This window comes from Sorex araneus, chromosome 2, assembly GCF_027595985.1.
Source record: "Sorex araneus isolate mSorAra2 chromosome 2, mSorAra2.pri, whole genome shotgun sequence".
Taxonomy (NCBI): domain Eukaryota; kingdom Metazoa; phylum Chordata; class Mammalia; order Eulipotyphla; family Soricidae; genus Sorex; species Sorex araneus.
In genome coordinates, this window is record NC_073303.1 from 236,803,204 (window position 1) to 237,013,097 (window position 209,894).

Here is a 209,894-nt window from a genome sequence, read left to right on the forward strand (position 1 = left end):
AGAAAGAAGGCTTGGGGCTGGAGCAATAGCACAGCAGGGAGGGCATTTGCCTTGCACACAGCTGACCCGGGTTTGATTCCCAGCATCCCATATGGTCTTGTGAGCACCGCCAGGGGTAATTTCTGAGTGCAGAGCCAGGAGTAACCCCTGTGCATCACCAGGTGTGACTCAAAATGCAAAAAAAAAAAGAAAGAAAGAAAAGAAAGAAGGCTTACTTTTATTTGTTTGGGTTTTGGGTTGCACCCAGCAATGCTCAGGGCTAACCCCTGGCTCTGCAATCAGTAGTGACTTTTTTTTTCTTTTTGGGTAGCACCTGGTGATGCTCAGGGGTTACTCCTGGCTCTGCACTCAGAAATTACCCTTGGCGGTGCTCACAAGACCATATGGGATGCTGGGAATCGAACCCGGGTCAGCTGTGTGCAAGGCAAACGCCCTACCCGCTGTGCTATCACTCTGGCCCCTTAGCATGACTCTTGGCAGTGCTTGGGGACCCTATGGGATGCCGGGGATCGAACCCGGGCTTGGCTCCCTCAGAGCCAGTGCCCTCCCCGCTGTCCTGCTGCCCTGGTCCCTGGCTCAGCACTCAGGTAACCCTCCTGGAGAACTCTCGGGGTGGGGGTGGGGCATATGGGATGCCAGGAATGGAACCCGGGTTGGCAGCATGCCAGGCAAGCGCCCTACCTGCTGTATAATCGCTTCAGCCCACCCCAGTTTGTGTCTTTTGAATTATTTTTTTAGGGCGGGGGGCACACCCAGCAGTGTCCAGGGGCTACTCCTAGCTCTGCTGTGCCGAGTTGCTTCTTACAGTGCTCAGGGGAGCACGGAGTGCCAAGGTTTACACACAGGGCTCCAGAATGCAAACTCTAGGCTCTGACCCCAAACCCCACGACGTGAGGCTGCACAGACCCCCGCCTCAGTGCATATGTGCATGTGTGTGAACATCGAGCCTTCACACCTGTGGTCTGTGAGTGGGTGCCAGGCTTGGATACTTTGTAAGAAATGGGTGAGATGGGGCTGGAGTGCATTTGCCTTGCACACAGCCAACCCAGGTTCAATCTCCAGCATCCCATTGGGTTGAGCACCGCCAGGAGTAATCCCTGAGCACAAAGCCAGTTGTCAGCCCTGAGTACTGCTGGGTGTGGCCCCAAAGCAAACAAATAAAACAAAATCAAAGATCGGGGCCGGAGAGGTAGTCCAGCAGGTAGGACGCTTGCCTTGCATACGACTGACCCAGGTTCAATTCTGTGCACCCCTCCTCAATGGACCCCAGAACACCACCAGGAGTAATCCCTGACCACGCTCAGGTGTGACCCAAAAACTAAACAAAAAGAGGGGGCTGGAGCAATAGCACAGCGGGTAGGGCATTTGCCTTGCACGCGGCTGATCCGGGTTTGAGTCCCAGCATCCCCTATGGTCCCCCGAGCATCACCAGGAGTAATTCCTGAGTGCAGAGCCAGGAGTCATCCCTGAGCATCGCCAGGTGTGACCCCAAAAGAAAAAAAACCTAAACAAAACGAAAAAAGAAATGGTGTGATTGCTGAGCGTGCATCATGGACCAATGAGGGTGCGTCACTCATGTTCTAGGTCACTGGGGCAGCGACCCTGGAGGGTTCCAGAAGGCAGGTGAGGTCGTGCAGGATCAGGGGCGAGGAGTGTGTGTTCGGGGCCCAGGTGAGCCCAGGAACCAGTGCACACCCCTCGGGTGTGGTTGGGCTCCCTGAGTGTAGGTGTGTTAAGATGGGCATGGTGGCGGGGTGACCTCGCCAGGAACAAAAGCTCGGGGCTGTGTGGATAAGCGGCCCCCGGATTCACACCCTTCCTGCCAGCCTGGCCATCGAGACAGAGTGCAGTCACACCCAGCAGAGCCAGAACGGAGCAATAGTACAGCGTTTGCCTCTCACATGGCCAGCTCAGTTCGATCCCCACCACCCCATAGGCTCCCCCAAGCACCACCAGGAGCAATTCCTGAGTGCAGAGCCAAGAGGAATCTCTGAGCATTGCCTGGTGTGACCCAAAAATGAAAGAAAAACAACACACACACACACAAAAAAAAAAAACAGCAAGGTGGACACATTCTCATTCCATCCCCAGTACAACTCCATAGTGATTTGTGGATTGTATCCTAGAGACAGATGGGGAAACTGAGGCATGGGAGACACCCATGGCTGTCAGACACCCCCGGGGGACCCATATGTGGTTCTGAGGATCACACTTGGGTCAGCCATAGTAAGGCAGTGCCCTATCCACTGCATTTGGGGCTGGAGTAATAGCACAGCCGGTAGGGCATTTGCCTTGCACACGGCAGACCCGGGTTCGATTCCCAGCATCCCATAGCGTCCTCTGAGCATGGCCAGGAGTTAATTTCTGAGTGCATAAGCCAGGAGTAACCCCTGTGCATCGCCGGGTGTGACCCGAAAAGAAAAAAAAAAAAGAATCACTCCTATCCACTACATTCTCTCTCTGGCCCCTGTAGTTTTTCCTTTTTCTTTTGGGCCACACCCGGCAGTGCTCAGGGATTACTCCTGGCTCTGCACTCAGGAATTATCCCTGGTGGTGCTCAGGGGACCCTATGGGATGCTGGGAATCGAACCCGGGTCGGCCATGCAAGGCAAACACCCTACCCGCTATGGTATTGCTCCAGCCCCTAGTCTTTTCTTTTTTTGGATCACACCCGGCAATACTCAGGGGTTACTCCTGGTTCTGCACTCCGAAATTTGCTCCTGGTGGGCTCAGGGAACTGGGGATCAAACGGGGGTCAGCCTCATGCAAGATATACACTCTACCCATTGTACTATCTGTCTGGCCCCCTTTAGCTCCCTTTAAAAATTATTTATTATTTATTATTTTGGTTTTCATGGCAGGGCCTGGCTGGCTCCCTGTAGCGTATTCGATATGCCAAATACAGTAACAATGATGGGTCTCATTCCCCTGACCCTAAAAGAGCCTCCAATGCTGCACCGTTGGGAAGGACGAGTAAAGAGAGGCTGCTAAAATCTCAGGGCTAGAACGAATGGAGACGTTACTGGTGCCCGCTCGAGCAAATCGATGAACAACTGGATGACAGTGATACAGTGATTTTGGTTTTGGAGGAGTTACAGCTGGCTCTGCGCTCAGGAATCACTCCTGGCAGTGCTCGGGGGACCTTTATAGAGTGCCGGGAATAGAACGCAGGTGAGTACATCCAAGGCTTTCTCTGCTGTGTTATGTCTCCCGCCCTGTCCCTCCGCCTTGACGCGCGCTCATGGCATAACCCCCCTCCCCATTCACCGTGCACCCACTCACATTCCCAAGAACGCCCCCACGGGGCTCGTAGGACTGTGGGCGAGGCCGCGGCAATGCCCCTTGGAACTGGGTCCCCCACGGGAAGCCGTCCAGGGCCCTGAGGAGGCGTCTACTGGGTGTGTGCATGTACCCAAACAAATCCCCAGGCTGGCTGCGCTCGAAGGAATGCAGACGACCAGGGTCTGAGGGAGGAGGCCCTACGAAATCAGGCGGAGGGAAGAACCAGACCACCCAACCCCAGGAATGCTCTGCAAGAGGACAGCTGGGAAAGGGATGCTGAGGGGAGTCGGGCCCTGGGAACTAAACCGGCGTGGGCGTGGCCAGATAACCACGCCCTTCATTCAAGCCCCGCCCCTCGCTCGCCCGCGAGGCCGCGGCTGGGCGCCAGGGGGCGCTTTGGGAACGCAGAGCCGTCGAGCCCCGGGTCCGGTGGGTTCCCGGCCGAGGCGGGCAGAGGCTTTTGCAGCCCAGAAGGGCGCGGTCTCCCCAGCCAGGGGCTGAGAATTGACCCTGGGTCCACTTTGAAGGAAAGTGGATGGGGGCACTGTGAATAGTGGGGTATCGTCTTCTGTTGGGGTTTTCTGGGGGGTGGTATTTGGGGTTTTCGGTCGGGGGGGGCTACATCCCGCGGTGCTCAGGGCTGACTCCCGGTTGGGCAGCCTGGGATCACTCCTGGTGGTGCTCCGGGGACCCCATCGAGGACCCAACCTGGCCCAGTGCAAGGCAAGCGCCCTCCCCACTGAACTATCGCTCCGCCAGCACCACCCCCACTCCTTAATTTGTTAGAGGGTCTCTTGCTGTCTTAGGGGAAAATCTAGGATCTTTGTTCTTTGCTGTTTTGTTTGTCTCTTGGTTTTCCGGAGGGCTATTATTCGTTTTTATTATTTTTTTCCTTGTTTTGGAGATGGCCACTGCCAGCATTGCTCAGGGGTTTCTCCTGATTCTGTACTCAGGAATCACCCGTGGTGGGGTCCCCGGAACTCTATGGGACCCCAGGGTTGTGTGCAAGGCGAGCGCCCTCCCAGCTGTGCTACGGGGCCCCGGAGGGGAGGCATGGTTTAGATTTCTGGAAAGTGAACCTGGAGGGGGCGGGGAGCACCCCCATCCCTCTTTGAGGTGGAACTGGGACATTCCCGATGCTCACCAACCGTCGGGGGGTCCCAACCTGCTTTTCATTGTATTTAAAAATTATTTTTTAAAACACTGAATCACCTTGAGATACATAGTTACAAAGTTGTTGGCTGGGTTTCATCATGCAGTGTTCCAACACCCGCCCCTCCACCAGTGTACATTTCCCACCGCCCATGTTCCCAATTTCCCTCCCGCCACTCCCTTTCCAACGTGCTCCTTAGTCCTGGGGAGGGAGGTGATCTTGGTCCCCTGGGGGATGCGTCGTCGGGGCCGCTGGGGCGGCGGGGGGGGGTTGGGGGGAACCAGCCGGGAGGTGCAGATCTGCAGATTCCCTTGGGATTGTTCTTTTATGGTTCCTTTTTCCAGCCACACGCGGCGGTGCTCAGGGCTGACTCCTGACTTTGCGCTCAGGAATCTCTCCTGGTGGTGCCCAGGGGACCCTACGGGGTGCCGGGGATGGAGCCCGGGTCGCCCCCGGTGCCAGGCAAGCGCCCTCCGCTGGGCTGTCGCTCCGTTCCTCTCCCTGGGGGCCCTCTTGGCGTGCGGATTTCCGGGCCGCGGGGTTCTCGGGATGGAGTGGGGGGGGGGCGAGCTCTCGCAAGGAGACCAGGTTCTCCGTGGAGGGTGTGGGGGACGCAGGAGAGCTGGAACCCGCGCTCCTGGAGTCAGCCCCCTTCCCCCCCAGCTTTGCAGCTCCTACCCCACGCAGGGATGCTGTTGGGGAGGGGTCGTCTGGGAGCACCCCCCCCGGGAGCCCCGGGGAGATGGCCGTCTAGGGAGGCTGGGTTAGGGCACGGGCCACCCGTGCCACCTGCGCGCCTCCCGGGGCCCCCCTCGGGCAGGGGCGGGCCGGGGGGCGGCGCCGGGCCGGGAAACCCGAACCCCCGCCCCCCGGGCCCGCCCCCGGCCCCGCCCTCGGCCCCGCGCCCCGGCCAGGCGTCCGCGGCGGGAGAGCGCGCGGTGCCGCCGCTGTGAGCAGCCCCGCGTCCCTGCGGCCGCCGCCCCGGAGACCCCCGCGCCCCGCGCCTCGCGTGCCCGCGGCCGTCCAGGGCCCCCCGCAGCCGCTGCCCCCGGGATGGCCGCTGCCCGCGGCTGAGCCAGCCCCGGGAGTGGGGGGGCCCCCATGGGCCGGTCCGCGCCGCGCCCCCCCCGCGGCCGCCCTCTCCGGCCCGGGCCCCCCCGGGCCCAGGCGGCCCAGATGGTGGGCGCGGCGGTCGGGGTCCGGGCTGGGGCCGGCGCGGGCTGCAGGCACGGCCGGGACTGAACGGGGTCGTCGGGCACCCCAGCAGGTAAGCCAGGGCGGGGTGGGGGGGCGGTCTGAGAAGTTGCGGGGGGTGGCCCAGCCCCAGAAACCAGAGTGGACAAGGGGCGCAACCGGACAGGAGTCTTTTTAATTTTTTTTTTTGCGGGAGGGGGGGCTTGTTTCCAAAAACGGAATTCAGAAGATCCGGGCTTGGGGTGTGCGGGGGAACCAGGCCGTAGCCGGCGGCGCCCGGGTGGGGTCTGCGATCTTTGATGGGACAGTGGTGGGGCGGGGGGTCCGGGTTCGACGGGGCGGGCGCGCCGCCGCTGCCCGGGATCGCCTCCGTGTGCGCCTGGAAGACGGGGCGGAAAGAGGGGGCGGCCGGCACCCCCTCCCCAGCCGCTAGGAGAGGGAGACCTGGCGGGGGCCGGTGTCCGAGGGGTCGCGGGGGGCATCGGGGGCCGGCAGAGTCCGCGCGGGCCGCAGCGCGTTGGCGCTGCCGGCTCGGCCCAGCTGCGCGCAGAAGTAAACATCTGTCACCGGCGCGTTCCAGCCGCGTTCCCTGCGCGCCGCCCGCCCGGGGACACCGTGTCCTCCGGTGAGAGCCGGGCTCCGGGCTGCTGTAGTCGCCTTTTCGGCCACCAGAGGGCGCGACGCCCCCTTTTTGGGGGGTGGGGAGAGGTGGGGGGCGCCCTTTCAGCGCAAAGACTCATCCGCGCTGACTTCCACCCCTCTCCCCCGTCCCAAGCCCCCCAATCCATCTCTTTCTCGGGCTCAGGGCAGACAGTGCGGCCGGGGAGGTGGGGGGAGTCGGGGGTCGGCCGACCCTCCCTGGCCTCGGTGACCCCGCATCTCACCCTTTCATTCTGTAGGCTCGGCCTTGCCTTGCGAGACTGCCCCCTCCCGAAAAAATAAACCCCCCAGAACCAGATGCAGGGAGCGGGGCCCGGGAGGAGCCGGGGAGGGGAGGGGTGCAACAAACACCCCCACTGCTGCCGCCCTGTCCTTGTCCCCTGGACCACGACCCTCTTTGTCTTCCCCGGCTTCAGGCTGAGAAAGCCCGGAGGGGCGACTGGCTAGTAGAGGAAACTACTAAAGGCCAGTTTCTCCCGCCAGCGCCCCCCTCCCAACCTCTTTCCCCGAGGGGGGGTGTGGCTTTGGACACCCCTTCCCCACCCCCTTCCAGGGCTTCTGAGCCGCTGTGGGGCTTCACAGACCTGCCCCGTGACCCCCAAGAGTTCACTGGATCAATAGTTCAAGTGCAGTACATCTTGAACTGGCACAAAATCTACGCCTAGGGGTGCCAGGAAGAAAACCAAGTCGCTCCTCCCTCCACCGTCTTCAGCTGGGTGCAGCGTCTACATCAGCCATCCCCACACACACACACTCCATCAGTGCCTGTCCCTCAGACTTTCAGGCCTCAGGGGGCAGGAGAAGGAAGCAGTTTGCAGCCAGACCCAAGGACACAAACAAAAGATTGTTTCAGCGAAGGTTCGTCAGAAGCAGCCGCACGGCAGGGCGCCCCTGCAGTATGGCCCATCCTGCACAGTCAGGATATTTCAGGGGACCCAGGCTTGCTGCAAGCCCAGGCTGGTGTTCCATGTCCTCCTTCAGGAGAGGAGGGGGCGGGAAAAATTTCCCAGAGGAGGGGCATTGGGGCTGGGGTTGTGAAGGATGCATAGGAGTTTTCCAAGAGTGACGAGCAAGGGCATCTGTGGAGGGTGGGGTGGGGTGGGGAGGCACATGTCATGCAAAGAGATGGACATAATCATTAATTTGAGCAAACCCAAGGCACCAAGGCATGCCTGGGAGGGTCAGGCTGAAGATCTGTATGAGAAGAAATGAGTGGGGACATTTCCCAGGGCATCATGGGAAGGGATAGAAAGAAACACAGAGGAGAGAGATGAAGGCGTCTCTGGACTCTGACCCATTTTGCTGCAGACCTGGAGGGGTGGTGCCCAGGCAGGGATTTGTGTCCTGGACCCCCAGAGTCCAGGGGCTCAGGGGCACAGAGTATCGGTGCCCACAGCTGGGACCGAGCGAGGGACAGGTAGAAGCTTCTCACTCTGCAGCCGAGAAAGCAGAGGCGGGTGGACCAAAGGGATCTTTCCTTCTTTCCTTTCTGGTTTTTGGGCCACACCCAGCCCTGCTGAGGGATTCCTCCTGGTGGTGCTCGGGGCATCCCTACACTGTGTGGGGGATCGAGCCCAGGTCAGCGACGAACAAGACGAACATCTTCCATCTGCTACTCTGGCTTCAAATGGACCTTTCTGGGCTGGAGCGATAGCACAGCGGGGTAGGGCGTTTGCCTTGCACGTGGCTGACCTGGGTTCGATCCCCAGCATCCCATACAGCCCCTCGAGCACTGCAGGAGTAATTTCTGAGTGCAGAGCCAGGAGTCACCCCTGAGCATCGCCGGGTGTGACCCAAAAAGCAAAAAAAGTAAAACAAAGGGACCTTTATTTCTTTGGGGCTAGTAGAGGGGCCCACCCAGCAGGGCTTCTCCTGGCTCTGCACTCAGGAATTACTCCTGAGGTTGCTTAGAGGACCCTGTGGGATACAGGGATAGAACTGGGTCGGCTGTGTGCAAGACAAACGCCCTCCCTGCTGTGCTATCGCTCTGGCCCAGTGGGACTTTTTCTTTTCTTTTTTTCTTTTTGGGTCACACCCGGCAATGCACAGGGGTCACTCCTGGCTCATGCACTCAGGAATTACTCCTGGCAGTGCTCGGGGGACCATATAGGATGCTGGGATTCGAACCCGGATCGGCCGCGTGCAAGGCAAACTCCCTACCCGTTGTGCTATCACTCCAGCCCACAGTGGGACTTTTTCTTAAGGTTGCCTGGATGGTGAATTGTTATGCCCGAGCTGTGGGGCCGGAACCAAAGGCTCCCCGGTCACCCGGTCACCCGGTCTCCCTCCCGGCACATTCTGGAAACGGGGCCACAGGGCAAGGGAACTGCCTTCACAGATGGGACAGTGGCAGGGCTGGGGAGATCTGCCCTCCAAGTCTGAGTGAAATCAGCTTTTAGGCTGGCCCTGGAAGAAATTTGCTGGGGGTGGGGGTGAGACTCTCTGAGGATGGGAAAGGGTCGCCCTTACCACTTGGGGAAACTGAGGCCCAGAGAGCGGGCAGCCGCTCTGCAGCCAGGCCTCGTGGTGAAATCTGAACCCGGGAGAAAGACAAAAAAAAAGCCGCTCAGATGTTCTCGGGTTCCCAGAAAACCCCAGGTTGGGGGTTTGAGCCGTGGCCTGAGGGGGCCGGGCCTCAGTTTTCCTGTCCGTCAGACACCCATTCAGGGTGGCTCTGCTCCTGGCTGCTGCTCGAGCATCGTCCCTGGTGTCAGCACCCGCAGGGCCCCACGCCTGCTGTTCCGCCGCGCCAAGTCTCACTGGACTCATTGGTCATTTTTTTTTTTGGCAGAGGGAGGGACACACCCAGCGGTGCTTGGGACTGACTCCTGGCTCTGTGCTCCGGGATGACTCCTGACTCTGTGCTCAGGGATCACTCTTGGCTGGGCTCGGGGGACCCTAGGGGGTGCCAGGGATCGAACCCGGGTCAGCTGCGTGTGTGCCCTGCATCCAATGCTGGTGACCTTGGACCTGTTTCAGCCCTGGCCTGTCCAGAAACTTGGTCACGACAGTTCCCCATGCCCCGACGCTCTTCCCAGATCTCTGGCCCAGATGCCGCAGCCTCCATGAGGGCTGATAGGAGCCTCGGCCGCCATCCCTGGCACCACCTGGTCCCCCAGCCCTGCTGGAGGAGGCCCAGAGAGCACTCAAAAGGCTCTCTTCTGGGCTTTGCATGCAGAAGGTGGTCCCCTGAGCACTCCTGGGGAGTAAACTCTCCCCCAGCACTAGGCCAGGAGTCGCCAGTGACCAGAAACAAAAAACAAAATCCACCCAAATCAACAAATGTTGCCTCCTCCTTCAAGAAGCCCTCCTTGATTTCCCACCTCCAAACTCTGCCCTCATCTTAGTTATTTTTTATTGCCTTGTCAGCTTGTGACTGTATTTACTTCTTTTTTCTTTCTCTTTCTCCCTTTCTTTCTCTCTCTCTTTTCTTTTTCTTTCTTTCTCTTTCTTCCTCTCTCTTTACTTTCTCTTTCTTCCTTTCTCTACTTTCTTTCTCTCTTTACTTTTTCTTTCTTTTTTTCTTTTTTTCTCTGCTTTTTCTTTCTTTCTTTTTCTCTCTTTACTTTCTCTTTCTCTCTCTCTCTTTCTTTCTTTCTTTCTTTCTTTCTTTCTTTCTTTCTTTCTTTCTTTCTTTCTTTCTTTCTTTCTTTCTTTCTTTCTTTCTGTCTTGCTTTCTTGCTTTCTTGCTTTCTTGCTTTCTTCCTCCCTGACTGCAGGGGAAGTAGTGAAGGGAGGGATCTGCTGCCACTCAAGTTCAATTCCCGGCCCAGCACACAGTAGGTACTTTGTGTCTTGGCTGAGTTCCTGTATGGGGACAATGGACCATTTTTGGATAGGGCGAGGTTAGACCCACTGGCAGTGCTCAGGGGCTACTACGCACCTCCCCCACCGCAGAATGTACTACTGGTGGGGCTTCGGAGACCCTTGGGGTACTAGGAACCAAGCCCACGTTGGTCATGTGCAAAGCAAATGCCCTCCCCACTGTCCTATCTCTTAGGCCCCTGCCTTTGTTTTTGTTTTGTTTTGTTTTTGCTTTCTGGGTCACCTTCGGCGATGCTCAGGGGTTCTTCCTGGCTCCACACTCACGATCACTCCTGGTGGTGTTCTGGAGCCCTGTGGGGTGTCGGGGATCGAACCTGGGACAGCCGCATGCAAGGCAAACACCCTCCCCTCTGCGCTTGTTTTTCATGCCACGGCTCAAACCCAGGGCTTCCTCTCCTCTGAGTCTCTGCCCTCCATCTCTCCCCTCATCGCTGTCTCAATTCTTGTGGCCTTGAAGAGGCTGGGGGTGTCTGAGCTCGGAGATCCAAAGCCTGTAGCGTCAGACCTGGGTTCAAACCCAACTTCATCCTTTTTCCTTTTTGTTTTCTTTTGGATTCTCCCTCTCCATCCCCAGCGGTGCTCAGGGCTGACTCCAGGCTCTGCCCTCGGGAATCACTCCTGGCGGTTATTGGGGAACCCTACGCGATGCCAGAGATTGAACCCTCGTTGACTGTGTACAAGGCAAGAGCCCTCCCAGCTGTGCTACGGCTCTGACCCCCTGCACCATTTTTCTTGTGTGACTCGAAGCAATGCCATGTCACCAAGCCTCAGTTTCCCCGTGTGAACACAGGGCGGATAGTAGGAACCACATTTTGGTGATGGGGGAAGACTGTAGGGAGATAAAACATAAACGGGTGGGAAAAAACAGCCGGTGCGTGGGTAAAATAAATGGCAGAGACAGCATTGCGGGTGTTGGTGTTGTTGCGGGAGAAAGGACATAGGATCTGGTGATCAGGAAGGTGGGGCAGTGGGGCCGGATAGCCCAGTGGGTAGGGCACATGCCTTGCATACAACCAACCTGGGTTTCAATTCCCCAGTACCCTGTAGGGTTCCTAGAGCCCCACCAGGAGTGATTCCTGAGCACTGAGTCAGCCCTGAGCACAGTTAGGTGTGGCCCCCAAACAAAAAAAATTTCTGGCCAGAGGCCGGAGCGATAGTACAGCAAGGCAGGCGTTTGCCTCGCATGCTGCCGACCTAGGTTTGCTCTCCTGCGCTTCATAGGGTGCCCAAGCCCACCAGAAGTGATTGCTGAGTGCAGAACCAGGAGAAAGCCCTGAGCACTGCTGGGTGTGGCCCCAAATCAAACAAATAAAAGTGTGTGTGGTGGGGGAGGGGGGAGGGGGAGTGAGCAGAGATGTAGCACAGGTGTAGGTCCCTGAGAACAGCCCCTGCAGTGTGACAGGGGAGAAGGCCTGGGGGAGGGGAGGAGGTAGAAGCATATGTAAGAAAGGGTTTTGGAGCTGGGGCTTTGTGGGATGAATAGGAGACTGCCTGACCACCTGGCACGCTAGCCTGCTATTTAGATTCTGCCCCTTAAAAACAGTCCCACTTCTTTGGACCGTAATTTCCCCATCTACCACAGGGGGGATGTCTATAGCTCATCCCTGTGAGGACATCCCTGTCTTTGAACGGTGCCAGTCAAGTTTCCTACTGCCGGCGCGTTGCTTGTGCTCGAAGGAGGCACGAGGCCATCCCCAGGCCGCTCAGAGCCGCGCTCCCCGCCGTCCACCTCCCAGCTCTGCTTTGGCAAAGGCAGACTCCAGCGAGTCCGGGAGGGGGTTGAGAGATCAAGGCAGCTTCTGTGGGGGCGGGGGGCGTGTGCTGGGGTGGAGGCGCTAGGGCCTCCCTCCCTGCTAGGAGGGTCCATGGGGGGCATCCGCGACCACACCCCGCCTCGCATCCGCCCCCCACGCGGGCCCCCCAGCCCCTGCAGACGCCCTGGCGGAACCAGCTGTGTCCTCCAGATGTTCCTGCTTTCCCCCCAGATGTGCTGCCCGCCTCCCTTGTCCCCGCTGTGGGGTGGGGCCCCCCGAGGGGCGGGGGTGCAGACGTCTTTTTGTGGGGTGCGGAATTCGGTTTGGGTTTTGGCAGAACCACCGGGGCTAGCCTGGAAGCAAGCCCAAATTCTGTGGCCTCCGGCCCCGCCCCCCGCCCCGCCCCGCCTCGCCCGCACCGGGGCCTCAGTTTCTCCACCGGAGGCACCTGGAAGAGGACATCTGGAGGGAGAGAGGTGGACAGGGCAGCGCATCCCCCGCCAGCTGTGCCGGGAAGCAGAGGCAGAGGCAGAAACGGCTGAACGCCCACTGTGACCCCAGCCACACTCGCCTCTGCAGGTGCGCGTGCGCGGGGTGGGGGCGCGGGGACAGCTCTGCCGCAGCTTCTCCTGTGGCCGTCACTGTCCTCCCAACCCCCCCACTTGCTCACTCTGCCTTGGTTCTGGGGAGCCCCTTTCACACCCTTTTCTTTCACCCTTTTTTCCCCCCACAGGGCGGTGGGGTTTGGGCCACATGCCACAATGCTCAGGGCTGACTCCTCGTTCTGTGCTCAGTGTCACTCCTGGCGAGGTCCAGGGGATCCTCCGGGATGCTGGCAATCGAACCAAGGTTTGTCGTGTGCCAGGCGAGCGCCCTCCCCGCTGTCCTATTGCTCCAGCCCCATTTAAAATTGTTTTTTTCCTTTTTTTTTTTTTATTGAATCTCCGTGCATTACAGAACTACAAAGTTATTCATGGTTGAGTTTCAGGCAGACAGTGTGCCAACGCCCTCCGTCCACCAGCACCCCGGCTGTCCCTCTACCCTCTTTATGGCTGACGCATTTTTAATCTTCTCTCCTTTGTGTGTGTGTGTGTGTGTGTGTGTGTGTGTGTGTGTGTTGGGTCCCCACCCAGTGATGCTCGGGGCTGGCTCCTGGATCTGCACTCAGGGATCACTCCTGGTGGTGCTCAGGGGACCCTATGGGGTACCGGGGATCAAACGGGGTTGGCTCCGTTGCAAGGCAAATGCCTTCCCTGCTGTGCTATTGCTCCGGCCCCACATTCCCCCCCCCCACTTGAGGGGGTTTGCAATCTTGTGCACAGGAGGGTCTCCTGCACATGCCTCCTTCCCTCCTGTTAGCTCCTGTCTGGCTCTCAGCGCTGGAGTGGCCCCTCCTACCCCCCACTCTCCATCCAGGGTGGCTTTCCCCTAACCAGTGCTCATGGTCTTCGTTTCTGTTGCCTTGGTGCTTTAGTTATTCAGACTCTTTTCTTTTCTTTCTTTCTTTTTTTTTGCCTTTTGGGTCACACCTGGCGATGCACAGGGGTCACTTCTGGCTCTGCTCTCAGGAATTACTCCTGGCGATGCTCAGGGGACCCTATGGGATGCTGGGAATTGAACTCGGGTCGGCCACGTGCAAGGCAAACGCCCTACCCGCTGAGCTATCGCTCTAGCCCCTCAGGCCCCTTTCTGAGAATGGGGAAAACCAAGGGGCGCGTCCAGAGGCAGGTAGAGATGACAAAGTTGGGGCCCCCAAGGGCCAGCAGCCCCCCACGACACCTGCAGCTAACTCAGCCTCTGTCAACTGAGTGATCGCAGGAACACAGCGGAGAGGGTACTGGCCTGGCATGTGTCTGACCCAGGTTCGATCCCTGGCATTCTGTGGGGTTCCCCGAGCACCACCAGGAGGGATCCCTGAGTGCAGAGCCAGGCATCAACCCTGAGCATCGCTGGGTGTGCCTCCTGCCCCACCGCCAAAAAAAAAAAAAAAATGAAAAAAGAAAAACCCAAAGGGCCTGGAGGGACACAGCTGGCCTGTTCAGAAACCCCCAGTCCAGTAAAGACAGATGCCATCCTAGTCACCAGGCCCAGCAAGACAGACCTTTATCTGTGGGCGGGGCATAGAGTCTTCTCGGAGGAGGGGCTATGAGCGTTAGGGTTTTGAAGGATGTGTAGGAGTTAGCTGGGTGAGGTGAAATCTCAGTTCCAAGCCTGCCACAGACCAGAAGAGATGGAGGAATGGGGAGCGGCTGCCTATTCCCCTTCCTCTCCCTAGCAGGGACCTCCCACAGACCCTTGACCCCGGCAACAGGTAAGCTTGGCAGGTGTCCCCAGGGAGGCTCTGGGGAAGGTGGAGCATCAGGGCGGTACCCAGGTCATGAGCAGCCTTTCCTGGCATTGCAAATGAGCCTCCCAGAAACATCCTACACACCCTCACCCTGGTTGCCCCGCGGATCCTTGGAAGAACCCTCCAGGCTGTGTGACGTTGGCCAACTCACTCGCCCTCTCTGAGCCTTAATTTCCCTCCCTCTGTCCCCAGCCCCGGGGAGACCTTGATTCTCCTGCGTCCTGCTTCCAGCCATGTAGACTGGGGCAGTCCCCGAGGCAAGGGGTTTCTGCTGCCTTGGGGGCGCGGGGTTCTGGGGGTTCTGCAGAGCCTAAGCGTTTCCCTTGCTGAATTCTGTGCGCCAGCGGGATTCTCTCCCAGCTTTGATCTGACTTACGTATTGGTTTGGGGGTCACACTTGGCGGCACTCAGGGCTGACTCCTGGCTCTGTGCTCAGGGGACCCTGTGGGATGCTGAGGCTTGAACCCAGGTTGGCCGCGCGCCAACCCCCAGTGCCCTCCCCGCTGTCCTATGGCTCCGGCTTCTGCCCCTTCTGCACCCACCCTCTCCCACCAGAGTCTCGGCGCCCCGCGCCCTTGGCATGACCCCAAGGTGCTGGATGCAGGGAAGCAGGTGACTGCGCCCGCGGGCCTCTGTGCCCCCAGGGGAGCGCGCAGGTGCCACCAGCGGGGGACGCTACGCGGGGACACCGCCTTGGGGAGGAGTGTAACTGCGTGCGTGTCGGGTAGCTGAGTGTGCAGCGTTGGGACGAATGAGCAGGCACCCGGGGGTGAACGTCATGCGTGGGGAGAGAGGGGTGCGTGTGTGAAGGGGATTTGTCTGTGGCCTGCCCCTCGGTGCCTCACTGGGCCGGGTCCGAGCCCCCCCCCCCCGCGCGCATGCGTGTGCGTGGAGGCGGGTGCGCGGGAAGAGAGCGCGCGCCCCCGGGAGTGTGCCAGAGGGGGAGCCCCCCAGCGCGCTGTGCCGGAGCTCACCTCCCTTGTCTGAGGGCACCCCCGCCCCGGCAGGCGTCCTGGTGGCGCACCCCTGGCCCTCTGCCACGCCCGCGTCTGCCCCCCCCCCCCCCATACACATACACACTCCCGGCCAGGTCCGTGCCAGAGACAAACCAGTTGGGTGACCCCCATACAGAAAGGGCCTTTGTTCACGCGGGCTTATCAGCCGCGCCTGCAAGGCCCCTCCATGCACGCTCGGCCCCACATCCCAGCTCCGGGGGGTCTGGGGCCCCAAGGCCACCGGAGTCCCTGTGCCTCGTCCACCCTCTCGGTGGGGGTCCCCTCTCCCAGGAAACAGTCACAGTAGGGTACTGGGATCTGGTACTAAGCAAACAGGGAAACTAAGGCACGCCAGGCCAAGTCATGGGGTGGGGGATTCCAGAGAAGGCCTTGCCTACCTGAGGTTTTGGGGGTGCCCTGGAAGGGTCCCACTCCCGGGTGCGGCTCTTCCAGAGTTCAAGGGCATAGTTCTGTGACTTTTAGCAGGCCAGCCTTCACAGCTGTGGGACCCCATGTGTGAAAGTGGACAGGGCGGGGGTGGGGTGAGGGCGTCGGGGCCAGAGCGATAGGAGGACATTTGCCTTGCATGCAGCCGACCCGGGTTCGATCCTCAGCACCCCATAGGGTCCCCCCCCAAACACTATCAGGAGTGATCCCTGTGTGCAGAGCCCGGAGTGTCCCCTGAGCATCACCGGGTGTGGTCCCCTCTAATTAAAGTGAAGCAGGGGAAGAACGTGTGCTTGGGCACTGGCCAGATGCAATGGGCAGTCAGAATGAAATGTTCTCCGGGACAGGCTGACCTCTCCCCTCACCTCATCCCCACCTTCCCTTCCTCTCTCCCTCCCCTCCTGCCACTGCTCCAGCCCCACCACTCCCCCACCTGCCCCAGGTCCTTTGCATGTGCTAAACCCGCTACCTGGGCCACCACCCCCAGATTATCCTGTGGTCTTTGTCTCTTGTGGGGGGGTGGTCTTAGCTTGTGCATTGCCTCCTCTAGGTGACCTCGCTGTAAATTGGAGAGAGAGAGAGAGAGAGAGAGAGAGAGAGAGAGAGAACAGCGGGTCTGTGTGCTACACCCCACAGTGCCTACTCTTGGCTCTGTCTGAGCTCAGGGATCACTCCTGATGCTTCCCGAGGACCCTCGCTGGCGGTGATGGGGTTGGACCTAGTGCCAGCCGCGTGCCAGACAAGCACCATGGCCCCTGCACGATCTCTCGACCAGAGTCTGAAGTCATTTCCCTTCAAGTGTTTGCATATTATCTGTCTCTCCCCCTGATCTGGCGGGGTGCTCCTTGATCCCTGAGGGCGTCTTCGAGTCATGGCACATTCTAGACTCTGAGTAAAAAAAACAGCGGAATGAAGACCGGGGAGTAGGACAGCCGTGAGGGCTCACGCCTGACAGACGCTGCAGTTCGACTCCCGGCACGGCATCCCCTGAGCGTCTCTGAGTATTGCCCTGCCCGAGACCTCCCGAGCACTGCCGGGGAGGCCTGAGTGATCCCCAGCGCTGCTGAGAACCAAGTAGCACCCCAGACTCCAGCCCTTACAGGGAGCCACCAGCCCGGTTAGCTGAGAATTGCCGGTGGAGCACCAGGATTTCCTGAGCACTGCATGTGGAGCACTGCTTTCCCCACAGTGCCAGAGGATTGCATTGATGGGTCTATGGGAGGAAGAAAATTAAGTGACGGGAGGGCAGAGAGAGAGAGCGGGGAGGGTACTCGCCTTGCATGCTGCTGACCCATGTTTGATCCCAGGCACCCCAGAAGGTCTCAGGAGCACGGCCAGGAGTGATCCCTGAGCATGGAGCCCTGAGCATTGCTGAGTGTGCCCTGCCATGAAATGGTGACAGTTGGAATTTCTGGGTTTCATACTCAGGATAGCCTATGATTAGTCAGTTTTGTATGTGTTCAGTTGGGGGGAGTCGTTTGGGTTATTCTGGGGGGGTCTTGGGCCACTCTCAGCAGTGACTGACTCCTGGCTCTGCACTCAGTGGTCACTTCTGGCTGAGCTCAGGGGACCCTGTGAGGTCAAATGCAAGGCAAGTGTCCTCCCCACTGTACTATCGCTCCTGCCCAACAGTCAAGTCAGAGAACAAGGCGGAGGGGCTACGGAGAGGAGCGGGGGTGGGCGGCTAGCTATGGTCGCTGAAATCCTGCTCCCCCACCCCTACTCCCACCCCTAAGACTGAATCAGTCTTAGAATACCTTCTTTGGGTCTGGAGTGATAGCACAGCAGGGAGGGCATTTGACTTGCATGCGGCAGACCCGGGTTCGATTCCCAGAATCCCATATGGTCTCCTGAATACCGCCAGGTCTAATTCCTGAGTGCACAGCCAGGAGTAACCCTGGTGCATCGCTGGGTGTGACCCAAAAAGAAAAAAAAAACCTTCTTTTAGTTCCTTTGTTCACGCCTTCATCTGACAGTTGTCGAGTGAGCACTGGAGCTGGAGTCACTCTCCCAATTAGGCCACCTCAGAGGCCGCAGTGTTTGGGGAGTCCATTCCCTGGACTCACCACCGCTGCCCAAGCAAGTGCCCGCAATAGCAGCATTGCCTGTCCACCAATAGGGCAATGCCACCCCAGTTGCCATTCCTCTGTGTGTGTGTGTGTGTGTGTGTGTGTGTGTGTGTGTGTGTGTGTGTGTGTAGTGTCATGGAACCCGTTTCAGTGTTTGGTCCTGTGGACCCCAGTACCTCAGAGTTTTGTGACTTGCTCTCCCCAGCTCTAAAACGTTGCTGGGGTGGGAGGGGTGGGGGGGGCATAGCACAGCGGGGAGGGCGTTTGCCTTGCAAACGCGGCTGACCTGGGTTCGATCCCCAGCATCCCATGTGGTGCCCTGAGCACCGCCAGGAGTAATTCCTGAGTGCAGAGCCAGGAGTAACCCCTGAGCATCGCCGGGTGTGACCCAAAAAGGAAATAGATAGATAGATAGATATAGATTGTGGGGAGGGGGCAGTGGAATCTCACGGGCTCAGCAAGCGGGTCTTGTACACAGCAGGCGCTTAATAAATGCCCCTGTCCCTCGTTATTACTCTGATAGCTGTGGATTTTATTTTGTCCCCCTATGACGTCCGTGGGGGCACAAGGAAGGGGAAGAGTGGTCCCCCCCCACACCAAACCCCCCTCCGCAAAGCTTCGCCACCCAAGGACCAGGTCCATGTAAATGAGATGCAAACCGCATGCAAATAAGCGGCTCCCACTGCGCGCGGCGGAGGCGCACGGAGGCCCCGTGGTCCGGGCACTGACCGGCGTCCAGCCCGGCGCTCAGCGCTCCGTGTAAATGTTTACACCGGGCCGGCCGCCAGGCCCCGCGCGGGCCGACACCCGGCGGCCCCGGGAATGTAAACCCGGCTGGGGGCCGCCCAGTGGCGCGGAGCGGCCGCGTTGGGGTGGAGGGGTGACGGCGCAGGGCGTCATCGGGGCCTTCAGGGCGGGGGTGGGGTGGGGGAACCCTCTTGGCATTGGGGGTGGGGTGGGGGGAGGAAAGCCTCAGCGGGCGCCCCTGGATTGGGGGGCGGGGAGGCAGTCCGGGAAAGCTTCCTGGAGGAGGCGTCAGACGGAAAGGCAGATGGGAGTGGGGGAGGAAAAAATTTTGTGGGTGGACAAACTGCATGTGTCCATGGGTCCAAGACAGCGTTGGCCAGGCGCTGCCCACTTCGTCCGCATTGTCTTGTTTGGAGGTGAAAGTCAGACTTCTTGGGGGGGTGTGGAGGAAGTCATTCCTAAGGGCGGCCATTGGCCCGGAGCAAATCCAAGGGTTCCCGCCTCCCAGCCCCGGCTCTCCTGGCCACCCTTGAGCCACGCTGCCCCCTGCTGGAACGGCCTAACCGCCTCTCCTCTTTCTCCCCCAGCCCCGTCCAGACCGCCGTGGCCAAGCTTGCTTCGACCTCAGTCCCTTTGCACTGGCCGCCCCACTCCCCTCGGGAAGACGCTTCTCTCCTCTGCCTGACCGACTGCCTTTCTTCAAGCCCCACCTGCCCCCCCCACCCCATGCTCAGGAAAGCGCTCTGGGACCCCCAGATGGGGCTGCTTTCCTGTCCCCCCCGGCCCAGCGCCCGCTCCCAACTGGTCAGCCTTTGGCACGGTCTTCTTCGCCGGCTCCTTGGTGAATTATGTCTCCGTCCAAACTGATCCTTGAGGAGTGGTTCCAAACGCTGGGGGCTCGGCTGCGTCCCCCGTGCCTGGCCCAGCACCCTTCTGCCCGTTTGTTGCCTGGTGGACCCCCGAGGGCCGCGGGGCACGTGGCTGACCATCGCGCACCCACAGGCCCAGGATGCATCGTTGGAAGGCGGCGGCCGTGGCGTCGGTGCTGTGCAGCTCCGTGCTGTCCCTCTGGATGTGCCGAGACGGCCTTTTCCTCGGCCACCGCCTGGGCCCTGCGCTGGCACCCCTGCGCCGGCCGCCCCGCACCCTGGACGCCCGCATCGCCCGCCTGGCCCAGTGTAAGCCCTGCCCCGCCTTGGGTCAATCCCCTCCCCAACATCCGGACTGGCCATCGCGGTGGAATTTCGGGTGGGAGGAGGGGGAGGGGGAGGCTTTTCTTAGCTGGGGTGCGGGGAGGTCACAAAAGTCCCCCCCACACACACCCCCCTGCCGAGCCTGGCAGAGGTGGCCGGGTGGGTTGAGCGCTGGGGAGCGGGGTCCCGCGCAGCTAAGCTGTCAGGAAGAATTAGTGTCGCGCTCTGCGGGGTCAGGGGGCCAGATGGAGATTAGACGTGGGCCCAGGGCCCGGGGCGGGGTCCTGCCACACAGCGAGGGGGGGGAGGCGGGGGGCTGGGGGGAAAGGCTCAGAGCGAGACACCGGGGAGGGGGGCGGCCCGGGACAGGTCCCGGGAAAGCTAAAGCCTCGGAACCCGGGCGGGCCGCAGAGACGGGCCGAGAAACAGATGGAGAGATAAAAGGGTGAAACCCAAGTGGGAGAGAGAGGGAAGGTGCTGCGGAGGCGACTTTTCCACGCCCCCCAGGGGCGCGGCCACCCCGCACCCCAGCCCTGGCGGCCGCCGTGTGGGGCCCCCCGTGGGCGCGCAGCCGGGGTGCAGGCGCGGGCGGGGCGCGTGCCGGGCGTCCGCGGAACCCCGGGGCCCCGTCCAGGCCTGCGTGCAGGCTGGCGCCCGCCCTGCCGGCCCGCACAGTTCTCTCTTCTTGTCTTCACAATGAACAAGGGCGGCCCGGGGCTCCGTTTCCGTGGTCCCCCCTCCTCGCACGGCCGCAAGCAGCAAAGCCAGTCCCAGGACGTTGGGGCGCCCCACCAGCATGCTCCAGGGTCCCGGGGCGCAAAAGCACAAATGGTGGAATGTCGGGCACCAGGAAAGGTCTGGCCGGGGCGGCCTGCCCAGCCCTACTCCGGGAAGGGAGTGTCCCTGGAACCCCGCACGCCCCCGCCCCCAAAAGCCCGGAGAGGAACACTGGACGGTGGCTATGCGTATGGGGGAAACTGCATCGCTTTTGTCCTCTATGAAAACGTCTGCGAGGCGAAAACATCATTCGCTTTTTTTAAAACTTATTTTTAAATTATTTTTTAACAGACAGACAAACTTTGCTGACTACGTTTCAGTCATACAATGTGGGAGAACCCATCCCTCCACCAGGGCCCCTTCTCCACCACCAGTGTTCCCGGTACCCCTCCCGCCACCCCCACTTCTCCCATTCGCTTTTATTTTTCCCTTTTTGTTTGGAGGGGGGGTGTCACAGCCGGCGATGCTCAGGGGTTACTCCTGGCTCTGAACTCAGGAATCACTCCTGGTGGTGCTCAGGGGACCCTATGGGATGTTGGGAATCAAACCCGGGTGGGCCGCATGCAAGGCTATCGCTCCAGCACTTTTTTTCCCTCTTTAAAATTACTTTTATTCACCATTTTTATGGAGGCCCGGGGATTTAAAGCTCCCTTAATCGCCTTTTTCATGTGCCCTCGTTCCAACACCGCGCCCGTCGGGGGGAGGGCTCTCTGCTTTCTGCTCTCCCCCCGCGTCCCAGGACCCCCCCAACCACCCCAACGCTATTTTTTTTCTTGTTTTTGCGTTGGCTCTGGGGCCACACCCAGAGGTGCTCGAGGCTTATTCCTGGCTCTGCTCTCGGAGATTATTCCTGGCAAGACACAGGGTGCCGGGCACGGAACCCGGGTCAGCGCATTCCAACAAACACCTGCCTGCTACATTAGCCTCTGGCCTCCATTTTTTTTTTTTTGGGGAGGGGAGGGAAGGCTTTGGGGCCACACCCAGCGATGCCCAGGGGTTCCCTCCCGGCTTTGCACTCAGGAATTACTCCTGGCAGTGCTGGTGTGTGTGGGGGGAACCCTCTGGGAAGCCGGGGATCAAACCCAGGTCGGCTGCGTGCAGGGTAATCCACGCCTACCTACTCTGGACCATTGCTCTGGCTCGAAACTGTTTATTTTATTTAGTTAGTTAGTTTTGACAGCCAGGTGCGCGTGCCTCGCGGGGAGCAGGAGCCCAAGGCAGGATTTCCTCTCCTACCTGCCCCCAGCCTGTCCCGGGTGGGGTACCCTGTGCCTCCCCCGCTTGCCCCGTTGCTAAGGAGCAGGGCAGGGCCGGGCAGCTTAGGAAATCAATTGAGGCTCTGGAGGAAGGGGTGTGTGTGGGGGGGAAGGGGTGCGCGCACAAGCAGCCTGAGGTCTGGACCTGCGCCAAATTGGGGTGCTCGGCGGGGGCGGGAGGAAGAATCCCGCTTAGGCCTGTTGGCGCCTCCTCTCTGCCACCTGCTAATGCGGTGCCCTGGGGCGAGCTTGTGGCCTTTTTGGGTGCCCAGTTTCCTGCCTTGTAATACGGGGGTGGCCCTGGCACTAGCGGGAAACCCCACCCAGGCCTCAGGGGTCGGCAGTTCCTCTGCATCGGAAACGTCCGAGCGGCGCGCCCCCCTCCCCCCTCCCCCCGCCCCAGCCCCGCCTGCCCAGGTGGGCGTCCCTTGCCCACTGCCCCAGGCCTCCTGGCAGAGGGCACGAGGGTTGGGGGGGCACCCGAAGAATCTCACCATCGCGGCACCGATGCTTCTGTGCAGGGAAACCAGAGGCCGCCTAGAAGTCTTTGAATATGGGGGGGGGCGGGAGGAACCCTCTGGGGGACGGCCCCCAAAGTGTGAGCGACAGCAAGAGTAGCGATTCCTGATGGGCTCCGAGAGAGTGAGGTGGTGTCTGGGACTGGATGAGGCTGGGGGCCTCAAAGGGAGTCCCCTCTTCCTTTCCCTCAGGGGATGGCATCAGTGGGTGTAGCAATAGCACAGCGGGGAGGGCGTTTGCCTTGCACGCAGCAGACCCGGGTTGGATCCCCGGTATCCCATTGGGTCCCCCGAGCACTGCCGGGAGTAATTCCTGAGTGTAGAGCCAGGAGGAATGCCTGAGTATTGCTGGGTGTGACCCAAAAAGACAGAGAGAGAGAGAGAGAGAGAGAGAGAGAGAGAGAGAGAGAGAGAGAGATGGGGAGAGAGACAGGGTCAGCTCAGTTCAAAGGAGAACCCAGCCCTGCCCCGGAGAAGACCACAGAGGTGAACTCTGTTAACTCACCTCAAAGCTGTCCAGGCTGGATAGCAGCCCCGAGCCCCGAAAGGCCAGGGGCAGAGCAGCCCATCAAAGGGCGGTATTGCATCTCCCCTCACCCCCACAGAGCCTGGACCCGCGCATGAGATGACATGAGGTCCAGGGCTGGAGCTGGGAGGGTTGTCTGCCTTGCGTGTGGCCCACTGGGGTTCGATCCCCAGCATCCCATAGGGCCTGCTGAGCACTGCCAGGAGTGATCCCCGAGTGCCGAGTCAGGAAGAACCCCTGAGCACTGCCAGGTGTAGCCCAAAATAATTTAAAATAAAAAGAAGTGGGGCTGGAGCGATAGCACAGCGGGTAGGGCGTTTGCCTTGCACGCGGCCAACCCGGGTTCGAATCCCAGCATCCCATATGGTCCCCTGAGCACCGCCAGGGGTAATTCCTGAGTGCAGAGCCAGGAGTAACCCCTGTGCATCGCCAGGTGTGACCCAAAAAGCAAAAAAAAAAAAAAAATAATAAATAAATAAATAAATAAATAAAATAAAATAAAAAGAAGTTTTGGGCCGGAGTGGTAGTACAGCGGGTAGGGAGTTTGCCTTACATGCAGCCAGTCTGGGTTGGATCCCCTGCATCCCGTTGGATCCCCTAGCACAGAGCCAGGAGTAACCTCTGAGTATCACTGGGTGTGGTTCATATTTTTTTTAAAGGAGGAGGGGCCTGGTAGGGAATTTGCCTTGCACGCGGCCAATCGGGACTTGATCCCAGGCATCCCTTGGGGTCCCCTGAGCACTTCCAGGAGTGATCCCTGAGCGCGGAGCCAGGAATAATCTCTGAGCACTGCTGGGTGTGGCCCCAAAACCAAAAAGGAAAAAAAAAGGATCGAGGAGTGGCAGACGCCCCGTCCATCAAGGCTAGGGAAACACAGGCAAAGAGGAGGCGGGTGTGTGCGTGGGACGCACTGGCCCCCCCACCCCTTATTATTTATCATTTATCATTTATTCGCCTCCTGTTGCAGATCGCGCGCTGCTGCAGGGCGCCCCGGACGCCGTGGAGCTACGCGAGCTGACGCCCTGGGCCGCGCGCCCGTCGGGGCCGCGCCGTCGGGCGGGGGGGCCGCGGCGACGGCGCGCGCGCGCACGTGCGGGCGCGCGGCCGTGCGGGCTGCGCGAGCTCGAGGTGCGCGTGAGCGAGCTGGGCCTGGGCTACGCGTCGGAGGAGACGGTGCTGTTCCGCTACTGCGCAGGTGCGTGCGAGGCGGCCGCGCGCCTCTACGACCTGGGCCTGCGGCGCCTGCGCCAGCGGCGGCGCGTGCGCGGGCGCGAGCGGGTGCGCGCGCAGCCCTGCTGCCGCCCGACGGCCTACGAGGACGACGTGTCCTTCCTGGACGTGCACAGCCGCTATCACACGGTGCGCCAGCTGTCGGCGCGCGAGTGCGCCTGCGTGTGACGTGTGACGTTACCTCACCGGGACCCCTGACGGCGCCCCCCGACGTCCACCCACCCCCCTCACCGACGGCGCCCCCCGACGGACTGTCCTTGTGCACGACACATAAAGTGTGCAAAATCCGGCTCCAGCTTTTCATTCTGCCGCTGTGCACTGCACACCGGGGTTGAGACCCCTGGGGGGTGTCTGGAGCAGAGATGCACCTTTGGGTTAAGGAGGGGGAAGAACCCCTTCATTTAGGGGTCCGAGGGATAGGACAGATGGGAGGGCGCTTGCTCTATACCAACCAACGTAGGTTGCATCCCTGGCATCCCATCGGGGTGTCCTGGAGCAGCACCTGGATCTCCCTGAGCATCGCAGGGTGTGATGGGAACAAATGAACCCGAAGACCCCGTTTATTCAGGGGCCCGCGTAATAGAGCAGTGGGGAGGGCGTTTGCCTCGCACGTGGCCAACTCAGGATGGATCTCCGGCATCCCAGAGGGTCCCCCCGGGTACCGCCAGGAGTGATTCCTGAGTGCAGAGCCAGGAGGAACCCCTGAGCATTGCAGATAGGACCCAAAAACTAAATACAATAAATGAGGTTTTTTGTTTGTTTGCTTTGGGGACAGACCCAGCGATGCTCAGGGGTGTTGCTTAGCTCAGAACTCAGGGATCAGTCCTGGTGGTGCTTCAGGGGACCCTATGGGATGTCAGGGATCGATTCCTGGTGGGACACGTGCAAAGCAAGCGCCCTCCCAGCGGCACTATCTCTCCCAGCCCTTATCTTGTTTATTAAGGAAGGGTGGAAGGGAAATAGATGCAAAGAAGTATCTGGGAAGGAAAGTGGGGAAAGGGAGCAATAGCACAGCAGGGAGGGCATTTTCCTTGCACCCGGCCAACCCTGGTACAACCCTTGACATCCCATCGGGTCCCCTGAGCCTGCCAGGAAGTGACCCCTGAGCACAGAGTCGGGAGTCAACCCTGAGCACATCTGGGGGTGCCCCCCCTCCAAAATTAAAGGAAAGTGGGAGTGTCTGAATGATAGTCCAGCCTGGAGGGCATTTGCCTTGCAGATGCTGACAGGGGTTTAGTTCCCTGTACCCCTTAAGGCCCCCAGAACGCAGCCAGGAGTGATCCCTGAGCACAGAGCCAGGAGTCAGCCCTGAACACAGCTCCTAAAAAAGGAAAGTCGGGCTGGATGGATCACCGTGACCCATGGCCCCTCCAGGGGGCGTGTGGAGGGAGCGAAGTGCAGTGGAGGTGACTCAGGGAGTCTGGAGGCCCAGGGGGAGAGTGGGGTTGGGAGTTTGAGTCCCTCAGGGGACCCCAGGCGCCCTCGCCCGACGGGTCACCCCACCAGGGTGGACCCAGAGGCACTATCTTCTTTCACCCGCTAAAAATAGAGGCGCGCCTCGGTCTCCCCCCCGGGGTGATGGGGGATAAGGGGGGGTAGGTCTGGGGCAGACGCCAGTCCCACCCGCGCCTGCTGGCGCAGAGCCCGGTCCCCCTTGGGGACCCGGGTGCTTGGACCCATAAAAGTTCTGGCCGGAGTTCGAGGGGCGATTTACGACGAGCCCCCGGCGGTGGATGGAAAAAAGAAAGAAAGGAAGAAGAAGAAGAAAAAAAAAAAAAGCCCAGCGCGGTGTTTAGATTCGCTCCGTGTCACCTTGATGCTTGGCAGGCCCTGGGCCGGCGCGGGGTGCCGTGTTCCTGGCGAGGAAGGGGGGCTGGGAGGTCCCACAGACTCGGGAGGGGCTCTCCAGAGTGGGGAGCTGGCACCCCAGAAACCGGAGGGCGCCGCTGTCTGTCCCCCGCCCTAAGCGGAGACTCAAAGGCACAGACCTGGCCCTGCCCAGCATTCCCCTTCCCCTGTCTGCACCCCGGTCTGGGGGTGCTCTCTCTTGCTGCACCCCGTAGTGCGTTGACCCTCGAGCCAGACCCACTCTGCACCCCGGATGCTGCAGAGCTGCCGTGACCGCGCGGGGCGGGATGGAGAATTAGTTCCCTGGCCCCCTGCTCTCGGGCGCCCCCTACGCGCAGAAGTGGGAAGTGGCCGCCAGAGGGACAGGCGGCCCTCTGGGAGGGGGGCGGACCCCAGTCGGTGGGTGGTCTGCCTGGGAAGGCGGTTTCAAGACCTCTGCAGACCGGGGTCCCCACCCACCCCGCGCCGTCTTCTTCTCACTGAGGTTTGGAGGTGGGGGTCGGTTTCCTCCATTCTTTGGGCTGACTCAGCCCAGCCTCGGAGGTGAAGGGGGGGGCCTCCCCTCCTGACGCTGCTCCGGAGACTGAGCCTCAGTTTCCCCAGGCTCATCGGCGGCCCCCGGAACCTCAGAGAGGGGGAGTGAGTGGCGCTGCAGCAGGGAGACTGGCCTTGCTGAGCGAGAGAGAGTGTGTGCATGGCCGCTGAAGGCTGGGGGTAGCCCCCCAAGTGTCCCTCCCAGGCCTCCTGGGAGCCCAGCCTCTCCGGCCCCCACCCAGGCCCACCATCCCAACCACAGGGCTCCGGCCCAGCCCGCCAGAGAATTGCAACGTAAACAGTGGCCACCCCCCTCACCACACATCACCGGGGCTGAGCTTTGCAGCCTGTTCTCTCTCTCTCTCTCTCTCTCTCTCACACACACACACACACACACACACACACACTCACTCCACCACAGACTCCACCCACCCGCATGCTCCCTATTCATGTGCTCCTTCCCAATAGACACCCTCAAAGTCACTTCCTCCAGAAGGACACCAGGATTATCCCTTCTGCCCTGTGCTTCTCCACCCTCCCTGTCCTGCTACCCTCCCACAGGACACATCGTGCCACCCCCCCCGGCCCTCTTTCCTCTATGAGTGTATGAGTGTATGACCCCATTCATCTCCTGTCCTAGTTCTTAGCTCCCTGGGCATGTTCCACAGTGCCCTCCCCCACTGAAAACTTGGAACGCCACTCACTACCCCTCTTACCCTGGGTCTTCCCACTTACCTTGACACTGTCCAACTCATTTTTGGGAGGTCCACCCCTGGCGGTGCTCAGGGTGTCACTCCTGGCTCTGCACTCAGAAATTACTCCTGGCAGTGGTCAGGGAGCCCTATGGGGTATCAGGGATCGAACCTGGGTTGGCCACATGAGAGGCAAATGCCCTCCCCACTGTCCTATCGCTCCGGCCCCACTTTTCACCTCTTTTTTTGGGTCACACCCGGCGATGCACAGGGGTTTACTCCTGGCTCATGCACTCAGGAATTACTCCTGGTGGTGCTCAAGGGACCTTATGGGATGCCGGGAATCAAACCCGGGTCATCTGCATGCAAGGCAAACGCCCTACCCGCTGTGCTATCACTCCAGCCCAGCCACTTTTCACCTCTTGATCCTGGGGGTAAGCCATTCTCTAGGGTGGGGAGCATCCTGGACACTGGGCGGGGACATGGATCAGTGCCCCTGGACCCCCTCGCTCTTGCCATCAGCCTCTGCCCCTAGCCATGACGACCACAGATGTGGCGGGGGGCGGGGGGTGAGAACCTGTCCTCTGGCGTAAGTGTGGGGAAACATCACATCCGTTTTCCCTCAAATATCCCCATCTGGAAAATTGTGACTATCCTGCACACCCCCAGACCTCACAAGCGTCCAGAATGATGACTGGAGGCGAGAGAGAGGTGCAGGGCACTTGCACGGGCCTTTCAAGCAGTCTGCCTGGGTTCCATCCCCAGCACGGCGTAGGGGCCCCAGGGCACCACCAGGGGGCACTGCTGAGCACAGGGCAGCCCAGGGCATAGCCCAAGCTGGAGCTGGGCTTTCGGGTTCCCTCTGACAGTGCGATGGACGGCATCTCCCCGGGGATCTCCACCCAGCCATCAGCTGCATTCAACTTTACCCAAAGGCTGAGGGGTGGCCACACCACGGGAGGGAACGCAGGGTGCGTGAGCAGGGGGGGACCCCTGGGCAGAGTCATGCTTGCCGATGCCATGAGAGGTGGGGTGAGGGGTTCCATGGCCGCACCCCCAAACCTAGTGAATGGCTGAGAATGCGGGTGGGTCGTACAAGAAAGGCAGGGGCACAAAGCTATGGCAGGCTCGAGACAGCACAGCGGGGAGGGCGTTTGCCTTGCAGACAGTCGACCTAGGTTCGATCCCTGGCATCCCATAGGGTCCCCCATGCCGGCCAGGAATGATCCATGAATGCAGGGCCAGAAGTGACCCCTGAGCATCACCATGGGTGGCTCCAAACAAACAATTTAATATATAATTTAAAAAATAAATAAATAAAATGCGGGGCTGGAGCGATAGCACAGTGGGTAGGGCGTTTGCCTTGCACGCGGCCGACCCAAGTTCAAATCCCAGCATCCCATATGGTCTCCTGAGCACCGCCAGGGATGATTCCTGAGTGCAGAGCCAGGAGTGACCACTGTGCATAGCCAGATGTGACCCAAAAAACAAAATAAATAAATAAATAAATAAATAAATAAATAAATAAATAAAATGCATAGATAGGACAGCGGGGAAGGCATTTGCCTTGCACGTGATCAAAACCAGGTTCATTCCCCAGCATCCCGTAGGGTCCCTTCAAGACCACCAGGAGTAATTCCTCAGTGCAGAGCCAGGAGTAAGCCCTGAGCATCACTGGCCCCAAAATAAAACACCAAACCAAAAAAAAAAAAAAAGTACTTAAAATTTTCCCAGGGACAGCTGGCATGATGGGACAGTGGAGAAGGCATTTACCTTGCAAGCAGCCAACCCAGGTTTGATTCCTGGCATCCCCTAGGGTCCCTCAAGCCTGACTCTGTGCTCAGGAATCACTCCTGGCAGTGCTCGGGGGACCCTATGTGATGCCGGGGATCGAACCCAGGTCAGCCAGGTCGGCCGTGTGTAAGGCCGGCATCTCCCCGCGGTGCTATCTCCAGCCTTTGCATTTTAAAAACGTGCCTTTTGCGCTGGAGAAATGGCTCCACCAGAGGCTCAGACTCAATTCCCCGATCCACATGGGCTTCCCCCGCCCCCACGGCCACAGCCAGCACAGTGGGGAGCGACCCTGGTCCCAGGCAGTGCTCAGAGCAGCCCCCCCTCCACATCGACGGGTGTGGCGGCCCCCAAATCAAAACAACAATGAAAAAGAAAGTCTCGGCTTCGAGTTAACGTCGCTGGTGTGTTGTACATGTTTTCACAATTAACCACTGGGAAAAGATTCATTCCACATGTGGCTGGCCTGCCACGGAGGGTCCCACGCCGTCATCTGCTCGGGGAATTTCTAAGAAAAGGGAACTCGCAATAATGAATCATTTACAACGCACCGCCGGAGGCTGCCGAGACCGTTGAACAGGCCGTTGGAGCTCTGGGGCTCTCGCCTGTGACAGCTTTGGGTTCTGTCCCCAGCGCAGAGCCAGGAGGGGCCCCTGAGCACAGCCCAGTGAGGCCCACGCGCCCCAGTCTGACAAACAAAGGCTCCGTTTCCCTCCGCTCTCTCCACTCTCCACTCGGGAGATTTCAGGATTTCAGGAGCCAAATCTGCTCGAAACTCACTCTCCCACGTCCAGATCACGCTCATGGCGGAAACGGAGCGAAATAAAATAGATCGTTGACATGCACTTGACGGATTGATGCCTTTGGGTTCTTTTTTATTTCCCCCGAACCCCCGTGACACGGGAAGTTATTATTTGCAGGACACGGTTTGGTGGTTCCTTAAAAAAGGGAACGAGAGGGCTGGGAAGTTGACTCCAGGGGTGGGGGGGTGAGGGGCTTGTAGATGCTTGCCAGAGACTCGGGTTCTATGCCTGGTGACACTTGGTCTCTCGAGACACTGCTAAAAGGGACATCCGAGCACTTAATCAGGAGTCACCCTTGAGCACTGTCAGGTATGGTTCTCCAGTGTAGCACTGTCACTCCGTTGTTCATTGATTTGCTCGAGCGGGCACCAGTAATGTCTCCATTGTGAGACTTGTTACTGTTTTTGACATATCGAATACGCCACGGGGAGCTTGCCAGGCTCTGACGTGCGGGCGGGATACTCTTGGTAGCTTGCTGGGCTCTCTGAGAGGGACGGAGGAATCGGACCCAGGTCAGCCACATGCAAGGCAAATGCCCTACCCTCTGTGCTATCGCTCCAGTCCACTAAGAAACAAAATGAGGGGCTGGAGAACAGCATAGGGGTGAGGAGCCCAGCTTGCAGGCGGCTGACCTAGGGTCGACCCCAGGCATCCCACAGGGTCCCCTGAGCCCTGCCAAGAGTGATGCCAGAGCACAGCGCCAGGAGTCAGCCCCGAGCACCACCCCATGTGGCCCCCAAACCTAAGAGAAAAAAGAAACAAGATGGGTGGGGATAGAGCGTTCAGAGGGCTGAGATTCAACCTTACACTCGGGAACCCGGGGATAACACCCAGCGTTGCAGGGACCCCCGAACACCACTGGTGTGACCCCAAACCAAATGTCCCCTTGAAAAGAGAAACACAATGACCCCAGGGCCCAGAAATTCTGATCCTCAGGAGTTTCCCTAGAGACTGAAAGCAGAGGCTGGGCAGGAGCGATGACAGCACAGCGGGGACAGGGTTTGCCTCGCACGTGGCCGACCCAGGTTCAATCCCCGGCATCCCAGAGTCCCCCAGCACCGCCAGGAGTGATTCCTGAGCGCAGAGCCGGGAGTCAGCCCTGAGCACCGGGTGTGACCCCCGCACCCTCCCCCAAAAAACACAGCGGGGACTCGAACAGACCTTGGTCTCCCACATTTATTCTAACACATCCTGCCCCCCACCCCGTATTCACAGCTGGGATTTATCCATCACAGCCCAGACGTTGTGGACCCTGGGTGCATCCACATGGCGGCGGTCCGTCCACATGCTAGAATGTTCTTCCACCTAAACAGGAAGGATGCTCGCCCCCCCCACCTCCTCACAACATAGACGGAGGGGCCTGGGGGACATGAAGCTCTGTGACATGAGCCAGACACCCTGAAAGGCAGCGTCTGGGACCCTAAGTCTGTGAAGTATCTGGAAGAGGCAAAGTAGCAACAGAAGTTTCCAGGGCCCGAGGGGGGTGGGGCATGCGTGTACAGAGGGGAGAGGAGAGAGGGGTTCACTGGCTGGCACAGGGTCTCTGTGGGGGCACAGAAAAGGTGAGGTGTCGGGGTGAGGAGGGTCTGGGGGTCCGGGCTGGGGTCTAAGCTGGGGTGAGGAGAATTTGGAGGCCCGGCCAGGGGGGGTCTAACACAATCTTTTCTTTTTCTTTTTTTTTGGGGGCAGTCACACCCAGCAATGCACAGTGGTTACTCCTGGCTCTGCACTCAGGAATTACCCCTGGCGGTGCTCAGGGGACCCTAGGGGATGCTGGGAATCGAACCCGGGTCAGCCTCGTGCAAGGCAAACGCCCTACCCGCTGTGCTATCACTCCAGCCCCCACAATCTTTTTTTTTTTTTTTGCTTTTGGGGTCACACCCAGCAATGCTCAGGGGTTACTCCTGGCTCTGCACTCAGGAATTAACTCCTGGCGGTGCTCAGGGGACCCTATGGGATGCTGGGAATCGAACCCAGGTCAGCCGCAGGCACGGCAAACACCCCACCTGCTGTGCTATCACTCCAGCCCCTCTAACACAATTTAGCCGGGAAGGTGGCACCTGTCCAGTCCCGCTGGGTGTGACCCTCACCTCGAGCCCCCCACTCTGGGACCCGGCAGTGCCCTTCCCGCAGGGTGGGGCTGGAGGAGCGGGCAGTGTTTGGGGCGCTGACCTGGTACACAGCTGACCCCCAGGTTCCATCCCCGGCACCCCACAGGGTCCCCTGTGCCCTGCAGGGGCGGTTCCTGAGCGCAGAGCCAGGAGCGGGCCCTGAGCACCGCCAGGTGTGGCGCCCGAACCAAGATGACAAACAGCACGAGGTCCAGACTCGGACCCCGGCCCACCCACAGGTGTCGCCATGGAGGGCCCCATCGTGGGGGCAGACCACAGGCATAGGGGCGGGGTGCAAGGGAAGGGGGGCCGGGGGCAGCGGCCCCACCCCTGGGGCAGGTCCCCCCCCAAGCACGGCTCCAGCCTCGGCCGCTCTCACGCATTCTCTCACGCTCGCCTGGCCGGGCCTCCCGCCCTGTGGGTGCCCGCTGGGTCCAAGAGACATTTGCCACCCCCCCGCCGGGCGGGGCACTTAGGGGGGCAGGCTGGGGGTTCTCTTTCCAGCACCACTCTGCTGGCAGGTGGAATCATTTGGTGATTTATTTAAAAAAAAAATGACTCACAAAGCTGTCATCAGAATGTCACCGTGTCCCGGGCCCCTGGCCAAGCCCCGATGGCAAAACTTCGGCCTTCGCATAGCCAAGCCCGCAGAGACAGGAACCAGGTCTGGGGCAACGGCCGGTCCTTTTTGCAGATTTCTGGGAACTGCAAAGTCTCCCAGGGCTCGCTGGCTGACCAGCTGCTTTCCCAGGAGGGCACTGCCCCTGCTGCCCCCGCCCCGCCCCCCCCGTGCCACTGCCATTTTGGTCATGCTTACTCCCGCTCTCAGGGACACCTCCTCCAGGATGCCTTCCTGACTGCCTCCTCTGCCTTCCCAAGCCAGAGCAGATCGCTTTTATGACTTGCTCATACTGGTGACCAAAGTCTGACTGTTTTGAAGACTGGCCAGTCCCTCTTTTGACCCACTAACGCTCTGGGTGGAGGGACTGACCCCGAGGAGACCAGGTCCTGTCCCCGACCAGGCTGGCCTGGGAGGGAGCCCCACGGTGCCTCCGGGGAGGTAACAGGGGCTCAGGGGAGCCAGCAGGGGCCAGGGTTGGGCCAGGTGTCCTGGGCGCCAGGTGGGTGAGTTTCCATCCGCCCCTGAGCCCTACAGAAGCTTCCAGAAGGAGGGAAAGGCTCAAGGCACCTATTGTGGGTTGTCAGAGGTGAGGAGGCTCCGAGGAAGGGGGCCGGGGAGGGGGGGAGAGACCCCCCACCCTGGCGACGGGTTCTGCCCCAGCCTGCAAAAGCCTGGCCTGGCCCCCTGGGCCCCCTTGCTGCCTGCTGGGACCCCTGGCATGCAGCCAGCCCGTGGGGAGGGGGGCCCCAGGTGTGCGTGTGGGGGTGGCTAGCAGGTGAGAGATGGGCCCATGGGGTCACCGCTGGATTTGGCAGAGGACCCCCTCCTGCCAACCGCCCCCCAGCCCCACCCGGGCTCTGCCATGTTCTCGCCTGGCCCCTGGAAGGTATTACACTTCTCCAGAAAATTCCCCCGAATGCAGTCTCACTTGGCTCTCTCCAGAGGGCAGCAATTTTCGCCCCCAACCCAGAATGTTCTGGAATATTCAGGAATATTCCAGAATATTCCAGAATATTCCTGAAGTCTGCATTGACTATCACTGAACCCCACCTCAGACTTGAGTTCTTGGTTTATTTTTTTCTGGAGGGGGAGAGCACCCCCAACAATACTTGGGGGCTACTCCTAGTTCAGTGCTGGGGGGGTGTCACCCCCAGAGGCTCAAGAGGTCGTCACCATGTGGCACCAAAGTGACACCGAAGTTTGAACCCGGGTTCCCCACATAAAAAGTGAGCTCTCTCAGGGCTGGAGCCATAGCACAGCGGGTAGGGCGTTTGCCTTGCACGCGGCCAACCTGGGTTTGATTCCCAGCATCCCATATGGTCTCCTGAGCACCGCCAGGAGTAATTCCTGAGTGCAGAGCCAGGAGGAACCCCTGAGCATCGCTGGGTGTGACCCAAAAAGAAAAAACAAACAAACAAACAAACAAACAAACAAAGTGAGCTGTCTCTCTGAACAGACCTCAGAGTTTTTTATGTTGTTTGGTTTTTGGGCCACTCCTGATGGTGCTAAGAGCTTCTTCCTAGCTCTGCACTCAGGAATCACTCCTGGAGGACTCGAACCCGAGTAGCCTGCATGAAGGTAAACTATATCTCGAGCTCCAGGCCTCAGAGCTCTTAATCAGAAAACTTTGGGGAAGGGACTTGATCAAGGGCAGCTGTGTGTCCTGGGTAAGTCACTTGACCTCTCTGGGCCTCATTCTCCTCCTTGTTGCCAAGGAGCCCACACCAGCACCCTCCTCCTACTGATCGCCCTGTCCTTCCAGCACCTCAGAGGGGGCTGGTGGGAGGCAAAGTGTGGATGGGATGGGGGCCAGACATCCTCTCTGTGCCTCAGTTTCCCCTCTGGAACCATTTTTTGGGAAACCTATCCTTTCACTGCCCAGCGCCGTGGAGGGAGTGGGGCAAGCTCAGGGTGGTGACAGAAATCTGGCATGGCCATGCAGCCCGCCCCCCGGCCTTTCTTCGCCCCAGCCCCCGCCCCCAGGGCACTCTGGGGTCTGCCTCCTTCTGACACCCCCCCTTTAAAAATTTAACCCCTGAACACGGAGTTCATGTGGCTTAAATTTCAGCCCGTGGTGGGTGAGGAGGCGGGGGCTGGACACGCTTCATTTTCCAATTTATGGAAATAAAAGCGGTGGGACCATCTATTGTTGAGTGGGAGAGAAAAAAAAAATCAACCCATTGCAAAACCCCTGTGTGAAAATTAAGACAAAAAAAAAAAGTCGGCCAAACACACACACACACACACACACACACACACACACACACACACACACACACACACACACACACACACACACACACACACACACACACACACACACCAAAACAATAGGTTTTAGGTGCGCTGTGCCCAGCTGCCAGCAGGAAACAGCATTCCTGGGAGGACGCGGCCAACAAAGGGCCCTTTCTCTGCCTCTGGAAAGGTTTGGGGGGCCACGCACGCACGCGGGGGCGCTTAGCGACGCAGCAGCGCAGCTTAGGAAGGCGTTGGGCAAGACACCCAGGAAGGGTCTGGCGGGACGGGCGCGGGGCGGGGCCAGAGCCAAGTGTGGGATTCTGTTTGTCTAAGACAGGCCTGCGCCCCGCGGGAACGTCTCACCGGCCGCTGGGAAGGCGACTGTCACCTAAGCCCCGTGTGCCTGGTCCCTGCAGAGAAACGCCACTCGGAGCGACAGCATTGCGGGGAGGGCAGGCATCTGCCTCGCACCCGGGTTCGACCCCCCGCATCCCCTAGGGTCCCCCGAGCAGCGCCAGGAGTGATTCCTGAGTGCAGAGCCAGGAGGAAGCCTTAAGCACCACCAAGTGTGGCCCCGAAGCTTCGCCCCCCAAGTGTGTGGAGCCAACGAGGTGGCTTAGGGGCGCAGGATTTGCGGGCAGAAGCTCCAGATTCTATCCCTGGCACCGCATGGAACCCACCCTCCCAGAACACCTCTCCTCGATATACTGATTTTTTTTTTTTGCTTTGTGGGTCACACCTGGCGATGCACAGGGGTTACTCCTAGCTCATGCACTCAGGAATCACTCCTGGCAGTGCTCAGGGGACTCTATGGGATGCCAGGGATCGAACCCAGTTTGACCGCGTGCAAGGCAAACGCCCTACCCGTTGTGCTATCGCTCCAGCCCTATATTGATATTCTTAAAATAAAATGGCGGGGGAGTGTCATCCCAGCAGTGCTCAGGGCTGATTCCTGGCTCTGCACTCAGGGATCACTCCTGGCGGTGCTCAGGGGACCCTGGGGGGAGGGGTTCAGGGATAACACCCAGGCCAGCTGTGTGAAGAGTAAGTGCCTTACCTTGCTGTTCCATTCCTGCAGTCCCAGATAAATATTCTTTCATTTTTCTTATTTTTTGGGGGGCTGGGGGCACATCCACCAGTACTCAGAGGGTGCTCTAAGGTCCATACAGGACCAGGTATGGAACCCCAGACCTTTTTTTTTGCTTTGCTTTTTGGGTCACACCTGGAGATGCTCAGGGGTTACTCCTGGCTCATGCACTCAGGAATTATTCCTGGCGGTGCTCAGGGGACCCTATGGGATGCTGGGAATTGAACCCGGGTCGGTCGCATGCAAGGCAAACACCCTACCCGCTGTGCTATCGCTCCAGCCCCTGGAACCCCAGACTCTTGCATGCAAATTCTGCATCTGTCTATTTTTTTTTTGAGGGAGGTGGAGTCTGGATCACACCCGGCGCTGCTCAGGGCTGACTCCTGCCTCTGTGCTCAGGGATCACTCCTCACTCCTGGCAGTGCCGGGGGACCCTATGGGGTGCTGGGGATCGAACCCGGCTTGGTTGCGGGCAAGGCAAGAGCCCTGCCCGCCGTCCTCTGGCTCTGGCCCTCAGCCCAAAATATTCTTATATAAATAATGCTTTTCCTACTCGCCTGGGTGGCCTTATTTCCTTCCCTCTGCTGATGAGAACAGGTTGAGAGTCCTGGTTTGGGTTATGGTCGGGCCGTTTTTTTTCCCCCGCCACACTGGCATGTTCCCTGCCATCTGTCCCCCACCGGCGACAAATACAGACAGGGCAGGGCAAGATCCTGGGCACCCGGCCCGGGGGCCGGGGAGCAGCAAGGAAAGAAGCTCGTGCATAAAGGATGATGAGCCCCCCAGCCCCGCCACCCCCGGCCGTCATTGACGGTCTCCAGGGAGGCAATTTCCGCCCTTTTATAGCGAGCCTCTCAGAAGGTTCCAGAAGCCTCATTTCTAGAGCCATCCACCTGCAGCTACTCAAATCTCTGACCCAGCTGCAGCTCCGGGGGGCCCTGACCTCAGCCCAAAGGGTGAAGGGGGGGCGGGGGGCACGCAGGGGGCGGATGACTTTGGAGTCGGGGGGAAGTGCCGGAGGCGTCTAGACCCCGAGGTGGCCGCCCCCAGTGAGCTCGGAGGAAAGTGGACGCTGGCCAGGGGGCCTTGCAAACCCCTCTGAGGAGGGGACAGGGCTGAGGCGCTTGCCTTGAGGCGGCCGACACAGAGTTCCGTCCCCCGCACCAAACGGAGTCCCCCCCACCCCACCCCAGTGGGAGCGATGTCTGAGCACCGAGCCAAGAGTTGGCCCAGAGCACCGTGGGATGTGGCCCCCAAAACAAAAAGCTGAAACAAATGCCTGGCGTGAAGGGAAGAATTGTGAAGGAAGGACAGACCCAGTGGGTTCCCTACAGAATGAATGTAGAAGAAAAGGAATGAATGAATGCCCGTGTGGATGAAGCACTTCACTGTGCACAGGAGTGAGTGAAGGAACCAGTGAACCCACAGATGAATTAAAGAAATGAACAGCAGCACAGCAGGGAAGGCTTGCACACGGCTGACCCGGGTTCGATCCCCAGCCTCCCACAGGATCCCCCCAAGCATCGCCAGGAACAATTTCTGAGTGCAGAGCCAGGAGGAACCCCTGAATATTGCTGGGTGTGACCCAAAAATAACAAAAAAGAAAAAGAAATGAGGGGCTGGAGCGATAGCACAGCGGGTAGGGTGTTTGCCTTGCATGTGGCCAACCCAAGTTCAATTCCCAGCATCCCATACGGTCCCCTGAGCAGGGCCAGGGGTAATTCCTGAGCACAGAGCCAGGAGTAACCCCTGTGCATCACCGGGTGTGACTAAAAAAAAAAAAAAGCAAAAAGAAATGAACAAATGAAGGAGGGAACAAATGAATGCATAAACAGAAATGAGTAAACAAAGGGATGAATACATGAGACCAAGGAATGAATGAATGCACGAGTGAGCAAGGGACGAACAAATGACTGGTCACATGAATGAATGAAACAAAGGAATGAGCGAACGAACAAAGGAATGAACGAAGCAAGAGGCAAATGAATGAATGTGTGAAAGCAAAATGTGGACAAGACGACAGAAGAACGAGAACGAGGGGACAGCGTCGTTCGCTTCTGACACGTCTCCCTGTAGCCGCCGGGTCCCCAAGGCTGGGAGGCCCCTGTTGGCAGGATTGGGATGACCGATCCTCGCTGGCACCCCAAGGGCTGTGGTGTGAAAAGGAGCCGAGGACAGAATGTCAGGGCACCCCACAGACAGAAACTGGGGAGAATCAGAATCAACCTGGGGGGTGTGCAGGGGCGCCCTCACCCCAGCCCTGGCCCCCTCCCCCTGCCCCTGGGCTGGTCGCTCTCACAGGTGAAGGGTCTGGGGCCGGGTGACCTGGGGTCAGGTCCTGCGGGTGGGTCCTTGGCCAGAGGGCGAGCGGGCGGGCTGCAGACGGGATTAATAAACAGGCCCATTGGATGTGGGGGCGCGGGGGATGCTTTGAACCTCTGGCTTGGCTGAGGATGTTTGCATAAGGCAGCCGGCCAGGGGTGTCATCAGGGCTGGCTAAATTTAGCCTCTGATTCCCGCTCAACCCCTCCCTGGAGGGGGGGCCCTGGAGGGGGCCGGTCTGGTCCGGCTCCCGAAAGCAGTGGAAACATTTCATTCAATTTTTTCTTTGGTGGTGGGGGGGAGCGGTTTGGACCTCACCTGGCGGTGCTCAGGGCAGACTCCTGGCTCTGTGCTCCTTCGTGGTGGGGCTCAGGGGACCCTACGGAGGGGGGGGCTAGAATTGAATCCATGTGCACGTAGGCTGCACGCAAGGCAAGCACCTTTGTTTTGTTTTTTTTCTTTTTGGGTCACACCCGGCGATGCACAGGGGCTACTCCTGGCTCTGTTCTCAGGAATTAATCCTGGCGGTGCTTGGGGGACCCTATGGGATGCTGGGAATCGAACCTGGGTCAGCCGCGTGCGAGGCAAACACCCCACCTGCTGTGCTATCGCTCCAGCCCCTGTTTTGGTTTTTATTTGATACATCCAGCGGTGCTTAGGGCTGACTCCAAGCTCTGTGCTCAGGGATGGCGCCTGGCGGGGCTTGGGGGATCCGATTGTTTACTGGGGATTGAACCTGAGTGGGCCCCACGCGGGGCAAGCAACAGACCCTGCATGTCTCAGGCCCGAAGCCGCTCGTCGCCCGTCCGTCTCTCTGGCTCTCAGCATTTCAACTGCTGCTTCCTGGCCCGCACTTGACGGTTCTTCGGGTCCACTCCCGGCTCAGCACTCGGGAATCCCTCCCTGTGGTGCTCAGGAGTCCCTACAGGATGCCGGGGATCGAACCCAGGTTGGTGGCGTGCAGAGCCAGCGCCCTCCCCTCTGGGCTACCTACTCACTCTTCACATGCACCCTGTCCCGAGCGCCACTGACGGGGCCAAGAAAAGGGACCAGCTCCTGGCAGCTATGGCTGTTTCCAAACTCAGGATTTGGGGGCTGAACTAGGGGCTCACAGAGCCCCCCGAGTAGTGGCTTCCCACCTCTCACCGCCCGGGGCCCATCCTGGGAGTCAGAGTTTCAGCATCCAGAGAAAAGAGGGAGGGGCCGGGGCGGCGGAGTCAGGAGTCAGCCCCCCCAGGAGTCAGCCCTGAGCACAGCTGGGTGTGCTCCCTCCAAAAATCACAAAACCCAAAGAGAGTAACCCGGAGTACCCCCAACTGTGGGCCCCCTCTCCCACCCCAATAAAAGAATAAGATTCGCTCTGTGCTCCCGGCTCTGTGCTCAGGTCTGATTCCCAGCTCTGTGCTCAGGACTGATGCCCGGTTCTGTGTGCAGGGCTGACTCCTGACTCTGTGCTCAGGACTGATGCCCGGTTCTGTGCTCAGGGCTGACTCCTGGTTCTGTACTCAGGACTGACTCTCGGTTCTATGCTCAGGCATGACTGTGCTCAGGGCTGACTCCCAGCTCTGTGCTCAGGACTGATGCCCCGTTCTGTGCACAGGGCTGACTCCTGGCTCTGTGCTCAGGACTGACTCTCAGTTCTATGCTCAGGCATGACTGTGCTCAGGGCTGACTCCTGGTTCTGTGTTCGGGACTGACTCTGGTTCTGTACCCAGGGCTGACTCCTGGCTCCACGCTCGGGGCTGACTCCTGGCTCTGTGCTCAGGGAATCACTGCTGTTGGAGCTTGAGGTTATCAAAGTGGCGCAGGGGCTGACCTGGTCAGCTGTGTGTGAATGCCCTCCCCCCTGCCTCTGGCCCCAGGACTTGCCAATTGTTTACTCCGAGCTGGCCTCAGTGTTTCAAGGAAGTGTGGACTTTGGGCTGGAGCAACAGCACCGCGGGGAGGCTGTTCGCCTTGTGGGGAGGCTGCCGAGCCAGGTTCCATCCTGCCAGGAGTCAGTCCTGAGCACTGCCGCGTGTGCAAACACAGACACACACGCAAAGAAAGTGTGGACCTCGGGCTGGAGAGAGGCCGGCGGGGAAGGTGCTTGCCTTGCACACGACTGACCAGGCTTCCGTCTCCGGCACCCCCTGAGCACCACTTGGAGTGCTCGCTGAGTGTAGAGCCGGGAGTTAGTCTTGAGCACTGCTTACCCGGGCCCCTGTCACCCCCCAAAAAACAGAAAGTGTGGACTTCACGGGCTGACGTGTCACCCGTGTCACCTGAGACCCCACACTGCAGGGCTGGGTGCTGGGGCAGCTCTGGAAGGGCAAGAGAGGGGGCATGCATCTTGTGTGGCAAGGGCAGCTGGTGCAAAGATCCTGGGGCAGCAGGGGGCCTGGTGTGTATGTAAGAAAGGTGGAAAGAGGGACGAGCCCTATAGGGGCAAACATTAGGTGGTCCGGGCCGCGGCGAGGCTGGCGGGGTGGGGGTGGGGGTCTTTGCCATAGAACCAGGACACGGACTCGGGACTCGCGCGCGCCCTCTGGCGGCTGCCTCGGGGATCACAGGCCGCGTGCTGGCTGGCGGTGCCCTCAGCCCAGGCCTGAATGAGTGATGGGATCCAGAGCCTGTGAAGGCAGGTGTGTTGGGTGGGGCCCTCCAAGGGCAGGGCCCCCCAAAATCCTAAAATACCCTCGGGTCTTCTCAAAAGCCCCGTGCAGGGGCTGGAGTGATAGCACAGCATGTAGGGCGTTTGCCTTGCACAAGGCCGACTTGGGTTCGATTCCCAGCATCCCATATGGTCCCCTGAGCACCGCCAGGGGTGATTCCTGAGTGCAGAGCCAGGAGTCAGCCCTGAGCAACGCCGGGTGTGACCCAAAAAGAAAAAAGAAAAGCCCTGTGCAACCCTTGGCCTCCACTGAACACAACTTTGTGTTTAGTGGTGGAACCTGATTAATGGTGGAACATTAAAAAATTAACTTTTTTTTTTTGGGGGGGGCGGTGGTTCCACCCGGTGATGCTCAGGGGTTACTCCTGGCTCTGCACTCAGGAATTACTGCTGGCAGGGCTTGTGGAACTCTATGGGATGCCGGGGACTGAACCCAGTTTGGCCGCATGTAAGGCAAATGCCCTACCCGCTGTGCTATCACTCCAGCCCCCTAAATATTATTTTTAATGATGCAAGGCCTTTAGGAACCATTCGTGGATACAGCAATGTAACTTTTATTATTCTTAGTTTATTTTTTTTGGGGGGGGCACACCTGGCGGTGCTCTGGAGACTCCATGGGATGCTGGGGATCAAACCAAGATTGGCTGCATGTAAGGCAAACACCCTCCCCACTGTGCCATCACTTCAGTTCCAATCCACGTTACTTTTAAACTTATAATTATTGCTTAGTTTGGGGCCACCCCGGCGATGCTCAGGACTGGCTCCTGGCTCTGCACTCAGGGGTCACTCCTGGCAGAGCTTGAGGGACCAAACAGGATGCTGGGCGTCGAACCTGGGTCTGCCACATATGCAAGGCCAGCGCCTTTCTGCTGTCTTATTGCTTCCCTCCCCTCTCGTCTGTAACTAGGTGCCCCCCTTGGGTGAGGTGACAGCTTGGGGGGTGCCCCCCACGCTCCCCCTCCTTCAGGTTGTATGGCTTTAAGCGCTGGGCTCTGCCCACACCAGGCTCTGCCCTCACCTCCAGGAAGCCCTCCTGGAGGCCTCTGCTCCCTCTCCGCTTCTGGGTGGGGCCAGGGAGGCTTTAGTTGAGTCTGAAGGGAAAGTTCTGGAAACTGCTCCACTGTCAGGGGTCGGCGAGCCTGGAGCTGACTTGGTCCCAAGAGTGTGGGTGAGGCGGGGATGATGCCAGCCCTAGCCTAGTAAATGTTTATGGGGGCCCGGAGCCCGCGGGCAGCCACCCCTTCCTGCCCCGTCGGCTAGCGGGCCACAGAGTGGGGAAACTGAGGCTGGGGCGGCTCCATGCCCCCCTCCCCTTGTGGGGAGCGGCTGCTGGGCCTTGGGAGCAGGGGTGCAGACCCGGCCACGTCTGGAAGGGGGCGCCTCTGAGGGCGTGTCCCCGATTCCTCTGAACTAGGGGAGAAGAGCGAGCCAGGAGGGGCCCCGCGCAGGGACACCCACACCCGGCCGGTCTCCAAACCGGGCAGCATGACCCCAACTGTCTCCAGGGGTACACGCCCCGCTCCGTCCCTGCCGGCGCAGCTTGGACGCAGGGAGAAAAAAACATGGGACATGGGGAGAAAAAAACACTATGGGTGGGGCGGGAGGGTCCCGCAGACAGCCAGCCCCCCCCAGAGGCCTGGGGAGGGGGCCAGCGGCCTGGAGAACAGCGTGCCAGCCCGTGCCCCAGCGACCAGGGCGGTGCCCCGGAACCTTCCTTCCCGGCCCCCCTCAGGGGCGAGTTTGAGCAGGTCCAGCCTCCGAGCCCGCGGCCACGAAGCTCAAAGCCAGCATTCCGGGGGGCCCCTAAATCTCCCGGCGTGACAGGCCCAGGATGGCCGCGCCCCCCACCTGCCCAATGGGAAATGGGGGGCCCTGGGCCAGGGCGCGGCGGACTCCTCGCTCCAGTGCCCGGGAACTTGGAGCGGGGCCTGGGCGTGGCCCCACACGCGGCCGGCCCGGTTCTCGGCGGCCAAGAGCGCCAGCGGGGTGGACGGTGACCAGCGCCCGGGCAGGGGGGGGCGCCCCCTCCTCCCTGCAGGCCCCACGAGGCCTCACCCCGCCCGCCCCCCTTCCCGCTCCCCGGCGCCTGCAGCAAGCGACACGCATAGAAACACACGCTTTATTGGGGTGCGGGGCCGCGGCTCAGACCTTGGGCTCCGGGAACAGCTTCCAGCCCTCCAGCCGCCCCATCTTCAGCAGCGCCGCCGCCGTGCCCAGGTACGCGCAGGCCGCAGCGCCCGTGGCGTAGCTGTGAGCTGGGGGCGGGGCGGGGGGCGTGTCAGGCCGCAAGGACTGCACACCTGTCCCCGCCCCTGCAGCTGGACTGGGAGGTGGGGAAACTGAGGCAGCAAGGGAGGGGAGGCCGACACAGGGGTGAGTCAGCCCAACGGGAGGGTACTGGCGGGGTGGGGTTGCCGGACACTCCCAGGGGTCATGGGCAGGGAGGCGCCCACCTTTCCTTCTTGGACCGGAGCCCCCCAACCCCCCCCCACTGCAACCTTCCCGTCCCCCGCCCCTCAGCCCCTCCCCCCCGGGTCCCGCCCCCACTCACTGCGCACTCCCAGGGTCAGGCCCCCAGCGCAGCCCCCGATGAAGTAGTTGAGGGGGTCGTCGGGCTTCTCCCGGACCTGGGTGCTGACGCACGTGGCGAGGCCGAAGATGGCACCCACGGCCGCTGCGGGGACAGAGACGGGGGCAGCGGCCCCGCGTGCGCCCTGTCACCTCCAGTGGCCGCCAGCGGTGGGTTGGGAGGTTTGGGAGGGGGCGGCAGCAGCGGAGAGGGGGGCAGTGGGGTTGCAGGGGGCTCACCTGCTGTGAATGTGTAGCGGCCTGTCCGCGCCGCCCCCTCCAGGAAGGAGCCTGCGGGCTGCAGCGCGACGCTGTAGGCAGAGGTGATGAGGCCTGGGGGGACAGGGACAGGGGGACAGGGGACAGGGGGACAGGGGGACAGGGGACAGAGGGACGACGGGACTCGGTCAGAGCCGGCGCTGGCCCCCGCTCTTCCTGACCCCACAGTCTGCCCTCATTCATTCATTCCCCACGGCCCTCACCCTTCACTCATTCATCCCTACGTGCCCTGACCCTTCATTCATTCCTGTGCGCCCTCATTCATTCATTCATTCCTGGGTGTGCTCACCCCTCTCTCTCACCCTCAGTCCTCTGAGAACCCCCCAGACCCCCCCCCCAACACTCAGTCTGTCCCAGGTGCTCACTCAAGCACTCAGCCCAGGAATTCACCCCTTCATTCACCCGAACTCCTGGGAATCATGATTCACTCTTGATCTCTCCCGCCCCCACCCCTGCCGCACCTGGCAGGGCGCAGGGGACCCTGTGAGGTGTTGAGAGTGGGACCCAGGTGGGCTACCATGCAAAGCAAGTGCCGTAACTTCCGCCCTGACCCAGGACCCCCGGCCCAGGGGGGCTCTCCCTTCCAAAGGTCTCTGGAACACCCCCCACCCTCATCAGGATTGCCTGCAGGCGTTAGGACCCACCCACCCCCAAAGCAGGTTAACAGCCCTGGATTCAGCCCTGGGTGACCTATGCTTCCAGCCATGCAGTGTCCAGCTCTGAGAAACGGGGCTCCACCCGCCAACCGATCTCACTAAAGGGGCAGCGGCCGGGTGTGGACGCGGGTCAGCCCCGGTGCAAACGCCGCCCCCCACTCCCCTGGCGCTGCAGATGGAGGTGAGAGACGTATCCACTCAGCACACCCCCCAGCGACCCTTCGGGCGGCCCCACTGCAAGCTTCCGATGTCCCTGACCACCCACAAACCTCCACAGACATCCCTGACGCCCCACATTTGCGACTCCGTGGGAAACAGCAAGACCCTCCCCCGGAAATCTCTGCACCCAAGCCCAGCCACTAAGTCACACGCACCTCCCCCCGCCCTCCAGACCCTACTGCATCCCCCCCACGACAGTGTCAGTCTCAGCAAGAATTCCTCCAAGGCACCTCCGACACCCCGATGTCCAGCCTGCAGTGACCCTCTGACCTCCCGGCGCCCTGTGAATTAGTCCGACCTCCACTCCCAGTACATCGACTCCCCTGTCCCCCTCCCAAGTCACGGGGGCTGCCCGGACGGCCTCCCGACAGCCCCCTCGAGGCTGCAGGTCCCCCCAGCCCGCCCGCTGCCGGCGACCAGGGTGACCCGTGACCTCCCCGCGCCCTCCGTCGGCGCGGCCCAGCGGGCGCTCACCCACGGCGCCGCCGATCCCGGTGGTGGCGTAGGTTTTGCGGTGGCACTCGGTGCCGTCGGGGATTTCCCAGTACTGCTGGAAGAGCGTCCGCACCATGGCTGCGCCCCGCCGGCCCCGCGCCGCTGCAGCAGCTCAGCCGCCTCCCCCAGTCCAAGGGCAGCTGTCTCTCGCTCTCGCGAGACTTCCCGGGGCGGCGCGCGCAGCCTTCCGGGGCCGCGCCACCGGCAACAAGCACCAAACTTTATTGAGCGCCGCGGACACGGACACCGACCAGCCTCCTCTGAGGGGAGCGTAGAGAAGGAAGAAAGAACGCGCGGAGCCGCAGCCTTATTTCTCTTTGCGGGGCTTCACACGTGGCGGTGCTCAGGGCTCCTGGCTCTGTGCTTAGGGATCATTGCTGGCGGGGCTCCGGGGACCCGGGATCGATCCCGGGCCAGCCAAGCAATCTACCGTCTACCGTACGATCTACCTGAGAGTCCCCCCAGATTGGGATGTGGAGACCGGACTCCACGTGAGAGGACACAGTGGGGAACAGAGATGCGTGCACTCCCACAGCCTGACTCGGTGACATGCGGTCACCCCGGGACCAGTCCCCACCTCTCACAACCCCTAGTCGGAGCCTAAGCAGCGTGTGTCTATTTGGGGGCGTGGTCGGGGCCGTGTGTTCGGAGATAAACGGCCAATCGTCGCTCTAGGTCCTGGCCCACGGTCAGTTTGCAGTTTGTTCGAACCCAAATAGTCCTACGCGAAAGAAGGATGAGCTTCGAAGTTGGGGCGTGGCCACATCGAGACCTGGCCAATCCGCGAGCTGTACAAGCCTAAAGGCGTGAGAGCGGCCAATCACGGCTGTGAAAGATGCGCCTTTGTCGGGGACCGTGGTTAGTTTAGAGGGGCGGGGTTTGTCAGGACTGGACTACAGCCAATCGTGCGGAGGTCCCGATCCGGACCCCGGGGGGGCGTGGCCCGTGTTAGCTCTGTGGGGGCGGGGCCTGTCGAGCCGCAGCCAATAGTGCGGTGGTCCCGATCTGGCCTCCGGGAGGGCGTGGCCGGGCCCGGTTCCGGGTAGCCCAGGGGGCGTGGCCGGGCCTGGAGCGCAGCCGGGGCCATGTCGGCGCCGCAGCCCTTGCAGATCCGCGAGGCGAACGCACACCTGGCGGCCGTGCACCGGCGCGCGGCGGAGCTGGAGGCGCGGCTGGACGCTGCGGAGCGCACGGTGCGTTCCCAGGCCGAGCGCCTGGCCCGTCACGACCAGCAGTTGCGCGCTGCCCTGGACGAGCTGGGCCGCGCCAAGGACCGGTGAGGCCCGGGGCACGCCAGGTGCACTTCCCGGAGGAGGAGGAGATGGGAAAGGGAGAAATGGCTGAGATGGGGCCGCGTGCATTCACGAAGCGGCGGGAACACCGGTGGGACAGAAAAAAAAGCAGAACACAACACCATAAAACTTGACTTCAGTCACCGGCCGGGGGAAGTTGGGCGGTGCCACACTAGTGCGACTTTCTAACTCAAAACGGTCTGTTTTCCCACGCGGCTGGTAGCACCTCGCGGTGCAGGGACCACCCACGTCTGCGTGGCGTTTGAGCCCAGGGGAGCAATCATCTCCGCGGCGGTGCTCAGGGCCGACTCCTGGCCCTGCGCGCAGGGATCACTCCTGACAGCGCTGCGGCGGGTGGGGGGAACTATGGGGTTTCCCGGGGACTGACCCAGGTTAGTTGTGTGCGAGGCAAACGCCCTCCCCGCTGTCCTGTAGCTCCAACCCCACATCTCCCCCGTTTTTCACAAAGTTCCCTAGCCGCTAAAACGAGGCAGGAGCCCAGGTGAGAGGGTGGGACCCGTGGGAAACAACCTGGGAGGTGATCTGCTTGGACTGGCTCATTTCTCTTTACTGGCCACCTACTTCATGCCAGGGTCAGGCCTGCCCTTTGGCAGACATTTGCAAAAGGGTGATGGTGAGCATACAGAATTGGGAAGGCTTCTTGGAGGAGGAGGCATGGAAGGTGAACAATAAATAGGACGGCGTGGGGCGGAGGGGGGGCAGAGGGAGGACAGGTGAGAGGGAGGGATGGAGAGAGAGGGAGATGAATCTTTTGGGAGCCACAACTGGCAGCGCTTAGGGGACCATGTGCAGCGGGGGATCAAACCTGAACTTCTGACATGGCACGCGGAGCCCTTGGCGCTCTCCCCGATGTCCTGACTCCATTAAACTCACCTCCTAAAGATGAACCCCACCAGGGGCCAGGGAGATAGGACAGCCGGTAAGGCGCTTGCCTTGCACTGCGCCTGACCTGGGTTCAATCCCGGGCATCCCATAGAGATCCCTGAGTTTAGAGCAGGCGTCAGCCTTGATTCTAGCCAGACGCGGCCACCAATACACCGCCCCCTCCCCCGCCCCAAGTGTGTGACTTCGCCACACGTAGTACCCGGTGGTAGTACCACCGTAAGAAGGGAGTGCCGGGGAGGGGACGCAAGCCGGGTGGGGGAGCATGTCGCGGGGGCGGGCCGCGCGCTGGGCGTCGCCGCCCCCCCCCACCGGACCTCACCACCGCACCCCCACCCCGTTTTCCTCCCGGCCAGGGAAAGCGCCGCGCTCCGGGCGCAGCTGCGCTCCGCCGAGGCCGCCGTGCGCCAGAGGGACGCGCTGATCCAGCAGCTGCAGCCGCGGGCCCAGCTGCTGCAGGACCTCTGCCGCCACCGGCCGGCGCTGGCCGGGCTGCTGGCCGCCCTGGCCGACGTGGAGCGACTGGGGCCCCCGCCGCCCGGGCCTCCGGGGCCCCCGCTCCCTGGCGGGCCCAGCCCCCCACTCACCAACAGCACCGGGGAGGAGGAAGAGGACGAGGACGAGCTGGACGGCTTGCCGGCTGCGGTGCTGGGGACCACGGTGTGAACCCCCCCGCTCACGGGCGCCGGCTCCAGGGAGAGGAGGACCCCGCGAAGGCTTTTCTCTGTGCGGGCGCTTCCGAGTCGGGGCATGGTGGGGTGCCTGTCGCCCAGAGGGACGGCGCGGTGAAGGCAGAATCCTGTGGGGACACCAGCATCTGTTTCCAAAAACATGGCGGCGGACTCTGGGAAGATGTTTAGCCCAGATAATTGGGAGGAAGGGACTCCCAAAACAGTGCTCAGGAAGGGCAAAAGGCATCTCCAGTGGCGGGGGCTGGAGTGATAGCATAGCGGGTAGGGCGTTTGCCTTGCACGCGGCCGACCCGGGTTCGAATCCCAGCATCCCATATGGTCCCCTGAGCACCGCCAGGAGTGATTCCTGAGTGTAGAACCAGGAGTGACCCCTGTGCATCGCCGGGTGTGACCCAAAAAGAAAAAAAAAAAAAAAGGCATCTCCAGTGGGGCCTGATCGTTCAGTGTTCAGAACCAGCAAAGCTGGAGCCACCAGGCCACACCCGGTGGAGCATTGGGGTGCCAAGCGGTGTTGGGATCACAGCTTGGGACCGTATATGCAGGTCTTGCACCCCTGGCTCCTGGATATAATTTTTTGGGGGGGTGGTTGGGGTGTTTGGGCTACCTGGCGATGCTCAGGGCTTACTCTAGCCTCAGTGCTCGGGCCCTTGCCCTGGAGACCCAGTGGGAAAGCTGGGGGTTGAACCCAGGTTGGCCACGTGCAACGCCAGCGCCCTCCCCACTCTGCAATGGCTCCAGGCCCTGGGCAGAAAATTCTTTGTTTGGGGCCACGCCCAGCTGTGCTCAGGGATCACTCCTGGTGGGGCGCCAGGGACCCTAGTGAGTGCCAGGGACTGAGTCCAGTGCCTTCCCCGCCGGACACTCCCTGACCCCATCGAAAGTGATTTTTCACCCTAACTCAGGCTGCCCTTGACCCTGTTCCTGAGTGTCCCACCTCAGTGCCTTGGAGCTGGCCAGTCCCTCTGCCTGGACACTGCCCCGCCCCCAGCTCCCGTGACCCGTGTCACATGACCAGCTCCTTATCTGTGCTCAGTCGTCACCTCCCAGGGGCGGAACAGAGGACTCAGGCTCTCTCAGGGCACATGGCCACTCCAGTGTCCATCCCCGCACCTCACAGGCTCCCCACTGCCGGGCAGAGAGCCGGGAGCTGACCCCCGAGAACCATCAGGTGTGGCCCACCAGCCGAGAGCAGCCCTGCCCTCCGGGAGGCCTACCTGACCGACAGTGAGTCCTCTGCCCACCGGCTCTCCTTCTAGAACTTTCTGGCACCCTGGCCGTGCCCGGGCAGCATCAAGACTTCTTCTGTGTGTCGGGGATGCCAGTAGGAGCAGGATTCGGGGTGGTGGTGGTGTGTGGTCTTCAAAGGTGACCCCGGCACACCTGCAGGCCCCCAACCCCCAGGCCAGTCTCCATGTAGAAGCTGCAGCCTAACCCTTTTTAAAAGATGCCTCAGAGACTCTATTTTTGAACCAACCCCCCCCCCCCCCGCACACACACACACACATGCTGTCCTTTGGCTTAAGATACTTGGGGGTGTGCTGCTTCTTGTCACGCCCGGGTCCCCCATGCCATCCTCTCTGCCTCTGGCCTGCAGGTCCAGCCCAGCCTGGCACCAGAGTGCAGTTTCCTGGGCCCCAACTCAGGGCAGGAAGCGCCCCAGGGCCGGGCCCTTCCCGGGACCCCCAGCCCGCTCACAATGGCCCCTTTTCTTCTCTGGATGGGATGAAGCAAGCCAGGCAGGAGGCTGGAGCCTGTCTGCTCCGGAATAAACTGGATTCCCAGCCCTGGCCCTGTCTCTCTGCTAACTTGGGGGTTGGGGGCGGGGGTGTCCCAGGTTGCTCCCCTCCAGTCCAGGGCTCTCTCCCCCAGGGAGACAGAGATGAGGGCCTAGAGGCCGGGGGTGAGAGGGTCGGCCGTGGAGCCACGCCTGACAGTCTCTTCTTGGTCTCTTCCGCTTGGCAGGGGCTCCCCAGGCCCAGGATGCCCAGGCCCCCCCCCAGTCTGATTCTCAGCCAATGGGGTGAGGGGGTGTCCTGCTGATGAGGTGACAGGAAGGGAACAGGGAACACCCTGCAGGGCTGGCTGAGCCCAGGCACCCACATGGGGTCCCCAGAGCCCCGTGAGAAGGGACCCCTGAGCCAGCCCTGAGCCCTGCTGGCGGGGCCCCTGCACAATGACGATCGTGTATGTTCACGATGCTCTGAGGGGGCAGACACACAAGACCTCCCCGCCTTCCTGAACATTCCGGGCAGCGGGACAAAGCACCAGGCAGTGTCTGGGCAGGGGCCTGGGTGGGTCGGCGGCTCCTGCCGTCTGGGACAAGGGCTCTGTCCCCACCCACCACCGAGGCTGGCCCTGTGGCGCAGCCTCCCCGCTGGGCCCGGCTGGTTGGGAGCCGAGTGGCAGGAGCACGTGACGGCAGGGCCTGTCCCTCTGGGGCCCGCCCTGTCCCTCCCAGTCTCCAGAGCTGCCGTCTCCTTGGCGACACGGTCTCCGGGGCTGGACACCACGCGCAGCCAGGCACAGCCAGAGCCACTGCGCACACAGGCCGGCTGAGCTGGGCAGCTGCCTGCAGCAGGCATGGACGCGGCGGAGGCCACGATGGAGAAGCTGCGGGCGCAGTGCCTGGCCCGGGGGGCTGTGGGCATCCACGGCCTGGCCAGGTGAGCTGCCCTGACGCCTCCCCCCAACCCACACCCCCAGCCCTACAGCCCCAGAGCGCGCCCCCAACCCTGCATCGGGCCCCCGCAGGTTCTTCCGCTGCCTGGACCAGGACGGAAGCCGCGCCCTGGACGCGGGGGCGCTCCGGCGGGGCCTGGCCGAGCTGGGGCTGAGGCTGGACGCAGCCGAGGCGGAGGCCGTGTGCCAGCGCTGGGACCGCGATGGCAGCGGAGCGCTTGACCTGGACGAGTTCCTGCGGGCACTCCGGGTGAGCGGGGCGGGGGCCCGGGAGGGGGCCGGGGCTGGAGGTGCCTGGGCCTCCCAGTGACCACGTGTCCCTCCCCCAGCCACCCATGTCGCAGGCCCGCGAGGCTGCGGTCAGGGCCGCCTTCGCCAAGCTGGACCGCAGCGGGGACGGGGTGGTGACCGTGGACGACCTCCGGGGCGTGTACAGCGGGCGCGCCCACCCCAAGGTGCTCAGCGGGGAGTGGACAGAGGATGACGCACTCCGCTGCTTCCTGGACAACTTTGACAGCTCCGAGAAGGATGGGCAGGTGGGCGCCCCCCTCCCCCTCCCCTCCCCCACCCTCCCAGTGCCTGCTGAGCCACCGCCCGCCTGCCCGTCCCAGGTCACGTTGGCAGAGTTCCAAGACTACTACAGCGGCGTCAGTGCCTCCATGGACACGGACGAGCAGTTTGTGGCCATGATGACCAGCGCCTGGCGGCTGTGAGCGCCCCCCGCCTGCTGCTCGGCACCCCCACACCCGGCACCTCTCACCCGGGCCAAACGGAGGCTGCGGAACTAGCCAGACCCGCCCCTGCTGGGACACGAGGAGGAAGCAGGGAGCCAGATATCGGTGCCCTCACCCCTGCCCCATCTTGCTCAGCATCCCCTGGTCTCACCGCCCTCCCCCCCCCGCCCCACCACGCAACCAAGGGCCCCTGGAAGACAGGCGCTGCCCGGTGGCGGCTGACTTGAAGATCTGGTCACTTGCCCGGGCCAGGCGGTGTGTGTTGTGTGTGTGTGTGTGTGTCGGGGGGGAAGGCGCAGGCAGACCGTGGCCAGCGGGGCTTTAGTTAAAAGTTTTAATGTAGATCCCAAATACATTTCATATGACAATCTTACATAAGTGTCCCCAGACTCATGGGCCTTCTCGCTGGTCTGACGGTCGGTCGGTCACTAGCTGGCTAAGGCGGAAAGCAGGTTGTGAGGCCGGGCTGGGCGGTGGGGCGCAGAGTGTCCCTGCAAGACTGGCACGTCTCCCCCCGCCCCCCGGCCTCTCCCTCTCTGCTCCCACCGCCAGGGAGCCAGCTGAGGGGGCGGGCACGGCGCCCGCTCCCGGGGGTTCCGTGAGCTCGGGGCACAGTTTGTTTTCTGGAACCGGCCTCCTGCCCCTGAAGTCCAAGGCCCTCGTCGCAGAGGCCCGTGGGCCCGGCAGGCGCTGGCCGGGGCGGAAGCAGGCCGGGCTGGGGATGCCACGAGCAGAGACGGGCCCCCCGGAGTCCCGCAGGCGGCGGCCGACCGGCCCACCCCGAGTCTGAACCCAAGAGACCGGACACGAAGCGTCGGGAAGAAAAGGATCTAAAAATAGAGACCCCCCAAACCGGCGCGGGGGAGGGCGGGAGGTCCGGCCGGGCGGGGCCCAGCGAGCAGCCATGAGTGTCCGTGCGCAAAGCAGGCGCTCATCAATATGATGAGGACGCGAGCCCCGAGCACGGCGGGGCAGCCCCCAGTCTGTTCCGGCCCCGTGGGACGGGCCTGTGCTTGCTCCCCAAGTCCGCGGCAGGCGGACAGACAGATGGACAGACGGGTGGACAGACGGAGCTGCAGCTCGTGTGCGCCGCCCCTGGCGCTATGTGCCCCCGGCTGTCTGCCCGGCCCCTTCATCACCGGCGCCTGCGGGAGCCACAGAGACGGGTCAGCTGGAGCCCGGCTGCCGCCCCGAGCGGCCCCCCCACCCCAGCCCCGACGCCTGCGGCCAAACTCACCACCCCCCGAGGCGCCCGAGGGGGCCAGGACGTCGTCCTCGTCGCTGTCGTCCTCCTCGTGGGCTGGGGCGGCCCCAGGCTCGGGTGCCTTGGCCTCCTGCTCCTGCTCGGCGCGGCTGCGCAGCGCCAGGATGCGGTGGTGCAGCGCCGCGTACAGCTGGCCCGTGTCCTTAGAGCTGGCCTGGCGGCAGGGTGCGGGTCAGGGGGCACCGGGGCGAGCCCCCCCCACCCCAGGCAGCCCCGGCAGCTCACCGAGATGAGGAAGACCTTGACGCCCTGGTCCTCCGTGTCCATGGCTGTGATGCGGATGCCCTTCTCGCTGGCCTTGTCCATCTGCATCTGTGCCCACAGCTTGGTGTTGAGGATGAGCCGCAGGCTGCCCTGGGTCCGCATCACTGCGCGACAAGCACCCCGTTCTCAGGGCCCCAGGGCCGCAGGGCAGGGGTGGGGGGGAGGGGGGCTCTTAGACGGATGGACACTGATACAAGACTCCGGGGCTCTGATAGCAGCAGGGGAACAGCACTGACCCGTGGGGGGGGCACAGGAGCTCATGCCCCATCTGCGGGGGTCGCTCCCACGGCCCCCCCCCACGCTGCGCCTGAGGCTCGGCGGGCCGGTGCCAGCAGGGCAGTGGCAAGGGTGCGCGCTGCCGCCTCTATGCCACAGGGCACCCCGCCAACCTCTGGGCCTTCAGTTGATGTCCACCCCTGAGCCCTAGCTGGGCCCCCGGGGAGGGGGACCTGGGAGGGGCCCAGCAGTGCCCCTGGGGGCTCTCTTGGGGCTCACCGAGCCGGGAGCGCAGGCTGCCGTCGTCAGCCGAGGCCATGTCGTTGAGCCGCAGCTGTCCCCGACCTCGCTCTACCCATGACTGCGAGGCCTTGTCAAAGACGAACAGCTTACACTGGATCTGAGGACACGGGCGTGGGGTGAGCGGGGCCCGGCGGCCCCCCAAGGACAGGCCCCTTTCTCAGATTCGGAAAACCCGAGTGTCTGGGCCACTGGAAGCCAGACCTGTGGCGTCTTCCCGCTTCCCCCAGACTCGAGGGTGTCACCCCGCTCCCCCAAGACCCGCAGCCTCTCCCCGCCACTTCCCCTTGGGGCTCCCCAGCCCCGAAGCCTTGAGCCCTCAGACCCAGCACGGCATGCCCCCCCACCAGCTAACCCCCCGAAGGAGCAGTAGCCGGACAGTGCACGAGCCCACTCCAAGCGGGAGGGGCAGCTGGGCCACAGGCCCCGCGTGCAGCCTCCAAGCGTGGGGGCCCCCAGGGAGAGCTGTCCCCAGCGGCGTCTGACCCTGCCCTCCACCCCTGCTCCGGGAGGGCGAGTTCCAGGGCCTGCCGCCCGCCTCCCGTCCTGGCCGCGCCCCACCTGCAGCACGTTGCTCTCGGCCTCCTCCCCGGTGATAACCTCCACCTTCCCCAGCAAGCACTTCCGGGCTGTGGCCCTGGTGTAGGCGGCTGCAGACTCTGCCAGGGACTCGGAGACGCTGTCAGCTGGACGACACCGGCCATTCACTCACGGGGGGCCCAGCCTGGCCTTCCCAGGTGCCCCTGCTGGCCTGGGATGGAGCCTGTAGCACGGCGAACGCCCGAGGCCCCGGGTGCCCCCAGCTGGGTTTGCCCCCTACACCCCTCACGGCAGGCAGGGACCCCGGGAACGCACCTTTCTCAGGGGTGGCCTCCTGGGACGAGGACTCGGACCCCGACTCGACGGCTGCGTTTTCCCTGCTGGCGTCGGAGCCAGTCTCGTTTAGCTTGGGGGGGCTCTATGGGAGAGGGGCGAGCAGGGGGGTGGCATGAGGGTGCGGGCACAGGGAGCAGGGTGGGTGGGCGGGGCGGGGTCCACCCTTCACTCACCAGCACGCGCTCGCTCATGTTCTGGCCAAACACAAATTTGTTGCTGGAGGCATCGGCGCTGTTGGTTGAGTTCTCAGCGCTGGGTGAGGACGCGGGCCGTGAGAGCCGGGCAAGGGGCCCGCAGCAAGGAGGCACCCCCTCAGATGCTCCCCAGGGCCCCTCGGATGGAGCCACGGCCTCAGGCCCCTCAGGAGAACCCCAACACACAGACTCACACAGACACACACACATGAACAGACACAGACACACAGAGACACAGACACACACAGACAGACACACACACATGAACACAGACACAGACACACATGCCCGCCCTGCGCCATGCCCACCTGCAGCTAATGTACTGGAGGAAGTAGTTGGTGGCTGCGGGAGTGTCGGGGCCCGGCTGCCCCTCGGCCCCCATGTCGGCCGCCTCTGCATTCTCGCTGATGAGCTGTGGGTGGGGAGGGATGTGTCACCTGCCGCGGGGGGAGGGCGGGGAGGGCCGGCCCATCAGGGGCCTCCAAGGACCCCCGGACCCTGACGGCCACCAGAGGCCGGTCCCCGTCCCTACGAGCACCAAGCAGCGCCGAGATGCTGCCCGCACCCCAGCTTCCTGCCAGCCGCGCCCTGGCCTGCAGGCACACAGACAGACAGACACAGAGAGACTCGCCATCGGTGCACCCCCGTCAGCGCACCCCGTCCTGCCCCTCCTGGTCCCCCGCAGCCCTCAGGCCTCAGCCCCTGGGCGCTGTGCTCCCCGCCCCGGCAGGGCCCCTAAAGCTCAGACCTTGACTCTGTCCCTCAGGTTCTGCCCGAACACGAAGGCCTGAGAGGCGCCCGACTCCTTCCGCTCCCCGTTCTCCTCCTCCCAAGCGCCGCCAGGCTCCTGGCTCTGGGATTCCCTCTCCTGCACGGAGGGAAGCCGGGCTGGGAGGGTGACCTGCGGGGACACCGCCCCGGCACGCGCAGAGCGGGGAGCCGCAGGCCAGCCAGGCACAGAAACTGGAACCCCCACCCCGCCCAAGGGCGACCCCCGGCTCCACCCAAACCCACCTCTGGGGCGCGGGCCTCGGCCTCTGAGGGGCTTCTGTGTGCAGAGGTGTCGGGTGAGGCGGCGGCAGCCCCCAAGCAGTCGGGGACAGGGACCCCGTTGGTGCTGCTGCTCGGAACTGCAGGGAAGCGAGACGGCGGGCCATGGGGCGGGGCCTCACCCATGCCAGGCCCGAGCGCGAGCCTTAGAGTCCTGCTTTTTTTTTTTCCCCCTTAGGGTGTTACTCTTGGCTCAATGCTCAAAAATTTTTCTGGTGGTGCTCGGAGACTTTATGGGATGCTGGGGGTTGAACCCAGGCCACCTGTGTGCAAATCTAGGGGCTTCCCCACTGTCCTATCGCTCCGGCCCTGGGTCACTCTTTCTTAGACCAAGAAGAGTCCCGAACGCTCACACTAGAAGCTTCCAGAAGCACCACCGACCACGGCCTCACTCCCAAGCGAGCTGCAGAGTGCCCACGGAGCTGAGGTGGGAAGACTCGAGGGGGCAGGGCGCGGTCCGAGAAAACAGCCTGTCCTAGTAACATCTTAATGTGATGCAATTTCCCCTCTATAATCGTGGCGATTGGACAGCAAGCCCTTGTTCAAGCCCGGCTTTGCTCTTTTGGCTGGCAGACCAAAGAATTTCCGATGTAATCAAAAACTAATTCGGGAGGGAGAAGCCCAAGAGGAGACTTGACGCGCTGGGAGGAGCGTTTCCCACTGAATCCTCCCCGGGCGGCTCCCTCCGGGCCGGAGGGGATTAAAGGGCCACGCACCGCACGACTGGAACCGTTTGGCGCAGAGACTAAAGAATTTTCCGTGTAATGAAACCCGGCGGGAAGAACAAACTTATTTTCCCTCATGAGGGAGCATCGCGCACGGCCTCTGACAGAGGGGGGCGGCTTGGGGGCAAGATCAAGAGGCGGATGAGAAGAGCCGGGAACATGTGACAAGAAGGAGGGCTGAAGCCACAGGGCCCATCTCCTGGCACAGGGGATCAAAGGGCCCCGCTCACCCGGGCACGAGGGCAGGGGCAGACCCCCGACGTGGGGGACGGGGTGCTCACCGGTCTGGGAGAGCGTCTTTGGCTGGGGGGCCTGGAGCACGGCCGGCCGGAGCACGCTCCTCTGCGGTTCCTTGGGCTTCTGGCTTGGCACACCTGTGCGAGGGAGGCGCCTTGAGGGGGTCGGAGGCTGCCTGGCTTCCGCCTGGGGTCCCCCCGGGGCGGGAGGGGCTCGGCTGTCACATCCGTTTGCTTTCGGCTTCTGGGCCGCGCCCAGCACTGCTCGGGGCTCACTCTTGGCAGGACATGGGCAAGGCCAGCGCCGTCCCTGTCTCCAGTCCTAATTTTCAGTTTACGATTTTGGGGGTGGGGGTTGAGGGGTGACACTGGGCTGTGCTGGGGGGGGGGCTTGGTCCTCTGCAGAGCCAGCGCTCTGCCCACAGAGTCTCTCTCTGGCCCCTGGGAAGCAATTTGGGGAACACAAAGCAAAACAAAACAAAAAAAACCCAGCCCAGATGTTCCCTAAAACAAAACGAAAACCTAGCCCAGATGTTGCCTCCGAGCCAGATAGACCACAGCTGGGGCGTCTCTCGGGGCTGAAGCCGTTCCTCCCTGCTACCGTTCACACCTGTCACTCACGGGGTGGGGAGGGTCAAGTAAAGAAGAGGGGCCTGGGGCCCCCACACGCTTTTCCAACCAACTCCACCTCCCCGCAACCCTGGCAAACAGGAACCGTTGGCCCGCATGGGACAGGAAGGCTCCGGCTGTGGACGGTGGTGGACGCCCCCCGCCCCACTTGGGGCCGGGCTGACCTTTTTGCGCCCTTTCCCCACCTACCTGCGCTGGGCGCCTGGCCGTGGATCAGGGTGGGCGGCTTCAGCCGGAACCCGCCACTCTTCTCCTCTGCAAGCAGGGAAGGGGTGAGATGGTGGTGGGGCGGGGGGCTGAGGGGGCCAGCAGGGAGCCTCAGCCCTGCCTATGGGAGGCGGAGACCCGGGGAGGGGGGCTCTGTGCAAGGAAGAACGTAGGGCTGGTGTCCCGCCACAGGGGCTCCCCAGGACGGGAGTGGGGGACTCACACCAGGAAGGGCGCCAATGCCCCATGGCCTGGACCCCTGCCCCGGGTCTGAGCAGCGGCCCTGACAGACCCCCCAGGTAGGCATCAAGGAAGCCAGTCCATGGACAGCAACCAAGGAGAAAACGCTCCGGCATGGACCATGCGTCGGTGGGGGGGCGGGGGGGCCCCACAAACTCGGTGGCAGCCGCTCTCTCAGTCAGGAGGAGGGAGAGGGGACACAGACAGCCCCAGGGCGGCCTGGGCCAGCACTTACGGCCACCTGCGGAGGCGGCACTTCCCCTAGCCCCCGCGCCGTGTGGCTGGAGCCCCCTGGAACAAACCAGGGGGGCTGAGAGGCCACTCTGTATGCAGAGTCTGGACATGCCCCAGGGGACAGGGACAGGGGATCCAGGCCAGCCACCCCCACATCACACTGGAGCCGGGAGGGAGGCAGCGCCCTGCAGGAGCGGCCCAGTGGGGCCCAGCAGCAGCCATGCGGTCTGGACGGCAGACAGCAGACAGACAGCAGGTGTGTGAGGCAGACAGACAGCAGGTGTGCGTGAGGAAGACAGACAGACAGACAGCAGGTATGTGAGGCAGACGGACAGCAGGTGTGCATGAGGCAGACAGACAGATGGGAGTGGGGATCAGTGAAGCGGATGCAGTGAGGTTTCTAAGTTTCACGTTTGTTTTGGGGTCAGACCCAGAGTTCAGGGCTGACTCCTGGTGGGCTCGGGGGAGGTGGTGGGGGCCCTATGGCGTCTCAGGGATGGAACGCGGTTCGGCCACATGTGAGACAAAAGCCTTCCTCGCTCTTCTATTGCTTTGGCCTTGCTCCCCCCACCCCCTGTAATAGGGGCCACTCCCCGCCATATGGGGTGGTCCTGGAGCACCAGGGCCCAAACTCATCAGGGCCGCTTCCCCACAGGACCCAGGGCCAAGACCCGCTGTCTCCTGGGGGCTCTCCGGTGTGTGTGGGGGGCTCAGGGCCAGGCTGTCGGCGAGGCCTCCTCCCTCCCTGACCCAAGGCCAGCCTGGAGGGCCCGAGTGACAAGACAGCAGAGCGGATGCTGGTCTTGCACGGGCTGACCCAGGTTCCATCCAGACAGCCATTGGGTCCCCGGAGCCCCGCCTGGAGTGGTCCCTGAGCACAGAGCCAGGAGCCAGCCAGCCCTGAGCATCACCAGGTGTGGCCCCCATATGAAACAAAACAGAATAGCAAGCCAGAGAAGCACCCCCAGTGGCAGCGATGCAGGGCAGAGCAGCCCCCTCAGCTGTGAGTCAGGCGACTTCAACTGCTTGAACCAGGGCCTCGGGACCCCCCTCCCCATCCCCCTCCCTCAGCTGCCCCCTGGGGCTGCTGCCTGAGCTGAGACTTTTGAAGTCCGCTGTGAACTTAATAAAAGGCAGGTCTGGTTACAGAACCGGCTGTTAAACTGAATCATTAAACCTTTTATGAGGCATTTCAACCCCCTGGGACAGACTTCCAGGAAACCCTGGAGCGGGCAGGAGGCGGGCAGGGCAGGGGAGGCGCGGGCTGGACCCCCATTCACCCAAGCAACGGGGCCAGCAGGGGCGTGGGGGAAGGGCGGGGAGGCTCCCTCTCGGGGTCACACCCGAAGGGGCTCTCGGCTCATCCCTGCTGCGGCCGGCGGCCCAAACAGGGCTTGGCCAGGCGCAAGGCAAAGCGCCCTGATCTGGAAGCCATCTCCGGCCAGAGCTGATACATTTCTGGTTGGTCTTAAAAGCCAAAACCAAACCCCAAAGCCACGGCTGTGTCAGCCGGAACTGACAAAATGAGTAACACATGGTTTGCCGGAGCGCCAGGGAGCGAGCCCGGCCGGGCGCGGGGACACTGAGGCGCATCCCGGGGTACCCCGGGCCCTGGTCACACGGGAAGGAGGGGCTCAGGCCTCTCCCGGCTCCACATGTCCCCTCCCCCCGGGCCCCCGGCCCACCTGGCTCCGAGTCCGACTGGGCCGCAGACGCCTCGCACAGGGTGGAGGGCAGGAAAACATTGGTTTTGGACACTGCCGAGGATAGGCATGCCGAGAGCAGGGGGAGGGGAGGGAGGAGACAGTGAGTGGGGGTGGGGTGGGGGTGGGGGTCCCAGCTCCCACCGAGGACTCTGCCCCAGCGCCAGGCCTGCACCTGCTCCCCATCACCACTCAGGGCTCACTGCCCAGCGCCCCCCGCCCTGTCAGGGCCTCACCCTCGGGATGGTTCCCCTGGCTGAGGAGCGGCCAGGCTGCCCTGTGTGGTGGGCTCGGGGCTAGAGAGCTGGGGGGAGGGGCGAGGGTCAAGTAAGGGGGACCTGGGTGCCAAGCGCCCCCTAGGGGCAGGGTTGGGCAGCAGGGCCTCAGGGGCGCGAGCGGGGCAGAGGCTCTGCACCAAGGCAGCCCGCGGCGCCCGGGGGCCCCACCCCCGCCCCAAAGGGTGCCTGGGCAGGCGACGGGGCACGAGAAGCAAACCAAGCAGCATCCAGGAGGCAGGGGCACAGCTGGGTGGGGGTCACGCCCGGCGGGCCCCCCAAAGGGCGGCCTGGACTGCTGCGTGGACCTCTCGAGAGCAGGTGACCAAGGCCCAGGCGGGGCGGGACACTGGGCCACCGTGGGTTGGGGGGTGGACACGTCACCCTGGGCGGTACCTGATTGTGACGGGGGGAACTGGGTCAGTGAGGACGCCCGTTCGCGCTTCACGGGGGGACAGTAGCCTCCATCTTCGCGGTCGGAGTCTGCAGGGAGGAGGAGGGGAAGGAGACAGTCAGGCCGCGCCCGCCCGCGTCCAGCAGCCGAGCTGGGCAGAGCTGGGCCAGGGCGCAGAGAGGTCCTCACCTTCGCCGCCTTCGGGGCTGGAGCCGCCCGCGGACCTCTGAAACAAGAGCACAGCGGGCTGTGAGCCAGGGCACCCAGGCCCCCTGCCTGGACGCCCCCGGGACAGACACAAGGAGGCTGTGACATGGGGTCCCCACCAACCCCACACGAGATGCTCTCAGCTGCGGTTCCTGGACATCCACTTCCCCAGGGTCAACGGGGCTCTGGCGCTGGACTGGCACACAGCCCACGCAGGTTTGACCCTCAGCAATGAATAAGGCCCACGAGTCTGCCAGGGGTGACCCCTGAGCACAGACGCAGGAGTCAGCCTGAGCATCACCAGGTGTGACCCCCAAACTAAAACCAACCTCTGGAGCCAGAGAGACTGGACAGACCGTGCAAGGGCTGAGGCCCCGATCAGAAACCCCGGCGTCCCCTCAGGTCCGCGGGAGTCTGGTCAGTGACAGAGTGTCCTTCCCGGGCCCTGGAAGTCGCTCAGCTCGGCACGGTCCAAAGCTCGAGCGCTTCTGACAGTAGTGCTGCCTGCCCCCCTCTCGCAGGTTCAAGACCGACAGCTGCTCAGCGGAGGAGCCCCCAGAATGCTGCAGCTGGACCAGATGAGGACCACCTTCTGTGGGACGCTGGGGCGAGGCCAGGGGAGCCCGCAGAGTGGGGTGTCTGAGTGCACGGGGGTAGACGAGAGACACCCTTGGTCGCTCTTGTCCCGCATGGAGCAGTGGGCCGTCTGGGTTTACGATCCCTGTCTGCCCCCAACCCCAAAGCTCAGACCCCACAGGGAGGAAAGGTCCCCGACTGGGACCCGCCCCCTGCTCCCAGGTCACTCTCACAGGGCGAGAGAGCCGCGGGGCTGTCCAGGTAGGTCCTTGGGGTCCCTGTGAAGAGCCCTCCCCCAGCGTGAAACACAGGCCAATTTGGAAAATGAGGGGCGGGGGCAGTGGCCTGGCCGCAGGGGGCCCTCAGGGAGGGGAGGGCCTGGAGCAGCCCCAAGCCCGAGATCAGGCGGCCAGCTTCCCTCTCCTCTCCCCAAGCACCCGCATCCTTGGGCCGTGGCGGGGGGGCAGACACGGTGCCCCCCCACAGCCCGGCTGCTACGGGGCCCTTCCAGAGGGAAGGAAACAGGGGTGGGGTAGCAGGAGGAGAAGGTGGGGGGCCCCGCGCACACAAGAGTCCTCGCCCACTCCCCATCTCTCTCCAAGGCTCAAGAGGGCCCCATGCACCCACCGTCCCCACCCTCCTCCCCATCAGGCCCAGAAGCTCCGCTACTCCTCACCAGTGTCCCGGCTCCCGGGACCCTCCCCTGCTGCCACAAGGCGCATCCGCCCCAGGCGCCTAGGGCGCAGGAAGGAACCGCTGGCCCCAGAGAAGAGCCCGGCAGATCCCGCCGCTGCCCGGGGCGTCCCCACACCCCTCCAGCGAGCAGGACCCCAAACCCTCTCCACTCTCACGACTCAGGGCCCCCCGCAGCCCCCCGGCAGGAAGCTAGGCTGCCGAAGACCCGGGGAGGGGGGACGCCCAGGCGCTGCTCCCCAGAAGTGGACCTGGCCAGGGTGAGGCCTCTGGGGTCCGACTGCACTAGGTGCCCCCCGCCTCAGGCACGCCTCCAGACCAGTTCACCCTACCCCAGCGTACCCATCCAACGCCCCAACCCCCCAGCTTCCTCCGGGCCATTTAGCTGCTGGAGACGCCCCCACATGCAGGCTCCATGCCCCTGGCCGGGGGAGGGGGCCTGGGCAGGGGCACCTGGAAGCCGGGAAAGCAGGCTGGTGCAGGCGGGGGAGGCCACAGCCTGGAACCGGCACTGAGGGGAAGAGGCCCCCAGCTGAGAGAACTTTCCAGAAGCTGCCGGAAGCTCCTGTGGGGGTCTGAAACAGCTGAGTCAGAAACAGTCAGGCGGGAAACAGACACCAGGGCCCGCTCAGGAGGCAGCAGCGCTGCTATGCCCCCCCCCCCACTACCCTCACCCCTCCACCAGCCCCACCTGCAGGCAAGGGAGCGGGTCCTCGGGGTCCACGGACGGCAGTGCCGGGACACCTGGACATGGTCCCTGCGGCCCAGGGGCAGCGGGGGACACTCTGGGACCTGTGTGTGTGCGTGTCTGTGTGTGGCGGGGGCTGATGAATCCCATCTTTCCTGCCCCCTGAGCTTCAAGACACCGGGACCAGGGCAGGCCACCGTGACTTCAACTCGCCCACAAGCCCCCCAAATGGCACGGGGGGAACAGGAAGGGCGGTGTGTGTGTGTGTGCTGGCTCCCAGAAGGGGCCCCCACAACCAAACTGATCACTTTGCCAGCCCTCCACCCCCTTCTGGCTCCGAGGGGGCCAAGTCCCCGTCTCCAGGGGCCCCCCGGGTAGGGCGCCCGACAGTGACACTAAGTGTCGCCCCATCCCCAGAACCCCAGAGCACGCAGAGAGTGGTCTGGGCCCCAGGGAAGACCAGAAGCAAAAACACGCCCGCCTCCGCCTCCCATCTGCCCGCCCACCCAGTCTGAGCCAGGGGCGGTCTCGGCGGACGCAGCCTCTGGCCGCGCAGGGACCAAAGGCCAAGTGGCCCCTGGTCACCCAAACTAATTGGACGCGTGCGGGCATCGGGCCAGGAGCAGCAGGGGTGCAGGCAGCACGCTGAGGCCAGGTCCCGCCGAGGGGAAAACAGATGGACGCAGGGAAGTGTCCCGCCAGCTGCGGGGGCTGCTTCCAGGTCTGATAAACCTCTTCCCAGCTCTGCAGGCTCTGGCCAGAGCTGGCGGCTGGGCCTGGATCCCAGCGGGTGTGGGGGGAGGGGTGAGTGCCGAGGAGCCCCTCGTCCTGCACCCACCAACCAACCATGGCTAGATGGGCTTGTCATCTTCAGACCGAAGTGGGGGAGCAGGCAGACAGACGCCGCCTCCCCCCTCCCTGGGGGGCGCTGTGAGGAGGCTGAAAGCTGATCAGGGTCTCTGGGGGCTTATCAGGTGCCCCCCACCACCACTGGGTCGAGAACAGGCTGTGAAGGCGAGTCTTTGGGGAACTCGGGGTGCCACTGGCTGTGGGACCCGGCGGCAGACAGGGCTCCCAGGGCCTGGATTCCAGCTCCCCCGCCGAGGGCCCGCACTGCCCAGGGCACGAGCCACCTCGGGAGCTGGCTCTGGGGGCTTCCCCAGAAATGGGAGACCCCCAGCTCCGCCTTGGGCTGGGTACGGGGGTAGCTCCTCCCTAGGCAGGGGCGAGGGGAGGCCCAAGAGGGCTTGGGGGGCTCTGGGGAAGCAGCTGCCCGGGGTTCAATCCTCACCCCAGCCCACTACGAGTGATTCCCTGAGCACAAGCGTGACCCCAAACAGGCAAACCCCCAAAACAGCAACAGGAGGCCCACCTGGCTTGGTCTCTGAGCACTGTCAGGAGGGTCCCTGGACCACTGGGGGAGGTGGCTCCTGACCCCTCTAAGACCTCACCAAACTGAGAAAACAACCTGCCAGAAGGTGCCTCTGGGGCAGATGGGCAGGAGGGCACTTTCCTGGGCTCCCCACAGCTGAAGCCACGGACCCCACCGGACCACAGGGACGTCTCCAGAACTCGGTCAACCCCACCCCACCGCCCCGGAGCCCCGGGCACCATGCCCGCCTCCTCCTAGGTTTCGCTGAGGGCACAGGTCAGTCTGGGTGGGCGCCTCTGGGCTGCTCTCTTTGGTGGGGCCCACACTGCCCCCCACTCTGGCACCAGCTGAGACCCTCCACCTCTCCCAGTGGGTGCCGGGGCCGAGGGGCTGATTCTCACGACATAGGCCTGACCCCCGACGGGGCGGCTGCTGGCCTGGGCCGGGCTGGGGACGTGCCCATGAGGAGCCCTTTCCCACTGCCGGGAGGGTGGGGGGGCCTGTCCAGGGGTCCCCCAGAGCAGCGAGGGCCCACACGGCTTGGCGGCCAGACTTCAGGCTCGGCCGCACCTGTGTCTGATCTTCAAGGGGCTGGAAACGTTGAAAGGGCCCGGCTGGTGCCGGCTTTGAATGCGAGAGCCCCCGGGTTCCGGGCCCTGGGACTGTGGGGTCCCCCAGCCCTGCCAGCATGAAAGTCTCATCTTCAAAAGCCAGGAGCTGCTGGCTGCGTCTCTTTCCTCCCGGCTTTGAAGCTCGGCAGCTTGGCACAGGCTGTGGGCGCACTGGGCGGGCACGGACACGGGAGAAGGGGACAAGGAATGCGGGGTGGGGGGTGGAGAGAGGGCTGGGCTGGGGCCTCCTGAGCCCCGCTTCGTCCTCCTGACTCGGCCCCTGCAGCCCCCCGGCCCGGGAAGGGGCTGCTGCAGGCCGCCAGGGAGTGGACTTACCCCTGCCAGGTCTCGCGGGCAAGGAAGAAACGGGGCCGCAGGAGTGGGGCGCGAAGGAGCGGCTGAAGCGCCAGCAGGGGCGGGAAGCTCTAGGGCACGCTCACCAGCGGACTCGGGGCGCCCCGTGCTATGGTGGGGGGCCTCTGCCTTCCCCAGAGGCGCCTCTCCCGCATCCGACCCGGCCTTTTGCTCTGCAGAGGACTGGGAGCAAAACACATAAGGTTCCTTCAATGTCAACCCAGGAGGCCAGCCTGTGGGCGGGGGCAGGGCTGTCACTGAGGCTGGGGGGGGGCGGGGGTGTCATCTCTCCAGTCTGTCCTGCTGTCCTGGGGGCGGGCTGGGGCAGCCCCAGCCAAGTGGCAGCACCTTTCAATCCAGGAGGGGGAGGGGAAGGCAGCCTCGAGGCCACCACCCCAGGAACCCAAAGACCCCCTTCCCGGGCTCAGCCCTCACCCCTTCGTCTCGGGACCGTTCTCCGGGGCTCTGCCTGGGAGTGGGGTGGGGGGGGAAAGAGTCCTGTGCCCACAGTGCCCCAAGGCCTGGCTGGGCCTGGCACCTGCTTTCTCGGGAAGCAAAAGCTCCGGAGGGACCCTGCGGGGAAAAGCACCAGGTGCACCCGGGCTCCAGGAGCTGCTGGCAAAGGCCTCACAGCAGGCGGGGCCCACCGGAAACCACCCCCAGGGGCGACCACCCGGGCCCCAAGGGGCCGTCGGTCACTTCCAGCTCTGGGTCCCCAGGGGCCCCCAGAGGAGCCTGAGTGGCCCTGCCAGCGAGGTGGGTAGTGTGGGCAGGCCTGGACAACAGCGGAAACCGAAACCCCAACCCCAGGCCCCACACACAGGATGCTCGTGACCCTAAGAGCGAATGTGGAGCACGAGAGGGGCGACAGGCCATGGGCTCAGCCATCCAGAGTGACCTCAGTGTCCCCCGTGGACAGCCGTTTGGCAGAGAAAGCAGCCAAAGCCACAGTGAGTCACGGCTGCATCCCCCCCCCCCGGAGCTCTCCAGGTCCCGGCGGAGTCTAGCGGCCTCCCCGCCCGCCTCCATCTGCTGCAGCCTCGAGGTCCCCTCCCGGCCGGGAGGACGGGTGCCCTCTAGGGGCAGCGGGACACCCAGGAAGGAGGCACCACAGCCCCGGGGAAGCTGTGCTCTCAGGGACGTCCTCAGGAGGGCCGGGGGTCCATGCAGGCTCATGACTGCGCACCCCAGCTGGCGCTGCCCTGTGGATCCCCGTCGCAGAAACGGTGCTCAGGGCATTCCTGGGGGCAAGTGTCGTATGTGCTCCTGGCCAGTCCCCGACAGGAAGGCAGAGAGGGGGGACTGCCAGGGGCCACCACTTGGAGCCTTAGGGGCCCAGACGGATGTCCCCTTCCAGAGGCAGCTGGAAGAGCTGGCCCTGAGCACCCTCAGAACCAAAGAGGAAGGGGTGGGGGGTGTGATCCGGCTGGGCAGCGTGGCAGCTGGGCAGTGGGTGGCAGCCTGAGGCCCACAAGGGTAGCGGGGCCATAGGGCGCTCAGGACAGAGACCCTCTGTGTGTGTCGCCCTCGCCAGAGGTCCCCCGCACCCCCATGTGATCAGCCACGTTCACATCCCCGAGAGTCCGTTTTGTTTGTTCCTGTTTGGGAACAAAGTGGGCGGCGCTCAGGGCTCACTCCTGGCTGGGGAATGAACCCGGGTCCACGGCGCTGAGCACGTGCCACCCCCATCCCGCCCACCCGGCTACAGATCAGGGCCCACTCCTTGGGGAGGCCTGCTTCTGGCGCCCACACCCGACACAACAATCTGCCCCGTCCAGCCCCTGAGTCGGAAGGGAGGGCCCGGACCCCACAACGAGCTCGGCCCTGGGCCCCGCCCCTCACCGGAAAACACAGCAGGGGCGGGAGGCCCCTCTGCTCACAGGTCCCCGCTCACGCCAGGGGACTCCCTCGGACAAGCGGGTGGGGGTCAGTGATGAGGGGCCACTGGAGGTGGCCGGGGCCTCCCTCCTCATGGGCCCTGCAGATGCATCTGCAGTGCGGGTAGCTGACCCCGCGCGGCACTGGGCTCCCAGGCTGCCCCAGTGGGAGTGCAAGTGCCCGTAGACCGGAGGTGGGTACAGAGCTGACGTGCCCCCCTGGACAAAGACGGGGGTGTGTGGTGTTTCCAGGACACACACCTCGGGCCAACCCCAATGTTTGGCAAAGATGGTCCAACAGCACCACCACTATGACCCCGAGACCGCCCCCCCTGTCCCCCAGGACCAGCCCAGACACCGCCACGCCCCTCGCCAGCCAACAGTGCTGCCCGGAGTCAGTGCAGGAGACGCCCCCCGGCCCAGCCCCCATGCGTCTCTGGCGGGTGCCGGCGGCGCCTTACCTTCTGTGCTTTCTCCTTCTGAAACACGAACACGGGCGGCGCGATGGCGGGCTTCTCTGTGGAGAGAAAAAGGGGGCATTCATCCCCCCAGCACCAGGGTCAGACAACAGACACCACCACGGAGACTGCGCGGACTTTGGAGCCCGAGGACTGAGCCCACCCACCTCGGGGGCCAGCGCAGCTCCGGGGCGGGTGCTCGGCGGGGAGCACGGCCTCGGAAACGCTGCACTCAGGCCATAGATGGCCGGCTGGCTGCTCCCCCTCACCGCTCCCGGCAGCTGACCGGGTTCAGGGGGCCCCACTGCCCGGTTACCTGGGACACGGCTGTGATGCCATCAGGGCCCCCTGGCGGCTGGAGGCTGCCAGAAAAAAAAACCCTTGTGTTTGGGGGGGGTGAAGGGGGCTCCCTTTCCCAGCATGCCGAGATGGTCAGCGGCCAGGGGAGCGGGAAGCAGCCCGTGTAGACAGGCGTATGGGGCCCCTGGCCTCTGGCACCCTGTGCCTGTCCGGGCGGCTGAGTACCCGCCTGCCTGTCACGCCCAGCTACTGTCGCCCCCCACCCCAAGCCAGGCTCTCCTCTCCCAGAATGGGGCGCACACTGGCTTCTGTGCTAAGCCAGACCCCCCCACGGCCAGAGCGAATGGACTTTGGAGCGAGGTACAAGAGGTGAGCAGGTGGCCGGCCCAGCGGGGCGCCAGGCTCCTGGGGACCCTGGCAGCATCTCCGTGTCCCAGCAGCACGGGGCCCCCAGCGTGTCCCTGGTGCCCTCAGAACCCCCCCTCGGCACCTGACCTGCCGGACAATTGAGCAGCAATGGCTGAGGACGAACTGGAATCCCGTGTCCCTCACCTGCCAGGCCCCACCCGGCAGTTTGGGGTCTGGCCCACGCAGCCCGACCCCAACATCCCCCCGACCCAGAGCCCCAACTCGGGACCAGCATGTCTCAGGGCGTTGCTGGTCGATGCCGAAAGGACCCCAGACCCCCAGACCCAGTGAGCCCAGCGAGAGGCCGTGCACCCAGGTCTACATGGGTCCCACCCTAGGGGCACTGCATCGGTGCCCGCCTGGACCCCCAGGGCTGGCCAAGAAGCTCTGCAGGGACAGCGTCTCTCTGGGTTCGGCCCTACACAGGGGCGCCATCAGGGTAAGAGCACTCCACCTGGTACCCCAGTAAGGGGGCTCCCTGGAGGGGCTCCCCGTTGGGCCCATGGCCGTGGTGTGCAGAGCTGAATCAGAATCACTGTCTCCCTCCACCTCTGTGGCCCTAGAGGCTGGGCCCGGCCTCCCCACCCCCCTGTGGTTACAGGAAAGGCAGCGGAGACCCAGGGCGGGCTGCAGGCTTGCCCCCCACCCCCGCACAGCCAAGGACAAAGGCAGGGTGCCCCACAGGCTCTGGGCCCTGGCACCGGGGAACAGACACCCCTTTTCTTGGGAGAAGGTGCAGCCGTGCGGCCGCAGCCGCCAGGTGACAGATAAGCATCTGTGGACCAGCCCTAAGGAAGCACTGCGGGTGAGTGATGAGTCTGGGGGTGCCACATCCTCCCCCACCGGGCAGCCGCCTCCTCCGACAAGGGCGCCACGAAGCCCCCAGCCGACCCTGGGGTCCCTCCAGGAAAGAATGAAGGCGCATTCCAGGGCGCAGCGGCGGCCAGACCAGCCGTGTTCTGTCTTGTCCGTCCGCGGGGCCGCTCCTGGCTGAGAACCTGCATTCCCCGCCCGGCTCCCCCCTTACATAAACTGCCCTCCGGCTCGCCAGGAAGGAGAAACATGCGCACCGACCGCGGCTGCCTGGCCCCCCACAGGCTGCCCCCGCCCCCGTCACACCCAGGAGACCAGAGCTGGGCACCCTGGAGGTCCCGGCCCCCCCACTAGAAAGACACGGGATTCCCTGACCCCAAAGACAGCAGGGCCTGGGGACTAGCCGTGAGATAAAATCCAGGCCCAACAGCTCCTGAGCCCCGATCCAGAAGCCGGTGCCCCCTGATTTCACCCCAGATATCCACTTCTCTACCCCCGACAGCACTGGCCGTGGGAAGGACCATCCACAGATGACCCTCACCCACAGGTCAAGTCTGTTCGCCAGCTAGTTCGGGGGCACCAAGGGAGGGTCCCCAGGGAGCCCTGTGGTTGCTGGTGATGCCTCCTGTCCCCCCAGCTCAGGGTCTGCAGAGCCGTCGGCCTCACCAAGGGGACGAGGAGCAGTTGTTTTGGGGGGAGACGCCGAGCCTGGCATGCCCGGGAGCCCCTTTCTGGAACTCTCCGCAGCCCACCGATGCTCCCACCAGCCGAGTCCCATGACATGTCCCACGGCCCTCTGCATAGGGCGTCTCACCAGGCACTCCCCCCATTTCCTGTGGCGGAAGCAATATTCACACCCTCTCAGACTTGCCAGTGAGCCTGCAGGGCCCGGGCAGACAGTGCTCAAAGCCACAGAGCTGCTTGGTCTGCTTCTGAGCTGGGCACCTCACATTCCCGAGGCCCCCCTCCCCCAGGCCCAGCTGCAGTCATGCTCAGGCAGCCGAGGGCCCCCTCCTGGCTACACTTGGCCAAGGCCGGGCCCCAAGGCGTATTTCTCAGGGTGACCCAGCAGTGTCTGGGGGCCCCCGGGGTGCTGGGGACGGGCCCCGTGCAAGGCAGGCATCTCAGCCAGATCCGCCGCCTGGTCCCAGCCTGACCACACGTCAAGTGGGGGGCAGAAGACCCTTGTGAGCTGCTTCCTGCCTGCATCCGATCACCCTGCCAGCAGCCTTTTTTTTGGGGGGGGGCGGGGGGTGTTAGGACTTTGCCTCCAAACTCTCAGCCCCCTCTCTTCCCCTCTGCCATGTGGGCACAGGGCTGGGGTGGGCACGTCCCTCTGTCATTCTCTGTCAGGTCCTCCCTGGGCCTGGAGAGGACCCATGGGTCAAGTGTGTTCGCCAGAGTGGGCGAAGGGCACGCTGCCTCATTCCCAGAGACATTCCCCATCCGAGCTCAGGATGCTGGAGGTCCTGCAAAGCCGCCCCTACCTCCCAGAACAGCCGCGGGAGGCTGGCGCCCTCTAGCGGAGGGAGGGAGAACAGCAAGACCAAACAGCACCCCCCTGACACAGGAGCCTGACACATTCCCACGTGAGATGCCTCCCCCCCTCCCCTGACCCGCCCCCCTTCCCTACTGGGGGGTCCACACTCCGATGGCTTCTCCCCGGGCTGTCAAGGGCTGGGGCCCTCGTGCCAAGTGCTGTGGCTGGAGGCCACAGGAAAGCCCCAGATTCAAGCTCCCGCAGGAATGGAGACACGGGGAGCTGGGCTGATGCACACAGGTCGTCCTGGCGGCTCTGCCCACCCCACCCAGCAGCGGCATGAAGCCTTGCATTGTGGCCACTGGCCGCCTGTATTATAAACCAGAAGAAACTTTGCTCACTTTAGCCCCAGTCGTCCAAGTGACATTCCTGATCCATATCTTGGAGAGGGGAGGCACGCTCAGGGGTCGCTCCCTGCAGCACTCAGAGCCGGGGGGCCAGCCCCCCCTTCCTCCGCACCGGCAGGGAAAGCAGCGCGAAGACGCAGACCCGGGACGGCAGGCGCTGGGGTCCGTCCTGGAACAATGCAGAACTCTCAGCCCCCCAGGAAGGCCCCAGGGACCCCAGGGCCAAGCCCACCTCGGAGAAACTCGGCCGCGTGCTGCAGATGCCCCCCCTGCCGGCCCCCAAAGCCCGAGTGCATGCAGGGCGGCCAGCAGTCTCAGCCGAGGCACCTGACTGCAAGGTCAAGCGGAGGGGAGAGGGGACGGGGAGTCAGTGCGCCCATGAGGGCACCCGGGCCTCCTCGCGTCTGGTGGGAGTTGGACAGAAAGGACAAAGCCAGGGCTTGCCCGCTGTCCCCGGGAGATTCAGGCATGGACACTGCTGTGGCCCCTCGAGGAACTGACCGCTCACTGGGAAATAAACCCAACAGCCGGGGAAGGGGGTTGGCGTGGGGGTTGGGGGGCCTTCGTGTGTTCCCGGAAAGCCATCCTGGGTTCTGACCAGCTGGCCCCCTACAAGCGGGGACCAGTCCAAGTGCCCCTCAAACGCTGCCCCTCAAAGTCTTGGGCTGTGGAGCGAGTCTGGGAACGTTTGGGGACCCCAGGCAGACCACAGCCCCCTCAGCCACGGGGACTCCTGGGACGTCACCGGGCCATGGCACTGCCTGTGCCATGCGGGACTCCGAATCCACAGTCAGGCCTCTGAGCATCACGGCTGCCCGAAGCCATGGAGAGCTCTGCTGGGGGGTGACACCGCCCCTCCCCCCACTGAAGCCCCTTCTAAACTCCCCCACTGACATCCTGGGGCCGCTCACACCAGTTCCCGGCAGCGTGCACCCCCCCGGAGTGCGTGACCCAAGGCCGGTGGGGAGGGCATCTGCTTCCAAGTGGCTGACCCGGGTTCAATCCCATAGAGTCAGTCCCCTGAGCACGCCAGGCGTGAACCCTGAGCAGAGAGCCAGGTCGCCCCTGAGAACTGCGGGTGTGATTTCTCCCGCCATCAAGTGGGAGGGTGAAGAGTTGCCCCAAGCCAGCTGGACAGTGCACAGCGCAATCAGGACACAAACCCACCGTGAGAACCCCGGGTGTCTCACACACACACACACACACACACTACACACATATAAACACACACACAAACATGCATGCACACACACATGCCTGGCTCTTTCTACAGCAAGGAAAGTGCCTGATGTCACTTCATCCCTGAATCTGTCATGCCCCTTGAGGCCAGGGCAGGGGGGCGCAGGTGTCACTGGCATCACATGGGCAGGCCCAGGGCCATCAGCCGCCAGGAGCTGGCCCGAGAGCCACCTGACCCACTAGGCAGTGCTCGGGATCCTCCGGGGTGCCGGGATCAGATCCAGGTGGGCTGTGTGCTGCCTGAGGCCCCGGCTCCCTGCTCTAGCTCGGGCCCTGGGGTCCTTCAGCCCCTCAGAATTTCCTGGACCCCCACCTCGGAACCCGGCTGTCAGTGGCCCAGAGCTGAGTGGCGGGGGTGGTGACTAATGAGAATCCATACCAAGACCAGCGAGAGTGTAACGGGGTACGTGTGTGAAGCTGGAGCCCACCCCCTGCCGACTCCGGGAGAGGCACCCACAAGGGGTCTTCAGAGTCAGGGCAAAGCGCAAAGGGAGGGAGCACTAGCTTGGCCCCCTGGCTCCGTGCTATTTCCTGAGTCCTGCTGGCAGCCACGCACCCCCACACACACACCCGGCCCAGCCCAGCCCCCAAACCCAACAACCCCAACAGTCACCTGCTCTCCAGCTATCCGATTGCAGGGGTGCAGAGTCGCCACGGCAGCGAGACTCGCCTCACCCAGGCTGCCGAGGGGAGCCCAAGTAAGGCGTGGTGGGGCTTAGTGTCCAGTTTGAAAAATGCCCCCCAGGAGATTCGCTGTCTTGCCTTGGGCGGGGTTTGGGGGCCGCAGGGCTGGAACAGCTCAGCCCCACAGGCCGCCAAGGGGCTGACCAGCACCTAGACAGGTGAGCCCCAAAAGCTTCCGGCCATGGAGTCCCGAAAGAGCATGGGCCTGGAGGAGTGTGTGCCCTGGAGTGTGCCTGGGGTAAGTGTGACCAGAGGAGCGTGTCACCAGGAGTGTGTCCAGAGAAGTATATGCATGTGCTGGGGGGGAGTGTGTGCCTGGGAGAGCATGAGCGTGTGCATGTGCTTTGGGAAGCGTATGCCCAGGAGTGTGCATGTGCCCTGAGGACTGTGTACCCAGGAAAGCGTGTGCCCTGGGGAGCATGTGCCCGGGAGAGCGTGTGTCTGTGTGCCCTGGGGAGCATGTGTCTGGGAGAGTGTGAGTGTGTGAGCTGGGGAGCGTGCGCGTGCCCTGGGGAGCATGTGCCCGGGAGAGCATGAGCGTGTGTGTGTGCCCTGGGAAGCATGTGTCTGGGAGAGCGTGAGCGTGTGTGTGAGCTGGGGAGCGTGCGCGTGCCCTAGGGAACATGTGCCTGGGAGAGCATGCGTGTGCCCTGGGGAGCATGTGCCCGGGAGAGCATGAGCGTGTGTGTGTGCCCTGGTGTGTGTGCCCTGGGAAGCATGTGTCTGGGAGAGCGTGAGCGTGTGTGTGAGCTGGGGAGCGTGCGCGTGCCCTAGGGAACATGTGCCTGGGAGAGCATGCGTGTGCCCTGGGGAGCATATGCCCGGGAGAGCATGAGCGTGTGTGTGTGTGTGTGTGTGTGTGCCCTGGGGAGTGTTCCTGGGACAGCGTGAGCGTGTGTGTGCGCGTGTGCCCTGGGGAGCACATGCTGGGGCGGCTCAGACACCCTACAACCTGTCCCATGGCTGCGCAAGCCCCATGTGACAGTTAAAAAGTGGCAGGGAAACAGGACACTCCCTGCCCCCCCACCAGGAGCCGACTTCCAGGACAGCCCCAGCAGAACCATCACCAAAGCACAAGGCGAGAGCAGTACCAAGTGGGCAAAGCCTTTCAGAACATTCCATTCTGCGCTTTTATAAACTTACCCCGGTCACTGTGCAATTTACAGCTGCCAGCCCGTGCGCTGGAGGGCAACAGTCTCCCCAAGAAACAGGAGCCCCCACAGGGGCAACTCACAATGGGGGGGCCTCACTGACGGTCCCCTTCATTCACCTCCCAGACACCTAGTTAGACCGAGCATGCCAGGCCACGGTTCCTGTGGGTGACACGGAACAGGGGTGGGGGCCAGGGCACTGCGGGGACGCCGATGACAATCAAGTCCCCTTCGAGTGAAAGCCTGGGCACGAAACAAACCCACAGGGGCCCACCCAGGGGGATGGTCTTTCTGGAAGGGGAACCGGCGGGTCCCAGGGCTCAGAGGACTATCCAGGCCACTCAGGTGACACGGGGACACAGGGTGAGTCAGGGAGACTCTGGGGGGAAGATGGGGAGGCCCGTGCTAGGGCAGTGCTGGTTTTGAGATGTGGTTCAGCCCTGGACAAAATCTTCCCCCCGCACCCCCTCCACTGTGTTTCTGGGTCACACCCAGGGCTGACTCCTGTGCTCAGGAATCACTCCTGGCGGGGTCTCAGGGTCCCCTAGGGGGATGCTGAGGATCAAACCTGGGCAGACCACATGCAAGGCAAATGCCTGTTTCTCTATCCCTCTCCCCTCCCCCCACACGTTTTAAAGAAAATGGCAGCATTTTCCGGGGTGTGGGAGAGGGAGCTGAAGGAGGGAGAACTTCCAGCAGGTTCTGGCCCTGAGCAATTCCAAGGCAGCCCCCCACACTCTGCCATACACATGAAGAGGGGCACGCAGGAGGGGAGCTGCCCCCACCCTACCCCAGCCAAGCACCGGTACCCCCTGCAAAGATCAACACTGTTGACCCATTCGGTTTCCAGGCTTTCACGGTCCAGAGAGAGAAACACTAGGGAGGGGATGGGAGACATGGCAGCGGGGTCCCAGGGCTGTGCCAGCAGCCAAGCTGCCTGGACATCAGCGGTCTGACCCTGGGCCTCCAACGGAACACTGGAAACACTGGTGCTACAGCGTTTGCCGGCATCAGACTCAACTGTATTACCAAAATAGGCAGAGAGGTGGAAGCTTCTAGAAGCTTCCCCCCACCTCCTTCCTGCACGCTGGGCTGGCTGGGGCCCTGCTACGGCGGCTGCCCCCTCATTCAGCAGTTTGTACAGACAAACCCTGTAAGTATTCTTGTGTACGTTAAGGGCTGGGGGGTGTGTGTGTGTGTTGGGGTGGGGGGGTTAGAGAGAGAGACGGCGGGGGCTTGGGAGAGAGAAACCGGGTCTCCCACACTTACCCCTAGCACCTGTCAGCCAGCCCCAGGGGCGGGCAAGCACCACACGGGACGCCGGGGATGTGAGGGCTGAACTGACGGGCCGAGCCGTCGCAGATGTCACACCGATTCTCCGACACTCCCCCCGGGCATCTGAAACAGCCAGCCCCAACCCTCCTCCCATCACTTATCTCGCGAAGATGCCGCCTCCATCCAAAGGGCCTCGCAGTCCCGGGGCTGGGGGGGGGCTGGGCTGACATCCCGACTTCCCCCTTGGCTGAGAACAAGTGTAACCGAATCGCTCTGCCTCAGTTTCCCGGCTTGGAAGCGGGCTGGGCGCGCCCGGAGACGGGCCGGGAACCTGCCCCCACCACCTGTTCACGGCCTCCCTCCAACTTCTACCCCGGGAGCCCGGACCGGGGGACGGGAGGCGGGACCGGGGGGCTCGGGGGGCCCCCAGCAGCACGGACGGCGCTGCTGAAAGCGGGGAAGGGGGCGCCAGGACCTGGCACTCCTCAAGTTCCAGCGGGCATCGGCCGCCGACGGCACCAGGGGCGCAGGTGAGCGGGGGTGGGGGGTCCCCAACGGCAAACGGCGACGGGGCGCAGGAACGTCAGCGCGCCCAGACGCGGGAGCCCCCCGTCTCTGCCCCGTCCCCCAGCCCCGGAAAGTGCCCCCAGGGAAAAAGCAGCGGGATTCCCCGCCCCGGCCCGCTCCCACCTCCCGCAGGACGCGGCTCCCGGGGCCCGGCGGGCGGCGCGGGGCGCGGGGCGCGGGGCGCGCGGGCTCGGGGGCGGTCGGGGCAGGGCCGAGGCGGGCGCTCGGGCCCGGCGGGCGGCGGCGCGGGGCTGCCGGGCCCGCGGGGACGCGGCGGGGCGCTCGGCCGGGGCACACGCGACCCCCGGGCCCCGGCGCCGCCCGCCGCCCGCCCCCCGGCCGCCCGCCGGGCCCCGCCGGCGCCTCCCCTACCTTCGTTCGCCAGGTCCGCCATTTTACTTCCTTGAACCCTCCCACAAGGCCCCGCGCGCCGGGCCCGGGTCGCCTGCGGGCGGCCAGGAACTCCCGCGCCTGCGCAATGGCCCCGCCGACGCGAAGCCCGGCGGGTGGCTCTCGCGCAGGCGCGCCGGGGCCCCGGGCTCCCCCCACCCCCACCGCCTCCAAGTCTCGCGCTCGCCACCAGCGCGGGGCGGGGCTCCCCGCGACGCGCCTGCGCGCTCGGCCGCACTCCCCGCCTCTGGTACCCGCCGACCTGAGGGGGCGGGGCCAGGTTCCGCGCGCATGTGCCGTGCTCCTCTCTCGGGAGGCGTTTAGGGGCTGGACGTTGGTTTACTTTTGCGTTTGTTTCCTGGAGGGGACGGGGCGGGAGGGGCGGGTTCCCCGGGGGCGTCCAGGGGGTCAGACTGAGACATTCACCCGAGACCTAGGTAAAACCTTGGCGCACTCGGGGGGCTCTTTTCTAACACTGACAGGCCCGAGGTCTAATGGGGGTGGTCTGCGCACCCTCGTTTTCCCCGCCTTATTCTTAATTTATTTTTACTCCTTGGGAATGCTCAGGGCTGACTCCTGGCTCTGCACTCAGGAGTTACAACTGGCGGTGCTCTGGGAACCCTATGGGATGCCGAGGATTGAACCGTGGGCAGGGAGCGTGCAAGGCAAAAGCCCTCCCCGCTGTATTCTCTCCTGCCCCCCCCCCCCACTATCCCCTGACTTGAGATTATACATCGGGTCAGCGCCCTTCTGATGCCACGGATGGAGAGACCGGTAGTGGTAAAGGGAGAAGGGGCAGAGGTCAGAGGTCGAGGCGCATTGGCCAGAGGGGAGGGGGGATAACCAGGATAGGGTGGGGCTGGTGGCACTGGTGGGGACTAAGGGGGACTGAAGGTTAAGGAACTTGAGCTCAGGGGGCCATGAGAGTGAAAGCTCCAGGACGGTCAGACCCTGCCAGAAGGGGTCTAAATGAGGTGACTGCCATCCCCCACCCCCAAGGGTTAGGATAGCAAACAGCCAGGATTCGCTTTGGACCCCTCCTGTAATCAGTGACTTCCTCAGAACACCTTGGTGACTGTCTTGGTTCTCCAAAATAAAGCTCTGATTTCCTCTGCTTTCTCTACACCTCTCCCTCCATCCCCCTTCCCCACCCTGCCCCCACTGTTGCAGGATCTGTGCCACCTACAGCAGCAGGCAGAAGAACGTGAAGGGAAAAATAATTGTTTTTTTTAAAGATTTCGGGGCCAGAGCTATTTCAGGGAGGGCGTTTGCCCTGCACGCAGCCAACCCAGGTTCGATCTCCAGCATCCCATATGGTCCCCTGAGCACTACCAGGAGTGATCTCTTGAGTGCAGAGCCAAGAGTCAGCCCTGAGCATCTGGGGTGGGTGTGGCCCCAAAACAGAAGTCCCTACCCAGTCTTTTTTTTTTTTAATTATAGCAATTTTGTTTAAAAGATCCTAAAGACTGAAATAAATGGGCTGGAGAGGTAGCTTAACAAGCTGAGTGCATGCCAAGCAGCCTTGGGAATGGGAGTTAGGGGGCCGACAGCTGCGCCCAAAACAAAAAGTGGTGGTTGGTGGACCCACAGGTGTGTTTGAGCCCGCAGTGGGTTGTAAATGTTGCTAGTTTTCCCCATTTTTCTTCAAGACAAGCAGTACGTTCAGCCCTACTGTGTGCATCCTGCTGAAGATTGGGTCAGGGAAGACTCAGAAGAGACTGATCAATATGATGTCAGTTACCTGGGGACTGGGAAGCAACTGATCAGTATGTCAGGAAGGGAAGAAGGTGGAGAGCTGACAGACCTGACATCCAGTGGTCTCTGAGCCTGTTTTCTCAATGGAGGGCCCCCCAAGGCTGGAGCTAGCTTGTTAGCCACACACAGTCCCTACCTTGACCTCCACCAGCAAGACCTGCCTTTTTTTTTTCTTTTTGGGTCACACCTGGCGATGCACATGGGTTACTCCTGGCTTTGCACTCAAGAATTACTCCTGGCCGGTGCTCAAGGGACCATATGGGATGCTGGGAATTGAACCTGGGTCGGCTGCGTGCAAGACAAACACCCTACTGGCTGTGCTATCGCTCCAGCCCCCAGCACTACCTGCTTTTAACACCCCAGGGCATCACATATGCCCGCCAACTGCTTTCCCAGTAAGCCTCTCCTCGGCTGCCCTATTCTTTGCACCAGGTGGTCTTTCACTGGGGACTTGGTGGCCTTTTCCCAATAGTTGAATGCAGGCGGTCGCTTTAGGGTGGGCACCTAGAGGAGTCAGTGCACCCCTCCACCTGTGCACGTGATGTCAGTTTAGATTCCTCCGGTCAGCTCCTGTCCACCTTTGCCACGTGGACCCTCTCTGATGGGCATTTAGAACCTTCCATCATCAAACAGGGTTGGGGGGGGTGGCGGATATTTTGAGATGCAGAAGGGGAATTGAGAGGAGGAGGAGGAGGGGGAGGAAGCCAAAACCCACTGTTACTTGTTTTGAATCACTGTTGCTCTTTATTAACCATAAGGGTCCCCCTCTGGGCAAATACCATCTTTTTGATCAGGTGTCTGGAGTGTTTGCAATGTCTGAAGTAAGGGAGGGCGCTGTGGTACACAGTGACCACTAGGGGGCGGCAGAGAACCGCAGACTATTTGGGGACTGGGACCGGATGGGGGCTGTTCTGGGGCCTGGTAAGATACGGGACTGGCACCTGAGAAGCAGAAGCAGCTCGGAGGAAATGCACCCATGTTTCTGGAACTGAAGGGCCTTCCTAAGATTTTTTTTTTTTTTGCGGGGGCTCCTCAAAGTCTTCGAGCTACTAGTGTGAGGGGTGGGGGTGGGGTGCATGGTGCATCAACCTGGGGTTCCCCACCCCAATCCTTCCCCAGACTGACTGACCACGGGGTGCAGGACAAAGCTCCTGGACACGTGCTTCAGGGACCTGCCCCCACTGTGGCCGCAGAAACCCCGTGACGGAGCTGGCGCAAAGCCTGGCTTTATTCTGTGCTGCCTGAACAGAGACAGCGGTTGGTCCTGTACGCGGCCATCGGAGCTGGGACCTGCCACCTCTGGCCACACTAAGTGAATCCTGGGGAAGCCCCTCCTTCTGGGATGTTCTGCAGAGCGCCTGGGGGAGGCGCTGGAGGCAATGGAGCCCAGCTGGGTTGGCTATGCCAGGGCAGGGGACTGGCTGGGAGGGAGGGTCGGTGTGTGGTGTGTGTGCATGGGCGACCGGGAGAAGGGAAGAAGCAGGAAACGGGCTGCAGTGTGGGGTGTGATTTCCCAAAAGAGCACGAGGTGTGTTGGTGGCGAGAGGAGACTAGAGAGAGAGAACTGAAGGATCTGGGTACATGCACTGCAGGCAGGGTGCCCGGGAGTTCCATCCCTGGCATTACACAGAGCTCCAGGAGGAGTTTCTGAAAGTGATTCCTGAGCACTGAGCCAGGAGTAGCCCCAGAGCACGCTATTTGAGGTGTGACCCTCCAAATTAAAAAACAATACTTGAGATGAGGGCAGAGTGATGATTCAAAGGAATGGAGTATATGCCTTGCACGCAGGTGCCCTGAATTTGAGCCCCAAGATTGGGGACCCCCCAAAAAACCTTACAAATGTAGCTCTGTAATGGCAAGACATCACGCTCTGGGGCAGGGTGGGGGTCGCACACTGCAGTGCTCAGTGTCGACTCCCTGATCTGTTCTCAAGGATCACTCCGGGCAGGGCTCGAACCCGTGTCAGCTGTGTGCAAAGCAAGCACCTTGACCTCCCAGCATTGGACCCTCTGTCCAAATGGGCTGAGAATCTCAGGGACTGGCTCCCCGACACCTTAACCATGGCCTGGGAGGTGCCCTTCCCCTTCCTCCCCCTCCAAAGGGAAAGAAAACGAGCGGATTTTGGAAGGCTGTCTTCACTGTCGAGAACCTTCTGAGGGTACTCTGCCGAGAAGCAGGCAGAAATCAAGGTGCCCTGGTGACCATACGTGGAAGCAAAGGCAACGAAGGGACACATGGAACACACCAGGAGCCGTGACGGGAACTCTCCGGAGGGAAGAGATATATTTGAGACATTCTTCTGTCCGATTTCGCCTAAGTCGTCAACTCTAAGACCAGACCGACACTTGACTAGTACAGACTTTTGGTTCCTAAAATCAGCCGGCTCTGTCCCCTCTGACCCTCTCCGCTCCGTGCATCCGGCTAAGGCGGGGGCGGGCTTGAGGTACACCAAGCCTTGGGGAGAAATCTGGTTTTATAAAGGCCACGTTGAGTTTACATTAGTACCTTCTCTGCATGAATGAGAACAAAATATTTGGGACCACATATACATATTCAGAAGAAAACGTTCTAATAACAGCACAAAAAAAAAAAGAGAGAGAGAAAAAAAGAAAAGGAACCTATTGGTATAAACTTATTTCCAAAAAGGAGCAACGATTGCATTGCATGAAGACAAGCGCTTCTTACGACCAGAGGTTTGTCTTTCTTCTTGGCAGTTGGTTTCGGGGAACAGAGCTTTTGCCCGCGGCCAACCAAGTGCAATGTGAGGACAGAGCCCGGACCTGGGGGACCTTCAAGTTCAAGGGCTGCCCAGATCCTTGGGATTCCTTTGTTTTGGGGGGGCGGGAGGGAGGGGTGTGAACCTGAAACAGCAGCAATTCTACATGGGACAAGCCTGGGACCACAGTGCTCCGGAATGGGGGGGCGGGGCACTCCTTCCAAGGGCGGTGTTGCAGGAGCCTGGAGTTTGTGGGGGCGGACTGCAGGGTGCAGGTCCAGACGCAAGGCAGGAGAACTGGCTGACCCCTGACCCCAGCAAGGACCCCTGGGAGTAGAAGCACCTGGGGACATGGCCAGAGTGGGTGTGTGATGGAATGGGCGTGACCAGGCACCAAGTGGGCGTGGCCGGACGCCGAGTGGGTGTGGCCAGCCTTTGGCTGGGAACTTGGGCCAAAGCCTGTTCCCTGGCTGAGCCACATCCTGCCCCGAGCCAGCAGCTCCCTCTTCGGTGGCTGGTTCCTGGCGTGGCCTTGGGAACGGGATGCTGGCAGCTGCTTCTGGAAACTTCTGGTGTCTGGAGTGGGTGCCTCCAGCAGGGTTCCTCGCCCTCCCGGCGTCAGCCCAGAGGCCCAGGGCGGGGCGAAGCTCTGCTTTGCATTCTTGGGGTGGGGAAGCCGGGTGAGGCCTCGGTGGACGAAGGCGGCTGCAGCGGGCGGGCGGCGTGGAGGAGGCTTTCAGGAAAGAGATGGGGCGGCCTGCGGGGTCTGGGGTGGTGGTGGGGCGCTGGCCCTGGGCTCCGCCGGGCGAGGGGTGCGCGCGTCAGGCACGAGAGCGGCGGGGCTCGGGCGCGGGGCCCCAAGCCCGAAGGCACAAGGCGGCGGCGGGGGCAGGAGCGCCCCTAAATGTCCTGCAGCGAGTGGTTGGTCTCGCTGCGCTCGCGCTTCACCAGGGGTTCCCCCAGGCTGCGGGCGTCCGAGTCCGCCTCGCTGCAGTGGCCCTCGCCCATATCATCTGCGGGGCCGCGTGCAGTCCCGGGAGGGGGAGAGACAAAGGTGCACATTTGTCACCGGAACCTTCCCGACCCGGGTGTGTGTGGGGGGGAATATTCTGCCTCAACTCCCGAGTGCGGTCCCAGGTCCCCTCTCCTTGGGGCAGAAGCTGGATCTCTTTCTAATTTTGCTTTGTTTGGGGGTCACACCCGGCAGGGTTCGGGGCTTACTCCTGCCTCAGTGCTCAGGGATCACTCCTGGAGAGCTCGAGGAACCCTGTGGGGTGTCAGGGATTGATCCCAAGGTGTGCCCTCCCGGCTGTCCTATCATTCCGACCCCCTAGGAGCTGGACCCCTTGGATCACCCCAATTGGCCGTGGGGCTCTAAGGACAGACACTGCCCCTCCACCTACCAGAGGCCTCCTCTAGGGGGGGCCTCAACCCAGGGCCCGCGGTGGAGGGGGCAGCGGGGAGGAATGCCCCCAGGGGAGCCTTACCCACCTTTGTCCAGCAGCGTCAGGGACAGCGAGGCCAGATCATTGAACTGCAAGAGAGAGACCAGGGTCAGGGCCGCGGGTGCGATGCGCGATCCCCGCAGTGACCGCCGCTAGTGAGAGGCGGAAGGAACTTCTCCACGGCGGGTGCTGGCCGCTGACGCTTCTGGGAATGGGATCCAGGGTTGAGGGGGTGGGGGAGCTCACTGCTTGCGCCAGCCAGGGGACAGAGGCTGTGGGGGCCTCGCCCAGGGCAGCTGACACCATCTAGCAATTCTGTCCCCGGGTCCTGACCCTCAAGGAATGGAACGCGGGTTTACAAACAGTGTGCACCGCGGGAGAGCTTCCACAGCAGAGACACGCAGAGGAGGAGATAGGAAAACATTGCGTGGTGGGGCCGAAGCCGCAGTACAGCGGTACCTGCTGACCTTGCACCTGGCCGACTCGGGTTCGATCCCCAGCATCCCATTTGGTCCCCCCAGCACCGTCAAGAGTAATTCCTGGGCTAGAGCGATAGTCCAGCGGGGAGGGCGTTTGCCTTGCACTCGGCCAACCCAGGTTCGATTCCCAGCATCCGATAGGGTCCCCTGAGCACTGCCAGGAGTAATTCCTGAGTGCAGAGTCAGGAGGAACCCCTGAGCATCACCGGGTGTGATCCAAAAAAGCAAAAAAAAAAAAAAAAAAAGTAATTCCTTACTGCAGAGCCAGGAGTGAGCCCTGAGCATCCCAGCTGTGGCAAAACAAAACAAAACAGGGACTGGGAAGACAGCAGAGCAAACAGGGCACTGGCCTTGTGGGTGGCTGGCCTGCTGCTGAGCACAGAGCCAGGAGTATGCCCTGAACCCTGGGTTTTATAGGGGGGGTGTGACCACCAGAGCCCCCAGACCCTGCCCTTCCTCCCCTCCGTGGAATTTCCAGACCAGAAATGTCCATGAACAAAATCTGGGTGAGTCGGGGTCTGGAGCAATAGCACAGCAGGTAGGGCGTTTGCCTTGGACTCGGCCAACCCGGGTTCGATTCCCAGCATCCCATAGGGTCCCCCGAACACCGTCAGGAGTCATTCCTGAGTGCATGAGCCAGGAGTAACCCCTGTGCATTGCTGGGTGTGACCCAAAAAATAGCAAAAAAAAAAAAAAAACCAACTGGGTGAGTGACGCGGGGAGGGGGTGGGGGGAGCTGAGCTGGGCGTGGGTTATCCGCAGTGACGGGGTTTTGGTGGTGTGATGGGCTGTTTTGCACCGCAGGGCACTGTGGGTGTCCTAAACATGAGTGGATCATCATTCGTGGGCGGGGGGCTGGGTCCTGACCCAGCAGCTTACCTCACCCATCACGGCGATGGGAGTCTCCCCGGTGGCCTCGGCCACGCGGTGCTCCACCAGGTAGAACATGTACTCATCGTAGAGCAGCCGGATGAGGTGGAAGGAGCCGAAGCTGGCGGCGCTGCGCAGCGTCAGGTCCCGGATCACCATGGAGCTGGGGGCAGGTGCACGACATTGGCGATCTTCCTGGGGCCAGAGACGAGCCCCCACCCCTGCCCCCACCAGTGCGGCCAAGCTCTCACACCAGGCAGCCCTGCTGACCCCCGTGTCCCAGGAGAGCACAGCCATCAAGTATCGGGCTGCTGGCTGGAACAACCCGGGTTCTGTCCCTGGCATGCCATAGGGTCCCCCAAGCACTGTTAGGAGTGATCCCTGAGTGCAGAGCCAAGAATAAACCCTGAGGACCACTGGGTGTAATACCCCTCCCCCCCAAAAAAAAGGCATAAAAGAAAATTCCAGGCTTCTCCCAGCTAAGATTTTTTTGTGGGGAGCGGGGAATGTAGGAGGCATCCATGCGTGCAGGCAGCCTGGGTTTGCTCCCCAGCTCGTCAAAGCACAGCTGAGTGTGGCCTCCAAAGCCCAAAGCCCAGAAGGAAAAACAAAAACCTAGGGGCTGGGGGGGGGGGCCTGGAATGATAGCACAGCGGATAGGGCGTTTGTCTTGCACATGGCCGACCAGGGTTCGATTCCCAGCATCCCATAGGGTCCCCTGAGCACCGCTAGGGGTGATTCCTGAGTGCATGAGCCAGGAGTGACCCCTGTGCATCTCCAGGTGTGACCCAAAAAGCAAAAAAAACAACAATAAAAAAAACTAGGGTCTGGAGCGATAGCACAGTGGGTAGGGCGTTTGCCTTGCATGTGGCAGACCCCAGTTCGATTCCCACAATCCCATAGGGTCCCCCCAGCACCGCCAGGAGTAATCCCTGAGCATCGATGAGTGACCCAAAAAGAAAAAAAAAAAAACCACTCAAGTCAGACAGCATTCTGGTCCTTCTGGTAAGGATCACTTTCTTTCCGGGTCTCAGCACTAGGCCAGCCCTGGAGTTTCGTTGGTAGGGGCGGGCCCCTGCACGGGTGGGGGCGAGCCCAAACACGGCTAGGTCCAATCAAAGGGGTAGATCTGCTTACAGGGGATGGGCCCAAGCGCAAAACTAGGTCCAATCACAAGGGTGGGTCCATTCACAGGGGCGGGTCCACCGGGAGCCCAAGCACTCGTTCCTGCATCTCCTCTGATCTGGGAGGGCCCGCCGCGGGGCCTCACGCACCTGTAGAAGGACCACTTCAGCAGGAACTGGCGGGCGGCCTTGGGGAAGCTGGGGCTGCCCGCGTGCTGCTTCAGCACCTGCGTCACCACGTTGTCCAGCCAGCCGGCCCACTGGTCCAGCGAGCTCTGCTGCTGCAGCGTCAGCTTGAAGTCCTGCTCCAGCCGCTGCACCACGCTCTCCTCGCACTGGCACACCCACGAGGCCTGCTCCTGGGCACGGGTCAGCACGGCGAGGGTCAGCACGGCGCCCAGCCCTGCCCTTGCGCCCCGCTCGCTGGACTCTCCCGATGGCCCAGTTGCCCCCTGCTCTTCCCAGCGGCCACTCCTTCCCAGGAGCAGCGACTCAGGGACGGCTTCCCCAGCGCCACTCATCGGAGGAGAAATCCAGACTTCTGGGTACAAAGCTCAGAGGCACCCGCAGCTTCGCGTTGCTTTGTATATTAGTTTGGGGTGAGGGGCACTCCCAACGGTGCTCATGAGACCTTGGGGGCCAAACCTAGGGAGCCACAAGTGCTCTTGAGCCCTTTTGAGCCATCCCTGAGCCCTTTGTGTTTTTTAAAAAATATTTAATTTATTTATTTTGCTTTTTTGGGTCACACCCAGCGATGCTCAGGGGTTAGTCCTGCCTCTGCACTCAGTAATAACTCCTGGCGGTGCTTGGGGGACCATATGGGATGCCAGGGATTGAACTCTGGTCAGCTGCGTGCAAGGCAAACGCCCTCCCCGCTGGACTATCGCTCCCGCCCCCACCCCGCCCTTATTACTCAAAAATATTTTTTATTTCTTGGTGGTGGTGGCGGTGTGGGGCTGGCTATACCAAACAGCGCTCATGGCTCACTCCTGGCAGGGCTTGGGAGAGCCTGGCCGGTGCCAGGGGTGAGCCCAGGTCACCCGCTGCTGGGCCAGAGCCCTGCCCACGGTCCTCTCTCCGCCCCAGAATAGAGGTTGCAAGGAGAGACCCTTGTCCGCGGACCTGCATTGAAAACCACCATCCAGGTGTCCGCTCATGGAATGGGTGATCTCAGGCAGGAGCAGCCATCAGCATTGCGCCAGGGGCCGACTGCGCTTTCCCAGGTGGCCACTCTAGCCGTGGCCGCGACAACAAGATAGCAAATGTTCTTTTCCTTTCCCAGTGCCCGGGAAGGACACTTCAGGACACCCCTGGGGCCAGAAGTTCTAGCGCTCCAGACAGGGAACCGAAGGCTCGGTCCCGCAGCTGGCCGCCAGGGGGAGCCCGAGAGGACGCGGAGTCGGGAGCGCGGGAATTTTGCCTCCTGCAAACACCACCGCAGCCGGAGCTGGGAGGTAGGAGCTGAATGTCCGGGACCCCTGCTCCCCGAGGGCAGAGGCCAGGCCCTGGAGGCCATCCGCCCCGCCCCCAGCCCCTCCCAGCCCTGCGGCGCCGCGTGGGCCCAAACTCACCTGCACGTTGGCGAAATCCACGCGGTTGAGGTCGCTGAGCATCTGGCTGATCTGGGACGTGTTCTGGAGCACCGCGCGCGCCGCCTGCGCCAGGTGGTTGAGGGACGTGTAGCGCCGCAGCGTCTGCGCGAAGGCGCTGACCACACCTACCTGCGACCCGGAACAGGTGGGGTGAGCCCCGGGCCCCCTGGGATCGGGAGAGGGACCCGCACCCCTCCCCCCATCCGGCTTTAGAGTGAAAACCAGGACCATACAGATGTCGAGGTTGCAAGGAGGGGACCCTTTCCCGCGGACTTACATTGAAAACCATCACCCAGGGGTTCTGCGGAGCTTGGAAAACCCATGGACCTCAGGTTGCAGGCAGCTCGACCAGACGCCCCAACCTGGGTTTCTCTATAACAGCTCTTTGTTATGTTGTCTAGAATGCTAGACAAGCATTCTCCTTTTCATATGTAACTACACCCCAATTTTTTTTTTCTCGGGGAGGGCCACACCTACACCTGTTCCTGCTCAGGGTCGCCTGGCTCTGCACTCAGGGATCACTCCTGGTGGTGTTCGGGGGTGAGGGACCAGATGGGGGGGGGGGTCAAAATTTGAATCCAGGCCGGCCTTACACATCGCAAGCACCTTGGTGGTCATACCATGGCACTGATCCCACACCTCCACATTTATATTATTTTGTTTTGGGGTCACACCGCTGATGCTCAGGGTTTACGCCTAGCAATTACTCCTTTTTTCGGGGCGGGGTACACTCAGCACAGTGGTTCCTCCTGGCTCTGTACTCAGGAATTACTCATGGCGGTGCTTGGAGGACCATATGGGATGCTGGGAATTGAACCCGGGTCGGTGGCGTGCAAGGCAAACACCCTACCCGCTGTGCTATCGATCCAGCCCCTGCAATTACTCCTTTTCTAGGGAGAGGTTGTTCTGTCTTTTTTGGAGATACTCAGAAGTTACTCCCAGCTCTACACTCAGGAACCACTCCTGGCACTGCTCGGAGAACAGATGGGATGCTGGGGCTTGAACCTGGGTACATGCAAGGCCAGTACCTCACCCACTGTGCTATCTCACCAGCCCTGACACCCCCACATTTTCAATTCTCATTCCCGACCCTGCCAGTTGTCATAAGGTAGAAAGCAAGGAAGGTGCGTCGGTAACATCCCCACCGGGGAGAGGCCATTTAATCTCTTCTCAACTGATCCAGCCGCTTCCCGCCAACATGTTTCTGCGTGTCCTGCCTACAAGGGGCCTTTGGAAGGACTACCCTGCTTTTTTCTGTGACCCAGCAGCCCTCAGCACCTGCCCCCACAGAGTCCAGCGGGGGGGGGACCCGGTCCTGTCCCACTGGCCACTGCTCCCTGCCATGACAGTTACCTTGGTCTGGATGACCCGCTGTGGAAAGTCACTCATGGCGTTGGTCAACCAGCCTTCCAGGCTCTTGGCGAAGTTCCGAATGGCCTGTGTCAGGGTACCTGGGACAGACAAACCCACTTATGGGCCCCAAGAAAGGCGGGGTTGCCTGGTAGGCTTGTGAAAGAGAGGTGCCTGCAAGGGAAGACCGGGCCCGGGAGGGGAGGTGAGCACGGGGGAGCACCGAGGGAGCTGGGCTCGTCTGCTGTCTGTCTGCTCCCAGGAGACACTGGGCAGTGTCCAGGGATATCTGTGGTTGTCAGGGATGGGGTGTCCCTGGCACTGAAGGGCCAGGAATGCTGCTCACACCCCACGGGCCTCACCAGTGACCCAGACCCCCCTACCAGTGGCGTCCACTGAATCCCTCCATGAGCCTTAAGTCCCAACCGGCCAACATACAGATTCACTCTGAGACTTTCTTGGTGTGTTGGCCTGTTTGGGGCCACATCTGGCCATGCTCAGAGCTTCCTCCTGGCTCTGGGCTCAGGGATCACTCAGTACAGGTCCCTTTGTATAACTGTATTAAAAGGACTTGCAGGGGCTGGAGCAATAGCACAGCGAGTAGGGCGTTTGCCTTGCATGTGGCTGACCCGGGTTCGATTCCCAGCATCCCATAGGGTCCCCTGAGCACTGGAGCACTGTCAGGAGTAATTCCTGAGTGCAGAGCCAGGAGTAACCCCTGTGCATCGCCGGGTATGACCCAAAAAGCAAAAAAAAAAAAAAAAAAGGACTTGCAGGGGCTGGAGTGATAGCACAGCGGGTAAGGGCTTTGCCTTGTATGCGGCCGACCCGGGTTCAGTTCTCAGCATCCCACAGGGTCCCTTGGGCACTGCCAGGAGTCATTCCTGAGTGCAGAACCAGGACTGACCCCTGTGCATCGCCAGGTGTGACCCAAAAAGCAAAAAGAAAATGAAAACAAATACAAAATAAATAAATAAATAAATAAATAAATAAATAAAAGAACTTGCAATAAGCAACATGTATGGGCTGAAGATGTAGCACAGCCGAGAGGGCACTTGCCTTGCATGTGGCTGACCTGGGTCTAATAACCGGCACCACCTGGGTCCCTCGGACTCTGCCAGGAGTGATCTATGAGCGCAGAACCAGGAGAAAGTCCTGAGCACTTTGGGGCGTGGCCCCCCTCAATAAAAAGCAACAAGTATAGGGAGGGGATAGATGGCACATGTGTTATTTATTTATTTATTTATTTTCGGCTTTTTTGGGTCATACCCGGCACTGCTCAGGGCTGACTACTGGCTCTGCACTCAGAAATCACTCCTGGCGGTGCTCGAGGGACCATGTGGAATGCTGGGAATTGAACCCAGGTCGGTCGCGTGCTGTACTATCGCTCCAGCCCCTTATTTATTTATTTATTTATTTATTTTTGGGATGGCACATGTGTTAGTCGGACCCTGCTTCAAACCCAGCTCCTAATGGGCCCCCTGAGTACCACAGGGGTAGCTCTACTGGTCCTCAGTACTGCAGGGCCTGAGCACTAACTGTTGGGTCCAGCTGGCCAAATACTGCCAGGAGTGGACCCAGCCACCATGACCACACACTGCTGGGGAGGACAGACAAAAAAGAAAAAGAAACCGGAAGCCTGAGAAAAGGTTCAAGGGGTTGAAGCCCTCACACCCTGTCTGATGTCTTGGGGCCCCAGGCCTGGAGGTGGGGGGGTGGGTGGGGGAGGTGGGGTGAGGGGTCGGGTAAGGGGTGCGGGAAGAGGGGAGGCTGGTCGATGCTCACTGGGCACTGGCCGCAGGACGTCAGGGATGAGGATCTCCACCAAGGCCTGATACAGGATGTGGTCGCAGTTCCTCATCCACTTGAGAATGGGGTCGCATTTGCACAGAGACACCAGCTTGTCCTTCGGGAGGACGGCACCTTCAGGTTCCTCGTCGCTGTGGTGAGGGTTGGGGTAGGAGGGGAAGACAACGGGGAAGATGGGATGAGTCCCAATCTGACTCCATTGAACAGCCCCAGCCTCGGCAGGGGGCTGCTACAGATCGGGTTCATTTCCTTCCGCGGCAACAGGATGGGTCCGAAGGTCCAACCAGCTATCAAAAGTGAAGACACTAGGGGCCAGAGAGACGGTACAGCGGGTAAGGCTCTTGACCCAAGTTTGATCCCTGGCACCCCATAGGGTCTCCAAGCACTGCCAAGAGTGATTCCTGATCGTAGGGCCAGGAGCATTGCCGGAGTGGCCCCAAACACACATACACACACACACACACACACACACACACACACACACAAACACACACACATACGCACACACACATACACACAAAACAGTGCAGAAACTAGACTCACCGAAGAGGGGCGGGGCCTGGGCGCTCAGGCTTGAGAAATTAACCAGGAAAGGGGCGGGGCCTGACGATAGGGGCGGGGCCCGGGAATAGGGCCAGCTGGAAGGGGCGGGGCCTGAACAGGGAGATCAATTAGAGAAAGGGGGCGGGGTCTGATCCTAAGTGCTGAGGCAATTGACTTGAGTAAGGCCAGCGATTCTAGCCTCCGGAACACCGGCACCTTTGCAGGCACTGCGAGGACGAGGACCGTGGAGTGGGGGGGTGCACCGAGCAATTACCTGGCAGGAAGAGAGGTGGGGCGGTCCCCTGCAGAGGCTTTGGAGTTCCAGAAAGCCAGCCACAGCTTCTCGATGTAGTGAAACTGGAGGTTCATCACGACGTCCAGGGTGGCCTGGGGACAAACACTGCTGTTTGCTCACCTGCCACGGGATCTCGCCCCAGGGAGTGGCCGCTGCGGGGTCTCTGGAGCCTCAGATACCAACCCCAGGAGGGGCTGGGAATGAACAAAGCCCCCACCCCCACTCCAGGTTCAGAGGGCAGAGGGAGAGGTGGCCCTGGCAGGAGGGACGGTCACCTCACAGTGCCTCCGGTAAACCAGCTGCAGAGTCTTGACGTCGCGCAGGGTGACATGATCCTGAAGCAGAGCACCGCCCAGGTCAGGGGCCGGGAACTCCGGGAAGACATGGGAGACATCTGGCAGGGAGGGAAAATGCGGGGGGTAGGGCTAAGATCCCACCTCGGGCCTCCAGGATAGAACCTGGGGTGGTGGCCACCTCTGTGGCGACTCCCAAAGGAAGGTGTGATGTATGATGGTCCTTCCTCAAAACCCAACAAAGGGATTAAAGCAGGGAGGGCGCATGCACGTGGCAGACCCAGGTTCAACCCCCCGAACCCCATATGGTCCCCTGAACCCAGCCACAGTGATCCCTGAGCACAGAACCAGGTGTCAACTCTGAGCACAGCTGGGTGTGGCCCCCAAACAATGAAACACACCCTAATAATAGGGGTTCAGGATATAGTGAGGTGGAGAGGGCGCTTGCCGGGCACACAGTCAACCCCTGTTCAATCCCTGGCACCCCACACGGTCTCCTGAGCACTGCTAAGAGTGATCCCTGAGCATAGAACCTGGAGTAAGCCCTGAGATCATCAGAAATGGACAAAAAGCAAACCCCAAACCAGTCCAACTCCCAAAATTAGGGCAGGGGTGAAGGTTTGGGAACAGGATCCCAGGAGGCAATCCCTTGCTGCTGCCACCCCTGACCTGGAAGCATTTAAAATCCAACCTCTGACTCACTCTTCGAGCCCTTGTTCTCCCTTGCACACGGACCTCACTCTCACTTGCTCCTTTCCATGTCTCCCCGCTTACTTATTTCCAGTCTGGAGAAGCCCATGTTCTCTCTTGAACACATACTTCCTTTTGCTCCCCTCATGTCTTTTTGTTTTTTGGGTCACACCCGGCGATGCACAGGGGTCACTCCTGGCTCATGCACTCAGGAATCACCCCTGGCAGTGCTCAGGGGACCCTATGGGATGTTGGGAGTCGAACCCGGTCAGCCACGTGCAAAGCAAACGCCCTATTCACAGTGCTATCACTCTAGCCCCCTCTCTCACATCTTTCTAAGAAAGCTTCATTCAATACAAACTATCTTGTTTCACTAAAATAAACAATATCCAACTTCTTGCCATTCTTTCTGCTTGGCATTGCACTTTTCTTTCTTTTTCCTTTTATTATTTTGGGGGGGCATGTTGAGGGTCTCCCAAGTAGTACTCAGGGGCCCAGGGGTAGGGTTACTCTCACAGTACTCAGTGGACTGGGTTGGAGAGTTCAGTGCTCAGGCCCTTAAGTGGGAGAGACCACCAGGGCCACTCCGACATGCAAAAGGCCTCACATGTGCTGGGTGTGTACTCCAGCCTTTGAGTTCTCTCCCTGGACCCTTGCAGTGTCCGATGATCACTTTACACACATATCTGGGGCGGGGGACATAGAAGCTGATGGTTCGCAAAACCCTAGGCAACCACAAAGGTTCTAGCAAGTTCCAGAATGGTCTAGGTAGTTGAAAAGGTGTCCTCTATGATATCTATTTACAAGACCCCTGTGGATGGTACAGGGAGACCCAGGCGCACCCAGAAGTGCAGAGGGGACCCTGGGCATGTGGGGACCCACCGATGTATTGCTGGTGGTGCTGGCTCTGGGCGGCCATGACCTGCTCGGACGTGCTGTGGGGGCTGCTGTGAGAGCCACTGTCCGTGTCCGTCTTCTGGGCTGGCCGGTACCTGGGAGGGGGACACATGCCACTGTAAGCCCCATAGGGGGCTCAAGGAACAAGCCCTGCACAGGAGTCAGCTCAGAGGGGGACCCTGTGTGGCCACACATCAGGGACTCCAGCTCAGATACAACCTCAAGTCGGCCACGTGAGTCATTTTCCCGTGCCCAGCGTGGGGGCCTGAGCCCGTCTCTGGGATATTCTCTAGCCCCCAGACAGCTTCCCCTGTTCCCTTTCATCTTTCTGGAAAATGAGCTGCTGGGAAAGATGAATGGGACAGGAAGGGGCAGGCATGAGAACATTCCAGAAGATCTCAGGTGTCAGGTGGAGGCGACGGCTTTGGCCGATCTGCCTTCGGAAGTATCGTGAGTGGTGTCCTCACTCCCTCTCTCCCAAGAGCCGGGGTCCCGCAGAGAAAGGCAAATGGGGGGCGGGAGGAAGGCAGGCCTTCGCGACCGGGCCGTAGTATGGCATCCAGCCTCTCAAGCTGCGGTCACCAAAGAGGACCCAGGTCACAGAGCAACCCACAGACTGAACCATGGTAGGCGTCACTGTGACTGATGGTGCCTGAGCCTCCACCATGGAGCGGCCCTTTGATGCAGGAGGTTGCCCCTCACCCCAAGCTCAACAAACCCGAGTTTGCTTCCTCAGCGGTAGGACGACACAGGGATCGAAAACAAGTCCCCCTGAACGTCATCCCCAGGCGACTGGAAACGGCTTCAGAGAAACGAGGCAGGAGGAGCCCGGGGCCCTCCCTCCATCGGGCTGGGCTGGGTCACACCTGTCCTCATCTGTTCCGCATCACAGGGAAACGGAGTTTGCTCCCAGGAGCCAGCCGGGCCGGGCACTGCCCGGGGCACCCACCTGGGCTTCTGGTGCAGCGGCTGCTGCCTTATGGCCATGTACTGCGTGTCCTCCTGCAGCCGGTTCAAGGGCGAGTCTGGCTTCAGCCGGATCCCGTAGTAGTGATACTTGGAGTTGCCCCTGCAATCCAAACACCCGGGGGTCACTGTGTGCGCCCGGGGCCTCGAGGGACAGGATCTAGGCCCAGCCTGGGGTGGCAGGTGCTGGAGCTTATGCGGACTGAGAGGCCTAAGAAATCCTGCCCAGGGCCCCAGGTGTGTCTGGGTGAGCGCCCGGTCCCGCAAGGAAAACAGAAAAGGACTCCTGCAGACAGCGCCCCCTTGTGGTGAGTCTCCTTCCGCCCTGAGGATGGGGAGAAACAGGGCTCCGGCAGTGACAGGCCAGTTCACCTTTGGGCTCCTGCCTTGCACATGGCCGACCCAGCTTTGATCCCTCGCACCCCACGGGGTCCCCCGAGCACGGCCAGGAGTGACTCCTGAGTGCTGAGTTAGGGGTAAACCCTGAGCTTGGCTGGGTGTGGCCCCCAAACCAATACAATAAAATTAGTAAAGAAATGCAGAAATAAAAGTGACATCAATGTCGTCTCTCTAAAATATCTGATCATGGGGGCTGATCTGATCATGGGGGCTGATCACAGCGGGTAGGGCATTTGCCTTGCACTCGGCCGACCCGGGTTCAATCCTCAGCATCCCATATGGTCCCCTGAGCAACGCCAGGAGTAATTCCTGAGTGCAAAGCCAGGAGTAACCCCTGTGCATCGCCAGGTGTGACCCAAAAAGAAAAAAAAAGTGTTTAAAATATCTGATCAGGACCCTGAGAGAGAGTACAGTGGGGAGGGAGGACGCTTGCTTTTCGTGCAGCTGATCTGAGTTCAATCTCTGGCACCCCCCCACCCCCAGTCCCCCGAGCCCATCAGGAGTGATTCTTGAGCACAGAGCCAGGAGTCAGGCCTGAGCACTGCTGCACTGCCGGGTGTGGATCCTGAGCCAAATAAAACAGAATCTCTGGTTCTGTAGATTTTCTTCAGATTACAGTTGAAGGGGGGGTGAGGGGCTGGAGCCGTAGTACAGAAGGTAGGGCATTTTTCTTGCACACAGCCGACTCGGGTTCGATTCCCAGCATCCCATATGGTCCCCTGAGCACCGCCAGGAGTAATTCCTGAGTGCAGAGCCAGGAGTAAAAGCAGGGCCCTGGGAGGGCTGGGCCGCAGGCGAGGGGAAGGTGGGCGGGGGCTGGCAGGCAACCCCCCCCCTCCACTTGACACACCTGGTTCCCAGGCGCCGGGTCCGCAGGCCCATGAACACGGAGCGGATCAGCTTCCCAAAGGAAGCGGCATTCACCGGGTCCAGCTTATGCTCCTGGCAATGTCGCAGATAATGGTTGTACAGGGAACTCCGGGGCAGGCTTACCCCTTCTGCGGTTTCGTAATTGTCCAACAGCCACTGGAGCTAGGGAGACAGGGCGAGAGAGAGAGAGAGAGAGAGAGAGAGAGAGAGAGAGAGAGAGAGAGAGAGAGACCCCTGTGGGTGAGGCTGAGATCCCCGTTTGCCCAAGACGCGAACGGGGGGTCTTGCTGGGGGGACCCCACGCTTCCCCTCCACTGGTGCACGTGGACACACATCCTGGTCGGTGCTGACTGAGTTGCCTATCAGAGCTGGGGACTTGCTGAGGTGCACGGATTCACGGAGAGCTCTCTGCCCTCCATTTCTCGAACCTTCCATTGTCAGCCTGGAGCTCCGGCCCTGGACTCGGGGAAATGCCTGTCTATGACCCGGATCCTGGGGGCTCTGTCCTTACTATTGGGACCCCCCCACAGAGCTCGACAGTGCATGCCAAGCAAGCACCAAAGGTCACCTGAAGCTTCGGTGACCCACCAAAGGGAGCTGGGCCTCAAGATCAGAGAGTCAGGAAGATTTAAGACCACTGAGGGGGGGCGTGCCCCCACCCTCCCCTCATTCAGCTCAGTGCCACTGAAGAGAGAAATCCAGAAGCCCCAGATAACCAGCAGTCAGAAGGGTCAGTGGAAGGCCCACTGGCATCTGCCCCTGTAAACACAGTGTGTTCACCCACCCACCCACACACACACACACCCACCCACCCACCCATTCACCCATCCACCCACAGACCTACCCACCCATTCATCCATCCACCCACAGACCCACCCTACATCCACACATTATCCATCCATATATGCAGGCATCTATTCTCATATCCATTCATCCTTTTTTTTTTTTTCTTTTTGGGTCACACCTGGTGATGCACAGGGGTTACTCCTGGCTCTGCACTCAGGAATTACCCCTGGCGGTGCTCAGGGGACCATATGGGATGCTGGGATTTGAACCCGGGTCGGCCGCGTGCAAGGCAAACGCCCTACTCGCTGTGCTATCACTCCAGCCCCCCCCCCGATTTTTTTTTTAAGGTTGTTGTTTTGAGGCCACTGCTGGCAGTGCTCATGGCATCAGGGATCACACCAAGGCAGGCAGCATGGAAGGCACCTGCCCTACCCGCTGTGCTCTCTCTCTGGACCTCCATCTCTCTTTATGTCCATCCACCCACACATCATCTACCCATCCTTCCACGCATGCAGGCACCATCCATCCACCCACCCACCCACTCACCACCATCCATCCACCCACCCACCACCATCCATCTACCCACCCACCACCATCCATCCACGCACCCACCCATCCATACATCCATTCACCCACCCACCCACGCATCCATCCACCCATCCAGCCACCACCATTCATTCATCCATGCATCCATGCATGCATGCACCAACCATCCACCCACCATCCATCCGTCCAGATGTGATAGGAATACAAAAGCCGTGGCCAGAAGTAGGATGTGAAGACAGGTGCCACCAACAGAGAAGGGAGGCTTATCAGGACCCCATATTAGGATCAGGGGAGTCAGGTCACTGGAGTCCTGATTGCTCCCCAGAGCGCTGAGAGGCTCCCTCTTACCTGTCCCCTTCCAGGCCTGCAGGACCCCAAGCCTTTTGCATCTTGCAACCCAGCAGGAGCGTCTCTCCTGGACAGGGAGTCCCCTGGCTCTGCACCCCACAGAGGCCCCCAGTCTGAGTGAGCCTACGAGTTGGGAGGTCAGCCTGCACCTCTTATTTTTATTTATTTTTTTCTTTTTGGGTCACACCCGGCGATGCTCAGGGCTTACTCCTGGCTCTGCACTCATGAATTACTCCTGGCAGTGCTCAGGGGACCCTATGGGATGCTGGGAATCGACCCTATGGGTCGGCCGCGTGCAAGGTAAACTCCCTCTCTGCTGTGCTCCCGCTCCAGCCCCCTGCATCTCCCTTTTAAAGGCAGTCTGGGGGGCCCAAGTGGTGAACTCAGCCTTGCTTGTGCAAGGGACCCCAATTCAACCCCAGTACGTGCCGGCACCCAGCAAAGAGATAAACAAGAAAACAAATGCCAGGAGAAAGAGGGTCTGTGGGAGAGGTGAGGGTCAATGTGGGGTGAGGGTCAATGTGGGGTGCACAGGGTCGGGAGTGGGGGGCACGCTCTGCATATGCAGGACAAGTGAGTGGCTGCCACCCCACGACCAGCAGCTGCGTGGGCACCTGAGAAAGCCCGAAGTCACTCCTTCCCATTGTGTTAGGGGGCACCGGAGCCCCTCCCCTCACAGCGCATGCGTGCCTGTGTGCAAAGGGGTTGCAGTGCCGCCCTCTCCAGCCTAAATCTGAGCCAGGGTCCCCTCCCCCTCCTGACCACCAGGTCTACCACAGTGCCCATTGTTTGTGCTGTTCTGTGGGCACCCCAGTGGTCCTCTGGAGAATGGGGTGGGGGGGCTCCACTGCTTTCCGCTTGCTATGTGACTGAAAAACTGCTTCACCCCGCATCTGTCCAAGTCCTGGCACCCCAGGGTGAGACTCGCTCCTCTCCCACACAGCAGGGAAAACAGGAAGCATGAGAAACGGGTGGGGGGAGGTGAAGCAGGGCAGTTGAAGCTCCAGGATAGTGCTCGTCCCATTCCATCCTAGTTTTCACTTCTCCTTCCAGGTCCTGCAGTCTTGGGTTACCAGACACAGCTGGTATTTCTGCTAACATGGGGACAGTCCCCTCCCTGCCTGCCCAGAGCCACCAGCTCTGTCCTCCATCCTTTAGCCCTCCCCACTTAGCGCCATGACACCTACAAGATGCCTCAGCAAACAATGAGAGAAGTAGGGGTCTGAGAGAGGGGCAGGGGGTGGGAACCAGGGGCTCTAGGGATATGGCTAGAAGCAAAGTTGTTTTTTTGTTTTTTGGGGTTTTTTTTGCTTTTGGGTTATACCCAGCGATGCTCAGGAGTTACTCCTGGCTCTGCACTCAGAATAACTCCGGGGGACCAAATGCTTGGGGGACCATATGGGATGCCGGGTATCGAACCCGGGTCCACTGTATGCAAGGCAAATGCCCTACCTGCTGTACTATCACTCCAGCCCAAAGTTTTTTTCTTTGTTCTATGGAGGATGGTGGCACACCCGGCCGTGCTCAGGGCTTACTCCTGGCTCTGCACTCAGGAATTACTCCTGGCAGGCTCGTTGGACCCTACAGGATGCTGAGAATTGAACCCGGGTCTACTGCATGCAAGGCAAATGCACGGGGTCCACTTGGATACTATCACTCTGACCCCTAGAAGCCAACTTCTGTGGGAGACTAAAACGCGATTCTCTACTGGTTTTTTGTTTTGTTTTGTTTTGTTTTGGCATTTTGGGTCACACCCGGCGATGCACAGGGCTTACTCCTGGCTCTGCACTCAGGAATTACCTCTGGCGGTGCTCAGGGGCCCCTATGGGATGCTGGGAATCAAATACGGGTCAGCCGCCTGCAAGGCAACCGCCCTACTTGCTATTGCTCCAGCCCGTTTTTTGTTTTTTGTTTTTTTTTAAAGCTTGGGACAGCTGAAGGCTTGGGCTCAGTCCCTCCTCCAGTCCCACACGCCCCCCGAGCACCATACCATTTAAATAACATTAAGATTCTTCCGTTGCACAGTGGCACCGGCTCTGACGCCAGCCACTAAGGCCAGGAGCTAGAGGAGCAGAAGAGGAGGAATGAGGGGGATCAGGGCTTCCAGAGTCTTAGGGTCCCGCGCCTACAGCCACCTCCCAGCTCCCGGCTCAGCCCTGCGGAAGAATCTGAACAGAGGGGCGGGGCGGCGGCGGCGGCGGCGGCGGCGGCGGTAGACCTCACCCAGTGGGCGGGGCCCTGGCGAACCCCGCCCCGTGGGCGGAGCAATGCGGATCTGGGACGGAGTCTGCCAGCTGCTCAGTCTGGCGCCTCTGAACAGGCTCTTGTAGCTGAATCAGACCCAAGAGCTCCGGGGAGCCTCGCCACCTAGCCTAGGCGCGTCCAGGCAGGGGGAGCAAAGAGGAGGAGGGCGGCTATTCTCTGAGCACCTCGTGCCCCCCACACCCCCAGTCCGCTTTTGTCCTTCAGGTTCTTGGTTTGTCCCCTTCTTTTGGGTTTGTTCTGTTGGGGGGGAGGGGAAGGTGCATACCCAGCGGTGCTCAGGGGCTTCTGGCTCTGCGCTCAGGGATCACGCCTGGCGGTGCTCGGGGACCCTATGGGGTGCCAGGAACCGAGCCCTGTCAGCCACGTGCAAGGCCAGCACCATTTCCGCGGTCCCATAGCTCTGGTCCTGCTTTCAGTTTTTCTTAAATGACTCCCTCCCCACCCTCATTTTCGCAAATAGGGGTCACACAGGACACACGGGGCAGTGGTGGGACACCACATGCCAGCCATATTCCCAGACCAGACTTGTATTTTGATTATTGATTCTGACCAGACATCTGATCACAGAAAATTTAGTTAAGAATCTTTGGGGCCGGAAAGACAGTTCTGCGGGGAAGGCGCTTGCCTTGCACGGGGCATCCCATAGGATCCCTGAAGCACCATTAGGAGTGATCCCTGAGCAAGAGGCAGCAGTGAGCCCTGAGTATTGCCAGGTGTGGGCTCCCACCCCCAAAAAACAAACAAAACAGAAGAATCTTTGTAGGTATCCCTGATCTTGACTTTTTAATTTATTTTGGGGCACAGACCCAGCAGTGCTTAGGAGTTAGTCCTGGCTCTGTGCTCAGGGGTCATTCCTGGAGGTGCTTGAAGGACCCTAGGCAGTGCCAGGGGATTGACCCCAAGCCAGCTATGTGCAAGACAAACACCTTCCCCATCGTACTATCTGCCCACCTGGCCACCCCATCTTGAGTCTCATTTTTGAATACTAGTTTTGGAGTGGATTTACTTATCTCTGTGTTAATTTATTTGCAAGGCTTATTAGCTGCCAGGCATGATTGCTGAAGGATGGTATGTATACTAAAAATTTTAATTCTCCCCAGAGGAAGGTACTACTATTCCTTTTTTTTTTTTTCTTTTTGAGTCATACCCAGGGGTTACTCCTGGCTCTGCACTCAGGAATTACTCCTCGTGGTGCTTGGGGGGCCATATGGGATGTCGGGGATTGAATTCAGGCCAGCCACCTGCAAGGCAAACGCCCTACCTGCTGTACTATTGCTCCAGCCCCTAGTCCATTTTTTTTTTTTTTTGCGAGGTTGGGAGTACCACACCCATTGATGTTCAGGGCTTACAGATCTGGCCTTCTACACTCAGGGATCACACCTGGTGGGCTTGGGGGAGCATGTGGGGTGCCAGAGGTTGAATCTGAGTCAGCCAGGTGCAAGGCAAATGCCGTACCTGCTGTACGGTACAGTGGTTGGACCACTGACTGTTCCATTTGATACTATTTATTTATGTATTTATTTATTTATTTTTGGTTCTTGGACCACAAACAGGGATGCTTAAGGCTCACTGCTGGCTCTGTGCTCAGCTTGGGTACCCTGTAGGTTGCTGGTGACCAAACTGAGGTCGGCTGCGTGCAAGGCCAGCGCCCTGCCCTGTACGACATCTCTGGCCCCTGGAGGGCTAATTGAGCTGGGTGTAAAACCCTGGACTCTCTCGCCTCTGCCCTCCACCTCACCCCCAGTGCCCGCACTTCAGAGTGTCACTTCCTAGCCTTTGCAGTCTTGAGGGCGCGGGGTCGGCAGCCCTGGTGGGGACACCCCTCGGGACACACACTTACATGGCTGTTGAGTAAGCCGCTTTTGTGCGAGGCCACCCCTTCGCTTTTTTGGAGGTTCTCAATCGCCATTTCAAGCTAAAGAAAATGTGCGCCAGAAACAAAACAAAATAGGGGGGAGAAGGAAAACAAAAGAAAACAGAGAAGAACAAAAACAGGAAATCAGGTGGTTAGCATCAGCCAAGATTTGTCGCTATTAATATCCAAATAATGATCCACGTGCCAAGGGGAGTCCAGAGGCTGGCGGGGCGCGGGCAGGTGCAAGCTCAGGGGTGGAGTGTTAACAGAGGACGTGCAGGTTTGCCCAGGAGCCGCCGGACACCAGCAGGAGAAATGAGGTTAGGGGTCAAATCTGTTGGCGGATGCTGCTTGCGGTGCTGAAGGATGACACCGAGGCCTCCCACGAGCCCCAAGAGTGCTCAGCCGCCGGGCCAGGCCCTGGGTCCTGCAATCTGGCCTTCCTCTACCACATTTTCACTGAATAGACACGGGCACATGAATCCATGGCTGTGGCATGAATCTGAGCTGAGACACAGCCAGCTCAGCCACGGCCCCCGACTCCCCACATCCAGGAGAATCAGGCAAAGGATGGATTGTGAGATGGGCCTCCCCTCTCCTCCACCCTCCCCTCTGCCCCATTGCAGCCCTCATACATAGGGGCCAAAGACTGAGGACTTCCTGGAGGAAGAGGCTTCTTCATTGGGGTTGAAGCCCCCCCCACAGAGGCAAGGAGCTAAGTCCAGTTTGTCCCCAGAGAGACACCCCCTGTGGATGCTACCGACCCATCTGGTGGGATTGGACCTTTATTTGTGCATAGAAAATGAAAAGCTAAAACCTGCTGAGTCCCCTGAGCTGTCCGGCTGTCTGGGGCTGCAGCGAAAGGAAATGGATGAGAAGCAGGAGCAGTCAGGGCTGGAGCAAGAGGCCAGCCCGGGGGGTTGGGGGCGCTGGCCTAGCACGCAGCTGACCCGGGATCAATCCTAGCATTCCACAGGGTCCCCCGAGCACTGCCAGGAGTGCTGCCCGAGAGCAGAGCCAGGAATAACCCCTGAGCACTGCCGCATGAGGCCCCAAAACAATAAAGCATAAACTGTCATCTTTCTTCCTTCGTTCCTTTTTCCTTTTGGATTCTGAGCCACACTCAGTGATGTTCAGGGCTGACTCCTGGCTCTGTGCTCAGGGATCACTCCTGGCGGGGCTCAGGAGACCCTAGGGGTGCCGGGGATCGAGCCTGGGTCAGCCATGTGCAGGAAGGCCAGCACCCTCCCAGCTGTCCTATTTCTCCAGCCCTTTTCTTTGTTTCTTCTTTTTAGTTTTTAGAGGGGGGGGGTGGGAGTCACACCTGGCAGTGCTCAGGACTTTATCCTGACTCAGTGCTCAGGGATTACTCCTGACGCCATTCAAAGGACACATGGAACCGGGGATTGAACGCGGGTCAGTTGCATGCAAGGCCAGCATCCTTCCTGTGACATGACTGGTACAGTCCCTGAGACAGTAGTTTTTCAGCAAGCTCAGTCTTTGGCCCACACAAAGTCCCATCCCCACTCCATCCCTGCCCCGGGGCCTGCAGCTCCTGGGCCCCTGGGCTGGGCCTGCTCTGCTGGTTTGGCCATGTCTGACCACCCATCCATACCCGAGGGACCTTCCTGGGAGCCAACAACAGCAGGTGCAGAAACAGACGGGCCTGTGCGCCCTCTCTCTGCCAGCCTTCTCCCGTCGGTTCGTGTTTGAGAGTCCGTGCTCCCTGTCACAGGCTTGCTGTGCTCCCACACTCCTGGCTGTGGTGAGACCACAAGCACGGCCTGAGGGCCGTTGCTAGCATCCCCGCCAGAGGCCACCTGGGTGGGTGGGAGGGATGCGGTTGTGGGGCTCAGACCCCTGGGATCCCACTAGCGCTGAGCTGCCGAGTGACTGGCCGGAAGCAAACCATGTTTCCCATGTAAGAGAATTAAAACACACAGCCAGGAACCTAGAATGACACGGTGTGATGCTTCCATAGCCAATGGAGGACCCATGTTAGGAAGAGGGACAGAATTCACAAATGTCAACAGCGAGAAAACAAACCACCCATCGGTGGGGGGTGGGGGGCGAGGGAGGGAGGAAGGAATCAAAGGGAAACTGTTGCCCTGACAGTGCTGAAGAGGGCAGACCTGAAAGGCAAGTGGGCATCAGACAAACTGGCCTCGGGAGGAAAAGACAGCACCAGGGGACACCACCACAGACCCGGGGGGCAACAGCCCCGGCTGCACAGCGCTGCCTGGCCAGCAGGTGGCGCCCTGAAGTGTGAAGGAATCTGCCCTCTCCAGGACCTGCTCACAGGGTCCGATGCTCACAGGGTCCGCCCCCAGAAAAAGCAAACACCTGTCCCTGCAAGGACACAGATGCGTTCTTAGGGCAGCTGAGCAGGGGGACCTCTCACTGTCACATGGGGGAGAGAGCTCATGCCCCACACCCCCGCCCTGTGCAGCAGAAGGGAGCACCACTGCCGCCACCCTCTGTGGAGTGGGGTGGACCAGCCTGAACACATCTCAGTAGAGCACAAGGAGGAGCAGCCATCAGAGTCGCTCTCTGCCTGTGGTCAGTGTCACTCCCCTCACAGGAGTCCCCAAGGCCCCACCCAGCCAATGCTTCTGTGTGTGTGTATATTTGTGTATGTGCCTATGTATGTGTGCAGGTCCGTGTGCATGTCTCTGTGTGTGTTTGTGCGTGTGTGTTGAATTCTGAAGGGGGACACAAGCGCTCTGGATTTTTGCTGTTGTGACTGCAACACCAGTCTCTGGAGGGATAAAACTGGGAGACAACAGAAGTCAAGTGATGATAGTACAGCGGGTAGGGTGTTTGCCTTGCACGCAGCTGACCCGGATTCAATCCCCGACATCCCATGTGGTCCCCCAGGCACGGCCAGCAGTAATTCCTGAGTGCAGAGCCAGGAGTAACCCCTGAGCATTGCCAGGTGTGAACCAAAAAGGCAAAAATAAAGCCCCCCAGAAAACAAAAACCGTGAACAGTATTAATTCTGCAGTCATTTAAAAAAGAGAATAATCCCTGGTAACCTTAGCAACGAACTTTTACCTGGAAAGAAACCCCATGTGGGTGGGGGCAGGTTGAAGAAACCCTATAAAAGACACCTTGAACAAAGGAAGGGCGCGCATATGCTGCCTGAGCCCATGTGCTGCTTGTGCCATGTGGCCGAGCACATGTGTCGCCCGCATCTCCCCCCTTGAGATGTGTACTTTCATGCTTTCGTGTCCAGTGCTAGGATGTGTGTAGAGCTCTCTCCACCCTTGGAGAAGCCCGAGGACTCTCTTGAGTGCGAATATTCTTACTATTCTCTCTCCCACTTATCCCTTCCTCCCTCCCTCAGAAACTTCTGAATAAAATCTATTTACTTCAAAAAAAAATAAAAATAAAATAAAAATAAAAAAGAGAATAAAAGGGGCCCGGTGATTGCCGGGGGGGGGGGAAGGGGAAGCACGCTGGCGCTGGCCTTGCACACGGCCAATGTGGTTTTGATTCTCAGCACCCCCAGAGGGTCATCGGAGCCCTGCCAGGAGGAAGCCCCCAAGCACTGTTGGGTGTGACCCAAAAACTGTAAGTATGAATAAATGAATAAAAGCAGATCTAGGGCTGGAGCAATAGCACTGCGGGTAGGGCATTTGCCTTGCACATGGCCAACCCAGCTTCGAGTCCCAGCATCCCTTAGGGTCCCCTGAGCACCATCAGGAGTAATTCCTGAGTGCAGAGCCAGGAGTAACCCCTGAGCATGGCCGGGTGTGACCCAAAAAGCAAAATTTTTTTTAAAAAAAAAGCAGGTCCAGGACATGGTTGGGATGGCAGACACAGTTCTGAGAGAAGGCAAGCAGGAGGAGAGCCCTGGAAAGTTGGGACAATCTTGTAAAATCAGGGACACAGTGGACAGTGACAGCTGAGAGGGGTCTGGCTGCAAATGCTCCGTCTATCGCAGCCCTCACCTCCTGTCCCTGTGGGGAAGCGACAGGGGCCATCCGTGGCTGCCCTGGATGGGCGCATGGGACTTGGTGCCATACCCAAGGGTGCCTAGGAGTCACTCCTGGCTGTGCTTGGGTGGGGGTGCATGTGGTGGCCAGGATGGGACCCAGTACTCCAGCTTAAAAAGCCTGCACTGGGGCTAGAGCGATAGCACAGCGGGTAGGGCGTTTGCCTTGCACGCGGCCGACCCGGGTTCAAATCCCAGCATCCCATATGGTCCCCTGAGCACCGCCAGGGGTAATTCCTGAGTGCAGAGCCAGGAGTAACCCCTGTGCATCGCCAGGTGTGACCCAAAAAGCAAAAAAAAAAAAAACCTGCACTTGGGGCTGGAGCGATAGCGCAGCGGGTAGGGCATTTGCCTTGCACGCGGCCGACCCTGGTTCAATTCCCAGCATCCCATATGGTCCCCTGAGCACCACCAGGGGTAATTCCTGACTGCAGAGCCAGGAGTAACCCCTGTGCATCACCGAGTGTGACACAAAAAGCGGGAAAAAAAAAAAAAAGCCTGCACTTGACACCCCCCCCCCATTTTGTGTGTTTGGGGCCACACCCAGTGGCGATGCGCAGGGCTAACTCCTGGTGGGGCTCTGGGGACCTTACGGGGGTGTCAGGACTGGAACTGCGTTTGGCCGCCTGCAAGGCCAGCGCCCTCCCCGCTGTCCTCTCGCTCTGGCCCTGCGTTCAGGCTTCGGACTGTCCCTGTTTATTTCCTTCTGGTGTCACAGGCACAGATGCCCCTAAGAGGTGAGAGCAATAGGCAGCAGCTCCGCCCCGCCACCCCCTGTGGGGGGGTGGGTCACTCCCAGGCCATCAGGATGGAAACTGAGGCGCAAAGACACTCTTGGGGGGGGGGTCCCCGCCGAAGCCCGCAGCTGACAGGGCTCCAGGCTGCCCGGGACTGCCACCCTGGCTGTGTGGGGAGTCTTTGGGGAGGGGGCGTCGGGGGTTCTAAGGTGCTGCACTCGGCCCTTCACCGCGCGCCCCCCCCAGCGTACCCTGGTACCTACCGTGGCTGGGGAGGAGCGGGACGTGTGTGCCAGCGCGTGCCTGGTACTCTCCATGCCCCCGTGAATGAGATAGGCTCCGGCGCCAGAGACGATGGGGCTGCCCGCGACATCCATGGCGATGCCCACCATGCCGTGCGAGGGCACCGTGGGCGGCGAGGACCCGGCCACGGTCACCTGCGCCCCGCTGGGGGCCTCGAAGTAGGAGGCGGCGCTGCTGGGGGCGTAGAGCTGGGCCTCGGGGTTGTAGGCGTAGGCGGTGCGTCTGGGGGAGGGGCAGAGCCAAGCGGCCTCCTGAGTTCCGGGAGACCCAGCCCAGCCCCCCGAGCAGCTGGGGCCCCCAAGAGCTAGAGCACAGGCCCCCCGCAACGCCTGATGGGCCCAGCTCCAGGGAGCAGCTAGGACCCCAAAGAGCTAGAGCACAGGACCCCCCTCCCCCACAAAGACTTACCGGCCCGGCCCCCTGGAGCGGCTGGGACCCCCAAGAGCTAGGGTACAGGTCCCCCATTCCACAACCCCCCCACAAAGCCTTATGGGTCCAACACCCCAGAGCAGCTGGGACCCAAAGAGCTACAGCACAGGCCACTCCCCCCCAAGTTTAAGATGACCCTGTCCGATCCTTTTGGGGTTGAGGACCGCCAATACATGGGAAACAAACTGTAGTAAAAAAAAATAATAATTGTTTTTTTCCTTTATGGGGCCTGAGAGATAGTCCAGCGCGGAGGGCATTTGCTTTGCACCTAGCTGACTGAGGTTCTATCCCCACCATCCCATAAGGTCCCTGGAACCCCACCAGGTGTGATCCCTGAGTGCAGACTTAGGAGTCAGCCCTGAGCAACTCCGTGGTGCAGCCCCCAAACAAAAATTTTTTTTTTCTTTTGGGTCACACCCGGCAATGCTCAGGGGTTACTCCTGCCTTTGCATTTAGGAATCAATCCTGGCAGTGCTCAGGGAACAATACAGGATGCTGGGAATTGAACCCAGGTCAGCGGCAAGCGAGGCAAATGCCCTACCCACTGTGCTATCGCTCCAGCCCCACAAGCAAATTCTTTTCTTTTTTTTGTGGGGGGGGGTCATACCCGGTGATGCACAGGGGTTACTCCTGGCTCATGCACTCAAGAATTACTCCTGGCGGTGGTTGGGGGACCCTATAGGATGCTGGGAATCGAGGCAGGATCGGCTGTGTGCAAGGCAAATGCCCTTACATGCTGTACTATCACTCCAGTCCAAACAAAATTTTCTAAGCACGTGAGGAAAGGGCCCTGGACCCGGCGCTGTCCCAAGGCAGGGAAATGCCAGGTCAACTGCCACCAGCCCTGCGGCCCCGCTCCCCACCGCGCGCAGGGTCATGCCATCCCAGAAACCCCTACCAGAGTCCTAATACCGCCTGCTTTCTAAGAGCTCTGGTGTGGGTCCCATCCGGTGGTGCTGGGGGTGGGGGGGGCTGTCTGTGGTGCCGGGATCAAGCCCAGGGCCTCTCACACGCCAATCACGTGCTTCCCCACTGCGATCACCTCCCCGCCTCCTAACACGGCCTTAATTAAGAGTTTGCAACCATCACCCCCCCCCCCAGGACAAGGAGGGCAATCTGCCAACAACAACAAAAAAGCCCAAGTGACCAATCCAGGCAGAATGTTCTAGAAGAGCAGGCCGGAGCAATAGCACATGGGGAGGGCTCTGGCCTTGCACACGGCCGACCCAGGTTCGATCCCCGGTACACCGCCCCCAGCAGGCCCCGAGCACTGACAGGAGTCAGCCCTGAGCACTGCTGGGTGTGGCCCCCAATCAAAAACAAACAAAAAGGGGTCTAGAAGAGGCCCGGGATTCCGAGGGGAGTCTCTGACCGGAGAAGAAACCACGTACAAAGCTCCATTGGTATACACGGCGTCGCCCCCTTCCACGTACTGCACCTGCGGGGGGTACACGTGCTGCACGGGCTGGACCTGCAACAAACGCAGACACTTCCGGTTACCCAGGGCCACTTCCGGTCACGCAGGCCACTGCCGGCTCTTACCTGGCGCTGAGAACCCAGACCCACCTCCGCATGGGAGGGAGGGGGAGCAAGCACATCCCCCGGGGAGCGGGGAGGAGCTGGGGGAGGGTCGATTCCTCTGGCCTTGCTCAAGGTCCTGGCACGGGTGGGGGGTCCCCCCCAGCCCCTAGGAATACCAGCCACTCCTGTGGGGGGGTGTTCCCTGGGGAGGGCGCAAAGCCAGGGCTTGGTCACCTTTCTGTTCTCGGGATCGTGGCGGGGGTGGGGGAGGCCTGGGGTGCCACACAGTGCCAGGGGATGGAACCTGGGACCCCCCCCCCCCCGCGGACACAGCCCCCAGAGTCATTCCCAGCTCTGGGCCCTGCTGTGAAAGTGCCCGAACACAGGGCACCGGGGGCCGTGGAGCCTCTTCTAAATGCTGGAGGGCTGGAGCCATAGCCCAGCCCTCCGCCCCCGGCCCAATCCCCAGCACCCCAGAGGGGCCCCCAGGGCACCGCAGGAGTGACCCCAGAGCACTGCCAGTGTGACCCCAAACAAACAAAATTATCGGCAGATAAATATTCTTTTGTGTTTGTGTGTGTATTGAGGGGGTGGGGGAGGGGTCTGGGCAGTGCTGGGGGACCCCAGGCAACGTTGGCGGCTGAGCCAGGGTGAGCCTTGGGTAAGGAAAGTGCCCAACCTTCGGGACTAGGGATCTGTCCAGCCTCCTAATAGGTAGTTTTGTTTTGGGGCCCCAGCCAGTGGTGCTCAGAGCTTACTCCAGGGTCTGTGCCCAGGGACCGCCCTGACACGGCTCAGGGGACCAGTCATGGTGCAGGGGATCGAACCTGAGCGGGCAGCATGCAAGGAAAGTAACTCACTCACTGTACTATGGCTCCAGTCAGCAGAGTCTTTTTATTTATTTGTTTACTTTTATATTATTATTTTGGGGGGGGTCACATCCAGCAATGCTCAGGGGTTACTCCCGGCTCTGCATTTAGGAATTACTCCTGGTGGTGCTTGGGGGACCACATGGGATGCCGGTGCCGGGGAATTGAAGTTGGGTCGGCAGCGTGCAAGGCACATGCCCTACCCGCTGTACTATTGCTCCAGCCCAGAGTCTTTTTTTTTTTTTTGCACCCAGCGATGCTCAGGGGACCACATGGAATGCCAAGGATTGAGTCCAGGTTGGCCTCTACAAGGCAAACACTCTCCCTGCTGTCCAGCCCCAGCCAAAACACTCAACCCCAAATACTTTTTTTTTTTTTGCTTTTTTGGGTCACACCCGGCGATGCACAGGGGTTACTCCTGGCTCTGCACTCAGAATTCACCCCGGCGGTACTCAGGGGACCATATGGGATGCTGGGATTTGAACCCAGGTCAGCTGTGTGCAAGGCAAACACCTTACCCGCTGTGCTATCACTCCAGCCCCTCAACCCCAAATACTCTTTTTTTTTTGCTTTTTGGGTCACACCCAGCGATGCTCAGGGGTTACTCCTGGCTTTGCACTCAGGAATTGATCCTGGCAGTGCTTGGGGGACCATATGGGATGCCGGGGATTGAACCCGGGTCGGCCACGTGCAAGGCAAACGCCCTACCCGCTATGCTATCGCTCCGGCCCCCAGCCCCAAATACTCTTATTCACAATTTTCATCACTGCCTTTGCAGCCTGTGGAATATTTTGATTTTCACCAAGCCACAGGGAACTCAGGGCTCACACCTTACCCCCACACACACACACACTCTACCTCCTCCCTACCCCCTATCCCTCCCCTCCCAGGATCTGACACGTTTCCTACCCAGACCCCCAATGCCCCCCGCTCTTTCTGGAGAACCTGGCCTGCACCCACACCCGCACACATGTGTTCCAAACTTGGGAATGAACCTCAGATTCCTTGCTTCCTGGGCTTTGTGCAAAACAACTCTCTGCAGTGTAACATCCCCCTCCCCCGCCCCCCAATTAGAACTTCTCCCAGAATCACCAAAGAAGCAAAGTGGGGCCCAAAGCGATAGCACAGCAGAAAGGGCGTTTGCCTTGCACGCATGCCAACCTGGGTTCAATCCCTGGCATCCCATAGGGTCCCCTAAGCACCGCCAGGAGTAATTCCTGAGCAAGCACAGAGCCAGGAGTAACCCCTGAGCATCGCTGGGTGTGACCGAAAAAGCCAAAAAAAATTAAATAAATAAAAGGAGCAAGGCCAGCAAAGGAGGCCTGGAGGCCTGGATTGGGGGGAGGGTCTCCAACTCTGTTACCTGCTGAGGCACCGGCTGGACTCGGGGGAGGGAGATGGGCTGCATCGGGGCCCCTTTGGGGGCTGAGCCCGCTGCCTGGACCAGCACCCTCTACAAGGGAAGCAGAGAAGGACGTTAGACACGCGTGCGCGCAACATGTGCACACTGCCTGCAAACACCCGATATGTTTTACACACACAAACATGCATGCACGTGTCTCATCCGCACCACGGCCAGTGGGGGGGCTCTGTGCAGCTTGCATCCAGGAGGAAGAAGGGGGTCCAAGGGACCCAGGGGACACGCCACCCTGCTCCCCGTGCTCCGGCCCTGGCTCTAGGGCTGTGGCTTCCCTACTCTGCGGCCCGAGCTGGGCGCACCCCCAGTCAGAGGCCTGGGCAGGATCAACGTGGGGTCCAGCTGGAAGGGAGGGAGGGAGAGGCCCCGGTGGGCACGGGGGCCGGAAGGCATGCTCTATGCTTCTGCAGTCTTGGGGGGGGGCAAGATGATCCCTGGCAATCCTGTGGGGGGGGGGCAAGGGGGCTGGGGGGCCCTGCAGTGCTTTGCCCTCAGAACTGAGAACATGTCACGGGGCCAGAGCGATGGGACAGTGGGGAGGACCCAGGTTCCATCCCCAGCATCCCACAGGGTCCCCGGGCCACCGCCAGGAGTGAGCCCAGAGTACAGAGCCAAGAGTCAGCCCTGAGCATCTCTGGGCGTGGCCCCCACACAAAAACAAAACCAGAAAACCCTGCGAACCCTCCAGGCTCCGGCAGCGGGCCCAGCAACGGCACAAGATGAACATACGTGCACACACGCATGCATACGCACAGGGCCCCGCCCCCGCCCTCAGCTCGGGAGGGGAGGGGACTCCTGACCCCCACACTGTGTGGACAGCCCAGAGCGCTCAGGGGGAGAAGCAGACAGCTCCCCCACCCAAAGCCCTCAGGGTGGGGATCCTCGGGATGGAAAAGTCCAGAACCCGCCCCTGGGCAGACAGGGGGTTGGGCACAGGGGAGCTGAGGGCTCCGGATGGGGACAGGGCGCCCTTGCAGGCGGCCGAAGGTTCTGGATCTAGAGAGAGGTGAGAGTCCTGCGACTCCATGGGTCGGGGAGCAAACACTGAATCGGGCCCCTGGCAGATGGTTGCTTGGGGTAGATGGCGGGGGGGTTCCCCACAGCATGAAGCCAGGGGGGATTTTAGGTGCCAACGCTCTGCACGGGTGGCCCAATGCCGTGTCACCCTCTACATGGCCCCACGGCCGGACACTTCATTAGATTGCTTTATCTTGGGGGTCTGGGGTGACGGCCAGCAGTGCTCGGACTTCCTCCGGGCTGTGCAAGGATCACTCCTGGGGGGTGGGCTCCGGGGGTGCTGGGGGTGGAGCGGGGACCGGCTGCATGCAGGGGAAGCACCACCCCCCCTTGCAGGCTCTCTCCCACATCAGGGCTGAGGCAGGTGGGGGGCCTGGGGGTGGGGCGGGGGAGGGGAGCTTGCTGGGTTTCCACCAGCCTGGGAAGTTCTGTTTGAGGCTGAGAGGGGGTCAGGGAGAAGAGGGGGTGCTCCTTGTTTCAGGGGAGATGGTGGCCTCCAGGCTGAACTCAGATGGGGATGTAGAGTGAAGGATGGGGGTGCAGCGAGAGGGAGAGGGTGGGGAGGTGGGGTCCTTTGGTTTTCGGTTTGGTTTGGTTTGGTTCTGCGGCCACACCCTGCTGGGCTCAGGCACAGGCCTGGAAGCTTCTGCTCAGCGCTGGCCAGTCACGGGTGACGCCGAGGTTCGAGTCCTGGCACCTGCCCCTTTTCTTGCGGGAGGGGGCTTTGTGATGGGCTCCCCCACCCAACCTTAATTCCCTTCCCTATCCCCGCCCCCCGCAGGCTCCTGACCTTTTGATCCACAAACCGTGAACCCTGGCACACTCCGAAGACTTCCTGGTCGACCCCAAGGCACAGAATCTGGGTTCGGGTCTACTTTGGGGTGAGTTTCAGCCCCTGGTAGGAATCTGCAAGCCGAGGGCCTCGGTGTGAAAATTTCTCCCTTTTCGTCTGCCCCGCGGGAACCCTCCGTCTGCCCCCATGAGGACTCGTGTTGAGCTGAACCCTGAGACTGCGCTGTCCCTCGCCTGATCCGCAGAGACCTTCCTGCACTCCAAGGGACAGTTCTCAGGGCCGGAGCGATGGCACAGCAGGGAGGGCATTTGCCTTGCCCATGGCGGACCCAGGTTCAATCCCTGGCATCCCACAGGGTCCCCCGAGCACCGCCAGGAATAATTCCTGAGCACAGAGCCAGGAGGAACCCCTGAGCATCGCCAGGTGTGACCCAAAAAGCAAAAAAAAAAAAAAAAAAAAAGAAGAAGAAGAAGAAGGGATATTTCTCAAGTCTGGGGGCAAAATGGATGAAGTTGGGGGCCCAGTGGCCCAGCTGTGGGGACCATGACACCGGCTCCCTCCGCCGGACCATGACAAACGATGCTGAAGAGTCGTCTGTTTTTAGGGCCACTCCAAGTGGGGCTCACCCGGGGCCCCCACATGCAAGGTTTACTTTTGCTGGCTTTTGGTTTGGGGGGTCACACCTGGCGGTGCTCAGGGGTTATTTTTAGTTCCGTGCTAGGGAGGGGAGGTTAGCTCCCAGAGTTGCTGGGGGGTGGAGGGGAGTGGAGGGGGGGCACTGTGTGGTTCTGGATGAACCCCGACCTCCTGCCAGCAGTGTGTGGGCGGCTGGGCCGGCTGATTGTCCCAGCACCTGAGTGGCTTCTGGAGTACGCGGCCACAGGGAAGAATGGGGTGGCAGCAGGAGGGGCGCTGGTGTGGCCTGGGGGAAGCTGGGGGGAGGTTTCCTTCAGGGGGGCTCGTCTGGCCTCTGGGAAGGGGTGTGAGGTTCAGGCTGGGTGGGGCCGTGGGCTGCCCTGGAGAGGAGGCACCTGGGAGGTCTGTCTTCTGTGTCGGAAGTGAGTGTGATCAGTGGGTGTTTGCTGGTGAGGAGGTGGGGGGGCGTTACCTTGGGGATGGGGCCCGTTACCTGGAGGGGAGCTGTTACATTAGGTGGCTAGGCGGTGGTTACCTGAGGGGAGATGGTGGGGTGGTTACCTGGGAGGGGCGTTACCTGCAGGGAGGCTGGAATGGGGACGTTACCTGTCAGAAGACGGGGTGGGGGCGTTACCTGAGGGAGGCGGTTGAGCCTTACCTGCGGGAAGGCGGGGTGGGGGCGTTACCTGTCCGGAAGCGGGGTGGGGGGCATTACCTGCGGGGAGGCGGGGTGGGGGCGTTACCTGTCCGGAAGCGGGGTGGGGGGCATTACCTGCGGGGAGGCGGGGTGGGGGTGTTACCTGTCGGGAGGTGGGGTGGGGGAGTTACCTGCGGGAGGCGGGGCGGGGGCGTTACCTGCAGAAGGTGGGGCGGGGGCGTTACCTGCCGGAGGCGGGGCGGGGGCGTTACCTGCGGGGAGGCGGGCACAGGCTGGGCTACAGGCGTGGGGGCTGCTGCGGGGCCCAGAGTGGTGGAGGCGGGCGCGTCGGCTCCCCCCTCGGAGTTCTGCATGCTCGCTCAGCTCCGCGCTGGAGAGAGGGGAAACGGGGTGAGTGGGGTGCGGGCCTGGAGGCTGGGGGCAGCTCCCTCTGCCAGCCAGGCCGGCGGCCGGACCCAACTCCAGCCCGCTCCCCAGGTCCACTGCGGGGGGCCCCGACCTTGTCCTATCAAGAAGGGACAAGGAGGCGTCCTGGGGTCCTTCGAAAGAGCCGAGAGGGCGGGCAGAGATGTTTTCCCCCAAAGATGGCTCAGGTCAGGCCATGCCCAGGCAACCCCCATCCCCGTCCGTACTTGCCCGGAGAAACTGGATTTAGCTCCACATTCAACGGAAACCTTTTTCTAGGGCCAGGAAGCGTTTGGGGGCACAGACGGCGGCCGAGGGCGCAGGTGCAGGAGACGGCGTGAGAAGGCGCGGGACAGGCGGTGGCTTCATGGTGGGGCACACCTGTCCCCTTCCCGTGTGTGCCCAGCCCCGAGCATGGCCCCCAACCCATGCCTCTGGGGGAGATCTGACTGGTACTCACAGCAGGGTCCCCCCCCAACACACACACAACTTTACCTCGTCTTCCTGCCATTGTTATCTCCAAGAATGGATCACAACATTTTTTGAAGTTTTTTTTCTTTTGGGGGGAGGGCACACCCAGCAGTGCTCAGGGCTGACTCCTGGCGGAACTTGGGGGTCCCTATGGGGTGCCGGGGATGAACGCGACCGCGTGCAAAGCCAGCGCGCCGCCCGCTGCGCTACTGCCCAGACCCACGGTGTGGGTTTAATTCCACCTGTGCGTCAGTGGCTCCTCCCCGCCCCGTTCGCGGGGGCTGACGCAGTGTGGCCGGCAGGTGGCGCCCGCGCCCCGCGGAGCCGCCCTGGGAGCCTGAACTCCGGGTAACCTCCTCTCTCCCGCCCCCTTCCCCCCCCCCCGCCCCCCCACCCCGCCCTCGCCGGCCGCTAACCTCGGGCATCCTTCCTGCCCGCGAACGCTTTACTCTAGGCGGGGCGGGCGCTGGCCTTCCCGGCCAGGAGTCAGCCCTGAGCACCGACGGGTGTGGCCCCAAACAAAAATCAACAAACCAAAAAAAAAAAAAAACCCAACATAATCCAGGTGCCCAGGTGTGCTGGCTGGGTCATTTGCCACCGCCGTGCCGTCCTGCGCAGAAGCCTAGAAGGGCAGGAAGAGTGGGATTCGAGGGCCCTGGGGGCCACAGGGGGACCAGCCCCCCAAGCGGGATCATCTGCTCCCCGGTTTCGGGCGGGGTGAGAGCGAGCCCAGGGACTCGGGATGGCACAACAGGCTGACCCTCACATCCATGTGGGCAGCTGTTCACAAACGCTGTGTGTGTGTGTGTGTGTGTGTATTTGTACATGTATGTATACTGGTGGGGGCAGACAAGCAAACACACAGGGTTCCAGGGGCGTATGGGAGGGTGGTGAGTGTGAGGCAGGCATGAGAGAGGGGGTCCCCCTGCCTGGACCGACACGTGGTTCAACGGTGCCAAGGCCTACAGGGAAATGTCCTGGGCTGACCACAGGGGGACAGACTGACAGCGGTGACCCGCCCCTCACCAAGCCCAGGATGGCGCAGAGTGACAGCGACTGGGTCCAGGGCGATCCAGGACTCAAGGGACTCAGATCCAAAAGTGCAGAACCTTGGAGGGGGTGACTGGGTGGGTTTGACCATGGGGGTACTGTGAGGGGAACTGATGGGGAGTGAGGACAGAACTTTCTAGAGAGGTGGGTAGGCACATTCCCTGCTATGAAGGGGGGGGCCAAACAGCCCATTGTCAACAAGCGCTGAAGCGTCTGGAAATCTTCCCCCCAAAACCCTCCCAGGGCAGAGAGGGAAGCATAGGCCCCCTGGGGACCCTGATACCGACCCGAAGCCACGGGCCACGTGGGTTCTGTGCGCGGCTGAGCTCCCCCCCGCCCCCCCGCACTCCCCTCGCCCCCCCAGGGGCGCCAGGTGCAGGCGCAGCCCGGCCTGCAGGCGGCGCTGTGGCCCAGCTCAGCACCGGCAGCGCCTCCAGGCTCCGCGGCCTGGGCTTCCAGCCGGGATGAATGAAGCGCCCGCCCCGGGCACAAAGGGAAGAGGCTTGTGTTCGCAGGAAAATACTCCGTTGCCTAGCAACCAGTAATGACAGGAAAGGAGCTGCAGAAAAGGCTGACAGCAATTTCTGGGCCTGGTTCCTGGCCCGGGCGCCCGCTGACTCACCGTGCCCTTCAGCAGCGCCTAGACTATTCCTGTCCCCCCATATGCCACCGGCCCCCCCCTCCGGGCCCCGCCCCCGGGGTCAGCCGGGACATGGGGTCGCCCTCCTCCGCGCCCCCTCCCGGCCTCCCCATGGCACCGGGCACATGTGCCCCCGGAAAATGATTAACAGCATGGCCGGGAACAAGCAGAAACAAGTCCAGAAGGTTCTCCCGAGCGGCTCGGCTGCAGCCAAGGCCAACGCATCGCATCTGAAACTCAGGGCGTGATGAGTGTAACCCCGAAACGTGGGCTCCCGCCTTGCCTGCATCCTCTTCCCACAGGGGTCAGGCCCAGCCCGGCCTGGCTCCCCCCCACCTCAGCCCTGCTCAGGGTCTGGTCCCCAAAGGAGCCTGATTCGTTGGGATAACTCAGCCTGCTCCCCACAGCCCCCCTCTGAAGACTTAGAAAGCTCACATTAGGGGGTCCCAGAGCCTTGCATGGTCTTCCCCCTCTGCGGTGCTCCCATCCCCGGGGACTGCCAGGGTCCCCCACCCTCACCCCCAGATGTGGTGTCTCCTGAGGTGCAGGACCACTGCGAGGAGAGGTGTTGAGTGAACGGCCCTGGGGAGCAGACCAGAAGAGTACCATGGGGTCCCCCCACCCCTGCACTGATGGGCAGGCACCCCCAGAACACAGAACACTGTCACCCACAAGGGCAGAGGGGCCAGGACCTCAGTGTGTCACCTGCTATGGGGCCCGTGTCCGAGAGGGCCCATTTCTGCCACTTTCCTGCTGTCCCCAGGCAACCTTAGGGCTCCTCCACACCCCGACTTTCCTCAGTCCAGTTTTAACTTTCTTCTGCAGGCGGTGGGGGCGGGGGGAGGGCTCCGAGTTTCTGGGCAAGAAGTCGCTGTAGAATTCAAATTCCTTTTTCTTTGGGTAAGAACTAGGCTTGGGCGCCTGTTTCCTTTCAGGAGCCAAATGCGCTCTCGCTTGCTCGCTCTCTCCCTCTTTCTCTTTCTCCCTCTCGCTCTCCCTCTCTTTCTCTTTCTCCCTCTCCCTCTTTCTCCCTCTCCCTCTCTTTCTTGCTCTCTTCCTCTCTCTCTCTCCCTGTCCCTCCCTTTCTCTCTCCCTCTCTCTTGGTCTCTCTCCCCCTCGCAGCCTGAGCCCTGGGAATCAGCCCCCCAGAGGCTCAGGGAAGGACTCGGGGCCGGTCAGCGCCCTGGCATTCCTTCTGGTGTCCGCGGCCACACTGAAGGGGCTCGCTGCGTGCGGTGGTCTGCGCTCACGTGGGTGTGGGGGGAAGGGGATCACCAAACCCATGTCCCGGCCCCTCCTGTGTGCTCCCCGGCTCCCAGCCGCGGATCCCCGAAACACCCGCCAAGCGTGGCTTCCAGGAAGCAAGCGCCGGCGCCGAGCTGGGAGAGCGGGTGAGGGGGCGACAGAGCCCACGCAGGTGTTTGCGTCCATGCATGCACCACGCACACATGCGTGCACTCGTACCGCACATGGGCCGAACATCACGCCCAGGTATACATCACGCCCAGGCAAACAGCAATACACCTATGTGCCCCCTAGGTACATGCGCACACACAGACACGACTGCACCTGACCAATGCAGAAGCACCCCCGACAGGTGACAGCCCGTGCGGCCTGCTCCGCTCAGTGCCAGGGGAGCTGCTGACAGCAGAGGGACCAGCACAGCCCCCGGCAGTCTCCTCACCCCACCCCACCCCAGCCGGGCCTCAGTCCCGAGTGCTCCCATCAACCCCCAGCATGCCCTCTGCACCCCAACTCCTGGCGCTGCACTCCTCCCTCCTCTGTCCTCACCCCTTCCCTCCTCCGATTCTGCCAAGCCCCGAGGGGACCCCCTTTCTCCTTCCTGGTTGACCCCGCCTCCAGGAGGCCCCTCCCTGCCCCTGGTGTCAGGCCTGTGATGTGGGGAGGCCTCACAGAGAGCTGCCGGGCTTGAGGGCCCCCAAAGGGACACCCTGTGTGGACACGGGGCAGGGGAGGGGCATGCGGGTCGGGCGTTGGTGATGGATCGAGTCTCAGACCTGAGGGGCTCCCTGAGGGAACCCGCCAGGGGGCATGGAGCTGAGGTCCTGATGTGCACCCCACAGCTGGCCCCGCTGCACCCCGACACTGCCCGGGCATGGGCCATGGAGAGTGAAAGGCAGCATCAGGACACGCAGATGGCGGGACGGGGACTGACGGGGTGGACGTGGCATCAGGACCCGGGAGGGGACCTGGGAGCAGGTCACATGAGGGCAGCAGTGCATAGGAGTGGCCGGGTCAGCACTGACCTCGGGGAGGTTATTTCCAGGGGGCCAGGGATTGTCACAGACCCCCCCACCAGTGACCCAGTGTCCATCCCGTGCATCTGGGCCGCTCATTCCAGCGTTCAGAAGTATAGCAGGACCCGGGGCCGGGGGCTGAGGACCCCAGAGACCCCCAAAGGCGGCAGTAGCTTCCGTGAGACTCTGAGCACTGATGTGAGCTGACTGGGAGTACTCAGGGGACCCTCAGCTGGGCACTGGCAGGCACTAGACAGGGAGCAGCCCCGGGCCACTCTCTTTCAGGAACCCAGACGGGCCAGAGTGACAGCACAGCGGGGAGGGCACCTGCCTGCACAGAACTGACCTGGGTTTGATCTCCGACACCCCGTAGCCCCCCTGTCCCAAGCCTCCCAGGAGTGATCCCTGAGCACTGAGCTAGGAGTCATCCCTGAGCACTGTTGGGTGTGGCCCCCAAACAAACAAAAACCATTGCAGGCTGCCAGAAGTTCTGAGAGAAGAGGCAGATCTGCCTCAAACCCTAGGCTAGCCAAGCTGGTCCCCCAGTCTCAATGCGTACGTACGTGTATGTGTGTGTGTTGGGGGGGGTGTGTGTGTGTCAGGGCTCCGGTTCCATCCCCAGTACTGACTGCAAGGTCCCCAAGCACCGCGGGACAGCCCTGCAAGCACCGGAGGTCCACAGCAAGCTCCTCTGAAAAAATCTTGTGTATGGGCTGGAGCAATAGCACAGCGGGTAGGGCGTTTGCCTTGCACACGGCCAATTCGGGTTCGATTCCTCCGTCCCTCTTGGAGAGCCTGGCAAGCTCCCTGTGGCATATTCGATATGCCAAAAACAGTAACAAGTCTCACAATAGAGACGTTACTGGTGCCCGCTTGAGCAAATCGATGAGCAACGGGATGACATTGATACAGTAATGTGTATATGCGTGCGTGTGCGTTTGTGTGTTCGTGTGTGTGAGAGAGACACTGCTGCTTCAGTGGGCACTGGGCGGGGGGCGGGGGGTGCAGAAGGAAGAGGAGACAGTTTCCCAGCCCCCAGCCCACAGGGACCAAAATTTCTCAGTTGTGAGCCTGCTCCGGTGAGGCGGGGAAGAGAGGGAGCGCGTGTGTTCAGGGCCCTTGTTTACCCAAGCAACCAGCCGGGTAAACAATTGCTATCTGGAGGAGGGAGGAGGAGGAGGAGGAGGAGGAGGAGGAGGAGGAGGAGGAGGAGGAGGAGGAGGAGGAGGAGGAACAGAAAGAGAAGGGGAATGGAGAGCACGGTGGGGAGGCTGCGTGCCTTGCATGCAGCTGACCTAAGTTTGATCCCCGCCAACTCAGAGGGTCTCCCGTGCCCTGCCAGGCTTGATCCTTGAGCAGAGCTGGGAGTCAGCCCTGAGCACCGCCTGCCTGGGGTCCAAACACAGCAAAACAGAAAGAGCAGGAGAGGGGGAGGTGGGGAGAGCAGGAGTAGTGGGAGGTGGGGCGGGGGGAAGACAGGAGCAGAGGGAGGTGGGGGAGCAGGAGTAGGGGGAGGCGGGGTGGGGAAAGGACAGGAGCAGGGAGAGGTGGGGAGAGCAGGAGTGGGGGGAGGAGGGGGCATGACTCTATTTTGATCCAAACTGCGGGGGCCAGGCGGGGGTTGTCCATCCCAGTCTCGGAGAAGGGCCCCCCTTTCCTAAGTCAGCAATCCCACATGGGCAGCCTGTGCCCCTCCTTCAGCCAGGGGCACCAGAACACCAATGTCTTCATACCAACACCCAGGAAGTCCCAAGCCCCCCGCCCCACAACTGCCCTGGGTCCAGTGGCCAGCATCTTCCTGTGGGCAGCTTTTTCCTGGGCCAGTTGTTAGGGTTCACTCCTTTTGATTTGTTTTCGGTGGGGGTATTCGTTCGGGCCACACCTGCTTACTCCTGCTCCACCTCAGCGATCACTCTGGGTGGTTCTGGGCGGAGGCGGGAGTGGGGAAGACCCTATGGGGGGGTGCCAGGGATTGAACCCAGGTCAGCCAGGTGCAAGGCGAGCGCCCTGCCCCGCGGGTGCTCAGGCTTCCGTCCCTCACCCCTGCTTTGGAGGGGGAGGAGCTGCAGGGGGCGCTGAGGAGGGTCCGTCAGGTGCTGGCTTCAGGAACTGGAGGAATTAGATCAGAGTAAATCAGGAGCCTCAAAGGTCTCCCGCCGAGAGAGAGCAACATTCTCGGCGTTTCTTTCTCTCTTCCCGCGTGCCACCGCGGGGCGGAAAGAAACGGTTCGCGTCCCGCAAAGTCCACCTTAGGGGTCCCCCTGTGGCCTGCGCGGTCCACCTGTCCGCCTCGAATCCCCGGTCCAGGGCTGGGGGACGCGGGGTGGAGGGGGAGATATGCAGATGCGCAATTAAAGCCCGGGCCCGCAGCCCTGGCGGGCGCTGTTTGCCGGCCCTCATTGTTTGCTAAGTAACAACGGTTGCCTGGGGCAACGCCGTCCACTCCCGTCTCCAAGAGCCCGTTGCCTGGCAACGGCAGAAAGCTTCCCAAACCAAACAATGCCATCCCCAGAGCGATCCCCTCTATCTCACATTAACCAGATCTAAAAAAAAAATCCTTCCAAATATGTAATCTATTATTTTCAGCAGCCTTCAGCGAAAGGCAAATAATCTCTTCTCTATAGTAACCGTGGAACAACACCAGCTCCGGAGATCACCAGCCCAGGCAGCACGGGCCTGGGGGCACGGCCCCGGGGAGGGAGGGCCTTTCCCACTCCTTCCTCCAGGAGGGAGAGAAAAAGCTCCAGCCCCCCCAGAGAGGAAAGAATTGATTTCTCCTCCAGAAAAAAAGTTCCTAGTTGGCAAGAGTTTCTGGGGGTATGAGTAAAGAGGGGGATACTTCACTGAAAGTTTTTTGGGAAGGCCAGAGAGATAGTCCAGCTGGTAGGGTGCTAGCCTTGCACGTGACCCGCGCAGGTTCAGTCTGCAGTACTATTTGGGGTCCCCCCCAGCACCGACAGGGGTAATTCCTGAGTGCAGAGTCAGGAGGAACCCCTGAGCATCGTTGGTTGTGACCCAAAAGCTAAAAGAAAAAAGTTTTTTGGGGGGGCCAGAAAGAGAGTACAGAGGCTGGTGCGACAGTACAGCAGGGAGGGCGTTTGCCTTGCATGCAGCCAACCCGGGTTCGATTCCCAGCATCCCATATGGTCCCCCAAGCACCGCCAGGAGTAATTTCTGAGTGTAGAGCCAGGAGTAACCCCTGAGCATCACCGGGTGTGACCCAAGAAGCGGAAAAAAAAAAAGTGCAGCAGAGAGAGGCCTTGCCTGGCGCACAGCCCGGCTGGTTCGGTCTCTGGCACCCCCCAGTATCGCCTGAGCCCCACCAGGAGTGCTCTCTGAGCACAGAGCCCGGAGTAAGTCCTGACACGGCCAGAGGTGGCCCCCAAGCCAAACAGACAGAAACAGCAGACGTTCTGATCAGACCCTTTGGGGAAATCCTATTCTTATTCTTATTTTTCTTCTTCTTCTTATATGTTCGTGTATGAAGCTGCCACCACAACTTGAAAATATTTTAAATGACTTTCCGGTGACATCAAGGTTTGAGTCAAGGAGCCGGTATGGCGGGACAGGTGTTTGCCTTGCACATGACTGACCCGCGTTCAATCCCCACCAGCCTGAATGACCCCTGAATACCACCAGGAATAATTTCCGAGTGCAGAGCCAGGAGTAACCCCTGAGGGTCGCCAGGTGTGCCTTAAAAAAAAAGATTTGAGTCAAGAACAGGAGCAATGGCACAGCAGGTGGGGTGCTTGACTTGCATGCAGCTGACCCAGATTCAGTCCCCGGCATCCCATTGGGCCCTCGAGCCCCCAGCAGTGCTCCCCAAGCACACAGCCAGGAGTCAGCCCTGAGCACCCTGGCTGTGGAAAAATAAGAGTTGAACTGAGTGTCCAGCTGCCAGCCAAGAGTTTCTAGTCACCCTGGAGGGAGACTTGGGGCCCCAGCGGGCTGCATGTCCCATCCCAGACAAACACTCAAGTTGGCTTCTGTGTTTGGTGTCTCTGTTCCAGCCCCAAATGAAGTCAGTGCCGAAAGCAGCACAAACGATGATTTTGGAAAAAGAAAACGGAATAAAGCGACTCACTGCTAGTGCTCGACAGAGAGAGAGAAACAACAGGGTGCCTGATGTGGACTCAAGTAACAGTGCTCTCACCATGGGATGCACATCACCCGCCCTCCGCCTGCAGCCCACCTGCCCTCCCTTCTTCCTTCCTTCCTTTCCCTCCCTCCCTCCCTCTCCCTTCCTCTCCCTTCCTTCTTCTTTTCTTGCCCTCCCCTTCCTCTCCATTCCTCCCTCCCCCTCCCTCCCTCTCTGTTCCTCCCTCCCTCCCTTCTTCCTTGCCCTCCCTTCCTCTCTTCCCCCATCCCTTCTTCCTTCTTTCCCCTCCCCTTCTCCCCCTCCCTCCCTCCTTCCTTCCCCTCCCTCCCTCTCTCCCTTTTCCTCTCTCTCTTTTGAAACCGCTTTTGGAGCACAACAGGCTACCCCTGGCTCTGCACTCAGGGGTCAATGCTGGGGTCCTCAGAGGACCCTCTGGGGTGCTGGGATCAGACCTGGGTCTGCCACGTGCACGACAAGCATCCTCCCCTGTTCTCTCCCCTGGGTCCTGCTTTCTCACACTCTTTCCTACTTTTTTTCCTTTATCCTTCTCTTCCTCCTCCTCTTCCCTCGCTCCCTTCCTTCCCTCTTCCTTCTCTCTTTCATCTTCTCCATTTCCAGCCCATTTCTCTCATTCCAAACACCGCCTTGAACAAATCCCACCAGTCCAACCCCCCGAATGCTTCTCTCTCTCTCGTGCACCTGACTCCAGAAGACCTTGACCCTGGTCATTGTACTTTGAGATACAGGGGTGCCCACTCAATGGAACCTGCATCTCTGTCCCTAGAGCTCCATGAGGTTCCTGACCCCGGGATTTGAGAAGATTCAAACAAAGGGGAAACCCTGGGCTGAGTGGAGCGGAAACCCCCTCCATGCTTCTGGGTGGGTGGAGATGTGGGGAAGAACCTAAGCAAAGGCCCTGGGGCCTACCGGAGCCACAGCAGAGGCCAGCAGCAAATTTCCACACACCCCCCCCCCCTTGCAGGGCCCATCTTCTGGTTTATCCTTGCTATTTACTTTGGCGGGGGTGGGGGAGCACTTCTGGGTCCTCCTGAGATGCTACTGGCCTTCCCATAAGCAAAGCCTGTCCTTAACCTTTTTTTTTGCTTTTTTTGGGTCACACCCAGCGATGCACAGGGGTTACTCCTGGCTTTTCACTCAGGAATTACTCCTGGCGGTGCTTCGGGGACCATATGGGATGCCGGGGATCGAACCCGGGTCGGCCGCGTGCAAGGCAAACGCCCTCCCCGCTGTGCTATCGCTCCGGCCCCCTGTCCTTAACCTTTTGAACACCTCACCATTCTGCCCTGGAGCTCAGAGGACCATTGGGGATGATGGGAAAAGAGTAAAGGTAGGAATACAGGTGGAGCATTTCCCTTGCACATCTGGCTCGATCCCTAAAGATGAGCCCAGAGGGTCCCCCGCAGACAGCCAGGAGTAATTCCTGAGTGCAGAGCCACTAACCCCTGAGCATTGCCAGGTGTGACCCAAAAAGAAAAAGAGAGAAAGAAAGAAAGAAAGAAAGAAAGAAAGAAAGAAAGAAAGAAAGAAAGAAAGAAAGAAAGAAAGAAAGAAAGAAAGAAAGAAAGAAAGAAAACAGGCAGGGAGCTATCCTGGCATTCATTATTTGACAGTTTGAATAATAAATGCTTAAACTATTTTTTTTCCTTTTTCAGGATACGGGATCAACTACCCCCCAAGGAATCCAACCTGAAGCAGCCCCAAGCAAGGCAAGCACCCTACCCATTGTGCTGTCACTCAAGCATCCCACCACGCTTTTTTTGGGGGGGAGGGGGGCGGAGGGAGGCACACCTGATGGGCTTACTCTTGGCTCCACACTCATGGGTCACTCCTGGTGCTGGGGATCAAACCCCTATTGTCCACGTGCAGTGAAGTGTCCTCCCCTCCATACCCCAGTGCTTCTTTTTTTTTCTTTTTGGGTCACACTCGGTGATGTCAGGGGTTACTCCTGGCTTTGCACTCAGGAATTACTCCTGGCGGTGCTTGGGGGACCATATGGGATGCCGGGGATCGAACCCAGGTCGGCCGCGTGCAAGGCAAATGCCCTACCCGCTGTGCTATCGCTCCGGCCCCCCAATGCTTCTTAATTGAGCTTCCTAAGGCCTAAATCTGGAGGCTGGGCCACAGCTAAAACATTTAATCTCCAAGCCAAGGAGCATTAAGCCCAGGAAATGAATGGTTAACTCAGGAAGCTTCTGGTTAGAAGGCGGCTAAGAGGCCCAGAAGGGCCTGTAAAACTTTGAGGCAGGTAATTACACACTTAGTAAATCAAGCAGCCCGCAATCGCTTGTTAATTCAGTGTTAATTGTCTCCATTGACTTCGAAATGCCAGGATCCAAAAAGCCAGTCAGCTGGGGTTGGAGCCTTAATACAAAGTCAGGGTGTGTGTACTTGTTATGACGGTCCAATCCCCAAAAGCAAAACATGGTACCCTCATCAGCGACTGGACTTTTGTTTGGGGGGGGGGGTCACAGTCAGCAATGCTTAGGGCTTACTCCTGGCCCTGTGCTCAGAAATAGCTCCTGACATATAGGGTGCCAGGGATCGAACCTGGGTCAGTCACATGCAAGGCAAATGCCCTCCCCGATGTATTATGGCTCCAGTTCCTCATCTTCCTTCCTTCCTTCCTTCCTTCCTTCCTTCCTTCCTTCCTTCCTTCCTTCCTTCCTTCCTTCCATTCCTTCCTTCCTGCCTGCCTTCCTCTCTTCTCTTTCCTCTTTCCCTTTCTTTCTTCCTCTCTTTTTTTCCCTCTTTCTTTTTCTTTCTTTCTCTCTTTCTTCTTTTCTTTTCCTTCTTTTCAAATAAAGGCCAGGAAAAGGTGGACAGGCATATGGATGGTGCAGAAGTATGTGAAATACCTTCCCCACCACTTTTCCTTTGGAAAGGGCCTGTGGAACCTGCAGCAAAGGGCAGTCTGCCCCAGAGAGAAGTGCTCCTTTCTCAAGAAGAGCAGAGAGAAGGGGGGGCTGCAGATGTGGTGAAAAGGGAACCTAGAAACGTGGCTGGTGGGGAGGAAGCTGATGCTGGCACTAGGAAAAACAGTTGGGAAGTTCCCCAGACAGCAGGAGCAGAGCGAGGGGGTGTGGCCCAGTGATCACGGGTGACAGGGTACTTTGTCTGTGTGAGGCCCTGGGTCTGAGCCCTTGCATGACATGGTTCAATTTTTGTTTTTTATTAAGATATTCCAGGAGTTGGAGCAATAGTACAATGGGTAGGGAGTTTGTCTTGCATGCGGCCACCGTGGGTTCAATTTCCAGCATCCCATAGGGTCCCCTGAGCACTGCCAGGAGTAATTCCTGAGTACAGAGCCAGGAGTAACCCCTGAGCATTGCCAGGTGTGACCCAAAAAGAAAAAAAAAAAGATATTCCAACAAGTCTCACAATGGAGATGTTAATGGTGCCTGCTTGAGCAAATCGATGAACAAAGGGACGACAGTGCTACAGTGCTCAGATATTCCACTTCTGGGTATTTATCTGAAGCACTCATTTGCTCCGTGCCCCAGGGCCTTTTGTGGCATGATTGACAACAGCGAAAGTTTGTAAACAACCCTTGGACAGATGCTTGGGGAAAGTTCTGTCAGAGGCCAGAGAGATAATGTGTGTGAGGCAGGGGAAGCAGGAGCTCGAGATGTGGGGCCAGGAGCGGACTGGGGAGGAGGGCTGCTAGTGGGAGGGTGAGTCTACCCAGGCCCCTACTGTGGAGGAACTGGGGATGGAATTCGTCGCACTGTTTCTAAGAAGAAAGAAAAAAAGAACTGGAATCCAAAACAATGGTGCTCCAGTAATGAATGAAACAATGTCATTCAAATAGCAAAGAAAACATTGTCACTCTACTAATGAATAAATGAAACACTGTTCACTCTAGCAATGAATGATGTTACTCTAATAAGGAATGAAACAATGTTACTCTAATAACAAAGGAAACAATGTCACTCTAGCAATGAATGAAACAATGTTGCTCCAGAAATAAATGAAACAATGTTACTCTAGTAATGAATGAAACAATGTTACTCCAGTAATGAATGAACAATGTTGCCCCAGTAATGAATGAAACAATGTTACTCTGATAACAAAGGAAACAATGGCACTCTAGTACTGAATCAGTGAAACAGTTACCCCAGCAGTGACCTAGAAAGTGTTACTCAGACATTGCTTGTATGTATACACAGTTTCAGTGAAAGTTCCAGTTTCTAAGTAGGTCCTGCAGTGGGGACTTAGGGCTCTTGGGGACCCAGAGACGGCTGTCTCCAAGGTGGCGGGTGATGGGCCTGGAAATCGGCCTTCTTTGAGAAGCGCCGGAATGTTCTCCCCATGCTCTCCCCAGCTGTGCCCCTGCCCCCAACATCCCAAAAGACAGCCCACATTGGAGAAGACAATGACATGGAAGCCATCGGCCACCAGTCCTAGGACTGTCATAGCTTAGAGAGAAGCAAAGGGGCGCGCAAGAAACTGGTACGCAGCCACGGCCCACCCAACCCACAGAAACTTGCCTCAGAACCTCCAGCCGCAGGTGGTTTAGGGTGTTAGGGTGACTCCACTGAAGCACCCAGCCACGGCTCCCTGGGGATTAGCGGGGATCCCTAAAAAACCTTCCCTCTGCAAGATGCAGCCAGAGGACCAGAAGGTAGTGCGGGGCGAGGGTGCTTGCTGGCATGTAGCCCATGCTCGTTGGATACCCAGTGGTCCATGATCCCCCCCAAGCACCACTGGAGTGATGTCTGAGCAGAGCCAGGAGCAGCCCCTGGACACTGGGGGTATGGGCCAAAATCCTTGTGCCCCTGACCCCCAAAGTCAGGCAGGGTCTGGGCTGGGGCTCAGGATGAGCCCTGGGTTCCATCCCCACACTGTGACTTCCAAGCACTCAAAGATGCAGCCCTGGAGACCCCCTAAATGTCCAGGGCTGGCCCCCAAATCAGCTAAATTTAAAAATACAGCTAGAAGGTTTTTTGTTGTTATTGTTTATTTTTCTTTTGGTTTGGGGCCCCACCTGGGGTGCTCAGGGGTTGCTCCTAGCTCTGCACTCAGGGATCCCTCCTGGCAGAGCTTGGGAACCTATGAGATGCTGGGAATTGAACCGGGGTCGGCTGCATGTAAGGCAAATGCCCTTCCCTCTGGACTACTGCTCAGGCCATACCGTTATTATTTTGGGCGGCCATACCCAGTGGTGCTCAGGGTTTACTCCAGGCTCTGTGTTCAGTGGACCACATGTTGTGTGAGGTATTGAACTCAGGTATCTGCAAATGTCCTGTGCACTGCACAATCTCTCCAGTCCCTGAGTTTCTTTTTTTGGGGGGGTGTCACACCCAGCGTTGCACAGGGGTTACTTTTGGCTCATGCACTCAGGAATTACTCCTTGCGGTGCTCGGGGGGACCATATGGGATGCTGGGAATTGAACCCGGGTCAGCCAAATGCATGGCAAACTCCCTACCCGCTGTGCTATCACTCCAGCCCCAGCCCCTGAGTTTCTTGAGGGTTGCAACTGGTCGAAGCAATTGATTTAATAGGATTTAGAGCCCCATCCATATGTTCTTTTTCCTGTTTTTATTTTTGCTTTTTGGGGGGTCGCACCCAGCAATTGTCAGGGATTACTCCTGGCTCATGGACTCAGGAATCACTCCTAGCGATGCTCAGGGGACCACACGGGATGCCAGGGATTGGACCTGGGTCAGCCGCATGCAAAGCCAATGTCCTACATATTGTCCTATCACTCCAGCCCCTGTCCATATGCTCTTGTTAAGACAAAGATTTTACTACATGTTTATCATCAGGATTTTTTTGGGGGGTGGGGTGAGGAACGGGAGGCATCAGCCACACCTGGTGGTACTAAGTGCTTCCTCTGGCTCTGTGCTCAGGAATCACACCTGGCAGTGCTCCATCTACGGTGCTCAGAAACCAGACTGGAAATGAAATGAGTACATGCAAGGCAAGTGCCTAACTGAACCTTTTGAACTCACATGATCACAGATTTGATGCCACACTGCATGCAAAAAAAAGGTGCGGTGTGACCACTATGTGACAATTTTTTAAAACAAGATTGTGCCAGTGTTCCTTAAAAACAGTGTATGACTGGGGCAGGAGCGATAGCACAGTGGGCAGGGCATTTGCCTTGCACGTGGCCGACCCAGGTTCGATTCATTCCCAGCATCCCATATGGTCCCCCAAGCACTGCCAGGAGTAATTCCTGAGTGCAGAGCCAGGAGTAACCCCTGAGCATCACCGGGTGTGATCCAAAAAGGGAAAAAAAAAAAAAAAACAGCATGTGACCATTATGCAAGGGTGACAGTTAATTTGGTGAGACATCAGCAGGATTGAGGGTGCAGGGGTCCCAGTGAGAACCAAACTTCTGCTAGAACCAAGCTCAGGCCATGAGGCTCTTCTGGTGTGCCCAAACTGACTCTCCCCCCAAAACCAGCTTGGAGAATGATCCCCTGCCCCCACATCTAAATTTGGATGTTCTCTCTTTCCTCCCCTCTTTGCCAGGACCACGCACTGGCCTCTCACTGGCCCTGAGACCGTGATTCCCTTATTGGTTTCTTCAGAGACGTTTTCCATGCTCACTATTGGCTCATGCATCATTGTAAATTAGATCTGCTGTGAACTGGTGCTAAATCAAATGCTGGCAAAGACCATACACACACACACACACACACACACACACACACACACACACACACACATGCGCTGTGTCTGAGCAGTCCTATTTTGCTTCACAGCTGACCCCGGACAATAAGGCTGGAAGCTTGCACAGGCTGCTTTGATGTGCATTTGCTTATAAGCAAACAGCATCCACTCAGGCAGTAGTAAATGCAGCCCGTGGCTCTCATGCATTTTAAAAAATTGGTTTTGCGGTCACACCTGCCGATACTCAGGGCTGACTCCCGGCTCTGCACACAGGAATCACTCCTGGAGGAACTTGGGGGACCCTTTGGGGTGCCGGGGATTGACCCTGGGTCAGACACATGCAAGGCCAGCGCCTGGCCCACTGCCCTATCGCTGTAGCTACTCTCACTGCATTTTCTCTTGCTTATGATTTTTTTTCTGGGGGGGGGTGTTTTCAGGCCATACCTGGCAGTACTCGGGGGTCACTCCTGGAGGTGCTCCGGGGGACCCTCTGTGGTGTCAGGGCCCAACTTGGATCGGCAAAGGCCTTTGGCATAAGTCTGGGAAAGGGTAACTCACACAGCTGAAGGCGGGCGAGGGAGAGGATTGTGCACCTTGACCTCTGCCCTCTGCCCTTGAGCTCCTCTGTATGGCGCTCTCCTGTGTGCGAGGTTGCTGTCACAGGCAACACATCAGGCCTCCCATCCCCTGGCGGGCTCCAGTCAGGAGCAACTCCATGCCCTTGCAGCCAAGAACAGGCGCCGGGAACTGTGTGGTTCAGGATGGAATCTCCTGGTCCCCGCCCTTGAGCCTGTGGTGGCTGGGGGCTAACCCACCCTTGACTGCAGTGCCCTTGAGACCCCATTTCAGAAGCTTCACCAGGATCATGCTCAGGATCACGGGCGGTGCTGGGGATCAAACTCTTGTCCTCAGGCTAGAGCCAGCTGCCCTCCAGCGCCTGGACACACGTGGCCCACATCACGGAACGACCACAGAAACAGCCTGCAATGTGGGGGCCCGAGTGATAGGACAGCGGGGAGGGCGTTTGCCTTGCATGCGGCCAATCTGGATTGGATCCCCGGCGTCCCATATGGGTCTCCCAGCACTGCCAGGAGTAATTCCTGAGTGCAGGGCCAGGAGTAACCCCTGCTGGGTGTGACCCAAAAAGAAAAAAAAAAAAAAAAACCACGACACGCACTCGGGGCCCATGCCCAGACCAACGGTGTGTGTGGGGGGGGCACAGCTCTGGCCGAGGATGCTGGGGGCTCGGGGCCTCAGCAGCGATGGTGAGAGAGTGGCACGCCTGGCACCCCAAGCCATCTCCTCTCAGCGAGACCCAGGGCTTGGTCAGACGCATCCCAGGACCAATCTGAGGGGGTGGAGAGAGGAGGATCCGCTGGGCAGAGGTTTGTGGCATGAGACTGTCACCCCCATCCCGGCCCGCAGCCCCCCGGCACTGGGGGAGGATTCTCCCGGATGATGCATGCCCTTTGTGGAGGGCTGTGTGCAAAGTGGCATCCGTGGCGTCTCGAGGGGGAGACGAGCCCCAGTGAAGGCTGCTCGTGGGACTAAGGGGCCCCGCGCAGGGCAGGAGGGTCTGTATGGAGTCTGGGTTCGGGATGGGGACCCCCAGAAGGGGGCTGGCGGAGCTGGGACAGGCCGGCTGCTTTGGGGTGTGGGCACTCCCGGCAGGGGACCGGAAGGGTGGGGAGGCGGTTGCTAAGCAGAAGGTGAGACAACAGGCGGCAAGAGGAAACTTGTGCGGCAGAAACCGGCCCGGCGGGGCTGCGGTGGGCACCGGCTCCCGGTGCCACACGGGGCTGAGTCAGCGGCCTGTGGGCAGCTGGGCCCAGCAGCTGACCTGGGTGCACACACACACTTCCTGGGGAGGGGCTGGTGCGGGCTGAGGGGTGGTGCAGGCTTCCAGAACCTTCTGAAAGGAAGGTGGGCCGGTCCCCGCTGGGGACCCAGGTGGCAGTTTCCACCTGGAGCACCTACGGGAGGGTGGACAGAGAAGCTGAGATGCTGGGGGGGAGAGGGATGCTGCCCGGTGGGGGTGTCAAGAGGGCAGGGGACAGTGCCAGGGGCGGGGGACAAGCCCTCGTGCAGGGCCTGGCGTGCATAGGATGTTTGGAGTAGGGCCTCGGGTCAGAGGTAAGCAGTGGCTCTGGACCGGGCTTGTGGGGAGGTGGGGAGCGGGAAAGTGGTGGGGAGGGGACACCCCCGACACTCATACTCACAGCTGCTTTCATAGTTGGGGCCACACCCACCAGTGCTCCGGGCTGACCCCTGGCTCTGTGCTCAGGGTACCCTATTGGGTGCCGGGGATAGAACCCATCTGGCTCCACGCAAGGCCAGCGCCTGCCCACGGGACTAACTCCTCAGCTCCCCACCAGGCTTGACCCAGCTTTGTATTTGAGTCTATTTTTCAATGTTTACATTTTGTTTTTTGGGCCACGCCTGGCGGTGCTCAGGGCTGACTCCTGGCTCAGGGGAATCTGCTGGGTTGGCTGAATGAAGGGATGTCCTGTCACTCCAGCCTCCCTCCCACCAACTTTTTGAAAATCTTAACCCGGCCGGGAAGTGGGGTGCCTTCAGCCCACTCCTTGAACTAAGGATTATGGAGAACCAGAGCCTCAGAGGCACTCCCCCCTCACCCCCACCAGGGGTGGAAACATCCAGAATAAGCCCCTCCCAGGCAGGATGTCAGGGGTGGGCACAGAAGCTGATGTGAGGCAGCCCTGGGTGAAGGATGGAAAGTTCTGGAACTAGACAAAGGCAAAGGTCCTGGCAGTTCATAATTTGGAACCTACATTGTACCTTTTAATAGGGGAACTGGATGGAGCATAAATTCTACCTTAAGCTGAAAACAAAGAAAGAGGAAAAAAAACTCCACAGGTACATTTTTAGCTACTGCCAAAAGTCTGAAAAATTCACAGCAGGGACCGGAGCCATACTACAGCAGTAGAGCATTTGTCTTGCATGCAGCCAACCCAGATTGGATCTCCAGCATCCCACAGGGTCCCCAGTGCACTCTCAGGAGTAATTTCTGAGTGCAGAGCCAGGAGTAACCCCTGAACATCGCCGGGTGTGACTCAAAAAGAAAAAAAAAAAACACCCATTATGTTTATTTATTTATTTTTTGCTTTTGGATCACACCCAACAATGGGTGTCACTCCTGGCTCTGCACTCAGGAATTACCCCTGGTGGTGCTCAGGGGACCATATGGGATGCTGGAAGTTGAACCCAGGTCGGCCGTGTGCAAGGCAAACACCCTACCCGCTGTGCTATCGTTCCAGCCCCAACCCATTATGTTTTTTTTAAAAAAAGAACCACCATTTCAATCTAGGGACCTCGGCCCCTTGAGCACCCCCCTTTCATGCTAAGTACAATTCACGGCACCAACAGGATCGCAGCCACATGCATATATACTCTCTCCCCATCTGCCAACATCACAGTGACAATCACCATCAGCACAGTAAGAAACAGGGGAAGGGGCTGAAGTGATAGGACAGCGGGAGGGCATTTGCCAGGTGCACGGCCGACCCAGGTTCGATCACCGGCATCCCATAGGGTCCCCCAACATTGCCGAGAGTGATTGGGAGACTCGTTGTTACTGATTTTGGCATATCGAATACGCCACGGGTAGCTTGCCAGGCTCTGCCATGTGGACGAGATACTCTTGGTAGCTTGCCGGGCTCTCCGACAGGGGTGGAAGAATTAAATCCGGGTCAGCTGCATGCAAGGCAAACACCCTATCCGCTGTGCTATCGCTCCAGCCCTCGGGATATGACACAAAAAAGGGGGAAAAAAAAGAAAAAAAAGAGGAGAGATGGGAGTGGGCCAATAAAAGAACCAGCAGGACAATGGGTCCAAGAGGGTGGGAAAGTGGTGGCCTTGCAAGCGGCCAACCCAGGTTCAATCACTGAGATCCCAAGTGCAGAGCCAGGAGTGAGCCCAGAGCATGGGGGTGGGGCCCAAAAGCAGACAAAAAGAGCCGGAAAGCTCCAGAGTGGTGGTCACCATGGGGAAAGGCTCTAGGGGTGGGGGGGCAGGATATGTCAATTTCACCTTGTCATTGTCCATCTCTGGGCCGCTGCCTCCAGCCCAGCGCCTGGGAGCCTGGTGTTTGGGTCCGAGGAGGTCTAGTTCCCGCTGTCGGGTGTGTGGCATCTGTCCCTGTGCCCTGGGCATGTCTGACGAGAGCGGGACACACACACATAAATCACTGTGTCATGGCCGAGGTTCCTGGGGGACAGGGGTGCCACTTCAGGAGTCTGGGAACTTCTGGGTTCTGTCTGGGTCCCTAACCAGGTGGACCCAGGTCCATGCACATTCCATGCACACATACACATACTGGGACACCTGGCAGGTCCTACCTAAGATCACCATTGGGGGGGACAGGGCGCTATTGGCAGGTGGACATTCAGATGTGCCTTGCTTCCCTATAACTTGCCCACTTCCACCTCCGGGTCTGGCCCCAACAACAACTGGCCCCAAGGTCAAGAGTGGCGGGGTGCTGGGGCCAGAGTGAGTGGTAGGACAGTGGGAGGATGTCCGCTTGCATACAATTCACCAGAGTTTGATCCCCGACACCCCATAGGGTGCCCCGAGCATTGCCAGGAGTGATCCCTGAGTGTAGAGCCAGGAGTCAGCCCTGAGCACCGTTTGGGTGTGGCTCCAAAACAAAACAAAAACAATTTAGAAGCATGTGGGGCAGGGGCCGATGTGATACGACAGTAGGGAGGACATTTGGCTTGCACGTGTCTGAGCCGGGTTCCATCCCCGACGTTTCATCTGCTACCCCGAGCATAACCAGGAGTGACCGCTGAGCACAGTAACAGGAGTGACAAAAGAAAAAGACCCCTGAGACCCATGAGCAGCGCCCACTTTGTCCTGTTCCCCCCCACACCTCACTGTCGATGAAGTGGTGGCCCATGGAGACCCTGGGCCCAGGGTCGCTGGTAGGCGCATGCACCAGAACTTCCTGAAAGCCAAGGCTGCTGTTTCATTGAGCCAGATGGGGCTTCCAGAATCTTCTAGAAGCACAGTGTGGGAGGTGGGGGGGGGGAGAGCTGCCCTGAGGACTTCCAGTAGTGTCACACTGTTGACCCTTGCCCTGAGGTCACCCAGGACTAAGTCTTTCTAAGGGCCTCCAGAATCTTCTCCACTCTGGGGTAGATTAATCCACTGAATTAATAGAGTTCAGACCCGCTATTTGAAGCCCACACATACTTACTGGGTGACTTGGACACCAAACATGTGGGCAACTTTGGGAAGAGCTGACCATAGCTCATAGCTCTGTGGGCGGGAGTCTGTGGGGTGCCAGGGATCGAACTTGGGTCAGCTGAGTGCGAGGCCAGGCCTTACCCACTGCACCATCGCCCCGCCCCCAAGTCGGCCTCGTCCTTGGCGCTACACATTCAGAGTGTGGGACGCTGAGGGGAGAGGTCGTCCTTCTCGGGGAAGAGCAGGGACACATTTCGTAGGTGGGGAACTCAGCGGGAGCCGGCTTCCCAGCCGGTGGCCTCCAGATCACTTTCAGGGCAGAAATGGTTTCTGGAAACGAGTGATCGTTTTGAAAGGATAGAGAATTTCCATCAGAAACAGCAGCCTGATGAAGTGTGGCTGCCATGGCCAGGATGGTCCCCCAACCGTCTGCCTGCATCAGCTCTCGGGAGATGTGTGTGTGTGTGTGTGTGTGTGTGTGTGTGTGATGGGGATTCAGACCCCCCAGCTCCCACACTGTCACCCGGTTCAGTCCTAGAGTCCCTCAGTCTCCCCTCCCCATCCCAACTCTCTTCCACCTACTGATCCCTCAAAGCCTTCCCTGAGGCAGGGAGACAGGACAGCAGGGAAGACACTTGCCTGGCATGCCGCTGACCCCGATTCAACCCCCGGCCTCCCACAGGATTCCCCTGATTCCCATCAGGAGTGATCCCTCATCACAGAGAAAGGAGTCAGTCCTGAGCAATGCTGGGAGCCACCCAACCCCAGGAAACAAACTAACCAAAGCCCCCCCCGCACTCTGTCGGGTCACAAGAGCCCAAAGTTCGATGTCACCCCAGGATTCCCAGACAGCCGATGGAGACACATGGTGGGATCCGTCCACTTGCGGGACGTTCTCAGCACAAAGGACGCTCTGAGCCCTGCAGCACTCTGGGGTCTCTGGAGCACAGGAGGCTCGGGGACATGAGGGGGAGCCCTTCCTAGGAGATCCCTTGCAGAGAGTAGGGCAGTGGACTGGGGATGGGGATGGGTGTGTTCACTGAGGAGAATGGGGGAGGAGGAGAAAATCCTGGAGACAGGGTGAGGAGGGTCCCAGAGGTCTGTGAATGAGCTCCATGTGGAGGCAGAGGCTCAGCTTTGTCGGGTGTAACAAGGATGGGCCAGGACACACCTCAGAGGATGGGAACACCCACAGAGCAAGCACCCCACCCGCCAGCTGGAGGGGACTGCCCTTGGGGACCCATCATCTGTATGGGTCCCTTGACGGCAAGAAGGTCACTAAGTACTTTCCCAGGTCGAAGTCCACACCCACGCACTCGTGCACATGCATACACACACGTACACACAGGCATGCACACATATGCACAACACATATGCACACAGAGACGTGCATACCCACGCACGCATGCACACATGCACTTATGCACGGACACACACATATACGCAAGCACATGCAAGCACACACGTACACATGCACACTCCCACTTCACATCTGTCAATTCTGCACTAGTTTCCGGCACCCTGAATTTTCATGGCACTGCCCTTGGCCTCCTGACACGCTCCACCCCCCTTCCCACATGACCTCATCGTCTCCACCATGGAAGACTTGACCTCCCCCTGAACCACACCCCCGGCCCCCAGCTCCAGACCCCGGATTCCAGCTATATACTGGGTCCCTGCTCCCCCAGAAGGTCCCCCAAACCTACCCACCCCCGGAGCCCCCAGCTTCTGTGCTCCCTGACATGAGAATACCAAGTGACATAACCTGCCAGATCTCCAAGGACTGATCCGTAGGAACACCGCACAGCCCCAGCCCCTTGTCACTTTGTTCCACAGGATTATCAGACCTTTCAAACTGAGAGAGGTCCTGACCAGTGCTGCAGGAGAATCCTATCCAGTCACAGGACAGACCCCGCCCCCTGACAGGTCAGATCCCGCCCCAATGTAGGCCCCGCCCCCTCAGTGGTCAGGTCCCACCCCTCCACAGGGCAGACTCCGCCCCTTTCACCCAGGATAGGTATCTGGTCTTTTTTTTTTTCTTCCCCTTTTTGGGTCACACCCGGTGATGCACAGGGGTTACTACTGGCTTTGCACTCAGAAATTACTCCTGGCGGTGCTCCGGGGACCATATGGGATGCTGGGAATCGATCCCGGGTTAGCCGCGTGCAAGGCAAACACCCTACCTGCTGTGCTATCGCTCCACCCCCAGGGATCTGGTCTTACCCAGCCCCAGACTCAGGGTCAACACAAAGCAGGTCCCCACAAGCCTCTCCCTCTGCCATCCCCGCCTGGAGCCTCTAGAAAGCCCATTAGCAGGTCTGGGAGGCTCAGTGGGACTGTTTCTGTTGCAAACGCGCATGAGCCAGCATGTACACATATGCCTGACTGCAGAGCTGGACTTCCAGAAAGAGGCTAGACCCAATGTGGCCCTCTGCTCTCCTCGCTCTCCCTGTCTGCCCCGTGAGGCCCCTCTCTCCTCCTCCGGCTCCCTCCTCCTGCACTCCCTGAGAACTGGAGGGACGGAGGAACCCGCGAGGAACCCGCGCCCACGGTGACTGTCGCTCTCCTTGGTCTTTGTAACGACCTGTAATAGGGCTTGACTCAGAAGCATAGATGGACACATAGATGAAAATGGACGGATGAAGGGAGAGATGAATGAGTGAGTGATGAATGCATGAGCGAATGATGGAAGGAAGAAAGGATGAATGATGAATGAGGGCATGGGCGAAGGACGAATAAGTGATAGATGTACAGATGGACGACGGGTAGATGAACATATGATGAATGGATGAATGAAACAAGAATAAGTGAAGGATGGATGAATAAATGATGGATAGATGATGACAGTTGGCCAAATTGTGTCCAGAAAGCAGCTCTCCCCACAAATGGCAGGACACCCCAGGTCACAGCTACAAGCAGATGTGATGACTTTTATTCCTATTTAGCCTTGACAATTCCTGAGTTTTTTTATTGTCACAAATCTTTTTTTTTTTTTAGGTCACACCCAGCAATGCACAGGGGTTACTCCTGGCTCTGCACTCAGGAATTACCCCTGGCGCTGCTCAGGGGACCATATGGGATGCTGGGAATCGAACCTGGGTCAGCCGCGTGCAAGGCAAACGCCCTACCTGCTGTGCTATTGCTCCAGCCCCTATTGTCACAAATCTTAAAAAAAAAAAATCAAACGTTAACAGACATGTGCTCTAACCAGGCTTGAGCGATAGCACAGCGGGTAGGGCGTTTGCCTTGCACACAGCTGACCCGGGTTCGATTCCTCCACCCCTCTCAGAGAGCCCGGCAAGCTAGCGAGATCATCTCACCCACACAGCAGAGCCTGGCAAGCAACCCATAGCTTATTCGGTATGCCAAAAACAGTAACAAGAAGTCTCACAATGGAGACGTTACTGGTGCCCACTCGAACAAATCGATGAGCAACGGGATGACAGTGACAGTGCTCTAACCATTGTACTCTCTCCCAGCTGTACCTCCCAGCCTCCCTCCCTCTGTCCCGCTCTCTCTTTCCCACCCCACTTTGGGTTATTGTTGTTTTTGCTTTTTGGGTCACACCCAGCAATGCACAAGGGGTTACTCCTGGCTCTACACTCAGAAATTACTTCTGGTGGTGCTCGGGGGACCCTATGGGATGCTGGGGATCGAACCTGAGTTAGCCTCGTGCAAGGCAAATGAACTACCTGTTGTGCTATCGCTCCATCCCTACCCCCTTTGTTTTTTGGGGCCACATGTGGTTGTGCTCAGAACTACCTCCTGCCTTTGCGCTCAGGGATCACTCCCAGCGAAGTCTGGGGTACCCCATGGGATGTCCGGGATGGAATCTGGCTGGCCACCTGTAAGGCAAATGCCTTCCCTAGCCGCCGTGCTATGGCTCTGCCCCCCTCCCTCTTTTTTCACCTGGACCCGAGTCCTGCACACGGCCCTCTGCACCCTCTGTCCACTCACTGGGTCTCTCCCAGTTTGGGAAATCAGCAGCTGGGCTCTTGGAAAGTAATAAGTAGAACTGAGGAGAGTTCAGAGTAAGAGGCGGGAGCCATCGTCCAGTGGGGAAGGCACCGGCCTGGCTTGTTGCTGCCCCTGGTTTGATCCCTGGGACACCACAGGGTCTCCTGAACACAGAGCCACGAGTAGCCCCTGAGCACTGTAGAGTGTCACCCAAAGGAGTCAGCAGGGCATAAAAACAGGGTGAGGTTTCCATTGGGGGAGGGCCTCGGGCCCCTGGAGGGGCCCAGAGAGCATTGGGGCTATTACACCCGGGCCAGGTCGAACCCTGAGCAGCCCCGAGCAGGATCGACTGACACAGGAACCCTGGGCGCCCTGAGGGGCAAATGGATTCCAGGGCAAGAAGGAAGGGGCTTTCTCTCCCCAAGCCCTGGAAGGGGGGTGAGGGCAGAGCCCCAGGACAGTGCTGTCCCCACCGTGCCAGCCCCTGTTCCTTTTGCTCTGGTGATTTTCTTTTGGGGGTGGCGGGGGTCTTTTCTGAGCCCTTGGGAAGATCGCAGGGAATTCTCCAGAACTGAACTCGGGGCCAGCAGTGGGGGACCAGTCCGGGGCACGAGCTAGCTGGGTTTCCTGAAGGTCTCCTGGCCCCGGAACCCTTGGGAAACCGACCCGAAACTTCCAGGCCACTGGTGCCTGCTGGCCTCGTTCTAAGAATAACAACCTCCCCCAATAATAGAAGCTTCTAGATCACTAGCGGCCAGCATCCCTCCCACCACCTGGTTCACACCGGGCACTGCCCCCCCAAGCCCTTCAGAGATGCACATTTGACCCCAAAGCCCACTCGGCACACGGGCTCCCAGTGCCCCTCCGGCCCCCCATCCCAGTCATGGGATCCAGGCCACACAGAGTCATGCAGGCTGGGGACAAGTGGCAGGCCTGGGGGCACAGCCCGAGGCATCTAGTGGCCATGCTTGGTGCTGGGGAGAGGGCACCGTGTAGTGCCAGGGATGGAACCCGGGCACAGACCTGCAAAGCCAGTGCCCCAGTCCTCTGAGCACCAGCTTAGAAAGTCTGCAGGGGCTGGAGCGACAGCACAGTGGGGAGGGCATTTGCTCTGCATGCAGCCAACCCGGGTTCGATTCCCAGCATCCCATAGGGTCCCCTGAGCACCGCCAGGGGTAATTCCTGAGTGCATGAGCCAGGAGTAACCCCTGAGCATCGCTGGGTGTGACCCCCCAAAAAAAATAGAAAGTCTACAGCTGTTTCTGCACCCTGCATGTATGCACGTGTGTGTGCGCACACGCACACACACACAGAGTTGTGTAGTGACCACTGACTGGTTCATTTCGCAAATCACTCATTGCGCTTAGCACCATCTACGCAGCCCCGGAACTCACACCCAGGAAACACGGTTTCTCAGAGACCTGGGGCTCCCTCTCCTTTGGGGGGCTGATGCTTAGGGCCGAGCTGCAAGAGCAGCACACAAATCCCCGCTGATGTAGGCGCCTGCAGACCAGGAGACACAAGTGGGAATCTGGGAAGGGAACTGTCAAGGGTCAAGGGTGAGCGGCGGAACTCCCAGCGCAGGCTGGACTAGACGTTTTGCCTGCAAGAGGCTCAGTTTGATACACGCCCCACCCAGTGCGACCAGGTGACACTCCCCCCAAGAAGAAAAACAAAATCTAAGGAGGCAGAAGATGGCCTTGGGGGCTCCTTGCATGAGGCGATAATCCACTTTGACCCAAATGGGATGGGAACCTCAGACGGGTCCTGGGCAAATAAACACATAAACCAAGGTGGGCAGGTGAGAGTGGGGGGTGAGGGGATGCTTGTGGAGGTTGTGGAGGTTAGGTCTCTCCCCACAATGTCATGCTCATTGGCATATGGGGATGGAGACAGAGTCAGAGACAGAGACAAACAGAGACAGACAGAGACAGAGAGACAGAGAAGAGAGAGAGGGTTTTGGGGTAATTCAGCAATTTCGTTTGGGCACCCAAAAGAAACTGGAGGCTATTGACTAAGGGAGGCAAGGCCGCTGGAGGAAGATCACATGGGGGTCCGCTCAGTTTGGCCACCATGCCCTGATGTACAAGATGTGTCCAGCAGATTGACCCACTGCAGGCCACTAAGAATCCGGTTTCCCTACTCCTTCCTCTCTGGGTTGGTTTGGGCCACACGTGGTGGTGCTCAGGACTCATTCCTGGCCCTTCGCTCAGAGGATCACTCCGGGGTGGACTTGGGGACTCATATGTGGTACCTGGGATCCATCTAGGCCTGCAGAGTCCAGTGCAGGTGGCCTGCCGGCTGAACAGTCACGTCTTATTTTAGCCCTTTAGCGGGAGCTGCCAGGAACGATATTCCTAGCAGATCTGGTGTGTGTACATGTGTGCATGTGCATGTGTGTGATGTGTATGCATGTGCATGTGTGTGCATGCATGTGCATGTGTGTGTGAGGGCGCTTCTCCCCCAGACCCCTCTATGCCCTGTCTTCTTCTCAGTAGGAAAGCCTTCGCCAATCTTTTTTTTTGGTTTTTGGGTCACACCCGGCGATGCACAGGGGTTACTCCTGGCTCATGCACTCAGGAATCACTCCTTGCGGTGCTCGGGGGACCATATGGGATGCTGGGAATCGAACCTGGGTCAGCCGCGTGCAAGGCAAATGCCCTACCCACTGTGCTCTCGCTCCACCCCGCCTTCGCCAATCTTGGGGTATTCTAATTCCCCTCCTGCGCTCCATTCACCTTCTTTTTTTTTTTTCTTTTTGAGTCACACCCGGCAATGCACAGTGGTTACACCTGGCTCTGCACTCAGAAATTATTCCTGGCAGTGTCCAGGGGACCATATGGGATGCTGGGAACCGAACCCAGGATGGCTCACTCGCTCCCCTCTGAGGAAAGGGTCTGGGAGGCCCTTTGATGACTAAAGCCACCATCCCTCCCAACAAACTCACAGTCAGGACCTTTCAATGCTGGGGCCTTTTCTGTTCCATTTGGGTTTTTTAGTTTGGCACCAACTTGTTCTCATATAAGACTGAACCTGAACTGGCGCGAGGCTGTTCTGGGAGCCTAGGTGGCCAGTGGGTGACAACTGTCACACAGCTGATGACGACGCAGGAGGGACGGGGATCCTGGGGTGCTGGAGATGAGGCCTGCGCCCAGTGGAGACACCCCTAGTGCAATTCTTTCTCCAAGAACTACCCTTGTCTGGGCCAAAAAAATAATAGTCCAGCAATAGTCGAGCAGGGAGTGCATTTGCCTTGCAAACATTAGACCCAGGCTTGACCCCTGGCATCCCATAGGGTCCCCCCAGCACAACCAGGAGTAATTTCTGAGTGCAGAGCCAGGAGTCAGCCCTGAACCCTGAGTATCGCTGGGTGTGATGCAAAAAAGTCAATATATATATATATATATATATATATATATATATATATATATATATAACTTTCCCTGTTGGGGCAGGAGTGATAGTCCAGCGGGCAGAGTATGTGGCAGACTCGGGTTCGATCCCCAGCATCCCACATGGGTTTGATTCCCCAAGTACCTCCAGGAGTGACTCCTGATTGGAGAGCCAGGAGAAAGCCCTGAGCATTGCTGGGTGTGGCCCCAAACCCCATACGCAACCCCCCCCCCCAAATAAACATGAAGGAGGGGAAGAATTTCCCTTGCTTTAGAAACAAAACAGGAGGGGCTGGAGCGATAGCACAGCGGGTAGGGTGTTTGCCTTGCACGTGGCCGACCCGGGTTCGATTCCCAGCATCCCATAGGGTCCCCCGAGCACCGAGAGGAGTAATTCCTGAGTGCAGAGCCAGGAGTAACCCCTGTGCATTGCCAGGTGTGACCCAAAAAAGCAAAAAAAGAAAAAAAGAAAAAAAACAGGAGCCAGAGCAATGGTTCAGCAGGTAGGATGTTTGCCTTGCATGCAGCCACCCTTTGTTTGATCCTCGGTATCCCAGAGGGTCCCCTGAGCACCACCAAGAGTAGTTTTGAGTGCAGGGCCAGGAATAACCCCTGAGCATCATGAGATGTGGCCCAAAAAGAAACAAACAAAAATTAAATAAATAAAAACATTCACCTTTTGGGGCTGGAGTGATAGCACAGCAGGTAGGGCGTTTGCCTTGCATGTGGCCGACTTGGGTTCGATTCCCAGCATCCTGTATGGTCCCCTGAACACTGCCAGGGGTAGTTCCTATGTGCAGAGCCAGGAGTAACTCCTGTGCAGCCGGGTGTGACCCCCCCAAAAAAAAAACATTCACCTTTTACCCAGCAGTGTTTATCAGAGAGGTATATTATTTAGGGTTTGTTTTGGGGGGAGGGAGGGTGGCTACTCCTGATGGTGCACAGGGCTTACTCCTAGCTCTGTGCTCAGGGATCACTCCTTGGAGGGGCCTGGGGAATCATGCAGGATGCTGGGATCAGACACAGGTCAGCTGCACACAAGGCAAGAGCTTTCCCCGCCGGACTATTGCTCTGGCCCTGGCATATCATTGAAATCAATGACCACTCTGCAGGGAATTGAATTAAACCAAATAAAACGTTATGACATAGGGATCCTTCTGGACCTGGAATTTTATGAGCAAACCAGCTGCGAGTATTTAAAAATAAAAATTAAAAAATCCCTAGGGGGCTCAGAGAGCTGGGATAGAGATTAAGGCACTTGCCTTGCCCCCCCAAGCCCAGGTTCAATGCCCACACCGCATGGGGTCCCTGGAGCCCTGCCAGGGGCAAGCCCTGCTGAGCCCAGAGCCAGGAGTCAGCCCTGAGCACCACTGGGTGTGACCCCACCCCACCCCCACTCTTCATTCCTCTACACGTTCAAGATTTGGACTTAATGATTTATGTTGCACTGTAGCACTGTGATCCCATTGCTCATCTATTTGCTCGAGCAGGCACCAGTAACGTCTCCATTGTGAGACTTGTTACTGTTTTTGGCATATCAAATACATGACGGGTAGCTTGCCAGGCTCTGCTGTGCGGGCAGGATACTCTCGGTAGCTTGCCGGGCTCTCTGAGAGGGACGGAGGAATCGAACCCGGGTTGGCTGTGTGCAAGGGAAATGCCCGACCCACTGTGTTATCACGCCAGTCCTATGATTCATGTTAGGGCGAAATATTGATTATTTGGGCTGGAGCGATAGTACAGCAGGTAGGGCGTTTGACTTGCACACGGCCGACCCGAGTTCGATTCCCAGCATCCCATTGGGTCCCCTGAGCACCATCAGGAGTCATTCCTGAGTGCAGAGCCAGGAGTAACTCCTGTGCATCACTGGATGTGACCCAAAAAGCAAAAAATACATATACGTATATTGACTATTAGGAATTAGAACGCCAACCCAAATGAAAAATGGATCGAGAGAATGAAACCTATACCAACTCTCTCCCAACATCTGCATTTGGGGTGACCACCTGCCTTGCCCCAGACAACCCAGGTAGAATGCCCATATTGAGCCCTGCCAGGAGTGCTCCCTGCTGAGCACAGGGCCAGGAGTCCGCTGGGGGGCTGGAAGATGAGTATTAGCGCCGGGGAGAGTTTCTCTATCTGCAGCCTGAGAGGCAGCAGCTGAGTGGCCCGGCTCCTTCTGCTTCTCAGGGTCATTCAGAATTGTTCCTAGTTGCCCTCGGGGGCGTCGCTGCATGCTTCTCGCCCAAGAAAGCACCCACAGGGTGAAATAATCCAGTGCTTACCTTTACACCCTCAGCCTTGGCAGCACGGGCAAATGCTTTCTGAAAATGTTCCCACACCAGGCGCTGGAGCCATAGTCAAGCGTGGAAGGCGCTGGCCTTACACACGGTTAATCGGGTTCGATTCCCAACATCCCATAGGGTTCCCCCCCCCCCAGCACCGCCGGGAGTAATCCTGAGTACAGAGCCAGAAGGAACCCCTGAGCAATCTCCAAGTGTGACCGAAAAAGAACATTTTTTTTTTTTAAATCCACACTCCAGTTGGGCAACCTCAGTCTGGCAGAAGCAGCCACTTGTCCCCTCTTAGGAGATGGGAAATCTTGAAGCTAACCAAAGTAAAGCCTTAATGAACCCGTCTGGGGGTTAGGGGTGCAGCTGAGGGGGTCTAGGACAGGCCTCGTATGGAAGAGATAAGGGTTCAATCCTCAGCATTGCAAAAAAAAAAAAAAAAGAGTAGGGCCAGAACAATAGGACAGCAGGGAGGGTTCTTGTTCCATCCTGGCACCACATCTGGTCCTGCAGCAGCGCCCCCCCCCCAGTGATCCGTGAAACCAGGTGGGTGTGGCCCAAACCCCACCCCCACTGCCCCCAGAATCAACTAACTACCAAGTCCGATCTGATGTTTTACGGAGATGTGGGCAAGAGAGCTGTGATGAAGGAAACGAATGAGCTTCCTTTCCTAGGGGCAGAGATGGCACCCAGGGGTACCCACGCTGCACCCCCGGCACAGGGCTGAGTTACTCTGATGGTGCCATTCATTTCTTCCTTTCTTTTTTCTTTCTTTCTTTCTTTTTTTTTTTTTCTGTTTGGGGCACACCTCACAGTGCTTGGAGGACTACGTGGGATGCCGTGCAAGGCCAAGCTCCTTCCGGGCTGGACTATCCAACACGCTACCCCGCGTGCCTTTTGTCTTTGTGTTTGTTTTGGGGGTCAACCCGGCAATGCTCAAGTCTTACTCCTGGCTCTGCACTCAGGAATGACTCCTGGTGGTGCTCGAGGGATCCTTTGGGCTGCCGGGGATCGAACCTGGGTTGACCACGTGCAAGACAAACGCCCTCCCCACTGGACTATCGATCCGGCCCCCCATGGTGCCATGTCTAAGGCAGCCTCCATTTTTCACCAAATCACCATTTCCAAGCATGAAGCAAAAAAATATCAAAAGCCACTTGGCAATAGGTGCTGGCAAGAAAATAAAGTGTCTGCCAATGTCTCATTATCACCCTTAGTGGGATTTTGTGTATGCAAGAAAATAAAGTGGCGGGGGGAGGGGGGTGGCACAGAGAAATAGGACAGATAGGACAGCAGGCAGGGCGCTTGCCCTGCAGGTGGCCCTTGCAGGTGGCCAACCTGAGTTCCAGACCTGGCACCCCAGATGGTCCTCTAAGCCTACCAGAAGTGATCCCTGAGTACAGAATCGGGATGGAACCCCTGAGTATTGTTGGGTGTGACCCCCACAAAAAAACAAAACAAAACAAAAATAGTGTTAGCTAATGTTCCATTGTTGACATCATTGGGGGTGGGGAGCTCCTATACGTTAACATCCAGCGCTCGGTTATCAAGTTGGCGAGGGGAGGTTTGCAGAAAGCAAATCTTTGGATTACAGAAAGCAAAAAACAGGGGCTGGAGCGATAGTACAGCGGCGGGTAGGGCGTTTGCCTTGCACGCGGTCAACCCGGATTCAATTTCGGGCATCCCATAGGGTCCCCCAAGCACCGCCAGGAGTCATTCCTGAGTGCATGAGCCAGGAGTCACCCCTGAGCATCGCCGGGTGTGACCCCACCCTTCCCCCAAAAGCAGAAAGCAAAACAACAACAATAACAGTCATATGAATGATAATAATTCTATTAAATATTCCTAACAATCCTAGACGGGTTCCGGATGTCAAGAGTCCTCCCTGGAAAGACAGCGCCCGACTCTGCCCCATTCCAGCGGGACCAGAGGCAGGTTAAAATTAGGAGCTGAACCAGCCGCAGGGGCTGGGCTAGCTCCGTCAGCGCCGGCCCAGGGCCCCCGAAATAGCCAGAAGGATTGGAAGACCCAACTTTGCTAGCGCAGCAACAAGGGAGGGGGGGGGAGAGAGAGAGAGAGAGAGAGAGAGAGAGAGAGAGAGAGAGAGAGAGAGCGCGAGAGCGAGCGAGCTGGTCCCAGAAGGAAGAGGAAAGGAATAAAGAGAGCGTTTGGGGGAGGGGAGGGAGGGAGGGGGTGAGGGGTGGGGTTTAAATTCACAAACACCTCACACCCTCACTCTCTCCAAGCCACCCACTTCTACAAGCCACTTGGGGGGTTTGGGTCACGGTCGGGGCCGCGGGACAAAATTATGAATCGATTTGAAAACGAAATCCATTTCCCACGAAAATCTTCGGTGAAACTTTTTTTAACCCCGCCCCCCCACCCCCACCCCGCGCCGCGCCGCGGTCGGTCCAAATAGGGGAGTCTCAGGGTTTGTTGGGGTGCGTGTGAAAGCACAGCTGCGCTCCGGACCCGCCCCCTCTCCCCCACCCCCGCCCCATTCAGGAAGGTGGGGTGAAAAGCGGGGGGGTCAGGAAGTGAAGGAGCAGCTCTGGAAACGCAAGGTTTGGGGGGTAAAAAGGTGAGAAGCGGATCCCCTTTCCCACAAGGAAACTTCCGATTTGGGGGGATGGGTGGGGCGGAAAAGTGACGACACGGGAGAGGGGGAGTAGGTTTGGTGCGGAGGGAAGATCTCCCCCAAACCAGGGCGCCAATTTTTTTTTTTTGCTTGAACGAGCATGAGGTTCCGGGAGGAGATGCTTGTACGTTTGGGGGGGGGGTGTCGAGGAGAAGCGGGTTCGCGGGACACCCCACGCCCCGGAATTTGGGGTAAAGGTGAGAGGGTGTCTTCGAGCCCTTCCCTCGGCAAAATCGAGGACTTTGAAGTTAAAAAAAAAAAGTCACCTCCGTGGGGTGAGGGGGGAGCGCGATTTCAGAGAATTGGGGAGGGGGTGAGGCGGAGTGCAGAAGGAACAAGTGGGAATTCCAGGAGACGCCCCCCCAATCCGGGAGCTTCAAGGAAGGACTTTTAAGATGGGGTTCCCGGGCGCCCCCCCAAAGATGGAAGGATCTGGGGGAGGGGCTGGAGGTGGGACGAGGACGCCCCAGGAACACCCTCGCGGCAGAATCCGGAGGTGAAAGTTTGAGCGGGGCTCTCGGGGACACCCCCGCCACCTCCCCTCGCCGCCCGCCGAGGGTCAAGAGCGAGCGAAGCCGCCCGCGGGCGTCCCCAACTCAGGAAGTTTTGTCAAATGAAAAAAAAGTAAGAGCGGCGGGTCCCCCCTAACTTTATCCCCTGCTGCAGGGGGCGCCCCCCAGCCCAGCCGAGCGCCGGGCCCGCGGACGCCTCATCGCGGGCGTTTGGGGGTGCCCGAGGGCGGCTGCGCTGTCGGGTGCGTCCCCCCACGCCGCACACCCCCCCGGAACCCCCCCCCGGGCCCCCGGCCGCCGCCCCCCGCGCCGCCCCCCGCGCTGCCCCGCCGGGCCGGGCCGGGCCCGGGCGCCTCGGTCACCTGGAGTTCGGGCCGGGAGTTCGGGCAGCGGCTCCCGCGGCGGCGGCGGCGGCGGTGCGTGTTGGTCCCCGTTGGTAAGTAACAGTCTCCACGGCTACAGTCTCTATGGCGGCGGCGGTGGCGGCGGCGGCCGCTCCTCCTCCGGCTCCCGCCGCCCGCCCGCCCGCCTCGCGCGCGCCTCCCTCCCGGCGGGGCGGGGCGTTGTTACCGGCAACGGTTACCAGGCTCCGCGCCCCACCCCCTCAACGGCCCGCCTCCAACGGGCGGCGGGAAGGCGGGGCTCCCAGCTCCCGGCGTGCCATTGGCTGAACCGCCCTGCCCGTCAACGGGGGGCGTGCCCCCGGTGAAGAAGTGGCCCAGAGCCGGCCAATCGCTGCGCGGCGGGGCGGGGCCGGGAGGGAGACGCGCGCCGCTCGCGCGGAGCGTTCGGGAGCGGCAGGCGCGAAGCGCGCGGGCCGTGGGGGCGCCTGGGGGTCTGGTACCCGGAAGGTCCAGTCTCGGGGGTGGGGGGTGCACAGGGTGGGGACTTCGTTTATTCTACGGGCCATTACCGGTCGTCTGGGCACGCTCTGGGGCCCGGGACAGCCCTCTCGGTCCCGGGTCCGGCTGCTGAGAGTTTGAAACTAGTTTTGAAACGTTGACTCAAAAGAGTCACCAGATGACGCTTTGGGGACTGATTAAAAAAACGGGTCTGATCCAATATTTTGGCCTCCTTGGAGAGTCGGCAAAATGACCCGGGGTGGGAAAATGGTGGTGGTATGGCTTTCTGGGTTTGCAAGTACAATTATATTAGATAGACACCATGGTCCATCCTAAAGTGCCCTGGAAGGCAGCTTCCATATCCTAGGGACAGAGATGAGTCCAAGAATGAACTATCAGGGTGGGGGGGGGCAGTCAGGACCGAGAGGGACAGCTATGACAATGATAGTTGGGAAAGGAGGAGGAGACCTTGAGTGTGAGAGGAGGTAAAATAAATAACCTCTCAGTAATCATATTGCAAACCATGGACCATGGTCCCCAAAAGGAGGGGGGGTAAGAGAGAAAGAGAGAGAGAGAGAGAGAGAGAGAGAGAGAGAGAGAGAGAGAAGAGAGAGAGAGAGAGAGAGAGAGAGAGAGAGAGAGAGAGAGAGAGAGGAAAAGTGCCTGCCATAGTGTGTGTTGGGGGGAGGTGGCTGGAGGGAAACTGGGGATATTAACGGTGGGAAATGTGCCCTGGTGAAGGGACAGGTGTTATAATAGTCTATGACTGAAACCCAATCACAAACAACTTTATAACTGTATCTCAGGGTGATTTAATTTTTTTTAAATGGCAGAACATGCACTGGAGCACTGTCGTCCAGTTGTTCATCGATTTGCTTGAGCGGGCACCAGTAACATCTCCATCGTGAGACTTGTTACTGTTTTTGGCATATTGAATATGCCACGGGTATCTGGCCAGGCTCTGCCGTGCGGGTGGGATACTCTCCGTAGCTTGCCGGGCTCTTCGAGAAGGACAGAGGAATCAAACCTGGTTGGCCGCGTGCAAGGCAAACACCCTACCCGCTGTGCTATCGCTCCCATCAGAACATGAAGCCTAAAATATTAGGCACATAGTACAGTGGGTAGGGCACTTGCCTTGCATGCAGACAAAACAGGTTTGAACTCCCCAGCATCCCATATGCCCCCATCCATGTCCTGCCAGGAGTGATCGCTGAGTGCAGGTGCTAAAAGTAACTAAAGCCAAATAAAATTTCTGGGGATGGAGCTATAGCACTGCCTGGAGGGCGCTTGCCTTGCATGCGGCTGACCCAGGTTCGATCCCCAGCATCCCATAGGCTCCCCTGAGCCCCATCAGGAGTGTTTCCTGAGTGCAGCACCAGGACAAACCCCTGAGAATCACCGGATGTGACCCCCCCCAAACAAAAAGCAAAAAGAGTGTATCACTATATCACTGTCATCCTGTTGCTCATCAATTTGCTCGAGCAGGCATCAGTAACATCTCCATTGTGAGACTTGTTACTGTTTTTGGCATATTGAATACGCCACGGGTAGCTTGCCAGGCTTTGCCATGCGGGCGAGATACTCTCGGTAGCTTTCTGGGCTCTCCAAGAGGGATGGAGGAATAGAACCCGGGTCGGCTGTGTGCAAGGCAAACACCCTACCTGCTGTGCTGTCGCTCCAGGAGTGTTTCCTGAGTGCAGCACCAAGATGAACCCCTGAGAATCACTGGGTGTGACCCCAAAAAAAGCAAAAATAAATAAATAATATTTGCTATGAGACCCTTCATGGAAAAAGTTCTGCCACCCTTCTCTCTCCTCCCATCCCTTCCCCTTTCATGATGATAAGACAAACAATTAGACCATTCCAGTGTTTATTCTAGTGTTAGGACATGGAGAAGAAGCGGAATAAATAAACACGCAGCATTACTGGTTTTGGGGCCACGCCCAATGTGCTCAGGGATTACTCTTGGTTCTGACCTCAGCGATGACTCCTAGTGGGCTCAGGGGACCCTATAGGGTGCTGGGGATCGAATCCTGTGCCCTGCCCGCTGTACCATCACTCTGGCCCCTGAAGTGTTTTTACATACTAACTACAGGCTACCTTGCTTCTAGGGGAAAGAAGATATATATGTTCTCTCTTTTGTTTTTATTTACCATTTATGCGCTAGTGTCTAGCATATATAATCATCAGTATGAGCACTCATTAATGCAATTTGTTTTCAGAGCCATACACACACTTCCTAATGCTTCCTGTGACCCCTTCCTGTTTGTGTGCCCTGATCAGCCTTGCTCCCTTACCCTGTGTATGATGGGACTTGGTGATTTATGACCAATTCCTCTCTGCTCAGCTCCTAGCCTGGGTCACTCAGACATCCTGCTTCTAATTTTCTTTTTTTTTTTTTTCTTTATTTGGTTTTTGAGTCACGTCCAGCGATGCTCATGGGTTACTCCTGGTTGTGCACACAGGATTTACCCCTGGCGGTGCTCAGGCTGGGACTGAAACCAGGTTGGCCACGTGCAAGGCAAATGCTGTTCCTGCAGTACTATAGCTCCAGCCCTAATTTTCTGGGGTCTTTTTTGCTTCACAATGAGTGTGGCTCAAAAACTAGAGACAAGGGCTGGAGCGATGGCACAGCAGGTAGGGTGTTTGCCTTGCATGCGGGCGAAACGGGTTCGATTCCCAGCATCCCATAGGGTCCCCTGAGCGCTGGCCAGGAGTGATTCCTGAGTGCATGAGCCAGGAGTAACCCCTGTGCAACACCAGGTGTGACCCAAAAAGAAAAAAATTAGAGACGGGGCTGGAGTGATAGCACAGCGGGTGGGGCGTTTGCCTTGCACGCGGCTGACCTGGGTTCGATTCTCAGCATCCCATATGATCCCCTGAGCACTGCCAGGAGTAATTCCTGAGTGCAGAGCCAGGAGTAACCACTGTGCATCGCCAAGTGTGACCCAAAAAGAAAAAAAAAAAGAGAGAGAGAGAGAGAAAAGACTCCAGGGGCCAGAGAGATAGTACAGTGGGTAGAGCACCTGCCTTGCACACAGTCCACCCAGGTTCCACCCCTGCCACCACACAGAGTGCCCCCAGCCCCTGCCAGGAGTCATCCCTGAGCACAGAGCCCAGAGTAAACCCTGAGCACTGATGGGTGTGGCCCCAAACAATAACCCAAACAATAATAACAAGCTCAGTCAGAAATAGAGAACAATTTCCTCCCCCTGATGCGTGACATCTCCAAAATGCCGCAGAGCACGGTGCTTGGGGATGAAGGCCAGGATGGTGGCCCCGGGACATCAGGAACACAGATATCAGCGCCGCCCCCATCTGCTAGGTGCCGTACTGCATGTTCCAGGCAGGGCAGTTAGGAAAAATAAATAAAAGACACCCAGACTGGAAAGGAAGCAGGAAAAGTCTCTCTATTTTTAGATGCCACGATCTGGCCTGAAGAAAATCCTAAGGAACCCACGAGGAAGCTCTGAAAACTAATACGTATGTTCTGCATAGGCTCTCGGAGGACAAATTGCTATTGAAAAAAATTGCTGGGTCAGAGAGCTGGTACAGAGGGTTTGTCTTGCATGCACCTGACCCGGGTTCGATACCCGGCATCCCAAAGGATCCCCCAAGCACCACCGGGAGTGATTTCTGAGTGCGGAATGAGGAATAACTCCTGAGCAATGCCGGATGCTGTCCCCCTAAAAATTAAAATAAAAAAAATATTGCTTCTTCACAGATAAGTCAGAAGCCACATGAAAATGAAGTAAAGAGGAGCAGAGGATGGTATTGCGGGAAGGGAATTTGCTTTGCATACAACCAATCAGGGTTCGATCCCCGGCAGCTCATATAGTTCCCTGAGACTGCCAGGAGTAATTCCTGAGTGCAGAGACAGGAATAACCCCTGAGCATCACCAGGTGTGGCCCCCAAACAACAACAACAACAACAACAACAAAAAGGGTGTTTTTTAATGAAAGAAAATGATGCAAATTGACAATGTCTGTCCCCCCCCATGATAAGCAGGTTGGGAATTAATTTCTTAACTATTTTTAAAAAATTAATCAATCCCGGGGCTGGAGCGATAGCATAGCAGGTAGGGCATTTGCCTTGCACACAGCCAACCCGGGTTCGACTCCCAGCATCCCATATGGTCCCCTGAGCACTGCCAGGGATAATTCCTGAGTGCAGAGCCAGGAGTAACCCCTGTGCATCGTCGTGACCCAAAAAGAAAAAATATAATCAATCCCTTTAGTCTGGAGCGGTAGCACAGCGGGTAGGGCGTTTGCCTCGCACACAGCTGACCCGGGTTCGATTCCCAGCATCCCACATGGTCCCCCAAGCACCACCAGGAGTAATTCCTGAGTGCATGAGCCAGGAGTAACCCCTGTGCATCGCCAGGCTTGACCCTAAAAGCAAAAAATAATAATAATAAAATAATTACTCCTAGTGGTGCTCAGGGGACCCTATGGGATGCCTGGGATCAAACCAGATTGGCCTCATGCCAGGCAAACGCTCTCCTCACTGGACTATCACTCTAGCCCCAACTTAGGAATTCATTTAACTGACTGGAACTTCAGGAACAGGAAGAACACAGCGCTGAAAGGCCTTCAGGGCAGCAAGAGGCAGCCCAGATTCACGGATCCAGAGACAGCAAGTAAGTGAGAGGGTGACGCTCCTCCAAGCCATTTACAAACGTGGGCTGGAGCCATAGGCAGCAGGGAAGACACTTGCTTCACAGGTAGCCAAGCAGGATTTTATCCCCTGCTCATCATGGGTCCCCTGAGCCCGCTGGGAGTGAGTGATCCCTGAGCACAGAGCTAGGAGGAAGCCTGCCAGAGTGCCCCCTCAGAGAAAAATAATTCACCAACAACGGTGTGGTGAGCACAGCAAGGGAAGGGTGCAGGGTAAGGTGCCAATCTGAGTGTGGTCCAATCCCTCTCTCCCCCCACCCCTGCACTATACTGGGTGAAAGGCAGTAGCTACAAAAGGTCACAGGATCTATTTTGTTTGTTTGTTTTTTTGGGTCACACCCAGCGATGCACAGGGGTTACTCCTGGTTCTGGAATCAGGAATTACTCCTGGCGGTGCTCAGGGGACCCTATGAGATGCCAGGGATCGAACCTGGGTCAGCCGAATGTAAGGCAAACGCCCTCCCCACTGGACTATGACTCCGCCCCACATCACACGAACTCTAAACTGTCTTTTACAGGGAACGTCCTGAATGGGGAAAGCAGAGAGAGGCAGGAGATGAGTGGAAGCCAGGGGCAGGGAGGAGAGGAGGAGAGAACTGCTCAGGAGGAGACCAGCCTTCTGGGGGGGAGAGGGGGACAATAAAAATATCCTTTGAGCTGAAGTGATAGCATAGCCGACCCGGGTTCGATTTCCAGCATCCCATATGGTCCCCTGAGCACTGCCAGGAGTCATTCCTGAGTGCATGACCCCTGTGCATCGCCAAGTGTGACCCAAAAGCAAAAAAAAATAAAAAGTAAGTGCCCACTGCGCTATCTCTCTGGCCATTTAAACAAAAACAACTGGACCCCAGTCAGTGGTCCTCAGGGCTGCCTCCCAGCTCCTGCTTCAGGGACCCTGGGGGGGGAGGGGGCAAACCCAGGCCTTAGGTGCGAAAGCCAGTTCTTCAGCCTGCTCAGCCATCTCTCCAGAATCTATTTTTTCATTTTCTCTTTTCATTAAAGTGTATAACTCACTGAACAAGTTCTTTTTTTTTTTTCCTCTCTCCCTACTCTGTTTTCTTTTGGAGTTTGGGGGGGGCCACACCCAGCTTTGCTTAGGGGCTATTCCTGGCTCTGGGCTCAGGAGTGCCCCCTGGTGGTGATTGAGGAAGTAGGGGGAGGGGGTCCCCGACCAAGATCAGCGGCGCGGGAAGCAAAGGCCTTCCCCTTGCCAGCCTTGGGAACAATTCAGTTCGTTTTATTTATTTACTTACTTTAGTGAAGCAAGGACTGGAGCGATAACACAGCGGGTAGGGCGTTTGCCTTGCAAGGGGACGACCCGGGTTCGATTCTTGTGTCCCTCTTGAGAGCCCAGCAAGCTACCGAGAGTATCTCCCCATCATGGCAGAGCCTGGCAAGCTCCCTGTGGCGTATTCGATATGCCAAAAACAGTAACAACAAGTCTCACAATGGAGACGTTACTGGTGCCCACTCGAGCAAATCGATGATCGACAGTGCTACAGTGCTACAGTGAAAGAAGGTAGTTTTGTTTTTTTTTTCCCTTTTTTGGGTCACACCCAGCGATGCAGATGCATAGAGGTAAATTACTCCTAGCTCATGCATTCAGGAATTACTCCTGGCGGTGCTCGGGAGAACATATGGGATGCTGGGAATCGAACCCAGGTCAGCGCATGCAAGGCAAACGCCTTCCCCACTGTGTTATTGCTCCAGCCCCGAAGCAAGGTAGTATTTATTGAATAAAAGTTGCTTGAAGGGGCTGGAGCGAGAGCACAGCGGGTAGGGCGTTTGACATGCACGCGGCCGACCCGGGTTTGATTCCCAGCATCCCATATGATCCCCTGAGCACCGCCAGGGGTAATTCCTGAGTGCAGAGCCAAGAGTGACCCCTGTGCATCGCCAGGTGTGACCCAAAAAGAAAAAAAAAAGTTGCTTGAAGGGGCTGAAGACATAGTCCAGCGGGGAGGGCATTTGCCTTGCACACGGTCAACCCAGGTTCGATCCCCAACATCCCATAGGGTCCCCCAAGCCTGCCAGCAGTAATTCCTGAGTGCATGAGCCAGGAGTAACTTGGCGTAACCCCTGAGTGTTACCAGGTATACCCACCTCCCAAAAGATAAACGTTGCTCAGAAAGATGTGAATAGGGGGCCCGAGAGCGGGTCCAGTGGGCAGGGGGCTCACCTTGCTCACGTCTGTACTGGTCTGAGGGAACATGAGTTTTCCAGAGTAGAAAATGTCAAGAGACAAGCACGAGAGACGCCTGTGTCAGGGAGAATAGAAGAGCAAAGGGCTGGAGGAATGAATTTTTAGTTTTAGTTTTTTTATTGAAAAAACATTTGTTGGGGCTGGAGCAATAGCACAGCGGGTAGGGAGTTTGCCTTGCATGCGGCCGACCCGGGTTTGATTCCCAGCATCCCATACGGTCCCCTGAGCACCGCCAGGGGTGATTCCTGAGTGCAGAGCCAGGAGTAACCCCTGTGCATCGCTGGGTGTGACCCAAAAAGCAAAAAAAAAAAAAAAGAAAAGAAAGAAAAAAGAAAAAACATTTGTTTGTTTTATTTGTTTGTTTTTTGGGGGTGTGTGTCATACCGGCAGTGCTCAGGCCTTCTTGCTATACTCAGGGGTCACTCCTAGAAGGGCTCAAGGTTGTGGTCACAGGATTGAACTCAGGTTAGCTGCATGCAAGGCAAATGCCCTACCCACCCTATAATGATTCTGGTCCTTGGAGAAAACCCCAAAACATTTATTTATTTATTCCTCCATCCCTCTCAGAGAGCCCGGCAAGCTACCGAGAGTATCTCGCCCACACAGCAAAGCCTGGCAAGCTACCCGTGGCGTACTCGATATGCCAAAACTAGTAACAACAAGTCTTACAAAGGAGATGTTACTGGTGCCCGCTCGAGCAAATCGATGAGCAATGGGATGACACTGACAATGACAGATTTATTTTTTGTCTGGGGGCCACACCTGGCACTGCTCATTTTACTCCTGGCTCTGTGCTCAGGGATCACCCCTGGTGATGTTTGGGGGAGCCTATGGGATGTCAGGGATTGATCCCAGGTTGGCTGTGTGCAAGGCAATGCCCTCTCCTGCTGCGACATGGCTTTATCAGTTCAGCTCCCCCTTGGAGGAACTTTTAATATTTTTTAATTTGGGGGCTTTGGGGGTCACATCCGGTGATGCTCAGGGGTGACTCCTGGCTCTGCACTCAGGAATTACTCCTGGAGGTGCTCAGGAGACCCTATGGGATGCCGGGGATCAAACCAAGGTCGGCTGTGTGCAAGGCAAGTTCCCTCTCCACTGTACTATCACTCTATCTCTCCAGCTCTCCCTTGGAGGAATTTTTTTTTTTCTCTTTTTGGATCACACACAGTGATGCTCAGGGGTTCTTCCTGGCTCTGCACTCAGGACTTACTCCTGACAGTGCTTGGAGGACCCAATGGGATGCCAGGGATCGAACCCTTGGTCGGCTGCATGCAAGACAAACATCTTAACCACTATACTATCGCTCTGGGCATCCCCCCTCCCTTTATTTTTGGAGGAATTTTTAAATTGTTGTCAGCCTAATTCTGTTTGATGGAAGCTGTGTGTGTGTGTGTGAATACATGCATGGATGCACAAGTGTGTCTGTGGTGCTGTTTTCACCATCTTGCCTAACCTTTCGGGGCGGGGGGTGAGTTTTCAAGAAACCCCCCATCTCCGAAGCCCCGAGGCACACTCTAGCTATTTTGATGTGATAGAGGCTAGCTGAGAGAGTGGTTAACTGTTAATCAAAAGTCAGGCCAAGGCAGGGGACCTGGTGGGCATGTTTCTTTGTCCCCCTTTGGGTCACACCCGATGATGCTCAGGGTCACTCCAGGCGGTGCTGGGGGATCCTGTGGCCCCAGAGAGTGAGCCCCCGGCTTCCCAAGTGCACCCCTTGGTGCTCTCCTCACTGAGCTGTTTTTCTGGTGCTCTCATAGCACTGAGCTGGAGTGATAGCACAGCGAGTAGGGCATTTGCCTTGCACCAGCTGACCCGGGTTTGATTCCTCCACCCCTCTTGAAGAGCCCGGCAAGCTACTGAGAGTATCTTGCCCACAGGGCAGAGCCTGGCAAGCTCCCCATGGCGTATTCAATATGCCAAAAACAGTAACAACAAGTCTTACAATGGAGACATTACTGGTGCCCGCTCGAGCAAATCGATGAGCAACGGGATGACAGTGACAGTGGTCATAGCACTTTTCTAGAAAACTCAGGGGCTACAGATATGGGCCAGATTGCTGGTGTCTGGCCAGAGCAGTAGGACAGCAAGCAACCCTCAGCCCCCCATAGGGTCTCCTGAGCCCTGCCAGGAGTCAGCCCTGAGCACAGAGCCAGGAGTCAGCCCTGAGCACTGTTGGTGTGGCCCCAATACAACAACACTAGAATAGTAGAATGCTGCAGCGCCCTGTGAGGTCTTTCCTAGGAAAATAATATATATAGCAAGAGCACGTTGGGGAGGGTACTTGCTTTGCACACGGCTGACCTGAGTTTAATCCCCAGCATCCCATAAGATCCCCTGAGTACTGCCAGGAGTAATTTCTGAGTGCAGAGCCACGAGTAACTTCTGAGTATTGCCAGGTATGACCCAAAAATACAAGACAAAAAAGAAAAAAGATACAGGGCTATAGAGAGAGGTCAGAGAGCAGGAAGCTGGGGTCCCTTCCTTGCACCCCTTCTTCCCCCAGGCAACACTGGGTGTCTTTCCAACACCTGCATAGTCAAAATGATGTGTTTTTTTTTTCCTTTTTGGGTCACACCCAGTGTTGCTCAGGGGTTACTCCTGGCTCTGCACTCAGGAATTACCCCTGGCAGTGTTCAGGGGACCCTATGGGATGCTGGGAATTGAACCCAGGTCAGCCTTGTGCAAGGCAAACGCCCTACCCACTGTGCTATCTCTCTGGCCCCCTCAAAATGATGATTTTTGCCTTTTTTTTTTTTTTGCCAGACCCAGCAATCAGCAATACTCAGGAGTTCTCCTGGCTCTGTACTCAGGAACCATTGCTCCATTCCTGGTGGGCTCAAAGGACCCTGTGGGATGCTGGGGACGGAACTCGGGTCAGCTGGGTGCAAGGTCAATGCCCTCCCTGTTGGACTGTCACTCCCTCTCAGAAGCACTAACTTCTGTTTACAGAGATTAAATTTCAAATGAAACACACTCCCCAAAATCAAAACCACATTTTCCCATGAGCCGAACAAGCCAACACAACCCCATCACCACTGGGAAAAATATGTTTCAACAGTACAGAAATTCATTCTTGGGAGTTTTGAATTTCCTCTAGGGCACTGACCTTCTGAGACGGGCGGCCTTCTTTCCTTCTCTCCCAGTGGGCCCTGGTAATTGAGTGTTTTTATTTTATTTTATTTTATTTTATTTTTTGCTTTTTGGGTCACTTCTGGCTCTGCACTCAGGAATTACCCCTGGCGGTGCTCAGGGGACCATATGGGATTCTGGGAATCGAACCCAAGTCGACCACATGCAAGGCAAATGCCCTACCCGCTGTGCTATTGCTCCAGCCCCGAGTGTTTATATTTTTTATTTTTTAAATTTAAAAATAAAATTTTTATTTTTATTGGACTGGAGTGATAGCACAGCGAGTAGGGTATTTGCTTTGCATGCGGCCAACCTGGGTTTGATTCCTCTGTCAACCTCTCGGAGAGCCCGGCAAGCTACCGAGAGTATCCCACCCACATGGCAGAGCCTGGCAAGCTAATCATGGCATATTCGATATGCCAAAAATTAACAAGTCTCACAATGGAGACGTTACTGGTGCCCGCTCAAGCAAATCGATAAACAATGGAACGACAGTGCTACAGTGCTACAGTTTTGGTTTTGGGGGGGTCACACCCAGGGGTGCTCAGGGCTTAGTCCTGACCCTACATTCAGGAATCATCCTGGTTGTGCTCAGGGGGCCCTATGGGATGCCAGGGATTGAACCTGGGTTGGCTGCATGCAAGGCCAGCGCCCTTCCCACTGTGTTATCCCTCTGACCCTCTGGGTGGTTTTTAGTGAACTAATAAATGCTCATTATCCAGTGCTATTAGAACCGAAAGGCCCTTTATATTTTGTGGATGATTTTAGGAGCCATTTACTTGGGGCCGTTCTGAGGAACAGCGCTTCTGACCTCTTTAAGGGGAGTAGAACAGGGTGATTTCCATAATAAATTCTGGGCAGCAAACACCTGTGTGCTCCCCCCCAAAACTTGCGGCTTTCTCACTGGCCCCCCACTACATATCTCCGTGATGCCACGTTATTTCCATAGCAAACCATTCTGACCTCGGGGCAGCGCAGGAGGAGCTGGCTTGAAAACATGTCAAATGCATTAAAACAAAAACAAAAACGTCCCCCTCCCCGTTCTTCCGTGCAGCCAAATGTATTAACCATTTCTAGGCAACCGGGCGGCAGGGCTGGGGAATGGCTGGGGCTTGTTCTCGGTCGACTGTGATTGAAAGGAAAGAAGAGAAAGAGAAAAAGGAGAGTTGGAGAGAAATTTCAAAGAGGACAGGAGTAGGCAGCTGGAGCAAGCGTCCAGCAGTTTGTGAAGGCGGGGGCGGGGGGGAGGGTGGGGGGGGCGCTTTCACAGAGATGACGCAGGTTTGATTCCCACCACCGCAGAGGGTCCCCCAAGGAGTCTGACCTGATGAGGAGAGGAATGGAGCAAGGAAAAGAAAATTGAAAATTGGGAGAGGGCCACACCCGGCGATGCTCAGGGGTTACTCCTGGCTCTGCACTCCGGAACTTCTCTTGGTGGCGCTCAGGGGACAGAAGGGTTCATGAGGATGGAGTCTAGCTGGCCGTGGGCAAGGGAAATGCCCTCCCAGCTTACTAAGGCTCCAGCCTCAAAGCCACTGTGGGATACAGAACCCTCCACTAGGGGGCACTGTATTTATTTATTTATTTATTTATTTATTTATTTATTTATTTATTTAAAATAAGTCTCCAGGAAAAACCCGAAAATCCAGAAATATTTATTTAATTAGTTTACTTGTTTTGACTTTTTTGGGTTACACCCAGCGATGCTCAGGGGTTACTCCTGGTTCAGCACTCAGAAATTACTCCTGGTGGTACTCGGAGGACCCTCTGACATGCCAGGGATCGAACCCGGGTTGGCCATGTACAAGGTAAACGCCCTCCCCACTATACTGTTGCTCTGGCACCGGAAATATTTTTTGTTTCTTTTAATTTTTATTTATTTATTTGCTTATTGGATCACACCCAGAGATGCTCAGAGGTTGCTCCTGGATCTGCACTCAGGAATTACTCCTGGTGGTGCTCAGGGGACCATATGGGATGCTGTGAATTGAAACCGGGTCAGTCACATGCAAGGCAAACGCCGTAACCCATTGTGCTATTGCTCCAGCCCCCAGAAATATTTTTTAAAATCCCCATCACTAGTGGAAATCCCAAGTAGCTTCTTTGCTTCTATATATTTTGGAGATGGTTCTTTTTTTGGTAATGAGCTATGATGGGCATATAAAATCTTAGTTCAGGATGTACAACATAATGATGAAATATTTACATCTAGGGTGCTGGAGTACAGTGGATAGGGAGCTTGCTTTGCACACGGCCAACCCGGGTTCAATTCCCAGCATCCCATAGGGTCCCCCGAGCACCGCCAGCAGTAATTCCTGAGTGCAGAGCCAGGAGTAACCCCTGAGCATCACTGGGTGTGACCCAAAAAGCCAAAAAAAAAAAAAGAAGTATTTACATCTATTAAGAAATAATTGCCCCCTCCAACACCTCACAGTGCTATTCTTTACCTTCTTATGACAAGAAATTATTTTGTTGTGTGTGGGGGGGCATGGGGGATCTTCCCCTAGGTGCTCAGGGGCTAACACTGGCTCTGTTCTCACAGAGATACACCACCATCACCATGTGGTGCTGGGGATAGAAACTGAGTCTCCTAGTGACGAGAAGCTTTAGGATTTGCTTTCTTTGCAACTTTCAAATCTCCAACATAAAGGATTGGAGCCATAGGACAGCGGGGAGGGCGCTAGCCTTGCACGAGGCCAATCTGGGTTTGATCCTTTGCATCCTAGAGGGTCCCCTGAGTCCCTGCCACGAGTGATCCCTGAGCACTGCCAGGTGTGGCTCCAAAGTGAAAAACACAAACATCCGCTAGGGATAATGAGGGATAAACTCTAGTTGCTCGGCCATGCTCTGCATCCTTTGGGTTTATTTTTATTTCATAACCGGAAGTTTCTCCCTTTGGCACAATACACCTTTGAGTCCCATCCCACCCCCCACCCCTGCCAACGCCAGTGAATTCTCTGCATCTATGAGGTGTTGGTGGGGGGGGCGTGTCTTGGACGGGGTCTCACTTTGTTTTTGTGTTTCTGATCATACTTAAAGGTGGGAGCAAAGAAGATGTGTAGCACAGGGGGTAGGGGATTTGCCTTGCACGCAGCTGTACCCGGGTTCGATCCCCCACACCCCAGGTTTGTCCCCCAAGCCCTGCCGGGAGTGATCCCTGAGCAGAGAGCCAGGAGTAACCCCGGAGTATCGCAGGGTGTGTCCCCCAAACAAAGACAGTAAATTCTTTCTCAGCCTCTTTGGGTTCCTGTGCACCATTGTCAATGGCCCTGGAACCCAGGACTCACTGCTGGAATCAGCCTCTACTGGATTCTCTCACCTCTGCTTCCCCAGAACCCACTGTTCTCTCTCTCTCTCTCTCTCTCTCTTTCTCTCTCTCTCTCTCTCTCTCTCTCTCTCTCTCTATCTCTATCTCTATCTCTCCCTTACACTTGGCCTTTCTAGCACCCTGCGTCACTGCATCGTTCAAACTGCGCTCCCCGTGACAGAAGGGGCTCCTCAGACCCCAGCCAGGAGTCGGGGTGTGCAGGTCCCCCCAGCTCTCTACGGAACTCACCTCCTTTCCCCGCCGGCCCAGTGTCACAGACCAACAAACTTGTCATCACGTGGCCGCACCAGGAGCAACATCCACAACTTTGACCACTGACTACCGCTTGGTTGCTCGGAGGTCAGAGAGGTCAGATGGGGAGAGGTGTTGGGGGGCGGTTGATGTGCCCCAGATGACCTCTGGGGTGTTGGGGTGCCCCTGTGGGCGAGTGTGGGGAGCAGGAAAGGCTGCCGAGTTCCCTCTGGGCTGTGAGACGTCCTCGCCCCTCCTTTGGCCTTTGCGCGGTTGCTTTTGGATCCCACCCAGTGAGATGCTCAGGGCTGACTCCTGACTCTGCACTCAGGAACCCTTATGCCGGGATGCCGGGGATCGAACCGAGGTCGGCAGCATGCGAAGCAAACGCCCTCCCCGCTGTACTGTCGCTCAGTCCCGCTTCTCCTTGCGTTTTAGCGCGCTCTTGCGCCCCCTTGTGCGCACTTGAGCCCTTGCCCGCACTGAGCTCTTTGCCTCCCTGCGCACTGGCGCCCTCTTGCGCCCCTTGTGCCTCTTTGCCCTTTGCACACGCGGCTTGCGCCGCTCTTGAGTCTGACTTCAGCCTGTGCCCCGGCCGTCAGGTGGAGGCTGGGGCCTGTCCTCTGGGTCCCCAAGGCCAGCTCCTCTGCTTGTGACTGCTAGGGGTCTCCAAGAGGGGGGGCAGGGGGGGACAGAGCTCGCCATACCCAGGTTTTCAGGAGATGCGCACACACTTCGCGTTCACACGTCTGTTCCGAGCTCCCTACACCGGAGAGGAAGCTTCACTCGGTGGCTCGGCTGCCGGATTCCCCGTGGGTCACTGTGCTCTGGGATCACGGCCGTGGGCTCAGCACCCGACCCTCTAGCATGTCAGGTCTGTGTTGGAGCTCCGGACGCTGTCACTCGGCCCCCAGGTCTGTCTTTGAAGTCAGGTGGTTCCTATTAGCTCTCCCCGAGCACTCGCCCAGACCTGGCCTGGCAGGAGATTGGATCTTGCCCTTGCGGCCAAGCGGGGCTTGTCTTGCACAGGGTCAAGCCCGGTTTGACCCCCGCCAGGAGTAAGGTCTGCCAGCCGTGGCCCCAAACCACCCCCCAAAATAAATAAAATCCCCTGCCCGGCTCTGATGAACAGCTGGGACCACGAGGGTATCATTTTGGCTGGTTCCAGGAGGGCGGAGAGACCCAGGGCCTTGTTTAGCCCCCAAGATCTAGAACAGCAACGTGCCCAGGGGGCGGATGAAGGCCCGTTTCTCATTAGGAAATTAGCCGATGGAAACGGAAGCTTGGAGGGTGCGGGAGCAGGGAGAGTTCAAACCCAGAAGCCCTGTGAACTGGGAAGATGTTCTCGGCAGAGGTTACACTCAGGGCAAAGGCTCTGGGGCAGGAGGAAGGAACAGCAAGGACAGAGGGAGGAAGAGAGGACGGGGAGGAAGAGATGGGGTGCGCGTTTGTGAGCTGTGAGCAGACAGCGCGGATTCCCGACTCTGGGCTCGCGCGCGCCCTCTGGCGGCTACCGCTGGAAAAGTCGCTGTCGGGGTTGAGGTCAATCTGGAGGGAAACGGAAGGAGGGACAGGGGCGCTAATACACATTTTTCTTGTCTTGGGGCCACTCCTGGCGGTGTTCAGGTCTTGCTTGGGGCTCTACGCTCAGGGATCACCCCTGGTGGGCTCGGGGGACCCTAACGGGAGTCGGGGACTGAACCCCAGTAGGCCACGTGGAAGGCCACTGCCCTCCCCGCGGTCCTGGGCTCCAGCCCCGGGTGCTTCCCGTTACGTACCTCCTGCACAACAGGGCAGGAGCCCAGCAGCGGTCACTGAGCAGGACTCTAAACCCGAATGCCCCCTTCAGCATCTGGCCCTCCCGGGATTCCTGGGTTGCTCCCCTGCCCCGCCAGGCGGAACCCCCCACCCCCCACCCCTGCAATTCCACAGCCCGAGGAAACAAGAGGCCACTTTCTCATCTGACTTTATTTCACTTTTTGTTTTTCTATAAAACTCCTCCATAATTTCACAATTTAACAAAAGGTTTAAAATCCAGGACGGAAATGCTCCTGAAACGTAGTATACAAACACAAATCTCCTCATTCCTTTGATGCAGGAGTTGGTCTGGGCCGGGAGCGGTGCCCTAGTTCCTAGTGTGACACATTCTTTGTAAAAACCCTTAGGGGCTCGGGGGCAGGGGTATCGGATACCTGCGTGCCTGCCCTCGCTCGGTGCCCTTTTGTTCGGGAGACAACACAGGGGGGCTAACACTGCACGGCAGCCCAAGGGGGCCGCCTTCCTATGGAAGCACCCCACGGCCCATCCCCACCATGCCAGGCTGCTGAAGTGGGGGCAGGGGTGGGGCCGCGGGCAGGGGTGAGGGTCCCCCAGCTGGCCTGGCATGTCCATGGGGGGGTTCACGGGGCCAGCCCTGGGTCCAGAGCGGCTCCGTGGGACAGTGCTTGGGGCCTTGTGTCCGGAGGAGGTAACTGAGAAACGGGGTGGGGGGTTGGGGCTCCCCAGAGCCCCCACAGCAGGTGGGGCCGTGCCCTGGGGACGGGGGGCTTTTCCCAGGGGCCCCTGGAGGAGGAAGAGGAGGAGGAGAAAGAGGGGGGCGACCAGTGCTCTGGGCCGAGGGCGGCCGTGGGAAGGAGCTCCCTGACAGCGGCGAGCTGGAGCCTGCAGCCCGGCAGTCTGAGTTCCCGGGGGACAGAGGAACGCCCTTTGGAGTATTGCTGGCCTGCGCGGTGACCGCCTGGTGACCGCGCCGAGTCCGCCCGGCAGGCCCGTCCACTTGCTTGCACCTTGTGGCAGTGGGTTGGGGGAAGAGTTGGCAGGAGGACGGACAAACAGTCGGACGGACGAGGACAGATGTGGTGCCCGGCGGGGCTGTCCCTTGGGTTCCGCAGGCCGCTGGGGGGGCAGCCCTGGGCTGTGGGCCCGAGGGAGGGAAGGTCCTGCCACACAGACGGGGCCAGGGGGTCACGCCGGGGCTCTCCGCGCCCGGTTCCGCTTTTCGCCTCTCTGGGCCTTGAGGCCAGTCTGGGGGCCAGAGTGGCCGCACAGCCGGGCGCGGGGGCAGAGGTCGCTGGCAGTGTGGCCCCCGGACCCTTGGACCAACTCCACAAACGATCCCGTCTTATTTGGCAAAAGCTCTCACTGTGCTCAGAGTCCGAAGCCTGGGCGGCCCCCGGGGCAGAGGGTCCCTCGGGAGGAGGTGGGGAGCTTCGCGCGCACCGCGACCCCCAGTAGTGTTCAAGGGCCCGGCACGGGGGAGGGGGTGCCCCGGGGCCCAGCTGAGGGACCCCTGACAGTTCCAGCCGCGGGGCCCGCCCCTCGCGGCCATGCCCGCCGCGGGCGCCCGGACACCGGCCAGCCAGCCCGCGCCAGGGAGCCAGGCAGGTCGCGGGCGCAGCGGGATCCTTCGCCGCAGCCCCCCGGACGGGCCTGAGCGGCGAGCAGGTGTGTGTGTGGGGGCCCCCCTGGGCCCGGGGCCCCCGCTGGGCAAAGTGCAGCTGGTGGTGCGGGGCCGGCCGCAGGGCGGGGTAAGGCAGTGCTGCGGGCGGCGGGCGGGCCGGGTCAGGTGGCCACAGCCTCCAGGTAGCTCTGCAGCTTGCGCACCGTGCTCTCGTCCAGGGAGAAGAGGTCAAAGTCGAAGGTGGTGTTGGTGACGTTAAAGTGGCCCGTCTCCTCGATCAGGTTCACGATCTGCAGCGCGAGCCAGGTGTGGGAGGGGAGGGGCTAGGCCGCAGGGGGCAAGGGGAGGAGGCGGAGCCCGGGACCCCCAGCCCACACCCCTTCCCCCCACCCCCGCCGTACCTGCTGCAGCACGTTGCGTTCCCGCAGCGCCATCAGCCGCCGGTGCAGTTCCACCAGCTCGTCCGTGTAGGCCTGCAGGGGGGAGGGGTCGGGGGTCGTCAGCAGCGCATGCGCGCTTCAGGGCTGCCCGGGGCTCCCCCGTTCCCCCGCGCCCCACCTTGTCATAGGTGCCCTTCCTGAGCATCTTGTCCGGCTTGCTGCAAGAGTCGGGGCTCCTCCGGCCTGACGCCTGCAGAGCGAACCGCGGTCTGTGCCAGCCCCGCCCCACCCCGACCCAGAGCAACCCCCCAGCCCCCAACGGGCAGCTCCTGACTGACCTTGCTGTTGGGAGGGGGGGGCTTCTGCGGGGGCAGGGGCTCGCGTTTGGGCGGGCAGGAGTCCCCGCTGTTGTCGCTCTCACTGTCGCTGAAGCTCAGCCTGGCGGGGACACGTCTGTCAGCGCCTGCGGCTTCCCCGGCAGAGGGGCTGAGGCCAGAGCCCCACGCTGCCTCTGTCCGTGACCCCCCCCACAACCCCCTCGCGTGCAAACGCAAGCTCTCCTGGCTGCAGGACTCCGGGAGGCCAAACACAAGCCCTGAGCACTGAGCCCGGGAGCAGCCCTGGGCACTGCCGATGTGGCCCCCAAAGCAAAATTAAATGAACATATTAATGATAGAAAGAGGTGGCTCCTGAACAGGCCCAGAGGGCGGAGGCGGGGGCCACACGCTGGAACCCCTGGGTGTCGTGACCCCTCCTTGATGCTCGCTCTCTCCCGGGCCTTAGAGGCAGTGACCTCCTCCCTCAGACCTTCTCGAGCCCATGGAGGGGGCTGGGAGGTGTCCCCTCAGGACATCACTCCCTGCCCGGGGCCCTGTGCCGAGGCCTGTCCCAGCGTCAGGTGCCCTAGGGGGGAAACGGCGAGCTTGAACCTTCTCTGGCCCCACCCATGGGCCAGGGTGACCCCCAGGACCCCAGCCTGCCTTGGGCGCTGACTGAGCAGCGGCCATGGCAGCCACTTGCCCTGCATGCAGAGAACATTCCAGAAGCACACACCCAACCATGAATGGTGGGCTCGCCCTCTTTCATGCAGGCGGGGCGGGGCTGGGGGGGTCCCCGGTGCTTGAGCCAGGCGTGCCCTCCGAGGACCCCAAACCCCATGAGGGTCCCCCCGGTCCCCCCGTACCTGGAGTCCCGGCCCGCAGCCGCCTTGCCCGACGCCTCTTCTCCCGACGAGGAGTCCTCATCCGACTCCCCGGACTGCAGGTCCTCCACCATGGAGCGCAGTGGGCCTGGGGGGCACAGCACGGCTGACTGAGGCCGGGCCGGCTCCCCACCCCTGCACGGCCCCGGAGGCCCCCACTTGGCCATCTCCTACCTCCCTGGGCTGCCTCGCAGGCCTCCGGGTCCTGGCCCACGGCGGGTCCGCCTGGCGCGTCCATGGCCCACCCAGGGGCTGGGGGGACGCCCAGCCCGGTCTGCGCCGGATCCCCAACGCCTCGCAGCCCCCTTGGCGGCTCCCGGCCCACCGTCCGCCCCTTTCTCCAGAGGCCGCGGCTCCAGGCCCCCCCACAGACGGCATCTTGGTTTATATTCCCGTTTCCAAGGCGACAGAGGGACACAAAGCCTCAATTACCTCGGCCACGTGACGCTTCTCCCCCGCCCAGCCCCTGGCGGCTGCGCGGTGCTTCCACTCCAGGCCAGACCCCCCCAGAGCGCTCCCCTCCCCCACGCCCCCCAACCCCACAGGAAAGATGGGGGGCTTCTGCGTCAGACCCCCGGGAAGAGACGCCTTGGCTGCATCAATCTGAGTGTATGGGGGGGTGCCCGGCCAGGCCGGCTGCCCTGCTTTGGGGGTGCCCTGGGTCATCCGAGTGAGCTGGGGGATCCTCCCAGCCCCCCTCCCCGGGAAGTGGCAGAAACAGTGTTGGGGGCTGGGGCCCAGGGCACCCCGTTTCCACCCGGTCTCACATCCGGGCTCCCTGAGCTCACTCGGCGGCAGCGCCCCCCCCTCCACCCCCCCACGCACCTTGACTGTGGTTCTGGGACGGTTCGAAGTCCGAGTCGGAGCTGGAGTCGGAGCCGGAGCTGGAAGTGGACGGGCTGGACTGGACAGACTTCAGCCGCGGGGGGGCGGGCAGGGGGGAGAGAGAAGACCAGAGCCGGGTCTCGGGGTGGGCAGGGGAGGCGGGACCTGGGAGCCCCCCACCCCCCGCCCTCCTTTCCCCCACCCCGGAGGCTTTCCCTCTCACAGCGGGTGCCTCTGCAGAAGGGGGAGAAGAAAAAGGGGGGCACTAGGGCATGAGGGGGAGGGGGGACCTCGAGCTGCGGCTGAGGGCAGAAACCCGGCTGCTCATCCCCACCCGCCTTCCTCCCAGCCCGTCCCTCAGCTGTGTGTGTGTGTGTGTGTGTGTGTGTGTGTGTGTTTGGGGGGGGAGAGCTGCCCGCCTTGGCACTGCGCTCCCAGGCTTGGCCAGCAGGGGGCAGCAAGCACCAGTGCCAGGAGCACTCCCCTGTGGGGGCCCCCAGGGAAGGGGCGCTAGGTCCCGAAGGCACAGGGGCACACACAGCCGCTGGGCGCACCCCTGTTCCTCCCTCAGGAGTGGGGGAGCCTGGGGGACAGGGAGGGATGTGGGGCTTCTTCAACCCCGGCACTGACCGGACACGGGAAACGCCCACTCAGGGCCAGTCTGGCGGGCAGGGGGCGGGGCAGCCTGAGAGCTGTGCCCGGAAAGGGGCGTCACCCCTCACCCATGAGGTGGGCACAGGGTGGCAGTGGGCAGGGGCGGAGGCTGCACCCCATCTGGGGCCCCACAGCCCCGAACCTCCGTATTTTGTTTTGTTTTGGGGTCACACGCGGTGGTGCTCAGGGCTGGCTCCTGGCGGGGCTCGGGAACCCTGCGGGGTGCCGGGATCCATCCTGGCGGGCCCCCAGCAAGCCCGGCGCCCTCCCCGCGGTCCTGTCGCTCCGGCCGCCTCACCTCCGTCTTGAAGGATGCCTCGTCCTCCGAGTTCGACTCCTCTACCTCGGGGGCCTTCTTGGCCTCCCGGGGCTCGCTCTCAGCCTTGACCTTCTCGCCCTTGCTGCCGCCGCCCTTGTCCCTGGGTGGCTTCTTGTCGGAGAAGGAGGAGGACGAGGAGGAGGTGCGGGGCGAGGTGCCCGGGCCGCCCCGGGAGCTCTTGCAGCTGCTCTTCTTGGGCTTCTTGGTGCCCGGCTTGGGCGAGTCGGCGGGCGCGGGGCGCTTGCTGGAGGAAGACTTGGACGCGGCACCGCCCTTGGGGGACAGGCCCTCCAGCTTTGTCTCCTTCATGGTCATCTTGGGCTCCTTGAAGGCGGCCTTGGGCGGCGCCGGCTTCTCCTCCTTGGCGGGCCGGCCCTCGGCCAGCTTTCGCGCCGCGTCCTTGGCGCTGCGGGCCGGCTCCCGCTCCCGCTCCCGCTCGCGCTCCCGCTCGCGCTCGGGCTCCTTGGAGGAGCTTTTGCTCTCCGAGTCCTTGCGGGGCCGTTCCCGGTGCTCCTTGGCCGCCTTGTGGGCCTTGCAGGCTTTGCCGCTCTCCCGGCTGGCGTCCTGGAAGGCCGGGGCGGGGTGGTGGAGCAGATACACAGACGGGCAGACACACACACACATGCACGCACACACGCACGCACACATGCACACGCACGAGCCAGGTGGTGCGGCCCCACCCCCTGCCCTGCCCACTCCAGAGTGTGGGCCCTGCAGGGGACCTGCCAGCTCTCCCTACTGAGCAGGGCAAGTCAGGGGCGTGCCAGGAAGCGGCAGGGGGCTCAGGGGCACCCCGGAAGGAGCATGAGTCACACTCGCTGGCTGCCCGCCTGCTCCACGCTTGCTGCCACCTGCGGGTGCAGTGGGGATGCCAGCCGGCCGCCCCCTTGGGCCTTGTCATCAGCTCGACCTGGGGCGCAGGGAGGGAGGGGCCAGCCGGGGGTCCTCTGGGCCCAGCAGGAACTGGACGCCCGCCGGTCTCCTGGGGACCTCGGCCTTCCCTGGCCGCTTCTCTGAGATGCGGTGGGGGGGGTGGAGAAGGTGGGGGTGGGTGTCAAGGCGACCCCCCCTCAGGGCTCTGCCCCAGGCCCTGGGCTTCTCAGGCCGCGTCTACCTACCTCAGCGGGGGCAGCAGTGGTGCCCAAAAGAAGGCGCCTCCCTGCGGGGCAGCCCGGCAGCATGGCCCCAAGAATGTGTCACTCAGACCACGGGCACGGGTGAGCCAGCTCACTGCCCAGAGTGCCTCCGCCCTGCTCACAAGCCCCCGCTGGCCTCTGCCCAGAAGGCCAGGCTGGTCCCAGCTCCTGCCCCGGCGGCCCCCATGGTGCCACTGCCACCGGCGTCCCACACTGACCTCTGACCAAGCACAGACCCCGAGCCTCGATGGCGAGGAAGCTTGGCCACAAAAGCCGAGGTGGCCAGCAGGTGGCCGAGACACGGAGACCCCAACCCTCCCCCATCAGGCGGACAGACCTGTCCCCCCGGCCCCAAGGGGTGAAGCTCAGCAGAGCCCAGCGAAGCCCTGCCCGGGACAGCCCGGCCTGACAAGGGCCTTGGGGGTCAGCGTGGGGCAGCAAGAGGTGACCGGACCACCACGGGCAGGGTGGGGACAGCAGGAAAAGAGAGGGCCAAGGCTGTGAAGACGCAGCCACAGGCGGGGCCCTGCAAGCCAACCGCAGCTCTGTGGGCCGGCATTGAATCCTGGGGGCGCAGGGGTGCCCCCCATGGAGGCATTTCCAAGGGGCCTCAGAAGAGGTACCAAGAGAGGAAGAGAAATGGGGGGCACAGAACTGAGGGGCACAGAGACCGGAGACGAAGCCCCAGAACGGGGAGAGGGGGGAGAGAAAGAGAGAGAGAGAGAGAGAGAGAGAGAGAGAGAGATGCCCACAATGATATCCCAGCCCCCAGACTCTGGGAAAGATGGGCCTGGGGGCCAGGGCAATGGCAGGTGACCCCCACGCGGCCCTTCGTCCCCCCGCTACCCCCGCAGGTCTGAGATCTCAGACAAGGGCTCGTCCAGGAAGCTCCAGAGAGAGCCAGAAAGATCTGGCGGGGCAAGGCTGGAGAGGGCGGTGGGAAGAAGGGTGTCAGGCTGGAGGGGGCCGTGAGCGCACCGTACCCCGCAGGAGAGAAGCCGGGGGAGGGGTGCAGAGCGGGCCTGAGGCAGGCACTCGGTGGGCGAGGGGGACAGAGGGGGGGTCCGCCCTCTCCTGCCCGCCTGCCCTTCCCGCACCCCGGCCCAGCCCCGGACAGACGGTCCGTGAGCTGGGGGTGCCCAGGAGGTGCAGGCAGGCGGCGGGGGCAGTGGCCCGTGATGAGCAGAGAGGCCGGGAGCCCGCGTCCTTCTGGCTGCCCCGGGCCATCCGGGAGAGTCACCGGTGGCCGGGGACAGCCAGGGGGGGCCCACGGGCTCCCGGAGGAAGGGGGGGCAGAAGGTCCGGCGGTGCCGAGGGGGCGCCCTGGGCCCTTCCGCCTCACTGACCTTGGAGCTGTGGGGCGGTTTGGTCTTCTTGGGGTCAGAGAAGGCAGAGAGTGGAATTGTGGGCAACATGGGGTAGTCGGGGCTGGGCCTGGACAGCGGCTCTGCTCCTTCGGGCATTACCATCACCTAGTGACAGAGAAGAGACAGGCGTTATCCCCGGTGGCCGGGGCTCCCGCTGTGGCCGCAAGCGCCAACAGCGTAAGGGCACAGGCAACTGGGAAGAGGGCCAAGAGAAGCGGGGCGGGGGCGCGTGTGCGCGCCAGGATGGCTGGGCCCCCCAGGAGCCAAGTCAAGAAGAAGAGCGGGGCACACAGCGCAGGGGGCGGGAGGCGGCCAGGACCGGCCGGAAGCAGTTGGCGAAGGCCAGAAGGGCAGCCCGAGAGGATGCCCTGACGCCGGCCAGTCCTGCTCACACTGCGGTCCCCGGTGCCTGGCGAGCTGGCTGCAAGGCGGGGGAGTGAGGAGCAGGACCGACCAGCACCCAGGGGTGGCCAGGGCGGCCCCCCTCGACCACCCAGTGGCTCTGGGAGACAGTGGCACCCGGCCGGACACCTGCCGAATGGGGCTGAGCTCTCTGATGGAGTCCGAGAGTGAGCAAGTAGCAGGCGCGGAGGGAGACAGGGCCTTCTGGCGGCCCAGACGGAAGGACAGAGAGAAGGAAGGACGGAAGGATGGAGAGAGGCGTCCAGAGGCCCGGTTCTGCCTGCTCGTGCGCTCGGCAGGAGAGGCGGGAAGGAGAGCGGGCAGGGACCAGCCCTCCACCTGGAAGGCAGGCGGCAGCTGGGTCGCAGGGACAAGGGGGCAGAGCGAGGACAGCAGAGCTGGAGGGCACACTGAAGCAGAGCTGCTGAGCCGCCCCGGAGCCTAGGAAGCCGCGGAGATCCATGCATGCAGGCCAGCGCACACGCGCACACACTCACACATGCACACACACATGCAGACTCGCACACACGCACATGCACATGCAGACACATGCACATACGCATAGGCACAAGAATGCACACACACATACACACATGCACAGGCACATACTGTATGCAGACATACACATGCACTCAGATGCACACATGTACACACAAACACGTGCATGCAGGCACAGTCGGAGACAGACACACGCAGGCAGTCACACATATAGGCACACAGATGCATACACACAGGCACGCAGACACACACAGGCATGCAAGACGCAGACACACACAGGCATGCAAGACGCACACACACACACAGGCATGCAAGACGCAGACACACACAGGCATGCAAGATGCACACACACACACACAGGCACGCAGACACACACACAGGCGTGCAGATGCACACAGGCACACAGACACGCGCGCGCACACACACATGCACGCAGATGCGCACACACACAGGCACACAAACGCACACATAGGCACACAGACACACACACACATACAGGCACGCAGACGCACACACAGGAATGCAGACGCACACACAGGCACACACACCCAGGGGCGAGTGGAGGGAAGGCGGCCAGCGTGTTTAGGGTGGGGGCTGCCACCTGGGCTCTCTCTGGTTCCTTCTTCCTCCCTGCCAGTTGGGCCAAGAATGGGGGTGCCCTCCCATCTCTCCCCTCCGAACCCCTCCCGCGTCCCCCAGCTCCCCCCCTGGACAGGTTGACGGATGCCGAGATCCTGGGATGGGCCAGGGCCAGGAGGCCACCCCGCGGCATCCCGGCAGGACTTACGGATCGGGGCTCCTCTGGTCCTGGCAGCAGAGTGCGAGGCTGATGCCAGCACCCCCAGGAGCTGCCCGGAGCTCTGGGGCAGTAGGGCAAGGCCCGACCCTGGTCCCGGGAGCGACCAGAGCGCCTGAGGCCGGTGCCCTCGAGGGCCAGAACGTTCAGACCCGCCAAGCAGCAAGCCTGGGCCGCTCCGGAGCTGGGGGTGGGAGAACCACTGTGCCCGCCCGCCTGCCTGCCGTGGCACCCCTGCCTCGGGCCGGCCCTGCCCACACAGCACCAGCCTGGCCTGCCCCCGGGTTTTATGTGCTTACGTGATGCCCGAGGGCCTTCATCTCCGCACACACGCACCTGGCCACGCGGGACACAGGCCGCCTACTAGCCGAGTTAGGAGCCGGCACAGGGGCTGGGGGCTGTGCCCTGGGAACCTGGGGGAGCCCTGCCCGCCCGGCCCGGGTGTGGGCCTCCGGGGGCGCTCGCCAGAGTCGCAGACTCGACCTTCCGCAGTGAGGAAGCCACAGCCGCACACGCTCCATCCCACCCGCGTTTACGAGGGGCCCGAGCCGGTCCGGGGAGCCACGGGCTCATGAACGCGGGCCGGCCCGTGCCCCCGGGCGCACGCGCACACGCAAGCACACGCAGGCCCGCACACACGGCTTGGCTGCCCTCCCTCCCCCGCAGGAGCCCCGGGATCCTGACACCCCATGCCCACGTGGGGACGCCGGGCCAGCCACCATCGCCGCCGAGCAGGACGCCATGGGGGGACGAAGGCCGTGTGAGTCACTGGCCAGCCACCGTGGCAGGCAGCCACGGGCCGCACCCCCTCTGCTCGCCCCCCCCCCAGCAGGTCCCCAGCCCGCACTGCCCAGGGTTGGGGAGGGCAAGGGCCCCGCGGGGCCGCACTCACCCCACCGGCCATGAGCAGCTTGTAGCGGAACTCGATGGTGGGGTTGTTGAACGTCAGCTTCTCGCAGCGCAGGTGGTTCACGGGCGGGTTCCCCTCCAGGTTCAGGAAGAGGTCGTAGGTGAAGCAGACCTTGCGGGGCTCCTCCTGCGACACAGGGGCGCCCGGGGAGTGTCAGGGGCACCCGGCGCACCCCCCACCTCTCGCTCAGCCATCCAAGCCCCAGGCGCTGCCCGTGGACCGGGCAGCCGGGCCCAGCAGGCCCCGGTGTGGAATCAGGACAGGAAATAGGTGACTCCGGGGCCGGAACCATAGGACAGTGGGGAGGGCGCTGGCCTGGCATGTGGCTGACCCAGGCTCGATCCCTGGCATCCCACAGGGTCTCCTGAGCACCGGCCAGGAGTAGTTTCTGAGTGCAGAGCCAGGAGTCAGCCCTGAGCACTGCTGGGTGTGACCCCAAAAAATTAAAAACAAAAAGAGAGAAAAATAAAAAGGTGATTCCTGGGTGCGGGCCCAGGGACAGGCTGGGTGAGGCTGAGCCCAGACCCCAGGGGACTTCCCTGCTGTGAGGGATCCCCACGTGAGTGAGCTGAGGGCCTGGCACCAGCTCTGGGGGTAGGAAGTGGCCTGGGCTCAGCCCTGAGGCTGTCCCTGGGCAGTGGAGAGTGACCCCCCCAACAGCCGCGGGGGTGCCTGCGGGGCTCCCCCTGCAGACCAGACGGGCCCTTAGGCTGAAGTCCTGCCCACCACCTGCTATGCGGGCGGCCCAGGCCCCCAGTGTCCACCCGTCCTCTCCCAGATCGAGGACACGGGGGACTCTGGTGGCAGGCAGAGGTGGCTCCCGGGATCCAGACTGCATGGCCGGGAGTCTCGTCTGGGTTTCCCCAGCTCAGTTCTGGACCCTGAGTCCCTGCCCCATCCTGACTCTGCAGGAAGCCGGGCCAATGTCCACCCCACCGGGCAGCCCTTCTGCAAGGACCAGGTGGTGCAGTGCTGGCTGGGAGGGGCTTACCAGGAGCGTGGTGGGGGCTCCCAGACCCTAGTGTGAGGTGGGGGCTCCCCTGTCAAGGCTTCACAGTGCAGGGGCTCCCCAGGACCCCACCCTGCCCTCCCAGTCCCCAGCACCTTCCAGTGGGCGCTGCGTATCCAAGGACCGGCTAGGCCTCAGCGCCCCGCGCCCCAGGAGAGGCCACCGAGGGTCTCTGGTCCCTGCCCGCCCCCTCCCCCTGCCCTCCACAAGGCCTTCATCCCCAACACACACAGGGTGCCAGGAGGGTGCCTGGGCCCCCGCTCTCCACCCCCCCAGGGGACCAAGCACCGTGGGCAGGGGCGCCTCCAGGCATCCTTGGGGCCCAGGGTGCTGGTCAGTGGGGCTGCAGGGCCCCTGGAGCCCCAGAGCCACGGGGGCAGCCCAGGGTTGCCCAGCACTCGGGCTGCGCCTGCTTCCGGGGTGAGGGCGCACAGACACATGCTCCCCCCAGGCGACAGGCCTATGTCCCCACGCACACACAGCCCGGCACGTGCCCTGCGGCTGACCTGGGTAGTGCCACCGCAGCAAGAGGCCTCAGGCCCGGGGTCGTGGTGGGGGAGATACAGCCGGAGGGGCCGCGGCCCCAGATGGCCAGCCGCGGGCAGCACAGGCTCCCAGCCGTCCGCCCCAGGAACTGGGGTTCCCGTGCGTCACTGTGACATCAGCCGAATAAGGCGAGTCCCAGCTCACCTGGCCGCCACGTCCCCCACCGCCCCACGCCCCGCCCCTCCCCTCCACTCCTGCCACTCAGGTCACCCCGCAGCCGCCCCCTGCCAGCCTCCACTCCAGGCCCTGGCCCCGGGCCAGCGTCTCCCTCTGGCCTCACGTTCCGGAGGTGGAGGAACTGGCCGGACAGGTGGCAACTGCATGGGCGCCGGGCACTGCCGGGAGTCAGGGCGCAGGGCTGGAAGGGCCTGGGGGGCTTGAGGGACGTTCACTTCCTGCCTCCTGGAGTGTGCAGGAGGAAGAGCCAGGAGGGGCACCCCAGGGCCTCTGAACCCCCTGCCGACGGAGTCCTGGCACCTGTTTCCGGGTGCACACCCAGGGGAGGGGTCAGGCCAGGGGCACGACTCGACAACTGTGGGTTTACTGGTTGACAGTCATGGGGTCTGGCTGATGTGTGGGGCCTCTTCTGAGCCTCTCGGACCCGTGCATGGGAACTGTGCCAGCGGTGACAAGCTGCGCAGGGTGGGGAGGTGCCAGGGCCCCTCCAGAACAAGGACCTAGGCGGCTCCCTGGCACCCCAGGACAGCCGGGCGTGACGGGCAGAGCCCAACGTCACAGGCCAGGCATGGAGTCACCAGAGCCACTGGGAGTGGCCCCGAGGTTCTGAGCCTCCCCCCACCCCAACAGCAAAAGGCGGGAGCCGCCCCTTCCAGTCAGACGCAGTGCCCACGGCCGGCAGAGGCCTCAGATGCTGCCCCTCTGCCTTCCACTTTGCCCTGACAAGAACAACTGTGTTCAGGTCAGAGTGACAGAACAGCGGGGAGGGCAGTTTTCGTGCAAGCAGCCCGGCTGGGTTTGCTCCCCAGCGCACCATAGCGTGCCCCGAGCTCACCAGGACGGATCCCTGAGCATCGCCGGGGGTGGCCCCCAAACCAAAAAAGAAAAGAAAAAGAAGAAAAGCAACGAGCAGGGCCAGCGCGACAGGTGGGGCCCTGGCCTGGCTCATGGCCAATCGTGTTCGACCCCCAGATCCCCGAGCTCTGCCAACAGGGACCCCTGAGCACAGAACCAGGAGTAGCCCCTGAGCATGCTGGGTGTGTGCCCCCCGCCCCGCCCAAGCCAGCCCCAAACCCAGAGAAAAACCAAACAGAAACCTAATCTGCACAAGAAAACCAGTTAATACAACCAAGGGGACTCTCTCTCTCTCTCTCTCTCTCTCAAGAAAGAAAAGGAAGGCAGGAAGGCGTCCCCTGATGAGAAACCCTCCAGAGTCCACGCCTAGCCCTGGGTGCCCCCCACCAGCACGACATGGTCCCCTGAGCACCCCCAGGTATGGCTCCCCCCAACACACACACACAAACACCCCCAAACAAACATGCTGGGAGCTCGAGGCAGACATTTTTCCAGGAATGTCCCAGGCGGGTGCCCAGGGCAAGCCCAGCGCCGCCATCAGGTCCATGGCGAGGACGGGAAACTGCACGGGAGCCAGGAACAGGGGCAGGCTCGGCTCGGGTTCAATCCCCGGCATCCGCCCCCTGCCCAGTCGGCCACTAGGGATGACCACGTTTGGAGCCCAAGCTAGGGACAGGAAGTAAAGGGCGAGGAGGGCCGAGCCGGACAGAAGAGAACGTGACTCCGCTCGCCATCGATACCATCTTATCTGCAGACACTGCTTCAGGAACGGCAGCAATGACTCAAGCCAAAGAATGAGGTGGAGCCGGAGCAATAGGACAGAGGTGCATGGTGGAGCCAGGTTCGATCCCCAGCATCCCATAGGGTCCCCCCCGAGCACTGCCAGGAGTGAGTTCTGAGCGCAGGGCCAGGAGGAAGCCCTGAGCCTGCCAGATATGGCCCCGAGACAAAACAAAACAACAAAACCCACAACTTTCTTCAGGCAAGAGGCAGAAACCAAAGGCTACGTGGGCACGGGTCCAGCCTCTTCTCACTGCCAGCACTGAATGCACCGAAAAGGCAGGTCAGGAAAGCAGGTCTGTGGGGGCTGAAGCCATAGGACAGCAGGGAGGGCATTTGCCTGGCATGTGGCCAACCTGGGTTCAGTTCCCAGCATCCCATGGGGAGCCAGAACCCCTGAGCCCCACCAGGAGTGACCCCTGAGAGCCAAAAGAAAGAAGCAATTCCAGGGGCCGGAGCGATACTACAGCAAGTAGGGCATTTGCCTTGAACGTGGCTGACCCGACATCCCATATGGTCCACCAAGCACCGCCAGTATTTTTAATTTATAGTATTTATAATTCCTGAGTGCAGAGTTAGGAGTAACCCCTGAGTATTGCCTGGTGTGACCCAAAGAGCAAAATAAATAAATAAATAAAACGATTTCATTTACAGTAACCTGCAAAAGGAGCAAATGCCTCTGCAAGAATTCAGGGGAGGAGATGAGAGGCTTGAGCAGATGGAAACCCACGGCCCTGCCCGCTGCTCACTGGCAGAATGGAGCTGTGGGGCTCGGTCATTGCTTCCAGCGGCCCCATGGCCATTTGTGCACAGACGGGGAAAAAAAAAAGCCCCAACTTTAGACTCACATGGAGCTGCCGAGGCCAGAAGAACCGCAGCCGGAATTCCTGGGAACCCGGAGAACCACCAAATCACTTCCTGATTCCAGGGTCCTTTGCCCCAGAGCTGCCCTGCTCCAAATGGCACAGCAGCAGCCAGGAGGCAGACGGAGCCCAGGGAGAGCAGGGGAACCCCAGAAGGCAGATCCCCCGGGGTGTGTTCTGATTCCTAAGGGGTGAAGACCAAACCCAGGAAAGAATAGTCTCGGGCAGCATGTTGGGCGCTTTAGTGAGAGGACAGCGGAGAGGGTGTTTGCCTTGCACACGGCTGACCTGGTTTGATCCCCGACACCTCTTACGGTGCCTGGGCACCCCAAAGGGACCCCCAAGTTTAAGGGATCCCTAAGGGACTGAATAAATAGCACAGTGAGTAGGGCGTTTGCCTTGCACGCAGCAGACCCGGGTTCGAATCCCAGCATCCCAATATGGTCCCCGGAGCACTGCCAGGAGCAATTCTGGAGTAATGCGAGGAATAACCCCTGTGCATTGCCGGGTGTGACCCAAAAAGCAAAAAAAAAAAAAAAAAGTGATCCCTAAGCACAGCTGAGTATGGCTCCCCCCTCCAATGCAGCATTTCCCAGCTGCCCCCCCACACTCCCAGGGGGCTAAAGGTGAAAACCATATAATGGGGGGGGCCATGGCAGGAGACAAGGGGGTGAGAGCTGAGAAAGGTTGATGGGTCAGGGGTCGGGAACAAGAACAGGGGTAAGGCACTTGCCTCACACATGGCAATTTGGGCTTAATCGCACCCCCAGATCACCTAGGGGGTACATCCTGGGCAGCCCAGATGTGGCACTTAACCCCTTCCTTCAAAAAACAAAACAAAACAGAAGAATAACCTGCCCTGGGGTGGGGGGAGGGCTGAGTTGCTGGGCCGTGCGGAAACTCTGGAATCAGCCCCGCCAGGTACGACCCAATTCTTTTTTTTTTTTTTTTTAGCAAACTTGGGGGTTAGAACAATCATACAGAGGGGGGAGGGGGGCGCTTACCTTATACATGGCTGACCCGGGTCAATCCCCGCCACCCCCTAGGGCCCCCTGAGCCCTACGAGGAGTGATCCCTGAGCACAGAGCCAGGAGTTTGCCCTGAGCACTGCTGGGTGTGGCCCAACCCTCTCCCCAAACCAAAAGTGATTCCCAGAAGCTCAACTCACATCCTCCCTTCGCCCACCCCCTGCACCAGGGGCGCCTGGGCACCCCGAGCTGGAGCAACAGGCCAGTGTACAGAACCCCCGTCTGGGAGCAGCCCCAGCCCTGAACACCGTTTGGGAAGCTCCCATCCCTCCAAAAGCTCAGGGCGAGAGGCCGACCCCCAGATGCCCCCAGGACCCATCACAGACACTGGCACCAGCCCTCCAGGGTCCCCCTAGAAGTCTGCCTTGGCCTTGCGACTGAAAAGCAGGAGGTGCCCCCAGCATCTTCTGTAGGGTGTGTGGCGGGGGTTGAGACAGGGATTACTCAGGCACCCCTGGGCATCCATCCAGAGGCCTGAGGGGGTGACCCAGAGCAGCAGGCCCCCGGGAGGGCCTCAGCAGGGCTCAGGGCTCAGGGCTTGGGGCTTGGGCGGCCACACCACCTCATGCCAGGAGAGGGCGACCGAGGCCCCCACAGGGCTGGGGGAACTGGCTTGGGTGGCAGCCAGTGTCCCTGGGCCAGTGGCCACACCACCTGACACCAGGAGAGGGCGCCTGAGGCCCCTATAGGCCCACAGGGCTCCAAGCGCTTTTGCTTTCGTTCCTGGTTTGACCAAACCTGGTGATGGTGGGGGGGTGGGAGGGTGTGTGTGTCCTTCCCTGGCATATGTCTGTGTGACCAAACCTACGGAGTGTGTTGTGTGTGTGTGTGACTGGTGTGTATATCCTTCCCTGGCATATGTGTGTGTGTGTGTGACTAGTATGTATATCTTTCCCTGGCATATGTGTGTGTGTCTCCTTCCCTGGCATTTGTATGTGCATGTGTGTATTTCTCACTGGTGTGTGTGTGTGTCTCCTTCCCTGGAGTATGTGTATGTGTGTGTGTTTCCTTCCCTGGCAGTGTGTGTGTGTGTGTTCCTCACTGATGTGTGTGTCCTTCCCTGGAGTATGTGTATGTGTGTGTGTGTCCTTCCCTGGAGTGTATGTGTCCTTCCCTGGCAGTTGTATATGTGTGTGTGTGTGTCCTTCCCTGGAGTATGTGTGTGTGTGTTTCCTTCCCTGGCAGTTTATATGTGTATGTGTGTGTATGTGTGTGTGTGTGTGTGCTTCCCTGGCGTTCCAGCGGTGCTGCACACGCACACTAACAACACAGAAACAACACAGAACCTCCGGTTCCCTGCAGGTTCGGGGTAAAATATGCAGGGAGGAACAGTAAGACGGCAGGGCACCCCCCACTCTGTATCCAGCGGCCAGGCCCCTCTCAGCTACAGGACACCCCCGTGCCTTCCCCGTCGGTCTCTCCCCTACCTCTGCCCCAACCTCTGCCCTGCCCCTGCCCCCTACCAGCCCCACAACTAAGATTCAGCAGATGGGCTGGACAGCAGGGGAGGCGCTGGCCTTGTGCCAGACTCCATTCCCTGGCACCCCATGGGGTCCCCTGACCCCCACCAGGAGGGATCCCTGAGCTCAGAGCAGGAGTCAGCCCTGAGCACCTCCAGGTGTGGCCCCAAACCAGAGGCCACTCTACAGTTCTGCTTTGCACCCTAAGCCCATGGGATGGGGGAAGGGATGGGGGGGCATTTAGGTGATTTGCAGACCTTCGCCCAAATCAGAGCCAGTCCAGACCACTGGGGAGGGCTGCACCCACCTGCCCCCATATGCTTTCTGGGCCCCCTCCGTCTGGCCACGCACACACCCACACCGGTCACTCCAACCCCCCACCCCCAGTGAACCCGGGTCCTACCTTGTTCTTGAAGTACACCTCGATGGGCATGATGAAGCCAGCATACCCTGACTCCTCCACCTTGTAGGGGGGCTCCTTACACACTGAGAAGGAAGGGGAAGCGGGGGTCAGCCTCCTGCCCACTTGGAGCCCCCCACCCACTCCCGACCCTTGAACCCAAGTCCAGGTCAAGTCCTCGTCCACAGGGTCTGTGGGGAGGAGCAGAGGAAGGGGGGCACCCCAGCTCAGAGCACGGAGGGGCTGGGAGCGGGGAGTCGGGGAGAGACATGGTCAGTCTCAGGGGCCCCCGTGCTGGCTTCTGGACTCAAAGGCGGACTCACAAGCCCCAGGGGTCACAAGCACAAAGGAAGGGCTCTCTGAGGGCAGAATGCAGGGGAGCCCCGGGAGGGGGGGGTCCCCACAGCCTTCATGGAAGCACACACAGGTTCAGGGGAGAGGGCAGAGACCCAGGATGGGCTCTGAGTGTGGGAACCCCAAGGACACACCCCTCCCCCCACACACAATAAAAATCACCACAGGAGCTGGAGATAGGACAGCGGGGAGGGTGCCTGCCTGGCACTGGCCCCCAGCACCCCACAGGGAGTCAGCCCTGAGCACTGCTGGGTGTGGCATCCCCTCCCCCCACCGCCAGCAAATCCCAGCAGCTCCCGGCATTCTCCCTCAGGTCTCCTACAGAAGTAGGGGGCTGCGTGGCTGGGCTGGGGGTATGGCTGCAGTTCCGGGAGCCCCTGGAGGACCCACAGAAGGGGGACACGGTGGGCACAGGGCAAGAAGCCCCCGACCCTACTCCTCTCACCCCGCCATCGCTTCCTCTCTGCCCCCCACGGTATCCACATGAAGGGCGGCCCAGCAGCCCTCACCCTGCCAAGGGGGCTTCACCAGGCACACACACGCATCCACCAGGGGCGAGGCCCCCCACCCAGGCTGCTCTGGTGACCTCCCCAAATGCTGACACCAAGTCAAACACTCACCGACACAGCTGCCCAAACCAAATCTACTCATTCACCTCATTCTCCAAATCATTCATTCACTCATTCATCACTCTCATTCACTCACTTCTTCATTCACTCTCACACATTCACTCACTCATGCCACAGGGCTGGCACCAGACAACATCAGGGGTCAGGAGGGAGACAGGGTCCCTGCAGATGTGTCCCCATCCATGGACCCCCGGAAGGAAGCCACAGCCTGGGTGATAAGGCTGTCCAACTTCCCATCTCCAACCGACTGCTCACTTGGGAGCATGGAACAGCTCTGGGCTTGGGGGACCTGCATTCTCTCCCTAAGGAGAGACTCAGGAGACAGGATGGGGGGAAAATCCCACTCACCCCTTCAGAGATTGGGGACGCCCTGGCCCGTAACAGGGAGCCCGAGGACCATTCGGGGCGGGGGAGGGCTGAGGGGGTGCTGAGAGACAGGGAGCCTATGGGTGTGGGTGTGTGTGGGGATCCTTAATCCAGACTCCACTACAAGACGGAAGCACTGAAAAGGGAGGAAATGGGGGTCCCCAGGGGCGGACTGCTTAGGGTGCAGCCTAAGTGGCCGGAGCCGGGGCAGGGCCCGCACGGCAGGGTTACCAAGGAAGGTACCAGCAGAACATGCCAGAAGATGCACTCAAGGTGTACACCCCCACCTCTGGCCAAAACGGGGGCCTTTTTCTGACCTGTTCCCTTCCTGCCCCCCTAATCTCATGCTGCAGGCTCGCCCCCACTGACAGTTTTCACCCATATTCCTCTTGGAACATCCTGGGGTCGAAGGGGTAGGGGTGAGGGGCACACGCTGAGAAGCCCAGGTTTATTTTTATTTATTTATTGGCTCTGGGGGCCACACCTGGAGATGCTCAAGGTTGACTCCTGGCTCTGTGTTCAGGAATCACTCCTGGCAGGGCTTGCGGGGCAGGAACCCTATAGGATGCTGGGGATTGAACCCAGGTCTGCCGGGTGCAAGGCAAACACCTTCCCCACTGGGCTATCCCTCCAGCTCCGAAAGATAAGGGACCTGAATCCTGTGGCACCAAAGCAAATGCCCAATAACCAAATCAACAGGCCTGAAGCCCAGGTTTCGAGGACACGTTTTAACACCCCCAGAGTGATTTCAGAAGCTGGCTGGGTGCACTGTCTGCAGAAAAGTGGCAAAATGTGCCCCATGAACATTCACTATCTGAAATGGTTGAGGAGCTGGGCAGGCAGGACTCTGCTATCTGATAAGCAGCAGCTCGGTGAAAGGCCGGCGAGCTCCAACTTAGGGACAGAACTTCCGCTCCTGGACAGTTGACTGGCCAGATACATTTAACTCATTGGATACATCTAACTTGCTAACTCATGAGATACATTTAACTCATGGATACATTTAACTGGATACAGTTAGTTCACTAGATACATTTAATTCATTGATACATTTAACTGGATACAGTTAGCTCATTGGATACATTTAACTCCCTGACCATATCTGACCTCTTTGCTACATTCATTCCACCTCAGGCTGAGATAAGGGTGCATGCAAGACTCAAACTCTCCACCATATTTTATTTGGGAAGCGCAGCTGAGTTCTCTGCTAGACCCCAGCCATGCCCAACGCTCAAGGGGGAGCCTCAGCCCAGGAGCCCTTTCTCAGGGACCTGGAGGTCAGCTGGAGCCCCTTGCCAACCTTACAGAGGCAGAGCAGTGGGGAGCCCCGGCAGGCACCTGTGACAGCATCCACGGGATGGAGGTGACATACAGAGGTGACAGGCAGTGGGGACACCACACAACACCCAGGGAAACGGGCCTGACAAGAGGGCCTTGGGGTGTCCGCTACAAAGCATGGGTTCACTTCTGGGCCCCTGGGGGTGGGATAAGGCAGCAGGGAGCCCCATATCTAGGAAGAGGCATGGCCCGGGGCTGATCATGGTGGCCGCGAAGAGGTACTCAAGGCTCTCGGCTGCACCTGTAACTGGGCGCACTGCCCCCTAGGAGGCAGAGTGCCGGGGAGACGTGCAGCCCAGCAGCGCACACACATACACCAGCACCCCCTGAAATACTGCCGTGGGAAGGGCACTTGGCAGCCCCCAAGGACTCTTCCAACATAGCCCTGGGCTGTGCACAAGAGAGGGGACTCACTGGCCAGGAAACAGACTCGCCCTGGGGACCCCCAGAACTGGCGCTGGTCACCAGCTTCCTTCCTGGCTCCGCCTCCCCAGTGGCTGGACAAATCCTGGGCTCTGAGCACCAGCAAACGGGCCCCTGGGGGCCACAGGTGCAGGGCAGGGACACGGGCAGTCTGGCCAGCAGGTGGCGCTGCAGGCAGGGCCGGGTTGGGCCAGGGGCTGAGCGCTGCGACATTGGGTAATGTCATCTGGGATGATGACATACCCGCATAGTATACCCAGGTCACACCCAGGCTGGAGGGTGGGGCCTCAGGGACCCCCATGGCTGTGGGAGTGGCGGGCAAACCTGGAGGGTGGCTCTGGGCCAGCCCAGAAGTTTCCGGATTCCTCACCAGGGGGCGTCATCAGCACCTCCCACCCACCTGGGCGCTGCTCAGTGACTTCACCACCTCTAAGCTGGCCTCCCGGCTTTGCTAAGGAGCAGTGAGAACAGGAAGGCAGGCCGTGCTGGGGGCATGGGAGGGGGCCACTCACCGCGCTTGGGCTTGGGGAAGCTGTCGTGCAGGCGGAAGACCACCTTCTCCACGAAGTGCTGGATCTCGCACTGCTCGGGGCCGCGGACAAACACCATCCAGTCGTGCGTGAAGCCCTCCGTGGTGGGCTTCTTGCGCAGCTGGGCGCGGTGCCCCAGCTCTAACTTCACCTGGACAGTGCACTGTGGGGAGATAGGCGGAGCGAAGGGGTCAGTGGGGGGGCCGAGACCCAGGCGCGCGCGCGCACACACACACTGCTCACCAAAGTCTCCCAGACAAACAGCGCAGCGTCCTGTACAGGAAACACACATGCACGTCGCGCACACACAAGCACACATGGATGCTTGCATGGATGGATGCATGCACACACACACACACACACACACACACACACACGGAGAGGTGTAGAGACATATGCATGCTCGGACAGATGGCTGGACGTACACACGCAAGGGTACACAGACAGAAACATGGACAGACGCATGCATGCACGCACAGCGACTGGGGAGCAGGCGCCCTTGCGGGGGCAGTGGCCCCATGACCAGCTTGCCCACTGGGGTCTCCGGGGAGGGCTCAGGTGCAGGCCCCTTGATGGAGGGTTTTGTCACTGCCACCCACGCTCCCAATAGGGCCCCTGGCCGGCCACAGGCAGTGCCCAATCCCCAGCCGAGGCTCCGGGGGCGAAACCGTGATTCAGGGACGCAGAGAGCGGCCAGCAGGAAGCACTGGGGGAGGCAGCTTGACCCGTGATGCTGCCTGCACACTGCCCGCAGCAGCCGCTTCCTCCAATTGAAGGGGGCCGTGGGGGCTCCCACGCCTCAAAACACAAAGCCACAGACTTCAAAGAGCAGTACGGCACCAGGCCCGCTAGGCTAGCCGGCGCGGGAGCTTATGACAACTGCAATAATGTTACCAGAGCACACTTGTCACCGGGGAAGCCCGGGCTTCCCGCGACACGCCCCCGCACTCAGCTAAGGCCTTCCTCATCACTCCAGAGCGACCTGGCGGGGCTCTCAGCCCCCAGCACATCCCAGCTCCGGCCAATTCAGAGACAGACACACACACACACACTCCACCAGCGAACACAGCAGCCCCCACCTTCCCAGCCCCCCAGGGCTGAGGTGAGCACCACTTTCCCCTCCACATCCTCAGATGCTGAGCACAGGGGGACAGCGTGGTCCCACAGACCCCCCTAGGGCTCGCACACCCAGCGCCTGTGAGCTAAGCAAAGAGTGGGAAGGCCCAGGCAGTGCACCCACATTCCTGCTCAGTAGGGGGCCCGCCTCCCCCATTACAGCGGAGGCAGGAGGCCACCCACTGGATGCTCCCTAGATGCCCCTGGGTGCACCTTTCTGGAGCAAACCCTGCCCGTTCCCCTCCAGCGACCTTTGTCACATGGGGAAAGGGGTCGCTCCAGCAGTGGCACAGCTGGCTGGCTCCTGGGCCCCTCCCTGCCCCACCTCCCACCCTGCGCCCCTCTCTCTGGGCAGTCCAGGACATGCACACTGCATCCATCACTTTGCAGGCTGAACCAGAGCAGTGAGCCCCTGCCCCCGGCCCAGGGGCTGGCCGGGAAGGAGGGGAGATATGGGGGGGGGGCGGTGAACCTGGAAGCCACAGGAGAGAAACGAAAGGATGGGGACCTGTCAGCGGCTGAACAGAAGGCAAAGGCCTCTGGACAGACAGACAGATGGATGGACGGAGACACATACACACACATACACACACACACACACACACACACACACACAACACTCATGCTAGGAGGAAGCCAGAGGGCGGCAGGTTGGGACAGCTGGGAGCGCAATGTCCAGGGGACAGCAAGGGATTTTTTTTTTGGGGGGGGCACTTCATAGGGGATGGCAGCAGCTTCCGGCCCCTGAGCTCTGAGGCAGGCAAGGACGGTGGCAACACTGCGACTAGGACTGCGCGGAGGGGCGGCACGGGGCCCCTTTCTGTTAGAGCACACGCAAGGGACAGGTCACACCCCTTGGAGCCCCCGACTCGCCCTTCCCCCTATATTGAGAGGGGCCCAGTGCAGGCCATCCTGACAATGACGAGCGGCTTCTGGGAGGCCAGGCATTCATGATGGGTTCCACGGGGGTCTTCGGGCACCCATTGGCAGCTGGCCACCCCCTTCAGGAGCTGGAGCGGGAGGCGCCTCGTAAGCAGGGGAAGCTGAGCCCCGCAGTATCTGGGCAGCCTTGGGGCGGCACATGGGGTTAGAGAAAAGGGAGAGCATAAACCAATGAGTCTACAAGGCGTTCAAGGGCCTGTTCCTGGCCCCCCAACAGCCTAGCAAACTGCACCCGGGGTGTGGGCACCCCCTCCTTCCTCTACTCCACCTGGCCCGGGGCCCAGTTCACCAGCCAGGGAGCCGCCCGCTGCCCAGAGGCCGTGCCTGGGACTGCCCCAGTGGATGCCAGCTCCCCTGTCCCCAGGTCCACCCAGTGTGCCACTGCCAGCGGCAACTCTGACCCAGGCCAAGCTGCCAGGGGCGCTCTGGGAGGCAGATTCCCTACAAGGACTGCTCCCCAAGACCTGGCGGGTGGGCCAGAGGACAGAGCCACTCAGTGGGGTCTGCCCACTCCCCAGGCGGATGGCCCGAGATGGCAGAGCAAAGGCTGGCAGAGTCCCTGCCCCATCCTGCTCCCCTGACGCCACCCCCCCCCCCCGCGTGCCGCCCAGGGCCCCCAGAGGCAGCTCTTTAAGCTGGTCTCCAAGGTGCCGCATCTGCGGCTGGGGATGCTCCGGCAGGCAGTGGCCCTGCCCTCTGGGAACCCACACTGGCCCGAGGGGCATAATTACCCCTGAAGCCGGGCACAGCGAGCCCCGATCTCCTGCCCTTGGGCCTTCCCCAGCAGCCTCCTTGGACTCAGGCCAGTGGCAGGTGCGGGAGGAAACCGCAGCCAGGTCCCCCGGCCGGAACCCCGCCATGGAGAGGAAGGGGGTCCCCCAGGACGGCTGCAGGAAGCCCTGGCTGCCAGGGCTGGGAGGGAGCAGCATCCCACTGAGTGTACCCCACTTCTGGCTCAGCCCAGGGACTCCCAGGAGCCACAGAGGCCCCCCCAGTCCTGGCTTACCACTGGGGAGTGGCGGCCTCCAGCCGGCGGGGCCAGGGTCCCTACAGGAACCCCCGTGGGGAGAGGCATCAGCTCCCCAAGGCTCCGGGACAGTCGGGGACACACTGGGAGTTGCCAGGTTGGCCACAGCACAGAGGGACAGATGTCGGCTGCTTCTGATAGCCCAGAAGGTGGGACTGGGGGGATAAAAAAGTGGGGCCCAGGCCTGCCCCTGGCCCCCGATCTTCACAAGATGCAGGCTTTAGCAGGTGGAGGCAGGGGGCCCGGACGAGAGGACAGTGGGGACAGCGCTGTCCTTGCACTTGGCAGACCCGGGTTCGATTCCCAGCATTCCATAGGGTCCTCTGAGCCTTGCCATAAGCAAGCCTCAAGCACAGAGCCTGGAGTCAAACCTGAGCACTGCTGGGTGTGGCCCCAAAACCAAAAAATAAGAGGGAGGTTGACTTCTGGAGGGGTAATGTGTGAGTGTGAATGTGTGTGTATGTGTGGTATGTGTATGTGAATGTGTGAGTGTGTATGTGCGGTATGTGAGAGTGAATGTGTATGTATGTGCAGTGCATGAGTTTATGTGTGGTGTATGTATGTGTGGTGTGTGTATGAGACGTATATATGAGTGTGTATGTGTGGTTGTGTATTGAGAGTATGTGCAAGTGTGTATGTGCAGTGTGAGTGTATATGTGCAATGTAAGTATATGTATGTGCGGCGTGTGTGTGCGTGTGAGTATATGTGTGAGTGTGTGTAAGGGCAGTGTGAGTGTATGTGCGGCGTGTGTGTGTGTGCCAGTGTGTGAATGTGTATGTGTGGCCTGTGTGTGTGTGTGTGTGTGTGTACGAGTGTGTGTGTGTGTGGGGGGGGGGCTCTGTGCCATGGCAGGCATCCTTGTGGGCTGCCCCCATTCCTCCTGGGCCCCTCATCTGTGACCCGGAAGCATCATAAGCGAGAACACAGCCTGGGACCTGCCTTCACGCCTAGCCGTGAAGACTTGAGGGTGCCATGTGATGGGACACCCAGAAGGACCTCCACGTCCCAGACACCTAGGGACCCCGATGGCCCCAACCCGCCTTCCCCTTCTTCCTGCGCTGCCTCCGTGTCCGCCCAGCCTCTCCTACCCCAGGAGAGAAATCACAACCCGCCTCCGCCCCCCACAGAGACCCTCCGACCCTCCCCTTCCCCTCTAAGAACACAGATGCGCCCAGGCCCCCCAGACCGGCCGTGGGGCTGTGTGTGTGTTGGGGGAGGAGGGTGCATGACACTGAAAGTCACGACCAGGGCAGGGGGATGCAGGAGGTCTTGCTCTGGCTGAGTTCCAAGCCAAGCCTGGAGAGGACAGGATGGGGAGGGGGACTCGGTGGACACGGCCAGCCAGCCGGGGTGGGTTGGGGTCCCGGCGGGACTCAGGCAGCCCGAGGCCCATGCAGCGGCTCCCCCCCCCACCTCCCCAGGGTGCTCTGGAACCCGGCCAGGCCCCACCCTCTGGGGTAAAAGGGCCCCTTCTCCCAACATCCCCAGGGCCCTCTGGAGGAAGGACAGAGCTGGGCTGGATGGAAACACAGCTGGGGACAGACACCCCCACCGGGACTGACCCAGCCTTTCCCCCTGGGACCAGTTTTCCTTGCAGACATTTCCCGAGGCGCCACAGAGGCCCCAGCCGGTCCAGATGGGGCTCCCGGGCCCTCTGCGTCCTGTCTCTTCAGTCTAGTTCCCTGAACCGAAGACACCCAGGGCAGGGGGCGGTGACCCGAGGGTCAGGCAGTCCCGGCCCCTCTGCTTCTCCTTCCAGAACCAACAGGGAGGCCTGGCCTGGGATTCACGGGGTGCACACCTGCTGTCCCAACTTTGGGTGCCCAACAAGAAGGGGGAGCGGTGGGGTCCTGACATGGGACAGGGCGCTGGTTTGGGGGAGTGCCCTGGCTGCACACACACACACACACACACACACACACATGCATGCACGTGGGGGGGGGTACAGAAAGACAATCCAGGATGCAATGTCTCGGGGACAAGGCTGTGATGCCTCCGAGGCTGAGGAGGGAAAAGGGGGCAGCGAGGGCCCCCCAGACGGACAGCACTGAGTTTCCCACCCCCTCCACCCCGACAAGCTCGCCAGCACCCAGCGCCTGGGCCCACGGAGCAGCCACAGCGGCGCCAGCAGCCAGGGACGCCCGGACCTGCCCAGGCTAACGGTGGAGACTTGAGCTGCCACCCCCACACCCCACCTCTCCTGGCGCCGGGCGGGGAACGAAGCAATGACCTACCCACATCAGGGGGCTCTGGAACGGCTCTGACTGTATAAATGGGACAGAGCAGCCCCAGGAGAAGACATTATGGGGTGGGGGAGCACCCCGCAGTGCAGAACCAGGCCCCCCAGAGGCTCTGAGATGGGGGACATAAGGTGAGAGGTGGAAAGTGGCAGGGTCGGGCCATGGGTGCTGGGAGGAAGTTGACAACACTGAATGCTCAGGGATCTGAGAACAAGGGGGGCCCCAGGACCTGGGTGCACCCCGACCCCATCTAAGAGACGCAGAGCCAGGCTCGGTGTCCAGGTCTTAAAATCCAAGGTGGGGAGGCAGGCCAGGGCCAGCACAAACTTGAGTTTGGGTCCCTGTGGGCTCAAGACTAAAGGTCTGGCCAGTGAGTGTGGGGAAACTGAGGCAGGCCCAGAGAGGAGCTGTGTGAAGGCTGGGAGCGGGGAGGCAGATGGGAAAAGTGGTGAGGGAGGCAGGAGGTGGGGGGGTCTGCATATTATGCTCCCAGGGGCTGCTGGAGACTCAGGGAGGCAGAGGACCCCCAGAAGTGTCTGAGTAGGGTCTGGGCTGAGGGGGGCCAGGCCAGAGGAAGGTTTTGAATGTAGAGAGGGGCAGAGGCTTAAGTGGGACCAATGCAGCAAGCTGGGGGTGGGGGTGGGGCGGGGGTGTTAGAAAGTTGAAGGGGACTCAGGAAGAAGCTATATAGCCCAACCCTGCTAGATGCAACGTGGGGAAAAGAGGTGTGCGGGCTCTGGGAACCCCAGGGGTTTCCACGGTGCATGCGGGGCGCTGGACTGGACAGGGGTGCCAGGTAGATCCCGGCGGCGGGGGTGGAGGGGGCGCGTTGGAGCTGGACCGGACTCCTCAAGGGGCTTCGGGAGGGCTGTGCAGGGAGGCGTCCCGGGCAGGTCGGGGTGCAAAGCAAAGTCCCAACGGGCTCCGGGCCCCACTGGGGTCCCCGGCAGCATCCCTGGCGGGGATTGGAGGGGAGAGCGTGGACTGGACGAGGCCAGACTGGGGGGTCGGGGCCAGACGGGGGGCGGGTTCTGAAAGGCGTCCCGGGGGGGTTCGGGAAGCGGGCGGGCCCGGAGTGCCCCGAGGGCGGGGCGCGGGGGCCGGGGTCGCGGGTGGGGGAGGGGCGCCCCCGGCCCCACATAAAGGCGCGGGGCGCGCGCACAAAGCGGGGCGGCGGGGCGCGGGGCCGCGGGGGGCCGGGCGGCGCGGCCGCTCCTCACCTGATTGTCCATGGCTGGCGCCCCGCCCCGCCCCCGGGCCCCGCGTCGCTCGCCGCCGCCTCAGCGCCGTCCCGCCGCCCTCATTGTCTGTCAGCCGCCGCCGCCGCCGCTCCCGGCCGCCCGCCCGCCCCGCGGAACCGGAAACCGCCGCCAGCCCGGGTCGCGCACCGACCGCGAGCCCCCGCCGCCGACTCCGGGGCCCGCCGCCCCGACCGACAGCCGCGCGGGCCAATGCGCGGCGCGGGAGGAGGCCCCCGAGGCGGGACTTCCGGCCCGGCGGGGGCCGGGAGGGCGGGGGCCAGAGGGACCCGGGCGGCGGCCAATGGGAGGCCGCGAGCCGAGGGGCGGGAGGAGGGAGGGAGGGAGGCGCGAGGCGAGCCCGGCCGAGGGGAGCGCGAGGTGTGCGGCGCACGTGGAGGGGGCCGGGCGCGCTGCGCCTGCGCGCGGCGACTCTCCGCAGGGGGGGCGGGGACGGGAGCGCCGCCTCCAGGGCCCGGCGCTGAGGTCGAGGGTTCGAGGCCCGTGTGGGCGCACCGCTCTCCGCAGCCACCGCACCCGATACTTTTGTTTCCTGGTCACGTGCTGCATCTAGGCGCTTGGACTATGGATCGCAGCTTCAGATTTCCCGTCCCGAGTCTGCCAATAAAGCCAATGCCTCCCCAATCTTCTCCCAGTCCCCGCACCTCTCCACCCTCACCCCAATCCCCTCCCGTGCACCCCTGCAGCTCCGAGTCTCAGAGAGAGTGCATGAGGACAATCCCTATCTTGCTTCAACAGCAGGACAGGAGACAACTTTTGAAATCGGTGCTTGCTGGAATAAGTCGGGAGTGTTTTTGTAGTCAAAGATATTGAAAACGCAACTTGGGTTACTAAGGTAGCTCAGGGTACAGTGTGCATGCGTCTAGTGCGCTCTCTCTCTCGCTCGCTCTCTTCTCCCCCCCTCTCTCTCGTTCTTTCTCTTAAGGCCCCAAGTTCCATCCCTGCCACCATGCCCCACCGCAGACCCGATCCGCACTGCCCAGTGTGGCCCCCTATTTAAAAAATAATGAATGAAAGATGAACCTCTCCTTGCAAAATGAGTACGAAGTTGTCCAAAAGTGTGAAATTTCATCGTTCATGGTACACTCATGTCCTCCCTCCTTAATTTTAAAATTTTATCTGTTTGGGGGCTGCAGACATTAGACAGCAAGGAGAGCACTTGCCTTGCACGTGGACAACTTGGGTTCAATCCCCAGCATCCCATAGGGTCCCCCGAGCACTGCCAGGAGTGACTCCTGAGTGCAGAGCCAGGAGTCAGCCCTGAGCATCACTGGCTGTGACTCCACAACTAACCGAAACAAACAAAAAAGACCATCTCTGCCACCCTGGTTCTGACCTCTGTGCCTGTCCTCTGCCATCCACTGGGATCTGAGAGCACCCTAACTGCATGAGTCCTGAGTCAGGGATATGAAGGAGGGCTTCCTGGTGGTGGGGAAACAGATGCTGGGCCTTGAATGGCGTTGAAAGGGGATGGTGATTTGTTGCAGGGGGATGTGGAGTGTTTGAATGAGATCTTGGAAGGTGGGCTTGTGTAGGATAATACCCTTCACTGCCCGGCACATTGCATCCTCAGGGGAATGACAGTGAACAGATATTTTGCTTCATGGATCTGCACTTTGGAAAGGCAGGGACAGCTCCTCGGGGTGAGCACTGTCCAAGGTGGAAGATGTTTTTCCTCTCTGTGGGCTTATCCAGCCACATGTCTGAGCTTCCTCTCTCTGTGAGGCGGCTGGGCTCGGAGTGTGAGTGTCCAGAGAGAAGCAGGAGGCAGATTTTGCTAGCCTCTGAAGACACAGGAGATTATTTTCCATCCCAGAAACTCTTTCTCTGTCAAAGGGAAGAATATGAACAGACAGAGGGAAGCCTTGAAGTGGTACCGGGCCTTGGATGATAGAAACGAGGGCCAGGAGGACTGGCCCACGATTGGAGGTTTGTCACAAGTGGGGATGTGAGGGAACTATGACAATGACAGTTGAAAAATGACCACTCTGGACAGATTCGGATGCTAAAAATAGGTAAAGGGATATATAGGATAACTTTATAGTACCTGTACTGCAAGTCATAATGATTAAAAGAAAAGAGAGCGAGAAAGAGGGGAGGAGGAGGAGGAGGAGGAGGAGGAGGAGGAGGTCTGTCTGCCATAGAGACAGACTGGGGCAAGATGGTGATGGAAGGAGGGACCTTGGGGACATTGGTAGTGGGAAATGTACATGATGAAGACATGGGTGTTAAAATGTTGTACGACTGAAACCCAGTCATGGATAACTTTGTGATTATTTATCTTATGATGATCAGTACAAAATAAAGTTTTAAAAAAGCAGTGGTACAGGAGCCTGACCAATGTTACAGTGGGGAGGGTGCTTGCCTTGCACGTGGATGACATGGGTTTGATCCCTGGCGTTTCATGTTTCATATGGCCCCCCCAGGCCCACCAGGGGAGATCCCCAAGTGCAGATCCAGGAGTAAAACCTGAGCATTGTTGGGTGTGGTCCAGAAGCAAAAAAAAAAAAAAAAAAGTACAGTCAGGAGTGCGGGCGGAAGGAGAGACCATTCTAGAAAATATGCCATCTCTCCTTCCTCCTTGCCAAAGTTGGTGACTCACTCCCTTGGCAATTATAGAGGGTGGTTTTTTGTTTTGCTTTGGTTTGGGGGTCATACCCGATGGTGTTCAGAGCTGACTCCTGGTTCTGTGCTCAGGGATCACTCCTGACAGGGCTCAGGGAAGACTATGGGAAACTGGGAATCAAATTCAGGATGGCCCCATGCAAGGCAAATACCTCACTGCTGTACTATCTCTCCACCCCGTGTTTTTGCTTTTGTAACAAACCAGGTAAAGTCCCATCAGAGCAATCCATCTTTGCTCTGTGTCCTCAGAGCTGAGGACCTTAGCTATCTAGTAGTTCCACATCCCACATCCACACTGCCTCTAAGTTTGCTTCAATTTCTTCTCAGTCAGACCAACTGTAACCACCCCAACGAGCTCCATCCCTACCCTTCTCCTGAACACTCAAAGTCTCCTCCTGCAAGATTTTATTCTTGCCTTTTGATACATAGATATTGACTTCCAAGTCTGTTGTCATATTCCCAGACTAAAAAGGACAGGGAAGTGTGTGTATGTGTGTGTGTGTGTGTGTGTGTGTGTTGAGGGTAGAAGATTTGCAGTAATTGTCCGAGTCATATAGCAGTCACAGTAGCATCATTGTTTGGGTCATAATGTGAAATGATATTGATGTACTTCATTGAGAAGTTTTGCTCCTCATCTTTCTTTCAAATTCCTTGGAGACGGAAGTCTTGGTTTGGTTCTCAGGAGACCTGGCTAGCTTTCAATTCTTTGTCATCTTCCATGAGGATGTATATATATATATATATATATATATATATATATATATATATATATATATATATATATAGCGTGATAGTCAAAGCCAGGGAAAGGTTGACTATCTGCAGTGGCTCTTAACAGCTTTATCTGGATATTGAAGAACTGAAGACTTTTTTTTTTTTTAAAAAGTATATCTGGGTCCCTCCATCAGGGTTTTATTTATCTAGAGTAACATTCAAAAAAGCCAAAACAGCAATGGTTCTAACCCCACCTTTGCAAGTTCACCTAGGAATTCTCAAAGGCAGACGGGGTTCACGATCGCTGAGCTGGTGTTGTTACAGAGTATCTAGTTTTCTGGTTACTTATTTGCTTTTTTGATCTGTAACAAACGACTCCTTCAAACGACACAATGTTTCCTGTTTAAATTGCTCTCCTCCCGGGGAGTAGACTTCAAGAAAAACAAATTGTAATTTGAGTCCCGGCACAAGGCAGGATGGATACATGCTATCTGGATGTTACCGAAAATTAAACAGCCGCAGAGCACAGCTCTGGCTTGGTCGCTACTAAAGTAACATTTTGAAAAGGACGCGACTTCCGGTCTGCCTCTGAGCTGGTCTCTACCGCCCTCTGGTGGTTCGGTCTATTTGCACCCAAGGGGAGAACTTGGTATTTATGCTTTAAGGATGATTTTGGAAAGGATTCTTTCCAAGGACTTGGTACTTATGCTTTGCTTTGCCGTCATTCAAGATTGTTTTAGGGGATGGGGGGAGGAGAATTCTTTTCTAGCCTCCAGTTTTGGGTTTTTGTTTTCTTTTTGGGGGGCCACACACGGCGATATACAGGGGTGACTCCTGGCTCTACACTCAGGAATTACCCCTGGAGGTGCTCAAGGGATCATATGGGATGCTGGGAATCGAACCTGAATTGGCCACATGCAAGGCAAATGCCCTACCCCCTATGCTATATCGCTCCAGCCCTTAGACTCCAGTTATGTCCCCACATAACTCCCAGACATTTCCCCTCCACACTAGCCACAAAAACACTGGATGCGGTTTCCTACCAGCCATGAACATGCACTCTCATGGCAATATTGAATCCAATCAAGACAGATAAGACTGCTGGAGAGAGGCTGGAGCGATAGCACAGCGGGTAGGACGTTTGCCTTGCACACGACCGACCTGGGTTCGATTCCCAGCCTCCCATATGGTCCCCTGAGCACCGCCAGGAGTAATTCCTGAGTGCATGCGACAGGAGTAACCCCTGAGCATCGCCGGGTGTGACCCAAAAAGGAAAAGAAAATACTGCTGGGGAAAGAGGAGACCAACTCCAGATTCATTTCAACTCACAGTAGATTTTGACTATCCAGGGACCATAAATTTGGGATCAAACCCAAAACTAAATGCCATGTGGCATTTCTCCAGAAAAAAAAAGGCTAGTCTTGGGGACATTAGTCATTTTCTCTCTGAACATTACTTTCCTGCTTTTTCAATGTTTCTGATAGTAGGGGCTGGAGTAATAGTAAAGGGGGTTGGCCACTTGCCTTGAGTGCAGCCCATCTGGGTTTCATCCCAGCACCCTGAAGCCCTACCAGGAGTGATCCCTGAGCATAGGGCCAGGAGTAAACCCAGAGCACAGTCAGGTGTGACCCCAAAAACAAATATATATTTATGTGTATACTGTAGCACTGTCATCCCATTGTTCATTGATTTGCTCGAGCGGGCACCAGTAATATCTCCATTGTGAGACTTGTTACTGTTTTTGGCATATTGAATACACCATGGGTAGCTTGCCAGGCTATATCACTGTATCACTGTCATCCCATTGCTCATCGATTTGCTTGAGCGAGCACCAGTAACATCTCCATTCGTCTCTGTCCCGTTTAGGGTCAGGGGAATGAGGCCCATTATCGTTACTGTTTTTGGCATATTGAATAAGCCAACAGGTAGCTTACCAGGCTCTGCAGTGTGAGATTCTGCATCGCTCTCTTCCGGGAGCTTTGTTTTACATGTGTGTTTATAGATGTGTACATATATAGATATACATCTATGTGTGTTTATTTTTCAGTTTTTCCTAGTGTCCGTCCCTTACCTAAAAACTTCTCCCACAGTCACTTAAGACAGCGAAGCAAGTTTCTCTGAGTTTTTTCCACATCTATTCTTTTTGTTTGTTTGTTTGTTTGTTTTGGGACCACACCCAGCAGTGCTCAGGGCTTACTACTGGCTTTGCACATGAGAATTACTCCTGGGAGCTGGAGCGATAGCACAGTGGGTAGGATGTTTTCCTTGCATGCGGCCAACCCGGGTTCGATTCCCAGCATCCCATAGTGTCCCTCGAGCATCACCAGGAGTAATTCCTGAGTGCAAAGCCAGGAATAATGGAATAACCCCTGTCCATCACCGGGTATGACCCGAAAAAACAAAGAATTACTCCTGGTGGTGCTCGGGGGACTCTATGGGGTGCCAAGGGTCAAACCCTGGTTAGCTGCATGTCAGGCAAGTGCCCACCCTGCTGTCCACTTACCCTGCCCGCTCCACAGCAGTTATTCTGGGGAGATATCAGCTCGTGCCACAGCTTGAGGGAGGCTTGAGAGAGCTCAAGGAAGGATGCCCACCCCACTCTTCCCAGCTTTCACATCTGTCATTAGAGTCAGTTCCATTCTACTGGTAACTTTACCAGGGCAAAGAACTTCAGGGAGGGGACTGGAGTGATAGTACAGCAGGGAGGGCTTGCATGCAGCCGACCTGGGTGTGGTCCCCGGAATCCCATCGGGTCCTTTGAGCACTGCAGAGCCAGAGCCAGAACTAAGCCCTGAGCATCACCAGGTGTGCCACTCCCTCCAATCCAAACCAACCAACAAAAAGAACTTCAGGGCAGAAGCCAACCGGTCCTGGTCCAGGCCCTTTGATCCTGGGCCAGTCTCTTGCCCTATCAGAGACACAAGTGCGGAATTACATTCAATGGGGAAGTGCCTTGGGAAGCTCGTCCAGAAGGTTGCTTGTCTTGCTTGCAAACAACTGATGTTTTTATTCCCAGCACAGCGTGTGATTGCAATCATGGACAATAGACAACGAATGATGAAGGATAACAGACAATTATGAAAGATGATGGACAATGAGGACTGGAGCTATAGCACAGCAGGTAGGGCGTTTTCCTTGCACACGACTGACCCAGGTTCAATTCCTTCGCCCCTCTTGGAGAGCCCGGTAAGCTACCGAGAGTATCCTGCCTGCACGGCAGAGCCTGACAAGCTACCTGTGGTGTACTGGACATGCCAAAGACAGTAATAACAAGTCTCACAATGGAGATGTTACTGGTGCCCACTCGAGCAAATCAATGAACGAGGATGACAGTGCTACAGACAGTGCTACAGTGATGGACAATGAAGTATGGGGGAATAATGGATAACAAATAGGTCAGTGAATGGTTTGGTGGATGGGTGGATTCATCAGAGAATGGAAAGATGGAAAAGAGGGGCTGGAGCGATAGCACAGCGGGTAGGGTGTTTGCCTTGCATGCGGTCCACCCGGGTTCGATTTTCAGCATCCCATATGGTCCCCTGAGCAATACCAGGGGTAATTCCTGAGTGCAGAGCCAGGAGTGACCCCTGTGCATTGCCAGGTGTGACCCCCCAAAATAAAGAAAAAAAAAGTGGAAAAGAGATAATAGGGCTAGGCAATGACTCAAGTGTGTGTGTGTGTGTGTGTGTGTGTGTGTGTGTGTGTGTGTGTGTGTAAGTCTGGGGCCATGTATGTATTAGGTCCTGGGTTAGAGGTCCAGCACTGCATGGCTGCTCCAAGCATCCCTAAAAAAATCTATAAAAAATAGATGGAAGGAAAAATGAGTGATTGAATAAGTGAATTGATGAATGTTCAATGGAGTTCAAAGGGTAGATGGATAGATGGGTGGATAAGTGTGGGAGGATAAATGAAAGGTGGGTGGAGGTGGTGGGTGGGTAGCACTGTCACTGTCACTGTCATTCCATTGTTCATCGATTTACTCGAGCGGGAGCCAGTAACGTCTCCATTCATCCCAGCCCTGAGATTTTAGCAGCTTCTCCTTACTCGTCTTTCCCAATGATTGGAGGCTCTTTCAGGGTCAGGGGAATGAGACCTATTGTTACTGTTTTTGGTATATCAAATATGCCATGGGGAGCTTGCCAGGCTCTGCCATGCATAGTCTATACAACATATAGTATCAGACATTAAGTCATATCAGACTCAATTTTTGTATGTATATTCAAATATTTGAATTTTCCCACTATATGATATCTCTGTATTTTTGTGACATCATATGGAAGTTTTGTGAAGTTATAGAAAAGGTTTCTCTAATTCATTAGATTGGTTTCTTCTGTTTTTTATTTGTCATAATATGTGTATTATATATACTATTATAAGTTAGTAGTTACACGAAAGGATGGGGCCAGAAAGATAGCACAGTGGTTAGGGCACTCGCCTTCCACGCAGCTGACCCAGGTTCCATCCTCAGCATCCCATAGGGTCCTTCAAGCCTACAGGAGTGATTCCTGAGTTCAGAGCCAGGACCAATCCCTGAGCATCATCAGGAGTGACCCCCCCACCAAAAAAAAAAGTGAAAGGATGAGAAAATGAATAGAGATTTGCCAGACTTCCTGCCCAACGATTCACATACTTTATCTTACTCTTTTGGTGGGGGGGGCAGTTTGAGACACACTTGGTGGTGCTGGGGGGACCATGTGTAGTACAAGGGATCAAACCAGGACCCACCACATCTAAAACAAAGGTTTTTCCCTGGGAAAAAACCTCTCCAGCCCCACTTGATCTTGTTCGATGTAAACAGAAAACCCACGACGGAAGAAATATTTTCATGTTCTATGCCAGATGTTTGCGCTTCAGAAGTCAGAGTGAGGGGTGGGGGGGAATCACTACTGCAATTTGGCACAACAGGAACTTAGTGGAGTGGTTTCAAGCCTTTGTCAACCTACCTCCAGGACCTGTTGTCTGCAACCACCCCCCACTTCCCTTCCTCCGCAGCTGGGAGAGCCTTGGGTCAGTCACCTCAGAACCCCTCCTTCATGCGCATGTCCAGCCCGGCAGGGCTCAAGACCAGCCTGCACCCACAACCCCCGTAGAGCAAGTTCATACGAGCCGCAGCACAAGTCTGCAGAAAGATCGTCACAGGTGAACTGGGTTTAGCAGCCGAGATCTCCAAGCTCTGGAACGTCCACCGAGCGCCAGAGCCCCAGCGTGTCCAGGGTCCGGGCCAGTGTCTACTTCTAAGCACCCGGCCTGCCCTGCTGCCTTTTCCTGAAGACACGGAAATGTCCGCACCTGGGGATCCAGCGCCCCGTCCTGGGCGGCGCCAGACCGGCAAGCTGGGAACGGGAACCGGAAGTGAGGACGGGAAGGGGGCAGGGCTGGAGGGGAGCTGGGTTAGGGGCCACCTCATATTGGTGGTGGGTGTCATCAGAAGCTCTGGAATGTTGGAGTGGGGGGGACGACGGGGGGGGGGGTGGTGTCTGTCCCCAGTCTTGGGGCGTGGAGGTGGAGTGGAGGGGAATGATGCAGGATGTGGGGAGAAGGAGCCGGGGTGCCTCTCAGCTCCCCACCTGTCTCTGTCCTGTCCACGTGGGAGCGCCAAGCCACTGGGCATGGCGCTCCGGGTCCAGCTTCAGCAGCTCTTGTCCTCGTCGCTGACTTCCACATAAGGCAGCCCCACGGGCCATGAGTCCCGCGGCCAGTAGCGCACTTTGAGTGTCTTCCCTGGCATCTCGTACCTGGCGTCCACTAAGGCCATAGTGACCATGCCATAGGGAAAGGTGATGCTGATGAGCACGTGCCTGGGGGCAAGAGGGGGTGCAGCAAGAGGGTAGTGAGGGCACGGGAATGCTTGGCCTCCTGATCATCCGAATCTGACCCCCAGATGGCCCCTTCACCGGCCTCATCCTCCCCCATCGCTGCCCGCCCGGACGCCCGCTGAGCTGGCAGTGGCTTACCAGATGCTATGCAGGTAGAAGAAATGAATCCGCTGCCAGAAACTGCAGAGGAAGCGGTCACTGATCCAGCTGGTCAGTGCGAACGCCCATAAGACAACAGAGACCTCGATGACGTGGTGGAGCTCCTTGTTGCTAGATCTGGGGACAGAGGGAGGGAGGAGGGGTGAGCCGCAGCCAGGTGAGGGGCACGAGGCTTAAGCAGGGGTTGATGGGAAATCCTTCCATCCAGAGCCCATGGGGCTGGAGCAACAGGACAGTAGGGAAGGCTTTACCTGACACACTGAGCTGAGTTTGATCCCCGGCATCCCACAGGGTCCCCTGAGGACTGCCAGGAGGAATCCTGAGTGCAAAGCCAGGAGTGACCCCTGAGCATCACTGAGTATGCCCCCCCAAAAGAAAGATAAGCAGGGGGTGGGGGACAAATGAGATCTTCTGGAGCCAGGAGATAGTACAGAGGCTGGGGTACCCCCAATCCAAGTTTCTTCCCCAACATCACATGGTCTCCCAAGCATCACCAAGTACAACCCTGGAAGACCCCAGCTCCCGAGGGGCGACCTGGGGATCCCTAACACTACAGAACCACACTAGCATCGCATCCTCTGCCTCTAGCTCTGAACCAACAACCCAATTGGCTGAGAAGTGCCTGTGCTCTGGCCCCCAAATCGCTGTCACTGTCGTCTCGTTGTTCATCGATTTGCTCGAGCAGGCACCAGTAACGTCTCCATTGTGAAACTTGTTGTTACTGTTTTTGGCATATAAAATACACCACGGGTAGTTTGCCGGGCCTCTATGAGAGGGGCGGAGGAATCGAACCCAGGTCGGCAGCGTACAAGGCAAACACCTTACCCACTGTGCTATCGCTCCAGCTCCGGCCCCCAAATAATCAAATAAAATGGGACCCTTTGCACAACCCAAAAGAAGGAGTCAGGATAAAAGGAAAGAAAAGGAAAAAGAAAAAGAAAGAAGTCCAGTTTCAAGGCCAAGGTTGAACTGGAGAGATAATCTAGCAGGCAGGGTGCTGGCCTTGCATGCAGCCAGCTGCAGTGCGACCCCCAGAACCGCCGATGGTCCTTAGGCACCACCAGGGGGCACTGCTGAGCACAAAATTAGGACACCCCGGAGCACCACGGAGTTTGGCCCCAGGACTGAAAATCATCATTCTCCTCGCCAGGAAAGGGCAGAGTCCTCCCACAAACACCACCAGAAGTGACCCCTCAAAAAAGCATGGAGTATGGCCCAGCACACACACACACACACACACACACACACACGCACACACACACACACGCGAGAAGCTGGCAGACCCTCAGCCTTGGGCATGCGTCCTGCCTGGGCCCTAGGGAGCAGCTGCTGTCGGGGGAAGCCCCGCCCTCCCGAGCAGGAAAGGGGATGTGGGGGGTGGAGGTCACCCCCGCAGACACCCACTTCTTGTACTCGTGGAACATGATGTAGAGGATGTGGAGGGCGATGCTGTTGAGGGCGTAGGCATTGATGGTGGGTTTCAGAAAGGACAGGAAGGTGCTGATCACGGTGGCGAGGAGCACCAGGCGAGAGAACTGCAGCCTGCGGGAGAGGGGGTTAGCCTGGGGGAGGGAAGGGGAAGGGAATGGGGGGAGGGAGAATGGAGGAGAGGGGTTCAGCTGGGGGAGGGGAGGGGTGAGAGGGCAGGGAGGAGAGGTTGGGAGGAAGGAAGGAAGGAAGGAAGGAAGGAAGGAAGGAAGGAAGGAAGGAAGGAAGGAAGGAAGGAAGGAAGGAAGGGAAAGAAGAAGGAAGGAAGGAAGGAAGGAAGGAAGGAAGGAAGGAAGGAAGGAAGGAAGGAAGGAAGGGAAAGAAGAAGGAAGGAAGGAAGGAAGGAAGGAAGGAAGGAAGGAAGGAAGGAACAGAGGGAGGGAGGGACAGAGGGAGGGAAAGAAGAGCCCAGGGAAGGTTCTGGAAAGCTGGGGATGAGACTCGGGGTGTGGCAGTGAGTGAGTGGGGAGAGAGGAGCAAGGAGAGCTCAGATGAGAGCTGAGGTGACAGAGGGAGGGGTCCCTGACCGCAGGTCAGTATGAGGTGGGGTCCGGTCCCCACCCCCGGGGTCTGAACGCGGTTGTGTCATTGCGCTCTGAGCAGAAGCAGGTCCGCCCACTCCGAGGGAGGCGGGCTGGGCCGGCCCAGGTCAGGAAATGTCCAGGACTAGGTGGATCCCCAAGGGCAGAGGGAGGGCCCGGCCCACCTGTTCTCCCGGAGGAAGGAGGGGAAGTAGCAGCGGGGCATCCAGATGCTGTAGCCGCTGGCCAGCAGCCACAGGATGGCGATCTCGTCCAGCAGCTGGCCCAGGAAACTGAGCGTCATGTGGAAGTACATGGAGAAGAGGCCTGGACAGGAGAGAAAGGTCAGGGTTGGGCGTTCCTTCCCACTCTGCCCTCCCCCCAGACACACGCACACACATGCACACATATGCATGCATGTACACAGACACATGCATGCATGCACTCACACACATGCATGCAAACGTACACCTACACACATGCATACAACATACAGACACACTGGCACAAATACATGCATTCACACAGATAAACACATGTGCATGCAAAAACACACATAGGCATAGGCATACATGCATTCACACAGATAGCACATGCATGAAAACACAAGTACACAGGCACACACATAGACATGCACATACATACATACACTCACACAAGCACACATACATACAAACACACAGGCATGCATACATACATATATTTACACAGTCACAAACATAGACAAATGCATAGACATGCATTCACACAATCACATGCATAAAAGTACAAACAGATGCATTCATACAAACCATGTGTGTGCAAACACACACACATTGACATCCACAAACACACATGCATACACGCACACATCCATACACACAGATATATACACCTACACGTAAACACACATGTACACACAGACACACAACCATGCACATGCAAACACACAGGCACACACACAGACATACATACAAACACATGCATGCACACATGTATCACTGTATCACTGTCATCCCGTTGTTCATCAGTTTGCTCTAGCAGGCACCAGTAACGTCTCCATTTGCCCCTGTCGCATGTTAGAATACACATGCACATAAATATATGCATACACACATGCACACAAACCCACATGTGTACATATATGTGAACACATGAGTACACACATAGACATATGTATGCATAGGCACATGTGCAAAAACTCACATGCACATGGAAACCTGCATACACACATGCACTAATGCATGCACACACGCACGCACGCAAGCACCTGCACACACCTACCAATGGCCATGAAGAGAACCCCGACCACATAGACGAAACGGGAGCGCTTCTGGGCATAGGGGCGCATGAGGACCATCATGATGGGCCCGAAGATGAAGAAGGTGACATTGCTGAACTGCAGGGGGAGAGGGGGTGTCAGCTCTGTCCCAAGCCCTGGAAACCCCAGCCAGAGGAACAGCCAGCAGGGCAGAGGCCAGGCTCTGTGGAGAGGAGCCCCGAGCAGTCGGCAGCATGTGCCTCCCCAGATCAAAACTAAGGCCTGAACCAACCCTCCCTGCCCCTTTCAGGCAATGGCTCAGCCCAGGGTTATCCAGCCTCTGCTTGTCTTTCTGGGTCACACCCAGCCATGCTCAAGGCTGACTCCCAGCTCTGCACTCAGAAATCACTCCTGGCAGTGCTCGGGGGACCCTGCGGGATGCTGGGGATCTAACCTGAATCGGCTGCATGCAAGGCAAAAGCCCTCCCCGCTGTCCTATCGCTCCGGCCCTTTCTGCTCATCTTTTATTTCTTGGCTCTTGGGCCACTCCAGACAGTGCTCGGGACGGAGGGGTTGACGAGGCTCAGACAGCACGGGGAGGGGGGGCAGTCTGGAGGCCAGCAGGTGTGGCTGCACCTGGCTCGGACCCTGTGATCTCACAGCGGTGCTGCGGGTGAAGGCTGCAGCTGTCTCATTGCTTATCTTCCTTCCTGGAGCACCATCCACGCTCCAGGCCCGGGAAAGGGCTAGAATTTTCTCAGTCGGGGCCAGAGTGGTAGTTCAGTGGGTAAGGTACTTGCCTTGCCTGCAGCCGACCTGGGTTTGATTCCCGGGTCAAATCCCATAAGGTCGCCTGAGCGCTGCCAGGAGTATATTCCTGAGTGCAGAGCCAGGAGAGTCACTGGATGTGACCCAAAAGCTTAAAAATAAAAGTGAGTAAATACTCTCTAAGGGCCAGAATCACACTACATGAGGCAGGGCACGTGGCTTGCAGGGGGCCGACTGGGGTTCAATCCCCAGTACCCCAGGTGATTCCTGAGTCCCTCCAGGAGTGATGCCTGAGCGAGTGAAGAGCCAAGAGTTAGCTCCGGCCATCGCCAGGTGTGGCCCAAACTCACACACATTAAAAAACCCTGTATATCTGTCACCATAAATTTCTCACACCAGTGCTGAGAAGCTTATGATGGATGTTACGTAAGAGAGAAATACACGTCTCTCTCCATTAAACCATAATTGTTAGTTTAGGTCATTGCTACGGCAATTCAACTCTATCTTAAATTATATGTGTTCTCTCTCTCTCTCTCTCTCTCTCTCTCTCTCTCTCTCTCTCTCTCTCTCTGACACACCTGTTGATGTTCAGGGCTGGCTCCAGACTCTGCACTCAGGAATCACTCCTAGTGCTACAGGGGTCCTATGGGATGCCAGGGCAACAAACCCAGGTCAGCTACATGCCAGGCCAGCTCCTTCCCTACTGGACTCTCACTCACACCCCTGCCTTCTTCCTTCCTTCCTTCCTTCCTTCCTTCCTTCCTTCCTTCCTTCCTTCCTTCCTTCCTTCCTTCCTTCCTTCCTTCCTTCCTTCCTTCCTTCTTACCTTCCTTCCTTCCTTCCTTCCTTCCTTCCTTCCTTCCTTCCTTCCTTCCTTCCTTCCTTCCTTCCTTCTTACCTTCCTTCCTTTTTCTTTTTCTTGCTTTTTGGGTCACACCCGGCGATGCACAGGGGTTACTCCTGGCTCTGCACTCAGGAATCACTCCTGGCGGTGCTTGGGGGACCCTATGGGATGCTGAGGATCGAACCTGGGTCGGCTGCATGCAAGGCAAAGGCCCTACCCGCTGTCCTATTGCTCCAGCCCTGCCCTCTTTCTTTATTACTAAATAAACCTGAGTGCTATTCAAGCACCATTAGGACCTGATCTCCAGCTGGGCGGGCTGGAACCCCAGCATGTGAATCATTCCTGCCATTCATTAACGATGAAGAAACGAGCTATGATATAATTCTGGCTGGTGAAACACGACGGGAGGTCTAAGGAGCGGCTTCAGAGAAAGGCCCCCTCCGGAGACCAAGCCCGGCGAGATGTCTGGACTCGGCTGTGATGAAGAAGATGCAGCCATTTGGGATTCGTGAGGAGAAAGCCCCTGCAAGAAGCAGCCGTACCTGACAGTTTCTGGACTTACTCTTGGCCCCACACTTAGGGATGACTCTGATGTGCTTGGGGGACCATATGGGATGCTGGAGATGGAATCCAGGTCAGCCTCGGCCACTGTACTATTGCTCCAGCCCACCATCTATCCATCCATTTCAAACACTCTCTCTCTCTCTCTCTCTCTCTCTCTCTCTCATTCAAACACCGTGAGAGACACAGTTACAAAGCTTTCATGATTTGGTTTCAGTCATACCGTGTTCCAACACCCATCCCTCCACCAGTGCAAATTTCCTACCACCCATGTCCCCAGTTTTCCTCCTGCCACCCACCCCCACACACACCCAGCCTGCCTCTAGGGCAGGCACTTTTCTTCTCTCTATGTCTCTGTCTCTGTCTCTCTGTCTCTGTCTCTCTCTTTCCTTTTGAGCATTAGGGTTTGCAATACAGATACTGAGAGGCCATCATGTTTGGTCCTTTACCCACTTTCAGCACCCATCTCCCATCCAGAGTGATCCCTTCCAGCCATCATTGTCATAGTGGTCCCTTCTCTATCCCAACTGCCTTCTCCCCCAGCCCTTGAGGCAGGCTTCCAAACGTGGACCAATCCTCCTGGCCCTTGTTTCTACTGCCCTTGAGTTCAAAGCTCTCCCTCCTTCTCTCTCTTTATCTCTCTCTCTATTTATTTATTTATTTATTTATTTGTTTTTTGGGTCACACCCAACGATGCTCAGGGGTTACTCCTGGCTCTACACTCAGGAATTAGTCCTGGCAGTGCTCAGGGGACCATATGGGATGCTGGGAATCAAACCCGGATCAGCCGCATGCAAGGCAAACACTCTACCCACTGTACTATCACTCCAGTGCCTCAGAACTCTCTTCATCTGTGCTTTGGTGAGTTTTTTGCCACACTGGTACTTCTCAGGGCTGACTCCTGGTTCTGCACTCAGGGATCACCTCTGGCAGTGCTCAGGGGACCATAAGGATTCGCTACAGATTGAGTCCGGGGTGGCCGCATGCAAGGTGAACACCCTGCCTGCTGTACTATCGCTCCAGTCTCCAAGATTCTCTTTTATTTTTTCTTTATTTTTGTCAACAATTTTTTTTGTTTTGTCTTGGGATCACATCCAGCAATCCTCAGGGTTTTCCTGCCTCTGTGCTTAGGAGTCACTTCTGGGGAGTCAAAGGACCCTGTGGGATGCCAGGATCGAGCTCAGATCAGCTGTGTGCAAGTCAAGAGCCCTCCCCGCTGTCTTGTGGCTCCATCCTGTTCTCTTTTATTCTCTTTTTTTCTCTTTGGGGTCACACCCGGCGATGCACAGGGGTTACTCCTGGCTCATGCACTCAGGAATTACCCCTGGCGGTGCTTGGGGGACCATATGGGATGCTGGGAATTGAACCCGGGTCGGCCGCATGCAAGGCAAATGCCCTACCTGCTATACTATCACTCCAGCCCCTCTCTTTTATTCTTTTTTTTTCTTTCTTTTTTTTGGGGGGGGCATCACACCCGGTGATGCACAGGGGTCACTCCTGGCTCTGCACTCAGGAACTACCTCTGAAGGTGCTCAGGAATCATTCCTGGCGGTGCTCGGGGGACCATATGGGATGCTGGGAACTGAACCCAGGTCGGCCGCGTGCAAGGCAAACCCCCTACCCCCTATTGCTCCAGCCCCCTCCTCTATTTTATTCTTTTTTTTTTTTTTTTTTTGCTTTTTGGGTCACACCCGGCAATGCACAGGGGTCATTCCTGGATCATGCACTCAGGAATTACCCCTGGCGGTGCTCAGGGGACCATATGGGATGCTGGGATTCGAACCCGGGTCGGCCGCGTGCAAGGCAAACGCCCTACCTGCTGTGCTATCATTCCAGCCCCTCCTCTCTTTTATTCTTAACTGAAGATCCCAATCAGCTTTTAGAAGACTGATTTTTTTTTTTTGGTGCCAAAAATTGAACTTGGGGTTTCACATGTGCAAGGTAAGCACCCAACCATTGAGCCATATTCCCAACCTGGTTCGATCCCAAGCACCATATAAGGTCCCCCTAAGCCCCATCAGAAGTGATCCCCAAGTGCAGAACCAGGACTAATCCCTGAGCACTGCTGGATGTGACCTAAAGCCCACAAATAAATAAATACAAATTTGTCTATCTGTACACATATTTGTTTATGCATGTATGCTTGCATGTCTTCCAAGAGCTCCTTAACCGAATTGCTGAAAATCAAGAAAATCAGTATTGAGGACAGAGCTGAAGAGATAATACAGCGGGGAGAGCACTTGCCTTGCACATGGCCAACCTGGGTTCAATCCCCGGAACCCCATATGGTCCCCTGAGCACCACCAGGAGTGATCCCTGAGTGCAGAGCCCGGAGTCAGCCCTGAGCAATGCAGGTATGGCTCAAAAAATTTTTTAAAAAGGAAGAAACAGAGAGAGGAAGAAAAGGGAAAGAAAGATGAAAGTGAGAGAGAAAGAAGAAAAGAGAGAAAGAGAAAGAAAGAAAGAAAGAAAGAAAGAAAGAAAGAAAGAAAGAAAGAAAGAAAGAAAGAAAGAAAGAAAGAGAGAAAAGAAAGAAAGAAAGAAAGAAAGAAAGAAAGAAAGAAAGAAAGAAAGAAAGAAAGAAAGAAAGAAAGAAAGAAAGAAAGAAAGAAAGAAAGAGGCTGGAGCAATAGCATAGCGGGTAGGGCGTTTGCCTTGCACGCGGCCGACCCAGGTTCGATTCCCAGCATCCCATATGGTCCCCCGAGCACTGACAGGAGTAATTTCTGAGTGCAGAGCCAGGAATAACCCCTGAGCATCGCTGGGTGTGACCCAAAAAGTAAAAAAAAATGAGAGAGAGAAAGAAAGAAAGAAAGAAAGAAAGAAAGAAAGAAAGAAAGAAAGAAAGAAAGAAAGAAAGAAAGAAAGAAAGAAAGAAGGAGGGAGGGAGGGAGGTGCCAGAGTGATAGTACAGCGGGTAGGGCATTTGCCTTGCATGTAGCCAACCCAGGTTAAATTCCCGGCATCCCATATGGTCCCCTGAGCACTGCCAGGAGTCATTTCTGAGTGCAGAGCCAGGAGTAACCCCTGAACGTTACCAGTGTGACCCAATAAGAAAAAAAAAGAAAAAGAAAAGTGAGAGAGAAAGAAAGAAGAAAGGAAAGGAAGGAAGCAGAGCAGGAGTGATAGTACAGGAGGTAGGGCATTTGCCTTGCACGCAGCCGACCTGAGTTCCATTTTCCATTCCCAGCATCCCAGCTGCTGGGAACCGCGGTACCCGGGGACCGCCAGGAGTAATTCCTGAGTGCAGAGCCAGGAGTAACCCCTGTGCATCGCCAGGTGTGACCCAAAAAGCAAAAAAAAAAAAAAAAAAAAAGGGATGGAAGGAAGGAAAAGAAAAAGAAACGAGGACAGATCTGAGCTTCTAACAGGATGGTCTCTGGGGGTGAGGAGAGGTTGGAATGAAAGAATCTGTGGTCAGCCCAAGAATGAAAGAATCTGTGGTCACCCCAAGATCCACATTCTGGTGGGTTTAGGCTGAGCTACAAGCCACAAGACAGGGCCCTGCGGGGGCGGGGCTGAGTCCTCCAAGGGAAATGAGGCCACAGACCGGGAATGGGCAAAACCTCAAACCAAATCTGCTCTTCCCTCCCTCTCCTTCAGCCCCCCGCTAGCCCTCAGGCGCATCAAACAAGCCCCAAGCTGCTAAACCAACCGCCTCCCAACCCGAAACCCCCCATTAACAACACCACTGCGACTCTCGTAAACCCAACGCAAACTTGTCATTACACCCAGTTCGTAAATGCCCCTTCCAGCACTCGCCTCTCCTTGCCCCTGACTTCAGAAAAAAGAATTCACTTTCCTCCCAAGGGATCAGACTCTGAGCTCCAGGGGCCTGTTCATGCTGTTCCACTGCCTGGAACATCCTGATCCCCCCCTCATGCCTCCCCATCAGACCAGGCTGCCCCAACGCTTTCTCCTGGACAAATTCTTCTCCACAAGGCCCCACCCTACACACTTGGCCAGCTGTTCTGCAACTGTCTGCCTCTCCAATAAGCCTGGCATTGAGGCAAGATCCCCTGCGGTCTCCCCAGGTCACCTGGGGAAACAAAATATGCTCATCACTCAATGGTTAGCGCTAATGACAAATCTGAAATTATTCACCAGAGGCTGCAGTGAGAAAACTGTGGAGAGGGCGCTTGCCTTGTGGGTAGCTGACCCAGGTTCAGTCCCCGGCATCCCAGAGGGCCCCCTGAGCACCACCAGGAGTGATTTTTTTTTTTCATTTTGGGTCACACCCAGCAATGCTCAGGAGTTACTCCTGGCTCTACACTCAGGAATTACTTCTGGCAGTGCTTGGGGGACATATGGGATGCCAGGTATTGAACCCAGGTTGGCCGCATGCAAGGCAAACGCCCTACCCGCTGTACTATTGCTCTGACTCCAGGAGTGATTCTTGAGTGCAAAGCCAGTGTGGCCCCCAAACAAAACAAACAAGTAAACAAAAATTGCCAGCGTATCACATGCCCTCCCCCGTAAAAACACTTAGGAGCTTGCAGATGGAAAGTTCTGAGAAGAAGGAGCTCCGACTGTTATTTTTGTTTTATTGTTGGTTTTTATCTGGGGGCCACACCTGGCAGCGCTCAGGGATTTCTCCTGGCTCTGCACTCAGGGATAATTTGTGGTGGACTCAGGGGACCCTATGGGATGCCGGGAATCAAACCTGGGTCAGCGCGTGCAAGGTAACTGTGCTATCACTCCAGTTCTGCCTTGTTCCTTTTTACAGCTGCATAGTATTCCACCAGAGCTCAATGGGCTGAGTGTATGCTTTGAATGCAGGATGGAGGCCCATATCACCTGGAGTCACCCCCTTGGACAGAACAGGGTATGCCCCCCCACATACACAAACAACAATAACAACAATGAAAACATCTGCACTTTCAGTACACACTGCTACCAGGAGAGCCCCTAGCAGGTGTGGCTATGGATGGAGATTTTTCTCTGCAGATTTCACTGATGCATGAAAGAGAGAGGAGGGTAGTAGGGGCTCCTGGGGGTGCTCAGGGGTTGGTGTGAGGCTGAGAGTTTGCTCCCAGCACCATGCCCTCTAGCTGACCCAGATCCTGGCAGCACTGCCTTTGGCGATGAATTCCCTCGCACAAGGCAACCAAATGTGTGAGCCCAGATGCACTTTGCAGCCCAGTGAAGTGATCGAAACAGCCACAAAGGGAAGGGATGGGAAGGGCTGCAGAGGGACTGACCATGCTCATAGCTGACCTAGGTTCCCTCCCCGGTCCCCCTATAGAGCCCTGAACCCGCCAGGAGGGAGCCCGGAGTGCAGAGACAGGAGTAAGTCCAGGTGTGACCCCGACTACCCCCCATAAAGGTAAGGGAATAGAGACAGACAGAGAGACTGAGGCAGCAAATTTAGATTGCAGAGCCAGGAAGCAGGGAAGAATCCCCTGAATGTCACCATTCAGGCAGCCGGCCCATCTTTCGAGCATCCACGCAATCTGCAGAGTCCTTCAGTGCTGTGTGACCTCCAAGAAACGACTCTACCTCTCTGAGAGGCAACGTGAATCAGCAACAACTGAAAAGGCAGAGGTGTGTGTGTGTGTGTGTGTGTGTGTGTGTGTGTGTGTGTGTGTGTGTGTGTGTGTGGTGGGGGAGGACGCGGGTGATGGTTTGGACTAAAAACAATCTCTGTAGGGTCGTGGAGATAGAACAAGGCCACAGGGCCAGACCTGGTTGAACCCCCAGCACTTCATCCCCCTGCCCCAGCATTTCCTGCGGATCCAGCCTGCCCCCGCCCGCCACCAAAAAAAAAAAAAAAGATCCAATCTCTGTAAAGCCTCCTCAAAGGATGAGAAAATAGAGGCTGGAGAGATAGTACAGTATATCTTGCCTTGCATGCGACTGACCTGGGTTCGATCCCCGCCACAAACTAAGTGTGGCACCAAAGTTAAATTTAAAACACACACACACAATACATATAGAAATCCACGGATGGCCTCGGGGCTGACCCCGGTGGAGCTCTGCGGAATATCCCTGACCGAGCAGAATGAGGCCAGAGCCAGGCGGAGCTGTGACTAATGAACTCTGACTGGCAGAGGAGTCGGAGGAGTCGCTGATGGTATCTGCGGCTGCGCAGGGCTCCCGCCCTGCCCTCTGGGGCTGGGCCCCCACATTTCCCAACC

The 209,894-nt window shown here is 59.3% G+C and overlaps 8 protein-coding genes across 19 annotated transcripts in view; 3 read left to right on the forward strand and 5 right to left on the reverse strand.

Moving 5' to 3' along the window:
• Nucleotides 1-5,362: 5,362 nt before the first annotated feature.
• NRTN (neurturin) lies at nucleotides 5,363-24,263 on the forward strand. The gene is made up of 3 exons (XM_055129546.1): nucleotides 5,363-5,702; nucleotides 19,061-19,651; nucleotides 23,711-24,263. The coding sequence occupies exons 2-3, from the start codon at nucleotides 19,483-19,485 to the stop codon at nucleotides 24,139-24,141; spliced, it is 600 nt and encodes a 199-aa protein (XP_054985521.1). The 5' UTR covers nucleotides 5,363-5,702; nucleotides 19,061-19,482; the 3' UTR covers nucleotides 24,142-24,263.
• Nucleotides 24,264-42,779: 18,516 nt separating this feature from the next.
• Nucleotides 42,780-45,046, reverse strand: NDUFA11 (NADH:ubiquinone oxidoreductase subunit A11). The gene is made up of 4 exons (XM_055125742.1): nucleotides 44,871-45,046; nucleotides 43,483-43,575; nucleotides 43,226-43,348; nucleotides 42,780-42,929 (listed from the first exon to the last, which is right to left on the reverse strand). Exons 1-4 carry the CDS (start codon nucleotides 44,965-44,967, stop codon nucleotides 42,817-42,819), a joined length of 426 nt encoding a protein of 141 aa, XP_054981717.1. The 5' UTR covers nucleotides 44,968-45,046; the 3' UTR covers nucleotides 42,780-42,816.
• Nucleotides 45,047-45,186: 140 nt separating this feature from the next.
• VMAC (vimentin type intermediate filament associated coiled-coil protein) lies at nucleotides 45,187-49,565 on the forward strand. Its single transcript, XM_004619485.2, has 2 exons — nucleotides 45,187-46,167; nucleotides 47,443-49,565. Exons 1-2 carry the CDS (start codon nucleotides 45,977-45,979, stop codon nucleotides 47,750-47,752), a joined length of 501 nt encoding a protein of 166 aa, XP_004619542.1. The 5' UTR covers nucleotides 45,187-45,976; the 3' UTR covers nucleotides 47,753-49,565.
• A 660-nt stretch (nucleotides 49,566-50,225) lies between these two features.
• Nucleotides 50,226-51,569, forward strand: CAPS (calcyphosine). The gene is made up of 4 exons (XM_004619402.2): nucleotides 50,226-50,441; nucleotides 50,530-50,707; nucleotides 50,787-50,993; nucleotides 51,069-51,569. Exons 1-4 carry the CDS (start codon nucleotides 50,359-50,361, stop codon nucleotides 51,168-51,170), a joined length of 570 nt encoding a protein of 189 aa, XP_004619459.1. The 5' UTR covers nucleotides 50,226-50,358; the 3' UTR covers nucleotides 51,171-51,569.
• RANBP3 (RAN binding protein 3) lies at nucleotides 51,512-75,669 on the reverse strand. 8 transcript variants are annotated; one of them, XM_055125736.1, is made up of 18 exons: nucleotides 75,532-75,669; nucleotides 66,839-66,894; nucleotides 64,483-64,683; nucleotides 60,189-60,225; nucleotides 60,002-60,088; nucleotides 59,313-59,384; nucleotides 57,136-57,201; nucleotides 56,362-56,454; nucleotides 55,320-55,435; nucleotides 55,054-55,173; nucleotides 54,614-54,717; nucleotides 54,285-54,363; nucleotides 54,091-54,193; nucleotides 53,797-53,921; nucleotides 53,215-53,335; nucleotides 52,681-52,823; nucleotides 52,429-52,609; nucleotides 51,512-52,336 (listed from the first exon to the last, which is right to left on the reverse strand). In XM_055125736.1, exons 1-18 carry the CDS (start codon nucleotides 75,551-75,553, stop codon nucleotides 52,293-52,295), a joined length of 1,770 nt encoding a protein of 589 aa, XP_054981711.1. In that variant the 5' UTR covers nucleotides 75,554-75,669; the 3' UTR covers nucleotides 51,512-52,292. The 8 variants fall into 8 exon arrangements, with proteins under 8 accessions (XP_054981711.1, XP_054981709.1, XP_054981714.1 ...); XM_055125734.1 differs by lacking the exon at nucleotides 75,532-75,669 and adding an exon at nucleotides 74,587-74,761; XM_055125739.1 differs by lacking the exon at nucleotides 64,483-64,683 and having other exon boundaries at nucleotides 75,532-75,667.
• Nucleotides 75,670-78,094: 2,425 nt separating this feature from the next.
• On the reverse strand, nucleotides 78,095-145,927 carry RFX2 (regulatory factor X2). 4 transcript variants are annotated; one of them, XM_055129063.1, is made up of 18 exons: nucleotides 145,743-145,880; nucleotides 112,071-112,189; nucleotides 108,662-108,751; nucleotides 106,300-106,379; nucleotides 104,440-104,701; nucleotides 99,428-99,502; nucleotides 93,623-93,804; nucleotides 92,357-92,476; nucleotides 91,393-91,502; nucleotides 89,803-89,921; nucleotides 89,507-89,619; nucleotides 88,666-88,820; nucleotides 86,884-86,981; nucleotides 85,510-85,659; nucleotides 84,089-84,297; nucleotides 82,824-82,977; nucleotides 81,512-81,554; nucleotides 78,095-81,033 (listed from the first exon to the last, which is right to left on the reverse strand). In XM_055129063.1, exons 2-18 carry the CDS (start codon nucleotides 112,170-112,172, stop codon nucleotides 80,921-80,923), a joined length of 2,175 nt encoding a protein of 724 aa, XP_054985038.1. In that variant the 5' UTR covers nucleotides 112,173-112,189; nucleotides 145,743-145,880; the 3' UTR covers nucleotides 78,095-80,920. The 4 variants fall into 4 exon arrangements, with proteins under 4 accessions (XP_054985038.1, XP_054985040.1, XP_054985041.1 ...); XM_055129065.1 differs by lacking the exon at nucleotides 145,743-145,880 and adding an exon at nucleotides 110,523-110,638 and having other exon boundaries at nucleotides 112,071-112,195; XM_055129066.1 differs by lacking the exon at nucleotides 112,071-112,189 and having other exon boundaries at nucleotides 145,743-145,927.
• Nucleotides 145,928-161,739: 15,812 nt separating this feature from the next.
• MLLT1 (MLLT1 super elongation complex subunit) lies at nucleotides 161,740-189,173 on the reverse strand. Of its 2 annotated transcripts, XM_055127588.1 has the most exons (12): nucleotides 188,983-189,173; nucleotides 182,419-182,599; nucleotides 178,800-178,882; nucleotides 171,661-171,804; nucleotides 169,052-169,177; nucleotides 166,549-167,133; nucleotides 165,597-165,684; nucleotides 164,754-164,859; nucleotides 163,909-164,008; nucleotides 163,749-163,820; nucleotides 163,592-163,663; nucleotides 161,740-163,480 (listed from the first exon to the last, which is right to left on the reverse strand). In XM_055127588.1, the coding sequence occupies exons 1-12, from the start codon at nucleotides 188,992-188,994 to the stop codon at nucleotides 163,352-163,354; spliced, it is 1,698 nt and encodes a 565-aa protein (XP_054983563.1). In that variant the 5' UTR covers nucleotides 188,995-189,173; the 3' UTR covers nucleotides 161,740-163,351. The 2 variants fall into 2 exon arrangements, with proteins under 2 accessions (XP_054983563.1, XP_054983564.1); XM_055127589.1 differs by lacking the exon at nucleotides 169,052-169,177.
• Nucleotides 189,174-197,989: 8,816 nt separating this feature from the next.
• The window catches only part of ACER1 (alkaline ceramidase 1), a 21,102-nt gene continuing 9,197 nt past the window's right edge, over nucleotides 197,990-209,894 (reverse strand). Inside the window, exons 2-6 of the mRNA XM_004619482.1 lie at nucleotides 201,608-201,722; nucleotides 200,530-200,671; nucleotides 199,740-199,877; nucleotides 198,315-198,452; nucleotides 197,990-198,158 (exon numbers count right to left, since the gene is read on the reverse strand). Coding sequence (XP_004619539.1) covers nucleotides 197,990-198,158; nucleotides 198,315-198,452; nucleotides 199,740-199,877; nucleotides 200,530-200,671; nucleotides 201,608-201,722 — 702 coding nt within the window. The remainder of the gene's footprint in view (nucleotides 198,159-198,314; nucleotides 198,453-199,739; nucleotides 199,878-200,529; nucleotides 200,672-201,607; nucleotides 201,723-209,894) is intronic.

Bases quoted from the DNA above. Each gene is read 5' to 3' on its own strand.
- NRTN (XM_055129546.1), top strand. From the start codon at position 19,483: ATGCATCGTTGGAAGGCGGCGGCCGTGGCGTCGGTGCTGTGCAGCTCC. The intron at 19,652-23,710 runs GTAAGCCCTGCC...CTCCTGTTGCAG, and splicing joins CATCGCCCGCCTGGCCCAGT to ATCGCGCGCTGCTGCAGGGC.
- RFX2 (XM_055129063.1), bottom strand. From the start codon at position 112,172: ATGCAGAACTCCGAGGGGGGAGCCGACGCGCCCGCCTCCACCACTCTG. The intron at 106,380-108,661 runs GTAACAGAGTTG...CGTTTGTTGCAG, and splicing joins TCCAGCCGGTGCCTCAGCAG to GTCCAGCCCGTGCAGCACGT. The intron at 92,477-93,622 runs GTGTGTCAAGTG...TTTGGATTGCAG, and splicing joins ACCCGGCGCCTGGGAACCAG to GGGCAACTCCAAGTATCACT.
- NDUFA11 (XM_055125742.1), bottom strand. From the start codon at position 44,967: ATGGTGCGGACGCTCTTCCAGCAGTACTGGGAAATCCCCGACGGCACC. The intron at 43,349-43,482 runs GTGAGCCCCCTG...CTGTCCCCGCAG, and splicing joins CCGCTACACATTCACAGCAG to CGGCCGTGGGTGCCATCTTC. The intron at 42,930-43,225 runs GTGAGTGGGGGC...CCCCGCCCCCAG, and splicing joins CCTGACCCTGGGAGTGCGCA to CTCACAGCTACGCCACGGGC.
- CAPS (XM_004619402.2), top strand. From the start codon at position 50,359: ATGGACGCGGCGGAGGCCACGATGGAGAAGCTGCGGGCGCAGTGCCTG. The intron at 50,442-50,529 runs GTGAGCTGCCCT...GGGCCCCCGCAG, and splicing joins GGCATCCACGGCCTGGCCAG to GTTCTTCCGCTGCCTGGACC. The intron at 50,994-51,068 runs GTGGGCGCCCCC...TGCCCGTCCCAG, and splicing joins GCTCCGAGAAGGATGGGCAG to GTCACGTTGGCAGAGTTCCA.
- RANBP3 (XM_055125734.1), bottom strand. From the start codon at position 74,746: ATGGGAGGAGGGTTGGGGCTGGCTGTTTCAGATGCCCGGGGGGAGTGT. The intron at 64,684-66,838 runs GTAAGGCGCCGC...TTTTGCTCCCAG, and splicing joins AGAAGGAGAAAGCACAGAAG to TCCTCTGCAGAGCAAAAGGC. The intron at 60,089-60,188 runs GTGAGGACCTCT...TCCTCCCTGCAG, and splicing joins CAGCCCCGAAGGCGGCGAAG to ACTCCGACCGCGAAGATGGA.
- MLLT1 (XM_055127588.1), bottom strand. The intron at 169,178-171,660 runs GTGAGTGCGGCC...CTCTGTCACTAG, and splicing joins AGCTGCTCATGGCCGGTGGG to GTGATGGTAATGCCCGAAGG. The intron at 165,685-166,548 runs GTGAGGCGGCCG...CCGCGGCTGAAG, and splicing joins AGGCATCCTTCAAGACGGAG to TCTGTCCAGTCCAGCCCGTC.
- VMAC (XM_004619485.2), top strand. From the start codon at position 45,977: ATGTCGGCGCCGCAGCCCTTGCAGATCCGCGAGGCGAACGCACACCTG. The intron at 46,168-47,442 runs GTGAGGCCCGGG...CCTCCCGGCCAG, and splicing joins CTGGGCCGCGCCAAGGACCG to GGAAAGCGCCGCGCTCCGGG.